General features: G+C 39.0%; 2 protein-coding genes and 3 long non-coding RNA genes across 14 annotated transcripts; 4 read left to right on the top strand and 1 right to left on the bottom strand.

Moving 5' to 3' along the window:
- The first annotated feature begins 46,462 nt into the window (after window positions 1-46,462).
- Window positions 46,463-156,915, top strand: N4BP2 (NEDD4 binding protein 2). 8 transcript variants are annotated; one of them, XM_014857205.3, is made up of 19 exons: window positions 46,463-46,548; window positions 77,459-77,518; window positions 79,211-79,316; window positions 95,037-95,086; window positions 99,528-100,674; window positions 103,204-103,328; window positions 106,747-106,835; window positions 111,548-111,624; window positions 115,924-116,079; window positions 117,879-120,262; window positions 121,147-121,232; window positions 121,799-121,844; window positions 123,100-123,296; window positions 126,139-126,257; window positions 138,447-138,585; window positions 144,141-144,329; window positions 145,553-145,721; window positions 152,069-152,192; window positions 153,472-156,915. In XM_014857205.3, exons 5-19 carry the CDS (start codon window positions 99,539-99,541, stop codon window positions 153,515-153,517), a joined length of 5,082 nt encoding a protein of 1,693 aa, XP_014712691.2. In that variant the 5' UTR covers window positions 46,463-46,548; window positions 77,459-77,518; window positions 79,211-79,316; window positions 95,037-95,086; window positions 99,528-99,538; the 3' UTR covers window positions 153,518-156,915. The 8 variants fall into 8 exon arrangements, 7 of the variants coding, with proteins under 7 accessions (XP_014712691.2, XP_014712690.2, XP_070362103.1 ...); XM_014857204.3 differs by lacking the exon at window positions 95,037-95,086; XM_070506002.1 differs by lacking the exons at window positions 46,463-46,548; window positions 77,459-77,518 and adding an exon at window positions 97,618-97,710 and having other exon boundaries at window positions 79,210-79,316.
- Window positions 156,916-163,683: 6,768 nt separating this feature from the next.
- On the bottom strand, window positions 163,684-189,213 carry LOC139044875 (uncharacterized). The gene is made up of 3 exons (XR_011502261.1): window positions 189,032-189,213; window positions 187,859-188,052; window positions 163,684-163,785 (listed from the first exon to the last, which is right to left on the bottom strand). It is a non-coding gene; the product is annotated as an uncharacterized lncRNA (long non-coding RNA).
- Window positions 189,214-189,264: 51 nt separating this feature from the next.
- On the top strand, window positions 189,265-231,332 carry RHOH (ras homolog family member H). Of its 3 annotated transcripts, XM_014857199.3 has the most exons (4): window positions 189,265-189,632; window positions 195,114-195,282; window positions 228,621-228,741; window positions 229,035-231,332. In XM_014857199.3, the coding sequence occupies exon 4, from the start codon at window positions 229,240-229,242 to the stop codon at window positions 229,828-229,830; it is 591 nt and encodes a 196-aa protein (XP_014712685.1). In that variant the 5' UTR covers window positions 189,265-189,632; window positions 195,114-195,282; window positions 228,621-228,741; window positions 229,035-229,239; the 3' UTR covers window positions 229,831-231,332. The 3 variants fall into 3 exon arrangements, with proteins under 3 accessions (XP_014712685.1, XP_070362104.1, XP_014712686.1); XM_070506003.1 differs by lacking the exon at window positions 189,265-189,632 and having other exon boundaries at window positions 194,883-195,282; XM_014857200.3 differs by lacking the exons at window positions 189,265-189,632; window positions 195,114-195,282 and adding an exon at window positions 203,323-203,501.
- A 13,300-nt stretch (window positions 231,333-244,632) lies between these two features.
- On the top strand, window positions 244,633-245,900 carry LOC139044874 (uncharacterized). The gene is made up of 2 exons (XR_011502257.1): window positions 244,633-245,608; window positions 245,735-245,900. It is a non-coding gene; the product is annotated as an uncharacterized lncRNA (long non-coding RNA).
- An 8,122-nt stretch (window positions 245,901-254,022) lies between these two features.
- LOC106841284 (uncharacterized) lies at window positions 254,023-259,496 on the top strand. Its single transcript, XR_001400601.3, has 4 exons — window positions 254,023-254,280; window positions 254,688-254,808; window positions 256,289-256,395; window positions 258,658-259,496. It is a non-coding gene; the product is annotated as an uncharacterized lncRNA (long non-coding RNA).
- Window positions 259,497-268,009: the final 8,513 nt, after the last annotated feature.

The following is a 268,009-nucleotide window of genomic DNA, read 5'->3' as shown; positions in this document are numbered from 1 at the left end:
TGGCGCCAAGATCTGCCGCGCGGAGCGCCTCCGGGAGGACCGGCCCCCGAAGGCAAGCAGAGGAGGAGCCCGCGTGGCGGGAAGCGAACCTGGTCCCCGCGGCCCTGTGAGGGCACGCAGGACGAACAGAACTTCTTTGCCATATGCCGCGGAGATGAGTTCATGACTTTTTTGGGGTCATCCTGAGAGACGTGGATGTAACTGGTTGAAAGACTGTTAATTACTTCGTGAAAATGAAGGGATTTCCTCCCCAGAGGCAGATCTGCAAACTGAGGAAAAGTTTTGCAACATGGCCTAACGGAGGCTGCTCTTTCTTGTTCCTTTTGCCAGCCACTGGCGTTTGCCCTCCCCTCTCTAGATTTCTAACATTACTATTTTGTAAGCTACGAAATTTGAAAATAGCAGTGAGTCGAGTAGTTCTCAAAGAATGGTCTGAAACGTAGGTTCCTGGGCTCCGGTCCCAAACCTAGAGAATCAGGATCTTTAAGAGTGGAACCCAGAAATGAGCGTGTTTACAAATTAGCTAGATGGTTCCTGTGAATATGAAAGAACTCTTATATTTTTAAAATGTTTTAAATATTCCAAAGAATAACTTCTTTCATCCAAAGGAAAACCCAATGCCGGGGATTTGAACAATTTAAGGTAAAAAATGGAAGCAAATGAACCTCAGGAACATGTGCCCGATTTCAGAAGATGAAGTTAAAAAAAGAATACAATAATATGAAATAGCATTCAGCTGTTGAAACTGACCACTACCATAGTTTAAAAGATTTGATTATTTCTTGGGGCAGTCCAGTGGTGCAGCGGTTAGGTTCGCACATTCCACTACTCCGTGGCCTGAGGTTCCCCGGTTGGGATCCCTAGAGTGGACATGGCACCGCTTGGCAAGTCATGCTGTAGCGGACTCCCACATATAAAGTACAGGAAGATGGGCATGGATGTTAGCTCAGGGCCAGTCTTCCTCAGCAAAAAGAGGAGGGTTGGCAGTAGTTAGCTCAGGGCTAATCTTCCTCAAAAAGAAAAACTGATTATTTCTTTAAATTATTCTTGATGGATATCCATTGGTCTTTTCCACATCCTTTACTCGATCTTAAAAATATTAAAGGCGCTGCACTCGAATTGTTTTTCAGGAATTATACGAGGGAACAATGATCTTGGAATCTAACATGCCTCCATTGCTGATTTGCTGGAACTCCAAAAGTCAGTGCTTTGTTCTTGGGGATTTAGAGTAGCAGGCAGCATCCTCTTAAGATCATCATCTAAACTATTAAATTGACCAAGACCAACTCCCTTTGCAGGCTTTCCCTCTCACTTATGATGTTTTTTTAAATCTACGACATTTAAATAATTAAAGAGTGATGCTTTTCATTTTCATTCTGGATCTAAGTAACTTACCCATTATGAAGAGGAGTTTTGTACATGCCCATAAATTTTAACTTTATACAACTTATTACTTTGTTAATATTATTTGACTTTATAAACACTCAATAGATAGTAAGCCCTAGGATTACAACACATAAATAAATTGAATTTAAATAATTCTAAAATTCAGGAATTCTAAAATTCCTGTTTTTCACTTCCTTTCTTAAATATTTATTTCTACTTAGTGTAAGTAAGAAGAGATACATTCATTTGTGCAACAATTATTTGAAGAGGGCCTGCTATGCAAAGCATTGTTTTGGGCACCAAGAAAAAGATGGGTAGTGGGAAGGAGGACAAAAGTCCTTGCCTGCCCCTGTGGAATTTAATTTGTTTAGGGAGAGAGAGAGACAAACAAATAAATAAATTGCTATGGAGGAAAAGTAAAGTAGAGAATAGGGGCATGCACATCACATATAGCCTTGTAGGCCTTGGCCTTGCTTTGGCTTGTACTCTGACTGAGATGGGGAATTATTGGAGAGTTTGAAACAGAGAAGTGACATAATATGATTTATGTTCTATGAGCTAGGCAACCTTGAACAAATTACTTAATCTTTTGCACCTCGTTTTCCTCATCTGTAAAACAGGGATAATAGTTTCTATCTCAGGGAGTCATTATGAAGAATAAATAAGTTAACATTTGTAAAGTGCCTGGAATAGTAACTGGCGCATACTAAACTCTATATAATTTTTTTTTTTTTACATAAAATGAAAGAACACTCTAGCCACAGGGTTGAAAATAATGTAGAGATGCAAGTATAAAAGTAGGGTAACAGAAGAAGTATATGACAAATGCAAAAATTCTAAGGAGAGAGGATAATCAGGACCAGGTAATCACAGTGGAGGTGATGAAAAATGGTATAAGAAAAAGAGAGGAGTTGAGAAATCAAAGATGACTCCAAAGTTTCAGACCTGAGTAACCAGAAGGATAAAGTTACCACTAACAGATGGGGAGGACTGTGCTTAGAGCAGATTTAGGGTCAGGATGTCTTTTAGACATCTAAGTTATTTAAAAGTTAATTTAGGGGGCCGGCCCTGTGGCCGAATGGTTAAGTTCACACGCTCCATTTTGGGGGTCTGGGGTTTGCTGGTTTGGATCCTGGGTGTAGACCTATGCCCGGCTTGTCAAGCCATGCTATGGTGGCATCCCACATAGAAGAACTAGAATGACCTACAACTAGCATATATGACTATGTACTGGGACTTTGGGGAGAAAGAAAAGAAAAGGAAGATTGGCAACAGATGTTAGCTCAGGGCCAATCTTCCTCACACACACAAAAAGGTTAATTTAAACAGTTATCAACCTCCTGCAATGGGAAAGGCATTGTACAAGACACTGAGCAAATACTTAAAAAATGAAAAAGACAAAGTCTCTGCCCTTGACAGGTTCAGAGTCTATTGGAGGAATCAGAGACATACAACAAAACGTAATTCAAAGCAAGGCTGTGATAAATTCTGTAATAGAGATTTGAACTACATTGTCTGGGAGCTGAGAAAGGGCGTGCTGTGGGCACTTCCCAAAGGAAGGGGCATTTGAGACTGGGCCTTGAAAGTGAGTTGTGGTGGTGAGTAGTTGTTGTGGCAAGGGCGATAGCTAATAGAGATGATCACAAGGTGAAGAAAGGCCTGGAGGTAATTAAGTGCAATATTTTTTGCAGGGAGGAAGAGTTTGGTGGTTAGAACAACGATTACATAAAAGAGTGGCTTTGTGAGCTTTATTATACCCCCATGTAGTTTCAATTAACCATCCTCCCATATATACACATACAAGCACACAATCTATGTACAAAATGGCATCCAAAGCAGCTTCAGGACAAACCCCAAACCCCTATTTCAACCATACTACCAACCACAAATTATTGCTATATAGAAATCCTAGATCCAAACTCTAGGTCAGTTCTGTCCAGTAGAAATTTATGCAATGATGGAAATGTTCATAACTGCATTGTCCAATACAGTAGCCACTAGCCACATGTGACTACATATAACACTTGAAAAGTGGCTACTGTAACCAGGGAACTGAATTTTAAATTTAATTAATTTAATCTAAACAGTCATACATGACTAATGGCTACTGTATTGGACAGTGCAGTTCTGGAGTATAGAGTTTATAGGAGTGATTGACAGAAGATGAGGGTAAGAGATAAACTGTGCTCATACTGAACACTGTAGATGTTGAGCAGGGTGATAGTTTAAAAGGATGAATTGGGGAAATAGTAGATTGAAGCCACTTATAGTGAAAGTGAACTACGGTAAAAATATAACCAGATAAAAATGTAAGAATATGTAAGATAGTTAAAACCGTTAAAAATATGTTTATTCTGTTTATCTGAAATTACTTATTTGCTATTCAATTTGAAATGTAACTAGCTAAATCCATCCTGAGTAATTTCACAAATTATAAATATGAATCATCCATGTACTCTGGTCACAGAGAAATTTTAACAATATGTCATCACTATTAAACCAAAAAAAAAGGTACTTTAATTTATTTAGTGTCTTTCCAGATATTACTGACATCTTGGCTTAGATTTGCTAAAACCTAAGTATATTTAGGCATAAGATAATACCATACCTATCTATAGTGAATGAAATGAGTTTGACATCTTTCACCGATGGCTGATAAAGACAAAAAATATGAAGTCTGAATCATTTTGGACCAAGATGTTGATGATTAACTTGTTTGTCATAATAATTTAAAGACTTCATTTGAATTCTGTCTAATAACTTAGTCTTCATGTACATGTCTTTATAGTGTGAAGTCTGACTTGCATCATTATATTATCTTTCTTAAAGTTGTCTCATCAAAATTAAGTATTATTTAACAAGCAGGAACAGCAGATGAAAATTAAATATTTTCAAATATGAAAGAAACTACAGGTGTAAGCAGCATGGGTAAATCTTAGTGACATAATACAATAACCTGTTTATAAAGCTCAAGAGCAAGGCTCACAGTAGTGGTTACTTTTGGAGTGCAAGGGGAAACAGAGAACACAGGGGGACAAGTTGGGAGAATGAACAAACAGGTAGATAAATTGTTAAAGTTTTATTCTTGGGCAGAGTGGTGGCTTCACATATGTTCATTGTATGATAAGTGAATGAATGCATGAATGAGGTCCATCCCATGGACCAAAGAGGGATGTGTTTATAACCCAAGGATTATGATTAATCCAATCAGGGCACCTGATGTCCAAAAGAGAAAAAAAAAAATAAGAAGACAAACTCAGGAAATTTCAAAAAATTTTATGCTGTAATTTAATATTTTTTGAAATTGTATCCCCCAAAGTCAAAAAAATTCTGGCCCCTTGATAATTATTTTCTAATAGTGGTAGTAAAATGAGGAATTATTTGAAATTATATTTTATATGAATGCCATTTTGCAGCCCTTCCTCAAGTTGCTAGTATTAGGATGATAAATAATTATAGGAGTGAAAGAATTTTTAGGTAATTATACTTTGAACAACCATATTACAGTGTATTTTTATCATAAAGCTTGGGATGTCAGCCTCCTATTGTTTTATATGATTAAAATAATCAGGAAAATAGACTTATGACAGATACTTCTTCACTACAGTAAAGGCAGAAGAGATTCATTTATGGAAATGTATTAGAGGGGATAATCATTGCCTCCCCTCCTGAAAACTCTTTCAAGAGCGGTGTTCCTATCCCAGCCCTATATGTTCTTTCTCTCTCTCACACACACACATATACACAGCTGGCTGAGCCTGCAGTGATACCTGAACCAAGAAAATGCAGTCCGTAGGCTGAACTGAGCCAAACAAAATATCATGAGAGAGGCTATGAACTAAGACTCAGCAACAGATGAAACTTTTAGCTGAATTATATCAATGCACAATAAAGGCCTTTAGCTCTCTACACATGTGTATGCTAAGGAAACCTGGGCTGCCCTAATTTTTGTCCTAATTGTTCAGTTTTCCCTGGACTCTACAGAAGAATTGTTTCCTGGCCCAGCCCTGTGGTCTAGTGGTTAAGTTCTGCACACTCTGCTTGGGTGGCCCAGGTTTGGTTGCCAGGCGTGGACCTATACTACTCCTTGGTGGCCATGCTGTGGTGGCGACCCACATACAAAATAGAGGAAGACTGGCACAGATGTTAGCTCAGGGCAAATCTTCCTCAAGCAAAAAGAGGAAGATTGGTAACAGATGTTAGCTCAGGGCAAATCTTCCTCAAGCAAAAAGAGGAAGATTGGTAACAGATGTTAGCTCAGGATGAATATCCTTAGCAAAAAAAAAAAAGGGGGCGGAGAGTAGCCCCGTAGTGTAATGGTTAAGTTTGGCAGGCTCTGCTTCTGAGGCCCAGGTTTGTAGGTTCGGATCCCAAGCATGGACTACACAACTCGTTAGCCATGCTGTGGTGGCAACCCACATATAAAGTGGAGGAAGATTGGCACAGATGTTAGCTCAGGGCTAATCTTCCTCAGAAACAACAACAAAATTGTTTCCTTATGGTAAAATCCCTTTTACCTTAACTAATTTGAGTAAATTTCTGATCTTGTTTTCTTCTTCTTTTTCTCCCCAAAGTCCCCCAGGACATGGTTGTATATTCTAATTGTAGGTCCTTCTGGTTGTGCCACATTTCTGATCTTTAAGCATCAAATTGAACCTGATTTAGAATTAACAATTGGACTTCAAGGAATTTTAACCATGATCCATGAACCCAGCTTTACTGTGTTGAACGCTGCCCCCCAAATTCCTGTCCACCTGGAAACTCAAAATATGACCTTATTTGGAAGTAGGGTCTTTGCAAATGTAATTAGTTACAATGAAGTCATACTGGATTTTGGTAGGCCCTAAATCCAAGATTGGTGTCCTTATAAGAAGATGTGCAGGGAAGAAGTCCAGGTGATGACGGAGGCAGAGATTGGAGTAATGCAGCTGCCAAGGAACACCAAAGATTACCAGCAAGCATCAGAAGCAAGGGAAGAGGCAAGGAAGGATTCTTCCCTTGAGCCTTCAGAGGGAGTATAGCCCTGCTGACACCTTGATTTCCAACTTCTGGCCTCCAGATCAGTTAGAGAATGAATTTTTATCCTTTTAAGCCACTGTATTTGTGGTACTTTGATACAATAGCTCTAGGAAACTAATACACCAGCCTTAAAAGCCTTAAAAGACACTTGTCTTGAAGTGGGTTGGTTAGTAGCTGTAAGAAAGCAAAAGCATTTTACATTTTGAGAGACAAATTTCATCACTCTCACTTTAGGACCTCAATTTTTGCTTTTAAAAGAGACCTGTAGAACATTTACAAAGCTGTGACTGACAGCTTATCTAATTTCTACATTTTTCTCAATTGTATTGTTTGTGAGCCCCATTTTATCTCTAGAATCTGCATTTTCGTTTTTCCATTTTTCTTACATTCTTATGAAATAAGAACAATGTGCAAGTGAATATTTAAATAATTTTAATTATTTAAAATTAAAATTCTCCACAACTAAGATGGAGAAACTGCAAAAGTGGAACTATTCGTTGGCAGACAGCTCTACCAAGCTTTGGCTCAAAGCATTCATTTGTCGGCTGATATGCAAAAGTCCAAAACTGGAATTTTAAAAGCAGTTTAGGAATGAGAATATATTATGTACTAAATGAATGGATTAAAGTCAAGGTCTGCTTTTTTAATAATGAAGTAATTCTTTTATGTTCATTTTATTAACTAAGAATTTTTGTAAGTGCAGTATTTTCTATGACTTATAACCATCAAATGTCATTATAATGACTGTGGCAGATTGTAAGAATAATTAGCTGAACTTCAAATTTCTGGTTTAACTGGAAATGTAACCACATTAGAACTGGTAGCCAGCACTATCTGACTTGTCCAAGGAACATGCCAAGAATTCGTGCAACTTCACCTTCTGGATTTTTCCAAGTAATTTCAGAAAGTGAATAGTTGTTGCAATGTGGGCTACCTAGATAAATACTGTTTTGGAAGAACTCCTCAGAGTTCAGTTATGCATGGACTTGTCCAGAGACTAAGGAAAATTAAACAGTGAGTCTGCAGGAAATTTAATAAGAGCTGTTTCACCTTCTAATCATAACTGAGATTTATCATGATTTTCAGGGGATAAGACATTTCCTGTTAAATGAATTTTTTGACAAATTGAAGTTTGACCAGAAAACTCCTTTTCTTTCTACTCTGTTGAACATATTTCTAGAATATATCAATTCTCTTTTCAGTCTTTGGAAAGTACAGGATGGTGAACATATGGAGAATCTTTGGTGCTTAAACACACCCCAATGCCTGAGGGTTGTCAATCTGAAAGCCACTTTAAATTTGCAAAATTGTGGGTCTAGAATCAGAGATTGTTTAAACCAAACATGTACTGAGATTAGAACTTTCCATGGAAGTTAGTTTTATCTCTATGTGTATTGGGTGTTTTTAAACACAATGGGGAAAGGCCAGTTAAGAACATCCGTTAAATTAGGGTTTGATACATTGATCCACTTAGCACTTACTATCTGGCCAGTTCTATACTAACTGTTGAAAATGCAGAAGTGGACAACATATTGACCCTGAATTCAACAGGCAATTTGTAGTTGTCTTGTTTTATTACTCTGTCATTACTATATTTTCATGTATTTGTGCTATATTAACTTACTAATTTGGAAAGCAGAAGTCGTGATAGAAGACATTGGAATTGGGGTGGTGGCAGGGAGTGAAGAATTATCTTAGGCGTAAGCATGGAGAAAATGTTAACCTTAGCTGTCTCTTGTTAATGGGATAATGGGATATGCATTTCTCTTTTTTCATGCTTTTGTGTACTTTCCAAACTTTCTGAAAAAGTTTATTCCTGGGGCCTGCCTGGTGGTGTAGTGGTTAAGCTCGCATGTTCCACTTTGGCAGCCTGGGCTTTGCTTGTTCGGATCCCGGGTGTGGACATATGCACTGCTTGGCAAGCCACGCTGTGGTAGGCGTCCCACACATAAGTAGAGGAAGATGGGCATGGATGTTAGCTCAGGGCCAGTCTTCCTCAGCAAAAAGAGGAGGATTGGCGGCAGATGTTAACGCAGGGCTGATCTTCCTGAAAAAATTAAAGTTTGTTCAGAATAAAAATGGTTCCAAAATGTTTAAAATTGGAAAATAAATTTATTCTAAAAACGTGACAGACAAAATCTACATCCAATAAGATAAAGTACCTACAGTGCTTAGCACAGTGCCTAGCACATAGTATGCGTTTAATAAATGTTGGCCACTATTGTTAATATTGTTATCATTATTGCTGTAAGTTAGTTCTGTTTGGTTGCAAGGAAGAAAGGAAACAAACTGAAGCTAGTTTGAGCAAGAAATAGATGGATAGATAGACAGTTAGATAAACAAGGTGGTATCTCAGGGAACCCAAGAGCAAAATCACAGCTATGCCTCAAGAAAGGAATGGAAGTAAGAACTGAAAAACTATGAAGATGCAGTCTACTTCCCTCTGAACACCTGCTTCATGTTTTGCTCTTTCAAGATACTCCTTTCTTTGCTTTTTGGTTCACATGGCATGCATAAGAAAACCACTCTCATCTTCTGAGTTTAGATCTCGTTCAACTTAGATTAGCCCAGACTAAACCAGAATTTCTTAGTCCAAATCCCAAATGCCAAGAAAAATAGATTTAATTCTTTTTTCTTTTTCCTGGTACTTATCATCCAGGACACTAAATAATTTACTTATTTATTATCTTTCTTGTTTATGCTTTGTCTCTTCGGGTGCCCATGCCAGGTCTAATCAACTAGGGCCAGGTGGGCAGGGTCATATCTAAAACGTACCTCTAGATGAGCCACTGCTAATGAACTGGGAGACCAATAGCAGTTTCCAGAGTGAGAAAGGACCAGGCATAACCTCCAAAAGATCCCCACCAAAGTTTTATGTCTATTAAGGTAGTACCAAAGCAGTGTTCTTTTTTTTCTACTGAGGTCATGATAGTTAATAATATTGTGAAATTTCATTTGTACATTATTATTTGTCAATCACCATATATATGTGCCCCTTTACTCCTTATGCCCACTCCTCTGGTAAGCCCCCGACCCCCCTTCCCCTCTGGTAAACACTAAACTGTTCTCTTTGTCCATGTGTTGTTTATCTTCCACATATGAGTAAAATCATATAGTGTTTGTCTTTCCCTGTCTGGCTTATTTTGCTTAACATAATACCCTCAAGGTCCATCCGTGTTGCTGCAAATGGGAAAATTTTGTCTTGTTTTATGGCTGAGTAGTCAGTATTCCATTCTATATATATATACACCACATCTTCTTTATCCATTCATCAGTTGCTGGGCACTTGGGTTGCTTCCACATCTCGACTATTGTGAATAATGCTGCAATGAACATACGGGTGCATAAGTCTCTTTGGATTGTTGATTTCAAGTTGTTTGGGGAGACACCCAGTAGTGGGATAGCTGGGTCATATGGTATTTCTATTTTTAATTTTTTGAGGAATCTCCATAATGTTTTCCATAGTGGCTGCACCTGTTTGCATTCCCACTAGCAGTGTATGAGTGTTCCCTTTTCTCCACATCCTCTCCAATATTTTTTGTTTTTTGTCTTGGTAACTATAGCCATTCCAACAGGTGTGAGGTGGTATCTCATTGTAGTTTTGATTTGAATTTCCCTAATATTTAGTAATGTTGAACATCTTTTCATGTGACTGTTGGCCATCTGTATATCTTCTTTGGGAAACATCTGTTCATATCCTCTGCCCATTTTTTGATCTAGTTGTTTGGTTTTTTGTTGTTGAGTCATATGATTTCTCTACATATTTTGGAGATTAACCCCTTGTTGGATATGTGATCTGCTAATATTTTCTCCCAGTTGGTGGGTTGTCTTTCCATTTTGTTCCTGATTTCCTTTGCCTTGTAGAAGTTGTTTAGTCTGATGAAGTTCCATTTGTTTATTTTTTCTTTTGTTTCCTTTGCTTGAGTAGACATGGTATTCGAAAAGATCCTTTTAAAACGGATGTCAAAGAGTATACTGTCTATATTTTCTTGTAGGAGTTTTATGGTTTCACTTCTTACCTTCAAGTCTTTGGTCCATTTTGAGTTTATTTTTGTGTATGGTGTGAGATAATGGTATACTTTCATTCTTTTGCATGTGGCTCTCCAGTTTTCCCAACACCATTTATTGAAGAGGATTTCCTGTCTCCATTGTATGTTCTTGGCTCCTTTGTCAAAGATTAGCTGTCTGTAGATGTGTGGTTTTATTTCTGGGCTTTCCGTTCTGTTCCATTGATCTGTGTCCCTTCTTTTTGTACTAGTACCATGCTGTTTTGATTACTATAGCTGTATAGTATATTTTGAAGTCAGGGATTGTGATGCCTCCAGTTTTGTTCTTTTTTCTCAGGATTGCTTTAGCTATTCAGGGTCTTTTGTTGCCCCATATGAATTTTAGGGTTCTTTGTTCTAAAGAACAAATAATGTCATTGGGATTCTGATTGGGATTGTGTTGAATCGGTAGATTGCTTTAGGTAGTATGGACATTTTAACTATGTTTATTCTTCCAATCCATGTACATGGACTATCTTTCCATTTCTTTATGTCATCATCAATTTCTTTCAGTAATGTCTTATAGTTTTCATTGTATAGGTTTTTCACCTCCTTGGTTAAATTTATTTCTAGATATTTTATTTTATTTTATTTTTTTGAGGAAGATTAGCCCTGAGCTAATTGCTGCCAATCCTCCTCGTTTTGCTGAGGAAGACTGGCCCTGAGCTAACATCCATGCCCATCTTCCTCTACTTTATATGTGGGACGCCTACCACAGCATGGCTTTTTGCCAAGCGGTGCCGTGTCCACACCCGGAATCTGAACTGGCGAACCCTGGGCCACAGAGAAGCAGAACGTGTGAACTTAACCGCTGCACCACCAGGCCAGCCCCTAGATATTTTATTCTTTTTGTTGCAATTGTAAATAGGACTGTATTCTTGAGTTCTCTTTCTGTTAGTTCGTTATTAGAGCATAGAAGTGCAACTGATTTTTCTAAGTTGATTTTGTACCCTGCAACTCTACTGTAATTATTAATTATTTCTAATAGTTTTCCAATGGATTCTTTAGGGTCTTCTATATATAAAATCATGTCATCTGCAAACAACAAGAGTCTCACTTCTTCCTTGCCAATTCTGATACCTTTTATTTCTTTTTCTTGCCTAATTGTTCTGGCCAAAACCTCCAGTACTATGCTGAATAAGAGTGGCTTTCAGTTTTTCCCTGTTCAGTATGATGTTGGCTGTGGGTTTGTCATATATGGCCTTTATTATGTTGAGGTACTTTCCTTCTATACCTATTTTATTGAGAGTTCTTATCCTAAACGGATGTTGTATCTTGTCAAATGCTTTCTCTGCATCTATCGAGATGATCATGTGGTTTTTATTCCTCATTTTGTCAGTGTGGTGTATCACATTGATTGATTTTTAGATGTTGAACCATCCCTGCGTCCTTAGTATAAATCCCACTTGATCATGGTGCATGATCCTTTGAATGTATTGCTGTATTTGGTTTGCCAATATTTTGTTGAGGGTTTTTCATCTCTCTTCATCAGTGATATTGGCCTGTAATTTTCCTTCTTCGTGTTGTCCTTGTCTGGCTTTGGGATTTGGGTGATGTAGGCCTCGTAGAATGAGTTAGGAAGTGTTGTGTCTTCTTCAATTTTTTTGAAGAATTTGAGAAGGATAGATATTAAATCTTCTTTGAATGTTTGGTAGAACTCTCCATGGAAGCCATCTGGTTGTGGACTTTTATTTTTTGGGAGGTTTTTGATTACTGTTTCAATCTCTTTACTTGTGATTGGTCTATTCAGATTCTCTATTTCTTCTTGATTCAGTTTTGGGAGGTTGTATGAATCTAAGAATTTATCCATTTCTTCTAGATTGTCCAATTTGTTGGCATATAGTTTTTCATAGTATTCTCTTATAATCCTTTGCATTTCTGTGGTATGCATTGTCATTTCTCCTCTTTCATTTCTAATTTTATTTATTTGAGCCTTCTATCTTTTTTTTTTTTGGTGATTCTGGTTAAGACTTTTTCAATTTTGTTTATCTTCTCAAAGAACCAGCTCTTAGTTTCATTGATCCTTTCTACTGTTTTTTTTTTTGTTTCAATTTCATTATTTCTGCAAAGCACTGTTGTTTATATTTACACACACACATTCACAAAGTTCCCAGTGTACCCACCAACCTGTATAAAAAAAAAAACCTCTCCATTAGCATCAGATTTAATGGTTTAAATGTAATTTTCAGAGTTTTGACTTCTTTAATCTTAAAAATAAAATATATTACTCACATCTTAATAAATAATATTTAATATATATTAGTAAGTTCAAAATTTATAATACAGTATCTTTTTCATAAAATGAAACAGAAAACTATTATGTACAAGAAACTCCATTTCTGTACTCTGATCTTCATCTCTGATTCTCTCACTGTTAGTGTGGCAGGACTCTTTTCCTCCCTATATGCCATTCCATTCCTGGGGCATAGCACATACCATGGGGAACAGAAAGGGCATTTGGCAGTGTGACTGAATGCAGAGGAAGAGACAGAGACCTTTTTAGAATATTAACATATGAAGGAGGTCTGTCTTTGCAATGTGAAAAATTTGATTGTATACACTCCACTGATAGGATTTGACACACCCCAGGTCTCATCTAAACTGGAAGAGAGCTGAACGGCTCATAGCCTGTGCCAGAGGTGGAGAAGAAGAGAAAGGATCCTGGGGAAAGGGTGGAGGTGTCACAGAGGGAGAAGAAAAGAAATGGGAGTGCCAAAGGGCAGATGTTTTTTCTTTGCTAGCAGAGAGGGATAGCCAGGTAGGGTAGTTCAGTGGGTCTAGACGGAAGGACCCCTGCCCACTGACGGTTGGGGAAGCTGATATGAAAAGAGTAGAGGAACTCTTTCCAAACCCTTACTCCCTTGTGACTCTGAGTTAGGAAATCTGACACTAACTCGAAGCAAGGCACTATTGTGCACAGTCTGCTAGAATATAAACTGTGCAAAGGCAGGGATCCTTGTTTATTTTGTTCACTGATGTATCCCAAATGTCTGGAATGATGCCTGGTGCCTATAGGTACTCAACAAATATTTGTTCAATTAAAGAATTCTGGACTATGTGTATATGCCTGACTGGCTAACAATATAGTTGTTTAACATCGGATTGTACCACTCCTGCCTTCCCTATTTAAAGCATAGTTCTGGTGTTTCGTTAGAAATGAACCAGGACATTTGTCAAGTGGTGTGCATAAGGAGAAGAGGAGGAGAAGATGATACTTTATGGGCACAATCAATCGTATTACACTTTCTTTGCTATTATCCCAAACTCCATTCCAGATGTAGAAGAAATCGGGTCAACAACGGAATAGAATTCTATTTTTTCAATATTGTTTAAACATTTTAAAATATAGAATCTGCTGCTCTCTTCTTCCCTTTTCCCAGTATTTATCCAATCACGTCAACTCTGAAATGGATTTGCTTGACGTAAGACCCAGGAGAAATGGGATAGTGTTACATACTGACAAAAAAATGTTTTAATAAAAATACCATTGCTTTAATTATGCATAACAATATAAAAAATGCATGCAAATAAACAGCTCCTTGTTATATTTGACTATGAAACTGCATGGGCAAGATCAAAGGTATTTTATTATTCAGTCAACTAATCTGTTTTAAGGTTTCAGGATATCACTCTGACTTTTGAAATTCTAAGAAGTTCTAGAAGGGAGTTTTGGAAAGTTTTCCAACAAAATTCCTTCGCCCAATGATTTACAAGGTTATTTCAATGAAATAGTTATTTTAGTATTTATTCATAATACATCCCTCAACTGACTCCCACGAAGGGATGAGACATGATCCACACAGGGCTTGGCTAGAAAATAATTCCCTCTTATTGTGGACACGAATGACTTTGTTACTGAGTCAAATGTGTCAATCCTGGCTCTCTTCTTGGGATAAATTTTCTCACCAGGAACTTGTTCTGCTTTATTGCTAATAGGATTCTTTTAACTCTCCCCACCAGTTTACCAGGTATCTCCAGACGTACATGCAATGGACAAAACTTGGACCAAGCCTGGGAGCCCATCATCATCTTACCTGTGCATAGTTCTTTATAGTAAAAAGTACTTTCACATCCAATGTCTTGTTTAATGCTATCAACAACCCAATGAGGTAGGCAGAGATGGATTTACCGTGAAGCTAATAAAATTTAAGTTTTAGCGCCCCCTGGGAAGGACCTTAGCAGAGTCATAGGGTTATAAGATTTTGTAAAATTTGCAAAATGTTTAACCACAATAGATTAAGACTACTGTCTCTGTCTACTCTGACTTCCCCTCCTTGGCGCTTCCCCCGTGTTGGGAGGCGTTGGAGTGTCTTTAGGCATTTTTGGGATCCAGCTGAGGGGAATTGGATTTGGTGCAGCTAGTTTGGACTTAGTGGAATATATTTATGTAGTTTGCAATCACTTCTGTGTACAGTTAAGTTATTGCCAGTTGTCTCAGTGTAGGAATGGCTTCCAGGAACTCTCCTACCGCAAATTGTCAATGAATGTTGGAAATGGGGAGTATTTAAGGTTTGCCACTGCACAAGACGTCTTCAGATGCCTTGTAATCTTGCACCTCATACATGAAAGAAACTTGATAAGAGGTTTCCCAAATTTGACGACAATCCTAAAAATTTATATGACATTACTGAAACAAGTTTTAGAGCCGAAATAAACTTTAAAAATTACCAATAGGAAAAAAAAGTGAATAATCAGATTAGAGAAAATACTAGATTATTTTTTCATCCTCTATATAGAAAATAATATAACAAAATCATCATCATATGGAAAGGTAATCAAAGATCACCAAATTTTTAGAAAACGAGAATATAGAAATAGAGAGAGATTCATTAATTTGGCTGTGTAATCCACAAATATTTATTTTTTGCCTACTACATTTTCAAGAATAGTGCTAGCAAGGGCTGGCCCCGTAGCCAAGTGGTTAAGTTTGCATGCTCCGCTGCAGGCGGCCCAGTGTTTCGTCAGTTCGAATCCTGGGCGCGGACATGGTACCGCTCATCAAGCCCCACTCAAGCAGCGTCCCACATGCCACAACTAGAAGGATTCACAACTAAAGAATATACAATTATGTACAGGGGGGCTTTGGGGAGAAAAAGGAAAAAAAAATTTTTTAAATCTAAAAAAAAAATAAAGAATAGTGCTAGGAGCTGGGACTAGAGCAGTGAATAGGTATAAATAAACAGTCCCTGACTTTGAGATATTCATGGTCTAAGGTAGAGCAGGCCCCTAACAATAATTATATCAATAATTATTTATTTATAATCAGGATAATTGTGATAAAAGAGACGGGCAAGGTGCTCTGAAAACTAACCTAAGTCTGGGTTTTAAGGGAGGTTTCCTTGGAAAAAAAGAATATGTAATCTGCAGAAGTAATCCAGATTAAAGGGGGAAGAAAGAACATCCTACTCAGGAGAAGAGCAGGAACAAGGGCTCCGATGTGGGAAGGTGCTTGTTGACTTCAAAGGACCAAATGAACCCCAATGTCACTAGCCTAGCATAAGCAGTGGGAGAGCGGAGAATGAGTCCAACAGATCGGTTTGCCTGTTCTAAAACTTCATATAATTGAAATTTAGGGTATACAACATATATGCTTTTGCATAAAGCTCCTTTAACTCAGCGTAACGTTTTTGAATTTTGTCCATGCTGTTGTATGTATTCATAGGTGTTTGTTCCTGAACGTTATTCTATTGTAAAGATATGCCATGGTTTATTTATCCATTCACTTGCTGATGGACATTTGGGTTATTTCCAGGTTCGAGCCATGATTAATAGAGCTGCTATGAACAATCTTGTATAAGAGATGTGAGATTTTTAGTCCACTGTTTTTCCCACCCCCTCACTGCAGTGCAGAAGCAAGACTATGCTCTGTGTTGCATAGAAGTTTTAAGAAAAGTGCAAAGAACAGTATAATAACTACTTGATCCTTTTGTTGACCTCATGAAGGTACTTGGGTTCTAGCATCTACAGATAAGAAGAGCTGGGTCAGGTAATTCAACACAGACACAGTGGCAGCCTGGCCCGAGGTTCACATCACCAACATCTGATACGTGAACCATACTTTGAGATGGAGGATGTCCAGGTAGGAAAGCGTTCTTGCTGATGCCTGAAGATGAGGAATGATCTCGTCTACACCCCCCAGGCTAAACAGGAATCCATAAGTACCTAAGGGATTCTTTATCCCCTTCCAAATGATCTTAATCCTACTTCTCCTTGTCCCTTTCCTACTTCCCCCAAAGGGCTGACCCGATGGCAATGATCTGTAACTGTAGTTTTACTGTATCAGCCTGTGGTACTTTTATTGTATCTACGTATTCAGCAGAAGCAGTCCCAGCATTAAAACAACTCCTGTGCTGAGGCCTGAAGTGAAAAATCAGCTGCTACTCCCATATGCATCTCTGTAAGAGTAATCCAATTTTAGTCACTTGTATCTGTGACTTTAAATTGAAGTACAACCCTGTGCCAACATAACAGTATTAGGAATATCAATCTTTGGTGAATTTTTATTTCTATAGGTAAAAAAGACAGTATTTTGCTGAGCAGTAATGTCTTATAGTTTTCATTGTATAGGTTTTTCACCTCCTTGGTTAAATTTATTTCTAGATATTTTTTTCTTTTTTTTTTTTGAGGAAGATTAGCCCTGAGCTAACTGCTGCCAATCCTCCTCTTTTTGCTGAGGAAGACTGGCCCTGAGCTAACATCCATGCCCATCTTCCTCTACTTTATGTGTGGGATGCCTACCACAGCATGGCTTTTTGCCAAGCGGTGCCGTGTCCGCACCCGGGATCCGAACCAGCAAACCCCGGGCGGCTGAGAAGCAGAATGTGCGAACTTAACCACTGTGCCACCAGGCCAGCCCCTAAAAAGACAGTCTTTTGAAGCACTTTCTTTTTTCTCTGAGAAGAGACATATCTTTCTTGAAGGAATTTTCTTTCCTGAGAAGATTTCTATGGCCTGTTCACATTTTACATTCTTTTTGTTTCTGCTATATTTTTTCTTTATTTTACATGTTTTTTCATCTTTAGCTTAAAGTCAATACACTATCTCAGCCTCCTAGACAATTCCTTCTTTTCTTTTTGTTTTTTTGTTTTTTGCTGAGGAAGATTCACCCTGAGCTAACATCTATTGCCAATCTCTCTCATTTTGGTTGAGGAAGATTCGCCCTGAGCTAACATCTGTGCCAGCCTTCCTCTATTTTGTATATGAGTTGCTGCCACAGCATGGCCACTGACAAATGGTGTAGGTCTGCACCCAGGATCTGAACCAGGTCCACTGAAGTGGAGTATGCCAGACTTAACCACTAGGCCATCGGGCCAGCCCTAATAATTCCTTCTTTTCACACATTTAACTAGTGCTTCTTATCCCAAGATCTTTTCTAACTATTCTCAAGATTTCTCTCGAATGGATCTTTCTGTGCTACTGGCAGGGTTATTCCTTTCAGCCTTTCCTTCTTACCTCTAACTACCACACTTGAATATGTACAGTAAGTAATAAGGAGAGATTATTTTTCCTGGTAATGTTATGAACAGATAATTGGAAAAACTTCACTATAAAACGTCTAGAAGTGCTGGATAAAATATAACAAACATTCTTTTAAGTGAAGAGCTGAGCCAGCAAGAAAGTAGTATAATAGATTGTTTTATGGCCACAAGTTCCTCCCACCCCAATACACACATCCCTTTGCAGTGTGACTCTGCTGCTGCTTGTCTCAAGAGATAGAGTCTATTCCCTCACCCTTTAAACCTGGACTGCCCTCGTATTGACATCAACTGGTGTGCTACAATACAATTCAATTCTAATGCTAACCATACGAAGTTACTGTCAGATCCCAGAGGTTAAAGGGCACGGTCTCCAACAAGACTGCATCCCTTCAGATGCCAGCCACAAGTGGAGTCCCCCAGCCACCTGTACTTCTAACCAACTAGCTCCAAATATGGTGGGTAACCATGAGGCCCCTCAAATTCAGTAATTCATTAATATGACTCATAGAATTCAGGACAGCACTATACTTACAATAATGGTTTTGTTATAAAGAATACAAAACAGGACCAGCCAAATGAAGAGAAACATAAGGTGAAGTCTAGAGGGTTCTGAATGCAGAGCTTCCATGTCCTCTCCCTGCAGAATCAGGGTGTAACACCCTCTTGGCACATCAATGTATTCACCAACCAGGAAGCTCAATTGAACTTTGGTGTCCAGAGTTTTTATTGGAGTTTCACTACTAGGCATGATTGATTATTGATTGATTGATCATTGGCCATGTGATTAAACTCAATGTCCAGGCCCTCATCCCTTCCTGGAGGTTGGGCTGGCTCAAAGCCCCAACCCTGTAATCACATAGCTGGTCTTTCTGGTACCCAGCTCCATCCTGAGTCATCTTATCTCATAGCATAAACTAAGGTGTTATCCAAGGGGCTCATGATTAACAAAGACATTTCTGTTACTCAGGAAATGGCAAGGATTCAATCTCTCTTCCAGGAACCAGGGACAAAGGCTAGTCAAATTCTGTATAATACAACACTTTGTAACAATAGAATGTGGTGAAAATGATGTTATATGATATCTGAGGCTAGGCTTTAAGAAACCCTATAGTTTTCTACTTCATATTTTTGGAACACTGCCCTAAGGTTGCCATGTAAAGAAGTTGGTCTAGCCTACTGGAGGATGAGAAGCCATGCAGAGAAGAACTGAGATGCACCAGCCAACAGCCAGCACTGACTGTCAGTCATGTGAGTGTGACCATCTTGAACCCTCCAGCTGAATGCAGCTTCATCAATGACTCCAGGCAAAACAAGCAGAAGAAACCCTTATTCAACCCACAGAACCATGAGATATTATACATTGTTGCTGCATGAAGCCACTAAGTTTTAGTGTTGTTTCTTTTTTTTGAGGAAGATTAGCCCTGAACTAACATCTGCTGCCAATCCTCCTCTTCTTGCTGAGGAAGACTGGCCCTGAGCTAACATCCGTGCCCATCTTCCTCTACTTTATATGTGGGATGCCTACCACAGCATGGCTTGCCATGCAGTGCCATGTCCGCACCTGGGATCCCAACTGGTGAATCCTGGGCCACTGAAGCAGAATGTGAGCACTTAACTGCTGCGCCACCGGGCCGGGCCCTAGTGTTGTTTCTTATGCAGGAATGAATAACTGATGCTTGAGAGACAAAAACAAAGAAGGTAAAACCAGAGCAGTAAGCAAGCGAGCTCTCACTCAGGCATCCTGGTGCCAAGGTTAGAGGTGGTTTTCCCATCTTGATAACTGTAGGGCTTAGGTTTTAACAAGGCTTTGACATCTCATGTAGTAGGGAGCTGGAGTTAAGGCCCCTTAATAAAGTTGAGACTTTCAAAGGCTGCTCTAAGTGACAGGTAGACTAAGAAAAGCTCTGCTTCTTGGTACAGGAAGAGGACAAGAAAGTTTATCTGTGTTGGCCTGGGATCTAGATAGTAAAAAGAAGTATTCTTTTTGAATTTATAACAACCAGCCTGACCTGACCTCACTTAGATTTGGAGTTTGAATGTACACCACCAGTATATTAGTATCAATGTGGGAACTCCCAGTTAGAATCTAACATAAAAAGTTGTCTGTGGGGCTGGCCCCGTGGCCAAATGGTTAAGTTCACATGCTCCACTTCAGTGGCCCAGGGTTTCGCTGGTTTGGATCCTGGGTGTGGACATGACACGGCTCATTAGGCCATGTTGAGGTGGCGTCCCACATGTCACAACTAGGAGGACCCACAACTAAAATATACAACTATGTATGGGGAGGTTTGGGAAGAAAGAGCAGGGAAAAAAAAAAAGAAGATTGGCAACAGTTCTTAGCTCAGGTGCCAATCTAAAAAAAAAAAAGTGGTCTGTGGGTAACATGATTTCTGTATAGAAAATCCTAAGGAATCTACAAAAAAGTACTAGTTCTCTAACAGATTTCAACAAGCTCTCAGCACATAAGGTCAATATACAAAAACCAGTTGTATTATTTATTAGCAATGAACAATTGGAAATTAAACTTTTAAACATTATTTACAATCAAAAATAAAAATTTAGGGATAAATTTAACAAAATATGTCAAGGCCTGTACACTGAAAATTAAAAAATTGTTCTGAGAGGAATTGAAGACTACCTAAGTAAATAGAGAGATATACTGTGTTCATGGATCAGAAAACTCAATATTGTTAAGATATTAATTCTCTTTAAATTGATCTATAGAGTTAATGTAATACCAAGCAAAATCTCAGCAGATTTTTTGTGGAAACTGACAAGCAGGTTCTAAAATTTGTATAGAAATGCAAATAACCGAGAATAGCCAAAACAATCTTGTAAAAGGAGAACAAAGTTGGAAGAACTCATGCAACTTGCTTTTGAGATTTACTATAAACCTACAGTAATCAAGAGACTGTGATATTGGCATAAGGATAGATGTATAGATCAATAGAACAGACTAGAGAGTCCAGAAATAGACCCACACACATATGGGCAATGTTCCAACGGAATTCAATGGAAGGAAGGATAGTGTTTTTAACAAATCGTGCTGGAACAGTTGGATATCCATAAGCAAAAAATAAAGCTTCATCCTTACCTCATATCATAAGAAAAATTAACTTGAAATGGAGAATAGACATAAACCTAAGTTTTTCCAAAAGAAAAGTTGGATTTGGAAAAGGTTTCTTACACAGGACACAAAAAGCACTATTCATAAAGGAAAAAACATTTATAAAATTGGGCTTCATAAAAAATTTTAAATGTTTGCTCTCTGAAAAACACTGTTAAGAAAATGAAAAATAAGCCACATACTGAGAGAATATATTTGCAAAACATATATGTAATAAAGAACTTCTATCTAGAATATATTTTTTAAAAAACTCAACGACAATAAAAAAGACAAACAGTATGATAAAAAAAAAGATAGGTAAAAGGTTTGAACTGACAGTTCACAAAAGAAGATATATGAATAACCAATAAGCACATGAAAATATGCTTAACATCATTAGTCATTAGGAAAAAGCAAATTAAAATCATGAGACACCATTACGCTAGAATGGCTAAAATTAAAGACATAATATCAAGTGTTAATAAGAAAGTGGACCAACTGAACTCTTCTATATTGCTGGTGGGAGTGCAAAATGCTCACTCTGGAAAAGTTTGGCAGTTTCTTATAGTGGTAAATGTCTATCTGTCAACCCAGGAATCCCACTTCTTGGCGTTTACCCGAGAGAAATGACAACAAAAGACTTATATACAAATGTTCATAGTGACTTTATCCATAATAATAAAAGACTGGAAAGAACCTAAATGTCCATCAATTGGTGAATAGTTAAACTAATTATGGTATATAAATAAAATTAATAGATTACTGTCACACTTATCAACATAGAAGAATATCAAAAGGATTATGCTAAATGAAAAGACCAGAAACAAAAGACTACATATTGTATGATTCCATTTATTTCTGTGTGTGTGTGAGGAAGACTGGCCCTGAGCTAACATCTGTGCCAATCTTCCTCTAGTTTATGTGGGATGCCTCCACAGTGTGGCTTCACGAGTGTTGCTAAGTCTGTGCCTGGGATATGAACCTGAGAACACCAGGCTGCCAAAGTGGAGCCTGTGAACTTAACAACTATGTCACTGGGCCGGCCCCACATTTTTTTTTTTTTTTTTTTTGAGTATGGCACTTAAATAGCTGGAGCCTCCATTTTGTGGTTAAGAGACAGTCTATTTTCTTCCAAGAGTTTCTTTGCTCATGATACATCCAGTAACTCCAGGGTTTACTCAGGCCTGAGAACATTGGTCTCAAACAAACTAGACAGCCTGTTCTACTTGCTCTTTATGGGTTGCTGGTTCAGCTGTGGGGTGACCCTGACCACTGAATTTCCCAAGGAACCTCGGGGGCTGAAACTCAAATGTCCGCCCTTGAAGCTGAGGGTCTGCTCCTACTGCCGTTGCTACCTCTCTAACCACTACCATGGACAAGCAGGAAGTCACTGGAGGGTCAGTGTAGTGTTTCTGGGCCTGTTCCCAAAGATGTGTCACCCCTACCCCTCCTCCTACAGTCTCAGTAACTGTTCCCCACAACCTTCTTCTGCATTTCTGCACACGTTCAGGTGTGCGCCCCCGCTGTATGAAGGTTGGCAACAAAATGAGATGTCTCTTTAGCTCCTCACTGTAGTTGGCCCCAATCACGACAGACTCAGACTCCCAGCACTTGGTTCTTCACCCACACACACACGGAGCGCAGAGTCAGCTCCCCTCTCCATAGCAAGCCCCTAAGGCTAGGGTTTAGGTTACTAAATCCTGATGATTCTATTTCCTTTTTTCTTCTTCTAATTTGTGCTCTATTTTCATCCCTTCTGCAACCACCTTGGCTCAGATCCTAAACATCTCTTATCCAGACCACCATAATAGTCTCCTAATTAGTCTCCCTGCCTTTACCCATCATTTGTACCACCCTGCTGGCCTCCTTGCTGCTGCCATACCCTTACTCTCCTGAGTTCCTTTCATGCCATCGCGAGAAGGATCTTCCCAAATTCCAAAACTGATTATGTTCTTCTCCTGACTGATGTCAAATCATGGTGAGCTGGGAAGAACCTGAGTTTTAAAGATTGGCACCTAAGCTAACAATTGTTGCCAATCTTCTTTTTTTTTTCCTGCTTTTTCTCCCCAAATTCCCTCAGTACATAGTTGTATATCTTAGTTGTGGGTCCTTCTAGTTGTGACATGTGGGATGCCACCTCAACATGGCCTGATGAACGGTGCCATGTCCTCACCCAGGATCCGAACCGGCGAAATCCTGGGCCGCGGAAGCAGATCACGCGAACTTAACCGCCCTGCCACAGGGCCAGCCCCAGAACCTGAGTTTTAGGGCTGGCAAACCCTGGTTCCATAGCTTCCTAACTACTTAGCATTTCTGTCTTTTAGTTTCCTCTCCTATAAAACAGACATTAATAACAGTATCTCTCTCATAAGATTGTTTTGAGGATTTAATTATATAATGTGTGTAAAGTTCCTAGCATAATACCTGGCATTAGTAAATACTCAAAATCATGTTAAGTATCTCCATTTCTCCTCTCTTCTTCCTAATCACCTATGATTAAGTCTAAATATTTGGTGACATAAAAGATGTCTGCAACATCTCTAGCTCCAAAATAGTGCTGGCTCGCTCACACACGGTCTACCTGTGAGCATTAAACTGCTGTCTCTGGTGTTCACCCAGAACATTCTTGTTCTTGTTGTCCAGGTTTTTTGATTCTTGCTCACCAAATTTATATCAGATTTCTGGGTCTTCCTGACCTGTTTAGAATCATTTCACCACCTAGCTAGTCTCAGGTCAACTTTACTTAATTTTAATTTCTCATTCTTATGTGATTTTGGTGTAGTTGGAGCTTCAGATAGAGACACTCTCATCAATCAACAGTCTGAGTACAATTTAGACTGATTTCCTCTCTCTTCTCTTGACCCCCAACCTCCACACTCCCACAATCTCCCTTCAGTTTTGGGGACTCAACATAAAATTCTCCAGCATCCTTTCCTGCCTACCTCACCATTGTCCCTCCCCCATAAGCCATCCATCCTTTTTGACACGTTTTCATATCGATCCATGCTGTTGTCTCCCTTGTCCACCCGCAAACTCTAATTTAAGAATCGTTTCAAGCATTTCTTCTTTGGTAAAGTCTTACTTGACTCTCATCCTTTTCCTCCCCTGAAGGTCAAGCATCATGTCTGCTTGTCCTGGGCCCAGGGTCGTGCCAGGCATGTAGTTGAAACTCAGTGAACATTCGCTGAAAGCCAGCCCATGAAAGGACTGGTCATTAGTTCCAGGTTTCAGGGGCTGCCCTTGCTGCTACCTTTTCGGATACCCAGGTCTTCAGTTTTTCCTTTCATTCTGTGAACAATTCTGTTACATTTCTGATAAATTTTTTTTCCTTGTTAGCCAGATTTATGTTATGTTGCTTGCAATTATAGACTCCTAATTGATGCAAGCATATATTGCTTTTATAATGAGAAAAAATGTTTTTACGATGGAAATATAAATAGACTCCAATTTAATCAATTGTGCTTTGGGCATCTGTTTTTGAGGAAATTGAGACTTCACATTCACCTACTACGGGAGAGCTGATATTTGAAGAGGATTTTCAATAATGAAGTGACGTGAGAGAGAGGAGGCACAAGACCTCTGGTCAGGACACTGAGGAAAAATGCACACGGGGAATGTCACGTTAGGGGCCTCTGTGGAAAAAGAGTACATCTAACTCAGTTTGAATTCGATCCCTCAATTGGCATCATTGGTGGGTTACCTCTCTCTCTCAGCTTACAGGAAGCAGGCCCATTGTCTTTAAAATGGTGCTGTGCACAAAACACCTTCTCAAAATGTTTATTGAAAATTAGATTTAAAAAAATCAAGCCATATACAGAGAGTGAACTGAGGGATCCTTTCCTTGGCTCTGAAAGGAACATAACGGAGCACAAAGATAAAAGGTAAAGAAGGGGGTGGGAGAGAGACTCAGTAATTTGGGGAGGCATAGCTCCTAAATGTGCAAGACATAGATATATTTTTAGTTGTGCCTACATCAATGTGTTAGAAAGAATTAAAGCAAGTTAAGGCATCCATTACCAAGTTGTAAGCATCTTAGCTTTATCACAGTCAGGCCTAGCTGCCATTAATGCTTGATTTGGGGTCAAACACTGCTATTTCTGCTCTTGTGAAATACGCCAACTCCATCTTTACTATAAGAAGTGTAGGGAGGACATGGAACACCATGAGTAGTTTTCTAGGTCTTTGATGACTCTTGTTCCTAATTCCCACCCCAACTTTATATCATTCTAGGGTAGTGGTCCTATCTAGGGGTGCCCCTCAGAATTATCTCTAGAGCTTTGTAAGAAAAACAATACACATGCTGGTCCCCACCAGCTTGTTTATTTTTGCTTGTTTGTTTTTAATCTCTTTTATGGAGATAAAATTTGCACAGGTCTTCTTGTGTTCAGTTCAATGAATTTTGACAGTTACATACACTCAGTAACCACCACCCAAAATAAGATATACAACATTTCCTTCATCCTCAAATTCCTTTGTGTCCAGTCCAGTCTGCTCCAGTCTACCAGAGGCAACCACTGAACTTCTGATTTCTATCACTATAGCTTAGTTTTGGGATGCTAGGATTTTTAAAAACACAGGTAAGTGAAATGAAGTATAGCTCCAAGAATCAACATGAATAAATCTCAAAAACATAATAATAAGCAAAAAAAAAAAGTTGTAGAAAAATGTAAGAAAATTATTTCATTTATATGTTATATATAAGAAAACAATGACAATTATTCTTTAGAGACATGTATTCTTGTAGTAAAAACATAAAGTTGTACATGGGGATGATAGTCAATAATTTCAGGACAGAGGCTGCCTTTGGTAAAGTGGGATGGACTAAGGAGAGGGAAGAACGCTCAGAGGATTTTAATATTGTAATATTTTATTTCTTAAGCTGAGTAGAGGGTACATGAGTGCTCTTTATATTTGTACCTTTCTTTATGGCTGCAATATTTTGTAATAACATGATTAAAAATTCACAGGGGATTTTGATGTGCATGCCCTTATAATCTCTAGAATCCAAGAAATACTCTAAATTTTAATAATTATATAAGTAAATATATTTCAAAACCCAGAATTAATTGTGCCATCATCTGTTCAAGGAGCACTTTTAACCTCTATTTTGGCCCTTACCCTTTGACCTACTGTAATCCATTAAGTAGCTATGCTCCATGAGGGCACAGATAGTGTTCTGTTTAGTCTTTTAGTCCTCTGAGTACCTGATGTCATATGCAGGGTACACATAGACAAAAAACAATTTAAAAAATAGAAGATTCTAAATCTACCAACTGATCCACGTTTTCACATTTCACATTTGCAGGTTTTCTATCATTCTGCAATATTTTAAGGGCTCTCAATGATATCCACAAACATCAATTTTACATCAACCTCCTTTTCAAGGTCTTTGGGTCCAAAAGGAAAAGAGCATGCCTAAGGGCCTAGTAATACCCATTTCACACCATTCTTTTTATGTTACCACTATAACATTTAACATATTAGAGAAGGAGAAAGACAGCTGATATAAAGAAAAAATGAAAAGAAGATAAAAGATTCTTGTTTGAAATATACAGATTTAGTTCCAGGAAAATCCTTGAGGATTATTCAGTATGGTAACTTCCAGGGGGTACAGAAAAGGGTCATTTAATCATGTCAGGGAAGGTTTTCAGAGAAGCTTACATGTGAGTCTTGAAGGTCTCTCCATGTCTTTTGTACATGCCTCTTTATAGTATTTTTTGCAATGTATTGCACCTGCTTACAAGTTGCCCCCTAATTAGACTATGAATGTGTAAATGGTAGCGTTAGAATCTTCTGCATTTTTGTTTCTCCTGAATCTAGTAGATAGCATTGCCCAATAAACACTTATTAGAATAAGGTCAAGAAAGCAGGGAAAGTGATGAAGAAGAAGAGAAAGGTAGATGTTTTTGGCACATAGCAGGGACTAAGGAGAACAGATATGCAGAAAGAAGATTAAAGGAAGGGAAGTAAGGTCAAGGGGTACTAATTAGGATTAGGTTTAGCTGTGACTGACAGAAAACGCAAACAACGGCTTACAGAAGACAGAAGTTCATTTTTCTCTTATGTGAAAAAAAGTCTGGAAGTGCTTATTCCAGGGCGGGTAAGGGCTTCACAAATTCTTCTTACGTTGCTACTTAGACTTAAGATGTCGTTTTCACCTCATGATCCAAGATGGCTGCTTAACATCCAGTCATCATATTCTCATTCCAGCCAACAGAAAGGACAAAGGGAGAAGTGCTTACCCTCTCTCTTCAAAGACACTTTCTGCATGTTTGCACCCATGACTTCTGCTTACATCTCACTGTCCAGAGTTTAGACATGATGACACCTAGTTACATAGGTATTTGGAAAGTGTAGTCTTTATTCTGGGTAGTCTCACATCCAGATGAAAATCAGGGATGTTATTACTAAGGAAGAAGGAGTGAGAATAGTGAACCAAAGCTATAAACATTTTTTTATCCAATACTATGTTTATTATACATAATATTATTTATATTGTTTTTAATATTAATTGAATGCCAGAAAAATGTTCTGTAAAAATGTTTTTCATTAAAACTTACTCATTTTTTTCCTTTGTACGAGTCTTTCTTGTTACCTACTGTGAATATAACACAGTAGAGCTTTTAAAAGCATGGACTCTACAGCAGAATGCCTGTATTTAAATCATGGCTCCACAATACTTGCTGTGGCTGTGTAACTTTGGATAAGTCATATAACCCCTCTAGCTGTAGTTTCTTCATCTGTGAAATGAGAAATCCTCAAAATAAATAAATAAATAAAATGAGGATAGTAATAGCACCTACCATATAGGGTTTCTACAAAGATGAAATATATATATTTTTTTTTTTTGAGGAAGATTAGCCCTGAGCCAACATCTGCTGCCCATCTTCCTCCTTTTGCTGAGGAAGACTGACACTGAGCTAACATCTGTGCCCATCTTCCTCTACTTTATATGTGGGATGCCTACCACAGCATGGCTTTTGCCAAGCAGTCCCGTGTCTACACCCGGGATCCAAACCGGCAAACCCCGGGCCACCGAAGTGGAACGTGCGCACTTAACCACTGCACCACAGGGCCGGTCCCCTAGAGATGAAATATATTAGTACTCATAAGTACATACAATAGTAAGTGCTCATAAAGGTTAACTATTATTATTTATGGTTGAAATTTCAGAAGATTCAAAAAATTAGAAAGAGTAAGGAAAAGTGATCTGTAGTCCCACTTCCCCAAAACAATATTAAAATATTGTTTGTATTTACTTACAATCTAATTGTTATGGATATTTTTACACCATTGAAATACTTGTGTATATGATTCATATCCTGTTTTAAACCAGATCCACTCCTCTTCCTTCTCCATTCTGCTTTGTGTTCCTGGAAGCTGACCAGTAAGGATTCCATCAACAGGATCTGTTGGGTTCTTGTGTATGGATTTGACTAATAGGGAACACTAGGTCAAGGTATTGATTTTCCCCTCCCTCTTTGAGGGGTTGCTGTGTCCCTTTCCCGAAGGTCCCAGCTCCTGTCAGAGGCTCTCTCTGTCTCTCCATGCAGCACCCCTTTCTAGGATCCCTCCTTCAGGCCTAGGATTGGTAACAGCTGTTGATAGATCCGAAGCTCTGTCATAACCCTTTTGTGTTTCCCTAAACCTTTTATAAATAATCCCTTTGTGAAATCCCCTCAAATTCCCCAGTTTGAGTGCACCGTGTCCTTTTTTCCAGGACTTTGACTAATACGTAGGAGACCAAGAATTTTGTAAGAAGGATTATTTTAGTAGCTGTGTGATACTCTCTAGTGCCAATGCACTGCAACAATAGCAATAACTTATTGTGTATGTCAGTACTTTATAGACGCCATTTTATTCTCTCCTCAGTGTGCCCAAGGATTCGCATTTTACAGGTGAGGAAACCGAGCTTCAGGGAAGTCTGCAAATGTACTTGCCTGAGCTTACAGAACTGATAACAGCAAGGTTAGTCTTACTTCAGAATCTAAATTCTTCCCACTAAACCCAGTGGTTCCAAAACCTAGCTACTCATCAGAGGAATCTAGGGAATTTTTTTTCTTGTGTCCACTTACAGAGAGTTCAATTTTGTAGGTCCAGAGTGAGACCCAGAAATCTCTATTTTTATAAAATAAAACTCTGATGATCAGCTAGATTTGGAAAGAAATTACCTAATTTTAATGTGTTTCCATGTGTTGGATGGTTGGATCATCTGTATATTTTGTTGTTTTAAATAAGATGGTGGGGCCGGCCTGGTGGTGCAGCAGTTAAGTTCCCACATTCCACTTCGGCAGCCTAGGGTTCACCGGTTCGGATCCTGGGTGCGGACATGGCACCGCTTGACAAAAGCCATGCTGTGGTAGGTGTCTCACATATAAAGTAGAGGAAGATGGGCACGGATGTTAGCTCAGGGCCAGTCTTCTTCAACAAAAAGAGGAGGATTGGCAGTGGATGTTAGCTCAGGGCTAATCTTCCTCAAAAAAATAAATAAAAATAAAATAAATAAGACTGCGATTCAGATGGTTGTATGTAAAACTTTGCCTGCATTTATTATTGTTCACGTGGGATGAGTCCCAGAAGAGTCAATTAGTGAATCAATGAAATAAGTATTTTTAAGATTCTTGATGTTTCAGCCATTCTTTCATTGAGCTACTCGAATATTCACTTAAAAATTATACATTTTTTCCACAAATGTTTATTAGACATTTACGATGTGCCAAGCACTGTGCTGAGGGTTTGAAATATGACAGTAAACGAGACACATAGTGGGGGAGATGAATATTAAACAAATAATTATCCACACAAAATTCTTAAATTGTAAAATTGTGATAGAGTCTGTGAAGGAAAAGTAAAAGGGAATATAACCCTGGTTTGGGGATGATTAGGGAAGATATTACCGAGGAAATGATATTTAAGTTGAGTCTTGCTGAATGAATAAAAGTTAGCTATGCAAAGAGAAAGGAGAGAGCATTCCAGGCAGAGAAAGTGGAATATACAAAGCATCAAAGAGGTGAGGAAACTTGGAAAGCTAGATAAAATCAGATTTATGTTATAAGAAGATGGCTATGGATATACTGAGGTAAAGCAAGAATGAATAAAGAAGGATGAATTGAGAAGCTATTGCAGTGGTTCACAAAGGAGATGCAGTAGGAAGAAGAGATTATTGACAGCTTGAAGTAGTATCAGTAGAGATGATAGAGTATGGATTTATTTAGAAATTTGGATCCACAGGACTTATTGATTGATCGTATAATGCTGGTAAAGGAAAAGAAGTTGTCAAAATGAGTCCCAGAAGTCTGGCATAAATAAATGGCTAAATGATGTTTATTGACCAGGAAGGGGACAGTGGAGGCAGATTAGGTCTGCAAGGGATCATGATGAGTATGGTTTTGGCAATATTAAGTTTAGAGATGACCAAATGTGTGACATCTGAGTGGAGTTGTTGAGTTGGGAGTCAGAGATAAGGATCTGGAGCTGAGAGGAGAAGCCTTGTGTAAAGAAATTAATTTAATATTTGAAATGATGGAAGTGGACGGGATGTCTAGTGTAGAGGAAGAATGTATAGAGTGTCAAGAAGAGAGGGCTAATGACTGAACCTGGAAGACTCCAACACTGAAAGGCTGGGTAAAGAAGAAGTGCCGAAAGAAAACTGAAAAGTAGTGACCAGAGAAGTAGGAGGAAAACCAGAAGTGTGTGTCATAATGGAAATTCAAGAGAAAACCGTGCTTCACTGGAAAGCTGTCAAAAAAGTCAAAAATTTTTGAGTGATCAAGTAAGATGAAAAACATAGAAATGATTAAATTTAGCAAGAGAAGTTGATGGAATGAGTTTAGAAGTGAATGGTGTGCACAAAATGACATCTCATCAAATGAAATGAACAAGGATGATCACTACAGCACTGTGGAAATAACCTGACTGTCCCCTGGTACAGCAATGGGTACACACTGTGACTTAGTCTTACAATGCAATTCAAAATAAATCGACTAAAGTTACAGGTATCAACATGGATAAATGCAAAAATTAACTCAAAACAGATCATAGATTTAAATGTAAAATGTAAATTATTTCAAAATAAATAGTTTAAAAAATATATAATGATGCATAAGAAGGAAGTTGCAAAAAGTATATATATATTTATGATATATTTACGTAACATTTTAACACAAAAAACCATAGTATATATTGTTTAGGGATACATACATTTATATTAGCTTGAATGAAATTGTTTATTTTATAGTTCAAAATGATCAAATATTAAAACTTTGTATAGTTAAACATAATGGTAAAGTTCAAATACATGCAAGATGGTAATGATACACGTCAATTTTAGATTAATGACTGCCTCAGAGGGGCCAGCCCGGTGGCGCAGCGGTTAAATAAGCACGTTCCGCTTCGGCAGCCTGGGGTTTACTGGTTTGGATCCTGGGTGTGGACATGGCACCGCTCGGTAAGCTATGCTGTGGCAGGCATCTCACATATAAAGTAGAGGAAGATGGACATGGATGTTAGCTCAGGGCCAGTCTTCCTCAGCAAAAAGAGGAGGATTGGTGGCAGATGTTAGCTCAGGGTTAATCTTCCTCAAATAAATAAATAAATAAATAAAAAATAAAGAGTGAAGAAACACTAAAAAAAAAAAAAAAATGACTGCCTCAGAGAAAGGAGAGAGAAGAGTTGGCAATGAAGCTTTTGGTGGATCCACAACAGAAAGCATATATAGAAAAATTAAGAAGTTTGTTGGCAAAGGGTAGTGGAGAAATGAGACCCAAGTTGGGAGATGGGGAGACGGAGTTCAGATACGATTTTTGTTCTTGTTGTTTGGTTTTGGTTTTTAGGTTGAGAAAGACTACAACTTATCTGAATACTGAAGGAAAATACCCACTAAAGAGGAGTTGAAGAGAGGTACCATCTCTCTTACCATCCATCTTACTAGGTGGTAACTAGTCCAAATGCAAGGTGAAGAATCATCAAAGTGGGAATAATTGAACAGATAATCTGGAAAGATTGAAGGCTGTGGTTAATGAGTAGTGAAAGACTGAATGTACAAATGGACAATGGCCAAACCATATACGACAATAGAACTCTGACCAGAACCTCTGCGGCAATGGGCACAGAATAATCAGGACTTGGTCAGTGACAACCAGTTTCTCTACTTTTTTTTTTTTTTTTGCCCATCCTTCCAACCCAGGACAAGAGAAAGCCAAACGTGTTCCCTAAACCAAATGTCTGAGATGCCTCATTTCTAGTTAGCCTGACTGCAGCTTCCCCATGCCGACAACCACCAATCAGAGCATACCTGAAGCCTTCTCTGTTTCGTACTCTAAAGCTTTCCTGCTTGCCTTTGAGTCTCTGCCAAAAGCAAGTGATTGTGGCTGACTCCTGCTGGAGCAAGCTCTGAATAAATAGCCTCTGTTTGTTCACATTTCAGTCTTGATTTATTTCCATAGTAGAAAAGTGGAATTCATGATTTTGAAGGTAGACTTATGACCCTACGAGTGAGATGCTGAGGTGGAGTGAAGAAGTCTGTTGAAAGATGGGGATGTCAAGAAACTGCAAAGACTAGTTTTGCATGGATTCCCTGCGTAGATGTTAAAACCCAGAAAACTGGCTGGCTTTAGGAGAATATGACTATGGTCAAAAGTGCTAAAGTCTTCAATAAATGAGGGAAAGTGAATGGGAAGTCAACCGCAGCAAGAAATGAGTGGGTGTGGGGTGGGGATAGTACTATCTTCGTACTGTCTTTAAGGGGGCACTTTAAGTCTTCCCTTAAAGGAATGTCAGTGGGCTGAGGATCAGGATGAAAAAGTGAAAAAGAGTAATTGTCTCTGTCTTAATAGCTTGGGAGGCAGATATCAGAGTAAATGTGTCAAGTTCTGTATGGAGGAAGTAAGAGTGCTATGGAAGCACCACAAGAGGGAACCTAGTCAAGATTTTGAGTGAGGAGTCAGTCAGAGATTTCCTCCTGGAGGCAATGATATTCATGCTGTGTACCAAAGAATGAGTAGGTAAGCACAGGCATAGAGAGGGTTTCATTGCTCTAATTTTATTTCTGTACCAAGACCCTACTGTCTTAATTACTATAGTTTTTTAATTGGTCTTGATAGGACAAGTTCCTCCATTTTATTCCTCTTCAAATTGTTTTGGCTCTTCTTACCCTTGTTCTCTTCCATGTCAATTTTAGTATTAGCTTATCAAGTTTCATGAAAAGCTCTGATAGGATTTTGGTTGGGACTGTATAGAATTTAAACCTCTTTCTTCTTATTGGATTCTTCTTATAACCCTTAAGTGGCAGCTTTAAATTTTACCTTCCTCGAGAAGGCCTTACCTGACTTCTTACATAGGGTTAAATTTTCTTGCTATATATTTCCACAGCACCTTGTACTTCCTGTTAAGTAATACAGATCAGACTTGTAGGTTTTTACTCATAGTCTGTCTTCTGGACTGCAAAGTTCACAGGGAGCACATCCGTCTAGTTCACCACAATATCCTCCAGCACATGGTCTAAAACAGTTTGTACTCAAGACATACTTTTCTGGCTTTTACTTAAATTAAAAATTAAAAAGGGTGTTCGCTGGTGGGGTTGAAGGGCTGAGGGTGTGAGTCTTCTGCAAGTAATATTTAAGTGAGGGATAATCAGTGGGGGGAGATCCTTGAGGAGGTTGAAGAAGCACTGTAAAGGGATTAGCTTCGGGTAAGAGAAGAAACCACTTGTCTATTTAACAGGACAAAGATCAAAGAACGGTTAGTAGGTGAGAGTTAAATTTTCTTTTATTATTATTATCTATTACTCTTCTATTATTATTTCTAATAATCTTCTCTTTTTGCTGAGGAAGACTGGCCCTGAGCTAACATCCATGCCCATCTTCCTCTACTTTATACGTGGGATGCCTACCACAGCATGGCTTTTGCCAAGCAGTGCCATGTCTGCGCCCGGGATCCAAACCTGGGAACCCTGGGCTGCCAAGAAGTGAAACATGTGAACTTAAACGCTGTGCCACTGGGCTGGCCCTAAAATTTTTTTTTTCCCTAAGGAAGATTTGCCCTGAGCTGACATCTGTTGCCAATCTTCCTCTGCTTTATATGTGGGTCACCACCTCAGCATGGCTGACAAAAGGTGTAGGTCTGCTCCTGGGATCCGAACCCATGAACCTGGACCACCGAAGTGGAACACACCCAACTTAACCACTATGCCACGGGGCCGGCCCCCTCCTTTTCTTTCTAAAGTAAGAGATGAGGGAATTTGATACTAGTGAGGGAAAGGCAGTAGGATGGGAGATGTGAGAAGAGTGGAGAAAGTCTATGAAGAATGGTTGTGTGAACAAAATAGAGAAGTCAAAGAATTCCTGGGCCGTGTTAAGGGTCCAGTGGAGATTGGAGACCCTGAATTCATAGTGGTCCCAATCATACCCATACAGTTTTCTCCAGACTTCCACAGCAGCACAGGTACACATACAGATAATACAAACCATTGGATTGATCCAGGGCTGGGATTTTTTCCAAACTGGTGCCAGAGAAGGACAATTGAGCCAGTGAGTTCAAAATGTTGGTCAAAAGTGGTTGATAAATCACAGAATTTTATTCAGGAGGAGTTTTATTGGGGAGGGATTGTGGGAGGGGTATGTTTCTCTTAAGTAAAAGCAGTCTGAGCAGGAGACAAAATACTTCCCAAGGTTTGCCAGTGGGTGGGAGAGGGAAAAGAATGAGGCAGACCCAAGAAAGAATAGAGGGAAAGTCCATGAGGGGAGTGCGGAAAGGGAGACGGGGAAGGGAGAGTTGGAGGAAGGTAGGAAGAAGGAAGGGAGGGAGAGGGAGAGAGACACTAGAGACTAAGGGAGCATTTACTCTGGTTTGTGACAGCTTTCTCTTCCTGGTTCCCTGGCTGTGTTTCTAACCCATGGGTTAGAGAGATTCCCCTGTATCTATATGATGTGGATTATTTTAGGCTAGTTACTTTTAAAACTGCAGATGAGAAGGGGGCTGGTTACTTTTAATAAAAGCAACTCTGAGGAGCTTGCCCTCAGCGCTTGTTTGCCCTTTGCTGGGAAACATTTACGTTTGTAAGGGAAATCTCCATCTGTAAAGATGCCAGCCTCTCTGCACCAGGAGGAAGGCGGGATGGCCTTATCTCTGGAAACTCTTAATGGGGAAGGCAAGGACTTAAGTTGGTTACTGTCTGGCAACCGCATGTAACTAACCGCCCCACACACAACATCCTCCTTTGTCTTTAGCTGAAGATAGTGTTTAGGGTGGTGGCTTCCAGCATTTACTTAATCCTATTTGATTCTTATCTAAAAGTTATAGGACCACCCAATAGCCAGACTCCACCTGCACTGATGTCATTTTAACAACTTTTTTACATATTCTTTCCTTTGTCTTGTAAAGAGATAACTCACATACCTATGCCTTAAATTTAGTCTTATTCTCCACCCATGTTTTGCAGCAGCAGCAGCAGCTCCCCATGCCAGCAGCAGCTCTGACTGCCCATGGGTCCTGTCCCCATGATATTCCACACTATTCTCTAAATAAAAGAGCACTACTGCCAGACCTTGAGAGTCCAAGAAATCTTTCTTTCGACTCCTGGGCTCACCGACCCCACGTCATATAGTGAATTTTCTTTTTTGGCTGAAGAAAGTTGAAGCAGTTTCTGGTTCAAAATAGTCTTAACTAAAACAAGAAATGTGAGGCCGGCCCAGTGGTGCAGCGGTTAAGGTCACACGTTCTCTTTGGTGGCCCAGGGTTCGCCAGTTTGGATCCCGGGTGTGGATGTGGCACTGTGTGGCAAGCCATGCTGTGGTAGGCGTCCCACATATAAAGTAGAGGAAGATGGGCATGGATGTTAGCTCAGGGCCAGTCTTTCTCAGCAAAAAAGAGGAAGATTGGCAGCAGTTAGCTCAGGGCTAATCTTCCTCAAAAAAAAAAATAAATAAAACAAGAAATGTAATGTAGACTCTTGTACTTCTTGTATTGTGTTTTTATTTGTCTTGTTTTGGGGGTTGGGGATGTTACAGAGCTACAGTTGATCAGTTTTTCAAGCATTTCAGGTATTTCTGTTGAAACCATCTAACAGCCCTATTGCATAAGGCGCAGAGATCTGGCAGATGACTTTGGAGCCTCTGGGGCTTGGAGTCACCAGCAGGTTTTCGAAGGATCCCTGCCTCCTTGCTTCACTGGCTCTGTTCAGAAGTAGCCAGGACTTCGTGGCTGGAGATGTTGGGGTAGAAGGTGTTGACGCAAATAACCCATAACCAACCTATAAATCAAAATTGGGGTGAGTTTATTATGAGCCAAAGTGAAGATCACAACTCAGGAAGGCCTTCCAGACAAGCATGAGTTTCAATACAGTCTTATATCTTTTTAGAACAAAGAAGATACATTAAACACACCCAGGGTACATTTTCAAAGAGGCATTCAGTTGCAGATTAGCAGGTCCACAGGACCAGGATGCCAGGAAAGGGACTAATCCAGGTGTTACCAATAGGGCGTTACCAATAGGGTGTTGTTACCAATAGGGCATAGGAGGGCAAGCATGCATTCTTTATCTCAAGAGAGATTCCTTACTTTAATGGATAAGCAGATGTACAATGTATGTTTGACAGGTTTTCTAGTTCAAGCCGAATCAGTTTTGAACTGGAATAGTTACCCCATTTGCCTCAATATGTGAAAATCTCTTGTCATTTTCCCCTTTTGATTAATAATCTTTCAACAGAAAGCATTGATTATCAAAATATTGTCCCTCAGTGCCAAGGTGGTTGCTGCCTGCCCTGGGTCCATCATGTCCCTCAGTGCTAGGCTTTTATTTCATTGATTTGCCCAGTTATCCACATTGGGGGGGAAATAGTCAGATATAGTGGACAAGCACAGAGGTATCTATTAACAGGGGAGGTGTTTCATAGGCTTTGTAACTTGTCAATTATTTTAAGATTATCGCACAAACACTGCACATGTGCTTTTACATGACTTATAGTTACATTGTTTATAACAATCATAGAATAGGTAATCTAATACTTGAAATGATTAGCTTAAATGTGAATTCCTAGGCATAGCCTTAATAAAAGGGGATTCATTCAGGATTGTAGGATCCATTAACCATCTCAAGTTGCTGAACAATCATTACTCTAGCTTGCATGCCAGTCATACAACACTGAGAAAACAGTAATTAGTTTGAATATTATGACCAATACAAGAATTCCAAGGAGTAATAGAAATAGGAATTGCAATCCAGGTCACAAATGGAAACCAATACAGGAAGGGAGCCAACTAAACAAATCAAGACCAGGTATAAGATTGCTTAAGGCATTCACCTGCTTTTGTGTGTGTGTGTATGTGCTTTAGCAGAGATGACACATTGGACGATTCCTCAGGTATAAAAACACAGCATTCAGTTTGAATGATTTATATGTACCACCTTGGGATGCTGTAAGAATAGCTAAGGCCATTCTAATTTGAAGGACAGCCTTTCTCACTAAAGACATTTCAGTATCTAATAAGGCTATTCCTGCTTGACTGCTGTTAATGACTTCTGTATGTGATATGACATCCTCTAGCCCCAAAGGAGGAATGACTAAACCTACCTTCTCAGTGGTCATACCAGTGGAACACTGAATGGACTCATCTGGCCTTAAAGAAAGGGAGATTAGCACCAGATGCTAGCTCAGTCTGAATCCTTCCCTGCATCCAAGAGAAACTCAGGGTGCAGTGTTTTGCCATCTAGGCAGAAGCCAAGGACAGAAATTTGTTCCACATAACCATTGAGTTCCATTATGAGCCACCCGATAAATGCCTGGCCTTCAAGACCGGTCTGTTCCAAATCAGTTACTTTCTTTAAGTATGATAGCATTTTAAAACCTTAAATCGAACAATTATAAAATAGGTATACAGTTTAGGCATAACAAAGGTTTATGTGGAGTCACAAGGTTGGAAATACAGGCCTGGTCCGGAATCTTGGGAGAGCTGTCTACAACAAATGCCATCTTCTTCTCATCCTGCTATGGTCCTTTCCAACAGGCTGCAAAGAGTCTTTCATTTGATGCCTCTTTTGAGAAATAAATTCTCCAGGTTATAGGACATGATCCTTCAGGTCTGGGAGCTCTGTGAAAAGAATCAGCTACCAACCTTTCATTTAAGCATCTCAATGGGACCCTGATAACAATGTAATATCTTCCTTAAGCAAAGTTGGTTCCTGTATTTCCTCATCTAATTGCACAGGCCATCCAGTTATCATCTCGAAAGGAGACAGTCAATGCTTACCAAAGGGTGTAGATCTAAGATTGAAGGGCTTTTGGCCATGAGAGATTAAATGCTTCTGAAAGTTTTGCCAATGAAGTTTTGATTATGCTGTTAGTCCTTTCCACCAATCCTGAGGATCAGGGATAGTAAGTGCAGTAGAAATACTGCATTATTGGCCCAATGTTACAAATAGATTTAATTATTTGTCTGATCAAATGAGGTCCTGGTCACCATGTAACTCAGTAGGAATTCCTCAAGCAAGAATTATCCTTTTCAATAATAATTTACCTAAAGCCATTGCTCTTCTGAAGGAAAGGGCTCAACCCGACATGAGGACACACAGATCATTACAAGATATTTATCCTTGAGATGGTGGTGTTGGGGGTGGAGGGGGAGTGGATCATGGGAGATTACCATACTAGTACAGTAAACAAATGCAGATTTAAGTCCTTGCCTTTGGCATTGATTAAGAGTTTCTAGAGATAAGGTCATCCTCCCTTCTTCCTGGTACAGAGAGGGAGACATCTTTACAGATGGAGATTTCCTTTACAATGTAAATGTCTCCTAACAAAGGGCAAGCAAGTTCTATTCCTCAGAGCCTCCTTTTATTAAAAGTAACCAGCCCCAAACAATCCTCATGCCAAAGAGACATATCTTGGGGTGGCCAATTCCAGGCCCCCACAGTGGCATTTGGACAAAGTCCAATTGTCATACCTCAAAGGGTCCCTTAGGAAGGGAAAGCAGCCTTGTGTCTCATGAAATAGTTTCCCTAGATTATATTTTGGGCATGTAGCACAATGAGTATAGGCTTTATGAACTGCTGTGGGAGAAAGTTTCCAAAAGTATTGTTTTCTCCCCTTTGTTGCCACCTTTCTTTCTTTCATGGTGATTTATTTATTTATTTATTTATTTATTTCATGGTGATTTCTTGAGCCTGTAGAAGGAAACCTTTTAGTGGGTTAGTAAAGGTAATAGAAAATAGCAGGCATTCTTGAGGCTGGGTGGCATATCCAGCTTGATAACATCCTTGCTTATAGTTTAAGTAAGACCTATCTGTAAACCAATTAAATAATAGAATGCAGTCATGGTCTCCCAGTGTGATGTTGGAAGCAAGGTATCAAGGTTAAAAATAGCGAATGATCTTTACCTACACAATATAACCCAAGGAGGTTTATCATTGTTTACTTGACAATGCTTCCCATGCACTTTAGCATACCAAACAAGCCTAATTAGTATCCCCCCCTTTATAGGAAAGGAGAAGAAATTTCTCTGAGAGGTCTCGGGGGCCCTCTGAAAATCCTTAGAGAAATTCTCTTCCTTCTTCCAGGTCAAAAGAAAGCCTTTATTCAGGATTTGAGTATTTTGGTCAGGGGGAGCTTGTCAAAAATATCAAAAGGTTTTAAAACACTAGGTCAAATAGGAAACAACACACACTATTCAATCAAAGTGACAATAAAACAGTCCATGGCAAACAGTTAAAACAGCCAAAAAAATCTTAATAGAGAGACTTCAGTCTTTCTGAATATAGGAAATTATTTTAAAAAACAGATTTTCTGTCTTTTACGTAGACTTAAAGAAAAATCTTTTATAGCCTATCAAGAGCAGACCAAAAGTTCAAGAAAATTATCCTTTTGAGAGAGAAAAGTAAATTTTAATTTTTTGCACCAGCTCATTTTTTAACATTAAAACTCATTTACTTAATTGGATTTACTTTAATCTTAGCCAAATTGACCAGGCATAAATCTCCCTTCAGAATTTCTCCTTCACAATCTTCCATAACTTTTTTACATTCAGAATTTGTCCCATGCTTTCTTTCTTCCCTTCTAGTACTTTAGGACAAATTTATCTTTCTTAACCCAACAAACAAAAATACTTCCATTCTTTATATCTTCTTTACTGAAAACAGACATTTAAATTTCCTTATATACAGAGCTGTTTTCCTTATTAATTTCTAGTAGCTTTAATTATATATATTAATTAGAATTTTTAACCCTTACAGTCTCTAGTAAAAACTGAAAACTAAGTAATTATGAGCTGTCTTTTACATTAGCATACTATGGCTTGGCAAATTTATAAATACTTTTTGTAATTTCTAGAAACATGCTACTTCATGGTACAATCTTAATAAAATACAAGACACGTTTACTAATAGACCCAAAATCCTTTTAGTTTCTTTGTAATAAGGAGCCAAAAGTAGACAAATCTAGATATGTCTAATGATAATGTTTCAGTATTTCATCTTATTTGAAAAATGACCCAGATGTTCAGTGAGGTTTTTCATTACTCAATTTTACCTAGCAACACTTCAAAGTTTCAAGTTACCAGAAAGGTTTTGGCAGTTATTTTAAATATACATGTCATAAGACAATTATTTTACAAAGTTTACCCAACACTTTTATCTCTTTCACATTTATTTAGTTTACTCATTACCAATAATTATTTAGATTACCTATAAAACTTCATGAGACATTAGACAAAATTAGCCATCATTTTAAGTTATGATTTTTGCTAACCAGTTTTGTAATAGAGATAACATCAGCTTATTTGACCAATAAACCCAGACATGTTTGCATCATATCCAAATACTGACAATTTTAAGGACATGCTTACTTCAATCAAAACAACGATCTTAAATAAGCTTTCAATTACCAAAGATTAATTTTATATCACGTTAACTTAAAGACATTTGTGTTAACTTCTTTTCCATTTAGAAATAATTTAGGTGGGGCTGGCCTGGTGGCGCAGCGGTTGAGTGTGCAAGTTCTGCTTTGGTGGCCCGGGGTTCACTGGTTGGGATCCCGGGTATGGACGTGGCACTGCTTGGCAAAAGCCATGCTGTGGTAGGTGTCCCACATATAAAATAGAGGAAGATGGGCATGGATGTTAGCTCAGGGCCAATCTTCCTCAGAAAAAAAAAAAAAAGAAAGAATTTAGGTAAGGGCTTACTTTAAGCCAAGTAAACAGAACTCTTAATTTTTGGCCATACCATTCGGAGGTAAAAATATCACACATATATAACATACATACAGACATACAGAGACTGCACAGCTATTGTTTTAAAATTACTGCCATGAATCAGGTACAAGCCTCACTAATTATGAGTCCAAAATTTGTTTTAAGGCTTTTTACTAATATTTGTAGAGAAGACACTAAAGATGCTAGATTTTGGGCAAGGCTGCTCTTATGGCTGTTTTTCTGGCCTTTTTCCTTTTTTTTCTTCAGTTTTAGGAATTGGTGATAAGCTAGACAACAGTTCCCAGAGGCGAGGCCATAATCCTTTCTAAGATAAAGGATCTGGGTGGAATCTGAACTGCCTCTAGAACTGCCTTTCGAGTCTTACAGGGATTTGTAAGTTGAGGACACCTGTCCAACCCCATCACCCTAATTTGCTTTTTTTTTTCCCCCTCTGGGTGCTTAGTTTTAATTTAATTCAGGGAAGAAGGCCTGGAAAGAAAATTCCTTTCAGACTCTGAATATCAGCTTCTAGTTTGGCCAAGCTTCTGAGCCTAAGTTGCTCAAATCCTTTCAAATACCTTGTTGGTTTCAGCCGGGACAAACTGTAACTACCTGGTGGTATTGACAGTTCCAGTAAACGTTAGTGTAGCAGTTTCCCAGAAAATCTCTCACAGTCTTATTAACTTGTAGATTGTGGGGGTGTCTATAAAGTCATGGCCTAATATATTCCTTTAATTACTATTTATAACTTAATTTTCTATTAGCTTTTTGCAACGAAACTTTCAATAAGATTATTTCAGAATGTTGAAGTTTGTGCTTTTTAAGTACACTTTTTAAATGATCTTATCTAATCAGAAAGTTCCTTCTAACGGCCAATGTGATTCTCCTGAGGCTGGCAGCAGCCCGGTAGGACCCTTAGCCATGAATGGAGTGCAACCTACATTTCTCTCTGACTATCTCTGACTGCAAAATGGGGTGCAGCGCATTTTGTCTGACCATATTTCGGGAACTCTAACCTGATGATTATTAAGCCAAGCCCTCAGGTCATGAAACAAGCTTGGGAAAATATTTTTTTGCTGTTCTTTGTAAATATTTACAGCTCCCAGAACCTTTAGTTTTTGAGCAATTGTGCTGGAAGTTGGCGAGCTCGTCTTTGCAGCCTGAAACCACTGTGGGGGCTCAGAGTTCGGGTGAACAACCCTCAAGAGCTTCCCTGGACAAGACTTTAATTAACTAACGTGAATGATAGCAGAGTTCCCTATGGGACCACTGCATGTCGTGAGGATTTGACCCTCCAACACTCCTGCTAAGGTCCTCAGTCACCTGAGAATGCCTTTCAGCCAGGAGGAGCAAGGTCCCTTTTCTTCAGAGCTGAACACATCAGTTTCTCATTTCTCTATCAAGCAGTTTGTTCAGACTTCATATAAAGGCAATTCTTTACAATTTAAAGCCAAATTAAAAAAAAAGGTCAGCCCTCCCCACTCACCCTAAAGTTCCCTCTAGGCTCCCCTGGCCTAGGAAATTCCCCCTAGGTTCCTCAGTCCTAGGAATTGCCCCTAGTTTCCTCTTACCTACCGTATGTACTGGTACCCCCTAAAACACCTAGGCTTTTTTTTTCTTTTTAAAGATTGGCGCCTAGGCTAACAACTGTTGCCAATCTTTTTTTATTTTTTTTTCTGCTTTATTTCCCAAACACCTCCCCCCCCCCCCCCAGTACATAGTTACATATCTCAGTTGTAGGTCCTTCGAGCTGTGGGATGTGGGATGCCGCCTCAACGTGGCCTGACGAGCGGTGTCATGTTTGCGCCCAGGATCCGAAACCTGGGCCGCCGGAGCGGAGTGCGGGAACTTAACCACTCGGCCATGGAGCAGGCCCCCGACACCTAGTTTTAAGGTTTGAAACAGCTCATATAAACTCTGGACTGTCGACTTAAAAATAAAGAGGTCCGGATTTCGGAAGAACTCACCAAGGTCACCTGAAGAATGCAGTGACCCAGGGAGGCTCAGTGGGCCCCTATTGGTACTGAATGCTGGTTCAGTGTAGATTCCAGGTAGTCTCTAGTGGGTTTCTCTGAAATCCTGCCGCAACTACACCAAGAAATGCCCATGCAAATTATCCACCACCAACCTATAAATCAAAATTGGGGTGAGTTTATTATCAGCCGAAGTGAGGATTACAACCCAGGAAGGCCTTAGAAGGCCTTCCAGAGAAGCAGTTGCAGTACAGTCTTATATCTTTTTAGAACAAAGAAGACACATTAAACACACCCAGGGTTCATTTTCAAAGAGGTAGTCAGTTGCAAATTAGCAGGTCAACATGACCAAGATGCCAGGAAAGGGACTAATCCGGGTGTTACCAATAGGGTGTTGTTACCAATAGGGCATAGGAGGGCAAGCATGCATTCTTTATCTCAAGAGAGATTCCTTACTTTAATGGATAAGCAGATGTACAATGTATGTTTGACAGGTTTTCTAGTTCAAGCCGAATCAGTTTTGAACTCGAATAGTTACCCCAAATACCTCAATATGCGAAAATCTCTTTTCAAAGTGTAGCTTCTGTGGCTGAGGATCTTATCCTAGGAACAGGGGAATGTGAGCTCTCTGTTCTTGGCTATCTCCAAGATCTTTCCCCACTTGTCTCCTACTGCACAGTGAATCAGCTCACTCTTTAGGTAGGTCAGCATTACCCCAATATTCCATCTCTTTCCAGTCTGTACCACTTTGAGGTCATGGTACTACTGATCCGTGTGTCTTTTTTCCAAAGTCATCAGATGCAGGTTTACCAAAACATTTACCTTCTGTTTCCTACTTCATACTGACGATACTAAATACTAACAACACGGGGCTCTGAGGTGCCTGTTTTTGGATTTACTTGATTGACTGATATTTCTCCAAGGCATTTAGTTATAGTTTCCCACAATAGTAACACACAAGCAACTTTCATCCTCCTCTTCTCAATCCCTCCTTTCAATTTAACAAGCTGCTCTCAAGGCAGGTTCTGTAATGAGTCCTTGGTGTGCAGAAAAGAATGTCTTGTTATTAAATTGAATTCCATCAAGTGATACATCATAATTTATTTAACAGGTCTCCCTCTTGTTGGACTTTTAGATTGTTTTCAATACTTGATTTTATAATTAATTATTTTAATATCTTTAAGCATAAAAGTTTTCCTATATTTAGCAAAATTTGGGACTCCTCCTCAAATTTCCAGTTTTCAACACCACTAGCATGTAAACTGTTTACTGCTGGGCCTAAACGTGTAGAATAATGATATTAACCCTCCTCCCCCACCCTTTTTTATTTCCTCTGCTTAGTTTTCTTCGAACCTCTGACCAGGTTCAAAGAACCTCCTCCCACATCCTCCTCCTGTAAAATGCCTGTGAATTCCATTTTTCACACTATCATTGCCATTTCCTCCCCATGGAGACTTCCCTCCTGGAGGTGTCTGTCCTCCTACTCGGGTCTCTACAGATTTCTTTCAGGACCTACTGAACAGCTGTTATTCTTGGACTACTCAGTTTCCTGGATCTAATGACAACTCTTTCTTGGTTTACTCTTTTATTTTGCTGGAGTGCATCCTCCAATAGCATCCTGACAAAGGGTGTGAAGAAGATAAACGTTTTGATACTTTGTGTGTCTAAATATATCTAAGTTAAAATCATTTTTTAAATTCTGAATTTTAAGGGCAATAATCCATTGTCTTCTAGCATCCAGTGTTACTGAGAAATTCAGTACTATTCTAACTCCCAGTCTCCTGTATTTTTTTTTCTTTGAAAGCTTCTAGAATCATCTCTTTTCTGGCATTCTGAAATTTCAAGTTGATATGTCTTGATGTTGCTCTTTTTTAAATGTATTATATTGGGCATTCAATATGTTCTTTCTTTCTTTTAGTTTTTTTGTTCTTCTCCCCAAAGCCCCCCAGTACATATGTATATTCTAGTTATAGATCCTTCTGGTTCTACTAGAATTAGAGGTGGGATGCCACCTCAGCATGGCTTCATGAGTGGTGCTAGGTCCGTGCCCAGGATCTGAACTGGTGAAACCCTGGGCCATGGAAGTGGAGTACGTGAACTTAACCACTTGGCCACAAGAACGGCCCCAATTTTTCACTTTTTGAGGAAGATTAGCCCTGAGCTAACATCTGTGCCCATCTTCTTCTATTTTATATGTGGGATACCTGCCACAGCATGGCTTGATAAGCAGTGCATAGGTCCTTGCCTGGGATCCCACCCGATGAATCCAAGGGCTCCCAAGCAGTGCCTGAACTTAACCACTATGCCACTGGGCTGGCCCCTATTTTTTGTTGTTGTTGAGGTATAACTGACATTTAACATTATGTTAGTTTTGGGGCTGGGGCCCAGTGGTGCAGAGGTTAAGTTCACACGTTCTGCTTTGGCGGCCCAGGGTTCACCGGGTTGGATCCCCAGTGTGGACATGGCACCACTTGGCAAGCCATGCTGTGGCAGGTGTCCCACATATAAAGTAGAGGAAGATGGGTACGGATGTTAGCTCAGGGCCAGTCTTCCTCAGCAAAAACGAGGAGGATTGGTGGCAGATGTTAGCTCAGGGCTAATCTTCCTCAAAAAAAAAATCCCACAAAAACATTATATTAGTTTCATGTGTACAACATAACGATTTTATATTTCTATATTCAATATGCTCTTTTAAACTGGAGATTGGCCTTTATTTCTGAGAAATATTCTTCTGTTATTTCCTTGCTAATTTTGTTTCCACTGTTCTCTCTTCAGGGAACTCTTTCAGTTAGATGTTGAACCTCCTGGATGGATCCTTTAATTTTCCTATCTTTTTTCACTTCACTCTCATTTTTAATTTCCAAAAGCAACTTTTGTCCTCTAATTTTTCTCCCTTATCCCTTTCATTTCTCTCTCTCTTTCCTTCTTCCTGAGAGAATTTCAGTCTTATTTTATGCATGTAAAATCTTATCTCCCTGAGAATATTAATTTACTTTTCGAAATTTTTCTCTACCATCTGCATTATCTGTTTCCTCTGAGTTTGTTTTGGTCTCTTTCTTTACTGTTGGAAGCTTTCCTCAAAGATCTGGTGATCCTTGGCTGTTTGTTGAGATTTTTAAATGAATCGCTGCAAGGCTGACTGGAAGCTCTGTGTGAGCATGCAGGTCTTGTCAGCTTGTGGGCTTATTTATAGTTTGAGGAGGGAGTCAGCCAGCTTGTGGGTGTGGGTGTGGGTGTGGTCCCCCAAATGTCAGTAGGGTAGGTATTTTCTCTGTAGCAATTTAGTTTATCTAGAGAAAGAGCCTCTGATCTACTGCCTGTGAAGGATAAGCCTGGCTGTTGGTGCTGCAGCCCAGGGTGAGGTAAGAGACTGATGAATCTCCCAGTTCAGCATGCAGACTTTCATTAAATCCTCACTCCTGCCCTCTTCCTGCCGGGTGCTCCCCAGAAGCCTCTCAGGTTGTTTCTCCCCAGATTAAGTACTTGTGGGAGTGGGGGAGGGGTGGTTGCCTGACTGATGAGGGTGGGGGAGGGGCTCATAGGACTAACTGCTTCCTTTTCAGACACCCCTCATTGCTTTCAGTGCTCATTCCTACCACTGCCTTCCAGGGTACAGGCTTCAATACCTAACTCTTCCTGGGTGAGTTGTCTTGCTTCTTGAGGGTTTTCTCCAACAAAGTTTGGCCTTCCTCTGCTCTGCTAATTTAGTTACCATTCCTCCGCCTGCTTTTTGTCTTCATGTGTTGTGGGTTTGGGAATACAGATATTTCCTAGTTTTGTTGAAGATAGGGTGTGTTGCTTCTGTTTCTCATTCTGATTGTGTTTGGAGGAGATTTCAAAAGAAGAGGTTAGAAAGGTCAATGCTCAGCCATCTTAATTCTGGAAGTTGTGGAGGTAACATCCTAGCATTTGCTTTGATCATCACTATCCAAACTTACTTGAAAAAAAATACAAGAGTATTCTGAAAGCAATTCTCTTCGCCTGTAATCTTTGCCCAGTGGCAGTGCCAAGCAGTGCTGTGCCTAGCAATATTGGAGCCTGAGACAAAAGAGAAAATTGGTAATACTGATCCTATCTTTATTTAAAGTTTTGATATTTTGCTCATTATGGGGGTTTTTGCATCAATTTTGGTTTTTTAAAATGTTGCATCAAAATATTATTTATCTTGATTACTGAGTTTTTTGGCACCCCTTCATTTTACACCCTAGTTGAGTGACTGACTTGCTTCACCCTAATCCCGGCCCTGGGGAGTATCTCATTCTTCATCAGCTACCCGCCCCCATAAACCACTACATATAAACATACAATCTTAGTAAAGGCAGCCTGCTTACTATGCAAACTTTCAGCTTCAAGAGAAATCCCACAGTCACCCTTCCAATCACTTTGCCTTCCTCAGAGCTTCTGAGTCTTCTCTGTTGATAGCAAGAGCTGGTCTCTTCTAGGAAATATAACACTGGGTCAAAGTGAGTTCCTCCCAGTATAATTGAGATGCCAGAGCTTTATTGATACACGTTGCAAAAGGTAAAAGGACAGGTGTGGCACTGCCATAATAATCAGGTCCACAGCTTTTCTTGCTAAGATGATGTGACATTAACAGAATCAGAATCATTTCCTCTAAATTATTCTGGTGTTGGTTTTTCTGCTAAAAACCTGAAAAGAAGTAAAAAGTAAAAATTCTTTGAGTATTTCTGCACTCTCTATTATACATGGGCAGTGTCAGAAAAAGATCCTTTCTTGATAACTACAAAATTTTTGTTGGCTAAGTGGGAAATGAGAGAGGAAGGTAGGTTTTTGCTGCCACAGGGCACTATGATGCAATGAAAGTGATTTTTTTAATTCTTTTGAGTTCTTATTTTAACTAAGTGTACACTGTGCACTGCCACAGTGAAGAGCAGTCACGTTGAAGGCATTCTCAGTTCTTGTATGTTTACAGGAAATCTTAACTATTTTGAGATGCTCTGTCTGTCAGCCATACTCATGGCTGAATAAAGACACAGTGGTTACCTCATCTTTCTTGCCATATCACACCCTTGAGAAAGATGTAGAAGGTGGCTACTGAGAGTCTCAGAGTGAGCACTGCAGACTGGAGTTAGTTCTTGAACTAGTATTACCTGTCTGTGTCCAGATAATCATGAAAATTGAGAACAAGCATTTAGAAACTTTTATAGCAATTTGACAGAATAGCTAATGTCTGTTAAATTTAATAATAAAAATGTCAGCTTGTATTTTTGATGTCTTTGGTTTTTAAATTCACTTTCTTTTTTTTTTTAAGATTTTATTTATTTTTAAATTTTTCCTTCTTCTCCCCAAAGCCCCCTAGTACATAGTTGTGTATTTTAGTTGTGGGTCCTTCTAGTTGTGGCGTGTGGGATGCCGCCTCAGCTGGGCTTGATGAGTGCTGCTAGGTCTGCGCCCAGGATCTGAACTGGCAAAACCCTGGGCTGCTGAAACAGAGCACGTGAACTCAACCACTTGTCCACGGGACCGACCCCTAATTCATTTTCTAGTGATTAATTTTTATTGCATTTTGCAAAATATTAGTTGGCAATGGATTGGAAAGAAAAAAGCTGGGCTTTCATTATAGATAATTTGGAAAATCTGGATCTGGAGAGCATTCTTGGGATTTGAAAAAGAGTCAAAGGCTTCAAGACATTGGACTTGGCAGTGGTCTCTTGGATATGACATCATAAAGCACTGGCAACAAAGGCAAAGATAGACAATTGGGACTACTTCAAACTAAAATTTTGTGTATCAAAGGACACAGTCAACAGAGTGAAAAGGCAGCCTACCAAATGGGAGATATATTTGAAAATCATATGTCTGATATATCTGATGAGTTAACATCCAGAATATATAAAGAACTCCTACAACTCAACAATAAAAAAATCAAATAACCTGATTAAAAAATGGGCAAAAGATTTGAATAGACATTTCTCCAAAGGTGATATACAAATGGCCAACACACATATGAAAACATTCTCAACACCACTAATCACTAGGGAAATAGAAATAAAAACCACAATGAGATAACACCTCACACTCGTTAGAATGGCCACTATCAAAAACCCCAGAAAATAATAAGTGTTGACAAAAATGTGGAGAAATTGGAACCCTTGTGTACTGTTGGTGGGAATGTAAAATGGTGTAACCACTGTGGAAAACAGTATGGCAGTTTCTTACAAAATTAAAAATAGAACTACCATATAATACAGCAATCCTACTTCTCAGTATATATCCCAAAGAATTGAAAATGGGATGTCAAAGAGATATTTGCATGCCCATGTTCATTGCAGCATTATTCACAATAGCCAGGAGGTGGAAGCAACCTAAACGTACATCAACAGATGAATGGATAAACTAAATGTTTATCCAATATCAAACAATGAAATATTCAGTCTTTAAAAGGAAGCAAATCTTGTCATATGTTACAACATAGATGAAACTTGACGACATTATGCTAAATGAAATAAGCTAGTCACAAAAAGACAAATATTATATGATTCCATTTATATGAGGCATCTAAAGTAGTCAAATTTATAGAAACAGAAGGTAGAATGATGGTTACTAGGGGCTGAGGGAAGGGGAAAAAGGGAGTTGTTGTTTAATGGGTATAGAGTTTCAGATTTGCAAGATGAAAAAGTTCTGGAGATCTGTTTCACAGCAATGTAAATAAACAACACTACTGAACAGCAATCTTCAAAATGGGTAAGATGGTGAGTTTTATGTTATGTGTTTTTTTTTACCACAGTAAAAAAAGAGAGAATCTAAGGGAAGCTGGCTTGTCCCATCTCTTCTGTATTAGTTATTTTTGCTGTGTAAAAAATTATCACAAACTTATCACAAACTTAGAGTTTAAAACAACACACATTTATTATCTCGGTTTCTGTGAGTCAGAGGTCTAGCCTGGGTTACCTGGGTCCTCTGCTCACGGTCTCACTAAGCTGAAATCAGGCTGTTCTAGGGGAGAAATAAAAGGAAGTAGGTTGGTTTGACCCACTTAAAAATTAAGTAAATGTCATATTATTTATTTCGTATCATTTCAAGAGTTACATATATTTTTCAGTGTTTTCTATGAGCAGGGAAACACCACTTTTAAACACTTTTTACAGGTCTTTTTCCTTGGGTTAGGTTGAGATTTCAGATATAAATGAATTAATCCTTCTTCATATTTATTTAATGATATTTCTGAAACATGACACATATTGATAAAAGCGATACGCTTTTTGGTATTTAAATCATCTTTGTCTAAAATCAAATGAAATTATATTGTAACACTTTGAGAGCAAGAAAACAATTTTTTTGTAGCAATGGGCATCTTGCACACAAACATTATCTTATGTTTTTTCTCTACTCAAAACAATATCATATATTTATATTCTTTTCAGATCATATTTCTTTTGTTTCTAGAAATCAAAAATTTATATATTTTAAGTTTGGTTTATAGTACCAACTGTATGACAAAAATCTGTCTCCATTGTTCCTTATATTATAGTTGCAGTGTGCCCTGAGAAATGTCACTATTTCAGCATAATGGAAATAATACTAAAATAAGGATGTAACTAGATCGGGAACTTTTAAAACTATTTTCTGTTTCAGAAATTTTATGTTAAAATGAGTAAAGAAGTACAAATTTAATATTACAAAAGGGAGTATTGTAAATCAAAATGTATAACCCTTTTATGGCATGTATGTTATGTCACATGTATTTAAGAGAAACCTATAAAATAATAATAATAATAATAATAACAGTAATAACCATGCAACACAGTATTCTATGTGAAAGAGTATTGACTTTTTAAGAAAAAACAAACATATTTTTGAGATGTCATTCACATACCAAAAAATTCACCCATTTCAGGTGTACAGTGGTTTTAGTATATTCACAGAGTTGTGCAACCGTCACCATAATGTACGTTTGGAACATTTTCATGTTCTAAAAAAGAAGCTCCTTGGGGCCAGCCCTTGGCCTAGTAGTTAAGTTCAGCTTGCTCCGCTTTGGCAGCCTGGGTTCAGTTCCTGGGTGCAGACCTACACCACTTGTCAGCGGCCATGCTGTGGTGGCAACCTGCATACAAAATAGAGGAGGACTGTCACAGATGTCAGCGCAGGGCAAATCTTCCTCAAGCAAAAAGAGGAAGATTGGCAACAGATGTTAGCTCAGGGTGAATCTTCCTCAGCAAAAAAACAAAAAAACCACGAAAAAGAAACTCCTTGCCCATTAACAGTCACTCCCTATTCTACCCTGCCCTAGTCCTAGGCAACCACTAATGTACATTCTATTTCTACAGATTTGCCTATTCTAGACTTTACATATAAATGGAATTAAACAATATGTGGCCTTTTGTGTCTGGGTTCTTTCACTTAGCAGAATGTTTTCTTTCTTTTTTTACACCTAACACTTTTTTTTTTTTAAGATTGGCACCTGACCTAACAACTGTTGCTGATCTTTTTTTTTTTTCTGCTTTTTCTCCCCAAATCCTCCCAGTACATAGATGTATATTTTAGTTGTAGGTCCTTCTAGTTGTGGCATGTGGGACACCACCTCAGCATGGCCTGATGAGTGGTGCCATGTTTGCGCCTAGGATCCGAACCAGCAAAACCCTGGGCTGCCGAAGTGGAGTGAGTGAACTTAACCACTCAGTCATGGGGCCGGCCCCCAGCAGACTGTTTTCAAGGTTCATTTATGTTGTAGCATGAATCAATATTTCATTCATTTTTATGGCCAAATTTTGTGGTTCCATTCTATGGCTATACCACATTTTACCTATCTATTCGTCAATTGATGGACATTGGGTTGTTTCCACTTTTTGTCTGTTATGAATAAGGCTGCTATGAATGTTCATGCACATGTTTTTGCGAAGACAAATTGTGTTTTCATTTCTCTTGGATGTATACCTGGGAGTGGAATTACTGGATCATATGGTAACTCTATGTTTAACTTTTTGAGGAACTACCAGACTATTTTCCAAAGCAGCTGCATTATTTTACATTCCCAACAGCAATGTATGAGGGTTCCAATTTTTCTACATCCTTGCTAACACTCGTTATTGTCCATCTTTTTAATTATAGCCATCTTAGTGGGTGTGACAATTACTGGCTTTTAAGTCAATCAGAATAATATGTCCAAAACGCAAATATGACCAACTTACTCCCCCTTTCAATGGTACCAATTTTGTTTCAGAATAAATTCCAAAGGTGTAATATAACATAGGATGCCTTTCATGTTACTATCCCTACCTCTCTCTCTAGTCTCATGTTCTGCCACTTTTCTTTCTTATACTTTATGATCTGGTGATACCGAAGTGCATGAAGTTTTCTGCATGCACTTTTGCTAGCTCTAACCTCTAAACTTGTTTTTGATTTTCTCTCTGCCTAGATTTTTTCCCCACCTTTCCTTGCCTAATTTTTACTCATGCTTTGAGACTCTACCCAGGCATTCATTTCTCATGGAGCTCTTCTCTAAATCCTCAGATATTTTTTTCTACTAGGTATTAGCTAGTTAATTCAACAACCCTATGGGTTAGGAACTATTATTCTAATTTTATGCATAAGGAAGCTGTCCCTTAGAGAAAGTGAGAGACAGAGATATTAAGTAACTTGCCAAAAGTCACACAGTAAGGGAGTGACACAGATGGAATCAAATACTATTCCTCTGTGTTCTCATGGCAGCCTCTGCACTCATGGGTTCTTCATCTCATTACATTTAGATTCTCTCCTTATAACTCCCAAGTTCAATCATTCATTCATTTAACTCTTCATTCCCCAAATATTTATTTATAGGTTAACATATGTCAGGCACTGTGGCAGGTGCTAAGGACACAGTGTTGGCAAGAGAGATCCTATATGGGACCTCAGTGAACTTAGAGTCTATTGGGATATACAAATAATTCAATTACATGGGTATGTGCTATGTGCTATGGTAGCAAGCTGCAAGGGGATCTAATCAGTAGTTAAGGAAGCCTGGAAAAAATGATTTTGAAACTGATAAGGATAAGGATAACTGGAGGTTAGTGAGGTAAACATCTTATGATCTTTAGCTTAGAGATGATGGGTCACATGTCATATTGTGTCAGTTATCTCTTTTTTTTTTTTTTTAAGATTGGCACCTGAGGTAACATCTGTTGCCAATCTATTTTATTTTTTCATTCTTCTCTCCAAAGCTCCCCAGTACATAGTTGTATATTCTAGTTGTGAGTGCCTCTGGTTGTGCTATGTGGGATGCTGCCTCAGCATGGCTTGATGAGCGGTGCCATGTCTGTGCCTAGGATCCAAACTCGTGAAACCCTGGGCTAACGAAGTGGAGCACACGAACTTAACCACTCGGCCACAGGGCTGGCCCCAGTTATCTCTTTTTTAAGTCCCAAAATTTAGTGGCTTAAGAAACAAGTTTTTATTATCTCACAGTTTCTGTGGTCAGGAATTTGGAAATGACTTAATGGGGAGCTTGTGGCTCAGGGTCTCTGATGAGGTTGCCATCAAGATATCAGTCATCTGGACACTTGACAAAGCTTAACTGGAGGATCTGCTCCCAAGATGGCTCCCTCACATGGCTGTTGGCAGGAGGCCTCAGTTCCTTATCACATGAGTGCCTCCATAGGACTGCTTGAGTATCTTTGAAATATGGCAGCTTCCCCAAGAGCACGTGAACCAAGAGAGAACAAGGAGGCCACAATGCCTTTTATAACCTAGTCTTAGAAGTCAAGCAACATCACTTCTACCACATTCTATTCATTAGAAATAAGTCATTAAATCTACTCCGTACTTAAGAGCAGGAAAATTAAGCTTCAAATTTTTGAAAGTAGGTGTAAAAAGATTTTGTAAACATTTTAAAACCACCACATTTGTTCAAGGAAATGACAAGCAGAATTCACCGTGGCTAGAATTAGAGTGAAAGGAGGAGGGTGATGACTGATGAAGAGAAGACTGGTGAGGGGGCCGGCCCAGTGGCACAGCGGTTAAATGCACACGTTCCACTTCGGCAGCTGGGGGTTCGCTGGTTCGGATCCCGGGTGTGGACATGGCACTGCTTGGCATGCCATGCTGTGGTAGGCGTCCCACGTATAAAGTAGAGGAAGATGGGCATGGATGTTAGCTCAGGGCCAGGCTTCCTCAGCAAAAAAGAGGAGGATTGGCAGCAGTTAGCTCAGGGCTGATCTTCCTCGAAAAAAAAAAACCAAAACAAAGAGAAGACTGGTGAGTGATGATGCTGGAAAAATTAGCTGGAGCCAGATTTCTTGTTGCCCTATTAATCTTAGATTTAGTTTTATTTTAAGGGCAGTGGGAATCCATTGAAGAGTTGTGTTTTTTTTAAGCAGCCTTATTGAGATACAATTCATAAACCATACAATTCACCTATTTAAAGTATTGAGTTCAATGGCTTTTAGTATATATTCACAGAATTGTGCATTTACCACCACAATCAGTTTTAGAACATTTTCATTATCCTAAAAAGGAACTTGTACCCTGAGTTGTTACCCATCTTGTCCCTGGGCAACCACTAATCTACTTTTTGTGTTTATAGACTTCCCTTTTTCTTTCACATACATGGACTCATAATATGTGGTCCTTTGTGACTGGCTTCTTTCACTTACCATGTTTTCAAGTTTCATCCATATTATAGCATGTATCAGTACTTCATTCCTTTTGATGGCTGAATAATATTCCATGGCATGGACATACCAAATTTTATCCATATATCAGTTGATAGACATTTGGGTTGCTTCCACTTTTTGGCTATTATGAATAATGTTGCGTAAACACTCATGTTCAAGTTTTTTTGTGGACATGTTTTCATTTATCTTGGGCGTATATATCGAGGAGTGGAATTGCTGGGTCATATGAACCATATGTTTTACTTTTTGAGGAACTGCGGACTGTTTTCCAGTCAGCTGCACCATTTTACATTCCTGCTTGCAATGTATGAGGGTTCCAATTTCTTCACAGCCCTAGCAACACTTGTTATTGTTGGTCTTTTTGATAAAGCTGTCCTAGTGGGTGTGATGTGGCAGCTCATATGTTTTTAATTTGTATTTCTGTTTTAAATGTAGATCTTGTTATTATTCAGGTATGACAAGCTGAAAAGATCAGATTGCCCTTGAAAAGAGAGCCATAGATCCCAAGAGGAGGGGGTATGCCATGTCATGGCAGAGGGAGCCACAAGGGGGAAGAACCAAGTTCAGTCAAGAGGGGTGGGGAGCGTGGGCAAGAGCTTTTACTGTATGGGCTGGCCCAGTGGCGCAACAGTTAAGTTTGCACATTCTTCTTCTCAGCGGCCTGGGGCTCGCTGGTTCAGATCCCAGGTGCGGACATGGCACCGCTTGGCAAAAGCCATGCTGTGGCAGGTGTCCCACATATAAAGTAGAGGAAGATGGGCATGGATGTTAGCTCAGGGCCAGTCGTCCTCAGCAAAAAGAGGCGGCTTGGCAGTAGTTAGCTCAGGGCTAATCTTCCTCAAAAAAAAAAAAAGAGCTTTTACTGTGGTTTCTGTGTGAAGGAACAGGCAAGGCGGGGTAAGCAGGTTTAGGATTGGCTAGGTGGGATAATTTCCACAGGCTCTGGGGCATAGGGACTGCTCCTAGTTGTCTGGTACCTGGCCTTGGAGCAATTAGGGTAGGGAAATAGCAGGCTGGAACATAACAGCCTGATAAAGGAGGTGATTGAGGGTCCGGGCTCTAGATTGGTTGGTTTGCATATGAAAGGTATGCTTGCAGGCATGTCCTTTACTATCCTTAAGAATTGGCTAGCCCTGGGAGTGGCAGGTGCTTCAAGGTCAGCAAGGCCCCAAAATGTCAAGGCATCAGAAACATGTGGTTAATACAATTCTCCTGATGGATAATGATGTTGAGTATCTTTTCATGTGCTTATTGGCCATTTATATACCTTCTTTGGAGAAGTGTCTGCTCACTTCCTTTGCCTATTTTAAAATTGGGTTATTTATCTTTTTACTATTGAGTTACAATAGTTCTTCATATATTCTAACTACAAGTCTCTTATCAGATATATGATTTGCAAAAAATTTCTCCTATTCTGTGGATTGTTGTTTCACTTTCTCAATTGTGTCTTTTGAAGCACAAAAGGGAGAGTTTTTTTGTATGTGAGGAAGATAGGCATATCTGTGCCAGTCTTCCTCTATTTTATATGTGGGACACCACCACAGCATGGCTTGATGGCATGCAGGTCTGCACCCTCGAATCCAGGGCCACCAAAGCAGAGCACATGAACTTAACTACTGCACCACTGGGCTGGCCCCAAAAGGGAGAGTTTTAATAGGAAAGTGACCTAACCAGATTTGCACTTTAGAAAGGATACTCTGCAGTATAGTTAATAGCATGTGGGTGAGCGAGACTGGAGAAGTGAAACCAGTTTGGAGTCATTTGCAGTGACCTAAGGAAGAGAAAGGTAGCCTGGAATTGAGCAGTAGTACAAGAACACAGAGAAATTGGGTTTGGTAGGAGTTGGAATGTCTGGGACTTGGAAATTGATTGCCTGTTAATGAGGTGTACAAAGGCTGTAATAAAGAGAGAAAAATCCTGAGTGAAGCCCAGGTATCTTTGGCTTTGGAAACTTCAGGACACATTAATTACAGTGAAGTGTAATTAAAGGAACACCAGAATGGATTTTCCTCCTTTGCTGGTACTTTAAACGTATAAACTTCATTATTTTATTTTTATTTTTTATTTTTTTATTTTTTATATTTTGAGGAAGATTAGCCCTGAGCTAACTGCTGCCAAACCTTCTCTTTTTGATGAGGAAGGCTGGCCCTGAGCTAACATCCGTGCCCATCTTCCTCTATACGTGGGACGCCTACCACAGCATGGCTTTTGCCAAGCAGTGCCGTGTCGGCACCCGGGATCCAAACTGGCGAACCCCGGGCCGCCGAGAAGCAGAATGTGCGAACTTAACTGCTGCGCCACTGTGCAGGCCCCAGTATAATGTTAATTTCTATTTGATTTTAGACAAATATGATTCGAATACTAGAAGGAGAGTTGTTTTTAGCAATATGTGTCACATTTCAGAATTATCACTGGAGTATGAAACAAAGCATGAAAAATGATTAATTCATTTATGTTTGAAGTCTTAGACTAAGTGAAGGGAAAAAGATTTTTTTTTTTGAGGAAGATCAGCCCTGAGCTAACATCTGCCAATCCTGCTCTTTTTGCTGAGGAAGACTGGCCCTGAGCTAACATCCATGCCCATCTTCCTCTACTTTATATGTGGGACGCCTACCACAGCATGGCTTGATGAGCGGTGCCATGTCCGCACCCAGAATCTGAACCGGCCGGCCCCAGGCCACCAAAGTGGAACGTGTGCACTTAACTGCCGAGCCACCGGGCTGGCCCTGAAAAAGTTTGAAAAAGTGTTTGAGGGTCGGTCTGGTGGTGCAGCGGTTAAGTTTGCACATTCCGCTTCTCAGCGGCCTGGGGTTCGCTGGTTCAGATTCTGGGTGCGGACATGGCACTGCTTGGTAAAAGTCATGCTGTGGTAGGCGTCCCACATATAAAATAGAGGAAAATGGGCATGGATGTTAGCTCAGGGCCAGTCTTCCTCAGCAAAAAGAGGAAGATTGGCAGCAGTTAGCTCAGGGCTGATCTTCCTCAAAAAAAAAAAAAATCAGTTAATTAAAAGAAAAACATAAAAAGTGTTTGAAAATAGGCTTATTGAGGAGAAGCAGGTCTGATGACAGGTTGATAATGGAACATGTTGAGTCTGAACTTCCTTTGAGAATCCAAATGAAGATTGACTAAAAGGCATTTGGATATATGATTCTGGAGCCCATTGGAAATATCTAAATTGTAGTTCTAGATTTTGGAGTCATTTTCATGCAGTTGGTAATTAAAAATCATTAGACAAATTGAGATTATTCAGGGAGCTAGACAGTAAGCATGGAAAATGGTGCTGAAAGAATGAGGGAGGCGTCAATGTTTAAGAGATAAGAAGAGGAACTTGGAAGGAACAAAAAGGATCAGCCAGAGAGGCAGCCGGAAAACTGGGAGGGTCCAAACCATAAATGTCAAAGGAAGAGAGAGCTCAACAGTGTGAACTACATTTTTGAGAGGTCAAGCAAAAACATATTTGCTGATTACAGGAACGTAGAGATTAGACGTGATCTTAGTAAGAGGAGTTTCTGGGGAGTAGTGAAAATGGAAGTCAGAGTGCAATGAATTCAATAGTCAATATAAGAGGAGGAATTGGGGATAGTGAATATAGAAATATTCAAGTGCTTTCAGAACTAGGGTTGTAGTGGAAGGAGAATGTGGGATGAGAGAACAGTGTTTTTCATATGGGAGAGGACTGAGGTCTTTCAATGCTGATAAGAAAAGACAATAGGGCTGGGTGCTTGGCCGAGTGGTTAAGTTCACGCGCTCTGCTTCGGTGGCCCAGGGTTTTGCTGGTTTGAATCCTGGGTGCAGATCTGGCACTGCTCATCAGGCCACTTGAGGAGGCGTCCCACATGCCACAACTAGAAGGACCCACAACTAAAAATACACAACTATGTCCTGGGGGGTTTTGGGAGAAAAAGGAAAAATAAAATCTTTAAAAAAAAGAAAAGGCAATAAAAATATATAAAAAATATAAGTGAACAGTATATGGACTAGATACTGTAAGACTAAAGACAAAAAGAATACTGTACTCTATTTAGGAAATCTGTTTCTCACATTGGTATAGGTTAGCATTCTCAAATTACCTTATGTGTATACTAGTATTGAACAAATGAGTGAATATATTGTAGATGATGAGAGCCAGGTTTTTCACTGTTGGAGAAAGAAATTACAAATAAGGGAAGGGAAAAGGCTAGAATAAACCTTGTGGTGTTGGATTGGGAAGAGTGGTGTCAGAATAAACTCCTGGCTTTTGATATATATACAGACAGACAGAAATAAATATAAACGTGTGTGCATGCATGCATTAACATACACATGTAATTCCTTAGCTCTGTTCACTAAGAGGGCCTAGGAGCAATGAGCACGTCTAGCATCCAGATTGGTTCCTAAATGCCATTCTTCAATAAAAGGAACCAGGGCCTCCTTGGAGAAGTGGCTGATTCCAGGGCTGGGGCAGAATGAGCCTGGAACATCTCGTGGTACCAGAGAATAAGGAAGTGCTTAAAAACAGAAGTGGACACGTCAAAAGGACACAGAAACTAGCCTGGAGGAGCTCCCAATGATCAAAGTTGAACCATTTGAGAAACAAAATAAATAACAATAATATTGAATTATAACCCACCGAATAAAATAAATATCCATGAGTCCACACTGACATAAATATAATTAAACAAGTAAATTAGAGAGAAGGAACATCTATTCCTTACAGAAAAATTCCAATTAATAGGTGTAGAATAAACGAGGGAAATAGACAATCTCTATTAGGCAAATACAAGAGTAATGATTGTTCCACGTAAGATCTGCTGATGGGTGGTAAAATCAGTAGGTGAAAGTTTGAGGAGAAACAGGATTTTTGCTTAGTCTCAAAGTAACTGTGTCAAGATATTTATCAATACAAAGGAAAAAAAATAGTAACTTTACTACCTGGTAGATATCAGTTTAACTAAGTGATCAAGATTAATACCACCAGCACAACCAGAGGCACTCAGAACTAGAATATACAACTATGTACTGGGATGCTTTCGGGGGAAGAAGAAAAAGAAGAAGAAGAAAAAGGTGATTGGCAACAGTTGTTAGCTCAGGTGCCAATCTTTAGGGAAAAAAGAAAGATTAATACCACCAGTACTAAGATGTAATGACATCATGTACCCTCTAATACAATGCATTGAGAACACAGTATCACTTCTGTGGCATTTTTGCCAAAAATGCATAACTTCAATCTAATTCATAGAAAATATCAGAGAAACCAAATTGAGAGACATTCTACAAAATGACTACCAATATTCATAAAAAGTGTCATGATCTTGAAAGACAAAGAAAGACTGAGGAACTGTCGTAGTTTGGAGGAGACTAAGGAAACACAACAACTAACTGTGGTATAGGATCCTGGGACAGAAAAAGGACATTAGGGAAAAAAATCAGTAAAATCTGAATAAGGTCTAGAGCTTGGTTAACAGTATTGTAGCAATGTTACCTTCTTGGTTTTGATCACTGTGCTATGGTTATACAAATTGTTAATATTAGAGGAAGCTGGGGTGAAGGATATACATGAATTCTGTACTATTTTTGTAACTTTTCTGTAAGTCTGAAACCATTTCAAAACAAAAAGTTGAAAAATAAAAGTGAGGGGTGAGATCTAGAGCACAGGGGAAAAAGCAGCCTTGTTAGGGAAAGCTTTGCCTCTCCCATGGAACCAAGGGAGGGGTAGGAAGCATGAGTGGTCATGCAAGTAGGTTGCTGGCTTGTTGGCAGGAAGCTGATGGAGTTCTTCAAGGGAAGACTGTGGCTGCACCTTTTTGTTTTTTGAGGAAGATTAGCCCTGAGCTAACATCTGCTGCCAATTCTCCTCTTTTTGCTGAGGAAGACTGGCCCTGAGCTAATATCCGTGCCCATCTTCCTCTACTTTATATGTGGGATGCCTACTACAGCATAGCTTGCCGAGCGGTGCCATGTCCGCACCCCAGATCTGAACCTGCGAACCCCGGGCTGCCGAAGCAGAACGTGCGAACTTAACCGCTGTGCCACTGGGCTGGTTCCTGTGGCTGCACCTTTAATGCCCACCTCAGGGCCTGCCATAGAGTAGGGACTCGATAGACGTTTATTAAACCAAACAGGCTTGGGCTTGAGTCGTGGCTACATCATGATTATGTCATGATTTCTAGATATGACAGGCAAGTTACTTACTCCTTCCTCTGTTTCCTCTGAAACTGGGATAATAATCCCAGTTTTGTTGAGTCAGAAATTAATATATATTCACCAAAATCTGTTTCCTTTTCTTCCTGGACATACAGTTAGATAATACTTCCCAGTCTCCAATTATGTTAGGCACATACTGACCGGCACATCATTGGCTCTCAATATATGTTTAAAGAAAGAATATAACTGTGGACATGTTCCACTAACTTTGTTGTCTCACCAGTTCTTTATCATTTTTTTTCTGCTTTTTCTCCCCAAATCCCCCCAGCACATAGTTGTATATTTTAGTTGTGGGTCCTTCTAGTTGTGGCATGTGGGATGCCACTTCAGTGTGGCCTGATGAGCAGTGCCTTGTCCGTGCCCAGGATCCCAACCCGTGAAACCCTGGGCCACTGAAGCAGAGCGCACGAATTTACCCACTGGCCCCGGGCCGGCCCCAAGTTCTTTCCTATCTTGATCCAAGATGACATCTTGTCTGGCCATGGAAGTACTTAAGACCAAGTGAAAATTTCCAATAGATAATTTGTTGTAAAGGATATGATTTGTTTTACACAGAACTAACTGATAATGATTAATTCTTCCCTAATTATGAGCCATGGAAAAAAGTCATGTATTCTTAATCCCCTGACGTTGGATACAACTGGAAGAAAATAATAGTTGTGAAAAGATTTTGCCAGAGTGTTTCTTCCTGCCCCCCACCATCCAATTTAAGGACACACTATTATTAGAAGCAGTGTGAGAGTCTGTGGTTGACGCGGTCTAGGATTAGTTTTGGGGGCGGGCCAGGTGGCACAGTGGTTAAGTTCGCACGTTCCGCTTCAGTGGCCCAGGGTTCGCCGGCTCGGATCCTGGGTGTGGACATGGCACCGCTTGGCAAAAGCCATGCTGTGGTAGGCGTCCCACATCCAATGTAGAGGAAGATGGGAATGGATGTTAGCTCAGGGCCAGTCTTCCTCAGGAAAAGAAGAGGACTGGCAGTAGTTAGCTCAGGGCTAATCTTCCTCAAAAAAAAAAAAAAAAAAGAAGCTGTGTGAGGGCAGAGGGGTATATTGTGGTTAGAGAATGGGAAAATTGAACTGCAGCTAGTAAAAACCTCCTGACCACTGAAGTGGAGTCCTCTGGGGTTGTAGTCCCTTAGATTAAGCCATCAATGGTTGAGATTTTGAACCTCAGCTTTTCTGGTTCACTAACATGGTCAAGTCAGTTAAATGAGTTGAACGAATCCATGGATTCTCATACCAACCGATTTCTGGTAAGAATAATATGTAAACTAGAATACTAATTTATTAATTTACAATGATAAAGTAACCAGAGAGCAGATTGTATGTCTTATTGGCTGCTCGATGCACTCTCTCTTGGTGGGAAAATCTCTATGGGAAGCCATATAGTTATAATCCGAACATTTTCTGGTAAACAGGAATCTGGCGCAAGAAGCGTTAGATAGGTAATCTTAAAGGCCAGGATTATCAAATTATTATAACGGAACGCAACCATGTCAGTAGTAAGAACAGTCTTGCTGAGAGAGGGTTGTTTATCTCAACGGACATTTTCTTTTATGTGGATTAAGCTAGAAGGATGTAACTCCTAGTTTCTCACTATCCCTTTACCCATCCCAGAGAAGAGTCACATCTGATTGGTAAATTCAAGAAGAATGACGTAGGCATCTTGCCTCATTTCTTTTCTTTTCTCTTTCTTGAGTAAGGCTGCTCTCAGAGAGTATACACATCTTCCAGGATCTAGGACTGACTTGGTCCATTGTGTTGCCCAGAGCCAACTTCACCATTAGGCACAGCGGGCAGAGTACCTAGGGCCCAGGATACTTTCAGGGCCCTGAAAATGTTTTGTTTTAATTTAGAATCAGAAAAAAAAAATGAACTTATAGGTCAAAGAAAATGTTTTAATATACAATATTAATATGTTGTAATTTATATCAGTGCAGTCATAAAATATAATTTTAAATATATATTTTTTTTTATGGAGGAAGGGAAGGCAGAAGTGCCTATGGCCCCAAGCAAAACACACTGGGGTCCTGTGCTGCCTGTGGGACAGGGACGGGAACTCTATCTAATTCTGGGGTTCAGGTGACAGGCCAGTTGGTTCTCATGAGTTACATCCTCCACTTAGCCCTTATCAGTTCAAGGTGATATTGGATCTGTCATTTACCTTACCCTTGCCCTTTATTCTCAATTTGGGCAGAGAAGAGCAATGCTATTTACGGGGCTCCCTCAAGACCCCAACACAAATCACAGGAATATATATTTACTGAATTGAACTGAAGGAGATTGGGGAATTTGTGTGCTGAGCAGTGCTACCCTGATTAATGCTGGTCAATCTCTGCAAAAATACTTTTAACTTCTCTTCTCTTTTTTTTAAAGACTTTATTTTTTTATTTTTTTCCTTTTTCTCCCCAAAGCCCCCCGGTACATAGTTGTATATTCTTTGTTGTGGGTCCTTCTAGTTGTGGCATGTGGGACGCTGCCTCAGCGTGGTTTGATGAGCTGTGCCATGTCCGTGCCCAGGATTCGAACCAACGAAACACTCTGCCGCCTGCATCGGAGTGCGTGAACTTAACCATTCAGCCATGGGGCTGGCCCCTAACTTCTCTTTTCCATTCTCCATGCAGATCAAATCCTTCTATATTTTGGAATTAGACAAAAGAAAAATGAGGAAACTCATTGACATCATCCTACAAATCATGATTAACTTCTGATTTGGAACAGGTTTTTTGCAGCAATCCATTAAAGCAAACAATGAGAAATTCTGATGTCCCATCATGTATACATGAAAAAATACATCTGTCTGTCTATCCAGATATTCTGCTCTCCCCATTCTTTTTATACTAATGGCAGTATACCAGACACACATTTTCACTGAGCAATTTATCCTGGAGATTGTACAGTATCAGTGCTTAGAGAGTGCTATCTTTCTTTTATATTATAGAATTCCACGTTTTGATGTAACATGCTATATTTAACCAGTTCCCTATCGATAAACATTTAGATTTTTTCAATTTTTTTCCATTACAAATAGGGCTGCTGCAATTTAAAAAATAGGGAAAAAGATATATATATATATATATATAAAGTTTTTGAGTAATTTATATTTCTTTTTCTGTGAGCAGTCTTTTTTATACTTTGTCAATTTGTTTCTACTGAGTTGTTGGTCTTTTTCTTATTGATTTCTAGGAGTTTGTATATTAGAGAAATCAGGCCTTTGTCTCTGATATGAATTGCACTTTTTTCTTGTTTATCACTTGTCTTTTGATTTTACCAATTGGGCTTTTTGTCTTTGTCCCAATTCTAAAATTTTCCATGAAGGGGCTAATTATATAAAGACCTTGGTTAATTAACTGTGGCCAAGGAAATGGAGTCATTTTTTAATACCCTGGAGTCCACACTATAGAATGAGGGTGAGTAAAACTAAAGGGGAGTGGCCAGGCCAGTGGTGTAGTGATAATGTTCATGCACTCTGCTTCAGCGGCCTGGGGTTCACGGGTTTGGATGCCAGGTGTGGACCTACACACTGCTCATCAAGCCATGCTGTGGCGGTGTCTCACATACAAAGTAGAGGAAGATTACCACAGCTATTAGTTCAGGGACGATCTTTTTCAAGCAAAAAGAAGAAGATTGGCAACAGATGTTAGCTCAGGGCCAATCTTCCTCACCAAAAGAAACAAACAAACAAAAAACTAAAGGGGAAATTGTGAGCTAGGAGGTACCCTAAAAGAGGTTTACTACATTTCAATGTATAGAGAATGTTTTCTAGTCACTGGGGATATATCTCTTTGTCTGGGGGAAAAGAGCTCACAGTTTTAGTGAAGATACACACCAACAAATAGTCACCATTCCAACTGAGTAAGAAAGGTATATAAAATTGCTGTGGGCATAGAGGAAGAAGCAGTTCATTATGTTTGAAGCATCTGGGAAAACTTTACAGGAAAAAGGGCATTTGAATTGGGTTTGTAAAGACACAGGTAAGTGAAAATGAATGACTAGGTTGGCCAGTGGCTCATCATCATTGGAAGCAGGATGTATTGGAAAGTGTGTGATTGTCACAAATGTAAGAGTAATGTGACTGATGTATGGTTACAGGATGTAACATTTCCTTATTGGCAAATGATATGAAATCTTATAGTTACATAAAGCTGAAGCTACCACAATATGCTTCTGGACTGAATATGGCTTCCTGTAAAAATTCCTCACAAAGACACAGACCTGTGGTTGCTATCGTATTCACAGAAGGATTATCCCAAGTCCAAGGAAGCTATCCTTGTCATTCTGCAGTTCTAGTTCTTTTAGGGAATTTTTTTTAATACTCTTTTTTTTTTAAAGATGGGCACCTGAGCTAACATCTGTTGCCAATCTTTTTTTCCCCCTTCTTCTCCCCAAAGCCCCCCAGTACCTAGTTGTATATTCTAGTTGCAGGTCCTTCTGGTTGTGCTATGTGGGACACCGTCTCAGCATGGCCTGACAAGTGGCGCCATGCCTGTGCCCAGGATCCCACCTGGTGAAACCCTGGGCTGCCGAAGCGGAGCGTGTGAACTCAACCACTTGGCCATGGAGCTAGCCCATTTAGTATTCTTTTTGCTGATCCTATTTCCACTGTTCCCTGTCAAGTTTGGAGACTGCCTCATGCCTGCTCTTTCATTTATGGAGAAACCGGGTAAAACAAAGCTAGATTTCTCAGGAGTGTGCCTCAGTGGACCTAGGCTTGAGTTCTATTGGAAGTCCATTTCTGTAGGAAGAGTGGCAGGATTTGCAAGCATGGGTTGAGGGGTTTGGATTTTATCTTTAAACATATAGAACAGTGTTTCCTCCCAAAGTGTGAGATAAAATCATATATCCTGAGATATTCTCATGAATAAAGGATTTTTGGTCAAGTAAGTTTGGAAATATTTAATACTACATCCCTCTGTTAGAGATTATAATGCACATTGTCATCTGAAAAGCCTTGAGAATTTATTCAAAAGCAGAGTGCAATGAGAAGCCCTCTAATTTAAATGTATAACTTCTTCACCCCTCATTTATGTATTTTCTCATATAATTCTTATTACAATTTTGAGAAAAGCTAATATAAATAGTGGGGAGCTGTAAAGTTTCTGAGAGAGGCACAGTCAGGTTTGTTTTTTTGTGAAGTTTTCACTCAGTCTGGAACGCCATTGTTCTCCTTAATTTTTTTCTTGTTGTTTTAGTTTGCTTTTTTTCATCTGCTTGTTTATTTTTTGTTATTTTTGTTTGGTTTTACAATAGCAGATTGACTTTTTTCCTTAATTTTTCTCTCTAGCTTTATTGAGGTATAATTGACAAAACTGTATATAATTAAAACTTACAATGTGATGATTTGATATACTTTGTGAAATGATTAACACAGCTAAGTTAATTAACACATCCATCACCTCACTAGCTACCGTGTGTGTGTGTGTGTGTGTGTGTGTGTGTGTGTTGAGAACACTTAAGATCTATTCTCTTAGCAAATTTCAATTCTTTTTTTTTTTTTCTTAAAGATCGGTACCTGAGCTAACAACTGTGGCCATTTTTTTTTTTTTTTCTGCTTTATCTCCCCAAATCGCCACGGTACACAGTTGTATATCTTAGCTGCAGGTCTTTCTAGTTGTGGCATATGGGACGCTGCCTCAACATGGCCTGACGAGCAGCGCCATGTCCGCGCCCAGGTTCCGAACCCTAGGCCGCCGCAGCGGAGCGCAGGAACTTCACCACTCGGCCATAGGGCCGGCCTCGCAAATTTCCATTCTTAAAAGTTTTCTCCTCTTGGTAGATGTTCTGAGTGTCCTATTCCTTCCCTCGGGATATTTGTTTGCTCATTTTTTTTTTAATTAACCGGTTTTTTTGTAGGGTAAGATTCATTCTAAGTAACATCTGTTGCCAATCTTCCTCCTTTTTCTACCCCCCAACCCCCACGCCGAGCCCCAGTACACGGTAGTATATAGTTGTAAGTCCTTCTAGTTCTTCTACGTGAGCCACCAACATAGCATGGCCACTGACAGACGAGTGGTGTGGTTCGGCCCCCAGAATTGAACCCAGACCCCAAAGCGGAGCACACTGAACTTTAACCAATAGGTCATCAGGGGTGGCTGCCTCATTTTTTTTTTTTGAAACAGCATTTTAAGCCTGCCTTTTTATAAATAAATAGCTGCATAAAGAAAATTACTTTTTCTTCATGATTGAGTCCACTAATATCTGCAAGTAACAATAACTACCTTCTATTGAGCCTCTACTTTTACATGCTTTCATTATTTTAATTAATCAGAAAGTACTAGATATAATGAATGCATTCGAGAGATGAGAAAACTGAGTTTTAGAAGGCTTAATTTTCCCAAGGCCACAGAGCTTGCAGCTCCTGTTGAGTGTGGTAAAGCAATCTTTAAAAGGATAAGCCCATTGATACTTATTTACTTTAGATAAAAGCAATATTACCCACTATCCAGTTTCCACCACATTTAAAATAGAAAAACACAGGAGTTCCAGCATATATTGGTCCTATTTTCTTTCAGTAAAGTTTTTGCAACAGTACTATTCTAAGTTTAATTGGGAATGAAAAGAAGTATTTATCACCTATTATGTAGAGGAGGAAAAAATCCTGAGAGATTTTCTTTTGATTTCTCATCTACTGTGTCATCGAGTGATGCTCGCTCATTCTTTCACTCAGCAAATATTCATGGAGTGCTTATTTTGTACGAGGCTCTGAGTTTGGCAGTCAGGAATACAAGGCTGAACAGGAAACAATCTGCCTTCAAGGAATTGATGATCTACTAAGGGAAATTATAAATATGAAAATAATTAAGCACAATGCTCCAAGTCAAAATCAAAGTATAGGAACGAAAAGGTGGCACAGATTATTTTTGATTTGGAGGAAATCATCCTTTATTCTAAACATGAACATAAATATTAACAAGCATGTTTAGAATTTGGCCTTTAAATAGACCAAAGTTGGGTTTAGACAACTATGAAAGATTTACTTATGATGCACTGGCCATTTTATTTATAAAAATCCAAGACATTTCCCAAAACATAAACTTTATTATTTCCTTAAAGGCCAATCTTTCATCTAAAGAAATGTCAGGGTTCATCTTATTTAAAGTGTTAAGTAATAGGCATTTTGCCATTCTTCAGATTCATCTGGCATTTTAGAGAATTAAATATTGTAACATAATCAACTGTAATGTAACCAATTAAAGATTACAGAGAGCGGAGTGTGATCAGGAATAGCACTTTGGCATTTAAGGTATATCCAGATACTTAATAATTCAGATTCTTAAATTTCTTCTTTGAAATTAAGACACATGATCTTGAATGAGAATGGGCATGATAATCCATTTTTCCAACATTTTAACCTAATGCTGATGTCTCACCCTTTAAAAGATGTGTTGTACTTTTCCTATTGGCTTAGAACTTAAACCAATAAGGAAGGAGGAAATCTTTATAAATATTCACAAAGGAAGGCTGGCATTGTGAATGTTGAGTAAAGATTGCTTTGTTCATTTGAGTCTGACTTTCAGAACTTTATAGTATTGATATTTTTCTTTTATCGGTTTAGTAAGCACTCTTTTTAAAAAACACTCAGCCTGGGTGATGTCTTGGTGGCTTGAAATATATTTTCCAGTGTTAAGAACACTTTATTTTTTATTGTTCAGACTTAAGATGTGATGAATCCTTAACAATGGTCAAAGGAAACTCAAGAATTTAAATGCCAGTTTTTATTATCATGGTGAACCTATTTCCTATGAACAAAATTAATATTAACTTGCTAGATTTGTTTGAAGTTTATAATTACTAGGGTTCTTTCATTTCTAAAGTGGCATATATCACTGTTATTAGTCTCTTAATGGCTGTTCAGAGGCAGAGTTAATGCTAGGTTCTCAGCAATAGATATTTATATCTTGAGATTCTGGGTACATCATTAAAATTTTTGTGTTTTGAAATTTAATAAAAGCATTAATAAAGGTGTTTTTATTGTAATTTCTTAACATTGGGACTCAATGGATCTCTAAAAATACAAAAAATCATACAAAAGGTTTTTTCCTTTTGTATTTTTCTATGTGGTTGGTTTCATTAGAAAATTTACCATCCCGAGCTCTCTGCTTAAATATTTCTGGTTTCTGAAAAAAAAAACCCCAAAACACTAGGATGTTTTCAATTAGACTAGCGAAGATAAAAATCCACTTGCATTTTTCCCAAATTTCTACTCAGGTTAAAGCAATTATTATAACATCATTGACAGTCTGTCTCTTTGATGCAAAGGAATATTGTCAGGATGCTGTTTCATTTCTCATGAAAAACAATGGAAGTGGAATAAAAAGTCATTCCAAAGGGAGGGGAACAGAGGGAGGGAAAAACCGATAAGCCAAACCACCACCACCAGCAGAAAGCAAGCGTAAAAAAGTCGTGTACCTGACAGCACTGAATATTTCACGTCAAAGCACAGAAGAAGGAAACCAAGGAAAGCAGAGTTTAGAAGGGAGAAAAAATGGAGCAGGCTTGGGGGACAGGCTAATCATAACAGTGATCGCAAAAGGGTAGAAAACCTCGTTGCTTTCTCTTGGCACCAGAAAACTGCAGCTCCAAGGGGAGCAAAGGTCGGTGGCGCCGGCGCTACACGCGAACTTGCACACGTTTTTGTGCTTCCGCAAGCGTGTTCACTCTGCACGTTGGCAGCGCGGGTTGCATCAGGCAGTCTCCGTCCGGGCTGCGGCCGCCGCGGGTCCCTTTGTCTCCCCGGCTCCGAAGCGGCCGCGCCGCGTCCCCGGCCCGAGCGCGCGGAGGGGCCGCGGGCCGCGCGCCTGGAAACCTCCGCGGGCAGCGCGGCGCGCACGGAGGCGGGGTTGGCGCGCCCGCCCGCCCGCCGCGGCCCTGCCCGCCCGGGCTCCGCAGCCCAGTGAGGCGCCGCCGAGGCCGTCTGGCGCGGCCCGCGCTCCTTCCTAACTTGCAGCCGGCCCCCGCTCGCGGTTCCTCCCCCGCCTCGACCACGAGGACGGCCTTGTGTTTCTGTTTTGCTTCTTGGGCTTGGGAGAGCGCGAAGGGGGTTAGGAACCGCGCCGTTTATTTGAAGAGAAATTTCGGGCCCCTTATCGCTACGTTCACCGGCACCAACCGGCTCCCGCCATCCCCCCGAACCCGACACACTGGAAGGGCTTGCCTGCTCCTCCATGCGACCCCCGCCCCCGCCCCGACAAGGGAAGGGGTAAACACGTCAGGCTTGTGGGCGAGCTATCTTGGGGGGGAGGTGGTGGCGAGAGGAACGGATCCAAAGCCGCCGAACCGGCCAGGCCAGGACTCGCTCTCCAGGGGCAGGGAGGGGCGGGGGCGCCCGCGGGCCCGGGTCGCCAGGTCGGCCCTGCGGGGCGAGCCGACGCGCCACGGCGGAGTTCGGGGACGAAGCAGAGGTCGCGGCGGGGAGCCGGCGGGGGTGGGGGAGGCGGAGGGCGGCGACCCACCTAGGCGACGTGGCAGCCATTCCCACCTCCCTGAGACCCCTCCCCATTCGGCCGCCCACCCGCCCTCTCGCGGCTGGCTGCTGCGCGGCTGCTCTTCCGTGGCCGGACGGAGAGCGGCAGTGTCTCCCCGCCGGGCGCTCACCGCGCGCCCCCCCCCACCCCCAGCCCGGGCCGCTGGTCGCCAGCCCAGCGCCGCGCCAGAGAGCGCAGCGGCGGCGGCGGGAAAGGCTGCGGACCCGCGGCGCGCACTCGACGACGCGGCGCCGGCCTCGACGCCCTCGGCGCGTTCCGGGAGCAGGTAAAGGCGGCGGGTGGGAGCTGGGGCCGCGGGGCGGGTGAGGGTCCTGGGGAAAGGGGGCCCGGGGCCCCGAGCCCAGGCGGAGGGCCTGAGGCAGCGGCGGGCGGCGCTGCGACCGAAACCCAAACCCCGCAGGTGGGGGGCCCGCGCTGTCCGGCCCGGAGGCCGGGCCGCCCCGACGGAAGGGAAGTGAGGCGTCGGCGAGGGGCGGGCCCTGGCGCGCCGACCGAAGGCGGGGGCCGCGGCCGCTTCCTCGGCCTCCAGGCCCCAGGCACACCCCTCTCGCCCCCCGGGGCGCCCTCCCTGTCGGTTCCCGCCGGGATTGACCTCGCGCCCCTGTGAGCGCCTTTGGCGTTTCCCAGGCGGAGCCTTCTTGGAACTTCGGGCCACCCTCCCGAGCACGTAGTCCTAGCAGAGCCATTTATTTACTCACTTGTTCAAACCCAAACAGCCTCTCACTCCTCATATGCCGATTTTGGATACTGCGGGGACGTGCCCTGTCTTTGATCTCTGTCCCTCTTTGACCCGCGTCCGCACTCCCCGCCCCCACCGCAACTTCGAGCCTCGCTGGGACCCTCCCCAAACCCTGCTGCCATCCAGACCCTCTCGGAGGTGTGCGTTTGGAAATCGGTGTTTGATAGTGAGTCATCTGACCGGTGGCACAGTTTATTCCTTAGGCTCTTTTGGTTAAAACAGCTTTTTCCCTCAGAAAGAGAGCTAGAGTAATTAAAAAAAAAAAGTGTAGGTGCCAGATTACGCTCAGTGTTGGCTTTAAAGGATCTTCCTCTCGGCAGCAGTCTTGGGATCTGATATTTGGCACCGACACGTTTGTACACATTCTCGCCATGCAGTGGTTGTAATGTCTCCATAGCGCAGTTCTGACTTGAAGGCAGGATTGGCTGGTTTTTCTACTCGACATCTTTAAGCCAATCAAGAAGCGCAGCTTGCCTGGAGACTGCTTAACTCAGAAAAGGTGGGGATTGGTTGAGCTCAGAGAAGAAAATCCTCAAGATCAACCTGGCCTCTCTGAAAACAACGACTGATTTGCAGCTGCCTCTCTTCTCTCACTTAAAAAAAATGTTATCTTTTCATCCCAACATCAGCTTTTTCGTTCCGATTTTATTATTTTCATTGCTTTTTTCCTCTCAAACACCCGGCTCTCTTTTCTAACTCGTTTTAACTCGCCTCCTTCAATTTTCAATGAAAGAATCCTTACCCGTGTTAAGAAATGTTAACATCGTGTGTTTTGATAATCAGCATGGTTCCATTTTCTTACGTTGTCCGTTTTTAGAGGTCAGAAATTAAATCAACAATTTTTAGTTCCTGTGTCAGAGCCTTTATTAAAGTGGCTGTCTTGGGATGGGGGTCTGCAGTGGTGGAGGTGGTGGGAAGAATAGGAAAGCAGTGGCTCCTTTTCTGCAAGGAGGCTACAATTTCGTTCATGAAAAAAGACTGACGTATGAAAGAATTAAAAAAAACCCAGTGCAAATCAGCATACAGTACTTAGGAATATAAATTTGTGTACCTGTTGACTTCAGTTCCTTTGAAGGGGAGAGTAAAGAGGACCTGAGTACTGGATTTCAAAGAAAAAGTGGGCTTAAGTTATGGTAGAGGAATTTTTTTTCTTTATTAAAGTAGGCATAGTATCTTGTACACGATAGAGGCTAAAATAAATATTATCCGTGTAAGTGCATGTTATTTTAACACCGAGGATTTCCCTTTTTTAAAAATCTTCTTTTCCTTTATGATTATCCATGGTTATGCATGTCTTGTGATATGCAAAGCAGGAACCATTTATTAGCCAATGTGAATTTTTGCCTCCCTTCTCCTTGGCTTTTTATTGCAAACTCACGTTGTAAGTCTTGGGGAGAATCTCAGTATGTCAAGTCAAACATCTAATCTTAGATAACTTTTTTAAAAAATTGAGGTATAATTGATATGCAGTATTATATTAGTTTCAGATGTACAGGATAGTGATATGACATTTGTATGCATTGCGAAATGGTCACCACAGTAAATCTAGTAATTGTTGCCTTACAAAGTTAATACAACATTATTGACTGGAGTATTCAACGTGCTGTACATTACATCCCCATGTAATCGTGATCAGATCACTATTAAATGCCTTTAGAAGTAGTTTTATTAGGAATTAAGAAAAGATTGAACTTTTTTGATATTTACCATGCCAGGCAATGAGTAAAACAAATGTCGTTATCATCTTCATCACCCTCATCCTCATAGTAATATAAATGCCAGGCACTGTTTTAAGCATTATTGTATTTTAAAAAATTTTTTCCTTTTTCTCCCCAAAGCCCCGCCGTACACAGGTGTACATTCTTAGTTGTGGGTCCCTCCGGTTGTGGCATGTGGGACGCCGCCTCAGCATGGCCTGATGAGCGGTGCCTTGTCCGCGCCCAGGATTCGAACTGGCGAAAAACCTGGGCCGCCATAGCGCAGTGCGTGAACTTAATTACTCAGCCACGGGGCCGGCCCCAGCACTAGTGTATTTAATTCTCAGAATTCTATGAGATTTGTACTATTATCGGTTGTAGTATTGTACAGGTGAGGAAACAGAAAATCTGAGAAATGTGAAGAAAGTTGCCCAAAGTCACCCAACTAGTATTTGGCAGAAAAGGACTCAGTCAAGCCTGGATCTTTGTGACCCAAAAGTTGACTCTTAGCACATTCTTTCCATGGCCCTCTGAAACAAAACCTTTGATATCAAGTAAATGATTACATTTCCAAATAACTACCGTTCATCCCATCAGTTGTGAGATGAACTATTATTTTATGTACCTCTACAAAATTAAAAAAAAACCCCAAAAACGCTCCAAGTAAACTGTGACGTGTCATTGAGTTTAGGAGGTATCCTTACTGCAGAAATGTAAACACGCCTTAAAATTGATGAAATAGGATATATTGGTTTGTCATCTGAACATTTTTCCCTCTATGTTACAATAAATAATTCAGTTTGTTTATATTAAATCTTGTACAGATTTTAACATTACTTGGAATTTTGGTTTATTGAGTTTGCTTTTAAGTACTTTCCTACCCACTGGACGAAAGTCTTAAAATATGCCTCGATGGGCAGGCTGTTGGAAAAATCTCAACATTGTCCTCCAGAAGTTATTTTATTGGTACATCTAGATTGAGTTTAATCAATTTGTGCTGTCCAAACTCATATACAAAAATTAAAAGAGCATTTTATTAATTTCCATGGAGGAATAAACTGGCTAAGCCAGCTAGATTTTTATGACTATTAGTCAGTAGAATTACAGGATCGAAGAATCCATGTGTTACACTTGCCTGAGCACTGCCTCTGAGTGTCCCAATTTCACCAAACCTCACCAGACTCATGGTGGACACTGTATTTTTCTGAATGTGGATTGTGTGTTCATATCCTTTGATCATCTGTTGGGTCTGTTTTTCTTTAAACTTTGAGAAAGACCCAAACATATTAGTGTCTTTTTTCCTGGAAAATATTTTTCTCTAGGTTTCTTTTCACTTTTGGTTACTTTTAATTGTCAGAAGTTTAAAATGTTCATATATGAAATCAGTCATTCTTTTCCTTTGTCATTGCTTCATACTTCCAAATTAAGAAATTTCATTGTTTTATAGATGTGATAATAAGTTTTTCCCCAATATTTCTAAAATAAACTCTGTAATCAGAATTTATTTTAGTATAAAATGTGACACCACCTTAATTGTTTAAATTACTATTAAATCATGTTAATACTATTAAAAAATTCTGTCTTTCTTGTTTTAGAAAGCCTATGTTATTACATATAAATTTAGAGGTATAGTTAGGATTATTTCTGGTCTCTTGACTTCTCATAATAGTTCTTCAATTTTTTTTTAAATGGTTTTTATTATTATTATTATTTCTGTGTGTGAGGGAAGATTGTAGCTGAGCTAACATCTGTGCCAGTCTTCCTCTATTTTATGTGGGATGCTGCCACAGTCTGGCTTGACGAGCGGGGCTAGGTCTGCTTCAGGGATCTGAACCTGCGAACCCTGGGCCACTGAAGCAAAGTGTGTGAACTTAACCACTGCGCCACTGGGCCGGCCCCAGTTCTTCAGTCTTTCACTGGATTTTTGTAGCTGTACTATTTAATTTTATTATGTTGCTTTCATAATAGGCTCTGATATTTAAGTAAAGTGAATTTCCCACTTGTCTTTTTTAAGAAAAAATTTTTTATACATCCTCTCTATTCATTAAATTTAAGAATTAATTTGGGAGACTGGCATGAATAATATTTAATTTCTCTGTTCTGAAGCAGGGCATCTTTTTTTAAAAAATTCCTTTGTGTCTTTGAATTTATTGCTTCTTCTGTCTGGAGTGTCTTTACTGTTCCCCCTGCTCTCCTCCCTAAACTGTCTGCTAACCTACTTCAAGATTTAGGTGGTATTTGTTGTGAAGTGTTCCTTCCACCCTGCAGCAGAGATAATCGCTCACTCTTTGTGTCACCTCTGAGCCTTTGATGTATTTCCATTATACACTGATTGCTGTGTTGAGCTGCCTCCTCCCTCTAGTAACTGAAGCTTACTCACTTTTAAAATCGCCTAACACTGGTCCCAACACTGGGTATGTAGGTATTAAATAAATATTGGCATGAATAAAGGAGATATTTTACTTTTAAAAATATTTTTCCCAGTTGCCATTTGTTCACTGGTAGTTCTCTAATTTCCAACTCAAAGCTCTTTCCTGGTAGCTGAACTCGTGTGTCATCTGTATGCGTGACATGTCCATTTGTGTGCTCCCATAGTACCTCAAACCGAGCAGATCCCAAACTGTAGTCATTATCACCCGTCCCGTCCCTCTCCCAACCTCAAACCAAAAATCTGAAACAAACTGCTGCTTTTCTGTCTTCTTTCTAGAGGAAGATTAAATGAGATAACGTATGTGTGGTAAGAATTCAGTAAATAGTAGACCCTGCTAAAAACTTGACAGAAACATGACCTATTCCTCGTCCTCTTCTTTTTTCCCCCACATTCTGGTTGATCACTGAGCCCTGTTGGAATTTTCCTCCTTAATATCTCTTGAGTCTGGGCCTTTTCTCTATCCCCAGGGGTACCAGCCTACTCCGTGGTTAGCATCATCTCTCACCTGGCTTGCTTCAGTAGCCTCCTAAGTGGTTATCCCTGCTTCCAGTCTTGCCTTCCAATCTGTTTTTCCCACTGTAGCCAGAGTAATCTGTCTAGCACATTTGAATGTGTAACTCCCCTGCTAAAAACCTTTTTTGTGGCTTTTCATTGCCTTCAGCATGAAGTCTGAACTTCTTAATTTGGCTTTCGGGGTCTTCGTGATCTGACTTCTGTTTACTTCTTCATCTTCATCCTCCGTGTTACTTTCTCCCTTTGCCCTCAATATGCTAGTCATTCAGTCACTTGCATTTCTTCCTTAAGATGCCAAGTTTGTTAAATCTAAGCCTGAGTAGAGAAGCTTCCCTCTGTCTGGAATGCCTTCTCTACTTCCTTGCTTCCCTCCCCTTTGGTTTCATTAACTCAGAGTTGTCTTTCAGGTCTCAGTTGAGGTGACACCTCTATGGGGAAGTCTTCCTTGATACCTCAAGGCTGGCTTACATACACCTTCTGTTTGTTTCCTTAGCATTCTATATCATCTTATCACATTGGGATTGCTTTACTTGTTTGTCATCTTACCATGTACTGGTTAGGATGTAATAAAGGGAAAAGGTAAATTGGCTGTCTTAAAAAATGATATGACGGGCCAGTCCAGTGGCCTAGTGGTTAAGTTTGGTGTGCTCTGCTTCAACAGTCCAGGTTCAGTTCCTGGGCATGGACCTACACCACTTGTTGGTGGCCATGCTGTGGCGGTGACCCACACACAAAACGGAGGAAGATTGGCACAGATGTTAGCTCAGGGCGAATCTTCTTCAAGCAAAAAAGAGGAAGACTGGCAATGGATGTTAACTCAGGGTGAATCTTCCTTGGTGCAAAAAAAAAAAAAGGTGTGATTTGCACAGAGTATACTAAAAGGAGAATTAAATAGTAATTTTGGGGTTTACCAGTAAAAAGGGGAAAGAGACATTACATCTGATAGGTGAAAGTTTTCTAAGTCAGCAAAGGCATACTTGGTAGGCCCTTTTATATCTTGAGTGAAATATATCTTTTGATGTATAATTTCCATCTGTTCAGTTTTTCTGTGTATTAGTTAGAACTTTTTGGATTGCGGGTAACAGACATACAGTTTGAAATAGCCTGTGGAGAGAAAAGGTACTGGTTATACCAGTATGTAGTGGTATGTACCAGTTGCTGGTTATACCAATAACCATATAACAGAAATTGCAGGCATAGAGATGCATATCCATAAGGAGCTAAGGCTTAACTTGCCCATAGTTGGGCCTTTCCTATACTTCAGTCTATGCATGCTGGCATCATTTCTCCTACTGTGGATATGCTTCCTTACATGTTGGGACCTGGTTCCTGGAAGCACAGGCTTGTCTACTTAGAGCCTCGTGTCAGAGGCTCTAGATAGATTTGGTCACATGCCCATTCCTTGATCACTTTCTGCAGCTGAGGGGATGAGGTACCATGCTTAGTTCAGCCTAGGTCATGTGATGTGCTCACTTATATGGCCAGGGGTCCATTAGTAGAAAACAGAGCCCTGGTAGGGTAGGGGAGGAGAAGAGGGAGCTCTCGGCAGACACAGAGAATATTCATTATGATTCTTAACCACCTTTCTGATTACAAATTTATTTTCCTAGGTACTTTGTGAGAAAGAGAGACCTTGTATTATGGACCTGAGTATCACTGCCAGACAGATGGTAAGTATTATTTAAGTCATAGAGTATGAATATTTTTCACATAGGTTTTTAAGCTTTTATTTACATATTTGAGTGTTTAAAAAATCTCTCATGAGAAGGAAAATGTTATCACAGATTTTCTTACTAGAATTTCTCCAAGAGCTTGTGGTTGCATACATATGTTGATCCAGGAAGTCTAAAGAACTATATCGTGGTCCTAGTTTTCCCATTTAATGTGTGTTTTAATTTCTCTGCTGCTAAAATGCTACTTCTTGCTAACATATAGTTAGCCATCCACAAATATTATTTGTGCACCTATTTTATGTATAGGACTATGGCTAAGTGCCAAATTGGAGTATGTGTCATAATCTGTGTTCCCGAGGAACATAGCTAATTGGGGAAATAAACATGTGTGGATGAAATTATGTCAGTAAAACCAACAATGTGAGGCTCTAACATAACTAAGCAAGTCTAGTACTGGCAGTAAGTAATGAAAGATTGTAGAAAATGTTCAAGAATTATAGAGGAAATACATCTTTCTGCCCTTCTCTGGCCAAAAGCTATATATTGTTCAGCAACTGGCTTTTCCCCTTAAGAATATGTCTCAGAGTTCTTTCTGGTTTCTACATTCCACCTTAAACTTTTTAATAGCTGCATAGTATTCCAAAGTAGGATTTTCTCTTTTTTTGCAATAATTTATTAACCATACTCTTGTCCATCCAATATTTAGGATGTCTTCAATTATCAATTATAATAATTCTTATGACAGAGAGTTACATTTAAGATTATTTGTTAATTGGGTTACATTTTCTATAAATCCTGTCTTTTTAATTACATACCCTTTGGTACCTTGATGAGATTTAGTATCTACCTTACCCTTATCACAGCGGTACACTTAAAATCATCTTGTAGGCAACTTAAACCCCAGTGAAGATTGATTGTACTATTCTTGGTAGTGTTTGTTTCAGAGGGAGATATTTTCTGATCTTGTCTGGAATCATGCCAGTTTGGGTCCTGTAACTTCCCTGTATGTTCCTTATTTTTTTTTGTTTGTTTGTTTTTGTTCCTTTTTTTGATGGTTTTAAAGAAGTAAATTATTATTAGTATGTTTTATTGTTAGTATCAGTTTTCTTAGGCCTATTCTTCCTAGATGGTTAATATTGAGTATGAAATAGAATATCTTTCTTGATTGTTATAGAAATTTATTATTTTTTGGATATTTTTCCATAAAGGTAAGTAATTTAAAATTATTTTATATAAAACTCCTTATAATATGTACATATAACAGATTTATTCATAAAATGATATGGGGAATTTTTTTAGTGTTGGGTTAATGATTTAGTTTTCAGTAGGATGGTTTTTTTGATGTGGTGTTTATTGATTTATCCACTTGAATGGTAGTACTGACCATTGCCATATGACTGTTTGAGTTTGTGTTCACTCTACTAGTATTTATAGATTTCATGTTCAACCTGAATTTTTTTTAATGGTTAAAAGAAAATATGTCCTTTTATGTTTAAAAAAACTGGAGTTGGTAAGACCTCTGTTTACTATGCTGGAATATTTTGATGATAATTAGTGAGCAAGTATGTATAAGGTTCTCTAGCAGGTTAAAATTGAATAAAAGAGGTAGAAGAGCTTGGAAAATATGTGTATGAAATTTATGTATTCATGGTATCACTATTAATAAAAATTTATATTATTTGTTTTTAGGTTCTTCATTTGAGCCAGTCCTTTCACATTTCTCCATAATACATCAGACCTTACTTACCCATCCTTATTGCCCATATGTTTTTAGAATACACTCTATTTAGGTCAGGTATGTATGTGAAGAAGTTATACAAGCTTGTTTAAACTAGTATGTTAATAAGACTGTCTTTATGGAAAAAGGAAGATACGTAAAATCAGGTGTTAAGAGTTAAACGTGAACATAAGTGAATAAATGGGATTGAAATAAACTGGACATACAAAGTAAAACTGATAATTGGAAGGTAGTGTCAACTATGTATGTTTTTATACGTAAGAGTTTCTTCACTGTACTAATTATTGGTCGGACACTCAAACTGCCTGTATATTTAGATGTTTTTCCATAAAAGTAGACACAATACTTAAAGAGAGTAGAAGGAATATATAGTTTATAAGCTGGAAGAAGTATAGAGGGAAGTCCAAGATTCAGCTTTAATTGATAATAGTGATTGTTGTTTTTTCCCTGATTGTGAAAAAAATGTGTACATTATACATTATTTGGAAAATACAAAAGTAATATATATAAAAAATTGTATGTTAAAAATAAAGTTACTTTTGGAGCAGGCCTGGTGGCGCAGTGGTTAAGTGCACACGTTCCGTTTCAGTGGCCCTGGGTTCACAGGTTCGGATCCCAGGTGTGGACATGGCACTGCTTGGCAAGCCATGCTGTGATAGGCATCCCACATATAAAGTAGAGGAAGATGGGTACGGATGTTAGCTCAGGGCCAGTCTTCCTCAGCAAAAAAGAGGAGGATTGGCAGCAGATGTTAGCTCAGGGCTAATCTTCCTCAAAAAAAAAAGTTACTTTTAATCTCATTACCCAGAGGTTTCCTTTCCAGTCTAATATCCTAGTCTAATCTAGTCCAGTCCCATTTGAGTATCTATGTAAATTATATTTAGTTTTATGTCTTGCTTTCTTTTCTAACATTGTTTTAAAAAATTCCAATTAAATGTTACCCAAAATATAGTCTTTAATGGCTGTATAAAATTCCATTTTATGAATCTGTAGGGATATGGTACTTAGTGGAGTCTAACAAATCTGGGTTCAGATCCCAGTTTTGCTACTTAAGAGCCTTAAGCCTGATAATTACTTTTTCTAGTCCTTAGTTTTCTTTTTTTTTTTGAGGAAGATTAGCCCTCAGCTAACATCTGCTGCCAATTCTCCTCTTTTTGCTGAGGAAGACTGGCCCTGTGCTAACATCTGTGCCTATCTTCCTCTACTTCTTACATCTTGGACACCTACTACAGCATGGCTTGCCAAGTGGTGCCATGTCCGCACCCGGGATCCAAACTGGCGAACCCGTGGCCACCTAAGTAGAACGTGCAGGCCTAGCCTCTGCGTCACGGGGGTGGCCCCCTTAGTTTTCTTATTTATAGTATAGGCATAATATTACTTACTGTTTTAAGAATTACATAAAGTCATAATCTTAGCATTCTAGCTGGCATGCATTAAGTATTTAATAAATTATACTTGTCACCAGAAATTATTTTATCATTCCTTTCTCACCAAATATTTTTCAGTTTTTCTTTGTAGAAAAATCACTGTATTTTGAATGTCTCTATATAAATATTTCTGTAAGTTTGTGATTATTTTTTATGATGAATTCCTGGAATTCATTTTAATATACTTAGAATATATGTAATCTAAAATTTCTTGATATGTAGTGGTGCTTTGCTTTCCAGAAAGGTTATACCATTTTATACTCTTTACAGTGTATGAGAATTCCTGTTTTGCTATAGCCTTGCCAACACTGGCTATTATTACTTTAAAAATTATTATTTTTTATTTAATAGGCAACATAATATTCTCTTTCAATTCTCTTTATTAATGAATTAAACTTTTTAGTGTTTATTGAGTATTTCTATTTCTTCTTAGAATTCTGACCTATTGCTTTCCTGTTCTTCTTGGTTCTTATTCCCTACCTTAATCCTTCATTCATCCAGCAGAAATTCATTGAGTGCTAATTATGTGCTAGGCCTTGTTTTAGTATTGGTATTTAGTTTTGGTACTTATTATTTAGTTTAGTGATGGTATTACATGAGTGAGCAGAATTGACAAAAACATTTGCCTTCAAAGAGCTTACTTTCTAGTGTCAGGGTATATAGACATTAAACAAAATAAACATCTAAATTATGGAGTGATAACTGCTTTGGAGGAAAAAAATAACGAAGGGGAGATGGAGAGAATGTGTGTCTGTGCAATTTTACATAGAGCCGTTAGGGAAAGCCTCACTACAAGCGCACCATGAGTAAAGTTTTATAAGTCAGGAGTGAGTCAGGTAGATATCTGGGGAAAGTGCATTTCAGGCTAAGAATCAAGTATAAGGGCAGTGAAGCAGAATACTGGGTGAGTTTAAGAAAGAGCAAGAGAAAGAGTATCAAAAAATGATTTGAGAGAGTTATTATGGAACCAGACTGTTTAGGATCTTAACGAGGCCATTTTAAGAACTTGGGCTTTTACTCTGCATGAGATGCAGAGCTATTGGAGGTTTTAAAGCAAAGGAGTGGACTGATTTGACTTATGATCTGCTGGTTTAATGCAGTCCGTGTCAACATTCCATCTGGCTTCTTTGCAGAAATTGATAAGCCGATTCTAAATTTCACATGGAAATGCAGGGGGCCCAGAATAGTCAAAACAGTCTTAGAAAAGAACAAAATTAGAAGACTCACATTTCCTAATTTTAAAACTTACTAAAGCTACAGTAATCAAGACACTGTGATACTGGCATAAGAATAAACATGTAGGTCAATGAAACAGAATTGAGAGTCCAGCAATAAACTCTTAGACTTAATGGTCAGTTGATTTTTGACAGGGGTGCCAAGACCATTCAATGGGGGAAAAATAGTCTTTTCAACAAATGGTGCTGGGACAATTGGACATGCACATGAAAAAGAATTAACTTGGACCCCAATCTCACACCATATACAAAAATTAACTCAAAATGGATTAAAGACCTAAATGTAAGAGCTAAAACTATAAAACTCTTAGAAGAAAACAGGTGTAAATCTTTGTGACCTTGATTTAGGCAACGGTTACTTAGATAGGACATAAAAGTGTAAGTGACAAAAGAAAAATAAATTCATCAAGATAAAAAATATTTGTGCTTCAAAGGACACTATGAAGAAAGTGAAAAGACAACCCACAGAATGGGAGGAAATATTTGATAAAGGACTTGTATTCAGAATGTATAAAGAACTCTTACAGCTCAATAACACAGACAAGTAACCCTTAAATTTAAAAATGAGCAAAGGATCTGAATAGACATTTCTTCAAAGAAGATATACAAATATCAATAAGTACATGTAATGATGGTCAACAACGTTAGTCATTAGGGAAATGCAAGTCAAAACCACAACGTGATATCATTAGGATGGTCATAATTAGAAAGACAGACAATAACAGGTAAGAATGTAGAGAAATGGGTGAAATTGCTGGTGGAAATTAAAATGGTACAGCCAGTTTGGGAAACATTCTGGCAGTTCCTTACAGGTAACAGAATTATTATATGACCTGAATATATTTTTAATTTAAAACTGGCAAGATCTGCTGAATGATAGACATGAGTGTGAGGGAAAGAGGAGGCAAAAATGGCCCTTAGTTTTTTGGCCTCAGCAACTGGAAGTTGCCAGTAGCTGAGACTGAGAGGACTGTAGTTAGGGCAGGTCTGCACAGGAGGATCAGGAGATCACTTTTAGACCCACCTGGTGTGAGATGTGTACTAGATACACAAAGTGGAGATGTTCAGTGGGTAGTTTGATGTGGTTCTGGAATCAGGGAAGAGGTGCAGGTTGGAGAGATAAATTTGTTGGCATTTTGTTAGTGTTTAAAGCCATGAGACTGAGTGAGATCACCAAAGGAGCTGGTAAATCAGGGAAAGGAAGAGATCCCGGGGCCAAGCCCTCGAGCACTCCACTGTTTCCAGGTTGAAATCCTAAAGAAAATCCTAAAAGTGGTACTTTCCTTAGGAGAAGATACTGAATGTCCTAAGGGTGTTCTCCTGAGGAGGGATTATCCCCTGTGTAGATGCTGCTGATAGGTCTAGACCATTAGGTTTTATTTTATTTTCTAATTTTTGCTGGTTTAGAGAAAAACAATCCAGCAACCTTGCCAAATTATCTTGGTAATCCAACAGATAATCTTTAGATTCTTTTCGATTTTATATGCACTCAATTGTATTGTCTGAGTAATGATAGTTTTATTTCTTCTTTTCCAATCTTAGAACTTTTATTTTCTTTTCAAGTCTTAATGTACTGGCTGTGACCTCTGGTACAATGGAGCAATGTAGGATAGAAGTGGTGATAGCGGTCATCCTGGTCTCATTTCTGATTGCAGAGGGAAAGCCTTCAGCATTTCACCATTAAGTACGAGGTGATGCTGGTGGTGGCTTGTTGTTTTTTTTTTTTGTAAATGCCTTTATCAGTTCCCTTCTATTTCTACTTGGAACAGAGTTTTTATCATGAGTGGATATTGACTTTTTCACATGGTTTTTCTGCATATATTGAGTTATGTGATTTTTCTTCTTTATTTTCTTAGTCAGGAATTGCACTGATTAACTTTCAAATATTAAAGCAATCTTATATTCTTCATCAGTTTTTCCTTTTATGGGTCATACTTTTGGTGTTTTTACCTAACCCTAGATCCTGAAAATTTTCTCCTGTTTTTTTTTTTGTAAAGTTTTATAGTTTTATGGATTTAAGTCCATGATCGATTTTGAGTTAATTTTTCTATGAAGTGTGAGACTGAGGTCAAGGTTTATTTTTTATCTATGGCTGTCCACTTGCTCCAGTACCATTTGTTGAAAAGGCTATTCTTCCTCCATTGAGTTGCTTTACGCTTTTGTCAAAAGTTAGTTGGACATATTTATGTTGATCTATTTCTGGGTTCTCTCTTCTGTTTCCAAATCTATAATCTGTTATCTGATCATGTGTTTGTCCTTCCATTGATACCACACAGCCTCGATTAATGTGGCTATATAACAAGTCTTAAAATTGAGTTGACTGATTTCTCCCACTCTACTCTTTTTCAAAATTGTTACAGCTATTCTAGTTTCTTCATCTTCCCATTTAATTTTAGAATAATCTTGTCCATATCCACAGAAAATTTTGCTAGGATTTTGATAGGAATTATGTTAAATCTGTCCATCAATTTGGGGAGAATTGACATCTTCACTATGCTGAGTGTTTCAGTTCATGAACATGCTGTCTTTCTATTTGTTTAGATCTTTGATTTCTTTCATCAGTGTTTTGTAGTTTTCAGCATACAAGTCCTGTATATGTTTTGTTAGATTTATACCTAAGTATTTCATTTTTTTGTGTGTTTGTGAATGATACTGTATTTTTAATTACAGTGTCCATGTGTTCATTGGTAGAATATATAAATACAGTGGCTATAGAAATACAGAATATAAAAATACAGTGGCTAGTTAAATTTATATACTTAAATATAAATACAGTTCATTGGTAGAATATATAAATGCAGTGGCTAGAATATATAAATATAGTGTCCATGTGTTCATTGGTAGAATATATAAATATATTGGTAAAATATATAAAAACAGTGGCTTTATCATAAATAAATAATATGGTACATTCCAATGTAACATATTTGCTTGTCTTTAAACAACTCAAGATTTTAAAAGGTTAAAAAGAAAAATGTTATAGAGACATAAAGGTAGAAGAAACTGAAAACTAGAGAATCAGACATACAATTTATTTTTCTCTTTATTTTTTTATTTAGTTCATAATAGTTTACGTCTTTGTGAAATTTCAGTTGTACATTATTTCTTGTCCATCACCAAATACGTGCTCCCCTTCACCTCCTGTGCCCACCCTCTGCCTCCCTTCCCCTGGTAACCACTGAACTGTTTTCTTTGTCCATGTGTTTGTTTATATTCCACATATGAGTGAAATCTGGTGTGATTCTTTCTCAGTCTGGCTTATTTCACTTAGCATAATACCCTCTAGATCCATCCATGTTGTTGCAAATGGGATGAATTTGTCTTTTTTTTCTGGCTGAATAGTATTCTGTTGCATGTATATACCACATCTTCTTTATCCAGTTATCGGTTGATGGGCACTTGGATTGCTTCCATGTCTTGGCTATTGTGAATAGTGCTGCTGTGAACATAGGGGTACATATGTTACTTGGGATTGTTGGTTTCAAGTTGTTTGGGTAGATACCCAGTAGTGGGATAGCTGGCTCATGTGGTAGTTGTATTTTTAGCTTTTTGAGGAATCTCCATACTGTTTTCCATAGTGGCTGCACCAGTTTGCATTCCCACCATCAGTGTATGAGGGTTCCCTTCTCTCCACACCCTCTCCAACATTTTTTATTTTTAGTCTTAGTGATTATAGTCATTTTTAACAGGTGTTAGGTGGTAGCGTAGTGTAGTTTTGATTTGCATTGCCCTGATAACTAGTGATGTTGAACATCTTTTCATGTTTATTGGCCATCTGTATATCTTCTTTGGAAAAATGTCTACTCATCTCCTCTACCTCTGTTTTGATTGGGCTGTTTTTTTTTTATTGTTCAGTTGTGTGAGTTCCTTATATGTTATGGACATTAACCCCTGGTTGGATATATAATTTGCAAATATTTTCTCCCAGTTGGTCAGTTGTCTTTTTGTTTTGATCCTAGTTGCTTTTGCCTTGCAGAAGATCTTTAGTCTGATGAATTCCCACTTGTTTTTTTCTTTTTCTTTTGTTTCTCTTGTGTGAGAAGACATGATATCATGGTATTTGAAAAGATCCTTTTGAGTTAGAGGTTAAAGAGTGTACCACCTGTATTATCTTCTAGGAGTTTTGTGGTTTCAGGACTTATCTTCAAGTCTTTGATCCATTTTGAGTTTGTTTTCGTGTATGGCGTGAGATAATGGTCTACTTTCACTCTTTTGAAAGTGGTTTTCTAGAGTTCCCAACACTATTTATTGAAGAGACTATCTTTTCTCCATTGTATGTTCCTGGCACCTTTGTCAAAGATTAGCTCTCTATAGATGTGTGGTTTTATTTCTGGGCTTTCAGTTCTGTTCCATGGATCTGTGTGCCTATTTTTGTACCAGTACCATGCTATTTTGATTACAGTGGCTTTGTAGTACGTTTTGAAGTCAGGGATTGTGATGCCTCCAACTTTGTTCTTTTTTCTCAGGATTGCTTTAGCAATTTGGGGTTTTTTGTTGCTCCATATGAATTTTAGGATTCTTAGCTCTATTTCCATGAAGAATGTCATTGGGATTGCATTAAATGTATAGATTGCTTTGGGTAGTATGGACATTTTAACATTTATTTTCTGATCCATGTGCATGGAATCTCTTTGTGTTTCTTTATGTCATCATCTGTTTCTTTCAATAATGTCTTATAGTTTTCATTGTATAACTCTTTCACCTCCTTGGTTAAATTTATTCCTAGATATTTTATTCTTTTTGTTGTGATTGTAAGTGGAATTGTATTCTTGAGTTCTCTTTCTGTAAATTGGTTATCAGAGTATAGAAATGCAGCTGATTTTTTTTTATTAATGTTATGATAGAAAATGCAACTGATTTTTGTAAGTTGATTTTGTACCCTGCAACTCTGCTGTAATTGTTAATTATTTCTAATAGTTTTCCCATGAATTCTTTAGGGTTTTCTATTTATGATCATGTTGTCTGCAAACAGTGAGAGTTTCACTTCTTCACTCCCTATTTGGATTCCTTTTATTCCTTTCTCTTGCCTAATTGCTCTGGCCAAACCTCCAGTACTATGTTGAATAAGAGTGGTGATAGTGGGCATCCTTCTCTTGTTCCTGTTGTCAGAGGGATGGCGTTCAGTTTTTCCCCATTGAGTGTGATGTTGGCTGTGGGTTTGTCATATATGGCCTTTATTATGTTGAGGTAATTTCCTTCTCTCCCCATTTTGTTAAGAGTTTTTATCATAAATGGCTGTTGGATCTTGTCAAATGCTTTCTCTGTGTCTGTTGAGATGATCATCTGGTTTTTATTCCTCATTTTGTTAATGTGGTGTATCACATTGATTGATTTGCGGATGTTGAACCATACTTGTGTCCCTGGTATAAATCCCATTTGATCATGGTGTATGATCTTTTTGGTGTACTGTTGTATTTGGGTTGTGAATATTTTGTTGAGGATTTTTGCATCTATGTTCATCAGCGATATTGGACTGTAGTTTTCCTTTTTTGTGTTGTCCTCGTCACGCTTTGATATCAGAGTGATGTTGGCCTTGTAGAATGTATTAGGAAGCATTCTGTCTTCCCTAATTTTTTGGAATAACTTGAGAAGGATAGGCAGTATATCCTCTCTGAAAGTTTCATAGAATTCTCCCAGGAAGCTGTCTGGTGCTGGGCTTTTATTTTTGGGGATGCTTTTGATTACTGTTTCGACATCTTTACTTGTGATTGGTCTATTCAGATTCTCTATTTCTTCTTGATTCAGCTTTGAGAGGTTGTTAAGAGTCTAAGAATTTATTCATTTCTTCTAGATTGTCCATTTTGTTGGCATATAGCTTTTCATATTATTCTCTTATAATCCTTTGTATTTCTGTGGTATCTGTTGTTATTTCTTCTCTGTCATTTCTAATTTTATTTATTTGGGCTTTCTCTCTTTTTTTCTTTGTAAGTCTGGCTAGGAGTTTGTCAATTTTGTTTATCTTCTTAAAGAAGCAGCTCTTTATTTCATTAATCCTTTCTTCTACTGCCTTTTTGTTTCAATTGTATTTATTTCTGCTCTGATTTTTATTATCTCTCGCCTTCTGCTGACTTTGGGCTTTGTTTGTTTTTCTTTTTCTAATTCAATTAGGTGTAGTTTGAGATTGCTTATTTGGGATTTTTCTTGTTTGTTAAGGTGAGCCTGTATTGCAATGAATTTCTCTCTTAGTACCACTTTTGCTGCATCCCATGTGAGTTGGTATGGTATGTTTTCATTTTCACATGTCTCCAGATATTTTTTGGTTTCTCCTTTAATTTCCTCAGTGATCCATTGGTTGCTCAATAGCATGTTGTTTGGTCTCCACATCTTTGTCCCTTTCTCAGCTTTTTTCTTGTAATTAATTTCTAGCTTCATAGCATTGTGATTGAAATAATAACAAGCATCTTTTCCAATCTTCTTAAATTTATTGAGGCTTGCCTTGTTTCCCAACACATGGTCTATCCTTGAGAATGTTCTGTACACACTTGAGAAGAATGTGTATTCTGCTGTTTTTGGATGGAGTGTTCTATATATATGTCTATTAAGTCCAACTGTTCTAGCTTTTCATTTAATTCCACTGTTTCTTTGTTGACTTTCTGTCTGGATGATCTATCCATTGATGTGAGTGGCGTGTTGAAGTTCCCTACTATTGTTGTGTTATTATTAATATCTCCTTTTAGGTTTGTTAATAGTTGCTTTATGTACTTTGGTGCTCCTGTGTTGGGTGCGTAGATATTTATAAGTGTTATGTGTTCTTGGTGGAGTATTCCTTTGATTATTATATACTGCCCCTCTTTGTCTTTCTTTACCTGCTTATCTTGAAGTCTCCCTTGTCTGATAGAAGTATTGTGACACTTGCTTTCTTTTGTTTGCCATTACCTTGGAGTATTGTCTTCCATCCCTTCACTCTGAGCCTGTGTTTGTTGTTGAAGCTGAGATGTGTTTCCTGGAGCCACCATATTGTTGAGTCTTATTCTTTAATTCATCTCACCCATTTATGTCTTTTTATTGGAGAATTCAATCCATTTATATTTAGGGTGATTATCAATATATGAGGGCTTAATGCTGCCATTTTATCACTTGTTTTCCAGTTCTCCTGCATTTCCTTTGTTTCTTGTCCCATGTGTTTCGGTCTACCAATTGAGTTATGTAGTTTTTTATGTTGTGTTTCTTTGTTCTCTCCTTATTTGTTTATTTATTTAATTAATTTATTTTTTGAGGAAGATTAGCCCTGAGCTAACTGCTGCCAATCCTCCTCTTTTTGCTGAGGAAGGCTGGCCCTGAGCTAACATTCATGCCCATCTTCCACTACTTTATATGTGGGATACCTACCACAGCATGGCTTGCTAAGTGGTGCCATATCCGCACTGGGGATCCAAACCGGTGAACCCTGGGCCGCCGAAGCGGAACATGCACACTTAACTGCTGTGCCACCGGGCTGGTCCTCCTTATTTATTTTTTGTGTCTCTGTTCTGCATTTTTGTTTAGTGGTTACTATGAGGTTTGTATTCAAAATCTTGTAGATAAGATAGTCCATTTTCTGATGGGCTCTTATTTCTCAGACTAAACTGATTCATTCCTTACCCTCTTCCCCTCCTAAGTTGTTTTTCTCACATCTTAGTTCCATCTTGTCTTGTGAATTTGTGGTTAAAAGGACAAGATTGTCTTTGTTTTTGATGTTTTCCTTCCCTTTATATTTAATGTTATTCTTGAGTATTTGCTAACCTGCTCTGATGTATAGCTACAATTTTCTGATTTTTGTCTACCTATTTATCTCCTTACTCCATGCTTTGTTACCCTTTTCTCCTCCCCCTTTTTTCTTAGGTATGCAGACCTTATTGAGCCTTTCTTGTAGCGGGGGTTCATAGCTACTAACTCCCTTAGCTTTTGTTTATCTGGGAAAGCTTTTATTTCTCCATCATATCTGAAGGATATTTTCACTGGATGGAGTATTCTTGGCCGAAAGTTCTTGTCCTTCAAAGATTTGAATATGTCCTTCCAGTCTCTCCTAGCTTGTAACGTTTCTCCAGAGAAAGCCACTGAAAGCCTGATAAGGGTTCCTTTGCAGATTATTTTCTTCTGCCTTGCTGCCCTTGGTATTTTTACTTTTGCCAGTTTGACTACTATATGCCTTGCAGTAGGTCTTTTTACACTGACATATTTGGGAGATCTGATAGCTTCTTCCACATGGTTTTCCACTTCCTTTCCCAGGTTTGGGAACTTCTCTGCTATTATTTCTTTGAGCAGACTTTCTGCTCCTTTTTCCTTCTCTTCTCCCTCTGGAATACCTATAATTCTCATGTTGCATTTCCTAATTGAGTTGGATATTTCTCAGAGACTTTGTTCATTTCTTTCTAGTCTTAGTTGTCTCTTCTCTATCTGGAGCATTTCAACATGTTTATCCTCGATTATGCTGATTTCCTCCTCTATGATGTCTGCTGGAGCATTCAGGGAATCCATATTTTGTTTTATTTCATTGATTGTGCCTTTCATCTCCAATATTTCTTATTGAACTTTCTTTATAGTTTCAGTCCCTTTTGTGAGGTAGCTCCTGAACTCCTTGAATTGTTTCTCTACATTCTCTTTTAACTTGTTGAGTTTTTCGATGATAGCTATTTTGAATTCTCTGTCATTTAGATTACATGTTTCTGTGTTTTCAGGACTGATTTCTGGTTACTTGTCATTTTCACTGTGGTCTGGGGATCTAATATAATTTTTGATACTGCTAGAGGGCGTGGCTTTGTTCTTTCACATCCTGGTATTATTTGGTTGCAGTTACCATGTATTGCCACTGGGTTGGGGTCAAGAACTGCGTATTCTGAGCCCTCTGCCTTCTGCCGAGATCCCAGGCACTGGAGCCAGTGCTGGGCAGGTTGAGGGGAGGGGCATTTTCTTCTGTGTGCTCTTGTGGGCTTACTCGCTCTGCTCTTGCTATCTACTCTCCTGGGGTGTTGGCTTGATGAGGTCACCCCCTATGATAGCTTTCACCCTGGTTGGGGGCTTCCTCTAGGCTGCAAGGGACCTCGGGGATCTTTGATGTTCTCAAGAATGGGTGTCCCCTGCCCCCTTCCTTCCATCTCGGAAGCTGCCTGCAGGCCCAGACAGCAGTCTTTTGGGGAGGCAGTGAGGTTTTCTCTTACCTGCTTCCACCTCCTCTGAGGGGGGCTTCAGCCTCTCCACCCTCTGACGTGTGGCTGCATGGGTCTCTCAGATGTCTTTTGTGTTGTGTGGATGTCCTCTGTTGGAGCGTGAATGTCTTTTTCATTGTATCATGGAGGGGAGAGATTGTCAGGAGAACTCACTCCACTGTGATGCTGATATCACTCCTATTTATTTTTTACAATTGTGATAAGAACTCCTCTGAGATTTTACCTCTTGCTGCTTTTACTACCTCTATGCACATTCTTACATTGATATCGACCTACCAGAAATGCAGTTCCAATCAATGGCAATCTCATGAAAGAGAAAATGTGAATACAGTTATTTTGTATCCTGCGCTTTGCTGAATTCACTTATTTGTTGGACATTTTGTAGATTCCTTGAGATTTTCAATGTAGAGAACTATGTCATCTGCAAATAGGGACAGTTTTATTTCTTCCTTTCTGATCTGTATGCCTTTTATTTCCTTTTCTTGCCTTACTTCACAGGCTAGAACTTCCAGCATTAAGGGAATAAGAGTGCTAAGAGTGGACGTCCTTGCCTTGTTCCCAGTCTTTGGAGGAAGGCATTTAGTTTTTTAATATCAAATATAATGTTAGCTATAGAGGTTTTGTAGTTGCTGTTAATCGAGTTGAGGAAGTTCTCCTCTATTTCTGTTTTTCTGGAGATTTATGTTATGAATAGGTGTTGAATTTTGTCAGTATTTTTTCTTCATTCATTGATATGATTGTGATTTTTCTTCTTTAGCCTGTTAATATGGTGGGTTACACTGATTTTTGAATATTGAATCAGCCTTGCATCCCTCATATTTTTTATAATTTGCTGAATTCTATTTGATAATATTTTGTCAAGGATTTTTGTGTCTGTATTCATGAAGAATATTGGTTTATAGTTTTTTTATACTGGCGTTGTCTGATTTTGGTATTGGGATAATACTAACCTCATAAAATGAGTGGGAAAGTGTTCTCTCTTCTATTTTGGGAAGAGATTATATAAAGTTAGTGTTAATTCTTAAAAATCTTTCTTATAATTCTCCGTGGAAGCCATTTGGGCCTGGAATTTCTTTTTTGGGAGTTTTAAAATTGTGAATTAAATTTCATAGAGCTTTTGTCTGTTTCCTGTTGAGTGAGTTGTGGTTATTTGTGGTTGTTGAGAAAACTGGTCCGTTTCATATGAGTTGTCAAACTTGTGTGTGTACAGTTGTTCACAGTATTCCCTTGTTAGTCTTTTGATGTCTGCAGGGTCTGTTGTGATACCCCTTGTTTCTTCCTGATATTGGTAATTTGTGTCTGCTCTCTTTTTTTCTTTGTCATTTGTGGCAGAAGCTTGTCAATTTTATGGATCTTTTCAAGGAGCCATCAATTTGTTTCACTGATTTTTCTCTGTTTTTCTGTTTTCAATTTCATTCATTTCTGCTCTTAGCTTTTTTATTACCTTCCTTTTACTGGCTTTGGGTTTATTTTGCTCTTTTTCTGGACTGTTGTGGTGGGGGCTTAGATTATTGATTTGAGACTTTCCTCTTTTCTAATGTATGCATGTAGTGCTATAATTTTCTGACATTGCTGCTTTAGCTGTGTCCTACAAATTTTGATATGGTATATGTTCAGTTTCATTTACTTCAATGTATTTTTTAGTTTTCCTTGAGACTTCCTTTTTGATCCACCGGTTATTTAGTGTATTGCTCAGGTTCCAAGTGTTTGTGGAGATTTTCCTGTTATCTTTTTGTTACTCATTTCTAGTTTGATTCCGTTGTGGTGAAAGAACATACTTTGTATGATTTCAGTTATTTTAAATTTGTTGAGGTTTGTTTTATAGCCTAGCATATGGTCGCTCTTGGTATATGTTCTGTGGGCACTTGAAAGGAATGTATATTCTGCTGTTGTTTGCTGGAATGTTATATAAATGTTCGTTAGATCCTTAATTGATGGTGTTATTGAGTGCTTCTGTATCCTTTCTGATCTTCTGTCTAGTTATTCTATCAATTGTTGAGAGAGGGGTATTGAAGTCTCTAACTATAATTGTGGATTTGTCTGTTTCTCCTTTCAGTCTATCGGTTTTTGCATCGCTTATTTGGTGGCTCTGTTTTTTGGTGTATACACATTTAGGGCTGCTCTGTCTTCTTGGTGGACTGATCCTTTATGATTGTATAATGTTCCTCTCTGTCTCTGATAATTTTCTTTCTCTAAATTCTACTTTATCTCATATTAATATATAAAAAATATAATTTTAATTAACTTAAATAGGCACATGTGGCCAGCGGCTGCCATATTGATAGTGCAGTTCTGGAAGATAGAGCTATGACACAGTAAATTTTTTTAAAAGGCAAATTTTATAGTATGTTAGAATGTGTTAAGGGCAATGAGTGGTTAACAGGAGAGGGAAATTGGGGCAGAGGGAGTGGAGGATATGATTTTAAATTGGGTAATCAAGGAAGAAATCACTGAATGTGCCACTTGAACAAAGATTTGAAAGAATGAAAGAGTTAGCAGTGCAGATATCTTGGGGAGAGTATATTACAGGCCAGCAGGGAGGTGGTCCATTGTAAGGACTTTAGGTTTTGCTCTGAGTGACATGGAGAACCAACCACTTGAGGATTTAGAGGAGACCCTAATTCATTCTGATTAGTGCTGTATGTAGATCGTTCTGACTCATGTGTTGAAAATAGACTATAGTGGGCAAGGGTTGGAAGCAGGGAGACAGGAATAAGGTGAAAAATGATGGTAGCCAACCCAAATGGTTAGGGCAGATTTTGGGCAAAATATCAGACACTTAGTTTTAGATATGTTAAGTTTGAAATATTTAATAGACAAGCATAGACTGTCTGGAGTTCTCCATATATACGAGTCCCTGCCCTTGTGGAGCTTACATTTTACTGGAATATCAGTAGTAAATATAATAAATAAATAAGTAAGTAAAACAAATAAATAAAACATATACTATGTTAGAAGATAAGTCTTATGGAGAAAATTCAAGTAAGGGAAGAAGGATAAGTGGTGTTGGGGGACTGACTTCCTGAGAAGGTAACATTTGAGTAATGATAGGAAACTGGTGAGGAAATAAAACTTTATGGATACCTGGGAGAATAGTAGTTCAGGTAGAGGGAACCAGGATGTAAAGGTTCCCAGGTGGGAGCATGGTTGGTGTGTTTGAGGAAGAGCAAGGAGGCGAAGTGTGGTTGGAGTGACGTGAGCAAGGGAAAGAGGATTAGGGATGACAGGACTGAGGTAACAGAAATGTCTGGGTTATAGGCCGTTTTAAGGGCTCTTCTTTTTACCCTGAGTGAGATGGGAAGCTGGTGGTTAGATTAGCAGAAGGAGGGGTGATCTGACCTACAGTTTAGCTGAATCACTCTAATTGCTGTGCTAAATAGACCGAAGGGGCAAGGGTGGAAGCAGGGAGATTCTTTACAAGACTGTTACAGTAATCCAGGCAAAAGGCTGTGGCAGCAGTGGAGATGGTGAGGACCGATCCTATTTGGATACATTTTAAGGGTTATACTGACAAAATTGGCTTACTGATTGGATGTGGGATGAGAGGAGTGAAGAATGACTCCAAGATTTTTGACCTGAGCCGTTGGAGGGACAGAGCTGCCTTAGCTGAGATGGGTAAGACTGTGAAGGGATGAGCAGCAGCTCGGTTTTGGACATGTTAAGTTTGTGATGCCTATTAGACATCCACATGAAGGTGTTCAGTAGGCATTCTAATTATGAAAAATGATATTAAAACAGTGTACTCACTGTTCTGAAAATATGTTGCATTTGTTAATATCTTAATTTTTAACATGTTCAATCCTGGCAAAACTTGAATATTTTGGAGAAAGAGAAATTGTCTGACTGCTTCTTGGCTTTGCCGCCAGAGTTGATAGTACTTTCTTAGAGTTAAATAAAGATGTCATTCCGATTTTAGAAATGGAAATAGAACTATATAGTCTGAGTGTTTCTACTTGCTTTCTATTTTAGGTCCTTTTACTGCTGGATTGTGCAAGATACTTAACCCTGTTTTCTTTGAGGTATGACTTAAATATCAAACATCTTAAGTAAGAAAAGGGAAACATTTTAGTTTTGGAAGTCAGAATGCCAAGGAGAAGGAAAAATCTTGGGGGAAATCCTTTTCGGAAGACTGCAAACTCTAAGGAAGTTGTCGTATCCAGTGTTGCTAGTCATGAGGAGCCAACCACTACTCTTCCTTCCATGTGTGAGACAAAAGTTGATCAGGAAGAACTCTTCACCGTTATCTCAGAGATGTTTTCTGATCTGGATCCTGATGTAGTGTATTTGATGCTTTCTGAATGTGATTTTAAAGGTGAGAAAAAGTTTAGTTTGAACCCTTTGCATCTTATAAGAAGACTTCATGTACTATGCCCTGACCAGTAGTAATATAGAAAAATGACTGCCTGGTTTCTATTTTGTTCATCACTTATGGAGCATCTGCGTGGGCAACTACTAAGTTTGGTATTGTGAGGGATCTGAAGAAGAATAAAGCATAGTTTCTGCTTTCAAGAAATATATAATTCTAGATATAGGATGTATGTATAGATATCATATTCTATGTTTTATTATTTTTTTTTTACCTTCCCTCTAGAACAGGTTGGCACTCTTGACATTTTGGACTGCATAGTTCTTTGTTGTGAGTGGCTCTCCTGTTTGTTGTAGGATGTTCAGCAGCATCCCTGGCCTGTACCCACTAGGTGCCAGTAGCACTCTTCCCACCAAATTGTGACAATTAAAAATGCCTCCATATATTGTCGTATGTCCCCTAGGGGGCAAAATCATCTCTGCTTGAGAACCACAGTCCTAAATGTAAGCTCCATAAAGATGAATTTTAAAAACAGTTTTGTTTTACTGCTGTATCCCCAGTCCCTAAAATAGCAAATGACTCATAGCAGGACCTCAGTAAATATTTATTGATTGAAGAGGTAATTATAATTGTGGGAATGAGAGCTGACTGAGAGTTGAGGCTAGTAGAGTAGTATGGTTTTAAAACATTGACTTTGGAGTCAAGAAACCTAGGTTGGATTTCTAGCTCTGCCACTTAAGCTCTCTAGGTCTCAATTTTTTAATCTATTAATGAGAAAAATAATAGTATGTACCTCATGGGACTTTTTTCATAAGGTTTGAGGTGGTTTGTTTTGTTTTGTTTTTGGTAAAGTCTTCAGTATAGTATGTTATTTATAACTTGTAATAAATTGTTTAGAAATATGTTTGTAGACAGAAGGGAAACTATCAAAGTTGACTGGATGAGTAAATTAAATGTTGATGCTTAGTATTGCTATTGGCCATGTTAGTGTAGGATAAAATTATTCTAGATTTGGGAAGTTTTGATAATGCATGATAACCTTCCATTTTTATTCATTATGTGGTCTGTGATGTGAGCATACCTTTATTCTGTTATGATATGTATGCAGTAAACCAGTTTTCAGTAGTCCACTTGATGCTCAGAAATGATAGTGTGTAGAATTTTGTAAGTGTGAGTTCAACATTTTTTTCCTAATTTTGATGTCTTTAAAATTTATTTGTTTTGCATTCACTAACACAGCCATGAGGAATTACAAGAAAAATATATTACCTTCACATACTAACAAAAAATATATTTCTCTTTTCCAGGATCTTCTCTACACCTTGTTCATAAATACTGATATTTTGATTAGTTTGAATAATAGCATTGATGAGATTGTATATTCTACTTTTTAAACTTAAGTTAACATAAGCATTTTTTCAGTGTTGCTGCAATCTTCATATTTATTTTTAATAGCTTTCTAATATTCCGCTAAGTTGTTGTGCTTTAATTATGTCTGAGTTCTTCATGAATAGTTAATATTGCAGAAAACATCTTGGTATAAATAACCTTTTCCTTCTTTTGACTTTTTTCTTAGTCCCAAAGTTTTATTTTCTTGTGTCACAGGGTGAGAACAGTTTTCAGCTCTTGGAAACAATACTGCTAAATTGCCTACCAAAGAGGTGTGCCAATTTGTAATACCACCAGCACAGTATTAGTCTAGTGGTTTCACCACAGACTTTTCAGCATTGTGTAGTATTATTTTTAAGGTTTTAATAGGAATTAAATGACACCTTTTCTTAATTTGTGTTTTCTTAAAATAGAGAGGAATGTTGAATTTTTTTAAAATAAAGAGGAATACATTTTTGTGTATGATTGTTCATTAATTCTTGTATTCTCGTGTGACTTGTTCATTCATGTGTTTTTTGTTGTTTTATACCATTGTTTTAATTTTTTCCAAAACTCTGTAAGGACTCTTCTTTTGTGTAATATGTGTCTTGATCTTTTACTTACTTTTACTTAATACTGTTTTTCATTATATACATGTTAATTTTTTTGGTTGATCTCTTCTTTTGTGGTTTTTCTGTTGTGTAGAGTTTTTTTCATAAGAATGCCTCTTGTATTTGCTTTGTTTCTTTGTTTCTTTTTTTTTTTTTTCCCCTTTTTCCACATTTAGGGCATCTGGTTTTGTAGTATTGCTATAATCACCTAACTGGTCTCTGCTAGGTTTGCCCCCTCCAATCCCTCTTTGTTTTTCTTCTTAAGGGAACATTAATTGGGTGCTTACTAGGTGCCAGTCCTTGTGCACAGCATTTTTTCATGGATTATCTCATTTAATCCTCAGAACAACCCTATGAGGTAGGTATTTTTATTATCCCCATATTGCAAATGAGAAAATCAAGGCTTAGGAAAGTTAAGTAACTTGTTCAAAGTGTCATAGCCAGCAAGTAGGGATTTAAATGCTGGTTTCTGACTCTATACCAGAGCTGTTACCAACTGTGCTGTGCTGTTTCCATATTTATCTTCCATAAAACAAAACAAGATAAAACAAAAAAGCCCCCAATTTGAAATGCTTAACAATTCTAATGGTTCCTTATTTGTCTTATAATGGAAAGAGCTCAGCTTTGGAGTCAGACATACCAGTCCTGGGTCTGTCACTTATTATCTGTGTGACTTGGGCCAAGTTATATACTTTTTTATTTTTTATTTTTTTCATTGAGGTCATATTGGCTTATAACATTGTGTAAATTTCAGGTGTACATTTCTATATGTCAGTTTCTGTATAGATTGCACCGTGTTCACCACCAGTAGTCTAGTTTTTATCTGTCACCATACATGTGTGCCCCTTTACCCTTTTCACCCTCCCCCAAAGTTATGTACTTTTTTTTTTTAAAGATTTTATTTTTTTTCCTTTTTGTCCCCAAAGCCCCCCAGTACGTAGTTGTATATTCTTCATTGTGGGTCCTTCTAGTTGTGGCATGTGGGATGCTGCCTCAGTGTAGTTTGATGAGCAGTGCCATGTCCACGCCCAGGATTCGAACCAACGAAACACTGGGCCCCCTGCAGTGGAGCACGCAAACTTAACCACTCGGCCACGGGGCCAGCCCCCAAAGTTATGTACTTTTTGAGCTTCATTTTCATCATCTATTTGCTGGGAATACTTTGTGTACCTCACAGTATTATTTGAGGATTCAGTGAGGTGATATCTGTAAAGTCTCTACCCTAAATGCTATGACAGGTAATTTCCCTTCAAATTCCCTTAGAAAATGAAATTGATATTTCTTACCATGACGTGTAGGACCCTTCCAGATTTCACGTCATCCCCCTTTCCAGTTTCGTCTTTTCTTATCTGCCGTACTACTGTGTTCCCACGCTCCAACCAGCTTCTCTTAATCCCGTAAACATGCTTTGTGTTTTCAAGACTGGCTTTGCCTTTCCCCTCTGTCTTACAAGTTTCTTTTTAATCTTCAAGTCCCAGTTCATGTATCACCTTATGTGAAATCTTCCCTTGCTCTCCTATAAGGCTGCTTATAGCATTTATAGATTATTAAAAGTGTACATTGTTTAATCTATATTATATTATAATGTATTGTCTTCTAATGTAAAGATCTTTAATAGCCTCCATTAGACTGCAGAAATTCTTTGAGTATAGTAAAACAATGTCTTATTCATCTGTGTACAAAGGATATGTGATATATAGTACATGCTCATACATATTTTTTGTATTAAGTGAAATTAATAGCATGGACCATATAAACAAATTAGGTTTACTAAATACTTAATCCTTAAAGAACATGCAGTAGGTAAGTATTTGTTGAATAAATCAACCAGTTAGGATCTTTATTAATAGCATGCAATTACAGATATTTTTCCACTTAATAAATTTATCAGAGAATATCTACTTGATGGCAGTTCATTAGTCTAGTTTATTACTGTTTGTCTGAAAGTAACAACATTGGATGTCTCCATCATTCATTCAGAACTTTTACTGATACAGACTGGTATGTTAGTAAAATATTACTTTAAAAAAATGACTTGAATATTTATAAATTTCTCTACAATGCAGAATCTAGTATGATTATAGTAGATTTTAATCAAATCATATTTTACTATTTTCAGTACATATATATATATTTTTTTTTGTTGGTGTTACTGTTGTTCTTGTTATTGTACAGTTGAAAATGCCATGGATTGTCTATTAGAATTATCTGACACTGATGCCAAGATAGAAGAATCATCTTCAAAAAGCTTCATTGCTTCTGAGAACCAAGTAAGTGCAGCAGGACATGAAATAATGGAAAAGTGTCCTCCTGAAGGAGAGAGTGAAGATTCAAAAATGGATTCATTTTTGGACATGCAGCTAACTGAAGACTTGGATTCCTTAATACAGAATGCTTTTGAGAAATTGAACTCTTCTCCCAGTGACCAAGTATACTCATTTTTGCCTTTGCAAGATGATAGTAGTTTTAGTGACCCGAGTGAATTTATAAGTTCAGATTCAAATAGTATGGCTCCCATTCTTTCTACACAAAATATGGATTTGAACAGTGAAAATTTAGACAATTCCGCCTCTACATTAAATTCAAACTCCTTAACTTCGTATTCAGTTTCGAATGAGTCCAAAAGTGTTATAAGGAATAACACATTGGCACTGAAAGATTCTCTGCTCAGTAGTTCTTTACATGTAGCAGGTGACACCAGGGGGGGTTGTAGCAATCTCAATCAAAGACAGAAAGAGCTCTTAGAATCGGGGTGTCTTCAGGCTCAGTTCTCTCAAGCTCCTGTAGATTTGGATGTCAGTGAATCTCAGGCTTCTTTAAACCTCACTGTGGAAAATCCAGGGCTTGGTTTGCTAGGTAGAGGTGAGAATCAGAAATCTACTTCTGTACCTGATATGTTTGTACCTTCTGAAGAATTCAGTTTCAAGTCACACAAACATACTGAACTGCCGCCAAAGGGGAAGGATGTGAATTACTGCCCAGTACTCACCCCTCTTCCTCTACTCCTGCCGCCGCCTCCACCTCCACCAATGTGGAATCCAATGGTTCCTACTTTTGACCTCTTTCAAGGAAACCATGGCTTTGTAGCTCCTGTTGTAACCACAGCTGCACACTGGAGACCTGTCAACTATACGTTTCCACCCCCAGGTATTTCTCACACTTCCCCAACAAAGGTATGGAGAAATAAAGAGGGAACAAGTGCTTATCAAGTACAAGAAACTCCAGTTTCGCAGGTTGTAAGAAAGAAGACATCATCTTATGTTGGACTAGTTCTTGTTCTTCTCAGAGGGCTTCCGGGATCAGGAAAATCTTTTTTGGCAAGGTATGAGGTTTAATTCAGTTTTAAAAAAAGAGTGTAATTCATGAACCTGTACATTTGTAATAGTATGAATATGTGAAATGCTTTTGCTTAATAGAGATGTTAATAACCCCTAAAATGTTTTCTTTTTACTAATTTTTTATAACTTTGTAGCTAATAGCACTCTTTTCTCCAGTTTTTATTGAATTCTTTCATCTTAGATTATTATTTTAAGAGACAAGTAGAGAAAGAAATTAAAGATAATTTCAAGATTGTGAGCTTGCGAAATCAACAGAAATAGCTTTATGTAGAGGAAAACTAATTTGGGAGAAAGATGAGTTCATCTTTGATTATAGAGTTAAAGGGCCATAATCGATTTTGAATTCAAGGAAGTCTTAAATACAAGAATTCTACTGCTAGTTGGAAATTTGTAATTGTAGCATGTTGTTAAATAATGCTTTTAAAAATGTGTGATTTGAAGGAAGACAGCATAGGATGAGTCACTGGTAGTCAGAGAACTTTAAGTTTTCACTGATTTATTTGCTACAAAATATGATACTCTCAATTATTTTGTCTCATATGTCCATCTGTGTCCCTTTTGTAGTTACGGTATGTTGTGGGTGGCTTTGTCTGGGAGACTAGAGTCAGGCTTGGGAGCAGCTTTGTTGTGTTTTCAGTAGCACATGTTAAAGAGTATTATTTTCAGAGTCTCTCCTACCCCACTTATTCTTTAAATTCCAGAAGGTCTACATCTAATATATTTTATTTACCAGTTCTTTTTTTTCCTTTTCCTTCCAAATTTTAAGTTTTTGCTTTCTTCTCTTCTTAGCTGGGTCTTTTTTATTTGATCATGGGTATGTCTAGTCTTAGTGAATATGCATATTAGTGAATATGCATATATACTTGGGAATGTCTTTGATGAGCTCATTCTCAGTTTTCTGATATGCTTTCTTTGGGTTTATTTTCCAGTAAATTTCCACATTTTCTGCTCATTCAGTTATAAGCATATTCTTCTGTAGACTTTCTCATTGATTTAATAACAACAATAATGAACCATTTTAATTTAATGTTATGGATATTACAATCCTTCATGATATTGTAGTTTGTGAAAGAGATTGGAATGAAAGGTGGTACCTTAAAACGTAATAGAGCTGTGACACAGGTTTGAAGAACTAGGTTTCAGGGGCCATGGAGCCAGAGGCAGCTGCAGTTAGAGAATAGGAAGAGAAAGAAGTGCTTGTCATTAGGTAGGAACTTAGTAATATTTTTTGAATGAGTAGAGAGAAATAACTGGGAAGTACAGAGACATAGAAGCTGAGTTTTCTTAGAATGGTCCATAGTATTAAACTAGTGTGCAAGCCTAAGGAAAATAAGGCATGAAAAAAGGCTTTTGGATTTATTGGAAAGAAAGTCATGAGTGGATATCTTAAAAACAACTTTGTTGCACGGTGAAGGTAGAAGACAAAGGGTTAATGAAGCATTGATAACAAAGCAGCTAAGGGAAGGAGAGAAGCTGGGTAAGAGTTGAAAGGGGTCCTTACAGCATGGTGAAAATTTTTAAAGATAGATGAGATGCATCCATGTTTAAAGAGAAAAGAGGAAGTGTCAGAGAAGGGGAAATGTAAGAGATAAAGGAGACGAGGATAAATAGAGGATAGAAGGTGGCATCAAGTGAGCATTCACTAGAAGGTAAGCTCCATGAGTGCAAGAATTTTTGTCTTTTTTATTCACTGCTGTGTGCTCAGTGCTTAAAACAGTGCCTGGCACTTAGTAGATGCTAATAAAAATTACATTCAAGAGATGTATTTTATCTTTAGATACACTTATACCTATTTTAGGAGGAGACAATAAATGGTGATATTTTACAAATGGTCAAGAATGGTAGCATTATGTCTCTGTGGATTCTATTTGCTTAGTCGTTACATGTATCTCAATTATGTAGAAGATAAATTCCAGAATCAGGAAAGAGAGGTGTCAACCCCCCCAAAACTATCTTAACTGTGTATAGTTTAACAGATTAATAGTCTATTAACATTAGATTGTGGGATGTTTTTGGCGTACTCACTAAATTTATAGCAGTAGAGCTTTATCTGCTTTTGGAGATCTGTTGAATATCAAGCTACTTGCCTACCTTGAAGTGACCTTCCACTTAGAGTGGGTGAAGTAGGTCACTGTGTATCAAATGACCAGGTGAGGGGGAACCTGTGACTGACAGGAGTTCTGAAGCATTTTCAGTTACCAGGTTTTCTTGATAACTAAAAAAATTTGTTAATCTTCAAACCTTTGTAGTTAAGGATAAAGGACTTTATAACATTAAACAAGTGTCTGAAATAATAATTTACATAAAGCAAAATAGACTTGTCTTAGGTCAGTTTTCTTGGGAGTCAAACTTTTGCTTAGAGGATTTGCAATATGATTCATTTGAATATTACAATATTCTCGCTCTTTTAAATAATAATACTTGAATTTTCTATTTGGATTATGACCTTGTAAAAATTAGGAGAGAAAATTTGAAGAAAAGTTTATGAAAATAATTCCATTTATCTTTCACAGGACTTTGCAAGAGGATAATCCGAATGGAGTCATTCTTAGTACTGATGATTATTTTTACATAAATGGACAGTACCAGTTTGATGTAAAGTACTTAGGAGAAGCACATGAGTGGAACCAGAATCGTGGTAAGAATAGACATCGGATTCTGGAATAATATTAAGAGTAGTGTAAAGAGGGGGCCAGCCATGTGGCCGAGTGGTAAACTGTGCACTCCGCCTCAGCGGCCTGGGGTTCACTGGTTTAGATCCTAGGCGTGGACCTATGCAGCGCTCATCAGGCCATGCTGTGGCAGCATCCCATGTAGAAGAACTAGAATGACCTACAACTAGGATATACAACTATGTACTGGGGCTCTGGGGAGAAAAAAAAAAAGAGTAATGTAAAGAAAAAATCTGCTTAATATTTGTATTTTGAGACATATAACTTTTAAAAAAGTTATGATTAACTTTAACTCTATATTATAACTATAATATATATGTAAAATTATAACTATGACAATCTTTATGTTATATAGTAAGAGGTAACCTTATCTCATAGAGTTGTTGTGAGGATTAAATGAGTTAATTTTTGTAAAATGCTTAGATCATTGCATGGCATGTTTAAGTTTCATTTAATCAATGTCGTCAGAAGCAAATAAGATTTTCTACTTGGGTCACAGCGTAGCTTAAGATGGTTACAGTTGTCTGGTATTCTCTGGTTCCTGTTTCCTAAAATGGAATTTGCATCATTAACCACTAGTCTTCCCTAGGTTGGTTTAATTTTAATTTTTATGGAGGATAATGGGAGAGTAAAAATGACTCTCATTGGGGGCTGGCCCCGTGGCCAAGTGGTGAAGTTCGTGCTCTCTGCTTCAGTGGCCCAAGGTTTCTCCGGTTTGGATCCTGGGTGCGGACATGGCACCGCTCATCGAGCCATGCTGAGGCAGCATCCCACATAGCACAACTAGAAGGACCCACAACTGAAAATATACAACTATGTACTGGGGGGCTTTGGGGAGAAAAAAGGAAAAATAAAATCTTTAAAAAAAAAAAAAAGGCTCTCAAACTGAATCTGTGGGAAGATCATAGGTAAAAATCTTAATTTCTTTATTAGTGCAACTGTTTGTTTACTTAAGATGGTTTTATCATGAAATGTTTAGTTATATGAATAGTTTGAATTTTATATGGAGAATTCTTATGAAGACTATAGACAATATTTTACTTAGCCTTTCTTTTATGATAAATGCACTGTCAGGATGATTCTTGAGTTTGCTGTCTTCAGACATTGTTAAATTTTTAAATATTCTTTCTTGAACTAAATGTTAAAGTGAGAACTCAGGAATATGAAAATACCAACACAGCTAAAAATAAAAGAAACAGTATGATGTGGTGAAGAGCAATCTTGGGTTTGTCAGTTACTAGCTGTGTGATCTTGTGCAAGTTTCAGTCATGCACCACATAACAACATTTCAGACCACATAAATGCCGGTGGTCTTGTGAGATTGGTACCATATAGCCTAGATGTCTAGTAGGCTACACCATCTAGGTTTGTTTAAGTATACTCTATGATGTTCGCACAGTGATGAAATCACCCGACAATGCCTTTCTCAGAGTGTATCCCCATCGTTAAACAACGGATGACTGTATTTATACTCTCCAAGGCCAAGTGTCTTCATCTGTAAAAGGACATAATAATGCTTAACCCCCAGGATTGTTGTAAAGGTTAAAAATGAGAAGGAGAAGTGCTTAGGAATGGTTCAACATGCCCTTACTACAGCAACAACCACAGCAATAATAATATTAAATAATAGTATTAAATCTTTTTTAAACAGATTAATTGAGAGAGATTTCACATGGTTTTTAGCATACTCAGAGTTGTACAACAATTTAGAACATTTTTATCACTCCAAAAATTTCCTGTACCCATTATCATTCACTCATTTCTCCCCAACCACTCCTAGCCTTAGGCAACTACTAACCTACTTTCTATCTATAGGTTTGCCTATTTGGACATTTCATATAAATGGAATCATATAATATGTGGTCTTTTGTGAATTTTTTTTCACTCAGCATAATGTTTTCAAAGCTCATCCATGTTGTAGCATGCATCAATACTTCATTCCTTTCTCATGGCCGAATAATATTCCATAGCATAGATATGTTACATTTTATTTATCCTTTCATTAGTTGATGGACATTTGGCTTGTTTCCACTTTTTGGCTGTTATGAATAATGTTGCTATGAATATACACACCTAAGTCTAACCTTTTTAGGAACTGCCAAGCTGTTTTCCAAGGCAACTGCACCACTTTACATTCCCACTAGTACTTTATGACCTTTCCAACATCTCTGCATTGTCACCAACACTTTGTTATTATCTGTCTTTTGACTATAGTTATCCTGGTGTGCGTGGCTTTGATTTGCATTCCCCTAATGGCTAATGGTGTTGAACATGTTTTTGGCTTTTTGGCTATTTGTTTATCTTTGGAGAGCTGTCTATTCAAGTCTTTTGCCATTTTTAAATTGGATCATTTGCCTTTTTATTATTGAGTTGTAAGAGAGTAGACAGAACTTTTAAAACTTCCAAATAATTTCCTTGTAAAGCTTATTTATTGTGGTTTATCATTAATTTCCTGAATGGTCTAATTCCTTGGGGGAAAAAGGTAGTTTTATAAGAAAATCTCCTGCACAACAGTATATAATATTTATTTCAAATCATTATATATATATTTTTTGGTGTTTGTCCATATTTTTTGTTTGTTTTTAAGCTTTATTTTGGAATAATTTTAGATTTATGGGAAGGGTGCAAAGGCAATGTAGAGTTTCTGTATATCCGTTGCCCAATTTCCCGTAATCTTAACATGTTATATAACCATGGTACATTTGTCAAGACTAAGAAATTACCACTGGTACCTTACGATTACCTAACTCCAGACTTTATTTGGATTTTAGTTGTTTTACTAAAGTCCTTTTCTGTTCCAGAGTCTTATCCAGGATACCATGTTGCTTTTAGCATGATATTGTTTTTCTTTTTCTTTCTTTTTTTTTTTTTTGAGGAAGATTGGCCCTGAGCTAACATCCATGCCCATCTTCCTCTACTTTATACGTGGGACGGCTGCCACAGCATGGCTTGATAGGTGGTACATAGGTCCGCACCCAGGATCTGAACTGGCGAACCTGGGGCCGCTGCAGTGGAACATATGAACTTAACTGCTATGCTACTTGGGCTGGTCCCAGCATGATATTGTTTTTAGTGATAGCTTTTTAAAAATTTATGCTGTTTATGCTTGTAACACACATGCAAAACTTAGATCAGATAGTTTTAGTTAATACTTTTCTCTGATTATAACCTTAGTATTTGTTTATTTAGTATTTATTATTCAACATTTACCTGTACTTTAATTTTTCATGTACACAAAAGTGATATTTAGAAGTAGGGCTGTGAAAAAATTAGCACATTTATGATTTTCAAATTATGAAAACAAGATCAGATTTTTAAAATATCAAGATAATGCTTAATATTGTTATTAAAAATGATTTGTCATTTTCTGTGTGTGTTTTTCAGCAAAAGAAGCCTTTGAGAAGAAGATATCTCCTATAATAATAGATAATACAAACCTACAGGCATGGGAAATGAAGCCATATGTTGCTTTGGTTTGTACCATAAGTTGTCGTAAGTCTATAATAGAGGGCGTAAAATTATTGGAAGGTGTTATTTACACAAGTGAATCTCAAGCAAACAGTCCCTGGACTGTCTGTAACTGAATTTTCTCTGGTCTTTAGCAAAATGAGAAAAATAAAAATAGTTTTTTCCATAAAGCTAAATTTATTCAGTTTTCAAATTCTGAGATTCAGTTTTTAAATTCTAAGATTATTTTTGTTTTTTGATGTCTTTTATGAAAAAATAGTGGTATTAAATTATAATTCTGTTTGTGTGTATATAATAATTTTATGTTTGTGTGTGTATATATATATATGATTCTTTTTCTTATTGTTCTTATTTGGCAGAATCACAATTTGTTGATTCTTTGTTATTCCTCAAGTTTCTTTTGAAATTTTGCTATTCTGAGAAATTCAGAATTCTGTAAACTCAACTATTTTCAGTTCTCCAGACTTGTCACAGTCCTTTTTTGCACAGCTTTGATGTCACCATTTTCAGAAAGTTAGCATTCATTAACTTACTAAAAAGCTGAGTTGAGTACTCTTTCTACTTTTATGGCACCCTGGCTTTATTCTGTCATAGCATTAAGCGTACTGTTTTTTTGATTTTTTCCTTTTTTTGAGGAAGATTTGCCCTGAGCAAACATCTGCTGCCAATCCTCCTCTTTTTGCTGAGAAAGACTGGCCCTGAGCTAACATTCGTGCCCATCTTCCTTCACTTTATATGTGAGATACCTACCACAGCGTGGCTTGTCAAGCAGTGCCATGTCCACACCCGGGATCCGAACTGGTGAACCCCATGCCGCTGAAGCGGAACACGCGCACTTAACCGCTGCACCACCGGGCCGGCCACAAGCATACTGTTTTTATCAAGTAGGGTTGGCTAACTTTTTTCTGTAAAATGCCAGATAGTAAATATTTGAGGTTTTGTGGGCCACGTACAGTCTCTCTTGCATATTCTTTTTTTTCTCTTTTTTCAAACGATTCTTTAAAGACATAAAAACTATCTTTAGCTGCTAGGCTATCCCAATACTGGCTGAATTTGGCTCTAGGCCATCTGTATATTCTTGAGGTAAAACTGTTGTTTTATTTGTCATCAAATCTCCAGGGTATAGCTCTATGCTTGACATGTATTAAATGTATATTCATTGAGTAAATTGACGAATGAAGCTTTTGTAAGTTTTGGGTATTGTTTGGTTTATTCCCCAAAGATTAGCACATGCCTGGACATGGGACCTCAATTTTTGCCTTAGTGAATGAATGTGGTACTTCCTCTTCTATGTCCTTGACACGTCCAGCCTCTACCTCCTTTGCTGTGCCTAGTGCACTTGTACTGTTTTGATGGTGTGATGCTTCACCTTCTGAAGAAAATTGTGTCTTTTGAAAGCAAATGAGATTTTACTTCTGTGCAGTGTCAGTAGAGGAAACAAAGACACGATTTTACTGTATTTTGGGAGCTGGAATTCGGTTTGCTTTCTGGCTTTAGGAGTTCCTAATTTCTAGGTGAATATGTTTACCATGGGTGGCATGCTTTCCCCCTTAACCTTACTTGACTTCTCTGTAGGTTTTCCTTAGCTTCCTGTTGTCATCTTAGAAAGTTCTTTGACACTTTATTTTCCTGTGTAGAGAATAAAGAAGGCCTCGAATTACTCTTTCTGATTTTCATTTTGCTTCAGGCTTCTATAATGTTTTCCTTTCCGTTTTTTCTTATATAATAATTGAAAATATAAAGCTATTTTTCCATTATTGATTCCTTGGCTCTTCTCAACTCAGAAATATAAAGGAGTCATAATTATTGTAGAGTGGCAAACTAGTTTTTTCTTCATAAAGTAGATATAGGAATTACTATAGAGAAGGAGAGTCACTTTTTGCTTCTTTTAGTAGCAAGATAATAAGAGCTCTGGAGGAGTTGAATAGATTGGAGATAACTGTCTATTACTGTTTTGACTGTCATTTACAAAAGTAGCTAAGTAGTAAATTGAGAATAAATAAGGGACAGTCAGATATCTTAGTGGCAACTGGCAAAACTTATTACTTTACTTTAAATATGTATCTATATATAAAAATATAAATATATATATCTTCCCTTGTGAGCTATCATATAGCGTGACGTAAGTAAATCAGAATCCTCTCAAGTGATATAACATATTATTAAGATTTACATATTGATAGGGGAGTTGAAAAAGTCTTTAAATTCATAGTCTCTGTTTTTCTCTGTGTGTGTGTGCATTTAAAATGAATTTGATCCTAAGAGCTACATGACACTCCTTTAGGTAATTAAAGACCTGGGCTGTTATCAGGCCCTGAATAAGTTGGATGAAATTTGGTGCTGTAGTGAGGAGATGGAAGTGACTAGGCTCATTACAGGTTGTTATGTCACTTTCTACCTTGGCGTCTGGGTTGACTTTTGGGCTTTTCTGTCAGTAATGACAGATTATAGCAGTGACCACTTTGGGCATCTTGTCATAAAACTGAGGGGATCGTAGTGAGAGAGGAGGTGAAGTCAGAGATGTAGTGGTGGTTGGAGAGATTGTGTGAGGGCTCACAGATCACTGTAAGGACCTTGGGTTTTACCTTGAGTGGCGTGTAAGATGTATTAGTCTGTTTGGGCCGCCATAACAAAATATTATAGACTGGGTGGCTTAAACAACAGAAAATTGATTTTCTCACAGTTCTGGAGGCTCGAAGTCCTGGATCAAGGTCCAGCAGGGTCAGTTTCTGGTAAGAGTTCTCTTGCTGGCTTGCAGATGGCCATGTTCTTGCTGTATTCTCACATGGTGTAGAGAGTGAGTTCTGTGGTGTCTCTTCTTATAAGGACACTAATCCTATCGAATCAAGGCCCCACCTTATGCCCTCATTTAATCTTAATTACTTCCATAGTTAAGGCCCTATCTTCAAATATAGTCACATGACAGGAATGGGGTTTCAACATATGGGGTTTGAGGAGACACAAACATCAATCCAAAGCAGAGGGTTTTAAGCAGAGTGGTGGCATGATCCAACTATTTATTAATAGGATCACTTTAGTGTAGTGTTGAGAATAGACTTGGGAGGACAAGCGTGGAAACAGGGAGACTTGTTAGAGGGCTATAGCAGTAATTAAAGTAAGAGATCATGTGGCTCACACCAAGGCATGGTAGCAGTGAAGGTGACAATAGTAATTAGATTCTGGATATATTTTGAAAGTAGAGCCGACTGAATTTCTCGTTGGATTGATGTGGAAGTGAAAGGAAAGGAGGAGTCAAGTATGACATCAAGGTTGGTTTTTGGCCTATCCAACCGGAGACTGTTATCAGCTGAGATGGAGAAGGATTCTGATAGCATAGTTTTGAGGTGGGGGTGGCGTAATGGATTTCTGAAGTCTGGGTTTGGATATGTTAAATTTGTTGAATAGGTAATTGGATCTATGACTTTGGAGTTCAGAAGCGAATTCTGGGCTAAAGATATGTATTTGAGAGTCATTACCATATGCATGATATTTAAAGCCAAGGAAGGGAGTGATATTACCTAAGAAGTGAGTATACATCAAGAGTAGAGGATCTAGGACTAAGTTTGGGGCATTCCATTGTGAGACATCTGAGTGAAAAGGAAGGACTAGCAAAAAGACTGAGAACACTTACCCAGTGGGGTAGGAGGAAGAACAATAGTGTGTAAGGAAGAAAAGTCTAAGGAGAAGAGAATGATGAACTGTGACAAATGCTGCTAAAGGTCAAGTAAGAGAGGACTGAGAATTCACCATAGCAGTTTTCAATGTGGCAGTAATTCATGGTCTCATTGCCCCCAGTTTCAGTAGAGTAGACAATTGGAGTGGGTTTAAGAGAGGCTAGAAGAGAGGAGCTGGAGACAGAGAATACAGTAATTATTTTTAGACATCTTCCTGCAAAGAGGAGCAGGAGAATGGGGAGATAGTTGGCAGGGGAAGTAGGGTTAAGAGTAAGATGGGAGAAGAAACAGAATGTGATGGGATTGATTCAGGAGGGAGGGAGAAATTGCTGGACCCAGGTATCCTGGGGATGGAGAGAGGAGATGGATCTAGTGCGCAAGTGTAGGGCTTGGTTTTCAGGTTATAGTCATATTAGAGTTTTGAAAAATGGAGTGAGCTGTTATTTGAAGTAGTTTTAAAATTATAGAAGTCATGCATATATATGATAATTATTCAAACCATAAGAAAGAACACCTGAAGTCCTACTCCCTTGAGTAGATGCTTTCAATATTATTTTTGAGAATCTTTCCAAAAGTTTTCTATACATGTATAAATATGTGAATAATCCTTTTTTACCCTAGAGAAAATTCTGTATCTTTCTTAATAATTTATACTAAGGACCTTTTCTAATTGTTAATACATATAGAATTTTAAAAATTACTGTATAATATTTTCATTGTTTGGTTGTACCTTCACTTATTTAGCCAGTTCCATATTAAAAGCCACTGAGTTGTTTGCATTTTTTGGCTGTTACAAATAATGGTGAACTGGATATCCTGGTGTATATATCTTTGCACTCTTACGTAAGTATTTATCAGTAGCTTGAGTTTCTGGAAGTTAATTCCTGGGTCAAAGACATTGCGTTTTACCAGTTTAACAAACTCATCAAGATTAGATAATCTTTTAGGTTCTTCCAGTTTTAACATGCTTTGAATTTGAATACAGTGAATTTAATTTCATGGAAGTAATTATTTTTAAATGTTTTTGTCTTTTTTGCATGTAGTCGCAAAAATATAAATATAAAGTTCTTTTTCGGGAACCAGACACCTGGTGGAAGTTCAAACCAAAGGAACTTGCAAGGTAACACTTGAAGGCTATCTAGCATATTTTTTATTTCATGACAGTGATAGAAAGTCCATCTAGATTTTTTCCCCTTATAAATAATGAAGGAAACAAAATGGATTAGATTGCAGCTTTGTCACTTAAAAATTGTTAACAAATTTTGTATTGCCTATAGACTTTTCTTTTTCAGTTTATGAAGAGTTTGTATCTTTTTGTTCCTAAAGTTGAGTTAACAGAAAAATCCCAATTGTCTTATATAGTCAGAACTTTATTACTTATAATGGCAATATCTGAAAGTAGAACAGACTCTAGGGTTTGGCATACCTGAACCACGTACTCCTGGGAGGAACAAATTCTTGTGGCTGCCTAGTGACTTGGAATACAGGAAGGAGGTGAGGATGTATAGATGGAAAAGGTAGCAAATGTCCAGCTGTTGAGATATTTCACTCCCCGCCCCCCCACCTTTTTTCCCCCAAGGTTAAACGTTTTTATTTGTTTGATTGTTTGACTTGAATAAAAATGTTACTCAGATCATGGACATAAAATGTGTTTTGCTTCATGCTATGGATTCCCTTAGAGTTAGCCCTAACTTAATTCTGGTCAGGGTATTTTTTTCTTAAGAGGTAATTTTAAGTGATTTCTATACTAACTAAAGGACAACCTAATTTTAGTATATTCACAATGTGGTGCAACCATCACCTCCAAAAGAAACCCCATATCTGCTATAAGTCACTCCCAGTTCTCCCTTTGGCAGTCACTAATCTGCTTCTCTGTTTCTGCGGACTTGCCTATTCTGGACATTGCATATAAATGGAATCATACAATATGTGGCGTTTTTGTCTGGCATCTTTCACTTAGCATGTTTCAGGGTTCATCCATGTCGTAGCATATTATCAGTAGTTCATTCCTTTTTATTCTCCTTTCGATACATTACTAGATTTGCTTTTCTAATATTTCGTTTAGGATTTCTGCATCAGTATAAATGAGTGAGATCGATCTACAGTTTTCTCTTCCTTGCCCTGCTTTGCCTGGCTTTGGTATCATGGTTTTAGTTTTACAGATTTAGTTGGGAAGTATTTCTTCTTTTTCTGAGTTTATGTAAGTTTGAATGTTTGATAGAATTAACGTATGAAACTGTTTGGATCTGATGTTTTCTTTGTGAGAAGGTTCAGTTGGAATTTGTCCATTACACCAGAGTTTTCAAATTTCTTAAGACTTTATTAAAGTAGTTATTCTCTGTTTACATCTCTGCAGCATCTATACTCAAGTTCCCATTTTCAATCCAAATAGGTTTATGTGTATCTTCCTTCTTTTTTTTCTTGCTTAGTCTCACCAGAGATCAGATTTTTTATTAGCCTTTTCAAATAAACATGTCTGCTTGATTGATCTTTGTATTGTACATTTGTTTTATGTTTAATTCATCTCTTCTACTTTCTTTGCTTTTTAAAAGTCTATTTTGCTTTGTTTTTTTCTGTTTTTTTAGAAGTCTTTACCTGAAAGTTTAGGTCATTTTCTAACATGAGCATTTGAGGCTGTAAATTTCGCTGGGTCCTATGTTAGCTGCTCCCAGAATTTTAATATATAATACTTTCTTTTTATAATTTATTTTCTAATTTGCATTATGATTGATTTTATTCTTTAACCCTTGAATTATTGAGAGCTATGTTTTAAACTTTCTGAGCAGATGGTTTTTAAATTTATCTTCTTAAAAAAATGGATTTTCAACTTAACTGCAGTAGGTAAGATCACGGTTTATGTGATAACTAAGTCTGATTTTTTTTTAAGACAAGTTTTATGACATAGTTCATTATCAGTTTTTTATCAGTGTTTCATGTTTGCTTGATAAGAATGTATACTGGTTATAGCGTATTAATATATCATTAAATTATGCATATTTATTCTGTTGCTCACATCTCCTATAGCTTTACTTTTTAAAAAAATTTGCTTGATGGATTAATGTTTAAGAGAGGGATGAGGAAATCTACCGTGAGACATGTATGTTAAAATCTCCCTGTTATGTTCAATATATCAGTTTCTCCTTATAATCCTACCTATTTTTGTTTTATATATTCTGAGGATATTTTTTGAAGTGCATATAAGCTTAAGATTTTTATATCACTAATTAATTGAACCTTTTATCCTTATCTAGTGATTTTCTTTTATCCTTAATATTAATTTTTGTTGTAAAGTCTAATTTGTCTAACATTAATAGAACTACACCAGCTTCCTTTTAGTCAGTGTTTGAGTGTTATATCTTTTTCCATACTTTTACTTTTGATCTTTCAGTATCTTTATGTTTAGATGTCTCTCTTGTAACTAGTATTGGCTGGGTTTTAAAAAAATCCACTCTGTCCATCTTTGCCTTTTTACTGATAAGCTCAGTTCTTTTACAGTTATTTTGGTTATTCATATAATTGGTCTTGTTTCTTACTGTTATACTCTATGTGCTTTCTATTTATCTCACCTTTTCTGTCAATAGTTTTTCTCCTATCACAGATATTATGTATTTGAATTTTTTTTCTCTTGTCATGCCTTATTTTGGATTTTTTTTTTTGATTGAATGCAGGTTTTCTTATTTTCTCCTTTTCTACTAATTTGGAAATTATATACAGTATTTTTCTTTTAATGGTTACATTAAAAATTTTACCATGCAGTTACATTAAATTTAACTTTAAATTTAAAGTTAAACCATTTTCTTAGCCTTCCTCCTCACAAATACAAGGACTTTCAAATGTTTTGACTCTGATACTTACCAACATACATGCTATGATTGTCTAGAACGTACAGACAGTGTTTGTTTTCACTCATGAAGTTGCTGCTTTGTGCTTAATTTTTCTTTCGTCATAAACCTCTCATCTGGGAACTTCCTTCTGCCTGCATTCATCTTTTAGGATTTTTTTTTTACAGCGTAGGCCTGCTTCATGTCAAACTCTTTTTTATTTTTAGTTGGAAAATCCTTTTATATCCCATTCTCCTAAGATGTATTTGCTAGGTATTGTGTATTTTCTAGATTGACATTTCTGTTATTGAAGATAACATTTAACTCTTTTCTGACTTCCATTATTATTGTTAAGTCAGCTGTAATTCTAATAGTTGGTTCCTTTGTAGATGAATAGTTTTTTTATTTTTAAGTTTCTGGTTGCTTTTAATATCATCCCTTTATCTTTGGTGAATGACATTTTTAGTACTATGTTTCTAGTTCTGGATTTCTTATTATTTATCTTATTTGGGATTTGCTGGGCTTCTGAGATCAGGGAATTGATGTCTTTTATCAGTTCTGAAAAATTCTCAGCCATTTTTCTTTAAATTGCTTCTGTCCCATGTACTCTCTTTTCTCTTTCTGGGACTTGGATTAGATGTATAGTAGACCTTTTTGCTCTGTCTTCTGTGTCTATGTCTCTTAACCTCTCTTTCGTATTTTCTATCTCTTTGCTTCTCTGTGATCTGAAACCAGTCAAGATCGAGGTAGGTAAATATGAAAGCCAGATTTGCCCAGGTGGCAAATGCTAATATTAGCCCTGGGATCCAGACACTAAGCCTTGGATCCAACCCAAGATAGAAAAGTTGCAACTGAGATGTTTTCATTGAGACAAGACCCTTGAGGGACTAACACATACCATCTGGCCTTCTGGCAGATGCAAATCCAGATGCTGTAGGAATGAAAGCACTCCCAGTTTAAAGCCTGAGAATTCCCATATATTAGGTTCAACTAAATATGAGCTCCTAAACAAAACCACACAAAGAAATAAGCCACCATGATTGAAAGTACAAATATAATTTCATATTTAGTCATCTAGAGACTTCAAATACTGGAAATTTTTTTTCTTTGCTTGAACTTAAAATGTATGTTTGATTTAATTCACTTGGGGTCCACTTTTATTGTACCAGGAGGGCCCTTTGGGACATCTAGTCTGCCATAATGGCATAAATGGAAGCATTTGTAGAGGAATGTTTTACTCACTAGTTAATAATTAATTAAAGCCTTGAAATGCTAGTCATATTCTTATGAGATTTTTTTGCAGCCTGAGAATAACTTCTTTTAAAGTTATTAGGATCTGCTAGTTTTTTCCAGGTTGATAAAAGATGTTTGGAAAAGATTGTATGGAATGATTAAGAAAATGGTAATTTAAGAAATCCTGAATAAAATGAAAATTAGAGTCAAGTAGTATATATTGTGTCATAATAAACCAGCTTTGATATTTTTATGTACTAGAAATATATCAGAAACATATCATTGTTTTTCTTGATATTATATGTTTTGATTAAAAAATTAATTACCAATATTACTTCTACCCTTTTCTTCCCTGGAATTTTTAGGCGCAATATTCATGGGATAAGCAAAGAAAAAATAACAAGAATGTTGGAAAACTATCAACGTTTTGTTTCAGTGCCAATAATCATGAATTCTTCAGTTCCCGAGAAAATTGAACGTATTGAGTTGTGTGCATATTCTTCTGAGGACAGAAGTACTAGGTAGGTTAAAATCCCTATGTACAAAAATTCAATTTGAAACATAATTTTAAAAAATATGATTTTTAAAACACTGTGAAATCACTGCCAAATAACTTTAAAAATAAGGTAGATATTTGTTATTTGTAGGGTTTAGATATAGTCTTATCTGAAGAAGAATGTATATGGTTAGTAAGAGGAGTAAAAGTTTATATATGCAATGAAATGGGAGTTTATTCATTGTCCTCAGGGTTTTGTGAGTCCATGTTTATACTACGAATACGTCTGCCTTCTTTATGTAACTTCCTGCTATTCCAGTATTTATCTGTTATATTATTGCCTTTCTGTTATTACTATAGTCACATCACTTCTTAATTTCCTTAGGTATTAGTAAAAATATTCTTTCAAGCTGATATCATAAAAATTAATTATTAATGGTAAACTTTTACTAAGTAATACAAGTTAGAGCCTTTTGAAAGTTTGCAATTCGGGATAGTACTGATTCTGTTAAAAATTTAGGACATATACTGGGGCTGGCCTGGTGGCGCAGCGGTTAAGTTCACATGTTCTGCTTCAGTGGCCCGGGGTTCACCGGTTTGGATCCTGGGTGTGGACATGGCACCACTTGGTAAGCCATGGTGTGGTAGGCATCCCATATAGAAAGCAGAGAAAGATGGGCATGGATGTTAGGTCAGGGCCAGTATTCCTCAGCAAAAAGAGGGGGATTGGTGGCAAATGTTGGCTGAGGGCTAACTTTCCTAAAAAAAAACAAAACATTTAGGACATATAAACAATTGAATAAATAAGTGAGTAAAGAAGAACCTTAAATACATATAGAGGTCTGAATTGCCTGTATTTTATGATGCTAAGATATGGAAAGACTCTGTTAAAAAGGAGTTGAGAGTTAGGAAGAGAAAATTGATAAATGTTCTTTTATTGAGCATTTACTTCAGCTCTTCATTTCTAAAATGGCAATCATAACACTTTGCTCATAAGGATCTTATAAGAATTATGATTAACACTTGTAAAGGACTTAGAATAGCATCTGGCCCATAGCAAACTTAATGTTAGATGTGATTTCACTTAGGAAGGCTTCAAGGGAGAGTTGGGGCTTTGAGAGGTCCTGGAATAAAGAAAGAAAGAAAGGAAGGAAGGAAGATGAGTTGACAAATTGAATAAGGAAAAGCACTGAAGTTCAAAGTGTAATGATTAGGCAAAAGTGCTCTGAGTCTGAAATTAACATGGAGGATGGTTTTTAAAAATTTGACAAGTGACGTCTCAAATGAGAGCTCTCCTCCCTTTCTTTCATTTTTCTTAATAGTGCAAATCATGTTTGTTGACTCTTTAGGACTTTGTTAATAAATGAAGCTTAAGTGTTTCCTCTGTAGCAAATGACAGATAGGTGGTATAGAGGCAGACCTAGTTTCATGAATACATTAAGCTTAAATAGGTCAGAAAGAAGCCAGGGGGTGATGTCTTCTTCTAGGAGCAAATTTAGAACCTAAACTTTAATATTTCATGCATAATCAGCACCTTAACTGAAAATCTCATGTTTATTATGCAATTTAAAAAAAATTGAGTGCTTCCTATATGTCAAGCATTGTTCTGGGTATTGGGATTACAACAAAGGGATGTGTTCATAGTGCATTAAAGAAAGATCAAGGTTAGCTTTTGTAATTTTAATGTAGTTTATTTCTAGAATTTTTAGAATAAATAAATGTTAAGTGCCCTGTCTTTCAGTTGAGTCCTTCTTTAATTTAAATCATGATATTAGTAGTAACATTAAGAGATTTCCTTATAATACTTTTAAAAAAATCTTACAGCCCGAGAGACAATGAAGATATTACCTCTGAAAAAGAAGAAAATATTTTATCCTCATCTTTGAAGCACCTAGAGTTAATTGAAGAGAAGAAACTTGAAGTAACCAAAGCAACTATGTTACTTGAGAATGTTACTTATCTCCCTAATGCAGATTTAAACAAAGGAAGAAAAGAAACAAGTGGTATGAATCCTAAAGTTGAGAGTACTTTCATTCAGGAAGTTCCCGACATGGGTTTTTCTGATTTTGAAAGCAGACTACGAGTAACAGACAAAAGTGAAAAAGAAGAGCAAGAAGAAATGGCTTCTGAACAAGAGTATAGTAAAACCAATGTAGATAGTTTTGTAGACAGAGTGTCACCGAGTATTTGCTATGGTGAAAATAATCAAGAAGACTGTGATCTTTCAAATACTGTGCCATTTCAAAATGAAAAGTCTTCAGCTAATGAAGTATTGGAAGAAAGAGCAATGGTAAAGAAAAAAGCCTTTGGAAAACAAAAAAGCAAATCAGCTTTGGAAAAGTTCCAGAGACAGGAGCTATCAAATTTTGTTGGTGACTGGCCAGTTGATAAGACTATTGGTCAGAGAATGAAAAGGAACCGAAAAACTGAAAAAGCTTCCTCTGTACAAAGTGACAAAAAGTATAATTGCCCTCCATCACACAAAGTATTAGATAATAGTCTGTCTGGGAATATAGATTGTATCCAGCAACGAGGATCTCCACATGAAAGTGTAGAGGCTAACAAGAAGTCACAGTGTGATGATACTTCAGAATCCTTCAATAGCAGTATGTATGATACTTATAAAAATACTGAAAAAAACTCGTTTAACATTGTGGGCGACTGGCCTTCATCTGATTCTTTAGCTCAGAGAGAGCACAGAACAAGAATGCCAAAGGCTGGTTTGAAAGAACCCAACCTAGAATTTGGAACTAATGACAATATGAATGAAATATCCTTATACACGGCACGTGAGGCCTGTTGGGGCACAAGCCCTGAAGAACTAAAAACATTGGGTAGCGCCTCTCTAGGAGGTTCTGAAATGCTGTCCAGTGAAATGACCTGCGAGGATAAGACTTGTCCAAGTGAAAAGATCCATGGGCAGCACACATTGTCTCTTACTTTTACTGATAGTACGCCAACTATTCCTGGAACGGTAGGACCACAGACTTTAGCTGAATTTCAAGAAGGAAAGCTTAAAGAAGTCCCTGGAGTAGAAGTAGGTGTGTATACTCAGACTGAACCACAGGATTTTGCTCTCTTATGGAAAATAGAAAAAAATAAAATTAGTGTTTCCGATTCTTTGAGAGTATTAACAGGAAGATTAGATGGATTTAAACCAAAAGCTTTGAATATGAACAGAAAATTAGATGTTCAAGAAACAATTCCGTATAGGGTAATGTATGATAAAAGCACGTATGTTGAAGAAAGTGAGCTTACCAGTGCTGATGAATCTGAAAATCTTAACATTCTTTGTAAACTATTTGGATCCTTTTCATTAGAAGCCCTAAAAGACTTATATGAGAGGTGTAACAAAGATATTATTTGGGCCACAAGCCTTTTGTTGGATTCTGAAACTAAATTGTGTGAGGATACTGAATTTGAGAATATCGAAAAATCATATGATGAAGCACAAATTGGGCCATTTTCTCTGGGATTGAATTTGAAGGAAATTATTAGCCAAAGAGGACCTTTAGAGGATTCTGATTTTTCTGTGCCAGAATTTAGCCATGGAAGTGGTATCAGTAGCATTAATATGCAGTCTACCTGTGATTCAGAAAAGGGAAACTCAGAGCAGGCAGAAATAAGAATTACAACTACTGAAAAACCTGGATTAATAACAAATATATTTCCTACTACTACTGTAGATCTAAAGAATACTAATGAAGTGCTTCCTAATAGTCAGGCAGAACTTTCGGGTTTATATAACAGTAAGCAGTCTTTTCCAGGTACTCTAAAAGTCACTACCACTCCAGATGAGAGTGAAATGGAGAAGAATCTAGAAGTCACAGAGATTGGAGACAGTATACGTTCTTTGAATTTGTCTGATGTTGTAAACTCTGTATCGAACACTTCAAATCTTGAATTAAATGAAGAATTTTATTTTACTGACTCTTTTGAAATAAAGAAAAATGAAAATCTTCCAAAGGATTATTTGAAATTTCCAAACACAGAAGAATTTATGAATGAAGATGAACGGGAAATGGAAAAAATTCTAATGGCAGGGAGTACTTTGTCAGCTGGAGTAGGTGAAGAAGATAAAACTGAGATGTTGAATCCAATGCCAGTGACGGCCAAATCTCTGACCATAGACTGTCTGGAATTGGCATTACCCCCTGAACTGGCTTTTCAGCTCAGTGAATTATTTGGCCCTGTTGGTATTGATTCAGGTAAGGGAAAAGTAAATTACCTATATGTGTGTCTTTGTGTGAATAGAATATAGATAGAAGGTTCTATTTCAATTAAAAAATTATTTCATATGTTAACCAAAATGTAAAAGTAATTTGTATTACTTGCTGTATTTTTGACACAACGTGTTTGTAGAGGATTTTAAAAAATGTAATTTGAGGGGCTGACCCAGTGCCATAGTGGTTAAGTTCGTGTGCTCTGCTTCAGAGGCCCAGGGTTTGTAGGTTTCGATCCTGGGTGTGGACCTATGCACTGCTTATCAAGCCATGCTGTGGCAGGTGTCTCACATATAATAAAGTAGAGGAAGATGAGCACAGATGTTAGCTCAGGGCCAGTCTTCCTCAGCAAAAAGAGGAGGGTTAGTGGTGGATGTCAACTCAGGGCTAATCTTCCTCAATAAAAAAAAAAGTAATTTGAAGAAATAGAGAGTATTTATATGGAGTTTGTTCATTCGGTGCATATATATTGAAAGTTTTCTCTAGTATTTACCTCATACTTATTTGCACAGATGAGCCTTTTTGAATCATTTGGTGCTTCTCCAGATACATTTAAGGCAAGATTAATTTCTTAGAACACACTTGTTGAAAACTCTCAACTAATGGAAATGAATAAATTAAATATATTTAGATTAATGGACATGAATAACTTAAATACATGAAGTACTGTATAATGGCAGCAGCCAAAAAGTGTGATAACAATGACATATTACATACACAAAAATGTTCCAAGAGATTAATAACTAGAAACAGGTTAGTAATTAGTAATACAGATTAGTTTTATGATGCATAAGGTGGTTGAGTACGTTTTCTGCAAATGTATAATGAGTAATGATTATATTTTCTTTTCTTTTTTCCCCCCTCACAAGGGTCTCTAACAGTTGAGGATTGTGTGGTTCATATAGATCTGAACCTGGCTAAAGTGATTCATGAGAAATGGAAAGAATCTGTAATGGTTGGTAGGCTTCTTTTTATAAAGAGCTCCGTTTGTGTCCATTTTGTCACCTTTGCTCTTCAATAAAATCTTCTATGTTACACAAAAGGCTTCTATTGAATTTTGACTTTGAGAGAGAATGAGCTTTACCACTTAACAGATTACTGATTTTTTTGTCTCTTTCCAGTATTTTAGATTATTTCCAGACTGGCTAAATGATATAATTAATGATGGAGCTCAGTATGATTGTTGATTTTTTTTTTTAAGAGAAAAAAATAATAGTTTTTTACTCCCTAAATTAAAGACTTGCAGTGCTGATTGATTAAATTTCAAGAACAGTGTTTAAGAAAATACAGCGTAAGAGCTCTTTAAGTGGAAAAAAATATATAGATGTAGTCATACTTTATAATTTTATTTATCTAAGTTTATTGTTTTACTTAGATTTAGCAAGAACAATTGATAGTTTTACAAGGAGAAATGATTGCTAGAGAAAAATAATATAATCTCATTTTCTTTTTTGGTTTATAATAATCTTGTTTTCTAATGCATTCTCCTTTGCCAATCCCATTTTCTGCTTTTATGTTTAGGAGCGACAAAGACAAGAAGAGGTATCCTGTGGCAAGGTTATGCGAGGTAAAGCTCATAGTTTTACTTCTAACGTTCTTGTCTTGATGTTGACACTTGGTGTGCATGTATGGATTTTAACTCGTTTTAAATATACTTCCACAAAATATGTTATCCCAGAATTTTGATTTGCAAATAAAATTTCTTTAAAAACACTTAACATTTATTATTGATATAAAATAAAACTTAAAGAAGAAAAAAGCCCCTATAATATTATTTAGCTTTCATGGGTGCTGTGAAACACCTAAGGTTGCTCTAATCCATGTAGTCAAGGTGTTCCCTGTTAAGATTTTGCTCTGAATGAAAGAAAACTATTCTGGTTTGAGAACATCATTGAAATACTACTTGGTTATTCAAAATTTTTATTGATGTTTATATTAGTAGAGTGCAAAAATCAGTTATTTTTTTGATTCATCTGCCAAATTGAAAATATTTGATTCCAGAAGAGTTCTCTTAGATAGCATTGTCCTCAGTGATTAGTGCAGGGTGGCAGACCTGTTAGTAAGGGTCCTCCTTTTGTGCATGAGTTCCTTCATATACCTCTTTTGTCCACTCCACACTGGGACTCCAGGTTGAAGATTCTTAGGATGAACTTTAGTTCAGATCTGTGCTTGTGTTGTAGCTTCAAGAGCTAAAGCTGTTTGAGAGCTGGAGGTGCCCAAATATCAGAGTTGTGCGAAGGCAATATTTGCTGTTTCTTCACTCTCCAGCAAAGGACTGTATCAGAATGTGTTGATATCCATTAGAGATGCTGAAAGGTTGCACATTAAAACTTGTTATTGTGAACTTCTTAGAATGTTCAGTTCCTTCCTTATGTTGAATGTCATTTGCTCAATATTTATTGTGTGCCTTCAGTGGGTTACAGGTTTGTCAAAATATTGATCCTTCCGTCCTTGGAGTGACTGGGCAGAGCTGACCGGAGCTGCTCTGGCTGGCTGCAGCTTGCTTTGTTTACCAGTGTATACATGTGTTACTGTTTTCTGTGTGTTGTTGTGATACGAAAAAGAGTGGGAAGCAGTGAGTCGATTTACAGTGATACCCAGATCATAGCTCATTTGAAATATTCCTGCATTTACACGTATCATTTCTTGCTTGCAATTAGGTGAAGATGTATTTTGAAACTTCAGAGTTGCATTATATTTATGAGCTAAAGGTAAAAAACCGTGTCTCCTGGGTCTCTCTGAGGTAGATGTCACAGATTGAATTACGCTTGTTTTGTACATTTGTTGTTGAGGCTCTGACACTGTTTATACTGCTTTTGTAGATCCTTCCATGGTTGGGCATATTGGTCTTGATAATCCTGAACAAAAATCATCTCAGAGAACAGGCAAAAGATTACTGAAGACTTTAGCAGCACCTGAAATGCTACCCCTGTTGGATCATTGGAATACTCAAACTAAAAAAGTATCACTCAGAGAAATAATGTCAGAAGAAATTGCCTTACAGGAAAAACACAATTTGGTATGAGTTAGTATAAATATTAAGCCTTTGTCTCTGACTCTAGGTTGATTATGTGTGTTTACTTTGTGATTTTTGTTTGATTCTGTTTCCTAGTCTGCAATCTGTATTTAATCTGATTGAAGTTAATGTTAAAATTGAAAATTGTTTTACATATAGTTTAAAGCTGGAGGTTTTTGCCTCTGGGAAATTAGTTGATATTCTATAACAATAAGCCAACCTATGTTAAATCTGTTTTAGATTTAATTTTGCAGGTGATTGAGCTGCATGTTTCTTAGTTTTTGACATTTACTTCTGTAATTTTTTAATTCTAGAAACATGACAAAAATCTTTTATTTAAAGACAATTTCATTCATAAATTAGTAGTAAAAAATGTCCTGCTAGTAAGAGGTGTCCATTTTTGAAACAAAATTTTTTAGAGAAAATTTTAGAAACTTAAGAATTTGAATTAAAAAATTAAATACTCTTTTTCTTCTAACTTTTCAATTAAACAAGTTCAAACAGAAACTTCACTTTGAGCTCTATTTATTTTTGTTCCTTGTTCAACATATCTAACTATATGAAGCCATTAGAGAATTTGGTTTCCTTTGCATTTCTTCTTCTTAGCCTTTTTCGGAATTCTGAAAATTAGTATTAGAGAATTTCAAAATCAAAAGGGAAAAGATCTTAGAGGTTATTTAGTTCAATTCTCAAGGAAAAAACCGGAATTCTTAGACGGTGATCTTAAAAACATTTTTACTTTTTTCCTGCTCATTTGTCTGCTCGAAGGAGCACTTTTATTTTTGGCAGAAATATGTACAACTGGGGCATAGGAAGAATGATGGGATTCCACCACCTTCGTATTTATTTTCCCCTGTTACCTTGTTAATTGAGTTGCGAATATGCTGCCATTCCCATCTTTGTGTGTTCATATAATCCAAGGACCAGTCTCTTCAGTAGCATCTTGTAATTTACTGTTGTTTCAAATATCCTCTTCAGTTTATGTGTGTAGTAAATTGGACAAATGGATTTTCTTGAAAAATAAGGAAAGCCTAGAACTTATGCCCAAATAGTGTCACAATTTTTGTTGAAATGTCATTTTCCACTACTTAAACTTATCTTTATGGTTCTAACCTACCTTTTAATTTCTCAGTATAACAATGAACAAATAAGCATCTTTAACTTCCCAATTTAATGCATTTTTTTCTGTCAGTGATTTTTGCTTGTCTTTCTGTGGTTTGGGTAATAGAAGCTGTACTCTTTTGGTCCCCAGGACTCCGCCTTAGTTAGAACCTCAGTGAATTTCTTGATGCCTTCTCCTCACTCTTTGTCCCCAAAGGGGAAATACACTTCGCATTTTTTTAAAGCAAAAAATATAAAATATACTTTAGGCATAATGTATGACTAGAGTAATTAACTAAGATGTTTAAGGTCATGAGTTTTCAGTTTATTGATGAGACCTTAGAATTTAGAGTTTAGAAACTCCATGACCTGGTAGATTGCTAGTAAATCCGATCACTGAATTTTTTAGTAGGTTCAGAGTATAATGCATATCTTAATAAAACATGAGATATTTTTAATTCTTGAAGTGAAGTGGTTTGTTTCCATCATTCTTGTGATGTGTTCAGCTTTACCAGTCCGTTGTACTGGTCAGATTGTCACCTATTGTGGTTCCTCTTCTATTATTGTTTGATGTTATAAATGGCCTAAGTATGGTTAGGCTTCAAAACCAATAACTATTCTAGGATTGTCCTAGATTATTGTAATTTTTATGTTTAAGAATTTTCAGAGTCACCTTTGAAATTTGGTAGGAAGTTATTTTTCAGACGTTAGGATCTTTGTAGCAAATAAAAATATTATTTATTTACATCACAATGTCAACAAATTATCTTAGGGTTAGAAATCACTTTAAGAATGTATACTATAATCCTAGGTTAGAATTAAAATAAACTTTAGGAGAGTTCCTTTGGTGTGGGAATTTGAACAGATCCAAATATGACTTGTGAAAAAAGAACAATTAGTAACAATTCTCATACAGTTATTTTGGAGTAAATATGTTTGTGAAAATTTTTTAAATTGTGACTTTTAAGATTTTCTGTCAACCTGAATTTGCAACTTATTTGTTAATTGTAGTTTCTGCCCATTGAGGAGAATATGTTTTTGAGGACGTTGTTCACAGCATCACACAGTGTCCCTTTTATGAAGACCCATGGGAGAAATTTCTCTCAGGTCTCAGTACCAGAAAAAGCTGTACTTCTCCTGAGCAACTGGTTTGTTTATATTTTATGGACACTGAGAATCTCTGTTTCCCCCTTTGCTTTGGCCACGAAGAAGCTCAGAACTCAATTTGTGGCCCACCTTTAGCAATTGTACAGGATTTCATGGCATGCATTTATATACTAATTTTACTTGCTAGCTATATCCCATATTCTTACCTTTATTTTCTTTACTCTCTGACTTCATTTATTTATATCCTGTTTACTTATATGTATATATATGTATATCTTCATCCTTTTTTATATAATATGCTTGAATGTGTTGACTGTGTATATATGAGTATGTATGTATGTATGTATGTATTTATATGCACACGCACACACATACATATATGTAGAAGTATAATTGTGTGTGTGTGTATATTTTGAGCAGCTTCAAGTGCTTTGCAAAAAAATGGGATATAAATAAATAGTGCAAGAATACTTATATTACTAATTTCTGCCTTTAATCAGTGAAGAAAATCTGTGATTGCTTTTACATTAATAGTCTTTGCAACAAAATAGCTATGCTTTTGGATCAGCATAATTAGTATTATAGATTCCATTTTTAAGGGTGATTTTTGCCTTTTCTATTTTTTTTTTTTTTTTAGAAAAGGGAGTCACTTATGTTTGAAAAAGATTGTGCCACTAAACTAAAGGAGAAGCAACTCTTTAAGATATTTCCTGCCATTAACCAAAATTTTCTGGTGGACATTTTCAAGGACCACAAGTGAGTGCTGGAAGGATTGCCTGTAGTTTCTACTGTGATGTCATTGAAAGCATATATCATACATTTTAATCTCTTATTTTTATTTTTCTGATAAAAGCAATATAGGTATATTATAAACTATTTAAATGTACTATAGAAAGCAGTTTCTGGCAATTGGTTTATATTCTTCCTCAATTTTTTTCTCATATGTATGCTAACGCATGTGCCTATTTGTTTTTGTGTATATATATAAATATATATTTCACCAAAAAAGAGGTTGTGTTTTATGTGCTGTTGTAGTTTTGTTGGTATTTAGTTTTCCTGTCTGTATTTAGTGATCTGCTCTTCTCTTTTTAAAGTCTACAGAATATTCTATAGTTTTCTTACAATGATTTCTTAAAGTACTATAGTTTATTTAAACATGCTTATGGATTTTTTGACTGTAAGAAAAATTGAAAACCCTATTGCACCAAGCATTCTTGAACATACATCTTTGTGTACATGGGTGAATGCTATTATAGGCTTGTTCCTTAAAAGTGAAATTGCTAGGTCAGAGTGCATTTAAAATTTTATACCTAATGCCCAATTTCATTTGATAAAGGCTTTCTCTATTGGTTGTATGCACTGATAGTGTAACTGACTCTGCGTATTAACAATCTTTAAAATTTTTGTCAAGCTGATGGGAAAAATGATATTCTGTTGTTTAAATTCTTATTTTTCTGATTACTAGTAAGGTTGAGCTTTTTTCATTTATTTCTCTTTCTGTTAGTTGCTTACTTTTTGCCTGTTTTCTTTTTGGTTGTTTCTATTTCTAGATTTGCTAAAGTTCTTTGTATATTATCTATAGTAATCTTTATTAATATAGATTATAATTATTTTTTCCTGTCGTGATACTTATCTCTTAACCTGGTATCATTTCTTTGGTCATATACATGTTTTAATTCATATACTTTACCAGAAAATCTTTTTTCTTTGTTGTTTCTGAATTTGATGTCTCATTTAGGAAGTCCTACCCCAATATTATAAAAATATTTCTTCAGTATTTTTAATAGTTAAAAAGTGTTTAATTTATCTGGCATTTTTATGTGTATATTATGAGGTAGAGATTTAACTTAATTGTTTTTCCAAATAACTAACTGGATGAATAGATCGTCTTTACCCACTGATACAAAATATAACCACTAATATTTACCACATTCCCAAATATACATTTTCTTTTAAAGACTCTTTGATTTTATTGAGCTATTTGTTTGGTCCTGAGTTTCTACCATATTGTTTTAATTACTGTGTTATTGTGTGCTTTGATGTTTGATATGTTAAGAGTGCTTGTAGTTTGAATAACATACATATACTTTTGATCTTATCTTTTTCTTAAATTCTTATTTTAGTAAGAGTTACTTTAAATAGCTGCCTTTTTAGAATCTTTTGAGAATTCGCATATGAATTTTTTTCTTTAGTTTATTAGTATATTTTGTGTCAGTCACAGTAATAGATTTCTGGAATAAAACCTACTTTACCTTTAGATATTTTTTTACAGTAAATATAATTAACTTTTTTGGGTATTTTGATGCCAAAATAATGTTTTTCTTATTTATTTATTTATTTGCTTTTGTTTTATTGTGGTAACATTGGTTTATAACATTATATAAATTTCAGGTATTACATCATTGTATTTTGATTTCTGTGTAGATTACATCATGTTCACTACCCAAAGGCTAATTATAATCCATTACTATACACATGTGCCTAAGCATCCCTTGTGCCCTCCTTTCTCCCTGCTTCCCCTCTGCTAACCACTAATCTGATCTCTTTCTCTATGTGTTTGTTTGTTTGTTGTTTTTGTCTTCTATTTATGAGTGAGATCATATGGTATTTGACTTTCTCCCTCTGACTTATTTCACTTAGCATAATACTCTCAAAGTCCATCCTTGTTGTCACAAATGGCAAGATTTCATCCTTTTTTATTGCTGAGTAGTATTCCATTGTGTACATATACCACATCTTCTTTATCCATTCGTCCCTCAATGGGCACCTAGGTTGCTTCCAAGTCTTGGCTATTGTGAATAATGCTGCAATGAACATAAGGGTGCATATATCTTTATGCATTCGTATTTTCATGTTCTTTGGATAAATACCCAGCAGTGAAATAACTGGATTGTGTGATAGTTCTAGTCTTAATTTTTTGAGGCATCTCCATACTCTTTTTCCATAGTGGTTTACCAGTTTACACTCCTATTGGTAGTGTACCAGAGTATCCTTTTCTCCATATCCTCTCCAACGCTTTTATTTCTTGTCTTCTTAATTGTGGCCATTCTGACAGGAGAGAGGTGGTATCTCATTGTAGTTTTGATTTGCATTTCTCTAATAATTAGTGATGTTGAACATCATTTCATGTGCCTGTTGCCATCTGTATGTCTTCTTTGGAAAAATGTCTCTTCAGATCTTTTGCCCATTTTTTTAATGGGGTTGTTTGTTTTCTCGTTGTTGAGATGTATGAGTTCTTTATATATTTTGGATATTAACTGCTTATCAGATATATGGTTTGCAAATATCTTCTCCCAATTGTTAGGTTATCTTTTCGTTTTGTTGATGGTTTCCTTTGCTGTGCAACTAAAACTAAGGCTTTTTAGTTTGATCTAGTCCCATTTGTTTATTTTTTCTGTTATTTCCCTTGCCCAGTCAGACTTGGTACTTGACAATATGCTGCTAAGACCAACGTCAAAGAGGATACTACCTATGTTTTCTTCCAGAAGTTTCATGGTTTCAGGTCTTACATTCAAGTCTTTAATCCATTTTGAGTTAATTTTTGTGTATGATGCAAGATAATGGTCTACTTTTATTCTTTTGCATGTGGCTGTCCAGTTTTCCCAACACCATTTATTGAAGAGACTTTACTTTCTCTGTTGTATATTCTTGGCTCCCTTGTTGAAAATTAGCTGTCCATACATGTGTGAGTTTATTTCTTGGCTCTCGATTCTGTTCCTTTGATCTGTGTGTCTGTTTTTGTGCGAGTGCCATGTTGTTTTGATTACTATCAGTATGTAGCATATTTTGAAGTCAGGGAGTGTAATACCTCCAGCTCTGTTCTTTTTTCTCAGGATTCCCTTGGCTATTTGGGGTCTTTTGTTGTTCCATACAAATTTTAGGATTCTTTTTCTATTTCTGTGAAAAATATCGTTGGAACTTTGATAGGAATTGGATCAAATCTGTAGATTGCTTTAGGAAGTATGGACATTTTAACTATGTTAATTCTTCCAATCTGTGAGCACAGAGTATCTTTCCGTTTCTTTGTGTCTTCTTCAATTTATTTCAACAATGTTTTATAGTTTTCAGTGTACAGATCTTTCACATCTTTGGTCTAGTTTATTCCTAGGTATTTTATTCTTTTTGTTGAATTGTAAGTGGGATCATATTCTTAATTTCTCATTCTTCTACTTCGTTGTTACTGTATAGAAATGCAACAGTTTTGTATGTTGATTTTGTATCCTGCAACTTTACCATATTCATTTATTGTTTCTAAGAGTTTTTTTGAGGATTCTTTAGAGTTTTCTCTATATAAAATCATATTGTCTGCAAGTATTGGCAGTTTCACTTCTTCCTTTGCAATTTGGGTCCGTTTTATGTCTTTTTCTTGCCTGATTGCTCTGGCCAGGACTTCCAATACGATGTTAAATAAGAGTCATGAAAATGGGCATCCTTGTCTGGTTACTGTTCTTAGAGGAACAGCTTTCGGTTTTTCTCCACTGAGAATGATATTTGTTGTGGGTTTGTCATATATGGCCTTTATTATGTTGAGGTGCTTTCCTTCTATACCCATTTTATTCAGAGTTTTTATCATAAATGGATGCTGTATCTTGTCAAGTACTTTATCTGCATCTATTGAGATGATCATATGATTTTTATTCTTCATTTTGTTAATGTGGTGTATCATGTTGATTGATTTGCAGACGTTGAACCATCCCTGCATCCCTGAAATAAATCCCACTTGATCATGGTGTGTGATCTTTTTAATGTGTTGTTGTATTCAGTTTGCTAGTATTTTGTTAAGGATTTTTGCATCAATGATCATTAGTGATATTGGCCTGTAATTTTCTTTTTTTTATGTTGTCCTTGTCTGTTTTTGGTATCAGGGTAATGTTGGCTTTGTAGAATGGGCTAGGAAGCTTCCCCTCTTCTTCAATTTTTTAGAAGAGTTTGAGAAGGATAGGTATTAAGTCTTCTTTGTTTCATAGCATTTACCAGGGAAGTGTCTGGTCTGGACTTTTATTTTTTGGGAGGTTTTTGATTACTGTTTCGATCTTTTTACTGGTGATTGGTCTATTCAGATTCTCTATTTCTTCTTGATTCAGTTTTGGAAGGTTGTATGATTCTAAGAATTAATCTATTTCTTCTAGATTATCCAATTTTTTGGTGTATAGCTTTTTGTGGTATTCTCTTATAGTCTTTTGTATTTCTTAGGTATGCATTGTAATTTCTCCTCTTTCATTTCTGATTTTATTTATTTGAGCCTTCTCTCTTTTTTCTTGGTGAGTCTAGCTAAAGGTTTGCCAATTTTGTTTATCTTTTCAAACAGCTAGCTCTTAGTTTCATTGATTTTTTTCTATTTTTTTCTTAGTTTCTGTTTCACTTATTTCTGTTCTAATTTTTATTATTTCCTTCCTTCTGCTGATTTTGGGCTTTGTTTGTTCTTCTTTTTCTAGTTCCTTTAGGTGCACTGTTAGCTTGTTTATTTGGGATTTTTCTCGTTTGTTGAGGTAGGCCTGCTTTGCTATAAACTTCCCTCCTAGAACCACTTTCCCTGTATCCTATAAATTTTGACACATCATATTTTCATTATCATATTTCTCCAGGTATTTTTAGATGTCTCCTTTGACTTCTTCATTGACCCAATCATTGTTCAGCAGCATTTTGTTTAATCTCCACATATTTGTGGCTTTTCTGGTTTTCTTCCTGTAGTTGATTTCTAGTTTCTTACTGTGATGGTCAGAAAAGATGCTTAGTATTATTTCAGTCTTCTTATATTTATTGAGACTTGTTTTCTGGCCTAATATATTATCTATCCTGGAGAATGTGCCATGTGCGATTGAAAATAATGTGTATTCTGTGGTTTTTGGATGGAATATTCTGTATATATCTACTAAGTCCATCTGGTGTAATGTGTTATTTAAGGCCAATGTTTCCTTGTTGAGCCTCTGTTTGGATGATCTATCCATTGGTGTAAGTGGAGTGTTAAAGTCCCCTACTATTGTTGTGTTGCTGTCTATTTCTCCTTTTATGTCTGCTAATGATTACTTCATATATTTAGGTGCTCCTATGTTATTTCCAAGTGTTATATCCTCTTGTTGGATTGTTCTCTTTATCATTATGTAGTGCCCTTCTTTGTCTCTTGTTACAGCTTTTGTTTTAAAGTCTATTTTGTGTGATGTTAAGTCTTGCTACCCAGCTTTCTCTTCACTGCCTTTTGTGTAGAGTATCTTTTTCTTACACTTTCAGTTTGTGAGTGTCTTTAGGTCTGAAGTGTGTCTCTTGTATGCAGCATATATATGGGTCTTGTTTTTTATCCACTTGGCCGCCATATGCCTTTCAATTGGAGCATTTAGTCCATTGACATTTAAAGGAGCTATTGATAAGAATTACTTATTGCCATTTTGTTATTTTTTTTCTGAGTGTTTTAGTAGTTTGTTCTCTGTTCCTTTCTTCTTCTCTTGCTCTCTTCCCTTGTGGTTTGATGGTTTTCTTTAGTATTATGTTTGGGCTCCTTTCTCTTAATTTTTTGTGTATTTATGATAGGTTTCTGGTTTGTGATTACCATTAGATCTGTATATAATAACTACATGTATAGCAATCTATATTAAGTTGATGGTCCCTTAAGTTTGACCTCTTGCTGAAAGCTCTACTCTTTCACTCCCCTCCTCCCACATTTTATGTTTTTGATATCATATCTAACCTCTTTTTTGTGCATACGTATCTGTTACCCTCTTACCATGGAAATAGATAATTTTAGTACTTTTGTCTTTTGACTTTCATATTAGCTTCATAGGTGGTTGATCTGCTACCTTTGCTGTATATTTGCCTTTACCAGTGACTTTATTGTGCTTTTTTGTGTGTGTGAGGAAGATTCACCCTGAGCTAGCATCCGTTGGCCAATGTTCCTCTTTTTTTTGCTTGAGGAAGATTGGTCCTGAGCTAACATCTGCGCCCAGTATTCCTCTACTTTGTATGTGGGATGCCCCCACAGTGTGGCTGATGAGTGGAGTAGGTCTGTACCTGGGCTCTGAACCTGTGAACCTGAGCCACCGAAGCAGAGCACGCAGAACTTTAACCAGTCGGCCACAGGGCTGGCCCCTGTTTTTGTTTTTTTGCCATAATTTTCTTATTCCTATTTGTCATCTTTTCTTTTACATTTAAACAAGTCCCTTTAGCATTTCTTGTAAGGCTGGTTCTTGGTGATAAACTCCTTTAGTTTTTGCTAGTCTGGGAAACTCTTTATCTCTCCTTTCATTCTGAATGATAACCTTGCTGGGTACAATATTCTTTTTTTTTTTTTGGAGGAAGATTAGCCCTGAGCTAACTACTGCCAATCCTCCTCTTTTTGCTGAGGAAAACTGGCCCTGAGCTAACATCCATGCCCATCTTCCTCTACTTTATATGTGGGACGCCTACCACAGCATGGCTTTTGCCAAACGGTGCCATGTCTGCACCCAGGATCCGAACTGGTGAACCCCCGGCTGCTGAGAATCGGAACGTGTGAACTTGATCACTGTACCCAGTCCCTGGGTAGAGTATTCTTGGCTGTAGATATTTTCTCTTCAACACTTTAAATATATCATGCCACTCCCTTCTAGCCTGTAAGGTTTCTGCTGTGAAGTCATCTGATAGCCTTATGGGGTTTCCTTTTTATATAACTTGTTGCCTTTCTCTTGCAGCTTTTAAGTTTCTCTCTTTATCTTTAATTCTTGCTTTTTAATTATGTGTCTTGGTGTGGGCCTCTTTGGGTTTATCTTGCTTGGTGCTCTCTGTGTATCCTGTTCCTGGATGTCTGTTTCCTTCCTTAGATTAGGAAAGTTTTCAGCTATTTCTTCAAATGATTCTCTGTCCCTTTGTCTCTCTCATCTCCTTCTGGGACACCTATAATATGGATGTTAGTGTGTTTGATGTTGCCCCAGATGTCTCTTAGACTGTCCTCATTCTTTTTTTTTTTTTTTTTTCTGCTTTATCTCCCCAAACCCCCCCTGTACACAGTTGTATATCTTAGTTGCAGGTCCTTCTAGTTGTGGGATGTGGGACGCCACCTCAACGTGGCCTGACAAGCGGTGCCATGTCCGCGCCCAGGATCTGAACCCTGGGCCACCGCAGCAGAGCGCGCAAACTTAACCACTTGGCCATGGAGCTGGCCCCTGTCCTTGTTCTTTTAAATTCTTTTTATGTTCAACTTGGGTGATTTCCTCCAGTCTTTTGTCTAGCTCGCTGATCCATTCTTCTGTATCACCTACTCTGCTGTTGAGTCCTTCTAGTGAATTTCTCATTTCCAGTATAATATTCTTCATTTCTGATTGGTTCTTTTTTATATTTCCCAGTTCTTGGTTGACATTCTCACTGAGTTCATCCATTTTTCTCCCAAGAGCAGTGAGCATTCTTATGACTATTAGTTTCTACTCTTTGTCAGGTAGATTGTTTATCTCTGTTTTGTTTAGTTCTTTTTTCTGAGGATTTGTCCTGTTCTCTTATTTGGAATGTATTCCTATGTCTCCTCTTTTTGTCTCTTCTCTGTGCTTATATCTGTGTATTAGGTAGATTAGCTATATTTCCCACTCTTGGAGGAGTGGCCTTATGTAAGAGATGCCTTAGGAGGCCCAGCAGTGTGCTTCCCTCTCATCACCAAATGTTCTAGGAGTGACCGCTGTGTGGCCTACTTGTGTCTTTCTGTTGTGGCAGTGTTGTTCTTGCTGCAGGTGCCTGGGGAGGCGAGGCTGTCCCTATGGCAAGCTGGTTGTAATGCTTAGCTGTGTGTGGCTGCTGCAGTCCCTTCAGTCACTTACTGTACATGGGGAGCTCCAGCACAGTTGGCCCCAAGGTCGAATAGCACATTTCTGTTGCAGTTTTTCTCTTAAGTGAGTAGGCCCCCAGCGTGGCTGGTTGTTAGGCTCAGGGGCTTACAATTACTGTGGGCCTCTGCCTTGCAAGGCTTTTGTCAGCTCTCTAAGGAGTGCAGCTGAGTAGGGCCAGCCCTAGGCGTGGGAGCACCATGTGGCTGTTTGAGAAATACAAGTCTTCTGTAGCTGACTAGCCCCACTGCCTGCAGGGCCACACACTGCATCAATACAGTCCTGCTCCGTGCACACACACTGACACACTGAAGCACACTCAGTCACCCCACTGCAGAGGCCCTACACACACCACTAATGCAAGCCCACTCCTTTATGCATGCCCTGCCCCACAGAGGTGGACTCACTCACCTGGCTGCAGAGGTTCCAGACACCCCACCTCTGTGGGCCCATGAGTTGCCCCAGGACTTGCTTTTTGGTGGGGCCTGTACCTAAGGCAGGCTGCCTGCCCTGGCTGAGCTGGATTAAATCTGTGCTCTGGTGGTGGGTCAGACTCCTGGGCTAAGAGCTCCAGTGGCATCTGCAAACATCTGTGTCAGCATGCCTGTACTAGGTCACAATAATGGCTGCCACCAATATCTGAGTCCCTGGGGAGGGGGTCCCAGCCTGGGGCGGTTTCACCTCTTGCTAAGGTGTACCTAGAACCTATCATGTGAGTCTCTTTTCTCAAAAGGACTGTACACCTTTCTGGTAATTTTAGGTTGCTTTCTGAAATGGGTGAATTTGTGCGTGGCCCCTTTAAGAGCAGGTTTTTTTCCGTTTATGCCTGATAGCTTTTCTGGGGCTAATCCCCATTGTTGTTAATAGCCGGCAAAGCTAGATATTATGACATTTGTCTCGGTTGTGCTGAGTCCAGAAGCTGCTTATTGTGGTAACACTCTGCCGCTCAGATCCCTAACTCCTCCAGGGAAGTATTCGTACCTCAAGGTTGCTCCTGGCCAGCCATGAAGTGCCGCAGCCAGAACATGGCTTTCCCTCTCCAGAAAGGAATTTCTGTCTCCTCCACCTCGGTCAGCACTGTCCTTGTTTGGGAGGTTCTTTTTGTCTAGTTTTCCGTTCTCTCTCAGGGGTAATTTTTCCAAGAATAGTTGTAAATTTGTCCTGTCCGTGGGAAGAGGTGAGTTCAGAGTCCAACTATGCTGCCGTCTTGACATTGGATCCTGCCTTTAGGTTTTTGTGTTTGTTTTTTTCCTTCAATGCAGTGTAGGAATTGATTTTGGGATTTTTGTAACAGTAATTAAATGAGATTGGTCTGTGATTTTTCTGTTCCTGTTCTATCTTTGTCAGATTTTGGTTTGAGGGTTTTATTTAGTATTAGGCTTCATAAAATAAACTGGCAAGACTGCCGTTCTTCTCTATGCTCTGGAAAGCTTAATGACTTAGTATCTTGAAGGTTCTGGGCTTGTGCCTCTTCAAGGAGGGGATCTTTAGAACCTTTTAAGCTTATTACTTTATTCACGTTTGCTTTTTTCACGAGGCTTTTCTGGTAGTCTTCCAGAAAATCATCAGTTTTACCTTGGTTTTCAAGTTTATTATTGTCAAATTGTATATAATATTCTTTTATAATTAAAAACATTATTTTGTATTTGATCACATCCCTTTTCTTTTTCCTAATTTCTTTTCTGTTTTCTCTCTGTTTTTGCTCTTTATTAGATTGGCCCTTTTAAAGAACAAGCTTTTGGTTTATTGATCAAAGTCTGTTGTTTTAATGTTCCCTAATCACTTAATTTTGTTTTTATTTTTGATGATTCTTTTCTATTTTTGATGGTTCTTTTTGCTTGAAATTTGTTGATATGTTTTCAACTCTTTGCTTAGTTTGTTTCCTTTCGGTCTTTAGTAACAAATACTTTTAAGAGTATGAATTTTTCTCTGTATAATGTTTTGATTTTGACATATAGTACATTCGTTTTCATTATTTTCTAAATAATCTCTAATTCAGTTTGATTTTTCATTTACCCAAGAGTTTTAAATTTTCTAAGTGGTTTGATGGCTTTGATGGTGGAGGCGGGGCGGGGAGGGAGGAGGACTTTTGCTTATTTTGTTTTGTTGTATTGGGGTATAAGAATGTGACCTGTAAGAGTTCTTTTTGGAATTTGAGTTTTTCTTTGTGGTTTAATACATGATCAGTTTTTATAAATATTTCGTGAAAGTGCTTTTGAAAAACATAGAACTCTGCATACTCAGCAGTAATAAATAAATATGTCACTTAAATCAGGTTTTTTTTTTATTGAGTTATTGATAGCTTACAATCTTGTGAAATTTCAATTGTACATTAATGTTTGTCAGTCATGTTGTAGGTGCACCACTTCACCCTTTGTGCCCACCCCCCACCCCACCTTTCCCCTGGTATCCACTAAACTGTTCTTGGTCCATAGTTTTAAATTCGTCATATGAGGGGAGTCATACACAGATTATCTTTCTCTCGCTGGCTTATTTCACTTAACATAATTCTCTCAGGGTCCATCCATGTTATTGCAAATGGAATGATTTTGTTCTGTTTTGCAGCTGAGTAGTATTCCATTGTATATATGTACCACATCTTCTTTATCCATTCATCTGTTGATGGGCACTTAGGTTGCTTCCACGTCTTGGCTATTGTAAACAGTGCTGCAATAAACATTGGGGTGCACAGGACTTTTGGGATTGCTGACTTCAGGCTCTTTGGATAAATACCCAGTAGTGGGATGGCTGGATCGTTTAAATCAGGTTTTTAATGGTATAATTGCAATCCATAATTTCCCTATTTCTTTTTGCTACTAACTTGCTGTTTTCTTCGAAATATGTGTTAAAATCTCCCCAGGGGCTGGGGGTTAGGGGCTGGTACTGGCATATGGCAGCTCTCTTCTATGGGGACCTAGGGCAAGAGGGCCTGATGTGAAATAACCCAGAATTGTGGTTCTCTAGGTAACGTAAGGGGGCTGAGTGAGTTCTTCCTGGGGATGGCTAGAGTGATCGGTCAGGACCCTCAGGGTAGGTGGTTGATTCCCTCCATTTGTCTGCCAACCACTGGATAATTTTCTCAGTTAGCAGTAGCTTCAAGTTCATCCTGGTAAGAAGGGTAGTTGGATTCAGTTACTGCAGTATATGCCTGAGGTATAATTTCCCTGGAACAACACCAGTGGTGGAGACTGGCTTCTAGCCCCATGAGTGAGCAAGCTTGGTGATTTTAAGGGCTAGACAGGATGTAGATAATTGCTGGTAGCTTCCAGCCCCTAGGAACCCCTATGTGTTGAGCATATATGAGGAGTGGGGTGAGAGGGCTAAAGTGGAAATGGTAGTCCCAAATGGTTCCTCTTTAAGGATTCTCTTTAACAAACTGAAGAACAGCAAAATATCACACTACTTTGGATAACTAATTATTACATTTCAAAAATATTCCTTTGTGGTCACCTCTTCGTTTTCTGACCATTGAGAGAGATCGGGAGGCTTAAATGGTCTGAAATAATGAGCAGTATAAAATCATTTATAATTTGCTTTGGAGTGAGTTTTTTTAGATATTAGAACATGAGTGTATCAGATATTTGTCAATTTTTAGAATTTCCTATTGCAGATAATGTAGTATCACCATGAAAATGTGCCTGAATAACGTAGGGGTGAGAGGTAGATACTGTTCTACTTTGTCCTTTCTGTATCCGCACTTAGAATTTCTTTGACTAGAACCCCGTGGTATAAGTAAAAAGTAAAATTTGGCACAATAAATGTCAGTTTAAAGATCTATTGTCTGTGTTTGATGTTTGAAGGAAACTGAAACCATGTGTGAATCCACCAAGGGACTTAAGAGGTATAGCTGATAAGATGAAAGAAAGCTTTGTTGTGGATATTCTACCTGGAATAAAAGATCAGAAAATGAATTAATTATCAATATGTTACCTTTTGGTATTCCTTCTAAAAATTAGTTTGGTGAGAATCTATACTTGACTTACCCTCTGTTCATTCTTGAGTCTTTCAGATATGCAATTAGCATTTAATTTCAATGTTTAAAACTTAAAAGTGAGCCAGTTTTTCATATTCTTCTAAAATGTTTGAAGGATTGCTTATGTTAATGTTTCCACATAACTTTTACTTTCGTTTACTGACATTATATTTGTACTTAAACTCTCTACAGCTATTCATTAGAACACACAGTGCAATTTCTAAACTGTGTTCTTGAAGGAGACCCTGTAAAAACAGTTGTAGCACAAGAGTTCGTTCACCAAAATGAGAATGTCCCTTCTCATACTGCACAGAAGTCTAAGGAGAAAAAGGTATAGAGTTACTCATTTTTTATTATAATGGAAAATAATTATATATGAAAATATAGTTGGTTCATTGAGATAATTTAATGATTATTTCTTACCATTTTGACTAGATCGGAAATTTAACCAATTTGGTTTAGAATATCTTTACTCAAAATAATGAATTTATAGATGATTGTTTTTTTCTTCAATGTCATTGTGCATGGCAAACACTTGAATTTCTGTGAATTTTTCTGTGTAGACTCTAGACAGTAGAGTATGAGGTTTAATTGAATAGCAGTAGGGTGGTAATATGGTGTGTTTTATGGTGTAAATATGTGGACGGAATTGCTTACCCATTTGAGAAACTGCCAAACTTTTTTCCAAAATGGCTGCACCACTTTATGTTCTCACCAGCAGTGTATGAGGGTTACAATTTCTTCACATCCTCTCTAATACTTGTTATTATCTGTCTTTTTTATTATAGCCATCCTAGTGGGTGTGAAGTTGTTTTAAGGGTACCTGGGATTTGTTTTAATCAGGCATGGTAAGACACACAGACATGGAGATGTCATAAAGGAAGAAGTTCATTGTATGCACAGATCCCTAGAAACAGGCATGGCCCACTACGCAGGGCCACATGAGGAAGCCCCAGGATCAGTCAGGAGGCAGAGAGAGTAGGGGAAAATGTGGGCAAGAGCCTTTATTGTGGTTTCTGTGGGAAGAAATGGATGAGACAGGGTAAGCAGGCATAGAATTGGATGGTTTGAATAATTTCAGCAAGCTCTGGGGCATAGGGACTCTTCTTTTCTTCTACCTGGCCTGGGTGATTAAGGGTATGTGGATGGTGGCCTAGAGTGTGAGAACCCCATAAAGGAAGTAGTTGGGGGTATAGGCTCTAGATTGGTTGGTTTGCTTATCTAAGGTGCTCTAGCAGGCAAGTTGTTTGCTGTCTCTAGGAATTAGCTAACCCTGGGGTGGTGGGGGCTGTCTCTCTAGGGGTTAGCAAGGCCCCAGATGTCAGAGCATCAGAATACAGGAAATAAAAGACATGATTAATACACAAGTGCTGTCTCATGGCTTTGATTTGCATTTCCCCGATGGCTGGTGTTGTTGAGCATCTTTTCATGTGCTTATTGGCCATTTATATCTTCTTTGAAGAAATGTTATTTATAGCCTTTGCCCATTAAATTTTTCTTTTTTACTCTTGAGTTGTACAAGTTCTTTCTATATTCTAGATACAAGTCCCTTATCAGATATATAATTTGCAGAATTTTCTCCCATTCTGAGGGTTATCTTTTCACTTTTTTGATGGTGTCCTTTGAAGCACAAAAGTTTTTAACTTAGATGATGTGCAATTTATCTTTTTTCTTTGTTGCTTATGCTTTTGGTGTCATATCTAAGAAACCATTGCCTAATCCAAGGTCATAGATTTACACCTGTTTTCCTTTAAGAGTTTTATAGTTGTAGTGCTTATGTTTAGATCTTTAATCCATTTTGAGTTAATTTTTGTGTATGGTGTGCAATAGGGGTCCAAGTTCGTTCTTTTCCATGTGAATATCAGTTGTTACAGCACCACTCGTAAGGACAATTCTTTCCCTGTTGAATTTTCTTAGCAACCTTGTTGAAACTGAATTGACTTGGGTTTATTGCTAGACTCTCAGTTCTATTTCATTGTTTTATATGTCTGTCATTATGCCAGTACTAAACTCTGTTGATTACTGTAGCTTTGTAGTAAGTTTTGAAGTCAAAAAGTGTGAGTTTCCAACTATGTTCTTCTTTTTTCAAGATTGTTTTGGCTATTCCGGGGCCCCTGGCATTTCCATGTGAATTTTAGGATCAGCTTGTTAATTTCTGCAAACAAGCCATCTGGAGTTGTCACGGGGATTGTGTTGAGTCTGTAGATCAATTAGAGGAGTATTGCTGTCTTAACACTATTGTGAAGATGGTGTATCTTTTGATTTATTTAGGACTTCTTAATTTCTTTCAACAGTGTGTTGTAGTTTTGAATATAAGTTTTGCATGTCTTTTGTTAAATTTATTTCTAATTTTTTTTGATACTATTGTAAATGGAATTGTTTTCTTAATTTTATTTTTAGATTGCACATTGCAAATACATAGAAATATAATTGATTTTGTATAGTAATCTTGTATTAGCTTTACACATTATTTTTAAACAGAACTTTATCATCCTGCTATTCTTACTTATTAATAAGACCACTCAGGAATAGCTTGATCTGCTCCCTTTTTTCTTTGAATATTTCACCATCAATTAGTTGATTGATATGTAGGACTTAGGTGTTTATGTGATCTGTTAGTGCTATACATGGGGCAGGAACCAAGTGATACCACTGATGCCTGTGTTCAACATGGATAGATAGGTATGGTATTATAAGATATAGAGAGAGTACAAGATGATGATGAGTCCTTTAAGGTCAAACTGGGAATGAAGATTATTCTTTCTCTCTCTTGATAATAGAGGAAGGCATGGTGGGTCATTACGATGATAGAGGAGGTCATGGGGAAAGGGGCTTCTCAAAGTGGGAGATGATTGGAAGCTGTCATCAGAAAAGGAGATTTTGTGAGTTATGTAAACATTGGCCAAAATGTAAACTTTAAGTTACTCTGGAAATTTTTCTTAGCCTTTCTCACAAAATGTAGGCAGGTGTCACAACACTGATAAACATCTTCTAAGATGTGTGAGCAGAATAGTCTGTCTCTGATATTCCAGGACCCTAAGGGACCACAGATACTAAAGGGGAGTATCATGGTACCAGGAACATTTTGGTTTATCTGTTTTCAAGAAACTGACATTTCAAACTGTTTTATTAATACTTTTCTTCTTTAGGCTTTAATAAAATTTGTAAGATTGTTAACATCGGAAATGGTTTTGGTATTATATAGTACATCATGCTTTCAAGAGAATAAGTGGTACTAATTAGGTGAATTCCTAGGAAGCAGATATTTCACTTGGCTCCTGTTAATGAAGTTATAGTAAACCACATTACTGTGAAATGGATATAAAAATAAATCTTAGTTTTATTTTAAAAGAGAGTAGCTCTTTGAAAAAGCATTTCTCATTATATACTGTTTTTTTCTTTTTTAAAAATAAGAAGTGAAGGATCTCTTCCCAGAGAAACATCTATCATCTGTGTTTTTTAGTAGGAACACCAACAGAGACTCTAATGTTAAGAAATTTATGTTTATGTTTATGAATTTATCTTTATGGTGTTAGGCACTGTGGACTTTTCAGAGGTCATAGAAAGCTTTTTTATTATCCCTTCCCCCGAAAGTCTTTGATTTTGTCAGTGATGCAAACCATACACTCGTAGAATAATATAAACATTAATATGAAACAAGCTTGTGATTAAGTGCTGCCTACAGTGACATAAGGTTGTAGGTTCTATGAATATTCATATATGAGAGAGCGCCTTGTGTTCTTTCATAAAATAAGCTGGATATTTGTTGCAAAGATAAATTGACTGTATAGTCTCAGTTTTACAGATAATTGGCTCTGGTAATGAGTTAGGAGTATGGTGATGCCTTTATTTTATTCTTTTCTTCAACTCTTTCAAGCCTCTAAAGTTCTAGGTGCTAAGTAAGTACAATGTAATGAGTGGAGAAATTACACAACCAACTAATACTATATTTTAAATCAGTTTTTCCCAGTGTTTCTTGTCTTCTGAACTCCATTCATGGGCAGGAAATTTGAAAAAAAATTTTTTTATCAGTCAGCAATACATATATAATATGTCGACAAAAATAATCCATATCCAATCTATAAATGAAAATTTGGCTGAGTTTATTCTGAGCTTAAATCTGAGGATTATAACCCGGGAGAGTCTTTCCACAAAGGAACAGAGCACTCCCAAGAGGTGGGGGGGTATACAGGGTCATTATATACCCTCAAAGAGGATGTTTCACATATGATTGGAATGTCCCTTTTACAATAGTCGCGAGACTACTCTGTCGGCACAGTGATTGATGGAAATAGCAGATAGGTCTGTCTCGGTGAACACAGCAGGGTGGCAGTCTGTTGTCTCCAGCTGGGTGGTCACAGGTGAGCTGGGAGGTGAGTGCAGCAATCAGTTCCTAGCCTAAGGAAAAATGCTAATGTCGGGGGGAAGTTGCACCTTTATCTTAAGGGCCTTTGTTCTGGCCATAGGAAATGTCTAAGCAGATATGCAGTACGTGCTCAATAGCCAGTCAGGCCCTTTTGGAGGAAAAAAAAGAAGTCAGGCCGAATTAGGTTTATACCAAATGGCTTCCTCATATACTCCAATATATCCTATTGCTTGCCATTTTTATTTGTCAAATATATACATATAATTTTTAGTATATATTATATTATATAAAAGTTCAAATCAGTATTTTATTAAAGGTATTATAGAGTACATTATAGTTATACTCCTTGGTAATATTTCCAACTTAATGACAATTTTCAGGTTTTATAAATTTAACAAGCAACCTATACTATTTAATGTACTTTCAATTAATTATATCAAAAAAGCATGATTTGTTAAAAAAATTGAAGTTTATATTTTTGGGGAGTTTTGGGATTGAATGTTTATAAAATGTTCATTAAATTACTTGGTAGGGCTCCTAATGCCTGAAATTCTTTTAAACTTTTAAGAAAATCAACTTAAATCATAGTAGCTATTTTTCCCCCCTAAAGACATGCTAAGAAACATACCAGATTGCTGTTTGCAAGCAGTTTTCTGCAAATAACACTTTGGAGAATAGGATAAATGAAAAGCCATATTGGATATAGAAGTCATTATATTTTGCTGTTTTTTAATATAGACTTTATATTCTAGAGACATCTGGATGTACTAAGAATTTTGTTCAGAAAAATGCAATTTTCCTATTTGGTGGAGAGCAGTGAGGCAAATTTACATAATAATTATTTTCATTACCTTATGTTTTGAATTAGAGTCATTTTTGCTTTGAGATTTAAGTATCCATTTTGGGTAACAATTACTTGATAGATGACTTTTCACAAATCTTATTGAAATTATGTAATAGTCAACACTACCATAGTGGATAGTTTGTAGTCAACTGATTGAAAACTGGTCCATAAACATACTTATGATTTTTATTAACTACAGGCATGATCACTCCACATGCCCTTCTGTTTTAAAGAGAATATTATTCAATTATTTTATTGATTGGTTTTTTAAAAATATAAACTGAAATATGCCATTACTGCTTTCAATGACTGGACCCTTTGAATGGATTTTCAAACTAAAATTTGGAAAATTTTGCATTAGGTAAATGTTTTATTCTTTGAAAATCTTATATTCTCTGTTTTGGCTTGATTTTGTGACCTAATTATACTTTGGCAGCTTTAGAGAACTTTCAACATTTCCTAAGGTAAGAGTGGTTAAAGAAGGGGTACCCGTATGGCATGAAAAGGTTAATGATAGTTGCTGAGTGCATGACTTACTACGTAGACACTAGGAGAATCTGTTTTCTGAGAAGAAAGATGAAAAATAGTACTGCCCCATTTTCATATGCATTTTCTGAGGATAAAGCCTGTATTTCCTACTTTCTTCATATTTTACTTATTTTGTAACTTCTTATAGACAAAGAAAATGAAAGAGACTGAAGATGTACCAAGTGAACCATCTTTCCAGGATTTTGAGTACCCAGAGTATGACGACTACAGGGCGGAGGCTTTCCTGCACCAGCAGAAGAGGATGGAGTGCTACAGCAAGGCAAAAGAAGCCTATCGGATGGGGAAGAAAAACGTTGCCACTTTTTATGCCCAGCAGGTAAAGTAGAAAACCGATTATTATTATTTCTTTGTCACTCACATTGTCCGAACAGTCTTAAAGCAGATAAAACTCATATTGTGACAAGATTAAGTTATTCTGGGAAATGTAAGTTATATAAGTGACATAAATAAGGTATCCTAATAGATAAGAAATGTATGGTTCTGAGAATTTCATCTCCTTTGAAATGCCCCATTTCCGTGGTTGCTTTTGCCTTTATGGCATACATGAACTGCAGTTTACTCTGACAGTCCATGTTTTCTCTTAAGTTAGATTCCATCATTCAGTACTATTTCTAAACAGATACAGGTTTTCTGGAGGAAAAACAGCGTGATGTTAATATTGGCCATCTTATGGTGGGATTACAGGGGACTTGTGCTTTCCATCAGGTTTTAATTTTTAGTAATGTATCACTTTTATAGTGAGAAACAGAAAATTACATTAATATCTTTCAGGAAAGTAAAATTTCTACCTGGGCTCGTTTGGCATGGTATTACAAGAAACCTGCCTGATTTACTTTTTGTGGTTCCATGTGGCTTACTTTTTCATGAGAGAGCAGAGAAAAGTATCAAACTGTTCTAATGCTGTGAGCCCTAACAGCACACCTTGAGGGATGGCTTCAGGGGTAACTATAAGGTGTTGAAAGGGATGAGACCCAGGATTATCAAAGGATAAACCAGTGGATTTTTTTCTTGAGATGGGTGGTGTTTAAGTTTCCCTCTTCTTGATTTTTGCTTCAGAAAATATATAGGAATGATGATTCACTTGTTTAAGAACTGTATTATTAATCCACCAAAATTCACCTTAATTTCAGCTTATTCTTGCATATTAGCCCATTCCATTATTTAAAGTTTTAGATTTATTTATTTTCTTTTTTGAGGAAGATTAGCCCTGAGCTAACATATGGTGCCAATCCTCGTCTTTTTTGCTGAGGAAGACTGGCCCTGAACTAACATCTGTGCCCACCTTCCTCTACTTTATACGTGGGATGCCTGCCACGGCATGGCTGTGCCAAATGGTGCGTAGGTCCACACCCTGGATCCAGGCCGGCAAATCCTGGGCTGCTGAAGCAGAACATGCAAATTTAACCACTGTGCCTTCAGGCTGGCCCTTACTGTTCCCTCTTTTGTTCTGTCTTTTGTTTGGGGCACTGTTTGTTTCCTCATTGCCTACCAAGTAGCAAATATCAAAAGTGTTTACTGGTGATGTGTTCATAATTAAAGGGTAGTCTCCATGAACAGAAGATGAAAGAAGCCAATCACCTTGCTGCTGTGGAGATCTTTGAGAAGGTCAATGCCTCCTTGCTGCCACAGAATGTTTTAGATCTCCATGGGCTGCATGTGGATGAAGCTATAGAACATTTGATGACAGTTTTACAGCAGAAAACTGAAGGTAGGACTGTGATAATGACAAATTTTCAATAGAAAATATGTCTTTGCTTATGTTGATATAACTTGTAAACTCAGGAAATTCTGAATGTGCAGCCTGAGGATATCTGTGCCACATTTATAGATGTTTGTATTAGGCTCATTCTTCAAGGGATCCCTTGGGAAAGAATTCTCATTAGCATGACCATTAGCATTTAAAAAAAATTTTCCTGTTTCAGTCATTTGTATTCCTTTGTTGTATTTACTAAAGGGAGGGCATGGTGTAATCTGAGAATCATCTTACTTATAAATGGGACCTTTCAGAAATTATACGTCTTTGTTCAGTAGACATTTATCAAAGCTAACAGATGGGGCCGGCCCTGTGGCTGAGTTGTTAAGTTCGCACACTCCACTTCGGGAGCCCAGGGTTTCGCCAGTTCAGATCCTAGGCATGGACATGGCACTGCTCATCAGGCCATGCTGAGGCGGCGTCCCACGTATCACAACTAGAAGGACCCATAACCAGAATACACAACTATGTACTGGGGGCTTTGGGGAGAAGAAGGAAAAATAAAAATAATAATAAAAAAAAGAACATTAAGAAAAACCCTAACAGATATTTATTAGATATCAATTGTTCAATAGATGTTTAATAAAATACAGAAGTAAATAAGGTGATAGGATTTTTACAGACTTATCACAAAAGGCAGGATTTCTGAGTGTTTACAGTATGGTGATGTTCCCGTCTCCCTTTCTGCTTGTATTTTCTTTGCAGATCAATAGGAAGGGCCACTGCCTGCCTCTTGTCTAAGTTCTGCCTCTTCCCAGGGCTTTGGATGAGGATCTTTCTCATGCTTCCATTCAGTATCTTGTACTTCACATACATTAAAGTATCTTGTTGGTTTACCATCTTGTTTCCTTTTCATCATCAGATAGTAACACTTAGAAAAATTCATTCTGTTTTAGTTACCCTAGACTCTTAATACTAGAAGTCATCTCCTTTCACCACTACTAGAGTATTTTTGAATTTTCAACTTGGCTTTCTCTTCCATTTTATTGCGGAGATGTAGAGTATATGCCTGAGCTATACCTTGCAGCTCCATAGCTCCACGCTCTCATTGATAGCTATACTGTTCTGATTAATTGATTTATATACATTTTAGAAAGCTTTATACTATACTTTATATAGGTTTATCAATTCAACACATCATCACTTGTAATTAATTATTTGATTAAGTATGATTGATATAAAAGGTTGAAAATTCATGTATCATGAAAAGCATGTTGAAGAGGTTACAGAGGGATATACTAATCACTCATGAATCCAAGTAACAAGTGATAATAGCATTTGTCCATATATGCCTCATATCTTTTTTTTTTTTACTCTTCTCTTTGTGTTCTTCCCAATCCTTTTCTCTTTCTTCCCTCCTTTTCTAGTGGAAATCAACATGCTTCAGTTTGGTCTACAGTCTTCCTGGTCAATTTTTAAAATACCTTTACTATATGTATGTTCGTCCACTATAAGTCTATAGTACTCCTTTTGTGAATTTTAAAAAATGAATGTACATGGTATCACACTATATCATCAGCCAAGTCACTTATTTTATTTTCACCCAATACAGTTTTCAAGATCTACTTATCTTGGTGGATCTGGTCTTTTATTGTAACTGCTGTATAGTATTCTGTGAATGCATCGTAATGTATCCATTCCTCTGTCGACAGATATTTACTTGTAATATTACATTGAGCTTTATTTTGTATATCAACATGTGTATTCTTATCACTTTTTTCTGACATTTTATATTGAAAAATCAAAAACCTACAGAGAAACTGAAAGAATTGTATGAATAAATACCCGTATATCCTTTACCTAGATAGTTGTTAACATTTGGCCACATTTGCTTAATCTCTCTGAAATTTGCTGAACCATTTGAAAATAAGTAGTTAGACATTGTGGTGCTTTACCTCTAAATACCTCAGCATATGTATCTCTTAGGAGCAAATTTATTCTCCTACATGATCACAATAACATTATCACTTTTAAGACATGTATTAAACATTGTTACAATAATATTATCTAAAATGCAGGCCATATTCAAATTTCTCCAGTTGTATGGATAATGTCTTGTATAGCTGTGCCTTTTTGTCCCCCTCAGTCCAGGATCAGTCAGACATCACATTTTCAGTTGATTGCCCCATGTCTGTAGTCTCTTGTAATAGAGAATAGTTCTTCTCCCTGTTTTTTGTCTTCTGTGTCGACATTTTTGAAGACTCCAAGCCAGTTGTTTGCTAGTGTGTTGTGCAGTTTTAATTTGTCTGATTGTTTCCTTATGATTAGATTCAGTTTAAAATTTTCTTGGTAAAAATACAACATAGGGAATGTTAAGTTGCCCTTGGTGACTATATCAAGAGACTTACATGGTCAGATTGCCCCAATATTGGTGATGTTAAGTTTGATTTCTTAGCTAAGGTAGGACTTTATCAGATTTCTCTATGTAAATGTACCTTTTTGTAATTAATTAGTAATTTTTGGTGATTGATACTTTGTGACTGTGTGAATAACTGTTCTACAATATTTTGCCTGATGATTTTAGCATCCATTGATGATCCTTAGCTGAATCAATTATTATATTGGTGGTTGCATATTGATGTTTTATAATTTGTATTCATTCTATGTTTATTAGCAGGCATTCTTCAATAAAGTAGGGGATTCCCCTCCCCCGGTAGTTTTTTAAATAGAATTTTGGAAATGTAGGAGAAAATCTAGAAAACAATAAGAATAGAGATTAGAAAAGAGAAAATTTAAGAGCAGTTTAAATACATTATTTAATCTGAAGAAAGGAAAAACTCTCATATAGAAGTATTATAAGAGAACGTTCTGTCTATAGAGGATGAGTTAATCATTTATGCAATAAAATTTGATTATCTTCTGTATTCTAGATTCAAGGATAAAGCAGTGAAAAAGACACATAATCTCTGTCTTTATGGAGTTTGCTAATGGAGTGTGCTGTCTAGTAGAGTAGATGAGAGTGAACAAGTAGTTAACATAAATAATTTCCGTTGTGGTAAGAAAGTACAGGTTGCCATGGTGCATGTAGCGTAACTTCCAAAATCTCTACATAATCTGTTCCTTGGCCTGCCTCTCCATTCTCATCTTGTGTTGTGCTCCTCTTCCTTATCTGTATGTTTAGCTACACTGTCATTTCTTGACCTCCACACTAAGTTGGGCTACCCATTAATAGCCTCTCATAGTCTTCCTATGTATCACAGTCTTTATAAAAAGCTTATTGTGTAATTGATTATTAATTGGCCAAGAATTGAGTCAGTGATGATTATTAAATCATCTTTGTATATAGTGCCTTTCATTCAACACCCAAAAAAGTTGAATAAATGACTGAATAAAGGGTAGGTATTCCTCTGGTTTTATAGATGAGGAAACTGATGATTTAAAAAGTTTAATAAAATGGAAAATAATAAATGTTGGTAAGGATGTAGAGACTTGGAATTGCTGGTGGGAATGTTAAATGGTGCAACCACTGTGGAAAAAGTTGGCATTCCTTTAAAGTTAAACATAGAGTTACCATATGACCCAGCAGTTCTGCTCCTAGGTATGTACACAAGAGAATTGAAAACATGCTTTCTTCACATGAAAACTTGTACATGAATGTTCATAATAGCTAAAAAGTGGAAACCCAAATGTCCAATCAACTGAAGAATGAACAAACAAAATGTGGTATATCCATACAATGAAATATTATTCAACCATGAAATAGAATGAAGTACTGATGCCACAAATGGATGAACCTTGTAAACATTATGCTATGTGAAAGAAGCCAGATACAAAGGCGACATGTTGTATGATTTCTGTTTATATGAAATGTCCAGAATTAGCAAATTCATAGAAACAGAAAGCACATTGCTGGTTGCTGGGCCTGGAAAAGGAGGGAATGAAGAATGACTGCTAAGAGGTGCAGAATCTCTTTTTGAGATGATGGAATGTCCTGGAATTAGATAGTGATGATGGTTGCACAACAGTGTAGAATACTAAAAACCACTGAATTATACATTTTAAAATCGTGAATTTTATGTTATGTGAATTTTATCTCAATAAATAAAATTACAAGAAAAAAAAGAGTTAAATAACTTGTGTAATGTGATCCTTGGTCAGACCCAAGACACAAATTCTTTCTAGAAGCCAAGGCCCATGTTGTGTATGCTGCCATCTGTAGTTACTGGAAGTCACCAGCAGATGGTAGTATTGTTGAATGCAGATGTCTCCAGGGGAAAATCTGTAGCTGTGCCTTGTGTTGCTTTTAGTTATAAGATGAAAGGATTGTCAAAATTGGGGATGAATTAAAAAAATATATCTGAACCTATGTGCCTTGTGATTAAAATATACACCACCACCACCAATGAAGTCTTTTTGCTCCCAAATAAACCAGAAGCAGATCAATCCTTTAGATCTGACTATTACTTTATAGTAATTTACAGGGAATAGAAGAAAATGTTAAATGGCACCATGGGGATACAATCAGCAAAATACACACTGTGAAAATCTAGGATAAATGATCCAATTTTTTCAACAAATTGTAAAGAAAAACACAAGGGGAGGAAGAACCTTTAGATTAAAAGTATTTAAGAAATGTGTCAGCCAAATGCAACATGTGGGCTTATTTTTAACTCCAATTCAAATAATTTTTTTTGTAAAAAACATTTTTTTGAGACTATTGGGGGCAATTTTTAGCTATTTTAAGATGCTGATGGTATTAAGGGACTATTTTTAATTTTGTAAGAATGATGGTGACATTGTGGTTATATATATTTTTAAAGGAGTCCATATCTTTTTGAAATACTGAAATATTATGGTTGAAATGATAAAAACATCTGGGATATGCTTAAAAATGAGTTAAACAGTTTTTTAAAAGGTGATAAATGGTAGGAACAGCCTGAAATTTGGGAACCTAAACATATACATTCATTCAACAAACATCCTTTGAACACCTACTTTATTTGAGGCATCTGAATCTCACAGAGGACATTTCATAGCAATAAATGAACTATGGAAAGGTGAAGTGGTATAAAGGATTGACCTACCTGACAAGGGGAGCAGTAGAGAAAGAGCAATGAGAATAAATTATGGTTAGTTAAGAGATTTAAGTTTTTTTAAAGTAAACTTGTTTGTAATATCTCATATGTAAAGTACAATGCGTAAATTACAGTTGTTTAGCTTAAAAACTTTTTACAAAGTGAATACCCTCGTGTAGCCAGCACTTAGGGAGAGTTGAATTTTAAATGACGTATTGCTTAAAGGAATGGATATGGTTTAGAGTAGAAACGGAGATCTTAAGCAAAGAAGGAATTAGAAATGCAAGAGCAACATGTCCTCTTAAAATTCCAGGCTAAATATTGCCCTGGAGATGTGAGACTTGAAAAGCCATCTGTTTGTAGATCTGCTGGAGTCTTAGGGCAACTTAATGAGCAGAACATGGAATGTTTATATTATGTGTATATATATTTTATGCTAAAGATCAAAACTTGTTGCTATTTATAACTGAGGAACAAGTATTTATTAAATTCATTACATCAGCTCATTATTAACAGTTTTTTTGTTATTCTATTACAGCTATTATTGAGTTTCAGGATTTATTTATGTACTTGATTTTCAGAAAATCATATCCAAAGCAGGTGCTTTTAAGAGGCTCAGATTCGTTTGATGTTTAAGCATCATCTATGTAGAAGAGTTTCTTAAGTTAACAATTGATTATCTTAATAGTAGGACTGCAGTCTGTGCTATAATTAGTGGATTTGCTAATAGCTATTCCTGGGAGGGATATTCTAGAAAGCACTTGCTTTATATCCCATTTTACTGATGAGGAAACAGGCACAGATAGGCTAAGTAACTTGTCCATGGTCATCTCACAGTCATTGAGTGGCAGAGCTGCTAATCAGAACCAGCTGGCCAGCTTCAGAGTATTTCATTAATAGGGTTGTTGTGAAGATTCTTAGTTAATAAATACAAGTCACTTAAAGCTATACCTGATTCCATGCGTATAATAATTGCTTGGTATTATTAAATATTATTATATCATTATCATTATTTCAGAGAGAACTTCTGGTAGCACACACAAATATCCCTCTCTACAGGGGAAGAAACCCCTCTTAAGTCCTTAGGTGGGTGAATTGCTATGAGACTTCCATACCTACAGTGTAGATGAAACATACATTTTAAAACATTAATTTTGGGGCTTTTTGAGGTAATAAATCTCTAATCCCCATGAAAATAATTTTGTATGTGTTTGAGTGGTTGAAGTTTGTTTTCTATTGAGAATGTAGATAAATAAATTTTAACTGTTCCAATTCCTGCTGTAACAGAATTTGAGCAGAGTGGTGGTAAGCCCTATCTCTCTGTGATTACGGGCAGAGGGAGTCACAGCCAGGGAGGAGTTGCTCGCATCAAACCAGCTGTCATTAAATACCTCACAAGCCACAGCTTCAGGTGGGTATAGATTTCGGTTATGATAATGGCAATTGCCCTGTATAGAGAGTAAACACTCATGGTATGCTCAGAGCAATTTGTTAGAATAGTTAACTAAATTTAGCTATCTGATTTTAGCCGCAAATTTATACTTAAATTGTGATAGAATGTTCCCTGCAGGATTTGCGACATTCAGTAATCCAGAAATGAAGAAAAATGTGTTTGTTGTTGAAGTAATCATCTGATAAAAACTATTTCTATCATAAATTTAAAATTATAAAAGAAAGTAAATATATTTGTGTTTCTTTGATAATGTATTATCTAAGAGAATTAGATTATACATATCATACTGTAAGGTTGCTGTTTAATTATTTCTTTGAAAGAAAATATGTACTTGTAGATTTTGGAAAGAATTGGGAGTTTCTCCTGAAATATGCTTGTAATTTGAATGTGTTTAAACTTTAGTGGAAATGCTCCAGTCAGTATGAAGTTATACCTCTTCATGAGTTAAATGCCATTAATGATCTTAGCTGGCAAACATGAAATGTCCTTTTTCATTAAGTGATTATAATTCAATAACAGAAAATGAAAAGAAAAGTCCAAGCATAAAGATCTGTTGCTGGAAAGATTCCCTGATGATGGATATCATTAAGTACCCTCCTCCCCATTAAGTAAAACCTCCTTCTAGGTTTAATTAGTATGGCATATTTTTTTATGCCATGTAACGTGTTGTTTGACTACATTATAGAAAATGGTAGCATTAATTCTGAGCATGCAAACAGATGATGGTTCAGAGTAGTTTTACAAAAAGAGTAATAGACCAGAATACTATCATGTTGGGATTAATGATTTATTTTAGAGACTACTGTTTCTTTAAATTTTACGCTGAGGGAGTTGAAAGCGTTTCATAGCCTGATGAAGGAGACTTACCTCTTTTATTAGAGATTTCTTCTTGGTGCTGACTTAATGCACAGAAATAATGTAATGCAGACATCATCTTTTCCTTTATACATCAGGCTCTTCTTCGTGAGGGCCAAATTCAGGCTTCAGAGTTTTGAAAAATCTTAAATTATTATAACTACTAAGGAGTAACCCTCACCCTTAGGATTTTATTTATTTAGACAATAGATTAAAAGACACCTAAGTATAGATAATGGTCCTGGATGGTGGCTTAGTAAAGGAGAGTACTTTGATAGTAAATATTATATTTAACATAGGCATTTGGAATTGATTACAAGATACGTTCCTTAACCAGTTTGAAATCTCTCTCTTTAAAATAACTCTTTTCTCATTTCTGCAGGTTCTCTGAAATTAAACCAGGGTGCTTGAAAGTCATGCTAAAGTAAAATAAACGTCCTTGACTTACAAGTGTGAAGGTTTGTAGGTTGAAATTAGTTTTATTTGCAGTAAATTAGTTTTACTGTAAACGTGTTTTATTAGAAATAATGTCCAGTTATAAAACAGAAAAACATTATGATGATGTTTTTTACAATTCAAGAGAAGTTTAATTTTTTACTGAATCAAATGCCAAATATGTTGTCTGTTAAAAATATTAAAGAGAATTTTTATTGATTACAAATGTCGAAGAAACATACCGGCTGCAGTTTTAAAGTTTGAAGTGCTCTGATTCTTTCTCAGAGAGAAAATGTTACTTTTGTATTAATTATTGTTTGACGTTGAATAAAGTCCTAAAGGCTTCTCTGAGAGGCATTCAATTGCTTTGAGACTTGGTTCCTGCTCTCCAAAGGCTTATGTTAAAAGAGGAAAAAGCAGTGGTATCGCTCCTTAGAAATAGTGGTAACAAAAGCAAGGATATCTAGCAAAATGCTTGAATGTGTTTTGATTTCAGAAGTAAAAATATAAAATTATTTCATTTTGCTGTATCCCACAGGAAGGAAGACATGCTGTTGCACTTTCTTCTGCTTTTTATACGATCTTGATCTCTTACTTCTTGTTCCTTTCTTCTGTGTGTGTGCATTTTCCGGGAGGAAAGTTGAGTTCTGAGATTATGTTGCAGTTTTGTACTTCCATAGGCAGAAAAGTTTTCAGAGAAGAAGAAGTTGTTAGATATCTACCAAGTGTTGCTGTCTCATAGAACTGCTTATAGAATGGTCTGTGTAAGTGGTATTTAAGACAGTACTAAAGAGTTATGTTTTATATTTGAGGTATGTAATCTCTAAACTGCAGTAGGTCAAAATCCTATTAACTGAAAACAAAGATAGAAAACATTTTTGATATAATCATAAAAGAAATCGGTAAAATTTAAAGGTTTTTACCTTTATTTTTAAAAACAGCCAACTTTCTAAAAGGAAACTCATTAACTTCTGTTTTTTGGTGAGCTAAAAAGTCCTGTTAGTATGTTAATTGTTATTTCCTTTATACAGGTTTAATGTGGTAAAGTGTAATTTTCCAATATGGGACAATGGTTTAAATAAATTTGACTTTGGATGTGGAGAATATTTTCAACGTATATGATTTTAGCAAACAACTTTGTTGCTTTTTGATACAAAAAATCATTTGGATCAGGAATTATAGGATTGAGCTGAAAGAATGCTGAATTATAGCATCATTTCCCCAAAAGAACATTTTAATGAAAATAAAACTCAAAAACATGTTTTTTATACATCATGAAAGCATGCTTTTAAAAGAAGAGCCATATCACTGAATTTTATTTCCACAGAAATAAAAATATGTTTGTTACTTAGAAATGGTTAGTGACTGGCATTGAAGTATTATTCACATTCTTATGTTTGTAGTAGTTTGTTAAAAAAAGAAAAAATGCCAACAGTTTAACATACATTTTTTTTGTAATGTCTGGAAGAGTTGTGTGCATTAAAAATAAAGCAGTTCCTTTCAATAACTTATTATAAACTACAGTTGTTAGTTAATGAAATAAAATATTTCTGTGTATAAATTAATATGATTCAAGAAATGTGAATAACAATACTAAAACCTGGACTTATTTGAATGTATGCAGCTGCATACTCATTTTTCTGTTTTTTGTATTTCCTCACCCAGTTTAAAAAATCACCGTTTTTGAGCACTTCTGCTAGACTTATTTCAATATTAATGTAATTATGATTAATCGGGGAGCAGTCAAAAAGAACAAGAGGTGAGGTATTTTGTGAGCAGAAGCAAAATGAAAGAAGCTATGTTTTCCAAGCTGTATCAACTTTAATTTTATGCCTTATTTTGGTAAATCTCGTAGTATTTCTTCTTAATCGTTATTCATAAATATATAGGCAAATTTTGAGCATCATATGTGTTTTTTATGAAGTTGTTTAATCCTAACCTGCCTTCTACTCCACTGTCTAGCATAGTTTAAGCAACATATAATTATGAGAGAGAATTTTATAATCTCTTCCTTCTTGTTTTACCCATTTCTAAGTCCTAAATACCAAAGGTAAAGATAGTGTGGAGATTATCAAAGTTTTCATGTATTGGTGTATTTGTGCTAATACGTGAGTCATTAGAAAGGCTCTTTGCTAGCATCTGAATATTTTAAAAGTACAACACTTGTGTAGTTTGGAAGGTTTTAGTGACAGTTATATCCTTTCAGTAGTGTCTTACCAGTGGGAAAAAGAGAACTAATGTGGACACTCACAGGGGAAGTGGGGTTGCCTGGAGGGGACTCTTAACAGTACTTTTAATCCATCCACTTCCTTACTTTGAGATGAGAAGTGGAAGCATGCTGTCTTACATTTATTGGCTGTCAATATATCTCTATATTATTTTCAAGTTGAGAGTTTTTCAATGTATTAGTATTTCCATACTGTTTGCAATTCTGTGGCCTTTACCTATAGGATATATTACTTATTAGAAATCCTGACATCCTTTGAAGTGTCTTGTGTATTACAACACATTTTGAGAAGCTAAACAGTTCTGTTGGATTGTTTCCAGGCCTTTATTTTCATCTTTTTCTTTTTGGACTCGAGTATTTTGTATGCTTAAAAAAAAGAACATGTATAATAACAAGATTCGTTATTTCTGAGCTGGAAATTGGAAACTTCGAAACTCAGGAAATTGCTCTGACAATGTTTAACTGCTCTCAATGTAAGAAAATGACAAATGTGTATAAAAAAGACACGAAAATAACGTGTGCTGTTTTTTCCAAGTGCTTTTTCTAAGTGCTTTTCCATTGTGCAATGAGGTGAAATTTGATAATCTTTCTGTGTAATAGTTAAAATATTGCTTATTTTTATTTACATGATAAAGAAAACAGATTTAAATGTTTGTGTGGCCAAACAAAAAGTGTCATTTAAAAAGTAAAGTTTATGTAGAATGTATGTTAATGGTGCTTATTTTTAAAATGTAATTCAAGTTTACAGTGTTACTTAATGCCTCTTCACAGAATTTAATAGAGAAACAAGGCTAGAATACATCTACATCCTGAAGAGCCTTTTATAACTTCACATTGTATGTTGACAAATTTTGTTACTTTCCTTAAAGTTGAGTAATTGACTTTCATGGTCCAAATGATGAACCTGTTATTAACAAATGGTTGAATTGACCGTGAGACTTCGCATTAAAATACAATATTGCAGCTATCAGATGGAGAATATATTATAAAATTTTCAGACAGTGTATCAGAAACGAATTGTTTTTATTTGTACTATAAATAAAATGTAATTTTGCTGTTAACGCTGTACTTTTTTATTGAAAATGTTTTATAGCTTTGCTTTTTAAATTTCTTATGAAACCATTTGCAAATTACGTGCTTAATTTAATAAAATACTTTAGCCACAGTCCAATGTGAGGAAATCCTTCATTTGATGTGGTAGGGTTAGTTGTTTAAATATTAAAATATATTTTTATGTGTTACATGGTAATTTCAAGGGAAAAGGATCCTAAAAATTTCATTTCTGTGCCACATCTTTTCTTCTAGTTTAAATTATTTTGCTATAGCAAATAGCTTATAGCTATTATCAAAATTAAGAATTGTCTCTCTAAGGGACTCAAGTAGTATTTTAGTTAATATTAAAGACCTTTGAACTTTATTCAACTCCAAAGCGGAATAATTTCATTCACTTAACAAGGACTTAAAAATATTTATTTAACAAATATTTATTGAGCACTTGCTATTGAGGATGCAGTGTAAGACAGAACTTCTATCCACAGGTATAAAAAATTATTCTCATCAACTATTTTGTGTATAGTGATTTATACTATGGAACACTTTCATGCCTGTTGTATTTTAAGTCATACAAGAATCTTATTAGATAAGTGGTGCTACCGACTTTAACAAGTAAAGACACAAAGGCTTAGAGAATTTGATTGATTTGTTACTTAGTGGCAGAGGTAAGACTTGAACCTGGATTCTCTGACTTGTAGTATAGAGCAACTTCATATGTCATAAGAGTAAGAATAATTACTTAAAAAGAGAGAATATCCTAATATTCCCATCTCAGAGAGATTTGACTTCACAATATATGTCTATGAAAATCTGCCATTTATAAATCTACCTTCCTCCTTTATCCAAAGGAACCTGATATTATGGATTTTCCCAGTGGCAAAGATAAAAGTTTATTTCTCTCAATATAAAATTCCAGAGACAGAGTCCAGGACTTATGGGTGTGTTCTTTTCCATGAAGTTTTTTGGGATTTAAGATCCTTTTTGCTCACTACTCTACCATACCTGAAGTGTGGCCCTCATTTTCCTAGACCAGGGTGGGTGGCTAGAGCTCTAATCCTGTCTACATTTTATTGGAGGAAGGACAAAGAAGAAGGGAGCCATGGGCAAGTGCCAGTGATCTTTTATAGAAGATTTTTGGAAGCTGCCATAGGACACTTCCACTTACATCTTATTAGCCAGAACTTAATCACATGGTCACATCTAGCTGCAGGAGATTACATGTTTTTTGATCACTGAATGCCATAATGTGAAAATTAATTTTTGATACATTCCTCCCAGAGATCTTTGTTGATGACTACTATGTGCTAGGAAGAATAAAAAGGAAATCACAGTTGCATATGTTTTAACTTAAATATTCAAATGAGTCATCAACATGGCTGATGGAATGGGCTTTCAGTTGATGACTTAACTGCTAATGAGATTGCTTTTGATCTGATAACTTGGTGGTGGCAACTAGATTAGGTGTGTAAGTTATTTCTAGTGATACTGCTTAGTTAATATATTTGCATATTGCCTTTTGTGTTTTCTTAAACATTTATTAATCACATCCATGTCTGAAAGCTCAATACTTGTTGCAAGTGATTTAAAGCTAAGTAAACTTTAGGGAGATATGAACGTGTATGTCCTAAGAACTAGAAACTGCATTTAAAGAAAGAACTGTGGAAGCACTGGAGAGGAATAATTCTTTTTGGAGGTGGTAACTTTGAGCTTTGCTTTCATGATTGAAATCTTTAAATGACTTTCTGTAGAAAAAAGATTAAACACTTCAAATTCATGGATTTGTACATATATAACCATACAATTGTACCCTTCATAGGTTCTGAAGCACTCCTCTGGGTAATCTTGATTTATTTAAGTTTAATTTGCTAGAGATTTATTTAATTTTAATAGCTAATTAAACGTTAGCATTTTAATTTTAAAGAAGTTTCAGAATTTAAATTAATTCCTTAACCCAAGGAATGACTATATTTGGAGGTAGAGAAATAATAGAAAATGTGATCAATCAGCAGTTCTATTTGTGGTCTCATATAGGAGCAGCTGCAGGGTTTGAGGTCAGGATGTAGAATGAAGTGATGGGGGCTGGCCCCATGGCCGAGTGGTTAAGTTTGAGTGCTCTGCTTCAGTGGCCCAGGGTTTCGCCTGCTCGGATCCTGGGCACGGACCTAGCACCACTCATCAGGCCATGCTGAGGTGGCATCCCACATAGCACAACCAGAAGGACCTACAACTAGAATATATAGCTATGTACTGGTGGGGCTTTGGGGAGAAGGAAAAAAAAGAAGATTGGCAACAGATGTTAGCTCAGGTGCCAATCTTAAAAAAAATAATGAGGTGATGGAGTTATCCCCTTTTTTCAGCTTTATTGAGATCTAATTGACGTTTAACATTGTGTAAGCTTAAGGTGCACAATGTGATGATTTGATATGTGTATATATTGTGAAATGTTTACTGCAAAAAGGTTGGTTAATGTATCCTTCACCTTACATAATTACCCTTTTGTTGTTCTTATGGTGAGAACATTAGAGCTCTACACTCATAAAAACTTTAAAGTATACAATGGTATGTTAACTGTAGTCACCATATTGTACCTTAGATCCCCAGAACTTATTCATCTTGTAACTGAAAGTTTGTACCATTTGACCAACATTGTCCCATTTCCCCCACCCTTCAGCCCCTGGCAACCACCATTCTACTGTCTGTTTCTATGAGTTCAATGTTTTTAGATTCCACATATAAGTGAGATTGAGATCATACAGTATTTGCCTTTCTCTGTCTGATTTATTTCACTTAGTACCCTCAAGGTTCATTCATATTGTTGCAAATGGCGGGATTTCCTTCTTTTTTATGTCAGCATAATATTCCACCACATTTTCTTTATCCATTCATCTGTTATGGACACTTAGGTTGTTTTCATGCTTGGCTTTTGTGAATAATGCAGCAATGAACATAGGAATACAGATGTCACTTTGAAATACTGATTTTGTTTCCTTTGAAACAAAGTTGGGTTGCTGGGTCATATGGTAGTTCTATTTTTAATTTTTAAAGGAATCTCCATACTGTTCCATAGTAGTTGTACCAATTTACATTCCTACCAACAGTATATCAGGGTTTCCTTTTCTCCACACCTTTGCCGGCATTTGTTATTTCTTATTTTTTGATAATAGCCATCCTAACAGGTTGGAAGTGATGTCTCATTGTGATTTTGATTTGCATCTCCTTGATGATTAGAGATGTTGAGCACCTTTTCACACACTTGTTGCCCATTCGTATGTCTTTGGAGAAATGTCTATTCAACGCCTCTGTCCAGTTTTTAATTGGATCTGTCTCCTTTCTTTGCTGTTGAGTTGTATGAGTTTCTTGTATTTTGGATGTTAACCCTTTATGATTTGCAGATATTTTCTCCCATTCTGCAGGGTTTCCATTTCGTTTTGTTGATGGCTTCCTTTGCTCTGCGGAAGCTTTTTAGTTTGATGTAGTTCTACTTGTTGATTTTTGCCTTTTTTTGCCTGTGCTTTTGGTGTCATATCTAAAAAATCTTTGCTAAGACATGTCAAGCAGCTTCCCCTCTGTTTTCCTCTAGAAGTTTTACAGTTTCAGGTCTTACGTTTAAATCCTTAGTCCATTTTGAGTCAGTTTTTGTGAGTGGTGTAAGATAGGGGTTCAGTTTCATTCTTTTGCATGTGAATATTCAGTTTTCCCAATACCGTTTATTGAAGAGATTATCCTTTCCCCATTAAGTAGTCTGGGCTCCCTTGTCTAATATTAGTGGGTTTATTTCTGGGCTCTAGATTCTGTTCCGTTAGTCCCTGTTTTTATGCCAATACCATACTGTTTTGATCACTGTAGCTTTGTAATATAGTTTGAAATCAGGAGGTGTGATGCCCCTAGCTTTGTTCTTTGTCAAGGTTGCTTTGGCTATTTGGGGTCTTTTGTGGTTCTCTGTGAATTTTAGGATTGTTTTTCCTATTTCTGTGAAATAATGCCATTGGAATTTTTTTTTTTTTTTGAGGAAGATTAGCCATGAGCCAACATCTGCTGCCAATCTTCTTTTTGCTGAGGAAGACTGGCCCTGAGCTAACATCCATGCCCATCTTCCTCTACTTTATATGTGAGACACCTGCCACAGCGTGGCTTGCCAAGCAGTGCCATGTCCGCACCCGGGATCCGAACTGGTGAACCCTGGGGCCGCCGAAGTGGAATGTCTGGATGATTTATCCATTGTTGAAAGTGGAGAATTGGAGTCCCTTACTATTGTATTGTCTGTTATTCTCTTCACATCTGTTAGTATTTGCTTAATATATTTATAAGCTTTGATGTTGGATGTGGATGTGTATGTATTTCAATTGTTATATTTTCTTGATGGCCACTTTATCATTATATAATGACCTTCTTTGTCTCTTGTTACAGTTTTTGACTTAAAGTTTGTTTTTTCTGATATAAGTGTAGCTACCCCTGCATTCTTTTCATTTCTATTTTCGTGGAATATCTTTTTCCATCTCTTCATTTTAAGCCTATATGTGTCCTTTATGCTGAAGTGAGTCTCATGTAGGCATCATATAGTTGGATCTTTTGTAATCTTTTCAGCCACTCTCCACCTTTTGATTAGAGAATTTAATCCACTTACACTTTAATTATTGCTTTGTAAGGACTTACTGCCATCTTGTTAATTGTTTTCTGGCTGTTTTGTGGTTCCTTTATAACTTTCTTCTTCTCTTGCTGTCTTCCTTTGTGAATTGATGATTTTCCATAATAGTATACTTTGATTCCCTTCTCTTTATCTTGTGTATGTCTCTTACAGGTTTTTGTTTTGTGGTTACCCTGAGGCTTACTTAAAATATCTTATAGATATAAGTCTATTTTAAGCTGATAATTTAATTTTGATCGCATACAAAAACTCTATTCTTTTACTCATCCCCTCGCATTTTATGTTTTTGATGTTACAATTTATGTCTTTTTATATTGTGTACCAACAAATTATTGTAGCTATAGCTATTTTTAATATTTTTGTCCTTTAACATTTGTACTAGAGTTAAGTACTTAACACACCACCATATTAGAGTATTAGAGTATTCTGAATCTAACTATATACTTGCCTTTACCAGTGTGTTTTATATTTTCATATGTTTTCATGTTACTAATTAGCGCCTTTTGTTTCAGCTTGAATGACCCCTTTCAGCATTTCTTGTAAGGCAGGTGTAATGGGGGTTAACTCCCTCAGCTTTTGCTTTTTGGGGAAAGTCTTTATCTCAAATTCATTTCTGAAGGACTGCTTTGCTGGGTAAAGTATTCTTAGGTAGCAGTTTTTTCTTTTAGCACTTCAAATATTTCATCCTATGCTTTCCTGTTCAGCAAGGTTTCTGCTGAGAAATCTACTGATAGCCTTATGGGGATTCCCTTAGATGAGAGAATTTTTTTTTGTTCTTGTTGCTTTTTTTAAAAGTTTTCTCTGTCTTTGATTTTGGGCCATTTTATTATATGGTTTAGAGAAGATTGTTTTGGATTGACATTATGGGATGACTTGTTAGCCTCATGAAGTTGGATGTCCAAATCTTTCCCCAGGTTTGGGACGTTCTCAGTCATTATTTCTTTAAATAAACTTCCTGCCCCTTTCCCTCTCTTCTCCTTCTGGGACTTCAGTGATGCATAGATTTTCTGTTAATGGTGTCCCTTAAGTCCCATAAGCTTGCTTCATTTCTTTTCATTCTTTTTTCTTTTTTGCTTCTCTGACTAAATAACTTCAAATGCTCTGTCTTTGAGCTCACTGATTCTTTCTTCTGTTTGGTCCAGTCTTCTGTTGAAGCTCTCTATTGAATTCTTCAGTTCAGTCATTGTATTCTTTCAGGTTCAAAATTTGTTTGGTTTCTTTTTTTATGTTTTCTGTCTCTTTACAGTTTTGTTCTTGTATTATTTTCCTGATTTTGTTATGTGTTCTCTTATAGCTCCCTGAGCATCTTTAGAAGAATTATTTTGAATTTTTGTTGGGCAATTCATGTATCTCCATTTCTTTGGGTCAGTTACTGGAAATTTACTGTGTTCCTTTAGTGCTGTCATGTTTCTCTGATTCTTTGTGATCCCTGTAGCCTTGCATAGGTGTTTGCACATTTGAAGAAGCAGTTTCTCTTCCAGACTTTATGGGCTGACTTTGGTAAGGAAAGACCTTCACCTGTGGGTGGGGGCACACTGGAGCATGCTATATCACTTATTTACAAGACAGCACAAAACAGTATACTGAATATGGTTTCCTTCTTTGGATTGAAAGCCATCAGATGAAAATATCCTTTTAAACGGGAGCTATGAAAACACACATAGATAACCTTTATTTGATTGCAACATTAACTTTTCAGTACGTAGATTGTGTTTTATTATACCAGTGGTATAATAAATGAGGTTCTATTAAAAATGAGGTTCCAGAATATTGTCCTATGAAATTTTGAGAAATCTGGAGTGCCCTCTAAGGAAAACAAAAACCATTAATAGCATCACTATAACCACTGGATTTGGGACAAATCATACTTGCAGCATGCTGAACAGGAGAGGAAGATGGGAAATTTATTTGGGAAGGATCAGTCTGCACTGTTCAAGACTTAGGAAAGAAAGTCAGTATCATAGACTAGCTCAATCAGTGGTCATGGGAGGAAGTACCTCAGTCAAAGCGTGTTTCTGGTGTTGCTACGTCAGCCTGACCTATTTAATATAAGATATAGCTATCTCATATTTGTGTATATGTTTCTTAATTAGATATTCACAGTGACCCTTCCACCAGGAGCATGGGGGAGACTAAAAATTCCAGATGAAAATATTTAAAACATTCTAATAGCATTGCATATTTCATAAGATAGTAAGGGCTTCAGCCAAAAATCTGAGTGAAAGGACTTAGAGGCACCTTTGTAAAAGGTTCCTCTGGTCCTGACTCACCTTGGTTTCAGTTTTCAGTCTTGTTGGGGAGCAGCAACAGAAGACAGAGGCCAGCATACCTGGAGACTAATAAGAGATACTCCATAAAGATGAAGGGCTTTATCCTCAGTGGGGATGATCAGAAGTAATTTTGCCCTCCTTCCCACTCCCAGAAGACTTCAAGGAATGTTGCTTTGGCACTGAGCGGAGCGAGAGACCAAAAAAAAAAAAAAAAAAAAAGTAAAATTTATAATCACTAGTGGCCCTCACAGATTAGCAGCCAAAATTATATTACCTACACAGTCTAAAAAACATCAGGTTATGAATTGAATTTAAAGAAGTCACAGCCTGCTAATGCCACCATTAGCTGCCTGGCAGAAGCAAATACAAATCTTAGAGACAATACACCCTCATCTTGGAGGATTTAAAAAAAGAAGTCCCACATACTGTTTTCCAAGGAAAACAAGTAGTTTAAAATAAAAAATAACCAAACACACGAAGATCTAATTCACCAAGAATGGTAACCACCAGAGACAAAAGAGCAGAAACAGACCTAAAAAAACTGTATTAGGAGTTTTCAAACATAGATTAAAACGTAACCATAAAAAGATATATCCTATCTTCTTAGTGACCATAGATGCAAAAATCCAAGCGAAATATTGGAAAAACAAATCCAGTGGTATATAAAAAGCATAAGGTATCACAACCAAGTAGGTTTATTCCAGGAATACAAGGATATAATTTACCACTTTAACTGAAGGGGAGAAAAAAAGTCATTTGATTAACTTCATAGATAAAGAAACAGTATTTGATAAAATTTAATACCTAAAATGATAATGCCTAGAATGATAAAATATCTCAGATACCTAGAAATAGAAAGGAGTTTCTTTAGTCTGATAAACAGTATTTTTTTAAAGCACAAATATCATACTTAAAGGTAAATTTATTGAAATCTTGCCTCCTGAGGTTGGGAAACTGGATATATAGGAAGAAAAGTCAATCTGGGTGCTTACCTAACAGTATACATAGGTGGACTCCAGAAGGATTAAAGACAGTTGTGACAGGTGAAGCTATGAAATTAATAGTACGTGTGTGTCATCAACTTTAAGACTCACAATGTATTATTTCTGGAATCGAGATGGTCCTTACTGTAGGTTATTTCTTACAGTTGCCATTGGCTGTATTTTTCACAATTAAACACCTGAAATCATTATGCATCTTTACACATGGCATCTGGGATTTCATTAAATATTATAAGTAATTTTGGAAAGCATCTTTTTGACCTGGGGGTGGGGAGCAACTTAAAACCCCAGAAACAAAAGCGTAAGGCAAAAATGTGAATTTCATAAAGTTTTTTGCCCAATGAAGAACATCATGAACGAAAATAGGAGAAAATATTTGCAATGTCTGAATGCCAAGAGGCTAATTCTAAATATAAGAGAAACTCCTGTAAAATTAAATCCCAATAGGAAAATGGTCAAAGAATATGATGAAGCAATTTACAGAAAGGGAGACTCCAAAAGGCAACAAGCTAATAAAGAGAATTTATTCCTAATGAGAAAAATAAAATAAAAATGAGATGTTCTCTCACACTCAGTCTGGCAAAATGGAAACCTGGATAATGCCAAACATTACTTTAATGCACCAGCAATGGGAGTGCAGACTCGTGAGAGAGCAACTTGTGAGAAACCTGGAGAGCAGTACTTAGTTAAATACAGTGGGCCCTCCCAGTCGGGGGTTCCGCATTCCCGGATTCAGACAACGGCGGATGAAAGGCCTAGGTCAGTTGCATCTGTACGGAACATGTACAGACTTTTGTAGTCATTATTCCCTAAATAGTACAGTATAGCAACTATTTACATAGCATTTACATTGTATTAAGTATTATAAGTACTCTAGAGATGATTTAAAGTATGTGGGAAGATGTATGTAGGTTCTGTGCAAATACTATGCCATTTTATATAAGAGATATGAGCATCTGCGGATTTTGGTATCCTTGGGGGTCCTGGAACCAGTCCCTCCCACCCCCGTACCGAGGGACAACAGTATTTATATATCCTATGACTCAGCAATCTTATTGCTGGGTATATGCCAAAGAAATTTTTACGTAGGTCCACAGGGATGATGCAGGACGTTGGAGGTAACGTAGGTCTTCGTCACTGGAGGAGTGTGAAATGGTTGATACGCACTATTGAGTACTATGCAGGAGTTAGCAGCAACGGGCATGATGTATACACAGCAACATGGATAAGTCTTAAAAGCAGTGCTGTGTGGAAAAAACAACGAGATCTATAGCACAGTACTATTTGTCAATTGTGCAGACAAAACGACAATGTATGTTTTACAACAATACATACAAACAGTGACACACATGGAAAATATTTTAAAGCTTGCCTGGGGCAGGGAAAGGATATGAAAATGAGGAATGCAGCAAAAAGGGAATAAATCAATAAAATGAGAGGGACCTTGCACAGACCTATGATGACAGTGTGCCATGAACTAGGGAGGATGATTAATTCAACCCTTTCCTGTGAAATCCACTAAATAAATAACTTGGTGGGCTAGGGATGGAGGGAAGCCAAAATCTGCTTCTTTCTAGGAACTGATGCTTAGTTTGCTTTGGATTGACTTTGCCCAGCTTCAGGAGAGCCAATCAACTGGCATCTGCTAATGCTGAAACTGCATGGTACAGCCAATGGTTACAGTAGTTGAGATCTCTTTCTGGGAAAAATACCTAGAATTGTTGTTCCCGGAACTGAACCCTGGCTAATACAACGAGGTCACAAATTTCTTACTCAGGTTAGTAAAGTGAAATAAAATAGAGAAGAGGTTATCCAGGATCTTAAGATATTTAAATCTTACTGGAAACTTCATGCTGCCCAGAAAACAAAGAAGACGGGTAAGTATATCTCTTGGGAGACCTGTGTTTGGCCATGGCAGTCAGCAATGAAAACAGATTTTTGGGTGTAGTTACACATGTTATAATTTTGACTAGTAAAGTTGTGGAAGCTGTTATCCAGGTGGCCTTTGGGAGGTTTCCTATTATCAGCTTTATATAAGCTAAAATCAACAGTCTAAGAAGACTAAAGCTCAGACTTAGAATTTATCAAGGAGAGACCCAAGGGACATTTTACCTGGCCTGCCATAGTAAGCTAATGACCTGGCTTCTCTTTAAGTGGGTCCTGGAATACTGCCTCTCTAGAGTACAGTGGATTACAAAGCTCAAATTGGATGGTACTGTTAGGGAAGATTTCCTGCCCTTGATGTCTAAATGATGAGCCAGTTTGTTTATCCCCGTTAACTCTTTACATGTGGACTCATCTGATTGAATGCTGAATATTAGGCTTTTGTTTTTGTTGTTTTGTTTTCTGATAGCTTCTACTATCCCAGAAAGGTACCTAATATATAGAATTAGGTACTCAAAAATCAGTGAAAATCAGCTTATATTGCCAAAAACAAAAGCAAATTGAATCTAAATCTGATTGAGCCTGTAGATCCAATAGCCAATTGATTGGAATTAGAGGACACAGGAATATGGGGTGCAATCACCACAATATGGACTGCAGGAAACTAACAACACAGTTTCTTCAAATAAATTATGAAGGGGGAAAAAAAACAGAAACGGAAGGGGAGCCTATACATTAAGACTTAAGAAATATATTAGCCCTTTGCAATCTATGGATCTGATTTCCTGGTTCAACAAAAAAAAGAGAAAACTTTTATGACAAGAGACTTTTTTTTTTTAGGGATGGTGATATTTTGGTTGTATTAGGAAAAACTAGTCTTTCTCCTATGTCTTTCTCTCCTGTAAAGGGAAAAACCCATTTCTTCCTCCTATGTGTTTCTTTCCTCTGTGTCTCCTTTACCGCTTATACAGAATCCTACACTTCTGGTCACCAAATGTGTGGAGGTTTTCCCATCACACTGAGCAATTCTCTACAATACCAGCTGGGTGTCCTACAATTCAACTCAATTCTGACACTGTCTACTCAGAGATAGCATCAGATTCCACAGGTTAATGACTCAGTCCCACAAGATTGTGCCTCCCCTTCAGATGCCAATCGTAAGTAGTAGATCCCCACTTACCACTTCTGTCTAACTGGGCCACAAATCAGGTTCCATGACCCTGTCCTCAGATTTGATTAATTTGCTAGAGCGAGTCACAGAACTCAGGGAAACACTTACTTATGTTTACCAGTTTCTTAAAGGATACAAATGAACACCCAGCTGAAGAGATACCTAGAGCGAGGTCTCGGAGGAACCTGGGCATAGGAGCTTCTGTCCTGTGAAGGGTTGGGAGTGCATCACCCCCCAGTGTGGATGTGTCCACCCGCCTGGAAGCTCTCTCAACCCCATACTATTGGGATTTTATGGAGATTTCCTCATGTGGACATGATCAATTATTACTGTTTCCAGTCCCTCTCCTTTCTCTTAAGGATGAGGGGTAGGGCTGAAAATTCCAATCTTCTAATCATGGCTTGGTCTTTCTGGTGATCAGCCCCCATTTGGAGCCCATCAAGAGTCACCTGAGTAGAATGAAAGACGTTCCGAGTGCTCTTACCACTGAGGAGTTTACAGGGGACTTGGGAGCCCTGTGTCAGGGATGCAGTCAAAGTCAAATTTTAGAACGAGAGATGCTCCTAGTGTTCTTGTCACTTAGGGAATTACAAGAGTTTCAGGAGCCCAGCGCCAGGAACCAGGGCCTGAGACCAGTATATATTTTCTATTATCTCACAGTGGTTATATTTTTAGAAGAGTCTTTACTTTTTGAAAATGATACATGCTGAAATATTTACATAGAATGATATGATGTCTGGGGTTTACTTGAAAATAAGATGAAGTGAGTCAGGCTACTTAGGAAATCAGATTGGTCTGAGTTGGTAAATATTGAAGCTGCAGGTTCATTATTCTATAATGTCTACTTCTGAATATATTTAAAACTCTATAATGGAAAGCATTTTTAAAAAGTTGGGTAGAAAGCTTGGAGAGGTGGACTCTAGACTTGGCTCTGGGTATGACTTCCAGAACACTGCAGAATAAACCTGCCGTAGTAGCTGCCGCCTCTGCCATAATTAAAAGGTGAGGAATCAGGAGGCCACCATGGCACCATTGCCACAACTCACTCTCTACACACCCAGAGCTGGTGACTAGGCACCTGGAAAGTGTTGAAGAAAACCTAACCTCTCCATAACTTGACTTTTTAGCAAAATGAGACATTGCAACAGATAGATGGCCTCTAACTTGCTTCTGCCTCTTGAATCTCGTAAGAGTGTATCTAATTGGTGGAAACTATTTTATATCCAGATTTTTACATGCCAGAGAGGTCTAAGAAATTTAATTTTAAACTTTCCAGCCTCTACCATACAAAAAGTTTCATTAGAAAAAAGTGGAGCTGGAGGATGAGTTATCAAATGTCCATATTTACGACACATGGTACTTGTCAAACCAAGCACTAGAAATAAAATGGGTTGATGTATTTATCACAAAAGACTTGCATGTCAACTGAGGTATGTAGAGGTATGCCAGGGAGTACCACAAGTCCAGGGTCAACTTAGCATGTTTCAGGGGCATTAATTGTACTCAATGGCAAATAACGCATATTATTATTTTATATACTTTATTTCATATTAAAACAAAAATGAATAAATTGTGGAGAAGAATGGAAAACTTTGCCTTATTTTTTAAGATAAAATAGTAAAGTTCAGGCCGGCCCCGTGGTGCAGTGGTTAAGTTCACATGTTCTGCTTCGGCAGCCTGGGGTTCGCTGGTTTGGATCCCAGGTATGGACGTGGCACTGCTTGGCAAGCCATGCTGTGGTAGGTGTCCCACATATAAAGTAGAGGAAGATGGGCACAGATGTTAGCTCAGGGCCAGTCTTCCTGACCAAAAAGAGGAGGATTGGCAGCAGATGTTAGCTCAGGGCTGATCTTCCTCAAAAATAAATAAAAAATAAAGTAGAGTTCAAAGAGATTAATCTTCAGGCCATTTACCTGGACTGCCTTTCCCCAGAGCAGTGGTTCTCAAACTTTAGTGTACACAAGAATCATCCACCAAATGCTCAGCTAAGATACAAATTTCTGCCTTCCTTCAGACTTCCTGATTCAATCTCAGAAGGTTCGGCCCTGAATTTTAAATAAATACCCCAGATGATTCTAATGCAGGGGGGCCACCCCTTAAGAAATGCTACCCTATTGAGATAGCCTGCCACAAAGGCTTTATCCTTTTCTTAGCTATTCAAGGTACCGTTCCTTGCCTTCTACCCCAATCCTGGTTTGCAGGTCCCCAGCTGTAATCCACTCTGCCACGGGAGATAGAAAGAAGTATTTACTCCTTTAAGTTTACACTCAGTAACTTATTTAATCCTCATAACAATCCAAGGAGGGAAATTGAGGCACAAAGAGGTTAAGCAACTTGACTAAGATTACGTAGATAAGAGGTGATGGAACTAGGATTCCAATCAAGGCAATCAAGCTCTATAGTCTGTGATTTAACCGTGATGTGTATTACCTCTCAGCAATGGTCCAAGAAGCTCAGACTTACAATTTGTCCAGGAGAAAACCATGAAACATTTTACCTGGACTGTCATAGTAAGCTAAAGAACCTTACTGCCCTCACTGGCAGTCTCCTCAAAGCCCATCAGGCTTCCTTAACAGTCTCTTCAAGGCCCTTTAAGTTTTCACTAATTTCCTCCTCATGGTCCTTCCAGTTTCTGTCCACTGCCAAGTCCCAAAGCTACTCCCACATTTTTAGGTTATTTTTATAGCAGAACCCCCTTTTGGTTTCAAAATCTGTATTAGTTATCTATTGCTGTGTAAGAAATTACTCCAAAACTTAGTGGCTTAAAACAACAATAAATGTTTATTATCCTCAGAGTTTCCCAGGATTCTAGGAGTGGCCTAGCTGAGGGATTCTGGGATGGAGTCTTTCATGAGGTTGCTGACAAGATGTCAGCTGGGACATCAGTCATTTGAAGGCTTGACTGGGGCTGGGGAATTCACTTCCAGGGTGGTGGCTCACATGGCTTGTAAGTTGGTGCAGGTTGTTAGTGGGAATCCTTGATTTCTCCCTATATGGGCCTCTCCACAGGCTGCTTGAGTGTCCTTACAACATGGCAGCCTTCCTCAGAGTGGGCAATCCATGAGAGCAAAACAGAAGCTGCAATGCCTTTTATGACCTAGTGTTGAAAGTCTCGTACCATTATTTCTGCCAAATTCTATTTGTTAGAAGCAAGTCACTAAGTACAGTCCACATTCAAAGGTAGGGGAATTAGCTCTACCTTTTGAAGGGAAAGAATGTCAAAGAATTTGTGAACATCTTTAAAAGCCATTGTGTCTACCATATGCCAGGTACCGCTTGGTACTTTGCAAATGTATCCAATATAATCTTTATAACCACCCTTTGGGGTAGGTATTATTGCCCACATGGCAGAGGTTGTTGGCTTACCCGACAGGTAGTCTTCCTTCTTATTATAACAACTCTGTTTGTTCTCGTATCTGGTGGCAATGTGCTCAGGAAAGACTGACCTCTCTCTAGCCCCAGAGGGTGAATTATGATTGGTTGAAAAGGCAATCATGACAATCCCATTTCTCTTTGCCAGTGATTGGTTAAAAGGTGGATATATGACCAAACCAAAGGAACTTGAGGAGAATTCTACTAGGAGGGTTCTAGGAAAGGTTTTCCTTACTAATATAAAGAGGCATGTGAGAGGAAGTGTACCCTTCTTCAGCAAGACTTTATGTCTGTATGTGATGCCTGGAATTTTAGTCACCAATGTTGTAACAATGAAAAGATAAACCTAAGGCCCAAGCCAATGTGCTAAGATTGGTGGCACATAAAGAGGAAAGAACTTTTGTTCTTGATGACATCATTGAGCCGCTGAATTAACCCTGGAACAGACGTTTAGCTGTCTTATTATGAGAGACAATAAACTACTTTTGGTTGGATTTTCTGTTACTGACAGTTGAAAGCATCCTAGTGCATATACCCCATTTTACAGATTAGGAAACAGATGCTCAGAGAGATTATGTCACTTGCCCAAACTATCCCAGCTAATGAATAGGAGAACCAGGTTCCAGATTGTGATCTGTATATTCTACCTTGTTTATTGTACCTGTTTACCATATCAATTTGTTTATAGTTATTATTGTTATTGTGTCGCTTGTTTATTGTATCATTTAAGTGATTTTTCCCTAGCAATTCTCAGAAGTCAGGGATGAGAAACAGAGACATCAGTTGGGTTAAACTGGGTTAGTGATTGGCAAACGTATGGAAGAAAATCAGTGTGGGAAAGAAGGGAGAAGGAATTTATGGTGCTGTATGCATGAAGTTGAAATGGTTGACTCAGAGATACAGACTGGATAAGGGGCCAAGTGGAATCTAGAGGGGGCTGATAGACTGGGGAAATGGAGGTGAATAGTGAAGGTACGGTGTGGGTAAAGAACAGATTCAGAAAGTGTGAGGGAGAGGGAAAGTGGAAGGAGGTTGTAGGAAGGGAGAGAATTTCAGAGTTCAAGATATTAGGGTTGTGGATATTTGTTCCCAACAGACTTTGATTTGTGGCTGAGCATGGAGATGATGGTGATCAGAGTGGAGAAGGTCACAGAACTGATATAAAATTTCTGGATCAGACATTTTATGTACATATAGCCCAGGAAGGTGATAGGTAATGGAGTGGAGAGGAAGATTGAAAGTCAGTCTGCTGAAAATATGGATGAATTAAAAAATGTTTTCTTTATTTGCATGGTCCCACATCCTTCACACTGATAGGATCTGACTCAACACAGCCCCACTTTGAGGAAAGATTTATAAGGATTATTCTGCCTTAATCTACTGTTTTGCTCCTAGAGGGATGAGATGGATGCAGTCATTGGGAGGAGCTGAGAGGATTGTGGGAAATGGACAGTTTCTCAGGCCTTTCTGAAACAATTCTTTGCAGTGGGATTTCACTGTTATGGTTCAAGTCACTTCCTATTCATTTACCCCTCTGAATATATGAAAACCAATGAAATATACATTAGAAATTACCCATTATTTTGGATTATCTCAGTTTCTCTGTTTATATAAACAACTGAGAATTGATGGCGCTCTCCTGAATCTCTTTGTTAAGATTCTGAAGTGGATAGAGCTGTACAGTAAGAAGCGCTCACTGTCATTTTAAGCTCTAGGCTAAGTTTTTCTCTTCATTCTTCTGTCTTTTCTTAGGTAAAATTAATTTCTTCCCTTCAAAATTAATGTCTGGCATTTGGTTACTTAGGAATCTATTTTTAAAATACCTTATTAATTTTTTATTACACTTGTGAAATGAAATTATTAACTAGAATTTCTGAATATAGTTTCTCCCTTCGCCATTATATTTCTTGATTCCTATCCTTGGAGTCACGTTAACAATTTTAGGTCATGTGCCTGAGATTTCACTGTAAACTAACTCAAATGTTTTTAGGAAGCAGGCAGGATATAAATCAATCTATATGTTTAAGGGAAAAAAAGCAGGGTGCAAAAGGGTACTTACACTATGATCCCATTCGTGTTTTTTATAAGGGGTATATGTAGATAGATCCACTTATATATTGTCTCTCTCTTTCTCTGCACACACGTGTACACACACCCACACACATACATACATGAATGCAAACCCACACATGAAGTGGACAGAATAGATCCCAGGTTCCTAATGACTCAGCCCCAGAGGGTATCATGTTCAGAAGACAGTAAAAGTAATTCTACTCTTTATTTGTATTCCTCAAAGAACTTATATGAAACACTTGTATTTTATGTAACACAAGTTATATAAAACATAACTTGTATGAACACCTCTTTACGTCTGCATTCCCACATAGTCTTTCTGTCTCCCACTCTCTCATATTCTGTAGATACCCCAAAACCTCTGGCACCATATTTCTTACTTGCCCCCTTTCACCAAAACCCTCCCTGATACCTCTGCCAGTGACAGGCTTCATCTGTCACCTCTCCCTCTTTCTTTCCATTTCTGTTTTTCTTCCCCTATAATGAATAGGCCTGGGCTTTTTGGATATAAATCTCCTACCTCAGCTTCTTTGTTTCTTCCCTTAAAAGCCCCCCCACTCCGCCATTTGTCCTATCTGCATAATGAGGCAGTGGGAGGTAGGAAGGTAGGAGGTGGGAAGGGGTCAAGGGTACAAATGTCAGAATTTTTTTATTAGTAGATAGGAGGATGGAAAGAAGCTATGAATACTCCCACAGTAATCATTTTTGTCCCTGTTACACATGAAGAATTTCTGAAAGGTTCTATAAAAAACTCTGAAGAGCAGTTGACCCTAGGGGTCGGCCTGGGGAGTCAGAAGTAGGAGAGGGAGATTTTACTTTCATTGTCTGGACAGATTTTTAAAAAACTGTGTGCATTGCTTTCCGAATATTATTTTTTTAACAGACATAATTAAATTATAGATGCATATTTTAAAATATAGTGAAAAATGTCATACTTGATAGCGTGAATTATCTAGTGTGCAAATTATGTATATATTATTATATTTCACTTTAGGCCACTTTCTAGTATCAAATGTTACAGTCAGATAGTTTAGCTGATGTCTGTGATGATCCAGCACTATCAGGAAATGCATTAATATACCTTTTCAAACTCTTAAATGTTTTAACTGATTAAACAGTTAATGGCAACTCTGGTGTATGTGTATATTTATGATTATATGACCAGGGAGAAGGCTATGTAAAGATAAACAGCAGGTAGTTAACTGAGATTGAGGGGCTAGATGGAGGCCAGAGATAAACAAGAAGATAAAAGTACACACATACCTACCTACATACATACAAATACAAGAAAGTGCTAGTAGATAAAAATATGGAAAGTGGGTGTGGCAATGTTGCATGTGTATCTGAGTTCTAAAGAACAAAATTTAGAACAATAGAAAAGGCTGTGATATGGACCAGATGCAGTGAGCTTTACAAGCTGCATTATCTCTATGGAGCTCTTGTAATTCATTAAGATTGGGGAATTACCAATTGCATTGCCTACGTTAACAGAAATAGACAACTCAAAATGATAATCCTGTCATCATCAGGGAAGATAATTTTGTTTTTCTTGAAACACATTTCTCCCTGAATTTTATCTTTGCTCTGCTATTATTCTAAAAATAATATTGTGTTAGCAATCTTTCTCCTTAGTGGTGTAATCTCTGACTTATGGGGCCAACGTCTGAATTGGTTACATCCACTTTATGGTTTAAAAATTTTAAGTGTACCTAGTTATAAATGATAATGGAAGGATTACTTTCTGATATCTAAACACTACATTCCTTTTGATGTATCAGTATTGCTTTTTGTTTTTGGAAATACTTTATTATGTGTGATTAAGTGATATATCTGCATTTGTTAGCTCATGTATGGGTACCAATTATCCACACCTTTCTTTCCTCTCCTTGCTTGCTTTGAGTTTTCTCCTAATCACTAGCACTCTGAAGAGGTTGGGGAGAGGAAGAGAAGAGTCTGAATGCAAACCCGAGTACTGTTGCTTTGCTTTGTCTGGAGTTCTTGAATAAGTCTTGCTGGCATGAGGCTTGAAATCAGCATTTAAGTGGACATCAGCCAAGGAGTTCACTAATGTCCCAAACCACCCAGGGTCAAAGAGACCAATTCCTTCTGAAATTGTGGGTGACTGTCTTCCTTTTAGTCCTTTATAGATGGATTCTCTCCCCAGTGTCAGCAGCAATTTAGAGTGGAGTATGATATATTCGAGGACCTTATTGCAACTTTACCACTAGAGGTCAGAAATTAGCCCGTGAATCTGGCACAACTTCATCAAGAGTCCTGGTAGCTAATGCTTTATGTATTTTTCATTTGGTTCATGCACTTATACAAACTTACCACCCCAATGTAAGTGTTCATTGTGGTAATACATTTAAAGATTACAGATAAAACAGAAAATGAACTAGATAGACTTCTAGTAAGGATACGTGCATGAGGTCAGCAGACCTCATCCATTTTTGTGCTCTAATTGGAAATTGTTGACTATATATATATTTCAGCTGTATCTTTTTGGCCAGATGCTACCAAATGAGATCATTTCCTGTTCAATAGTTGTATCAAGTTATGCATTAACTTAAATGATTGAGTTAATGTGTCACGGTCCATTTAAGACAGTGCAACCGTATTTCAAATATCCTCATTTTGATCAATGATGTCTTTCTACTTTAGTTCCTCTTTGGTGCATCGGAAAGGGATTGGAACTAGATAATAAGTGATATGAAATGTATTTTTTACATGTTTACAACTGAAAGATTTAATTATTTTTTGGAACACCTTTGAGATTCACTTTTAGTATTTCAGTGAAAGCAGATTGGCGCATTTTATTTGGTGGTGTCCAGTTTAATGATTGTATCAGTTATGTTGGGGTTTGGTAGAGGCGTTTAGATATGTTTAGCCTGTCTGGCTGGGTTGCATATGTAAAGGACTGGGCTTCTACTTTTCTCAGGCTGTCTTCTGTGTCCTTGGCAAGCCCTTGCAAGGTGAAGTGCCAGATACACCATCACCGTCATTGTTTGCTGTGCGCCTTTCCCTGCTGCCAGGAACTGGACAGGAAAACAGTAGCCGAGCTCAAGGAGAAAGCTGCCAACCCCCTTGGCAGGGTGAGAGTGGCATGTTGTAACTTACCTATTGCTGCTGTGATTGGTGTTCCTGCTACCCTTCCTCTCAAGGATAATGCTGGGTGGCAGTCCCCATGCAACACAGCCAGAGAAGCAGTTCAAGGCTGTCTGATGACATTTGGATTTAGTTTTGGATTACCCTGTAAGATGTGAGTGGGTATTATGGGTTGAATCGTGTCCTCCCAAAATTCATGTGTTGAAATCCTAGTTCGCAGTACCTCAGAAGGTGATATTTGGAGGTAGGGTCTTTACAGAGTTAATCAAGTTGAAATAGGGTCATTTGGGTGAACTCTAATCCAGTACACTGGTGTCCTTATAAAAAAGGAATATTCGCACACAGGATATGCATAGAGGGAAGATGATATGAAGAGACACAGGGAGAAAATAGACATCTACAAACCAGGGAGAATGTACTGGAACAGATCCTTACCTCACAGCCCTCAGAAGGAACCAACCCTACTGACACCTTGATCTTGGGCTTCGAGCCTCCAGAACTGTGAGACGATAAATTTCTGTTGTTTAAGCCCCCCAGTCTATGGTACTTTGTATGGAGGCCCTAGGAAACTAATATAGTGGATTTAGATCAATTCAACTCAGCTGTGTGTGTAAGTCTGTGACAGTCACCATTTTACTACAACTTTCCTAACAATATATGTTATGTAATCTTCCAATATCCAGCACGTGGCCTGACCATGATAGTATTAATGTTTCGTTACTAAGTAAATGAATGATTATGTTGACTCTCTGATGTTTCAAAGCTAAGAACTTTTTGTCTTTTTGCAAAAGCACCACCCAGTATTCCCTGCAGGTACCGCTGGGAGTACGTCCAGTTGACACTTCCCTGATGTTGTCTATTTTCTCCTCCAACTTCCATCCCAGTCACCACCTACATCTAGCTCTACTCTCACCATCAATAGAGGGCATCCCTTGCAATCAGGCCAACTTCCTTTTGAGCCCCTTGTTTCCTCAGAGGGGCCGGTTTAGGAAACCTGTCTGCTATCCCACCTCAGGAAATTGCTCAGATCCTGGATGCGAGCCAATCGGTAAGCCAAAGTTGCAAAAGGCAAGGCTGCCCTAATGCCAAGGACTCTCTGGAAGGTACTCTGTGATGACAGAGTCCTTGCTTTGAATACAGCTGGAGGAGGACTCAAATGCAATCTCTACCATGTTAGGTACTGTGGGGATACGGAATAGCGGGAAAGCACGTAATTCCTATACTATGAGGCAGCATTTATGGTAAGTACTACAATAGAGAAATGGGGACGAGGCTATAGGGAAACAGAGAAAGAAGCTTATTTTGATTGGAACAGCTAGAAAAGGCTTCATGGAAGACAAGCACCTAAGCAGGATTTTGACAGATGGAGATGCAGGTAAATGTGCTCTGTGTGAGGAGATGGTGTACACAAAGGTTCAGCGATGGTCAGGATATTCCCAGCAACACCTTCCCTTGTGAAGTGAGCCTGCAAACAGGCTAACGTTCTGTGGGAATACGCCTGTGTGGACCAGTTAGTTACAGTCCAACTGTGTGCTCATTGTATGGAGCCTGGGCCAGACTCTCATTAAATATTTTGAATATCACCCCTACTGGTAAACCAACGGTATTTCCTTTTCTCTTTGTTATAACTTTCTCCTCCCATCTCCTCCTCTCTCCTCCCTCCCCCCATCTTCCTTTCCTTTTCTTTCTCTAGAACTGACTGTAAGAAACAGAAGGTGCAGATTTGAAGTTTACCCATAAACCTCTCTTGATTTATTTCTGATTATAAAAGCAACAATGCTTCTGAGAGAAACACTGAAAAGCCAAAAAAAAAAAAAAAAAGTATAAAGGAAAAAATACCCTCTCCATTACTCCCATTAAAAACAAAAGTCTGCTAACATTTTGTTGATTTTCCTGTCTAATCTTTTTTCTGTGTATATAAATTAAACATTTAAATAGTTGAGATCATATTTTATATATTTTTGTACCCTACATTTTGCAATAAAAGTTAAAGCATGCATCATTTCTCATAGTATTAAAAGTAGTTATAATAGTATAAACACACTCCATAATATGGATTACTGTAATGTAATTTATTTTCCTGTTGTTGGACATTCATGCTGATCAAAGTTTTCATCATTAGTCATATGATGAACATCTGTCCCCATTTCTAATTATTTCCAAAACTAGATTCCTAGATTCCTTTTCATCTTTTATTACTCCCTTCTTCTTTGATTAGATCATTGTTTATCATTCAAGGAGTAAAAAGAATATAATTTTGACCAAAAACTTCCAAGGTGATTCGAATAGGCATACCCCCTGTCCCCAGCTCTGGTTAAGAACTGCAAGATTAAGACAATGAAACCATTCTGTGGTGACTGGGAGAAAATATGAGAAGGACAGGAGCCATAACAGAGGCCCGAATAATTGTGACATATCTTTTTTCACTGAGTTAACTTTAATTATCCAAGTTCCCTGCGCTTGCATCTAAAATTCTCAGTTGAAGCAGATGTCATCAACATTAGGCCTTGTTCTTCTGCCTTCCAGAATTTTCCTCCAATTTCCAACCTGGAGGGAAGGGGGAAGCCTGGGGCAGTGCCTGGCTGAAGCTCAGCTTTGAAAATAGAATTTGTACAGTATTTCAGACTTGGGTTGCTTATGAAAGGAAACAGTTAACTAGGTTCTTTTCAGGATATTGGGTGATCTGGTATCATGCAGCGAGAAAGAAGGGAGGAAAAGAGGTAGTTCTTCGTTGCTTTGTTTTTTAAAGACTTCTTGCTCAACTGGAGGATAGACACAGTGTGAAGATATCTGACTTTTTAAAGTCAGACAAATGATTTCATTATCTCTCATCAGGTCCCCCATTTGCAGAGTGTAAGACTTTGGCTCTCCTTAAGGCTGCTCCTGGTTCTAATGTTCCACCATTTTCTCCACAGTCATCTTGCACACAGGCCTTTTTTTGAGAGAGCAACTCTTCTTTTATAAATCGTGTGTAGTCTAGATGTCTGCTGGGGTCACCCTGTCCTTTAAAATTCAAATAAAATTGCCACAACTAAATACTTGTATTATGAAATGACAGTAATTTAAAAGAAAAAGTCTAAGCATTTAACTTAAGCAACCAGAAAACAACACAATAAATCAAAGAAAGTAACAGGAGGATGAATTGTTTGCTCAGAAATGAGTACAATCTAAAATCAGCCTTTACCTTTTCTGTCTCCTGTCAGTATCAATGCAAATGAAGTCGAGAAAATCAGAAATCAGTGAATTGGAAAATAATAACATAAGCTTTGGTAAGTAAAACCAAAAACTGTTCCTCAAGATATATAAATGCTATAGAGAAAACTCTGAGAAGACTCATCAAGAAAAAGAAGAGAAAAGAAAAAAAATTCAGCTTTAGGCACAAAAAAGGTACTCACAGATACGGAAGAGATTAAGGAATTGTAGGAAGAACCAGTGGTACTCGGGCGGCATGTGCCTTTTGTGTAGATTTCAGTGATTATTAACAAAACACGGGCACGCTTTATCATTGTAAAAACAATGAACAATCTTGGTGTTCCAGCTATAATGCTTCACAAGGACAATGGACAGGCTCTCGAGATAACTACATAAAGTTGCTCAGGAATAAATCAAAGTTTTTGGAAGGTTTGAATATAAGTCCCTGCAACTTGCTAAGTGTCTAGGCTGAATGTATAGGGAAGAAGCCTCCTTTGACTGGGAATGGCCCATTTGCCTCTGATGGGATGAGGCAGGTTTGTGCAGCTGCTGTTTGAGAGCCCTGTGGGCAAGACTCCCATAATTCCTACCTTAGGCTCTTCTGTTTGCTCATAACCTGCTGTGTTTTTGCAGCTGGTCCTTCTGTTTGATTTGCTGTGTGGCACTTTGCCCTTCTCACCTGCAGTCTTCAATTTTCCGTCTGTCTTCAGTTGCAGAGTTTCATTTTCACTGATATGAGCAGGTGGCAGAAAGGTTAAGACTATTTATGAGGATTGGATGCATTTCTGGAGAATTTATTTATGGGGCACGTCAGAGATTAAAGCATTTTGGAAAACTACTGTCATTAAAATGTAGCAAAATAATAGTAGCTAATGTTTATTGAAACTTGCCGTGTTGCGTGGAGTCTCCTGAACTCCTGGTATGTGCTAATTTAATCCTCAGAACAACCCTCTGAGGTATGGATGCTTATTGTTACCCAACTTCACAGTTGAGGAAAGCAAAGCACATAGAAGTTAAATAACTTTCCTGAGGTGGCACAGCATAATCAAGATTTGAACTTAGGCGGGGTGGTGCTAACGGCTGTAATCTTAACTAGTACGTATTGCCGTATAATTTTGAAAGAATGATAAATCATAAAATATAGGGAAATATTGTTTACATTTTGGAGTGGTAAAGTCTGTCTAAGCAATCTCTAAAATCGGAAACTTGGGCAAGGCAAAAGACACCATGAACAAAATTAAAAGACAAATAATAGACCTGGAGATAATATTGTAAAATACATCTAGACAGATTACTGATATTTTTAATATATAAACAATTTTTCTAAATCAATGTGAAGACAATAAACCATTCAATAGAAAAAAATGGGCACAAGATATAAATATGTCTTTCAGAGAAGAAATACAAATAAATAAATACAGGTAAATATGGGAAAAGATGTTGAATCTCACTAGTAATTAGGATGATACCAATTTTCAGCTGACGAAAACTAGAGAGATTTATAACATCTGGTGTGGTGAGAGGACAGGCAAATAGGTGCTCTCAGACATCATTGTTGGGCTTCTCCAGAGTGTAATTTGGCAATATCTACTACAATAAAAAATACATCTACTCTGAAACCCTGCGAAGTCACCTCCCGTCACGTATTCCACAAGATTTAACTGCTCATGCACAAGTGCATTCAACTGTTACATGGTTTTGTACAAATACAGCACTGTTTGCAATAGCACAAAAGTGAATTTACATCAATATGGACTGGTTAGATTAATGATGATGCTTCCATATGGAATATTATGCTACCATTAAAGAGTAAATTTAATCTATTCGGGAAGATGTCCATGGCATATTTATTGAAATAAAACAAAAATAAGTTGCAAAACAGTATGTCTAGCATGACCCTATTTCTGGTATAAAGAAAACAATATGCAAAACTATATAAATATATAATTAAAATGCAAAATATTGTCTGTAAAAATCATTCCATATTGAGTGGGAAATACAGCATGTTTACCCGTTTTTCTGGGGATTTGGGGAAGCTTATGCTTATCATAAGTGTTGATTTCTGGCTTCCACTGAATGTACAGCCTTTTGGTGTTTCACTTCTGCCATTGTTTTATCTGCCTTGACCCCTTTCCCTTGATTTTCCAAAAAACTTTGTCACACCAGACTATTGTGTATATTAGATTTTTACTGAGAATTTGGTGGTGACATTAGGGAATTATGTCATAGCAGAATGCAACAGGGGACTTAATATTTAATATTAGTTATCTTTGTTCTTAAAACTCCTTTGGTCAAATCTTTGCCTCCATCCTCTCCCCTAAATAGTCATTGGTGGCCCTGGCTTCTCACTGTATTGCTAGCCCCCTCTCTCTTCTTCAGCCTCTGTTTTCCTTTGCATGCCAGCCTCCAACTCCCAACTTTCTGTTCATTTCTTCTGGATAGCAATTCAGTGACATTGTTGTCATCCCTCTTCTAAAAACATTTTTGCTACTAGCTTATCTAGTAAATTAATACATCATTTAGGATTAGGTTAGATTGTGTGTGACAGAAAACCCCCAAACAATAGTGGGATGTGCAAGGTAAGAGTTTACTTCTCTCTTTGATGCAAAGGAAACCCAGAGGTAGGCGCTCCAGGGCTGGGGTGGCAGCAACACAATCGTTAGGGACCCGGCCTTCTTCTGTCTTGTTTCTCCAAGCTCAGCTCATGGCTTTCATTGCATGGTCCAAGTTGGCTGCTCAAGTTCAAGCATCAGAGAAGGAAAGGACAAAGAAGAGAGTACCTCTTCCTTTAAGAACTTTCCTGGAGGTTGCTGGCACCTCAGTAGCCAAAACAAAGCCACATGACTACCTCCAGCTGAAAGGAAGTCTGGGGCTTATTGCCTTTATTCTGGGCTGCAATGTACTTAGTTGAGAATTATTTTCGATTACTGAGGAAAAGGATTTTGGGGAATAACCAGCAGTCTCTGCCACAACCAGGAATGTTTACCTTGTTCTCAAGGAAAGGCTTTTAAGGCTGAGGTAAGAACATGCACAGAGGCATGAAAGAGTGTTCACTGTGGCTGAAAGAGGAGGAGTGGTAGGAGATGGGGCTAGGAAGGTAGGCAGCGGCCATGTTAGAAAGGGCTTTGCAAGTCAAGCTGGGAAGTTTGATTTTGGCAATAGAGAGCCAAACCTATTCTTATATTTGATATAAATTCTTCCAGAGATTTATATTGCCTGTCTATATAAGGTACTTTATTTTATATTTTTTAATGTTAAAATTGTAACCTATGAGGCCCAATATTTAGAAAATAGAGGAACGGATAAAAGCAGTCTATTGGCAATCCTATTCCCCAAAGACAAGGCCTGTTAGTGGTTTGGGTTTTTTTCCTCAGAGTCTTTCAAAACATTTTTGTAATCAGAGTGCATATACAATCTCAGCTCCTATTTTTCTTTTCTTTTCATATAATCTTACATCATGAGCATCTCCTCATGCGGCCACACAGTCTTCCTAAATATTATTTTTAAATGACTGTATGATATCCCAGTAAAATAATCTACCTAACCATTCCTTTTTATTTTCCAGCTTTATTGAGATATATTTGACATACAATATCGTGTATACCTAACCATTTCTATATGACATTCTATACTGTTGGCCATTTAGGTTGGGTATTGGATAAGTTTTTTTACATTTTGTAAGATGTCGATAGCTTCAACTTCAGATTTTTGTTATTTGTTACTATATTGTTAGAAAACATTCAGTTTCAAGTATTAGCATAATTAACTGTGGCTTAGATAATACAAGCATTTAATTATCTCACATAAAAATTAAGAGGTAGTGAGTGAGTCAATGACGTCAGGCTTCTGGCTCTGCACCTCTGCAGTTTTCTTGGCTTTTCCACTCGTCCTAAGATGGCTGCTGTAGCTCTCAGAGCATCACGTTCTCATATGACAACACCCAAAGCATGAAAGGAAGGCAGGTGCTTTCTGACTGTGTCTCCCTGATCTAACTGGTGAGGAAGACCTTTCCCAGGAACACCCAAGACTTTCCCAAATAGTTCATTGACTAGAGCGGGATCACATGGGTACCCACAGCTGCAAAGGAAGCTGGGAAGCCAGGAACCAGAAGCTTCTCTTTCACTGTCTTAGACCGGACATCGTGATTCATCCCCTGGTTCAGGACAGTTTCCCCAACCCCAAATAGAGGTTCTTTTAGCAAGAAAGAAGACATGACTATTGGACAGGTAGTATCCAAGTTAAGGGTTAAACATTGGGACTTATTGTGGAGACAAAGAAAACCACAGAAATGATTTTTCAGGTGAAGTTCTCAAAACCTGCCTTATATTGCTACATGGGCTAGAATGGAGAACTAAGCCCTCAAAAATACAGCACTGTGATTTCACATTAGTTTTTCTTTTTTTTTTTTACATTGAAACCACATCTGCCTTTTTTTAAATAAAAAATTCCCAGCAAACCAAAAAACTGAAGTGAAACCAAATGCATTACTGAAGAGATTAAACTGTGTATTTATAGCACTTTATTAAAAACAGCTTGTAATGTTTATTTCTCTGATTATAGAGTTAATCCTTAGTGATTGCTAAAAATTTGCAGAGTACAAAAAATTAAAGAAAAAGGAGTGAAAAAGTTATCTCCAATTTCACCATTGAGACAATCATTATTATTTGTTATAATTATTTTTAGTCTTTCAGAAATATGAATAAATTTTTTTCATATAAAATTAGGATTTTATTGTACAGATACTTTAGTTTTCTATCTTACTCTTTAATAAATCTATGAATCTTTTAAAATAGCAGATTTTCTCCATTCTTTGCATGTCTCTTTAATTCAATGTGTACCTCTTATTATGATTTAATAAATCAATTTGGAAAAGTAGTTTGTTTTCTGGTAGGGAAAATGCTGTAGAAGTAAACTGATCTAGAGAGTTCTCTCACTCACTGGCTATCTAGCCTTACATAAGTTGTTTAACCTTTCTGAGTTTCAGTTTTCTCCTTTATAAAATGAAAGTTGCTGAGAACAATAATAATGCTTTTTGCTATTTTATAGTGATTTTGTGAGGATCAAATAAGATTATATACACAAAAGTACTTTGTAAGTTGTGTATTGAATCAGAAAGACAAAAATGCAAAGTTAAGAGAAAACTTAGTAATTCAATATTTTTCTTTCAGCACGTTAAAAAAAATCTCATTATTTTATAATTAGAAGATTAATTAAAAGACAGGAATTACAGAGAGCAAAATCAATTTTATTCTGTATTTTGAATAATAAATGCCATAGAGATAAGTTTGCCCCAAATTATGAAAGCCATTTTGTTTTTGGTAAACATTTAAAAACTTGGAAATTTTTATTTGGAAAAAATGTGTTAATAGAAATTTTGCTCTTTTAAAGGTTTATGTGGTTAAAAAATTAAAAAGAGTAGATATTTGTTTATGTCTAATCTTGAAATTTTATGCATAATTTTAAATGTCATTTAAACAGAAAGTGCTCATTAAGGAGAATTTACAAAAATACTCCCCTTTCTCCTAAATGATTCAATAAAATGCACAGCAATAATAATTTAGGTAATAATAATAATAGGAAAATAGCAGGTTTAGTTTGAAACCGAGTCTTGCAATCGTTGACTGCACTTGTCACAAACATGTTTTCCTCTAATAGGCATCGAGCATTTCCACTACCTCTTTCTTTTTGAGCTCAGACAGCGAGTAAGTTTCCCAGAAACCTCCTGCTTTTACTTCTGAGTACTCTTTTATCTTTCCCATAAGAAGAGAAAGCTGCTAGACAACCTAGGAGGTCTTTCCCAGCTGAGATTTTCATTTTAAGGGAAATTTAAGACAGGACTGTAATGCAAAAACCTCTGGAATCTCTTGTTTTTGGAGTGTATATGGAAGTGGAATTTGCATCTGCTTGGAATCATCTAAAAGTGACCCCATGTGTATAGGCTGAACGATGAGGAAGATGACTTTGCAAGCAAGGTTCAGCCATGGCTCAGTGAGTCTTCTCTGAAAATCAACTGCTATAAAATCACTGGTTATTATGCAAAACATATTGCGACTGAAGCAGTGACGGCGGTTTATGGAGAAAACTTAGGTAGCCTTGCTCAATGCAGTTAAAGAAAACAATAATTTTCTCAGCTGGTTCATATAAATAATAGATGCTTATTATGGAAAATTTGGGAAATACAGAAAAGGAAGACATAAAAATCACTGGTGTCCTGTCCCCCGGAGGTTGCCTCTTGTAACATTTGCATATGTAATAAGTTGAAGTCAAGTTCCAGTTTTGTGTCCTGCTTTTTTCACTTAACAGTATATTGTGAGCATGTTCCGTGTCGTTAAATATTTTTTGATTAATAGTGAGCTGAAATTGCCTGCTTCTTAGGCCTGAGCCACCAGCAACAAAGAAATGAAATCAGTGCCTTCTGAAGAAAGTGGTTACCTCTACTGCCCACACTTCCACTGAGTACATAACTGTTTCTCTCTTCCATTGAGTCCATAACTATTTTTCCTGAGAAGCAATGCCAACTGGTGTCAAGTCTCAGCTGGATGACATGATGTCTTGTTTCGGTTTTTATCTATGAGCCTAATTACAATTTATAAGTAAGTACAAACTTTCACACGGTTGTATCAGTAATAAAGTCAATGGAATTCACAATTTTACTTAGTTGACTCAACATTTATCATTTGAGCAAGTGGCTATTTTTCCAAGACAAGAAGTTGATTGGTAAAGAACAGGGAATATGCTAATCTGGATCTGGCTTCCCAAAGCTCTGGCCAAATTATTCCAGGTTTGCCAACTGATCGAATATAAATTTTCTATTGAGGTAAACACGAGCTTAAGGAATATGCTTTTTCCTGGTGAGCTTAAAAAGATCACTAGCTGATTTTCTTAACCATTTTTAAGACTGTGAGTGGAATCTTAAAACAAAAACAAAAAACTACATTCATCCAAAGTGAAAAATCTACACACATTCCGGGCATTGGTGCAAAAATTTTTAACATTTCTATTTGCAATTAAAACACTGCTGGTCTTATTTTTGACTCCTTGTGTTGATTATATGTTCTTATAAGACGTATTTTATTCATTTAAGAGACTCACCTGTTTAGATCATGAACTGACAAGCCAATATCAATTCTAGTTTTATGCGATTTTCAGAAGACGGTTCCAAGCCTCTTCTATAAATCAGTATATATCTGTAACAGCTTCCAGAACTTTATTCAGGCATGCATAGGAAAGCCATTTTTACACATGTCAATTTTACACATTGTCAGCACAACTATTCAGTAGTGGGTGAAATTCCTCTTGCCTATTTATAGGGAGGCAATAGCTAATAAAAACAGTATCTAAAAAAATATGTCTAAAATTCATGCCTTTATGCTAAAGCAGGAAATGAGAGGCATCTTAGAAAAAAAAGACAAAAGGGGCAACAAACTATTCTTTAAAAGTGCGAGGAACACGGAGAGGGCAACGGAAAATATTTCTGTTTTTTTGGATGAGAATAATGGCAGCTTTTGAAATTTAAAATCAATCTTTGTCAATGAGCCATGTGGAATTTGGGCAAACAGACTTGGGAGGTTACTGTACCCACCTGTTGTGAGAGAGCTGATAAATAATATTTAAACCATATTGCTGTATCCTGTAATCACAGATACCAAAGATATTGGCAAAATTCAGCTGGCTTCCATCATAAAGGAACGCAAAGATGGACTATGGAATCAGGCTGTGTCATTTATTGCCTGTGTGATCTTGAGTGAGATACTTAGTCTCTGTGCCTCAGTTCCCTCCTCGGCAAATGGAGATAACAATGGCACCTACCTCATAATTGTTGGGATGGTTGAATAAGAAAATGCATATGAGATGCTTAACTGGCACTTGTTAAATGCTCCATAAATGGTAGGCCAGGGTGACTATTATTATTAAGATATATGACTTGGTTAAAGAGATCTAAGGAGCAAAGAGTAGCACTTGAAAGACAAGGCAGCTTGTGTGACCCTGGAGTTTTCCACTAGGTTCTTAGCTCTGGTCATATTTCACTCTAGACGTCAGCAGTCCATCGTGAAAAGGACTTACGAGGATTCAAGGAAGAGACTCAGAGAGGACCAGAAAGATGGAGGAGTGAGCAGTTAAGTTCAAGGCTGGGGCTGAGAGGTGAGCAAGCCTAGGAGCCCCTTCCTGCCACGCAGAGCTGGGTGGTCATCTGCTCTCTCTCCCAGGTACGGGCAGAAGAGGAAGCAGGCCTCCCATCAGTGAAGAGAAGGCGAATGATCATTAAACCTGGGGGTGTATGCGGATGTTAAGGATCATTAAACATTAAAATGGCTAGTGGATGCTTTAAAAAAGAGCTTACCTTCCTCATCTTCTCACCGAGGACCTTTCTGACCACGTTATTTAAAAATGCATTCCAGGGGCTGGCCCCGTGGCCAAGTGGTTAAGTTCGCGCGCTCCGCTGCAGGCGGCCCAGTGTTTCGTTGGTTCGAATCCTGGGCGTGGACATGGCACTGCTCATCAAGCCACGCTGAGGCAGCATCCCACATGCCACAACTAGAAGGACCCACAACGAAGAATATACAATTATGTACTGGGGGGCTTTGGGGAGGAAAAGGAAAAAATAAAATCTTAAAAAAAAAAAATGCATTCCACCCAAGCTTCCTACCTCTTCCCTGCTTTATTTTCCTTGTTAGTAAGTAGCACACTGTAACACACTATATTACTAAATTATCCTGTTCGTTGCTTATCTCTGCAGTAGATGTAAACTCATGAGAGCAGGCTGCTTTATTTTTGTGCTTGTTATTGCTCACTGCTATCTCCCTATCACCTAGCACAGCACTTAATAAATATTATAGTTGGGGCCAGCCCCAGTGGCCTAGTGGTTAAGTTTGTTGCACTCTGCTTTGGTGGCCTGGGTTCGGTTCCCTGGAGCGGACCTATACCACATGTCTGTCAGTGACCATGCTGTGCCAGCAGCTCACGTACAAAAAGAGGAAGCTAAAAGATGTTAGCTCAGGGTGAATCTTCCTCAGCAAAAAAATAAAAAAATAAAAAATAAATTATAGCAAGTGTTCAATAAATATTTGTTGAATGTGGAAGGAAAGGGTAAATTCTCATTTATCTCGAGGTATTTGTAGTGTGGTGAGCAGATGACGTCAGAAGGCATTTCTGAAGATTCTGTGATTGTTCAGATTATGCGTAAGGAATAAAATACCATTAACAACTTGATTTAAAGGTTTCTAGACCCTTTTAAACTGTTGAGACAATAAACACATGTCATTAGAATCCTATGCACAATGTATAAACTTGTATGACTTTATTAAACCAGAATTTGGGCACTGGCAAAGCTCCTCAAATTCTGAGATTCAACAGTTATTATTTAAAGAGGGGACAAGAATGCAAGTAAAAATCTCCAGAAGGCAAAAGTCCAAAACAGGAGTGCTAATAACAGCCACCACGTATTGAGTGCCTGCTATATTCCAAGGAATATACAGCTTTGTACAAAACCCCTCCAACGTAGATATTATTATACCTATTTTCCAGATGGGAAGATCAGGGCCTCATCCTTGCTCACAAGTAGAGCTGGGAAGTGAATCTTGCTTTGTCTGAATCCAAATTTATACTTTCTCCAAAATTTCAGATTGCCTTTGGGTACAAGCTTCAACCTGTTCCCTCCAGAACGGTGCGAGAGATCTGTTATTTTGAAAAGATGGCAAGTTAGCACTCCCTGGGCCCTGCCTTATAACTGAAACGTTTGCAACCCCCACTCTGAGCAGGTGCGCCGAGTTGCAGTTACCCTGTGATGTTTGTGCCTAAACCCAAGATCCCTATCAGGGCAACGGGTAAAATATGAATGCGAGAAGACACAGTGATGGCCTTTTTCTTCCTTTTTTTAAAATAAACCAGTATTTCTACCTTGGAGCGAGTGCTGTGTGCTTTGGAGTCCTCTGGGAGATCGTGCACTTGACCCAAAGATGCTGCTTCTACCTTATGTGTCAAACCCCTCTTCTGGATTTGCTCTCAGAGCCCCAGGCACATTCTTTTAAATCTCTTCAATGGTAGCAAATCTTCGTCCTTTTCGGGTGGATTTGATTTTAGGAGACAGCCCTTTGGAGCTACATCCAGTGAATCAGGTGGGTGACCAAGCTGGGTTATAGTTTGAGTCAAAAACAAGTTGTGAATGGAATGCAGTGATCCTGGTTTTCTTTTACGGTTTATTAGACTGTCTCGGAAGGATATTGTAAAAAGGTTCTACAAGTGCTTTGACTCATGTCTGCAGTGTTGGAAAAGTGCATCAGCTACTAAGAGACTGCTTTGAAGGGTAATGGTCATCTGACTGCATCAGCTCTGCTCTGACAGTTAAAAAAAAGTTGTCCCATAGCTTTAGAGCCTCAGCCTGAGTGATTACTTTGGTTGCTATCATCTTCTGCAACAAGGCCTTGCATCGTTATGAATTATGGCTCAGCAATCAAAAGAACCAGGATGTAAATGTTTGCTAGATAAACACAGTTATACAGGGCAAGCAGACCAGGATACAAATGGCAGTTGAGAATGCTGAGAACCTAATATTCAGTGAAACAAAAAGCAATATGTCATGTTACATTAAAACAGTTAAAGAGAAAATAGGTGATGGGAATAACAGCAGGGGAACTGATCTTTTTATGGTTATGGCTATAAGAAGGAAGCTAGAAGATGTTTGAAATGATAATCTTATCTGGCTAGGGAGGGTGTTGTTTATAATGAATTAAAATGCATAAGGAGGAAATAATTCATGTGATTTCTAGCCTGTGACATTTCTAAGATATTTTAATATTTTGAATTTTAAAGGGCATTTTATATGAATGTATTTTTACACTGAAAGTGATACATCAGAATTAAGCTCTTTCTCTTACAAAGAGCAAGCATTTTACAATCCCCATCATGAAATCTCTCAGTCAGAAGGAATGCATGTTTTTGGTTTAATACAGTTATTTATCACTCAGTGGGGAGCTGGGTAAGAATACTTACAGTATGACTAATGCCCTGAGTTTGACACTCAAAGCATTCAGACAAGGCTTTGGTACATATTTCCCATCTTCAGAACCCACTGGAATATTTTATTTTATTAGGTGGCATGTCACAAATGAGGGTCTGTATAAACATTAAAAACTACCCATAAATCTACATCATTTCAGTTAATAAGCTAATAGTAAGAAAAAGACGAGGCATCTTACTACCCAGGGTAAAAATAACTTAGCGAATGATTGATATTGCAAGGTTTCCGAGATTTACGGTTTATTACAATTACCATTGTCGGTAAGGGTTCTCTCAGGTCTAAATGGCAGAGCACTTTTGCAATGAGCAAGAATACCACTTATGCATAAGTTCAGGGTACACAGATGGTTGTCATATTATTTAAAAATCCTCAATAAAAGAGGTCCTTGCTCTTAGGAGACTGTTAAAGAGAAAATAAGCTACTCTTCTGCCATATCAGAGGACATTTCAAACGAAGGTGTGTTGGGGGAAGGACGCCTTGATCCTTAATGCCTTGTGTTTGCTTGGGAATCTCAGAGGAGCCGGGCTCAGGGGACGGAAAATGGACCTGTGACCTCTGGGCTTGGGCTGCCTCTCCCTGCCCTCGGTGGCCCAGCTCTCCCCGTTGGGACAGCAGTGGTGTGAAGAGTCAGGACAGATGGATGGGGTGAATCTTTGATCTGCTTTTCACAGGCCCTATAGTTTCATGTAAATCGTTTAACCAGCTGAGGTCTCCTTGGCTGGAAAACATAGTTAAAAATGTTTACCACATAGGGTTATTGTGAGGATTAGATGAGAGAATCAACCTACTGTTCAGCAAATGGTTCCTGAGTGACTGACTATTCAGTGCCTGAGATACATCAGTGAGCAAGACCAGGCCCTGGGCCTCGAGGGCCTCTGAACTGGACGTTTTGGGTCATTACAGGGCTGTTTGGTGAGGGCTCTGGCAGTGTTCACACAGGTACCATGGGAGCTCATGAGAGCACACCTAACCCGGCTTGCAGTAGGGGCAGGCAGTAGTCATGGAAGGCTTCCGGGAATTCGGCTTTTGACAAGGGTCTGTTTCCACACCCATAGTTTCCTTCCTTCCTGCCACTCTGGATTCCCCAGGGTTTTCCTCCACTTTCATCCCAAGACTGGACTATATATATATATATATATATATATATGTTTATAGCGTGTCTGTAAGTGTGTGCATGTTTTTTTTCCTGCTGAGGAAGATTTGCCCTCAGGCAACATCTGTTGCCAATCTTCCTCTTTTTGCTTGAGGAAGTTTTGCCCTGAGCTAACACCTGTGCCAATCTTCCTCTATTTTGTATGTGGGTCGCCACCACAGCGTGGTTGCTGATCAGTGGTGTAGGTCTACACTGGGGAACTGAACCCTGGACCCCGAAGTGGAGCACACAAAATTAACCACTAGGCCGTGGGGCCAGCCCTCATGTTCGTGTTTTTTAAGTCATTTGCTTCCTCCCCTCACCACTACCCTGTCTGTTAAGAGAATGAGTGGGGAGAGAGAAAAAAAGAAAGATTTCCAGGAAAGGAAGAAAGTTAGATAGCTGATGCCAAACTCCCCCCACCATCCTCAAGAAAATCCCCTCTGAGATGAGACTGTATGTGAAGATTAGAAGGGTCTAAGGGGCAAGAGGACAAACTGTTTCTCACTGTCAGGAGCAGGAGGAAGCACAAAGCCTGAGTGTATGAGAACGCCTAAAACTCCAATTACAGACCCAGGGAGAGCCAGTCCATCCAAAGAGGAAGAGCAGTCAGCTGAGGAGCCAAGAGGGAAAGGGGAGTCTTGCAGCCAGCACGGCGATGCCCTTCCAGCACCATCCAGGACAGAGTGGGAGCGCTCTGGCCTGAGGACGCACCCCTCCATCCTGGCCCTGGAGTACGCATGCCCTTTTGTGGAGAACACGTACAGGCCTGAGGCGCTGAACTCACAAATCGTGCTTGTGGTGCCTCTTGCTTTGTTTCCTAAAGGGCAGAGTCTCGGCTCACCTTCTGCTCGAGGTGGAGGGGGCCGTCTGTGCCTAACACCTCTGCTTTCACAAAGGGACCCTGAGACACTGAGAAAACCGCCAGATCTCTTCCTGGAAGTACAACCGATTTTGAACTCTTTGCTGCCCCGAAGCTTTTAGAAGCTCAGATGAGAAAACTCTTTTATCCTGAATTTTCTGAAGCATATCTGAAGCCAGTCTTCATCTCTGCGTTAAACTGACACCTCAAAGCAGTGTCCTGGAATCCCACACACTGTACCAATCCCCCAGCACACCCTCCCCTGCGGGCACCCTGGGGTTGCTTTTAGTCGACTCTGGTGAGATGAAGTCAGTCTACCCTGAGGAAAAATGTAAGGAACCACCTCACAAAACTTGCCACTGGCTGCGTTTCGTCTAAGGATGGTGTCTCCCTTCAGTCGTGAGGTTGTCTCTGTGAGAATCCAGGAGCCTAGTTTCTCTTCAGTCTCGGTACCAAGAAGCCAGGCAGCCCTCACCATCCTGAGCAATACGCTCCTTTGATCCAGTGGGCATTCACTTTTCTATGTGGTGGTGTTTGCCGCTTCATACCAGTTGCTTAAAGTCTTAGAACAAGTTGCCATGCGTTTTCTTCATCAACCTAACCCCTGGTTCTAGCTTAATTTTTGTCTTCATTTCTCTTGGCCTCATCTTTTCATTTCTTGTTTTTAATTGGTTTTCTCTTGCTAAGCTGGATGTATCATTACAAGCTGCCCTAAATCTTTTGACGAACAAAACCAGAGGTAAATAAAGTATCCACCAAGCATATGTTCTGCTTACCTAATCATATCATGATGGTGACAGAGGTTTCCACACAAAATTTTGTAGAAGGAGATAATGTGTTCATCAGAGGGCTCAAGGATTTCACCAGACAGATTAAGTTCTTATTGTGCATTAATCAATTGACATTTAGGTTCATGTAAGATTCTCTTATGGGCTTAGTTAATGTGTGTCCATCTTTGAGAATGCTCATCTTGCACTGTTTTTTCCTCTACACACCAGACATATTAATCCTCTTTCACTCCTTTGAACATGCCAAGCTCTTTCTCACCTCAGGGCCTTTGCACATACCATTGCCTCTGCTTGGAATGTCTTTCCTCCTACTCTCCCAGGTTCCTCTTTCTCATCATTGGAGTGGTAGTGGCACATTAGAATGATCAAGGGAGTTTATATTGATGCCCAGGCCCCAAGCCAGACAAATTAAACGAGAATCTCTGGGAGTGGGGCCTAGGTATTGGTATTTTTTAAAAGCTCCTCAGGTGATTCTAATTTTCAGCCAGGACTAAGAGTCACGGTTTTAGGTCTCAGCTTAAATGTCAGCTGCTCAAAGAGGCCCTCCTTGACCACCTCTAGGATGTAGATATTATCTTGCTCTCTAGCCAGCCAAGGGTCCTTGGGATATTATGAGAGAATCCATGTTAACATTCAATGGCTATTTTAACTGGCAAAATGGTTGCACTTTCCTTTTACCTGACTCTGGTGTCCCAGAACTTTTCGTGTGAGATTTGTAAATTGATCCTGACTCACAGCATCTCTTTTATGTCCATGTCTTTCTCCTTCACTTGATTCTGACCATTACGAGTGAGAGATTCCATCTCCTTCATCTTTGTGTCCCCACCCCACCCAAGCACCCAGCACTAGATCTTGCACATAGTAGGCGCTCTATAGATATATATATGTTTGTCGAATGGAATTGACTTTATCCTTATGGCACGTAGGCATTGCGTGGGTGGGGGGATTGTGACCACATCATGAAAGTTAAATTTCTTGGTTTAGGCAACTCAGCTGTCGTCTAAATATGGTCTCCACACCTGGATTGCAGCGAAGGACAAAACAAGTAAATTTGTGTTTGGAGGCAAATAATGAAACTCTGAGGAGTCTGAAAACAACTCCTAGCCACGTACCTCGCGACGCAGGTGCCCGTTCACCAAAGGGTGACTGTATGGCGGGGCTGTTCGAGCTCTCGCTATGGCTGAGTCTGTTCTTTCCGAATCATTATTTGGTAGTTATTAATAAAGCGAAGCTGAGCAAACCACCCACCCACCGTTTTCCCTCCATGGTTACCATGTTCTCCAAGCTGACATGTAAATTCTAAGGTGCTTTTTCCTAAGCTTAAATTAACCAAGACCCATCGGTGGGGTAGACTTTTTCTCTTATTATTTGTTTTTGTTTATTTCACTTCCTTAAGGAATCATCTTGGTTTTTCACTCTTCATTTCCTCAGTTTTATGTAGGTGATTTACTGGTGGGAAATGGGGAAACGAGGGAGAGGGAAATGGTCCCAGGGGGTTGATAAATTAAATACAAATCCAGCCATGCAGCAAAGGCCTTATTCTGCCTTTTATCTGGGGAAGTTCTCATATTATCATGGAGAGAAACACACGTGCACACACACATCACCAAACCCACACAAATGAAACCCCCTTTTCGGAGAACCAGCTACAGGAAATTGACTTCTACACAGGAACTTGCTAACCTCTTTTTTCACATTGGGATTGTTCCTGCTGCCCCAGTCACCGCGCGCACTCAACCTAACCATCTTGGGTTGGATTCTCTACCAGCCCGGCTCTTATATTTTTGGTCCTTCCAGGGCGAAGCAGTTATATTCTTGGGGAAGAAGGAAAGGCTGCCCTTAGAAGGAACTCATAGCAGCGAGACGGCTTGGGCCGCTTTTGTTTTTACTGACCTGCACCGAACAAATTTGACTTCCGGAGTCAGTCATTTTGGTGTCAAGAAATTTCTTCGGCATTCTACAATGGGTAAGACTTTTGCATCTTTAAAAACATTTCTTCAGTGTCAAAAGAAATCTTTCTAATTTTATTTAGCTTTTACTCTAGCCTAAACATAGTAATTACCTCGTTCTACCTGTTGTAAAGTATAAAACCATGTTATGGGGGACAAGGAAGGTACCCTGATATCCAGTTACACCCCGCTCCCCCAAGTCCTAACAAGATGTATATAGTTTTTGAAACAGAAAAAGTTATAATAGTTGGCTTTTCGGTTTGCCAGATGATCTTGTAGAGAATTCATAAGCTTGTGATTGACTATCACTGAGCTCAAATATTTGGGTAGTCTAAATATCACCATATGTTTGATGAAGAAAGCCTAAAGATCCTCTGAGTTGTGCAAATATGAGCTTTAAAATTTTTTAATTCAGAAAATTAACAGAACCAAACATCCAATGATGTAGCTTTGGATCTGGAACTCCCAGCTTGTTTGTTTCACCCGCTGCCAATGCGAAAGTCCTCTTTCTAAAAGTGGTATGTTATGTATAGGTATATAGGTTTAAATTCAATTCAATTTAGTATTTGAAGCGGTTTGATTTGGAGACATGCTGTGAGGTACCAATCAGTTGCCTGGCCTGTACCTAAATAAAGTTTGAGAAATCACTGGTTTTAGCTTCTTTACTAAATTAAAGCTGCCATTGAAATATTCAAGCGAGCAACAAGTATTCAGCGATTACTTAATTGGTTGTAAGCTTGTGCTGTAGAGGATATAAAACAAATACAAAGAATTCTCAACGTTGAAGGACCTTATTATCCAGCAGTTGTGGTAAGAATTAAAATGTAGGAAGCAGTGCAAGATGAGAATTTAAGTGATGAATGGGGCGGCATAGGCTGTGAGAGTTACAGGAATTACAGGAAGGGGACTTCAGGGTAAGCCAGAGGAGCCTGGACGACACGGGCCTTGGCAAGCTACCAGATTTGAGTAGATGGAGAGGGGGAGGGTTATTTCACTCTGGGACGACTGTGTGGGCAAAGGCACAAAGGTGAGACTGACTAGGAAGTGACCAGCCCAGCTGGGGAGAAAAGAAGAAAGTTTGTTTTGCACATTGGCAGGAAACAAGGTTGGAAGATTAGAGTGTAGGCAGGTTATGGAGGACCTTGAGAGGCTGCTGAGACGAGATGCCATTCAATAGTTTTCCAGTCTTTTTATGCCATTGGGCTCCTCTTTCTCAGCTTTCACAGCTCTAACAGAATTCCATCTGAGAAGGGACCTGGAGATCCTTGCCTTTTCATCCTTGGGCTGCTTTATCTCCATGTCTCTGACCCTCCACTTCTCCTCTCCCGTCTTCCCTTAGCACACCATTTATGCAGAGAGGTTTATGTGGCTGGGGGTCCCTGTAAGACCTCCATTTCTGGCTAGTACTTTTTAAGGAGGCCCTTCAAGCATCTGGTAGCTAAAATGGCCTTCCTCTTGGGAGGGTGAGTTGGTTGACCAATTACAAGCAAATCTCTATTCTTCAAAACCCAGTCCCCAAATCCTGTGAACTATGTGTTACTTCCTTTGCATATCTGAATGAGAAGTTAGGGATTTGCTGCTGCTCTTTTCCTAATGATTCGGAGCACTGTCTTTTCTGGACCGTGAAGTCTCTGCGTCCATATGCTAATAAAAATGCGGTCCGCTGAATAAGACCCAGACTTTGAGCTAGATCGCCTTCTGTTGAATTCCGGTGCTCTCGCTTCTGAGCTGTGGGAGCCTCGGACGCATTACTTAACTTCTTCAATCCTCAGATTGTAAAAAAATCTGTAAAGTGGTTCTATTAATAACTGAAAATACCTACTTCAGAGAGTCGTTCTAGGGATAAAATGAGATAAAAATACAAAAGGCATTTAGCCTAGTGCCTGGCATAAAATAAACTCTCAATAAACATGGCTATTAATGATTCTTATTAAGGCTGGGGACACTAGAAGGAAGACGGTGTGGTGCCTGGCTTGGGAACAAGATATCTGTAAAGTAACTTTTTGAATGCCAAGATTCCTTTCAAAGGAAAGTGGAGGTGACAGAATTAATTAGAGGCTGGGAATTAATATTTTTTGAGCACCAAGTATGGACTAGGCGCAGGGTTAGATGTTTTATAGTGGTAATACATATGAAAAATGGAAAACAAGATTAGAAACTGATTTTTAGAGCATTTCCATATCATATTCTCAATCTTATAACGCAACTCTCGGAGGAACTGCTTTGTTCTTTGTGGCCATCTGGGGCTGATGCTCTCTGAATGCTTTGGGTGGAATTATAGAGTATTCGGAATCAGAGGTAAGAGGATGACTCTTCTTTCTTGGCCAGCTTCAATTAAATTATTTAATTTTATGATGTATTTTAATTTTAGTGCTAGCAAGGCACAGCTAAAAAATCCATTTCTATTCAGCAATTAGGACCATTTTGACAAGGAGTGCCCAAAATGCTTCTTTGGGTACTGGATGCTTGGGTCTAGGTGAAAGCCGAGATTAAAGCGCATCCTGCTTTCCCATCCCGCTCACCAGATTAGAGATTCTTTTGAGTTAGTAAGCCCCCCTTAAAAAATGCAAATACGGACAGTATGTTCATTATGCAGGGGATTTTCAATTATACGTGCCGATTACTTTTTTCAAGTAGCGATATTGCTTCTCTTTCTAGAGCCCCACTAATATCATAAGGGAGGCAATTTGGGGACTCGGTGTATGGAAAGGGGGAGGCACAAGTCAGGTTGGGGTGCCAAAGTGGAGCATGCTGGAAGGCAGCATGGCAGTGTCGGGCGCTGGGTGGGCAGGGAGAGCAAGGAAGGATGTCAGAGATGGAAAGGGTGAATGGAGAGAGGTGGCAGGGTGCCGGAAACAAAGGCTCCTCCCGTTCAGCTCTTTAGTCACTTGACTCTGGCAGCTGCTTGAATGCCCTGCTTGTTTGCCCTTCTCGATGCCTTGCCTAAGAAGTGGTCATATTGTTCCCCGGATGTGCACCATTGTTCAGAGACAATTTGATTTGTCTGTTTCTGGCCTGGAAACATAGCTCCTAAAGCCGGATGGACGTCAAAATCACTTGGGGAGCTTTTCAAAAATAATGAATCTCACATATCACGCCCCAGCCCCAGAGTGAGCTCCAGGAATCTGCGTGATCATAAATACAAACCCTGTTCCCCTAAGGGACTTGGAGGCAAGTGTTCTGCAGGTGAGCATTTGGGAGCCATTAATCCAGAGCTCTCCCACCAAGACCCCTAACACGAGATGTGAGTTGAGTAAGTGCTGAAATGAGGCAAAATGATCTTCTTATTGTGATTAATATCTTCATTCAAAAGTATTTCCTTTGTTTTGAATTTATTTCTTAGGAGAATTCCTGGGAATTTTTGTCAACCATATTTACATTTTAACATGCAAATGTCCTTATACTTTAAAAATTCTAAAATGTTATATACATATAGAGGCTATTCATTATGACTCAGAGAAAGCCCAAAGAAAAGAATTTTCTTTCAAGGGAGAAAGCATGAATTCACTCTCCCATTTCTCTTTTCCAGTAAGACGGAATACTAATGAATTACTTTTGGAAGACAATTTCAAAGCATTACAGAATGCTCAGTTGCTTCTCAGAACATAAGTCGGAGCTTTCTTATCTCTGCACCTAATTTCTTGTACAGCTGAAGTTAGCAGTGACTTCTTCCCCATTTCGTAGAAAAGAAAACCAACGAAGAGAGTGGTTAAGTAAGATGAAATATGGTTCTTATCACATTTGCTGTGAGAACTATGCATAGTCATCCATTTGGTCATTGTCTGAGTATATGAATGATTGATTAGTTTTTGTAGGTGACCCTATGGAAAAACACTAGTAAAAGGAATGCATGAAGAGAGTATTGTCCAAGTTGGGGAAGGGTGGGTAGAATTAATTGACCCAGATAGACCTCCTGCTCTATCTATTTTTTGTAATATGTTTTATTCATTATATATTTGCATAATCTGCTAACCTAAAAGCATGGTTATTGTTTGTGGCACAGATGGGAATAAGGTGAATTTTCAATGGCTTCAATGAAAAAAGAAAGAAAAAAGACATGCTCTTACAAAATATCAAGTGAGATATTTACAGTGGTGTGTGAGAGCCTGCCTGTACCTGTTTGTAAGAGTTGATTATGATATTTCCAGAAATTTTGCAAGCCAGTCATTAAACACAACCACCATTAAAAATTAAATTATGTAATTCACAGTTTAAAAAGTTGTATTAAAAATAAAGGAGATAAATACTCAAAATTCATTACTTCCTGATTACTTACTGTATTTTACCATTATTTATGCTCTTGAAGTTATTTTGATTTATCTGTACGATAGAGAAATTATATAATGGTGTGCTACTGGGCATCTCTTTCTAACTCTGCATTCAGTGATGTCATGTTCATAGCTTGAAACTGGCCATAAGAGGAGTATTTACACCACAGAAATTGGCAAATACTATAAGTGAGGCTCCTCACACTTTTTTTTGAGGCAAGCTTGTTAAATGTTTACTGGCATACCACCCAGAAACTGTGGCAAATACAAATACGGCAACTCGACAATATGTGTCAAGAGCCATTAAAATGCTCACACACTTTGATCCATTAATTCTATCCCTGGTAATTTATTCTAAATAAATAATTCAAAGAAGGAAAAAATAACATGCACGAACACATTCACTGTATTATCATTTATGACAGCAAAATCTGAAAATAACCTGTATATGCAGTAGTGATGCTGGCAGCATTAACTCCGTGGGATATTTTGTTGTCATTAAAGGTAATGGTTATGGTAGTTAGGAAAATATATTTGATATGATAGCAAATTAGAAAAACAGGATTAAAAATTTCACTTGCATTCAGATTTTATGAATGAAGATTAAATATGAGCATAAGAAAAACGAAAGCATTTGGTGCGATAGAACGGTGAAACAGAATTTTGTTCTTACTTCATTTGTTGTAGTAGTGGTGTATGAGCATTTAAAAATTGTGGAGAAAGCCTGTAAATCAGTGATCTTGAGTAGTTTTACTATTGAAGGGGAAAGCCGTGAGGAGTTTTGTGGACCGGGTGAGGCTTGCCTTGACGTGCAGATGTGTGCTGTGAATCCCTGGGCAGAGTATTGCAAAGGGAGCTTGGATCCAGGCAGTCTGGAGTGGTGGATGCTAAGGGGGTTTCTTTAGAGCAGCTCAGGACAAGGGCACCAGTGGCTGGCTGGGTACTGAGGACTTGCTAAAGTAGGTGGACTTTGGAAGCTGAGAAACAGCCCAGAGAAAAGGTACCAGCAAAGGCCAGAGAGAGAGAGGAAAGAGAATTTCTTAGGAAGAGGGAGGGAGATGCTCTCTCAGAGATGAGCAAGATGGATGTGAAAATGGTTCTGTTAGATCTGAAAACAATAGGTCTCACACCAGAGAGAAAATGGTTCTTCTAAATCATGAGTTCTCAGATTTTAGTGCATTTACGTCACCTGGATGGATGGGGGACATGTTAACACGTGCAGCTTCCCGAGTTTCACCTGCGTGGATGCTGATCCAGTAGGTCTGGGAGTTGGCAGGGACATGCATTTTTAATAAGTCCTCTTACCTCATAAAGATTCTGATACAAATGATCTGCAGATCATATTTTGAGAAAAACTAATGGATTAAAGGTAATAGTTTGGGCTGGTCCCTGGAATGTATCTGTGCGTGTGTGTGTGTGTGTCTGTGTGTGTGTTGGAGGGTGAGGCTGTTTCCTGGAGGCCTGGGATCTAAGGGCTTATGATGTAAAAGGGGTGTGACAACAGAGAAAGCCCACAAGGAACAAATTATTCTATTGAATCTATAGAAGCAAACTGAAAACAGGAAGCTGTTCTTATGAGACTCCTTAAAGGAACACAGTTTGTACCAACAAATTCCCTTCCACGGTTTTGCCAACTGCCTTTGTCAAGCATTTTGACCAACTGAAAGTAGCTGAATAAGGGAACTAGCAGGTGGCAGCACAGAAAGAAACGGTCATAGGCAGAGTCTAGGACCCACGAACGTTCTATTTCAAACCAAACTGGGAGGTGGCCAAAGAAAGTCTAATTTTTGATGAAATGTTGTACTTATTTTAGCACTCGAAATAATAACAATAATTAGATATAGGCCGTAACAACATATCACATAATATGTGATAATTACATATCACAAAATAAGTATGTCAAAAGTGAACAATATCACCATAACAGCAGCCATGGCACGAAATTGTCTGCTTCACCTGGCTTTAGATGAACTTTACTGACTGTAATAAAGCTCTCAAATAGCCTTTAAAGATTTTGTTATCCCTTTTTCTCTCCAAAGCCCCCTGGTGCATAGTTGTGTATTTTTAGTTGTGGGTCCTTTTAGTTGTGGCATGTGGGACGCCGCCTCAGCGTGGCTTGATGAGCGGTGCCACGTCCATGCCCAGGATTCGAACTGGCGAAACCCTGGGCTGCTGAAGCGGAGCGCACGAACTTAACCACTCGGCCACAGGGCTGGCCTCCTCAAATAGCCTTTAATATCTTGGATTCTTCCAACTTTACACTGAAGATGATTCTTTTACTTTGAAAAAGTTTGCACATTCCCCGTCGTCAGGATCACTAGTCTCTTGGGACATGCATGACAAATCAAGGACGAATCAACAACCCCTCTTAGCAGTGGAGGCACAACGCAGGGTCTGTGGGATGTGCAAGGGTCTGACACCTGAAGTGAGACTTCCTTCCACAAGCACCTGCTGACTGTCCTGTTCCATACTTCATAGGGTTTTTCATGGACCTATTGGTTTACACTTTACAGCGGTGTTCCCTAAGCGCTATTTCACTTGCAAATTCCTTTGAGAATCTGATGAGAACCAAAGACCTCCTCCTTGAGATAAAAGACCATATGCAGGAACATTTGCTATACAATTTTAGGGGATTTAGGGGCCCTCTTACACCCATCCTTGGACTCTCAGTGGTCCAGAGGCCTCATATTAAGAACTCCTGCCTCAGAGGCTGTCGGTACAGCAGAGGAGGCCTTGCAGAAAGTTCTGATTATTGCTGAAGTCGAATTTAGCTGCTGAAGAGAAATGCTGACTTTCCATTTGATGGCTAAAATGAGGACAAGATGGTAGATGTGTGTAGTTTTATAGCACTGGATCCTTAAGTTGAGTAAACATGTGGGGCTAGAGTTGGTTCTTTTCAGAGTATATGCGACTCATGTTCCAAGTCTTTAATTCTGAATTCTCTTACGTGAAACCAGGGTCAGTTCCCATATGGGAAAGCAGTCTCTCAGAATTTTACTTTAGTTACTGTCATGTCTTATTTACTGTCCTATGTACCTTGGATGGCAGAAAAAATGCAGGCAGGTTGAAAATACCGACCTGGCCAACTCCGGAATACAGGGAGTGGCGCGGGTCCAGCTGCCGCCCATCAACAAGTACCGATACACAGCCGGGCAGCTCTTAGAGGTGAAATGCATTAGCCAGTGTGTAATGTGCTTTCTTCTGAGTGTAAACTGTGGGCTTTCCTATCTGAAGCTGAACACCTGTTTGAGCCCTGATGACTTTGGAGATAGTCCTTTTCCTATGTAACCTTTAGACCACGGAAGCTTAAAGTAAACATGCTTCCTAATGTAGTAGAAATACAGCTAATGCTCGAAAGGATCACTTGAATTAACAAAGGGCAACTATGGTATCTTTTCTGAGTTCCCTAGCTATCCTTTTTCTTTTCATCCTCTACATCTTAGGAAAAGCAATTTCAAAACGTAGATTGCGGCAACGTTTCTATTGAATTCTAGAGCAATGATGGACAATTTCTGAATGGTGACAGGGGAGTTCTATGTAAAACTTGGATCAGAAGTTTAAAACCCAAACCCATAGTTTCGGATTTTCCCAAGAGCTACCCGTTTGACATGTCATCCAGGAAACACCCAACACACATATGTGGAAGGAAAAATAAAAAGTCTCTTCCAATAGGGGTTAGACTTTTGTGGTTTTCAGTTTAAAAACTAGGTTGTGCAATCGTAGTCATGAAGAAAATCACCAGTGTTTTCAGCCGAAATTCATGTTCACTTTCTTTTCCGACCTGTGACCAGCCAATCTTGTGAAGTTATGTTATCTTAAAGCTGCTTCTTATTCACTGGTCCTCTTTAAAGGGCTGAAAGTGATCCTGCTTTTTAAATTGTCCTACATCCATTCACGCTATTTGGAATTTAAATACCAGTGCTTCATCCTTTATATATTTGGTCGTGACTGGTTTTATTCCTCAACAGGTATGTAGCTCATTATTTTACCTACCAATTATAATTACTTTTCGTTTCTTTGCTAGTTTTGAGAGTGCTTAAATGTTCTTAAATACCATATCTTTAACAAACTAATTACTAGGGTAAAATTCAGGATAAATAACAAAAATTCAGTTGCCTCCATCGTCTTTTGCACTTTGATCAGGAACTTTAAAGTTATCGAGTTTTTCCGTTTCCTATAAAATATTGGCCAAAGCACAATTTATAAACAATATTACCAGCTAGTCAGGGAAAAGAGTTGAATGATCCTTTTTTCTTACCACTTAGTAAGCTCTGTTCTAAATTATTATTTTGAATCAGTTTAGATGGCTTTAGAAAGACCGCTTTTCAGAAAAATTGCAAGTAACTGGGCAGTATGAATGAATAGCCTTAAAATGTTCATAGCCTTTGACCACTTCTAAGAATTATTCCTAAGAAAACAATAAGAGGTATTTTATCAAAACTTTTCAACACAACGATTTTTTTAATAGTAGAGGAACATAAAAGGTGCCTAAAATGTCCAAGAGAAAGGCATGATTAAATAAATTGTACTTCAGCTTATTAAACATTCATTAAAATATTTTTTGAAGAATGTTTAATAAGTGAAAAAAATTAGAGTATAAAATTATTTATTTTTGTTTAAAAAGGCCTGTATATATTTTTTGTACATGAATTCAGAATATAAAGGTAGATAAAACAATATGTTAAAAATTATCATCTAGTAAATGATAAGATTATGTATGATTTTTAAAATGATTTTCATTTTTCCTGTATTTCCTATAATTAGCAAATATTATTTTTATAATAAAAAAGACCAAAAGTCTTTATTAAAAAGAAAGTCAATTTATAGTGTGAGGTTAATACTGAAACTAGTAAAAAGATTTTGATATAAGAATTATTTTGGCACTTTGAAGGAAACCTAATGCTTTGAAAGCCTTTAGCCTATAATTAAATTTTATCTTTTAAGATTTAGAGGATATTTAGATTTAAAAGGATTTCGAGTTTCTTTATCTTGAACCTTAGTAAACCATAGAAAATCACTTTTAATGAGAGATGTTGGAGTTATTAAATAGGTTTGCGAGTAGTTTTTGTTTTTAAAATAAGAGAGAATTAACTTTAGTTAGTATCAGAATTCAAGTAAAATATAAAATATTCAAGTGATGAATATAGATGATTATTTTTAAATTTTTAACATGTGCAAAGATTCCCAAAGGGGTCTTTTAGGAGGCACATAATCCTTATGCATCTTAAATATTTAATTTAGATATAATTGACTTTCTAATATTTTGAAAGACATACCTGCTAGGCAAATCACAAATGTATTCGTTTTGGTGTAAAATAGGAAAATTATCTTGGAGACTTTCATGCCATTTTTCTACACAATAATATCAAATATTTAAAAGTTTGTTAGTTTCAAATGCCAAATATTAGTTGGAATATTTTAAAATTATTTGAAAAGTTGATTAGTTTAGAGAAGGAGAAAGTTTTCCTTTAAACATGAGTGAAATCTCGTTTGATTTGTGTAATATTTCTGAATACACTTTTTGTTCGTTTTGTGCATGCTTCTCTCTGGCTTTGATTTAACAATAACTCATGATCACATTAGACAGTTATAGTTGATGAGACAGACATCATTATCAGTTAGCAACTTTTCAGCGGCAAGTTTTACAATACCTGACTAACAGTAACTTGAAAAAATTCAGATTCATTTCTCGCACCTAACAAGCAGTCTGGAGGTCTGCGTTTGTCACTGGTTCAGTGGCGCCATGACACTGTGTCTGCACTTCTCTTGTCTTTCATCCTGGTTGCGAGACGGTTTTTGCAGCTTCGAGCCTTGTGCCTCCATCAAGAGGTGCAGAGTTGGGAGGAGGTGGAAAGGAGGCTGACTTGGCAGTGGTGTTGCTTTTTCTAGGAAAAGTTTTCCCAGAGAACTTCCAAACAAATGTCAGCTTCCGTGTCTTTGCTAGGACTGAGTTACCTGGCCACCCCAGCTGCGAGGAAAGTGGGAAACAGGAAATAGAATAGGTATAATTGCCTTCGACTATGCATTCTTAAGGAGGAGGGAGGGCAAGGAGTGTGGTGAGAGTCGGGGTGGAGGTGGGCGTGGAGGTGAGGGTGAATGGGGTGGTACTGTTATCATCCTTAAGTAGGAGAATATGGTTTTTTGGGGAAGAGGAGATGCAGAAAAAAATCTTACGCTTTTTATATATAAAGCACAGATATACATACAATACATAAACAGATATATTGTATATGTATGTATTAAAATTTAATGGATGGAGGGATTAGGAAAAAAGTATCTAAAAATGCTCTTAGGGAGATGATAATGAAAAAATGTTGAGAAATAGTGGTCCAGACCAAGTATGAGCCATTGCCTGAGGCTTTGCACATTGTCTCACAAACAAAATTGGATTCTACTACTGATGACAAAGAGAGGCACGGATATTGAGTAGAAAACTAATGATGTCTGCCACAGACGATGTCATAAATTAACTTAATGAACAACTTACACTATCTTGCAATTGGTAGTCTTCTCTCACTGGACTGTGAACTTCTTCTTTTTTATTTTTTAAAGATTTTATTTTTCCTTCTTCTCCCCAAAGCCCCCCAGCACATAGTTGTATACATTTTAGTTGTGGGTTCTTCCAGTTGTGGCAAGTGGGACGCCATCTCAGCATGGCCTGATGAGCAGTGCTAGGATGGCGCTCAGGATGTAAACCGGCAAAGTCCTGGGCTGCTGAAGCGGAGAGAGCAAACTTAACCACTTGGCCAGGGGGCTGACCCCTGGACTGTGAACTTCTTAAGAGTAGGAACTGTATCCTATTTATCTTCGTATATTAGTACCCTAGGCCCTCAATATATATGTTTTGTAGGTTGAATGGAACAAACAACATTTTACCTAACATACGTTTTATAGCTGGACTAATTACCCCCAAATATTAATTTCAACATATTTCCCTACCCAAAAGCCTTCAGCAACTTCCAATTCCTTACAGGAACTAGGTCCAGCTTCTCATTCTCATTTCCTAGCACTTTTCCAACTATAGTCTGGGGTCCAGGCACGTTGATCTTCTTGGTCCCTAAACACATCTTTGGTTTCAGTCCTCTATGCTTGTGCTCATGCAGTTCTGTCTCTTGTTACCCTTCAAACACCTTTCCTCTCAAGACTGTATTCAAAGTACTTCCTCTGGGACGCCTTAGGCCATTCCACTTCCCTAGAAGACGTTTTTCTTCCTCTCCAACCTTTTCAAACCCTTCCCCTCACAGCTTGGTTTAAATCCTGCTTCCTCCCAAGTTATTTACAGGCCCGCAGCCCGCATTCATCTCCATCCTCTTTAGATATTGTGTTTCTGGTCTGTTTCATTCTTTGGTGTGTCTAGTGAATTAATTAGATGCACCTAATGTCTTTAATTGTTAGTCGCCTGACTCAAGCATCTATATCTTGTCTCCATGATCCGCTAAATGTCAGGAGAACAGGGAATGTCTTACAATGTCCAGTGTGGTGCTGCGCCTCTAAGAGGCAATTAATAAAAGCTGGCTAAGTAATAGATAAAATCTATAAATATCAATAGATAGAATGAGAGCCAATAAGTAATCGGAAATTCTACTTTCTTTGCAGTTCTAAAACCCACTCTATTTGTGCTTTAACATAAATATACCCAGCATCATGGGGATTCACTCACAAGAGAAAAATCTAAAGGCCTGACTTAGAAGCTAGAAGCTGTCTGCTAGAAGCTGTCCACTAGCTCTGTTCTGCCTTCCAGTTCTCGATCCTCTCTGCATGAGAGAAGTGGGTGCACGGATATGTGGTGTAAAGCACGGGGCTTTGCAGTTAACCAGGGACAAGTCATTTAATTTCTCTGGGCCTCAGTCATCACATCTGTAAAATGGGGATAATATTATTTACCGTAATTGGGATTAGCATTAAGTGAGATTGTTGTGGGGACAAAATGAGCTCATAAATGAAAGTGCCTGCTTCAGGATCAGGCGCCCTACAGGCCCTCAATAAATACTGCTGTGGGTGGCTTGGCTTACCAGCCTGATGTTTTGGGGACAATATGCCCTTGCTTTACTGAATTTCTCTCTCGACATTCCCTTGAGGAGAGGAGGTCACTTAGGTGTACTTATTTGAAAGGTATTTCTCTCCGAGGAGTTGAAATAAAAGTAGCATCCACGTTTCATAGCATTTTGAGCTGGGATGAAACCCTCTTGTTTTACAGATGATGAAAGAAACGCCCAGAGAATGTGAGTGGCTTGCTTCTGGTTACAAGGCCAGTGGCAGAGATAACATTGAACCCAGATATCCTGATTCTTGATTAGGGATTTTTTTTCTTGTCTAGGGTTGCCAGATCTAGCAAATAAAAAAACAGGATGACAGTTCAGATTTTGAATTTCAGATAAATAAAAACATTTTTAGTATATGTATGTTCCATGGCAATTAGTTAAAGAAAAAAACAACCTATTTGGAGAACAAATTAGAAAAAATAGATGTGTGGGGAGGATATCTGATACATAATTATGTGTACTGGCAAGTCATTTTACTAGGCATTGCCTTTACAAAGGAAAAATGGCACTTTGGGAGAAGTGAGAGTGTTGATTTTTTAAAAACTTTGTTTTATTACAAAAATTTCGAACACATCTAAAAGTCCGCAAATGCCCATCTTGCAAATGCAACAACTGTCAAGGTATTGACATATTTGTTTAATCTATCTTTTTCCTTTCCTGAAGTAGTTTAAAGTCAGCCCCAGACATCATGTCACTTTATCCATAAATGCATCTCTAACATCAAGAATATTTTCTTACACCACCTTGCCGCCATTATCTTCCCTAACAAAACTAGCGGTAATCTTTTAGAATTTTCTGGTACCCAATCCATGATCATACTTCCATGATTGTCTCAAAAATACCTTTTTACAACTGGTTTATTTAATTCAGTGTCCAAACGAAGGCCATCCATTATATGGTTGTTATGTCTCTTAAGTATCTATAATTTGATTATTTAAATGGCAAAAATGATGAAGAAAGACATTGATTGAAGTCTTGGGCTTGATTTATTAGGTTCACAGCAAGCTGTTTAATTGCTCTTATGTAGATGGTGCAAAGACCAACAGAAGTTTTGCAAACAGCAATATCATAAATGATTATTTGTGAGATAATTGATTATGATAGTTCCATTGCTTAGTCTATATATAATAGATGAAAAAGAAAGAAAATGAAGGGAGATTTTGTTTTGGGGGCTGATTCTTTTTGTGCTGAAGCTGTTTCACATGTTAAATGGGGACAGTAAAATAATAATCCTTACTTCCCAGATTGTGAAGTTCAAATAAAAAGTTGCCTGAGATGGCCGTGCTGAGCTGTATAACAGTGTTTCTCTAATCTGACTGTGCTTCTGAGTCATTCCAGTGCTTTAAAAAACTTTCTCTGGTTCTTCCCAGACCTACTAAATGAGAATGTCCCCATGAGGGGCCCAGGAAAATATTTTAAACAACCTCTCAGAGTAATTTTGATGATATTCAAATCTGGGAATCACCGACTTCACCCCCTTGGACCTCGATTACTTTATCTATAAATTGTGAATAATGATACTTCTCAGGTCTAATGGTACTTCACAGTGCTATGGGATGGATAGCAAATGCAGTGAATAAATACCAAATGCTTCCTTACACTTTTGTCATGATTGGTGTTATGAACCTGGGTGATCCTCATCCATAGGATGGACACCTGACTGGGATGGATTAGAATTCTTCGGCTGACTTCATCCCCTGTGCAACATCTAGTGTAGTGCCCAGCACGTAGACAGAGTGCGGCATGTGCTCAAGGAATGAACACATGGATGAGATTATTGAGAAATCAGATCAAAGACACTTCAGATTATCAATCCACAGACAATACAGGAAAATGGTAGCCACCAGTGCTGTTCTAACTTAGGAGGGCTCCAGACTTAGATGGGATTGGCCCAGAGAATGGGATTAATGCCCAAGAAAATGTATCTTCCAATGTCTCACCTCTCTTAGTATACAGTTTTTGTTTTTGGGAAACTTCCTGCTCCTCCAATCAAAACTGGCTTTGAGGAAAGAATGAGACTGCAAGAGCATTCATATAAATGTGGGGATGGTAAAAAGGGCTTTACCTTCCAAGGATATTCGCATTTCAACAAAGCACCAAGCCTCTAGAGAGGGGACTGTTCCAATGGCAGGAGAGATGTTCAGTAGGGAGGAGACTTCCTATCACCCTTGATGTCATTCCATGTAGGTGGGTACCTTCTGGTAAGGCTGTCCCTTGAAGGGGACATGCTGGGTCCCTGCTGTGTCAGCTAGCTGGAAAACCTGACCATCTGGCTTTCTTAGAGGGGATCCTTATCAGCAGGGATGGCAGCTGCTGCTGATAGATTGGGGAGCTACTTCCTGGGCCATCTTCCTGTGGGGAGGGTTCTCCTGAGTGGGGCCTCTTCATTATCCCGGATCAAGAATTGTGCTGTGGGGACCTTATCAGAAGCTTCTGAGCTACAGTGCTTCAGAACGAGGAGCCCATAACACTCAGTTCTGTGCGTGAGTAGCAGTGATGACTCATAGTTGAGAAGATACTGGAATTCAGCCAGGAGAATATCATTGAAGGGAGAAGATGAGACAACAGACTTTTCATGTGATAGAGAAAGGAAGTCCTCTATCTTATTATGTGCCCAGTGATGCAAAAAGGAGGGGACATAGTTTACTACTGGTAGTTGACTCTATGATAGCGATGTTTCCTGGGACCTGATTTTAGAAATATAGCAAGTACGGGTCTCACTCTTCTAGTTCTTGATGACACTCACACATACCTTGGGCAAGGCTGGCGAAGCTTCATGTGAAATGGAACCTTGAAGAGTTTGCTGGGGGATTTTCAAATTTAATCTTAGAGGTAAGCGCTTTGGGAATGATAAAGCAGAAGCAAGCTTTCTGATGGATGTCTGCGTGGTATATGTGAGTGTTATAAGAAACATACAAGTGAAGAGGTCGTTAAAGGAGGATGGAGTGAGGTTAGGAGATCATCCTCTGGCACATTTCAGTTCACTTTGATATTAGATTGGCTAATGCTGATGTGTGGGGCAGTTCCTTTTGGAGTCTTAACGTTGTTTCTTGAAAGTAATTTCAGGTGGCCTTTACCATTAAGGCAAGACTAGGGTAGCCTAGTACATGAAGATGACTCGAGACTCATCTCTTGAGAAGTTGGATATATATAAAGAGTAGTTAATCAGAAAGAAGAGGTTGGTCAACCATGGAAACGGAAAACAAGCTAGTGTGAGAATCATACTTCAGCAATGCCCATCCTATCTTGGCTAATGGACTTCCTGCATTTTAGTTCCATTCACAAAACCATGGGGAAGAAGTGAGCCTCAGGCTAAAGCATGTTCTTGACCATTCTAGTATTCAGTGACAAAAGGAAAGAAGTTCCCGTAAGTCCTAACAGTGGCACCTGTCTCTTTTACACAAGAAACCTCTTTTCTTAGGCTCTTAGTTCCCCTAGGAATTTTTCTAGCATTCTGAGCAGAGTGGTCTGGGAACAATCCAAATCACTGGAATATTCCAAGGGTTTTGTTTTTCTTTTTTGTAAAAATGTGGGTAGTATCCGAAAGAGCCCTGCTCTGGGGAGTTCCAGCCTGAGTAAGAAAGGGACTTACAGACCAGTGAGATCTGCTCATCTGACAGATAAGGTGACTGTGGCGGGAGGGGCGTCCTGGACTTGGTCAGGGTCATTTCATTAGTCGGGGGCCTATTTGACCCGTGATCCAGACCTCCTGTGCCATGCTTTCTTGAAACTGACTATCCCGTGATACTAGCAAATGATACTTTTACCCAGGAAGGAACTGCAGGACACACTTATATTTTCTTTTGCAAAGGATCATGAGTTATTTTTACAATTTTTTTTGTTACAGAAGCAGTATATGTTTATGAAGGAAATATGGAAAATAGAGATAAGCACCCAAAAAAGGGGGAAAAAATCCATACTTGCACCAATAAGAGTATTGTTAACATCTTGGTATAGTTCCTTACTCCTCTCTCTATTTTTATTGAAAAATCAGGATGATGTTGCACATACTGCTTCGAACTTACTTTTTTCATGTAACAATGTTGTCACATACTTTTTTCCACAGAATTAAATGGTTTTCTAGACTAATAAGGAATTCAGTGATAAAAGAGGTGTGTGTTTTTTCCACATTATTAAATGTTTTTCTGAAAGAATAAGGAATTCAAAGATAAAAGAGATGTGTGGGTTTTTTCCCATATTATTAAATATTTTTCTAAAAGAATAAGGAATTGAATGATAAAAGAGGTGTGTGGTTTTTTTTCTCCTTTGAAAAGTTATCCTGTGCGACAAGTTGTCTCGTATTTAAAAAGTAGAGACAAATGAAAGCAAGAATGAATAGAAATGGCAAGTCAATTCTACAGGGAGTGTGGTTTCTGAAAGTCCCTGCTGCTAGAAATAGATTTAAGATTTGCCTCCTGCCTTCAGACATGTTGGTAATACCTGCATGGAGGCACGAGACTTGGCATAAGGGATGAACATCAAACTCCAGGTACGTGCTGTGGATAACCTGGCGAGAGCCGCAAGTCAGATGGTTATCCAATGCCTCTCCCTGCTGGGACCTGTACTAGTTGCTCCCCCATGGACATCTCGTCAGCGGTTTTTGGTTGTTTTAAGGTTGTGGGGAACGCTTTTACAAGGCCTGAGAATGTCTGTCCTTGGTGTGGACATTTGGGAAGCAAATGAGTGATATGACCAATGGCTGCTTTTTTGCCCAAGAAGGCCATGAGGATGCCTTAGAGAACTGAGGGAGGCTGGGGGGCCTAAATGACGCTCACCTTTGTACCTCTCGGCCACCTTGGCCACCTAGTTGTTTTCCTGGTGAGGTCTGTAAAGGGGCTGGGTGTTTTCCCCAATCAGGCTGTCTAAGGTATTCAGTATTTGCAAGTTTTCTCTGTCACTAATTAGGCCAGTGAACTCTAAAATGGACTGGGACATGTTCTCAGGAAAAGAGGTCCAAATTCTGTTTCTATCTTGTATAAATCTAAGAGAGTTGCAACCGAACTTAGTCTTGAAATCAGACGCCTGCTGAGGCCCGTTGTGCTTAGCTTGGCTGGTGCACCCAGGCTGAGGGCTTTTTAGCACAAATGCTCCAGGTCAAAGTAGGGGGTGGGGAAGGAAGGGCAAGCAAGGCGAGGCGAGAGGAAAAGCCTGAGAGTAGAGAAAGACCATCCTCGGCAGGAACATTGAGCTGTCTGCCCCTTTACCTTCTCTGTTAACGTCTGCTCTCAAAGGGATATCATGTGACATCAGTGCTTTCATAGAAACATGAAATATCAGCACTGGATGGGCCCTTAGAGCCCATCAAGTTCAATGCTTAATTTGAGAGATGAGGAAATTGAAGTCTGAAGAGGCTAAGTGGTGTGCAAAGAGGGTAAAGGTCACGTAGTGAGAGGTAGAGCCAGGATTGGAACTGGACTCGCAGTCCAGGGCTCTGTCCACTGCGAGCTGCCTCTACGTGCAACACAGTGAGGAAGAGTCTAGACCACCACACTGATCTCCATTTATAGTTAGTATTAAATTTATATTGTCAGGTTTGTTGCATAACTGAGGAGCAATTGCTTAGTCCTCCACTAAAGGGATTTAGAATCAGACAACTCAAAATCTACTGATAAAGAAAAAGTTTCGTATTATATTATTAAGTGAGAAAAGCGTCAGGGAGTATAGTATAGTAGGCTGTGGTTAGTATATAAAAAAAAGAGTGAGAGTGTGTGTGTATGAGAATTACACATAAGCATTCACGCATACAAGCATGTGAATACATGCCATAAAGTACAGCTTTGGAAAAATGCATGAGAAATTTCATACAATGGTTGCCTCTGGGAAAGTGGCCTGGAATCCTGGAAGCAGGCATAGGAGGGAGACAAATTTTTCATTTTGCACTCTTTAAATTTTCCTATAGGCGTGTATTAACTATTCAAAAAAGCAAATATAAAAACATTTAAAGGTGACAAGTGAGCTCAAATAAAGGAGAAAAATAGTGCTTACTGTGAGTTTCTGGATGGCCTCATGGAGGAGGTGGCATTCGAGCTGGGCTCTGGGCAAGGAGAACTTTACCAGGAAGCATCAGAGCAGGAAAGATCTATCTCAGGAGGTGAGAACAGCACGCTTCAGGTTATTGAGGCAGGAAAGGCAGGGGGAGTTTGGGGGATATTACACAGTCCTGAGAGATGGCAGCAATGGCTGGGTGAAGTAGGAGAAAGGTCAAGAGAGAGGCGGCTGGATGGAGGTAATTTTATGCAGAACGTCATCTCCCACCTGTGCCTCAGCTGCCAAAGGCAACTCTACCCTCCAAATACACAGCCGTTTCCCACACGCACACCTGGGCGCCGGCTGCTTCTTCTGTCTCCACGTGGTAGGCCAATCCCATTTTTTCCCCCTCCTCCAAGACTCATTTCAAATGTCAGTCCTCTCTGCCTCCTCCAGCCCCACCACCCTCGAAGATTCAAGCAGTCTGTCCTCAGTGTTCTCTTGGCATTTTGCATTTACCTTTATTATAGTACTGATCTATTTTAATTTTAATTTTTTGTGGGATGAAGCTGAGCGTGAGGTCGTTTGTATGCAGAACACTGTTCCTTTTCTCTCTAATTTAGGATTTTAATCTCTAAGGTCCCAGCTCTATGGGACCTTCTGACGATAAAATACAGCCCTGGCATTCTGCGTTCGCAAGGCCATCACATACCTCTCTGCGTGAAGTCATTTCTTCAACAGAGAACAAAACAACAAAAATGTCAGGGTCAGAGACATTATTAACTAAGTAACAAAAGGTTTTTTTTAAAAGCTCTAGGCCTAGTGTAAACTGTATTAACATTTTCTTTATTGTCTTCTGTCCTCATTAGGCTTTTTAAAAGTAGGCCTAGTTAAAAGCCAATTAAAGGGAGATGTCCTGTCATTTTTTTCAGACTTCTATGCATTTGGAACTAAATGTGAATAGAGCATTATGTATGCATGAGCAATGAATTAACAGTTAAAAAGAACTTGGCTCTGGAGGATCCTGATAGCGTCAGGGTCATTGTGGACTTGTTTCTCCCAGTTTCTGCAAGTCCTTGATCTGAAGTGGAGATCTAGGGACGTATTTAATCCCACTGCTGTGTGTTATATCTGCAATATAATCCATGCAGAAAGTGCATACATCTATATTCCAAAAGGGGATTTAAAGAACCCGAGAAAGGCTGTGCAAACTTGTGTTCTTAGGGTATTCCTCTGTGCTCCTCTTCTCCCTTAGACAACTCAGGCATAACTTCCGTCCCCCCAGTACAGTTTTATTTATGGAGGGACGTGTGTAAGGTGAACTGAGAACTCACAGTGAGCCTGGACTTGCCCACCATTGCACAGATATGTCTCCTCTGCCTGGACCAATGTCCTTCTGCCCATTTTGCCCATTCTGGGCATTTAAGGGCATCACATCAGGCTTGTGCGTTTATTTCTCTACATAGATGAGATCCTTACCAAATTATTCAACTGCTTGTTTTTTTCAGTTACTAATATATCATGAGTACCCTTTCTGCGCAACACATATAGGCTGACCTAATTCCTTCTAAAGCTGTATCGGATTCCATTGTATGGACATGGCAGAATTAATTCAACCACTGCCTCTTGATGGACCATTCAATTATGCCCAGTCCTTTTTTTGCTGTTACGAATAATGCAATGAAAATTCTTGCATATACATCTTGACTACTTATGTGGGGACAACAGGGCAATGTGTTTAAAGAATTGGAATTGCTGGGTTAAAAAGTACATGCATTTAAAATTTTGATAGCTACTGGCAAGGGCATGCCAAAGGCAGGGTATGGAGGGTGTCCACTTTAGGCACCAGCAATAAGGGAGTACATCATCCGCTGAGAATTTGAAACCCATGATAAAACCATTGTAGGGCTGCTTTTTATTATCACCATGCCTGGCAGTGATAAAGTCAGCGTGAGTTCTTAGCGGTGTGTATGGATTCCATCAGAGCTGACTTCAGGGGCAGATCGCAATTCTCATCCCTATGGCACTACATATTCCTAAATTTAAACAGTAGATTAAAAATGAAGAGCGATGGCACAATGATTATAGACACTCTGAAACAGAACTTGGTTTACTTCAGTTCTGTGGTTCTATGTGACTTCCTGGAGCTGGGTGTTTAAATGTAAAACAGTGAAGCAGACTGCAAACTGCAAAGTGTAATATTTTTGACTGATAAATGCAAGTTTTAGTTCATACATGAAATATTTTACTGTGTTTGAACAATACTTCTAAAGTTGAAATTTATTTTTCTTAAATTGTTATTTGTTCATTTTAAAGCTAAAGAATGAATCAAGAAAATAATGATTGTTCCTGACTCTTACACATTATTACTGAAACTAATTTTGTCATAGATGAGGGAGATTAAAAAATGATCAACTGGGTGTCAAACACATTAAGTGCACTGCTGGATTCTGTCAAATTGCCTTTCACAAAGATGGCACTCTTTTACACATCCACCAATGGTGTGTGAGTGTCTGCGTAAGGGAGAAATCTTTTAAATGTTGTTAGAAACCAGGACTGTAGTAAGAAAGAAATCACCCACCAGCTGAAAAGCGTCTTTCCATCTCTCCCTCTGCACCGCCTGCCTTTATTTTAGGGTTCTGTCTCAGTCCCTTCGGGCTGCTGTAACAGAATGCCATAGACTGGGAGGCTTATAAACAGCTGAAATTTATTTCTGACAGTTCTGGAGGCTGGAAAATCCAAGATCGGCACTAATCCCATTCACGAGCACTCCATTTTAATGACCTGATCACCTCCCAAAGGCCCCATGTCCTAATACCATCACCTTGGAGCTTAGATTTCAACACAGGAATTTTAGGGGCACACAAACATTCAAATCCTAGCAGATTGCTTCGTTTCATCAAGGTTGCAAAGGTAGGTAGGCTGCCCCCAAATGAAAGACAGTGGGAGGGGGGGTAGAGACAGCTCTACGAATGGGCTTGGAGGCCAGCCTACTAGGGTTCAAACCCCAGCCGCCCTCCTCACTAGCTTGTCATCTTGGCCAGGTTACCTTACATCTCTCTGCCTTAGTTTCCCTGGATGTAAAATGAGACAAATGGTATTGACGCCATATTATTGTCGCCATGATGAATGAGCTAATTTTCATAAAGCACTTCAAATAGTGTCTGGCCAATTGTAGGTACCATGTGAGTGTTTATTGTCATCCTTATCCACTAAGGGTCAGGCACTCCACTGGGCATGGGAGCTAGATTCTTTTTAACTGCCTTAAGAATCTACGCGTCATTACCCACATTTTGCAGTTCTGATTATGTGACTTACCCCAAATTATTCTGCTAATCAGCAATGGAGATGAAAATCTAACCAAGACCCTGACTCCCCAACCTGGGCTCTGTGCAAACTATGGAATATCAGCAATTTTATATGTTGAACCTGAAAACTAAATCACCTCACTCTAATCAGCGCTCTGGGCTAAATATCCAGAACAAAATACCTTGACTTCTTTTCTAGTTTGAGCAATTTGTAAATTAAGGATTTATCCTAATTCTGGAGAATGTTGGAAGGCTGAATGATCTACCCTAAAGAAAGATGATCTATCTCTCAAACGAAGTTAATGAGAAAGGCAATATCTGTTTGAAAAGTATTTTTATATTAAAACTGGGAGCCAGCTTTTGAGTAAAATATCACCAATTTGGAAGATCTATCTAAGTTATCTATATGGGCTTTGCATTTAAAATATTAAGGAAATTAAGTATGGGATGTAAAAGGTAGACGTAATATATATTTGAAAAAATCCTGTGTAGATGGAAAGAATGCTGACTCAGGCAATCTGGTTTCTCGGCCTCAAGTCAGCCCCCAGGAGCTAAACCACTTTCCTCTCTAGGTCTTGGTTCCCTCATGCGGGAAATGAGTGGGTTGAACTAGATGACCTTTCAGGCGTCGAAATATGCTACATTTCTTTCCACATCAGGGGACATGCTATTTTACATTCTGTTTAGGGGTTGATCAATGATGGAGGAGTGCCAGGAATTTGGGGAATTCCCAGAATACACAGGCACAAAATATATATATATATACAAATTTGCAACATATTTATTTAACCAAGAAAAGATTAATATCCTTTATCTCTAAAAAGATTTTAAAAATCATTGAAAAATGATGGCCACCTTGCTAGAAAAGTTGGAAGAACAGATGACTTACAAAATAAAAAATATAAGTGGTCAATAAACAGATGAATTTTAATTTTCACTAGTCATAAATGAAATGCAAATGAAAATAGATCAAACTGGCAAATATTATATCCAATGATAGTTGATAGTGTGATAAAATGAACACTCTGATACACTGCTTATGGACTAGAAATTGGTCCAAGTTTTTCATCTCTTTTTTTCCAGTAATTGCACTCATATCTGTTTATACTAAAGAAATAATCATATATTTACACAAATTTATTTTTAAAATGTTCACTCAGTGCTGTTATAGTAAAAATTAGAAACAATTTAAGTGTCCAACGATAGACAATTTGTTAAGTAAATATTATGTTCGTATAATGAAATATTATATAGTCATTAAAATTATGTTTGAAGAATCTTAATGGTATAGGAAATATTTATGATGTAGATTTAAATAAAAAAAGCAAGATGCCAAACTATGTATAAATTAGGATATTAGTTTTGAAAAAAATGACACACTGAAAAAAAGAAACAGGAAAAGTCACACTAATACCTCACAGTTTTGGTTCTAGGTGGTAGTCGGTTTTCTCCAACTAGTTAGTTGTCCTTTAGATAGTTCAGTAGTTTTGAAATGTTCTATAATGTGTATGTATTATACACATTATGTATATATTGCATTATGTATGTATTGTATAATCAGAAAAAAAGGTGTAGTAGAAATGGTCCAGAGAAAATGAGGTAAGAAATTAGCCAGTACGGGGAGGCCATCTTCAGTCTGATTGGATCAGCAAATAAGAGAGGGGATGCTGTTCACCACCAATGGCTTGAATGTGCGTGTTGAGAGGTGGTGGTGGTGGTTGCTGTGTTCGGGCATGGGGAAACCCTGGGCCGTGATGGTTTTCTTCGTCATAGGTGTTGCTTTAGAGCTGGGCGGGATCCAGGCTTGGTGGAGGTCTACCCAGATACATGGAAGATTTCATATTTTCACCGTAAGTAAAGATTGGACAGGGAGCTACTTTTAAGTCTAAGGGGAAAACGTAAAATCCTAAAGCAGAAATGCCCCAGTGCCCCCTCACCTTTTCAGACAAAAAGGACCACCAGGTCAGAGGGTCTTTGTCACTTTCATAGTTACTTTGATTTGTGATCTGGTTTTGCATAGGTAATACATTTTCACTCTTGAGTTTCTTTTCTTTTTCAGTTATTTTCATTATGACTTTTTGCTCTTTTGCAAAGAGCTAATTCTGCAGAATTGGAGAAAGAAGGGCCAAGGGCCCTCCTTAGTGCAGGTGATTGTACAAGTCAGGAAGTTGAGTTCAGGTAACCTCAAAGTACTCCAAGAGTAGCCCTTGGTTAGAATTTTTATAGAAGAGACACTTACTTCCTGGGCACAGATGATGATGTCTTATTGAGAGGCAGGTAGAGCGTGTACTTGAAGCTCCAGTTTTCCTTTCTATGGTTTGGTGGGGCTCCTTCCCAAGGGCTGCTGCTTTTCCTCCTCCACATCCCCTCCACTGGGAGGCAGGCTGTAAGCCTTTGCACTGTCTGCCCTACGTCACTCATGTTATTTGATGCACCAACATTCCTTCAAATACTTGAAAAATCACTGTTGCATGATTTATACTTTTTTGGGGGGGTGATATTTTTCTGCATTTTCTCTATAAGTAAAGATGAGAATAAAACTACAGCTTGGACAAAATGCTACAGAAAACAAAAGACCCCACTCTTTAAAACTTTTATCATGAAAAATTTTGAACATCCACAAGAGTAGAGAGAATAGACTAATATACCCCCATGTACCCATCATTCAACTTCAACAGTTCTCAACATTTTCTCAAACTTATTTCATCTATCATCCTTACTTCTTGTTGTGTTGTTTTTCTGGAATGATCTAAAATAAATTCCAGACACCATATTCGTTTCTCCTCTCAGATAAGGACTGTAAAAATATATATGACCACAATATGATTATCACCTAAGAAAATTACCAAGAGTTCCTTAATGTCATCTAATACCCAGGCTTGGAATGTTTGTGAGAGGAGGCAGAATTACTCAGCTCTGCCTGTCTTCTTTCCATGACAGACCTTTACAAAGGAACCAGAAGCCAGAGATAGTGCTTCTAGGAATTTTAAGCAAATTCAGCTGTCCAGATCTAGAAAATTTTTGTCTTTGGACACTGACGAGGGCTCATAGAGACCCTCTATAGCCTCAGGGGATCTCACATCAGCCTTTTCTTTCCCTTCCAAGCCAAACTTAAAAAACGAAATAACACTTCAAAGCACTTCAACGTCACGCAAGTAACACACGCTTATTGCAGAAATATTTTAAAATGCACATAAGCAAGGAGAAGAAAATGAGACTCACCTACAGTCCCGGGACCTGAGACAGTTCACCTTAGCATGGTGGGACACATTGCTCTAGACTTTCTCGTATCTATGGAATCATACTGGACATATTTTAAAACCTGCTTTTTTCCCATTCAGCTTAGGGAGGCTTTTCCTGTGTCAGTTAATGTATCTCTACACTGCTATTTTAAAGGATATTGATCATAGGAATAAACTAAGTAGTTTATCCAAGAACCACCTTTTTTGGATAACTTTTTTCCCCATTATAGACAGTGTAGACAAGAACACGTGTGTAACTGAGTATTTCACGTCAGAGTTCAGGAAAGAATAAACACTGTCCTGGCTGCCACCACTGCTTCCCTTCCCACTCATCCTTATCACTTCTGATGTGCCCACAGCCCCTGGGCTCTCCTGAAATCTCTCGGCACCTCTGTCTGAGACACTGAACTCTCCGCCTGGTCTCACGGCCCCGTCTCTCCTCCAGCAGTTCCTCTTGCCACTGGCTTCCTCCCAGGCCCCCAGCCTGGGGCCTCAGAGTCTTCTCATCACAGGCCTGTGTCGGTTCTAACTCACGGATACTCTAAGGTCCCTTTCCCCTCCTTTCTAGCCTCCTAGCATCCCTCCTAGATAAAGCCTCCTTGTTCCCACTCTCTTGTATTCCTCCAGGGACTTCCAAACTCGCCTCTCTGAGCCTTCCCCTTGTAATCCAGCCTGACCTGCCACAGCAATGCGCTTCCTAAAGCCCAGCTTCATCTCCCATTCTGGACTCTACATCTCAGCCCAGCCGAGCTGCTCGCCGTCCTCTTACGCGCCCCAAGAGTTCGTCTTCCCTTGGTCATGGTTCTCTTTCCCTTTCATCTCTGTGCATCTCAAACTCTATTGTTTTTAGGCCATGTTCTAATATTGTGGCCTCTGCAAAGCCTTTCTTGATTCCTGCCTGCTGCAAGCAGCACTTTTTTACTTTGTTGGCACTTGATGTGCTCCTCATTTGGACACTCGTTGAGTTTTATGCTTGAATTGCCCTTTAGCCTTGAAGTTTCTTGAGGGCATGGACTGCGTCTTATTCAACTTGGTATCAGCCCTATTGTGTAGCACAATGTCTGACGCATAACAGGTGCCCCAAAACTCTAGTGAACAGGTGGGATTTCAGTGAAAAGAGAGTGGATGGGTAAGAGTATACGTGCAAAAGGCCCAGAGATTTTCATCGGCTATGGAGTTAACGGTATGCTATAAATGCTGACAAGCTAAAAACAATTTTGGATTGTATGAAAACAAACACAGTTTCGTTTCCCATAACTCCCTCCACTGTCCTCTTCCTACTTCCCACTGAGCATCCCTCAGTGCAGCCTCCTTGAACTATGTACTTCCACTTCCCCGACCCAAACATGTACTTCACTGCTGCTGGGCCTTTGCACATGCTCCCTCTCCATGTCTTTTTTTCTCCTTCTTTGCTTGTCAAAATCTTATTCATCCTACAGATCAGATATCACCTTTTATTTTATTTATTTATTTTTATTGAGGTAAATTAGTTTATAACATTATATGAATTTCAGATGTACATCCTTATATTTTGATTTCTGGGTAAATTACATCATGTTCACCACCCAAAGACTAATTACCATCCATCACCACACGTATGTGAATCACCCCTTTCTCCCTCCTCCCTCCCCTCTTCTCGCCTGGTAACCACCAGTCCAATCTCTGTCTCTCTGTGTTTGTTTGTTGTTTTTATCTTCTATTTATGAATGAGTTCATAAGGCATTTAACTTTCTCCACCTAACTTCTTTCACTTAGCATGGTATAGATATCACCTTTTAAATGTAGGATTCCCTAATCACCACTCTATTCTCCCACCTCCAGAGAATTCATTGCTCCCTCTTCTGGGTTTTATAGTAGTGGTTCTATCAGCATCGTCATAGCAGCTACGGTTTGTGAGGACCTATTTTGTTCCAGGTACTGTTTTAGGCTCGTGACATACACTAGCTCTTATAATCCTACAACAACCCTTTAAGGTAAATAATAGTAAATACTTCTATAGTACTCACTCTGTGCCAGGCACTGTCCTATGTGCTTGACATGCACTAACCCATTTATTCCCATACGATAACCTTGCACGACAGGTACTATCATTACTGCCTGTTTACAGTCAGAGAAGCTACGGCCAGGTAACTTTGGTCACTAAGGTTAAGTAACTTTCACGAGATCACACAGCCAGTAGTTAGTGGAGCAGGGAGGCAGTACTGTCCCAGAGTCGGTGCTCTTTATCACTGTGCTATACTGCCTCTGTTGACAAAGGAACTGAAGCTCAGAGAGGTTAAGTAATTTGCCGATGATCACTTAGTAAGTGGCAGATGTTGGAGCCAAATGCAAGCCTGCCTGACCCCAGAGTCTGTGCTCTCCTTACGCTGAATCGCCTCTCTTTATACAGCCTGGTTGTCAAACGTTTTCTGTAAAGGGCCAGATGGTCAAGATTTTAGGCTTTGTGGGCGATAAAGTCTCCTTGAGTTGTAGCAAGAAAGCAGCCATAGATAATATATAAATGAAAGAGCATGGCCGTGTTCCAGTAAAATGTTATTTACGAATGCTGAAATTTGAATTTCATGTAATATTCAGATCATGAAATATTGGTCTTTTGATTTTTTCAACAATTAAAAAATGTCTAAACCATTCTTAATTTGCAGGCCATACAAAAACTGATGGAGGGTTTGGCCCGTGGGTTAGCGTAGTCTGACAATCTTGCTTTATAGCATCATTATGTCATAGAAAGGTTAGATATGCATATAGCTGCCTCCCTTCTCTGTGCTTGAACAATTCAGCTTGGGCCCCAAACATGCATTGCTAATGGGGAAGACATGAGTCCTTCAGTAAAAGCGATTCACAGTCCTCAGAGAGCGGCTCAGAGACCTGGGACCTTCCCAGAGCATGCCCCGTGGGGGCTGCACCCTCAACTCCAAGTAGTTTTTCAGAATATTCCTTCCAACCACTTTGAGAAAAGCTGTGGTAACTACATTTTCCCATCACCTTAGTTTTGAGACGAGATTCTAGTGTCTTTTAATGGTGCTCTGGGTAGTTGCCTGGCTGCCTGGTCTTGTTTTTGGCTCTCTACTTGGACCAGATTGAGAACTGTAGACCTGTGGTGACAACTCGATTACTGTGCTCCTAGGAGTAGAAGGGACCAGTCAGGGCAGGGTACCTGGAACAGAGGAGGGGAAGGGTGCCATGGTCTCTACTTGGCCTGGGGGTCAGAGGGGCAGGGTTCATGACTCAGAGAGGCTTAGGGTGCCTGGATCATGGGAGGCCTCAGGGCCTGGTGATGTTCTGTTTTAATTAAACTAGAATGGGGCTAAATAGGCTTCAGGCTTAGCAATGTAAATACGACCTAGAACCTTGACTCTGGAGAACATGTATTGAAAGTTGCAAACCAGCATCTTGCAAGTGAACTTTCAGAACAAAATCCATTTGGAATTGAGATGATCTGTGTATAAAAATAAACTGATTTAAAAATGATATCCTTTTGTGATTTTGAGGGAGGATTTAGTCATTATGTGTAGCAATTATAAACACTCAGGGGAATTACTAAAGTAGGGTTGAGAATTAGTGAAATGAACTCTTGCAAGATGAAACTTAAGATAAAATACTACTTGAGAAGATGGTCACAGCAGTGGCAGTAACCTTATTTTTAAAAATACTTTTTACTGAAGTTTAATCTACATACAGACAAGTGAACACATCCTAGGCCTACTGCTTGATGAATTTTCACAAACTGAACACACTTGTGGGCCCTGCTTCCAGATCAAGACCCGGCACACTTCTTGTAAAATATCAAGAACTCCTTCTTTGCAGGGGGAGAATACGAGTAGGGACCTGGTTGGAGGGGATGGCTAGAAAAATGTCTTGAAACTGGGTCTGCTTAGGAAGCGTAGTTTATTTGAGACGCCTCGGATAGGACTGACAGAAATTACAGGGTGGGGAGGACACGTGGAGCTGCTGCAGCTTTGGGGTCAGACTCTGTTTGGGTCTAACTTTACCTCTGCTGTTTCCTCGCTGTGTGACTATAGCAAGATTCTCATCCTCCTGAAGCTCTGTAGTGGCGAAACAGTAATCTCCATGAAGGCATCAACTCTCTTCTTCACTATGATGCTCTCAGGACCTGTTACAGTACCTGCCACACGGGAAGCCCTAAACAATTTTTTTTAAATGAGTAAAACAGCTAATGAATAATACACAACAAAGTACTTGGTATGGCCCCTGGAAGATGCTTAATAATGTAAACAGAATTCACAAAATGACCCAGTAATGCCACATTTGTCAATGTATCCCCCAAGAAAATTGTCCACATAAAAGTAATTTATATATATGTATGTTTATATATATGTATATATTTGTGTGTGTGCGTATATATATAAAATGGTACAGTTATCAGTTACTGGGACTGTAATTACTGAAATACTGGAACTAACTCAAAGCCTCTGCCAGCAGTGGGGAATTGCTGTGCAATTAGGAATTGTTGAAACAATGGAAAGCTATTTATTGAAAACCTGGCAAGTATGTAGACTATGTTGAAAATAAAATTTTTTTAAAATCTGAAAAAAATGCTTAGAAGATATACACAAGTATATATACATTAGAGAATGAAAACTGAATAAGAGCTTGGAGTGATAAAATTTAGAGAAGGTCACGATTTTTTATTAGTAAGTTGCTTAAGATTTCTTGAACTGATTCTCTTTCCCCTCAAGAGAAAGAAAGGAAAGGAAGCACCCAGCCGCCCTTGCCAGATGGGGTGCTCTCCGTGGGTTCACCCATCCTGAGCAAGGCCTGCTCATGCCACGGCCTCCCTGCTAGGCTGTGGAGGGGTCGCGGATGGAAGGTGCTGGTGGGAGATGGTTTGCTGAGGAGCATGATGATCTCCTAATCCTGGGAATGTGTCAGACTCACAGCAGAATCAATTTCTGTAATGAGCGACTCGGCTGCTGCCAGCGCAGGTCCTTCACCAAAGCTCTTCTGAGCAGGATGACATTTAGATGCATTCTCTGTAACTGACAAGCTGTCCCTGGCCGCTGGCTGCCGTGGGTTCATATTTTTGAAAGACTGTGAAGATTTTATCAGCATTTTGAAGTAAGCCACCTCAATCAAAGCCCACATAACCTAAAACCTGCCATAATAATAATTAGCTCATCCTAATTTCACCGTAGTTTTATTTTGGGCTCTGTGGTTCTGAAGGGGCTTCCTCGCAGAGCAAACAAGAGAGTCTTTCCAAAGGTACAGTCTTGTGAAAGTACAAGCCCGAATTATTGCTGTATTGTTATCATTTGCAGCGGATCCTCATACGCTCCCTGTGAGGAAGGGAGGGCGGATCTTATTCCCATTTTACAGCCGAGGGATAAGCACAAGACGACTGGCAGTGTGATGATGGCTGTGTTAGAGGCGCAGGGCCAGAGGGTCAGCGATCAAAGGAGACTCTCAAGAAGAGGTGGGAGTTGAGGGGTGGGTGGAGGGCAGGACTTTCCAGGCAAATAGAGAAGCACAGAGTGTGTCTGAAGAAAGAGTGATAGTGAAGAGTGGGTGTCTGTTAGTGGGATGAGAATTGAGGCTAAAGTGAAACCGGGATTTCCTACTGGACAGCCCTCAGCTCTCCAGGAGATGCAGTGGCTTAGATGCCTCCTCTCTACGCTCTCCCTTTTGTCGGCCTTTGACCCTTTGCTGTAGTAGACAGGAGCACCCAACACCTTTTCCTTCACAAGACTGAGCCTCCCTTCCCTCCTCCTCTGTGTGCGAACCGTTGGGGCCTGTTGATGGCATTCTTGCTGTGAAAATGTTAAAAAGAGGAGAAAGGGAAGAGAAGTCAAGTTATGGAGACCTGAGAGATTTGGGATTGAAGGTTCCTTAATTCCAATCTGATTTAAGTCCTAAAAGGTTCACACTGTGGCATCAGTCACCACGCTGTCTGAAGTCACTTTTGGTAACTCTTCTGCACTGAGAGACATATGACTGGGGTGCCCCTGCCAGTTAGCCACTTGTGAAATACTGCTGAAAACGTGCTTCTATTTTTCACCCAAAAGCCCTTTTAGGGAGAATCTCTCCCTTTAAGGAGAAATTTCACTGAAATCAAGCCCCCTAGGCTTCCACACTGACGATGTGACCCAGCGGCTCCGTCTTGGGCACATGTGGCACGCTGTCTGATCTGGCATGTCTATATAGGGTATTGCTCTAATCTAGACTGGAGCTCCTCCCTGCCCCTCCTCTCCCAGCTCCATATTTAGCCATCTGCTGAAGGCTATGCATATCATCCAGGTTTATCATCCGTCTTTACTGCTATGGAATAAGGCAGAGGTTTATGTTCCTGTATTCACTGTGGCAGGCAATAAAGATTTCTCCTTTGGCCTGTTTTGATAGAACCACAGAGAAAGCTAATCTCATCTAACCACTTTACAAGTTGAGAAACTGAGGCCCTGAGAGCTGACTTGATGTGCCTCTTGGTGCCAGAACTGGCTGGGGAAGGAAGGTCACTTGACTGAACAGAGCCTTTTCTCCAGCCTGATTCTTTGGAGCTCTCTGCGTGGTAAAACTCAGACACGAATTTCTTTGCTCATTTTTTTTTTTTATGCTACCAGAAGAAATCCTATATCTGTATATTTTTTGTAGTCATAGCTTGGTGTAAGATACCCAGGGCACCCTTTGCAGGAGAAAGCTGTTTGGTGCTACTTCAAATTCCCTACTTATAATTCATAATTGTTTACCATCATATTTAGTAGTTACTATTTGACAATGACATTAATAATAAGGACTCTTACTGTGTGTTTGCTCAGTGTTGCCTGTGTGCATACAGTATATTTGCATCATGCACCATGCTAAGGATTTTTTACGTTTAAGCACACAATCGTTTCAACAACCTGGTGTTATAGATACTATTTCCTCAATTTTACAGAGGAAACTGAGGCACAGGGAGGTTACGAAACTCCTCCAAGATTGCCGCACAGGGAGTCGGTTGGGCAGCCTGAATTCAGTTCTAGATCTGTCAGATTTTAGAGCCCGTCTTCTTAATGATTTTACCTCATTAATTTCCTTTTGCAGATGTTTCCTTAGGAAATTTGGCTTTACTTGATCTATTAGAAAGATTTTATTTAATAACCAAAATCCTGACATGTGCACATTTTTCCTAGTTCTGGTTTTGCTACATTGGGGTCAAAGTCAAACTTAAAAGATATCTTAAGAGGTCTTGGCCCAGACTAAGTGCTGAGGGGTCACAGATGCATCCACTTAAGTCATTCGTAGGTCTAAGGAGCTGAAGTTGAGACCCAATGGAGCTCCCAAGGAAACGTTGCTCAAAGATCAGGTGACGAAGAGGTTTCCAGGACCCTGGTGTCTGAGAAGGACCTGATGTGAGTCTTTAGGTAGAGTCCAGCAGAAAATTTGACATCCCAGCCCCTGTGCTATGGACATGCAATATTTAGCATTTTAAATAAATAGTAGTAGAAATAGAAAAATATGGTGCCTTGCTATAGATCCCATGTGCCAGGTTCTGGGTTAAGCCAGACTTTCCGCACACTGACAAATCTTTACGATAACTGCATGAAGGTACTTTTCTTATTCTCATTTTTATGAAGAAACCAAGGCTCAGAGAGTTTGAGTACCTTGGCCACGGTCCTCCAGCTTATATGTGGTTAAAAAAGTGAGCACATGAAAGTGATGTTTATTATTTATTTGATTAACTCATTTGCAAAGGCTGTTATGTTTAATGAAACAGAGACAGCAGATTGACAAGGATAAAAATGTCTTGGAAGGGAATGTCAGGATTTAGACGAGTAATTTTTAAAAATTGTGTTAAAAATTATTTAAAAACTATATTACGTGTGACATGTCGGAAGATTGCCAGTGTGGGAGGTTATAAGTTCAGATTGTGTTAATAACATTTACTTAGAATTTTGATCGGAAACACATTTCCTTTGAAGCTGGGCTGGCCTTGTGATGACGTCCTTTGGCAGACGGACGCTGTCCCCAAGGCTGGTCTCATTGTCTGGAGCTCTCTCACCTGCAGTAAACGAGAATTTGTTTGATCCTTTTATGAAATTCAGATTCCGTCATATTTATGTAGCCCTGTTTAAGTGACAGTCACTGAATATGGTTGCTTTTAGGAAAGTTATTTGGTTTAACCAAGGGCATAGCAGAATTCCGGATATACAGGTAGCTGTCCAGAGACATTGAAAGAAAGAGAATTTAATCTTTACAACATTTCTGAGAAGCGGTTCCTAAATTTATCGCAATCCTGCAGAGGTGTAAACTGAGGCTTGGACATCCAGTAACATGTCTCAAAGCCTTGTCATTGTAGAGATAATGGAGTCTTATTTCAGATGCAGAAAACACCAAGGACGGTGCCCTTTCCATTACATCTGTAGCCAGTTTTTGGAAAAACCTCAAGGGAAAAATCATAGCAAATTTTTAGAGTTCTGGTAATTTCTTGTCTTCAACCTCAAATTCCCACATAAACCAAGGACTGGCTGATTAACCAATAGATGAAGGGAAGTGTTTATAGTATCTGCCGCTTATTACATTTTTTTTCTTTCTTGCAGTTCCCAAAGTGGCTGGGATGCGTTAGAGACTGAAGGGGACGCAGAGCGCTGTCAGGTGCCTTCGCTTCTTGGAGCAGAAGCCAACAGAGAGCTGTTTGACAACGTCTCATTCACACACCAGGTTGCTATTGAGGTCTTTTTCATGTTGTGATCAGAGCGGTTGCTTGTGTTTTTATCACTAGGCTGATTTTAGAGATAAAGTCAGCTTCTGCTTCTTGACTGGGTGGAGCTGTGGGTGCTTGTGCTGGGGGATAACCGATCCAAGCTTCTTTGTTGGGGGGAAGAGTGGGTTGGGCGAGTGGGGTCTGACGGCTACACTGAGGTGGGTGTCATGTTTAACCAGTTTGCCAATGAGGAAGCGCCCCGTCATCAAAAGAGAAAGACTTAGTTTTCCCCCTTCTCTTTCTGTTCCAGTTGAAGACTAGCCCTTGGAGGTTTTCAAAGTAGATCGTGCGTCTTCCTCAGATGGATGGGGAGAAGTAACATTCTGCAAGTTGCTGTCAGAGGTCCTGAGAACACAAACGCATCTGGTTTTTATCCCCCTTGTTGAATGGCCTTTGCTCCAGCAGCCCACTGAGGGCTCTTTTCCTCGGGATTCTGAAGTCTTAAATAACTAAGGATGCAGGCTGGGAAGATGCTGAGTTCCATCAAGTGTGTGCTGGTAGGAGACTCTGCCGTGGGGAAGACCTCTCTGTTGGTGCGCTTCACCTCAGAGACCTTCCCGGAGGCCTACAAGCCCACAGTGTATGAGAACACGGGTGTGGACGTCTTCATGGATGGCATACAGATCAGCCTGGGTCTCTGGGACACAGCTGGCAACGATGCCTTCAGAAGCATCCGCCCGCTATCCTACCAGCAGGCAGATGTGGTGCTAATGTGCTACTCCGTGGCCAACCATAACTCTTTCCTGAACCTGAAGAACAAGTGGATTGGTGAAATCAGGAGCAACTTGCCCTGTACCCCCGTGCTAGTGGTGGCCACCCAGACTGACCAGCGGGAGGTGGGGCCCCACAGGGCGTCCTGCATCAATGCCATAGAAGGGAAGAGACTGGCCCAGGATGTGAGAGCAAAGGGCTACCTGGAGTGCTCAGCCCTTAGCAACCGGGGGGTACAGCAGGTATTTGAGTGTGCCGTCCGAACTGCCGTCAACCAAGCCAGGAGACGCAACAGAAGGAGGTTCTTCTCCATTAATGAGTGCAAGATCTTCTGAACCCCAAGAGACTTCACCCAACACTCATTTACTCACCCTAAAGGCTAACGGGGACGGGGAGAGCAGAGAAGTCAGCAAGGGTTGATGCTCTTTCTGGGTGCGTCCCCAGCAGCGTTTTCGTTTGGATACAGTTGTTGCTGGGCCTCGGCCATTGGATGTTTTTCCTAAGTACGCTCTACAGATGAACTCTTTGCCCGGTTCAATTGGAAGATCCCCTGGGAAGCTAGAATGCATATTCCTTGTTCGATTAAAAAACTAAAATGGTCTGCATAATTTTGGACAATGAAGTGAGTTTTCCAAAGAATTCCATATTTAAAGACATGTTTTATTTAAATAATAACAAAATGTTTAGCTCTGGTATATAATTAGTTTTCACACTTGGAAAGTCTTTTGCTCCATACTTACAAACAAACTTCTGCATGTGTGAAATAATCTTCTGGGGCTCTGCCATGTGTTTGTAGTGTTATTTTCACCCGAAGTAATAATTTTGCTGAAGCCACTTGCCTGCTAGATTTTACTAGATAATCAAATTTTTTTTAAATGACCATAAATTGATCCTTGCAATTAATTTTCCACCCAGATGTTATTCAGAGTTGTGTATAAAATGCAGTTCAATAACGTAAGATCCTCTACTACTGCGTAATGATTTTAAACAGTTGTCACTATATTTCTCCATAATTATAAAGAAAGAAGTGTTTCTTATTTACGATATTACCTTTCACTCAAAGAACTCCCATTATGCACTAAATATTTCTCTCTCACTCACCAAAAAGGAAGAACCTTTCAGGTAGAGAATCAGACTGTTCTAAGTAATGGCAGCAGAACTTGGACCAGCAGAGAGGGCGTCTCACTTTCATTCAGAAACGCGTGCACTTACCCTGCTTCTTCCGACACTGTGGCTCCCATTTGGTTGTGGGTCTTGTGAAAGAGAGCGGGCTCAAAGTTCTGTATGAGGGGAATTTGGCGAATTTGTTACTTGAGCTCTAAACTGAGTTGGGATGGGAAGATAATTTTAGGATCTAATCAGAATAATTGAGAAGGTGTCTAGATATGTATGTGTACGGGGAAAAAGGAATTTATAGCTTTTACTATTTCATGACTATGAAGTAACTGAGTCAAAAAGAAATCACAAATTCTACGCACAGAGAACAGGCGAAATGTACAGCAATTGCTTAGGGGATAAAAAGTTATCAGGGAAATACTGAATAAATAGGGACACCCTCCCATTCTGATAGCTTAAAGGCTTGTCCTCGCCTCTGTGTCACCCATGTCCCTTGACTTGAGAGTTCTGTATTCAGCTCTCTGCATTTGGTCTCCAGAGGGTTGAAGGGCCTGAAACCTGACCAAGCAGGGAGGTGATGGGAGCTCATATTCTCTGATATCCCTGTTGATCCTTGCCCTCTTTTCCAACAAGCAGATTTTCCTTCAGGCCAGGCTTTGGTGGTGGTGGTGGGGATATTTAACATTGTAGTAGGAATAAATTTCTCTTCACTAAAATTGGCTGTCCCCGAAGCTTTTCTTTCTTACTTGTTGAAGGGAGATGGGGGTGGGGGTGTGTCTGAAAATGGGAAGGGCCCGTTACCTGACTTTAGGTGAGGGAAGAGGAGGTGATTCCATGGCAGAAGGGGAGGAGAAAGCCTAGGCCAGAGAGGGCACAGTCAAATGGCTTTCCTTCACCTGGGCAGACACACAGATGAGCCTGTTGGCAGGAGGCAAGCTTAAAGCTTCCCCTGGAAACTCTCACATCTGAGAACAGGAATCCACACGTAAACCCTCCCCTGTGATGGGATCTGGCAGAAACTGAGGCCAATAGATGTTTGTCTCCCCTACTAGATTATGAGTTCTTGAAGGCAGAGTGACCTCCTGAGCGTCTCAGTGTCCTCAGGGCCCAGCGCAGGGAAGGAACCAGACCTAAACAAAGCTAAACAAAGTTGTGTTGAATTGAATCAGAGAGAGGAGAGGAATGGGGCTGCTGTGCCGCAAAGTGGGTAGGAAGGAAGCCAACCCCCGTCAGCCTTGCAGGGGTAAGAAGTGAAAATACGTCATTTTGTTGGAATCCATGCAATGTATGTTCTACATGAGTATATATTTATTTTTGCCTTTCTAGACTCAGGCGTATGCTTCCTCCACTTCAAAACTCACAGTACCTTTTTGTAGACTATTGTATGTCGATTGTTAACTGTTCCAAGTAGCAACATTAAATATGCTCTTGTTTACATTAAAGAGTTGATTTGAGTGGTCGAGTAATTCATCCTATTCTGTTTTACTTTATGCTGACTGTCTCATTGGGGCGGCAGAATCTGGTGTGCTGAAATTAGCTGAGTGACAAGAAAGCTCAAAGCATCCTAATGATTAAAGTTTGTTGAGTGCTTCGAATGTGCCAGGCACTATGCTAAGCACTTGAGTGTGCATTATCTCACCACATGGTTTGTAGGTGGCTGCACTATAATGAGTACCATCTTACACAAGGAGACTGAGGCTTGGAGCATTGACTGACAGGGCCAAGGCCATTCGGCAGGTGAGTGGCAGCACCAGGACTCTCGAGCAGGCCTATCTGACTCCAAACCTCTGCTCACTGTGTATGAGAACCACTGTGCCCCACTTCCTCCCAGAACAGCCCAACTGTACGGCTTTGCCACATCCGATCTCATGTAGCCTTGGAGGCCCCACCCGCACCAGTCAAATGGCCTGCATTAAAAAAAATTTTTTTAATAGGGGCCAGACCAGCGGCATAGTGGTTAAGTTCACACACTCCACTTTGGTGGTCTGGGGTTCACAGTTCAGATCTCAGGCGCAGACCTACATACCACTCATCCAGCCATGCTGTGGCAGCATCCCCCATACAAAACAGAGGGCAACTGGCACAGATGTTAGCTCAGGGCCAATCTTCCTCACCAAAACAAGAAAAAAATTATTTTTAATAAAATATTCCAAGTCTGATCTTAGTCTTCCTCTTTTATTTTTCTTTCTAGCAATGAGAATGAGACCTGCCTAAATCATAGAGCGTCATCATTTGCAAAGATCCTTGCTCCAACCTTTGGCTTTTAAGTATAATTTCCCAGGTTGATTGCATGTGAATTGGCAGAGATGAAATACATCATGATTTGATGCTTTAAGAAGCTTGGAAAATATTCTCCTTTTTCTTATCTCACTTTTCTATCCCTCAGGTTTTAGGTATTTCCTTTGAATGAGGGAGTGACAGGGGAGAGGAGAGCCTGGTTCTTTCCTTTTAAGGGTTTGGTACCAAGGAAGGGCACCCTTCCCAGCATGAGATATGATTAAAGGGTTCCACTTTGGCATATCTGCGGGGTTATGATAAAACAGAGGGGACAGGGCACCTGCGAGTGTTTGTCCCCAATGCTGAGGTAATCATATGGGTTGATTCGGATCAGAACAACTCAAGAGTAGGGCCTTATTTTTCCTCAGGCTGTATCTCTCCTGATAAAGCAAAGAAACATAATCACTGGCTAAGATCTTCAGCGGTTTTTCACAAAAAATGATAGAAGAACCATACAAATTACTTGTGAAATAAGTTCATAAAGAGTACTTGATTGCACCTAAAGTCCACATTAACTTTTTTGGTCAATTCTAAAATATATCCTGACATGGAACTTAGTACTTAATGGTAGATAGACAGCCATAGTGAGGGAGTAAGAGGCCAGACAGTTGTGACATATTTTGGAGTCAGAAAGTCTGGGTCATGTGTCTTTCAGCCTCAGTTTCCCTATCTTAAAACAGATACTAATTCCTGCGTTATTCTAAGAATTAGTACAATAACGATTGTGGAAGGGCTTTTCATCTGTAAACTATTGTGCAAATGGTGGTGTCACTGTGTTTTTGATGGATCCCTATGCAGATACATAGGGTGAATATTCTAGATCAGGTTAGAATATTCTAGAACTTGTCGATAGTGGGCCACATGATGGGAAACCCATGCAGAAGCAACTCCATTTGTAGCAATGTTAAATAGAGTCAGATGAGTAAAATAACACATAATGATAATAGCAACAAACTACATTTGGATGCCTCTGGTTCAAGGCCCTGTGCATCCCAGCTTACATACGTCATCTAATTAAATTCTCAGAACATGCTCATCAGGTCGATATTATTCTTTCTGTTGATAAGAAACTGAGGCTCAGACAGATAAATGGAGATATTTTCCTTGTACCATTACTTTTCAAAATGTCCTAGTTTTACCACTAATGTTGGTGTAATTAAACTTGACCAGCTAAAAAATGATATGATGAAATATATATAATTTTCATTACACTTGCTAATTTAGCTAAGATGGTGAGAATGATCCCTGTTACACACTGTAGGGGCACACTCATGATTAGAGCTTGGCAGCCTTCCTGTGTGAGCTTCCTTTTGTCATTCTTCCGGTGAAAGCCTCAGGTGGTTCATATCCCACTGTCCTGGTGGTCTCTGCTGGCTGTCCCCACCTCCTCCATTTCCATTTTCCAGCCTTCGCTGCCCTCCTCTGTGCCTGGGAGGTTTACCCTTTGGACTCCATCACCCAGGATCTCTTCCTGGCTGGCTTCCACTTGGGTGCAGCCAGTGGGAGACTCTGGCTGGAAGTCAGAGGGTAGGAGGAGAGAAGGGTTGGGTGTTTTTTTCCTACTCCTTTCCTGCTTGGTGATGCTTATCTGTCAATAGCTGTGAGTCCCTCCACGGCTGCAGCTCCTGCTGGACCCCTTCTCTACGTCTCCAGCATTCACTGGAGCTTTTCCTTGTTCGCTTTTCATAAGTTCGCTTTTCAATCCAGGTTGTCTGTACTCTATCATTTATAGTATTGTTTCTTAGCACAAAGCAGGTGCCTTTCAGTTTCTGACAGGAGGGCTCCACAGAGCCTCAGTTCCTTAAGTAGAAACAGATCCGCTTTTATTCCTTCAGCATTTACTAAGCTCCTTAGGTCCTCGATGGGGGTGATTCAGAGAAAGTAGAGGGCTCAGTCCGTAAAAGAGACAACAACGGAGCATATCTCCATCACTGGATTTACCACTTTGTCTCAGAATCATGTGTTTATGTCTCCATTCCCCACTGGACCCTGAGCTTCTGATCACCAGGACTGCAAATAGCCAGAGTTCCTGCTTTTGGGCATTTCGGATCTAGTTAGGCAGGGAGAGGTTGAATGTGCGGGCAATAATCATGTAAACAAATCAGACAAATGTGGGTGGGGGATCAGGGCTATAAAGAAAATAAATACCAAAAAGGAGAGAGAATATTCAGTAGTTTCTTCTCCTAACTGAGGAGAAGCCTGGGTGATGTGGACAGACGGCGTCACTTCAAAATAAGCCAGCCCTCTTAAAAAGAAAGCAGGCTTAACTTTTTCTCTGTAAGTCCCCGAGAAGGGACACACATATTTTCACAACAATCAGTGCTCAGTACTCAGTGTCCTCCAGAAGTGACTCACTTCAGTGGGGAGTCCAACCCATTGCCTATGGGTTAGGGCTGTTCCAAGGAATGGATTAGCAAACAGACTGGAACAGAAAAGTGACATGATTGACAGAAGCAGGGTGGTGCCGGCGGCTTACACAGGCAAGTGGTTTCCAACGAATTCTGAAAATGAGGAAGGAAGTGACTAGAACTCAGGGTCTAGATAGGACTCAAAGTAGAGCCCAGGGCCTGTCTGCTGGGCCCTGTGCAGCAGTTCCAAGAATCCGTGTGTGTGCGTGGTAGCACGGGCTTGAGAAACAGCAAGGTTACGGCACACGAGAGCCCAGCTGCTGATGCAGTTGCATGCGTTTGCCCTTCCCAGCCATATTGTTTAAATAAAACACAGTGAGCTGCCCCCATCTGATGGTGGAACTTTCACACTGGTGGAAACAGGCAGGGGTGCGATTTACGAGTGAGTCACTGGACTTAACCCAAGGCCAGTTGTTGGGCGGTAGAGCTGTCATCTCAGGGAACTAAAGATTTACTGAGGATTTTGACTGGGAAGTTTCTTTTTTTAAGTTTCCAGAAAGGCCCCAATCAATCACTGTACACATATACTTCTCAAATACATCTCTTCTTCCTCCTTTTCCTCTTTGTTGTCTTCTTCAAGTCTCTCTGCAGCCCGGTGCCCCTCTCACCTGTCTCTCGTTGCTCCAGCATCTGAGACAATGCTGTGCCCATAGGAGATGCTGACCTCTATTTCTTGAGTGAATCAATCCTCATTATCATCATCTCACACTTTCATTCATATAGCACTTTAAAAGTGTCTGAAGTACTTTTCCATATCTCATGGTAATAATTGCCAGCATTTGCTTAGCACTCTATGTGTACGTTGTTTCACGTGACCTCACAACAATGCTGTGCATTATTATTATTTGGCTCATTTTACAGGCAAGAAAGCCAAGCCTCAGGAAAGCTAAATGACTCACCTACATGCATCTAACGAATGCTTGGCAGAGCCAGAACCATTCTTAGATCTCTTAGCTCCAAACTCCCCTTTTTCCACTCTGCCAGGCTTTCATCTGAGGCTCAGGATGAGCCTGTGAAATAGAAGTGAGAGAGATGAGGCCCAGGAAGGCAATGTGACATGTCCAGGCCACACACACAGTTACTGACCAGCAATGAGGTCTCCATTTCCATGCCCTCGTTGTCACTATTTTAATCCTTATTATCAGAACACATTTCTCATTAAAATTGGACCACTACTGTCTGGTTGTCTGCTAAGCACTGATTTGGTGAGATGTAGAATATATCTCTGTTCGACAAATGGAAAAGTCTGAAAAAAAGAAAAGTATCTGTTAATCCAGGTTCCAGACACATTTGCATTAATTCTCTGGACACTGCATGCAATCTTCTACTAATTTTTTTTTTCCTTCTGTTAGTGTGTATACTTTGATTGAGAGTCTAATATCTATATCAACCTGGCTGGAACATCTTCTTCTGTTTATTATTTTTAACATATTGTTCCTATTATTATACTATATAGTATTACTATTTATATTATATAGTGTATTATTTTATATTATATAAGATATTATATATTATGATATTATATTATTACAACTATTACTAGACTCACATTTTTAAAGTTGGAAGTGACCTCAGGGAAGATTTAGCCCAACTCCCCACTTTACAGATGAGGAAACTGATGGTCCTAGTTGCCCAAGGAAGGACACACAGGTGGCTTCAGGCAAAGCTGGGACTCGAGTGCCAGGTCTCGGCTACCAGGCATTCTTCCCTTTTCCCTCAGGCTTCAGACTTTCCAGCCTCTACCTTTGAGCTATAAACTCTGTGTCTATTTGTTCCAGGTTTCAATAATGGAAGTTTAAAGATTTACCCTTTGCTTAAAATATCGGGGGCATTGGCAGGTGATTTTAAAAAAAGTGAAAACGTCAGAGGCAAAGGCCAGGACATGAAACCAGCAACAGCAGAGAAGCAGGAAGACAGAGGACACAGCAGCCATCCAGGAGCACTGCCTTGCCTGTTATCAACAAGCTCAACAGCCAGAGCCACGAGTCCTGAACAACCCAGGGCTGGGGCTTTGTGGGTTCGGGGGGAACATGAAGGGTGCTCTCCCACCCTCCACCCAAAGTCTCAGAAGGGAAATTTGCAAGCCAGCCTTGTTAGGGTGGGTTAAAGGAATCATAAAGGAGAGAGATTCTTTATATTTCTATGTCTGTCCCCCCCAAATTATACAAATACTTCATGCTTATTGTTAAAAAGATTAGGAAAAAAACAGCAAAGCAAAAAGAGAATAATAAAAATCACTCTGACGATCACCGTTACATAAATTTTTTGTATTTACTCTTCCAGAATTTTTCCTATACTTATTTGTGTGTATTTTTATAAAAACAGGATCGTATGGTACAATTTGATATCCAATCGGTTTTTTTTCATTTACTATATTGTGAACTGCTTTCAGCGTCAGCATGTTAATGAATATACATACTCCTATGCCATTGTGTGTAAAGGGGCGTGGTAACTACCCCAGATTTTTCCAAGGAATCTGTAACCGAATGTTTGTTAATTGCGTCTATGGGCCTCTAGTGAACTTTGTACTGGAAATGTAAGTCTGTGTGTGTGTGTGCACGCACATGCGTGTATGGCCCTGCTTAAAGCCATAGTAAAAACCACAGATTTATCTAGCACTATGCACTTTACATACATATAATTGTTTTACTTGTAAGCACCCAAAATAAAGGTACTATTATCATCCCCAGTTTACAGATGAGGAGGAAACTTACTCAAGGTCAGACACCTAGCACGTGTCAGAGTCAAGATTCAGTCCAGGCAACCTGGCTCGAGCCTGCGTTCCCGACCACCACACTTCCAGTGGTGGTTCCACCTACTTGGTTTCACACTCTAGCTTCCTTGTTTCATAACTGGGAGGGCCTGTAGGAACATCCAGTCCCAGAAAGAAAAATCCTCGTAAGCCAGATGGGAAGTCCAGAGATTTCTTTACTTTTCTACCAAGTCACCTGTAAGCTCATTGCAGTATCATGGCCATCCATCCAGCACTTCCGTCTCTGATCTTCTCCACCTGTCTTTTCCCCTCTCTCCCATCACCTTTTTCTACCTTCTCTGCCCTTCCTGCAGAGCTGGGCTGCATGTAGAAGGTCCCTGGAGGAGACTTAAACCCTTCAGAGCCAAACAGCTACAAAACAAACACAACTTTCTTTTGTTACTATTGACACCTGTCAGACAGAACGATTCATTGTAAGGCTCTCAGAGTCACTTTCCTCCATTTTACCAGACTTCCTCCCAGGAAGGGCTGGGAGGGGGCTTTGGGGAGGAAGGAAAGGAGAGGGTGAAGGTGGGGGGGGGAAGAAAACCCCCATCCTGCCACAACACAGAGCCTCGGATTTTGCTCTGCTTTGATGCTAACGTCTCTGATTCTCCCTGGTTCGTTCTGAAGTTTGGGGGTGGGGTAGGGAGGTGAGCGTGAGAGCTGCCGTGCCTCCAAGCTATGGCATGGCTCTAAGAAGCTGTAGGTGAGGAGCCTTGAATGGACACCTCTATTTCCCTCCCCTCCAAAAAATGACTCGTCATCTTAGGTAAGGCTGAGGGGCTGCAGGTTTGTGTAGGTCAGACCCAGGGTCTCTTTCTCTGGGTATTTTCTTCAGAATGGAACTTATGTGATAAACTCTTTTCAAATGGGTATATGATGGTCTGATTAAACTGCTGTGGTAAAAGACCTTTTCTTAAAAAATTTCCAATCATTGCAAACCAGTACTGTTCGAAAGTGCAGTGAATTCCTAGAAGATGAGGAAGAAAAAAAGACAAAGTATTAATAGGAAAAAATGAAATTAAAAAAAGGACATGTAAAATGCAAGTCCCATTTTATATTGTTAGATTCCAATTATCCAATTGCTAACACACTTTGTGAATACGTGCTCTCGATTTCTGTGCTTATCTGGCTGTGTCCAGTAACAGTTTGCAGACCTACCCTGCTTGGTCTTTGACCCACACTTTGAGTAGCATTGATCAAGTTCACTCATTTCTCCTCTTTTTGGGAAAGTCCATTCGTTTTCTCATTCCTTCTCTGAATAAACATTAAGGACCTGTTATAGGTGAGGCATATAGGTTGATCCCAACTTTCTTGGGATTGCTGTGACACCATGATTATGTGTTATTATTACATACTTAAATTTCAATAGTCATGTAATACATCAATGTGTTGTGATATTCACCTTGGTAGCACTGAAGAGAAAATTTGTTCCAGACCTAGTCTGGGAGAGACCTTTCTGTGTGTGATGTAACTCAAAACCTCCTTCTGGGAAGAAAATCGGTGCCCCTGATAAAATGCCTGTGCAATTTTCTGATGTATTGTAACGGGATTAAGACTTGTTCTGGGAAACCAGTCATCCTCGCCGTCCCCCTCCTCTACCCCCAGGTGACTCTTAGACAGCAGTCTAGTTGACCTTTAACCAGATGTTCATTTCTTTCTGTGTCTAGTCTAATAATGATTATCCGGCCATTCTTGTCAAGTGTAAATCTTTGAAATGTTCTCCTAGAGGCCCCTTCCCTTGAAGAAAGGCCACAATTCAGTTTGACACGTGATCATATGTAAAGAGGAAGGAGGAGATATTTCTCATGGGTTGGTGGAGTGGGTGCAAGCCAGGGACCCTGAGCAAGCTTTTATAATATTTCTGAGTCTCAGTTTTTTAATCTATGAAATGGAGAGAGTAATACCTCAGGAGGTGGTTGGGAGAATTATGAGAGGTATTGAGTGGAAAGGGCTTGGTACATAATAAGTGCACCTTAGTGTTCACCATTATTGTGATGACGACTATGGACTTCTGGTCTTCCTGAAGTAAAAAGCCCTATAGTATCAGGTTACTACTGAAATGGGGGGCCAACCAGCTTTAACTATGCTCAGTTAGTTGTCTGTTAGCAAAAGTAGTTAGTCAATATATAACTAAAACCCACCCTATAAATAACATCTCTGATGGTTGGGTCACCATGGTAACAGGCTGGGTGCTTAAGTTGTTTTTCAGGAACTGAGAGTTGACTCCTTGTCCAATTCAGGCTGGTGAAGACCACCGACTCATCACCTGGGTCTTTGTGAATGCCTGATAGGTGACTGTCTGACGTCAGAGAGCCCAAAACTCCAGCTTCAGATCATGCTATCACCTTCATTTCGTGCATGTGCATCCTATGAAGAGCCATGAAGCCCTAGTACACTTGCGCAGATCATTAATTACCTCACTTCTCCTTACCTCTGATCATCTATCCTCACACTTCAGACCACCTTGCCCCTAAATATCCCTAATCCCCATTTTTTGGGGAGGCAGATTTGAGATTTCTTCTCCCACCTCCTCACTTGGCTGCCTTGTGAATAAACTCTTTCTCTGCTGCAAACTCGTTGTCTCAGTGATTGGCATCTCACAAGGCAGGCAAAATGGACCAGTGCTACTGGTTCAGTAACACTACTTGGCTCCAAATCAAGCTCTGGGCCTTAGCTTACTCTCGCAGGAATGAGACTAGAAGGAGCAGACCCATCACAGGACTCAGGAAAGGGGCTCTCCGTGGTAGCAGGAGCCCAGTCCCTCAGGGGAAGTAGGGGGCTGCCTGAAGCGGTAAGTCAGCCGGGCTTGCATGTAGGGTAATGCTCGCATTTCCCACACTTTGAAAGCTCCTCCTAAGGCAGAGGGGAGGGAATTAAACTAGAATGAGCTTGGGGCTCATTCTGGCTGAAAGACTCACACCGGAGCCTGAGCCACAGCAGGTGTGTGATCTGGAACCCCACCAAGCCTGTTCACCCCACAGCTGTGGGCGAAGGCAGAGCTGTCCTGCGGTTTCGTGCTGTGGCTGTTGCTCAGGTACCGCTTATGGGCTGTCCCTTTTCACAGCTTTTCTCTTAGCTCGAGATTTGGGCTGAGTCGGGGAGGGAAGCTGCTGTATTCTGTCTGGGTCTGTTTTCTTTCTGCTCTTGGTAGAAGAAGTACACTTGTCAGGTAGTGGGTAATTTTTCTTCTTCAACCTCCATCTGCTTTTTCTGAGAAAGTGAAGTCCATACATAAGAGGTTCTGGGAGAGACGTGAGGGGGAGATGGAGGAGCAGAGTGAAGGGAGAGGGAGGAGGGGAGATGGGAGTCTGGCCAGTGCTCCCAGCCCATATTGTGTTGTGGAGACTTACAAACTGACAATTCTCTGCCATGGTCCTCTGTGGTAAAGGGAAGAGGAGGAGTCAGGAGAAGAGAAAGAGCAGAGAGTTAGGAGTTAGGCAGGTGGCACAGTGCTGCTCGCCTGCAAGGTGCCTTTGTGAGAATTAGAAAATGGCGCCTGCTCTGGGTGCACATGGTCTCATGCCAGCCCTCACAGAGCTCTGCACGCACAGCACAGGCTGGGTTTCGGTCTCTACTGTCTTATCTGCTTAGAGGCTTGTTCAGTGAACAGCCTGCACAACTGTGACCAGCAGGCCTGACTAGGAGAAGACCGGTCCCAAATGCTGTGGAAGATGAGGGCTCACAAAGGAACTGAGATAAGTGAAGAGGTAAAACCTTCCCTTAGTTATGGCTATAATGTCTGGTGGGTGTAAAGGTATGGTCCATTTCCAGAAGGAAAGCCTCATTACTAGGCCGTCACCTTACTCGTCGAGTGCAGCTCTTGACTTTCTCCATCAAGGCATCGCTCAAACCTTGCATAATCTAGTTCACCCCTCCTCTTCCACCAAAATTGGACTCTGTCCCTGTTCGTCAGGAAGAGACTCCCTGGACTTTAGAGTGAAATTTCTGCCCCCAGCCTTTCTGCTGATAATGCTCACTTCCTCTTTCTGGAAAGCTCTGGTGCCTTATTCTGCTGAAAGAAGCTTTTTGTTTTTTTCTCTTACCTAATGACGCTTCTTTTAGAGAAAAGGAGAAAAGAAGATAAGAGGGTAAATGAATATGAGAGTGGAGAAAATCATGCCTAGTCACACACAATTTTTTGCCTTAATTCGTTGTTTTTCCATGGAGAGAGTGTCTAAAGATTTCATCAGATTCTCAAAAGAGTCCATGACCCTGGTATTTCAAGAACCACCACTGTAAAATAATTCATGAAATCCAAACAAAGAGGGCAGAGAAAGTTCAGGGAGGGTTTATTAAATTTATTTTGTCCCACTGTCTGATTTTCAGCAGATTATCTAATTTCTTTTAGACCATGGGCATGAACATTGCTGCTTATTTTCCTGCCTGGCTTGGATGGCCCCCAGATTTACGTTATTCTAATCACCAGCTAGCAGGTTTCCCGTTCTTCAGCCCCTCACCCTCCATTATGTCACCAGAGTTGCAATCCTAAAACGTGTCTTTCATCATATCTCACCAAACTCCAAGCAGCTCATTGCAGTTAAGCTCCTCCATCATCTGGCCCACTCAACCTTTCTGACCTTATCTTGTTCTGTTTCTAGCCAGCCCTCCATGCCAGCCAGGCTGGTCAACGTACCGCCCACCACGTGGGCATCATGACCATCTGCCTCCAGGTCATCGCTCATAATCTAGGCCCTTGTCGCCCCTTTCCCCTTGATTTCCCAGAACCTTCCATCATTTAAGGCCAGCTCTTTGAAGTGGGGCACCCAGATTCTGTGTTCTCACAGCACCGCATTTTCCCCATCACGAACCCCGTGACGGTGTGCTGGAACTCTTTCCTGCCCTGTCTGTCTCTCCCACTGGTCAGTGAATTTCTTCCAGACAGGGCCTGTGTCTGACAATGTACCGAACATTGCCTGGAACTGAGTCTGTGCTTGGTAAATGTTTGTTGGATAACTGAAGGCTTCTCTGGCCATTGTAGTACAGACCCACCTCGGGGATGTAGGTCCCCAAACTTCCATTGTATTTATTGTTTCTATCAGTGACTGGCGATCAGAATTACTGGGAGAGTTCTTATAAAATACAAATTCTTAGGGTTCTATCTCAGCTCTACTGAATTAGAATCAAGAGAGGTAGGGCCCAGAATCTGTATTTTTAAAATCCACAGGTGATTCTGATAATCTAGTTTGCTTTATATCTGCAGTTCTCAAATTTTTTGGTCTTGGACCACTTCACGCTCTCAAAAATCATTGAAAAACCTAAAGAGTTTTGTTGATGTGAGTTGTAGCTACTAATATTAACCAAATTAAAATTACAATGGATAAATGACAAAATATTTATATATTCATTCATTTAAAGTCACAATAATAAATCCCTTAAATGTTAACATAAATAGCACCTTCTTAAACAAAAAATAACTATATTTTCCTAAACAAAAAATTTGAATGAGAAGAGTACCATTGTTTTGTAGTTTTGCAAATTGCTTTAATGTCTAAACACATAGGTGATGGCTGGATCTTGTATCTGCTTCTGCATTCAATCTGGTGCCATTTGCAATTTGTAGTTCCGGATGCAATAGATGAAGAAAATTCAGTTTCACGCATATGTGTCGTTAGAACAAAGAGAAATATCTTAATAGCCTTTTCAGATCATTGTGGATGTTTTTCTTTGATAGTACTCCAAAAATCGATACGTTGTAGTTTCTTAAAGGTTAGTTACAATATGGAATCTAAACTGTATCAATGAATTCTGCACCTGTAGAGAATGAGTGAAATAGACAAGTAAGCCCTTAGTATTATTATGAAATTAGTTTTGACTTCATGGTCCCCTGAAAGAGTCTTGGAGAGCCCCAGGGGTTCCTGCACCACACTTTGAGGAGCACTGTTATATTCCACAACATTCAGTACTTATATCTTGTTCTCAGATTGTTGTATTTTCATTTATTCAACAAATATTTGTTGAGTGCTATGTGCCAGGTAGTGTTCTAGGCATTGGGATCCTGAATGTAACTGACCTCTCAACCAAATGATATTGAAGACAGAGGTCCCGATTTCAGAGTTGCCTGACAATCCAGTTTCTGAGTTGCTGTGAGGCCATTTGGCACCTTTGTGTAAATTAGAAAAAGTCACTTCCTCTGAAGAGACACGTCTCATGGGCACACACCCCTGCAAGCGGGTGGACATAAGATTGCATCTCATGGGCACACGCCTCTCCTTCAGGTGGACGTAGCCCTGCACTGGACACAGGGTTTGGTGAGAGGAACATGGGCAGAATTGCAGCCACCACTCCCTCGTTGGCTGAGCACTTTTATGCAGTGAACAGCTCATGCAACTGCTGGTGTTAGCCTTTCATGTTTTATGTTTCTCTTGTTCTCTAAGCTGGTAAGCCTCAGCGGCAGAATCCGAACCTAGACAGTGGGGCTCCAGAAGATTCCAGTAAGTCTGTGACCTTAAACCACTAAATTACGCAATTCCTGATGCACAGTAGACTCTCATCCTCATAGGTGTAGCAGATTTCTGTTAACAGAATTATACAGACTTGATAAATTTGGCACCTCCTAAAGACAATAAAAAAGCTAAGTTGAGAAGAATCCAACTTATTTCACGGAGGGACCTATACACAGTTAACTTAAGCACAAATATATATTCAACAGCCACTAAGCATGCCGGTCCACTTTGGCGTTAACTACCAAACCTTTGTCACCAGGGCACTGATGAACCTGTCAGCCAAGTGAAATCATTATCTGGGCACTGACCCTGTCTTCAATTGTGTCAAACGCTAGTGATGTTCAAGTGGAAGAGCACGGAGAATTGTCCCTTGGATTTGTTAATGTAGTAGTGACCTTCTCAAGAGCAGCCTCATCTGAAAGGTGTTGGCAAAGCCTTGATGGCAGTGTGTTCCAGAGAGAATTTTCCATTTGAATCAAGTGAAAGGTTAAAGATTGGGGCCTTCGTTAGCTGTATCTCTAGCTCTTTATTTCGTTTAGTTATATTTTATTCCTTTGCTCCTGCTTGAATCTGTGCAAAGGTTGGAGATGCTGTTCTGCAGACGCCTCGGCTGCAGTTGCCTTCGCATGACGGGGACCCGCTCTCTGCAGTGGAGTGATGAGACTACTGGAGTATGAGCTGAGAACAGCTAGGCTCCAGAGGGAGTCTCTCACCGTTTAACCAAAGGTCACCCCTGCAGCCCTTCCTGTACCTGCCTGCAGAGATGTGAGAAAGCAGGCAGCCCAGCAAGTACAGACAGCTTGACAATGACCTAGGGCCCAAGGATGTGGTTGGTGGGGGCTGGGGGAGGGACAGACACAAGAAGGGAGGGGGGGCAGGTGAATTTTTCAGAGCTTCCAAGAACAATCTGAACAGAAGTTAAAGCTCTGAAGAAGGGGCCAGGAGAAAACCAAATGGGACCTGGCAGAATCAGGCTTGGACTGGAGCTGTGTGTGGTCTTACCATGACCCTCTGCTCTCCCAGCTACAGTGTCTTCAGTTATGAAAGGAGGCAACTGGCCTCTATGACCGTGAAGGTCCCTTATGGTGCTCTGAGCTGATCTCACATGACTGTAAGTTCCATGGGTTGAGAGCAATTTTTGTGTGTGTGTGTGAGGAAGATTGGCCCCGAGCTAACATCTGTGTCAATCTTCCTCTATTTTATGTGGGATGCCGTCACAACATGGCTTGATGAGCAGTGCCATGTCTGCACCTGGAATCCAAGCCTGTGAACCCCTGGCTGCCAAAGTGGAGCACGTGAACCTAACTGCTATGCCACCAAGCTGGCCCATGAGAGCAATTTTTAAAAAATTTTTTTTTGTTTTACTTCCTGACAAATAGGAAAGATTGTTTCAGAAATGAAGTTTATTTTGGAGCCCCATACAAAGAATAATAACATGAAACTGTCTTTCCATTCCTCTTTTAATATGTCTCTGCCAGGCTTTTTGAATATTTAACGTGCTTTCCTGTGACATTTTAGAAATTTTCATTAAGGGCATATGGTTTAAAGCTTAAAAGCCAGGTTTTAGCATCAGATGGATCTGAATTGAAGTTCTTTCATGGCCATTTGTTAGCTGTGTGACCAAAGGCAAATTAGGCAGCGCCTCTGAACCCCTGTTGTCTCAAACATAAATTGGGGATAATACAAATACCTTTCTCATGGGTTTCTGTGGGGATTAAGTGAGAAAAATGAGTGTTAAGAGCCTGGCATGCGGTCTGGCACATAGTATGAACTCACTAGCTGCTCTCACCACCACCACCACCACCTGTGAAGTAGGAAAGGCCAAAGAGAATCAACCCATATTGCAGATAGAGAAACCAGAATCCATATTTGACTGGCCAGAAACAGCAAGAGAATCGAGTTGCACCCGCTCGTCAATTAAGCTGTCTTTATTTATTAGCTTCCTTCCCCCATTGTGAACGTAAACCACAAAAGCATCCAAACCCTGCTTTGGAAGAGTGTTGGAGTGGATGGAGGGGCTTCGCCTCAGTGGGAGCATCCAGGAGGAGGGAGAGCTTCCTTTCCACGTGCAACCAGAGGCGGCCATGCCGAAAGCTGAGTGTGACGGTGACACACTGGGTGTGAATGTTCCAGCGAACAACTTGGAACCAGGGAGAAGAGGGATGACGCTGTTCCAGCTGGGTGGCTGACCGCAGCACCCTGCTCTCATGGCAGAGTAATCGGCGAGGACGCAACATTTGTCTGATTCCCCTGATATAGTCTGACCTGGAGCTGGGAGGGTTGGAATTTTGTTTCCTTCTGTTTGGTTTTTAACGACAAAGAGGGATGAATGTGGGTTTGGGAGTGGGGGAAAGATCCTGAGCGTAAGCGTTCAAATGGCAGGTTTTAAGAGAACAAAATTTTTTGCTTATATAATAGCTTGTTCTTATGTCTACCAATAAAACATATCAATACTCAATTAAATTTATTGATAAATACTGATAAAATAATATATAGGGATTCACTTTGAGTAATGGCCTACAAATACTTACTTTTTATGATAGTGTACTATAATGATCTACATTTTCCAAGTTTTAAAATTGCAGTATGCTTGTCAATAATTTTATTAGAATCTTATAAACTTGGGATGGCAACTATTTATATTATCCAATATTCTCTTTCAGTCATTTTCATTGTGTAGTTATATTTTTGTAGACTTGCAATTATTGTGTATATACTATTTTGTGTATATATTTTTTCACTTAATATTATTTTCTGAACAAATTTCCATATTTTCCCATGGTGATATGTATTTTATGGCTAAATATTTCATTGTATGAGTGGATGCTATAAATATTTAAATATTTTTGCATTTATATTATTTCTCTGTGTATCTTCAGAAGTTGTTTATACCTTAATCAGAAGGTATAAATATTCTATAATTCTTGTGCAAGTTACTTAACATTTAGCAAATTGACATTGTTTTGGCCACTATCAGTTCTTAGGATATTTCTAAAATAATAGTCTCCTTTAAAGTTAGCTTTGATTGATAATAACTTACTAGCATAATGTAAATATTAGAAATAATTCTTACAGGGCAAAGGGACTCAAGTAGCTTTACTGAACGCCTATCGGGGGCAGTTTGCATGTGTCTAGATACTATGCATGGATTCAGTTAGTAAATGGCAAATCTGGGGTTTAGACTCTGGCAATTTAGCTCCAGAGTTTATGCACTAAACCATTATGCTGTTCTGCTAAACCTAACTCAATGCTTAAATAATTTTCTGAGGCATGTGTATTTCACTCCATTTATGGAGAAAACTGAGGCTGAGCGGCTTTAAATCAAGAGCTCAAACTGAGGTACATACAAGGACTTGGAGTAGGAAGATATTTTTCCCTCCGCTGTCTCATTTTGCTTAGAATATATAGCTCTCTCAATCTCTATGGACAGTCATGGTTCTAAGAAGTATATAAGTCTGAACTTACCCCTATGATGAGAAAACAACAGCTCAAGAATGATAATGTCAACTGTCACTCAGCTACTGTGTCAGAGAGACGAGGTCAGGGGGACAGTGGCAGGAACAGTGGGGAGCTGCAAAATTCATGCCTCATCTCAAGGGGCTGCTCATTCCAGCCAAGTATTGCCATGAGTGACAGCAGGTGCAACATGGCCAAGCGTATCAAGCAGCTATTGCTATGTAACAAACTACCCCAGAACTCAGTGGCTTCAAGCAATAAGCATTTATTATTGTCCACAATCCATGGATCAGGTGGATAGTTCTTCTAGTCTGGCTGGATTCACTTAGGCATGTGTGGTCAGCTGGTGGGTTAGCCGTGGGTTGGCTTTGCTGATCTTGGCTGGCTCCTCCACATGTCTTAGGCCTTGGCTGGGACAACTGAGACAGCTTGTCTTTGTTCAATATGGTCTCTCATCCTCCAGCAGGCTAGCTCCAGCTTGTTCACCTGGAGTCTTGCCAGTTTTCCAAGAAAGAGAGAAGAAGTATATATACAAGCCCTCTTAGGTCCAGGCTCAGAACTGGCACACTGTCATTTCTGTTATATTCTATTAGCCAAGACAGGTCACAAGGCTGATTCATAGATAAAGGGTGAGGATATAGATTTCTACCCTTTATGGGAAGAACTGTAAAGTGACATTGCAAAATGTGTGGACGAAGGTGGGGGAGGGTAAAGAATTGAGGCCGTTTTTGCTATCAATCTACCATATGAAGCTTCCAAGGTTTCAGGAGATGCCCGAAATCCAGATCTTTATGTGAAATCTCTTGAGTTTTAAGTATTGTCAACTTATTTACAATCTTTTAAGACAAGGTTGGGCCAACACTCTGCGGGCCAAATAGATCATGTCTGAGCTGGATGTAGTTTGTGAGTCCTCTGTTTGCAATCTCTGTAATTAATTTGCTCACATTTCCACAGTAATTGGCCAAGAAGGAGATTTAACCCTAGGACTATTTAGGTTCCACGTCCATATTCATTCAGCAAACATTTGCATGCCTTCCAAATACAAGGCTTTGACAAAGATAAATAAATAAAGCACAATCCCTTCCCTCAAGGGGCTTCTGGTCATAGTTGGGAGACAATGTGTAAACAAACATTTCATTTGTGTGAATAATGCTACAGATGTTTGCCAGTGGGGGAACACATCTTTCTCATTCCTGATGCTGCCTTCCTGGGAAGGGAGCTTGATTAGTCCAACTCTGGTCTCTCTCTCTGTGCCCTTTTACGTACTCCACACCCTGGAGGTGGAGTGACTGATCACTCTGGTAGACTGGGGAAAACAACTGGGTATGTTTAGCTCAGTTCTCTCTGTATTCCCTCGGGGCTAGGAATAGCCAAGGAGAGCGTGTGTTCTCCTCTGATCCTTCATGGGGAAAGTCCTTCCAGAGCAAATTCCTCCACCCTGGCCTCTCTCCACCCCCTGCCCCTGGTGAGCGCTGAGAATGGGTGAGAAATCCACATCATTCTGGGGCCCAGGAAGCAAGCTCATTTAGTTCTCACACTAAGCCATGTCTTTCTATTTAGCATTATCAGTAACAAAGGTGACATGTTGGCTTCAGGCTTTCTCTTCTGTTTTGTTTCTTAACTTGCTGAGAACCTGGATAGGGAAGAGAAATGTTACTGACTGAGGGACAGCCTCCGAGGCCTCAGTGGTGCTGTGATTATGATTGGAGTATGTATACTCTATAGGTCTATGGGCAGACACATAGGCTTATATACACATATACACACGTACAGACATGGCACTGTGAGGGTCCTGGCTGCTCGTACCCTTCACCATGCTGCCTCCCAGGCCTCAGCCTTGAGTTTGCGTGTACCTAGGTGGGGATGTAAGTCTTATAATCAAGCAAAGGAAACAGAAATGTTCTTAACCCAAATAAAAGCAGGCATTGAAAATGTGGAGCAGCACTTCCTATCACGTTGCAAAACTGCTCATGGTCTTTTGACACATCCTTTTCCTTTTCAGAGTCTTTCTAGCCATCATCTGCTCTGATCCCACTCTAGCCTCTGTTCTCATGTGGCACGACCCGTACTTTCTTAAGCTAAGGGCCTACGTTTCCCAGGAGAAAATGGGTTTGATTTCAAAGGACTCTTTAAGCTGAACCCTAGGTTTCAGAGTTTCATGAGTTTATTTACCAAAAGGGTGCTGAGCACCCACTGTGTGGAGAGCGCTGCGCTGGGCGCTGGAGAAACAATGGGACATGGAGCTGCATGCCTCTCCTCAGGGAGCTGCCATCTGGGAGGGAAATACGAAGCAAAAAGAGGGAAGTGAGTGCCCTGATTATGCTGGGGCCCAGGGCCCAGGAAGGCTTTAGGTGCTGGGGTCCTTCGTAAGAGGCTGAGAAACAAACTCAACAAGTGGTCCCCTCATTTCTTCTGGCAAGGTTCTTATTTCATAGTGTTATTTTTTCCTGGTAGAGCTCAAGGTCTGTTGTGTTGTGAAGACAGCTTGAGGGGAACCACCCACCTCTAAGTGTATTTTCCATCTGTCAAACGTGAGTGGCAGAGTGGCAGGTTGTGCAGGTTGGGGAAGCCCATCTTCCTTACGAGCCACAGCTAGAAGCTCACCCACTCGCTCTCTTTAATTCTCTTTGCTTTTCCTCCCTCCTATGTGCTGCAGCCAAGATGAGTAGGAATTTAGTCCAATGGAAGGAATTTTATTTCTCTCTAGCAGTTTGGCAAGATACACTTGAGAGGAAAGCCACATCAGAAAAGGAGGCTGCTGCCACCACTGGGTCTCTGCAGTGGGTATGAGTCATTCCCGTGTTTCCATGAGGCACCTATAGCAAGATTAGGGGCAGTTAATATTTTCCATTTACAAAGGTATCTGTGATCATTTTATGGTAATGTGTAAGAGTCCCCATGACACAACATTACCCATGTCACCTCATGTTGACAAATCAATTCTGGACCTAAAGTAAACTTTGGTTTAATCACTGCTGCAATGATCTAGACCCATTCTTTGACCAGGAGACAATATCTGGGAAAATAAAAGCCATGGAGTCAGATGTCCTGAGCTTAAAACCCTGAGTGATCACAGACAAGTTATTGTATCAGTTTCCTGTCCTATAAGACAATTTTTTATTGGATGAGATAATGTCTACACCTCATAATGTAATTAAGTCTAAAGGAAGTAATGCATTTAGCACAGGGTTGGGCCATATGGAGACTCAGTAAAAAGTTCACCTCTGTCATTTCCGGGGCCTCCTCAGTCTTGCTGGTGATAGCGAAATAAAAGGGGTGGGAAGATGCACCACTTGGCCTAATGTAAGTTGCCCACCGTGCACCGAATGCACTTTGCCCCCAGGGTGTTGGAATGTTTCCCAATCCAGTAAGGTTTTAGTGAAGTGGATGAAGCCCTCACACAAACCAGGGTACAGAGCTACTGATGTTTTTTCTCATCCTGGAGGGAGCAAGTGGAGGCAGGGCTCCTACTGCCCCCACATACCTCGATGAAGCCTGAAGAACCTGTACTCCAAATACTTTAGGCCAAAGCGCCAACTAGAAGGAGATCCCAAGAGGCATCTTGAGAGGAAGGCTCTGAGGTCAAGTTGTTGGACAGATGGCAAAAGGAAGAGAAAACCAAGAGTGAGGGAGAAAATAGAGAAGGTTTGACCCAACTCTCCCCTCTTCCTGATTCTCCCTCTTTGTCTCGTCTCCTTGAAACCGGACAGGAGACACTTCCTGGCTGAGTTGGGCTATTTTAGGAAAGTGAATACAGCACACATGTGACCTCTCATTTAGACCCTTAACAACTTTGGGAGAGAAACTTCTCTAGGAAGGGAGACAGACCCAAGAGTACACAGAAGTGCTCACCGGAGCTTCTGCTGTCACCAAAGGAGGAGCAGTCCCTAGTGGGCTGGCGGGCCGCCCTGCCGCGGGATGCTTTTAGCACCTCAGGGTGCTATGGGAGGATGGAACCAGCGCTTAGAATGGAACGCCTCTCCTCCTTAAACTGATTTAGGCCAATTTTCACTGTTAGACTCTTTAATAAAAGCCCTGGGTTGCCATGGTTATGCTGGTTTTAACAGGAAATTAGGGCTAAGTGGCTTCCCTTAGGGCCCTGCAGCTTTTAGCTGCTGCGTTTGGATGTTTAATTTCTCCTCCTGGGAGATGCTGCTCTGCAAAGGGGAAAGGATCATAGACAGGTGTGTCGTGAGAGCCGCTGGGGAGGTGGATGAATTTGATTTGAAAGAATTTATGCTGTATTTATCTATCTTATCCAGATAAGAGGTAGAAAGGGTGGTCGTCCAGTGAAAGGGCTTGGAGTCAATGGCTTCATCTGAACCCCAGCTTTGTCATGTATATCACCTATGTGACCTTAGGCAAACGACTTAACCAACATGTCGCAGAAATGGAGACCCTAACAGTATGCACTTCACAGGACAACAGTATGCATTCATAGGGTAAAATGAGATGATGCATGACCCCTGGGAAGCTCCCAAGGTGTGTTGGTTCACCAGGTCCTTTTGCTCACATTGTCTCAAGGCCTTCCAGCATAAGCCCTGGATGTTGGTGTCAACGCCATCCTAATTTTCAAGAAAAGGGAACTGAAGAAGCTCAAGGTCTTCCTTTGCTGGCCTGTAAGGTTGACGTGTGCCTGCTTCTCTGACTTATCTCCCTTCTCTGCCAAGCCCAGGCCTGCCTCTTACTGTCCTCTCTGCGACGCTCTTGCCTGGCTTTTCATGAGACCAGCTCCTCTCTTCCTTCGCGTTTCAGCTGAGGTCACCTCCTTGGGATTTTTTTTCCAATCATGCTAATCAACCACCCTAGTTACTAGTTAACCTCTACCATTTTATTTATTTTCTTTAAATAACTCATTATAATCTGAAACTATTTTGTTCATTGTCTTTAAACAGCTCATCACCATCTGAAGTTATTGTGTTTATCATCAGGCCCCTCCCAACCAGAACATCAGCTCCTGTGTTTCCTCCTGTATTCTTCTGATTTAACCTAATTCTGGGGACCCTGTAGAGTCTGTGGGTAGAATTTGGGCTCTATGAATTTGGACAGAAAAAAATGACGTCTTTATTTTCACTAACCCCTAACTGAAATTGAGCGTTTCCTTCATCAACAACAAACCACAGTCTTACGAACCGCACTTGAGACTGTCACACACAACCGTTTTACAGATGTCTTGAAATATCATTTACACTGATCACGAATATGAACTTACAGGATTTTTTAGACCCACTGCTAGATCTTGTTATTTAAGGCAATAATAAAGAAACATATATCTTACTATATCACAATTTAAAAATATTTTGGTAACTATTTCAATGCATTTGGCTTCTTTTTAATTAGCTATATTTATTTTATGCATTCAAGGCAGCTCGACCCGTAGCAGTCCTCTTCTCCATCTTCAAAGCCAGCCATGGTGGGTCGAGTCCCTCTCATGTTTCACATCTCTCCTACCTCTTTTCCATCTTATCTCTCTGGCTAACTCTTCTGCCTTCCTTCCTCTTTCTCTTTTAAGGGCCCATGTGATTATGTTGGACTCACCCGGATAATCCAGGATGATCTCCCTGTAGGGATAATCTCCCCATATTAAAGTCCTTAATTCTGTTTGTAAAGTCTTTTTTGCCATATATCATAGCATAATTCACTGGTCCCAGGGGTTAGAGCATGTCCGTCTTGTCGGGGGGCATTGTTCTGCCTACCGTACCAGTGTTCACTGCAATAGTCTTTTCAACTCTGTTTGTAATGTGCTGGGAAAGAGAGGGGGTACAATACCATCTCCCGTGTCTAACCACAGGCTTGCGTTAAGGCTCCAGTGAAATAACTAAACAATGATACAAAGTGATATTTAAATAAAATTCATCACCCTAAAAAAAAAAGTATTAGCCTGAGAAAGGGGGCCATAGGTTTCACCAGACTGCCAATATAGCTCATGGCACAAAAAAGGCTGTTTATCTCTGTGGCCTAGAACATTGCATAGCATATAGTAGGAGCTTGATACGAATGTTTTTGAATGAACGAGTTAGTTAGATGAAGGGAAGTGGAGAAGGAAACAGTGTCCTGTGCAGAGGAAACGGCACTCAAAGGCTGGGAGCTCTGTTCTAGAAACAGAAAAACCGTGTAGTGTGGTTTGAGCTTCGAGAGCTGGGGGAGTGTTATAAGCTGACGCTGACACAGTAGGCTGGTTGAACTTCATCCTGGGGCAGCGGGAAGCCAACGAGAGCATCATGCAGGGACAGGAATAATTATGTTTGCGTTTTAAAAAATCCCTATGGCTGCCGAAAGGAGAGGAAAATGAAGAAAGCCAGTGTGGACGTCAATTAAGAGGCTACTGTGGGTGGTTTGAAGCAGGCTGGTGGGAGTGGAGGGAGGAAGAAGTGGATGGATTTCAGAGCAATTTCGGAGATGAAATAGACACCACCTGGGGACTGATTAGAAGTCGGGGTTGAGGGAAAACAGGAAGTTCAGAACTGCTGTGGCTTTCCTGCCCCAGTTCCTGGGTGACGGTGGGTGGTTCAGTGAGGGGGGGACCACAGTGGGAAGGAGGAGGGACGTCGAGGGGCAGGCTCCAGGGCACCTGAAACTGCAGGTGAAAGTGTTCTTATTTTGTTCTCACTCTGGCTTTGCTAAAATGCCGTGGAACTCAAATGATGGGTTGAGTCCCAGTTTTATTCCTAGTTCTGCCACCTCTTGGCTACCTCAGGCACCTTTCTCAATTCTCTTCTTTCTCACGCAAACAGCGGAGCTACTAAACTGAGTCCTGCACACCTCAAATGCTGGCGGACACCCTTCTCCCACCCACTTTCCTCAGGTCAAGTGAGAAACATTTGAGCCTATGACTTTGCCAAAGGAGTCTCAAAGGTAATGATTTTACTCTAAGATTTGAATAATAAGTTAGGGTCTCATATTAATTTTATGATGAAATTAATGATGATGATTATTAATAATGAAAGCTAATCTGTATTGATCCCTCATCATAGAGCACTTTGCTGAGCGCTTTGCATCCATTATTCCTTTTAATTCTCTATGATCACACTATGAGGTAGACATTATTACTGTACCCAATTTACAGATAAGGAAACTGGGGGTGGGGATGCCCTGTGGCATAGCGGTTAAGTTCTCTGCACTCTGCTTCAGCAGTCTGGGTTTGCGGGTTCCAATCCTGGGCGCAGATCTACACCACTGGTCAGCTATGCTGTGGTGGCCATCCACATATAAAGTGGAGGAAGATTGACACAGATGTTAGCTCAGGGCTAATCTTCCTCAAGCAAAGAAAAACAAAGAGGAAAACTGGCAACAGATGTTACCTCAGGGCTAATCTCCCTCAGGAAAAAAAATAAAAGGAAACTGAGGCTTAGGTTTTTTTTTTTTTTTTTAAGATTTTATTTTTTCCTTTCTCTCCCCAAAGCCCCCCGGTACATAGTTGTGTATTCTTCGTTGTGGGTTCTTCTAGTTGTGGCATGTGGGACGCTGCCTCAGCGTGGTCTGACGAGCAGTGCCATGTCCGCGCCCAGGATTCGAACCAACGAAACACTGGGCCGCCTGCAGCGGAGCGCGCGAACTTAACCACTCGGCCACGGGGCCAGCCCCCTGAGGCTTAGGTTTTAAGTAACTTCCCTGAAGTTTCAAAGTTGTAGGTGGTAGAAACTGGAATGCATGCATTCTGACTCTGGAGTTTCTACTCTCCATCACTACATATTCCCGCCTTCTGGGATTAATTGCTGTTTTGGTCCAGATGTTCATTGGAGTTATCCTGACCCCTACCACCTAGATTGAATGGATCACCCCTCCATTCTGTATTCTGTGCAAAGTCCAGCCATCCCTGAGATTTCTGTAAATTCAGGAGAGCTCACATTGCCATGGTAATCTTTGGCTCAGAGCTCCTGCTTCTGTGGAATGATTTCGGTTTATGGATCATCCAGCATGTGTTCGCTTGCTTGTCTTTGCTTTTTCGGACCAGCTATGCGACCTGGTTACTCTCCTTGATTTCTACCAAGCCTCTTACTCACAGAGGGCTTTACGTTTCTAAGACATTTTGCCAAAAGTCAAAAGATGGAAGGTTTACAACATAGAAAAATGCACATTAAAAACACTGTATAATAGTTATCTCCATGTTCCAAAAGGCTCCCAGGGATTTTGACAGTGTATTAGTTAAGATTTAGGCTAAGCTGCTGAAACAGGATCCTCTCCTCAGCCTCCCCACCCCCCACCAAATACTGCTGTGGCTTTATCTGTCTCTCCCAGTCCAGAGGTGAACAGTCCAGGCTGAGTGGCAGCTTTGCTCCCCACTGTCACTCGAACCACACAGCTCCTTCAATCTTGTTACTTTGCCATTCCCTAGGAATGACTGTCCTCATCTCCAAAGTCAAAGCTGGGTCAAACCACACCCACAAATAGCCCATTTGAAGAGGAGAAGAGGAGGGAATGGAAACTACGATTTTCTTCTAAGTAAGTAGTTGCATGCACCACTTCCATTCTCATTCCATTGGCAAGAATGTAGTCATGTGATCACGCTGCTTCCGAGGAGCCTGGGAAATGTAGTCTCTAACAGGGCGGTCATGTGCCCAGCTGGAACTCTATTACTGTGCAAGAAGGGAGAACAGGGTTTTAGAGACAACTGGAGGTCTCTGCTTCGGCCAACCTGGGTTCCAGCCTCTTGCCCTTTGCTTAATCTTGCTCTTTCTCTTTGTTCTCTCTTTCCACTCTCCTTTAATCTCAGCTCTCTCCCTCTGCCTCCCCCGCCCCATTCTTATTTATTTCTAAAACAGAACAGTTTACCCATCTCTCATTTCCCCCTCACCACTTCTCCCATGTCTCAGGGTCTCACTTTCCATCCCAAATGACCTATAAAGCTGTTGTCTTAAAGAAAGATATTTTATATTCAAATCGGGAGTTGGCGCTAGCTGTTAAGATATTTTTTCCTACCCTGGTACATGGTAAAAGTAAAACAAGGCATCATCGTAAGACGCTTTTCCCAAACACGCTGAGTTGAGATTCAAAGAAACCCGTTGGTGTGCAATGTAAACATTCCAAATCCTCAGTGACTTAACAAACCCTCGAGAAACACAGGCTGTTCATCGCTTAAAATGAAACAATTTCACACTACGGCAGAGCGTAAAATCTCTACTTCCAAGAAAAAGTTTCAGAAGGGGCAGCTGTTACTCTTACTACTTGAAAAGTAAACCGATCTTCGTGAGAGAGTTCTACACTCTTCTTCCCCATCTTCCTAGGGGCCACCTACTCTCAGTTCAGCCAAACCGCACAAGCATTTAAAGTTTCTGCTAGGACGAGTATACGTCATGTCTGATTGCGTTTTATTGGGCAAAGCAAGTTATGCGGACCAGCCCCAAATCAACAGAGCAGGAATCTACCCTTCTCCCATGGGGAGACTACAAGCCACAAGGCAAAGGATGTGGATTTACAATCCTATTAGGGGGAGGGAGTAGATACGGTGCACAATAATCAATTTATCAGTCATGAGAGGTAGGATGGGGAATGGAGATCCAGCCCAGGGCACAGAGAACTCTGAATGTTAGACCATGTCATTGGGGCTTTATTGGAAAGCTACAGCGAATCACTGAAGATTCTGAGCAGGCAGGCATGACCTACTCCACCTTCTGAACTCGCCATTGTGCCAGGAAGTGTGGTGAAGTTAAATTAATAAATTGTTACAAATCAGCATTTTATTCTTGCCTTTATCTGGACAAGGGTGTAACTGGACAATGGGGTAAGCCACTGTATTTGTCATGGTTCTCCAGAGAGACAGAACCAATAGGAGATATATATATCTATCGATATATATAGATACATCAATATCGATATCAATGTATATCGATATAGATATATTGATAGATATATGTAGATGTGTATATATACACACATGTACTTATATATATATACACACATAGAGAGAGAGAGATTTTAAGGAATTGGCTCATGCAATTGCAGAGGCTGGCAAGTCCAAGATCTGTGGCAGAGGCTGGTAGGCTGGAGACCCAGGGAAGAGTGGCAGATTGCAGGCAGAGTTCCCTCTTCCTCAGGGAAGTCAGTCTTTTTTCTCTAAGGCCTTCAACTGATTGTATGAGGCCCATCACATTATGGAGTGTAATCTGTTTTACTCAAATCCACTGATTTAAATGTCATTCTTATCTAAAAAATACCTTCACAACAACATCCAGACCAGTGTTTGACCAAATGTCTGGGTACCCCTAGATGTTGGCCTGACCAAGTTGACACATAAAATTAACCACCACAGCCACATACCTCTTTGTTCTTACCTTTAAAATAGGTATTGATGCAACTGGGCTGTTGGGATTACATGGGTAAATGGCTGTGGAAAAACGGTGGTATGAATGATGGACTGCGGGATTGCTGAAGGGGCTGACATCCCCCTCAGGCAGCCAGGCCTCCCTTTATGAATCCTCTAGAGGAGAACTGTCTTCTGAGAAGTTGTATTAGTGAAGTGTTCCAGCAACCCACCCTCTCCTTGCGCCGCCTCTGCCCTCAAGCCTTTATGACCTTCCCCCTAGAGTAAGGCACTTCCTTCTTATGCTGCCACTCTCTTCCCCAAAGCACCAATCTGAGCACACACTCCTCAGATGAAACTCCCTCAGTGTTGCCCCACTGCATTCCTACAAAGGCTGAGTACTTTAGGCCACCCAGGACCTGGCTGTTCCAGCAAAGTCACCCTCTTTGTCCTCTGTGCTGCAGGATCTCCAGTCCTACCCCCTGCCCCACTTGGAGCCTTGGGCCTTGTGAGGACATGCCTCATGGGCCACCTCTGGGGAGAGGTATCCACTACAGGCCCTACACAGCCAATCTAATTTTATCTACGGAGTTCCCACATACGACTTTTTCTTTGAAGACCGGATTCTGTGAGTGTTTGGGGGGTTAGCTGTTGAAGAGCATTCATTTGGTAATACCCACCTGCTCATATTTTACTGTGTATACCATGTCATCTCACACTTCAGTCCCTTTGTTTATGCTGTTCCTGCCTCTGGGAATGCCCATCTCTCCATGCCTGGAATTGACGCTTCCCCTGCTATGGACAGAATGTTTGTGTTTCCTCAAAATTCATATTTTGGAGCCATAATCCCCAATGTGATGGTATTTGGAAGTGGGGCCTTTGGGAAGTAATTAGGTTTAGATGAGGCCATGAGGATGAAGCCCCCATGATGGGATTAGTGCCCTTATAAGAAGAGGAAGAGACCAGAGCACACTCTCTCTCCACCACGTGAGGATACAGCAAGAAGGCAGAGTATGCAAGCCAGGAGGAAGGGCTCTCACCAGACGCTGAATCTGCTGGCACCTTCATCTTGGACTTTCCAGTTTCCGGAACTATAAGAAATGTCTATTGTTTAAATCCCCTGTCTTTGGTATTTTGCATGGCAGCTCAAGCTGACTAAGACACTCCTCAAGAATTCAAGAAACTCACTTCCAAGAAGCTAATTTGAACTCCGGGGTGGGCTGACGCGCTTTGTCTGTGTTTCCATTGAAACCTGTGCATTTAGCTTTGTTAGTATTTACTGTATTAAATTGAAAGATTACTTGTTTATGTGTATATCTTTCCCATTAGGCAGTAAACTTTTGAAAATAGGGATTCTTTCTTTATTCTCTAAGCACCTGATGTTGTTGGAGCTCAAAAGAATGTGTGTGTGTGTGTGTGTGTGTGTGTGTGTGTGTGTGAGAGAGAGAGAGAGAGAGAGAGAGAGACATGAATGGAACTGGTCCTCTGGAAAAGGCCCCTATCTTCCCATGTCCACCTTGAGCCCCACACCTCCAAGAAGCCCACCATGACTGCCGCAGTCCTCAGTGATCTCCATCTAACCATCTAATGAAACTCTATGGCATCTTGAATCTGTACCACATGGCTGAGCATGAATTCATTCTCCATCCTCATTTCCTTGAATCTCAAAGTCTCACCCATTAAGTCAATTTAAGAAAATTGAAACACTGAAAAATAAATTTATAAACATTAAAAATGTTATCCATAATTCTATTATCTTTGCAGTAACCACCTCCATTTTTAAGTTTTTTAATAGTTTCTACTGAAATGATGTTTTTAAAAAATTAGTGAAAGAAATACAGGTTCATTATAGGATGTTTTAAAAATATAAAAGAGTAGAAAGGAGAAAATGAAAACCATCCATAATCCTATCACCCAGAGAGAACCACAGTAACTGTTTGGTGAAACTTCTTCCATTCTCTTTTCTATGTGTGTGTGTATATGTATGAATTACTATAACAACTAATATTCATTGAGCATTGTCCATTCTAGTGTTTTTAGTCTAAGCTCATTTACTTTTCAGTCCTATGAAGAAAGTATTATTATTTCTATTTTGGAGACAAAAAACCTGAGACAGAGAGAGGTTAAGTAATTCGTTCAAGACACACAATAGGTGAGACAGTGGGGCGCTGTGTGTATGTGTATGTATGTATTAACGTTTACAGATACCTATTATTTTGTAGCTGCCGAGGGTTGGAAGTTTGACATCCACAAGCGTTGACCACAAGGTTAGCTCCTAGAAAACTCCTGGCAGTTGGCTGCTGGCTTGCAGACAACCTCTACATCGTTACTTCACAGCTTGACATGCTGGTGCTGCCTGGGGATCAAAGCTCTGCTTGTCTTTTGGCTCCAGTCCTGCTTCAAAGAGGACTTCAGGGGTCAATTCATTCTAAAGCTTCCCTGCTTCTGGTGGCTTAGGGAGCTAAAGAATGCTTCTCAGGTTTATTCCAAGGAAAGGCTATCTATGCTTTTCCTTCAGGAGAACACATAAAGTGACTCATATTTCCAGTTCTTATTACAGAGTTATTTTTAAATAAATGGATAAAAATGATTACTGTGGATCATAAAAATATTTGATAAATACCTAACAAAAAGGAGTTATTATGAGGGCTGGCCTGGTGGCTTAGTGGTTAAGTTTGTGTGCTCTGCTTCGGTGGCCTGGGGTTCACAGTTTTATATACTGGGCGTGAACCTACACACGGCTCATCAAGTCATGCCATGGTGGAGTCCCCCATACAAAATAGAGGAAGATTGGCACAGGTTTTAGCTCAGGGCCAATCTTCCTCAACCAAAAAATTAAATAAATAATTATTATGTGTCATGAAAAAACTACTAAATTAATAGTTTCTAAGAAACAAAAATCAGTGTAACATAAAGCTCATGGTAGCTACCAGTGACCTGTAGGCAGAGCTTTGTGAAATACATTGCAGTGTTCTAGTTATTTACTGCGCTATACCAAACCACTCCAAATTTAGCAGGTTAACACAACAGTCGTGTGTTATTGACTGGGCTCGGGAGGCGCTGCTCACTTGGAGTCTCTCATGAGGTCACAGTCAGATGGTGGCTGGGGCTCGCGTCGTCTCAAAGGCCGTCTGTTCTCTGGGACTCCAACTGGACTGAGGACTGGAACTCCTATCCTTGGCCTCTGCATTGTCACTTGGGCGTCCTCATACCACGGCAGCCGAGTTTGGAGAACAAGCATCCTGAGATCCAGGCTAAAACACCTTTTATAACCCAGCCTCGGAAATCACACAGTGTCACTGAGTCCAGCCCAAGTTCAAGGTTAAAAGAATGAGACTCCACCTTTGATGTGAGAAGTGTCCAAGAATTCACAGATGTGTTTTAAAACCATCAGATGTAGAAATTCTGTAAACGTCATGGTTCTCATCAAAGAAGGGTCATTCCTCAGTTCACTCCTTGCAGTGGGCTCATTCTCGGCAATGTCCGGGGTCACGCAGAGATCTTCAGCACGCTTGGGCTTGTTCTCAGAGGCCCTCATATTGGATACATTAGCTTTTATGACAAACAGCTCTATGATGCCATCTATCTCTTGCATTTTGTCACTGCCTTTACGAATCCTTGATGGCTCTGAAAGTGCTTTGTGGGGCTTGCCATGATCCCCTGCGTGACGCTCCAAGAGGAAGAGGCTGTATGAGGTGGCAGGATGAGTTTGTCTCTGTCTCGTGGGCTTCCCCTCCCTAGATCAGCTGCATGGGGTGACCGAGGTAAAATGGAAAGTTCTGCTTAGGTCAACAGTGGGTAGTAACTGGGAAGAGGACAGCCATTAGAGAAGTAAACAGGAAGTGGATTAATTCTTTGGGCAATGATTATGTTGCTAATAATACTCAGCATCTATTGAGCTCTTCCTGTATGCTTGGCACCATGCAAAGCATGTTACCCGCACTACCTCATTTAACTACTCTTCTTACCAGCCTTAAATGATCAGCATTATTTTTATCCTCACTTTACAGATAAGAAAACAGTGGTCAGAGTGGTCAAGTGACTTGCCCAAAGTCACACAGCTACTAGTAAATAGAGCCTGGATTTGAACTGAAGTATGTCTGACTCAAAAGGCAGCATAGCGGTTATGAATTTGACCACTGGGGTCAGACAGCTTGGGCTTGAATCCTCGCTCTGGGTGATCTTTGACAATTAATCCCTTTGTGTTTCAATTTTCTCACTGGCAGATATATATAGAGAGATAGATAGGTATCTATCTCTCTATATATCTTTATCTATCTATCTATCATCTATCTATCTATCTATATCTTAGCATAGGGGTTTTAGCATTAAATGGGACGAAGCATTTGAGGTCTTTAACACTCAACAAATGTTGATCATTCCTCCTCCTGCTCTACTACTTGTGTCTGGTAGGATGGTGGTTTATTCAAAAGGATAATATGCTAAAGATCCAGAAATCTAAGGAAGTACAGAATGAGGAATCTGCCATAGACCCACTGTCAGACCTCAGCCTTCAGCCACTCGCTTTAGTTTCTAGTGACTCTGTGTTCCCATCTGTGAAGTGGGCACAAGACTGGGATTTTGTGATGAATGGGATTTTGTGACAACGAATGGAGGACCTGAAACACTTCTCACTATGGCAACCGAGTCCTTTCTCTATCTCCAGGTCCAACTAAATTTGCCGACCACTTACCAAACCAAATACAAATGATACCTGATGGAAGTCGATTCAGGAACTCAGAGACAGAAAGGAGGGTTAGTGACAAGCCCTCTCCACCTCCTTGCTGGGTTCCCAGCACTGTCCGGCTCACAGAGTGGCCAGATGCTGGTCTCTTCTTCTTTTTTCTTTTAAAGATTGGCTACCTGAGCTAACATCTGTTGCCAATCTTCTTTTTTATTTTCTTTCCTTCTTCTTCTCCCCAAAGCCCCCTGGTACATAGTTGTATATTCTGGTTGTGCTATGTGGGACGTTGCCTCAGCGCTACCTGGTGAGTGGTGCCATGTCGGTGCCCAGGATCCGAACCGGCGAAACCCTGGACCGCCAAAGCGGAGCACATGAACTTAACCACTCGGCCACGGGGCTGGCCCTGGTCTCTTCTTTTGGGTTAAACCTTGCACAGTGGGGGATGATTTCCTGAAATGTGTTCACACTGCAAGAAAGCAGTGCTGTCTGTTGCAGCAGGATTTCATTCCTCGTCTCAATGAGTAACAAGGAGGCTGAGGCTGGAAAGTGCCTGATGCAGAGCCCAGCAGGGGGTATGGCCTGTCCCTGACCATCAATGCTGCTCAGCTGTGGATCAGTGCTGTCTTCTGAACCCAAAGAGGCTGGGAGTTTTCTACACAGGCCCCACGTTGTCGATGTGTGTGGTTCAGCCCCCTCCCAGGCAGGCAGATTTGTGAATGTGCTGAACTCCAGTGCACTAGGCAGCCTAACCACAGAGCCGTGTTTTGTTTCTCTACCGGATACACCTGCCCCCAAAGCAGGGTTCACTCTGCTGAAGGCTCTGGTGTGTTTTACTTTTGAAAGATTGCACCCTCCAGATAAACCAGAGGGTACACTTGTGTGCACTGAGAACCTGTGAGGCTGAAAAGTGATAAAATGGATTTCCTTTTCTTTGGGGGGCAAGGGACAATTGTATAGAATTGTTTTTCTATCCAACGACATTCTCCGCTTTCACATCAGTCCTCATTTCCCAGAGCGTACCACCCAAGAGGGACACGCGGGCGCAGCACTGAAGAGCACGAGCCACAGACTGAGAAAGTTAGTCCCTTTTCAGTTTTTTTCAATCTTTCTGGTTTTGTCAAGTAAAAAAAAAAATCTTCATTTGAAGCTCGTACTTCTTTAACATCTAACACTTGCTAATCTTCCTTTCAAAACAAAACACAAGGAATGCAGACCTCTGATTTGGAGTCTTCAGTTATATATAGTGTCTACTTAAATGTTGTCTAGATAAAGTTCAATAACAATGTTTTGTTTTAATTGTGATTCTTTTGGGGATTATCTTTAATTTATGGCAAGGGATAGCAGTTTGCTATTTATTTCAGAACTACTGTTTCTTTTTAAAATGACTATATTCAAGTTTTAAAAACTAGTTAATTTAAAGAAAAACATTAAGTAAAGAGCTGTACAGGTGCTATTCATAAGGAATATAAGTCACGAAGGTCGTATGTGGCGATGTTTGGATGTGGTAGAAATGGGGAAGGCAGGACGCAAACATCTGACGTAGAAGCAACCGCGCTTTGGAGTCAGTCAAACTCGGGTTTGAATCACTGTCTGCCCCTGTTGGATGCATAACCGTGAGCAAGTGATTTAACCCAGTTCCACGTCTCTAACATCAGAAGAAAGGCAGTTCACTACCCGCCTTAGAATTTTTGTGAAGACAATGCCTGTAAGGCCGTAACGCATGGTCCTGGAACATACTCAATAAAGTTAGCCATGATTATTACTACTATTGCCAGGGGACTCTGCTTGGATGAGCATAGTGCCTGGCACATAGCACACCATGAAGTGTAACTGCTCCTATGATTCCTGTCGTTTTCATTAGCGTCATCCGTTAGTTGGCGTCTACCCGTGGCGGATACAGGAGGAGGGAGCAGGAGAAAGCAGCGAGAGAAGTTCTGACACCTCTGAGAGGAAGGAGGCCTGGGCCAGAGGAGTCGCAGACCGCAGTACAGTTACAAGAAAGGTTTGGCCAGACCGCTGAGGAGCCCTGGAGCCAAAATCAACCACTGGAGAAGTCCCCCTTCCGTGCTAAGTCATTGCTTGGGAGCAGCTCGTGGGGAGTGTGGCCTTCGTATGAACACAGTGGCGGATCCTGAAGGACAGCATCTCGGGTGACAATCAGTTATACTCCCCACAGCAGGAGATCCGAGCTGCGTATTTCGTGGCTGTCACGCGTATCATTTCCATCCTACATGTGAAAAACAGATCCTGAGGGTTTCCTCCAATTCGTTTCTCTGGTTAACTAACTACCTGTCACTGCAACCCAGAGAGAGAGAGAGTAAAATTATCTCACACCTGAAAGTGAAATATCATATTTTAAGGATAAAAGAAAATCATGGGAAAATCATGAGTACGCCATGATCTTCTTGCTTCGATGCCCAATTAACAAGCCAAAGAATTATTTACTCTAAAGAGTTTGTCTTGATCACAACTCCTTACTAAACCTATTTGCCTTTTAGCTCTAATTTTGGATTTCAAAAATTTAGCACTTTAGGCAGACAGTCAAGCACAGTTGACACTTCATGCAAATCAAATCTAACACAGGGCCCCAAATACCAGCGCACAGATATTTTTGGCCCATACAGTGTTTAAAACAATTTTTTTGAGCCAACATTTTAAAATTGAGAGGTATCATATTTTCTAAAAATGTTGATTTTTGGCTTCTTTTGAAAATCAGCTGATCTAGAACATTGAGCCTGAATTTCTGCATGACGTTATTATCAAGGGTGAAAGCGGCTGCCCCTCAAAGTGGGGCTCTCCCGTTTACTCCACCTGTAGGCTCCACCACCCACATAAAACATGCATATGTCCTATAGCCAGCAGGCTCACTGATTCATAGTCTTGTCTGGCCCTTTGTGCAGAGTGCTAACTGTCCCCCAACATTACACTGTATCCTTCTTCTGTAGTAATGGTTCAGCTGGACTCGTGATAGCCCATCTGGGACTACATTTCCCAGCCTCCCTTCTGAGTGTGGTCATGTGACTAACTTCCGGCCAATGGTATGAAAGTGGAATTGATGTTTGGAATTTCCAGACTGCTTTTAAAGGAAAGCAAGATGCCCTCTCTTGCTCATTTTCTTCTTCTTGCCAGATGGAATGTGGACGTGATGGCAGGAGCTGGAGCAGCCATCTGACGTCACAAGATGAAAGTTATGCATTGAGAATAGCTGAGTAAAAAGATAGGAGGAAACTGGGTCTCCAATACTAAGGAGCCACATACGTGCTCTAGAAAGCTTATGCTCAGACTGTTACATCAGAAAAATAAAATTCCACTTTTGTGTCTCTTTTTTTACAGCAGCCTCAACTTCATCTTAACTAATACATCCCTGTTTGCAGTTGAGTCTGTGGCCCCTGGCTTAATTGGAACTGAGGTAGAAAGGAAAAGAGAATTCATGATTTTGCAAGTTGTTTTTCCTTGTAAAAAGAACCTTTGAGGCCAGCATCAAATGAAATTGCACTGTGAGCCGAGATGAGGCATAATCCTCTTTAAGGTAAAAACAATATTGGGAAACCCTGTCCGTGTCACACAGGCTCCATTTGCAGGTGGTTCCATCTTCTACTTGTGAAGTGGTTTGTACAAATGGCTCCTTAGGGGCCACTAGTCCCCTTACTTTCCTTTAAAAGCAGTCTGGAAGTTCCAAACATCAATTCCACTTTCATACCATTGGCCGAAAGTTAGTCACATGACCACACTCAGAAGGGAGGCTGGGAAATGTAGTCCCAGATGGGCTATCACGAGTCCAGCTGAACCGTTACTACAGAAGAAGGATACAGTGTAATGTGGGGGACAGTTAGCACTCTGCACAAAGGGCCAGACAAGACTATGAATCAGTGAGCCTGCTGGCTATAGGACATATGCATGTTTTATGTGGGTGGTGGAGCCTACAGGTGGAGTAAACGGGAGAGCCCCACTTTGAGGGCAGCTGCTTTCACCCTTGATAATAACGTCAAGCAGAAATTGCTCGGTGTTCCAGATCTGCTGGTTTTCAAGAGAAGACACACACAGACACTGTGTCTCAGGTTCACAGGCTGCTGTGCCACCTTCTCACCTCTTTTCGAGCTCCACCCTGTCTTTGAGGGCCACACTTGAGCAGGCAGCCCGCCAGCCTTTTCTCGTCAGGGTCCTCTGAGTGGAAGAGAAGTAGAACTTCTCAGTTGACAGAGGCTCCTGGTGCTAAGCGTGAAACTATTGAGGATCCTCACAGTTTCGATCTGAGCAGACCCTGCTGTATTATGTGAGGGTAAAGGGCCAGTTATGAAAATGATCTCTGACAAAAAAAGACGTTACTATCTCCCCAGAGGCAGGTGCCAGAAATGATATGTTACCACATTGTAATGATGAATGAAAGTATTGAATGAAATTCAGGTAGTAATAATGTCAAACTATTTAGTGTAGCCTGTGACAAAGAGTCTTCCAAACCAGGGCTATTTGGGGAGAACAGACAGAAGAAGAAAAGAACGATTGTTTCCTGAGCACTTAATGTGCCATGAATGTTATACACATTTTCTCATTTAATCATCTCAAAAGTGCTATGAGATAGTATTACAACTACTTTTTTTTTTTTCTGCTTTATCTCCCCAACCCCCGCCTGTACACAGTTGTATATCTTAGTTGCAGGTCCTTCTAGTTGTGGGATGTGGGACGCCGCCTCAACGTGGCCTGACGAGCGGTACCATGTCCACGCCCAGGATCCGAACCCTGGGCCGCCGCAGCAGAGCGCGCGAACTTAACCACTCGGCCACGGAGCCGGTCCCTACAACTACTTTTTCTTAAAGCAGAAATGCTACGTAACTTGACAAAGAGTGCACAGCTAAGAAGTAAAAAGCCAGATTTTGATGTTCTGGTGACATATGTTCCTTCCACATCCTGCAGCCTCATGGAAGCTCTAAGGCTGGCCTAATCAGAGGAGGAGGCGAGTAAGATCATGGACAACACTGCCAGGGGTGGAAGTATCATGGTGAGGAGAGTGGTCTGTATTAGATGCAGGAAAGCAAGAAAAGAAAGTGGGAGAGCCATCTTAAAAAGACTACATACCTGCCTTAGATCGTGCTAAGGCCCCACAGTGTACAGAAGATATCAAGACGAGTGCCACT

The sequence above is a fragment of the Equus asinus genome, chromosome 3 (assembly GCF_041296235.1).
Source record: "Equus asinus isolate D_3611 breed Donkey chromosome 3, EquAss-T2T_v2, whole genome shotgun sequence".
NCBI classification, from domain to species: Eukaryota; Metazoa; Chordata; class Mammalia; order Perissodactyla; family Equidae; genus Equus; species Equus asinus.
The sequence above is the reverse complement of the archived record's forward strand: the minus strand, read 5'-3'. Positions and strand labels throughout refer to the sequence as shown.

Bases quoted from the DNA above. Each gene is read 5' to 3' on its own strand.
- N4BP2 (XM_070506000.1), top strand. From the start codon at position 95,151: ATGCCAAGGAGAAGGAAAAATCTTGGGGGAAATCCTTTTCGGAAGACT. The intron at 95,380-99,527 runs GTGAGAAAAAGT...GTTATTGTACAG, and splicing joins TTCTGAATGTGATTTTAAAG to TTGAAAATGCCATGGATTGT. The intron at 152,193-153,471 runs GTGGGTATAGAT...TCATTTCTGCAG, and splicing joins CTCACAAGCCACAGCTTCAG to GTTCTCTGAAATTAAACCAG.
- RHOH (XM_014857199.3), top strand. From the start codon at position 229,240: ATGCAGGCTGGGAAGATGCTGAGTTCCATCAAGTGTGTGCTGGTAGGA.